This window comes from Haliotis rufescens, unplaced genomic scaffold (assembly GCF_023055435.1).
Source record: "Haliotis rufescens isolate VD_foot unplaced genomic scaffold, xgHalRufe1.0.p SCAF_46, whole genome shotgun sequence".
Classification (NCBI taxonomy): Eukaryota; Metazoa; Mollusca; class Gastropoda; order Lepetellida; family Haliotidae; genus Haliotis; species Haliotis rufescens.
Window position 1 is genome coordinate 964,949 of NW_025964179.1, and position 261,013 is coordinate 1,225,961.

Consider the following 261,013-nt stretch of genomic DNA (forward strand, 5'->3'; position numbering starts at 1 on the left):
CATATACAAGTGCAGACATATTGCCATACATGCAAAATATACAACTTACAGGACTGACAGTTTTATGAATAGTTGTATGTATTTAAGAAGACACACATTGCAAGACCCATCTGTTACTCGGGTTTCATGCGGTAGGTAGCACATATATTTCACGTCTCGCGATTTTTTAGTCGCTATTTTCCCTTTTACGCTCAATAGAATTGCGGATAATCGAGACTTCAATCTGGCATTGACGTTTGATATTCACATCTGTTATGTTTGCACTGTAGGTCTGCTTGTATGATTAGCAATATGTGATAACACTGAAACGGTTGTAATTGAGACAGAATACACTTACATTGCAAGGGTTAAAGTCATGTTTGTGTGTGTAGATAATATGTCATCAATAGCAAGTTTTGTATTCACTGCCGACCCTTTTAGTGTCAAGTAATGACTTTGTCTTTCCATCAACACAGAAATTAACACCTGCATCACTCCCATGTTTTACAACATACAGTGAAATGTGATAACAGAGAACAACACTCCCATACTGTTATTACTTGATCCACTGCACATGAAATTTACATGAATTAGGACCGAAAACTACAGTGATATGTCATATGAATATTATACCAACATAATAATAACAAATAATAATAATAATGATAATATGATTTTGAGTTTTCTCCCTCTTCCGACCCCTCTTTTGTCAATAATCTTACTAATCATCCTTTTTATATTTTGTTTATGTCATTCTATAATCAAATCTGCGATTTACCGATTGAGAAACGGAGGCCAATTAAACATTTTAATAAATCATTTCCACAGATTGAAATTAAATTAAATTATTACTGTCACTCTCAATGCGGACTGTTCTTTGCATGACATTAACTGTTGCGTGTATGCTGCTGCTCGAACATTGGATGAACTCCATACAGTTTCCAAAGACAATGAACCACAAAAGGGTAATAAATCTTCCAAAGAAAAACCTGTTCCAAATTAAACTAAATGAAACAAGGGAAGACTTATCCTTGATAGAACTTTGCCTAAAATTACGTTCCTGAGGGCAATCAATGTCAAAACGGCAAAAATCAATTTGGAAAACCTTAAAAACAAAATACAAGACAGAAGATTCTTAATCAAATTCTTGAATCTCTGAAAGCAAAATTAAAGGTTTGGACAGAAAGAAAAAGAAAGTGGGACAAGAAAAATAATGTTTAAATCTAATGAAAAACAATTTTACAGGCAACTAAAATCATCCAATGGCAGTGATGAGAAAAGACCCACCATGGATTCCAGTGAAAGGTTTTGGAAACAGTTGTGGTTTATACCCGGCATCTGTAACCTCGAGGAACCATGGGTAGAGGAATAAAATGATTGTGTACACGAAAAAATAAAATCACCATTGTTGTGTTTCATTACACCTGATGGCCTGAAAAATGTAATTAAAAGGTCCAAATCTAATATGGCGCCAGGACCTGATGGTGTTCGAAACCGGTTTTGAAACTGTTTCCTTGTGTCCAAACACCATTACTTCACTGTTTTAATTCTCTTGTGGATACGGGGGATGTTCCGCCTTGGTTGTGGAAGGGTCGAACAATACTTCTCCCAAAGAAAGCTGATTTGACTGATCCCCAAAACTTTCGCCCTATTACTTGTCTGAGTACACAATACAAAATATTTATAAGTATTGTGTCATCATACTGCGCATCCAATGACATTATTTACGAGGAGCAGAAAGAAGCAAGAAAGGGATGTTGTGCTTGTAAGGATCAACTACTAGTTCAGAAAATGATCCCTGATGAGGCTAAAACGTACCCCCGTAACCAATCAATGTGTTGGATAGACTACAGAAAAGCTTATGATTTTATACCTCACGAATGGATTTTGAGGTAACTGGAATGTATTGACTTCACCGAACGACTACTTGTTTTACTCGAGTCTTAAATGAATCGCTGGTCAACTCAACTTGAGATGTATTCGCAGGGGCAGAGAGTGATTTCTGAACCCATTTCTGTCAGAAGAGGAATATTTCAGCGCGATTCTTTTAGCCCTTTGCTTTCCTTTTTGTCACTAAATCCTTTAAGCTTTTGGCTCAGCAAAGAGGAAGGACATTTCTTTGTCTGATGATCCTCTTGTGAAGCATGTCAAGACTCATGATGAAAACAAGGCACAGTTTTCTCAATGTCGGTGTTGATTTTGTTGATGGTTCTTTACTGCTGGACGGTACAGAAATGAATGTCAACCAAGCGAAGTGCCATATCAAATCGGCCCAGACTAGGTTTTTCAAGGAGAGGCTTTCTGAACGACCACTGCATCGAGTTTGTATGCAGTGTGTTGAGAAGATCAGCAATCCTGCAGAGTCCTTCGCTTGGATGAAGTCGTCTGATCTGAAAAGTGAGACAGAAGGCTTTCTGTTTGCTGCTTAGGACCAGTCACTTCCCACCCGAAATCGTCAATATGTGATTTTGCATCAAAATGTGAATATGAAATGTAAATTATGTAATGAATTTAATGAGACTGTCCAACAAATTGTGAGTGGATGCCCAGCTTTGGCACAGACAAGCGTCATGATGGGGTAGCTCGATCATTTTATTACCGTCTTCGCCATGCTTGTGGTTTTGACACTGACGTCCATCCATGGAAAAACCCAGAATATGTAGAGGGCGACAGAGCCCTGAGCTGATGATGAACCTAACCAGCCTGACTGTGCCAGGATCACCCAAACCCTCTTTGCTTAATTTCTTATTTTTCTGTAAATAACAATAATAATGCTTCTACGTTAATATTGACACATACAAACCGCTATACCAATAGGATGAAATCCGTTCTACTCGCTTCATTACAATTTTATACTCTTCAGTTTATATAGAGCAGTGAAATATCCAACATATGAACAATTATTTCCCTATATATGTGAGTAGTATGTGCCATGTCACTCATATAATGACTGTTCTAAAGAGGAATATAACATGTGCCGTCACAACTAACTTAACCACACAAAGTACCTTTTTTCTAGCTAAAGCAGGTCCTCTTCAAACCGTTCCAGAATCGGAGTGTTATTTCATTTTAAGTACCTGTAAACAGATAAGTTGCGATGTTTTCATACATCTTAATGGGTGCTATGGCCATGGGTGCTGAATATTGGTCTTGGAAACATGTTTCTCCCTGTCCAGGTAAGCTAAACATTCCATTATACAGCATTTTCCTTCTCACTGCATCTTGAACATACTGTGTATTAAATTACACATTTACATGAAGGAGTTTAGTATATAAGCACGTCGCCTCCAGCCCATCGGCCAACACCTTTCGACACAGCCACGCAGGAAAAGGTAATTACTATTGTTATAGAACATACTCGTATTCTGATATTGAATGTGTATGATAGATAACCCAATCGGCGTCATGGAATTTGTCCTGTTTGGTTAAACAACCTCTGAATTCAATTTAGGTATATAATTTAGGTAACAATTTACTGAAATGGCAGCACAGATACATTTTGGTTTCATCATTTAAAAAAAAAGGTTAGGTATCTATATGGCGTTATTAGAATAGAAAACAATATATAATCGATATCTAAAATTATTTTGTTTGAACTGATGTACCCTTCTGAGTATTATGAGTTTGTGCGTGAGTTTGGTTTTACGCCGCTTTAGCAATATTCCAGCAATATCATGACGGGTGACACCAAAAATGGGCTTCGGACATTGTACCCATATCAGGAATCGAACAGGGTCTTCGGCGTAACCGCTAGGCTACCCGACCGCTCCCTGAGTATTATGATATAATAGCATGGCTTTACACTTTCTCAGTCGGAAATCCTCGATTACATTTGATTTCGAAATACAAATATCAGATGCCACGTCTTGTGGAGATGACCTCAGTTCTTCACGGAGAAAGGAAATGAATTGCTGGGAGAAATTATCGAAACAAATAAATTGTTCCTGAAAGTTCTTTAAAAAAATAATCATGCTTCAGACTTGTCCGCAACAAAAATTACATTGTAGCAAAGTAATTTTCTTCAAAGAAATTCAGGCTCATAGTTTTAAATAAAAATATCTGGTTTTGCAGCTGGAGCTGAATATTATCTTATCTCAGCCCCTCCCAACCCCTAACTCCCTCCAGAATATCAAATGGTCGGCCCCAAAGCAACCGTTCAAATATACCCCATAGTATTTCAATTCACTCATGTAATGTAACAAAAAGGTTAACGCTGTTAAACGCAAGCCTCTAAGTCTTAAGTACTCGACTTTACAACATGAAATTTTTTAAAATAAAAAAATAGAAACTATTTGATCAACATCTGACGAATATGACCTTTACAATCACTGGAATTACGTAAATTAGATCCTATGCTCCATTTACGAGGGTAAATCAATGTTCGAGGGTTCACACAAAACTACGTTCACGTTATTATATAATTTTAATATGATGATTTTCTCTCAACTGCGGTGATGGTAACCATCGCTTCGTCATTACTGGTTATGTCTCTGCCAAGCAGACTATAACAATCTGCAGCTTCTGATACGATTTCTGACGTGTGTACAGGCACATTGTACTGAAACAGTGCTATACCAGAAATGAGCTTTCCTTGACGTCTATCCAGGCGTCGTTCTGTGGCATAGTATTGCCCATTCACTTCGCCACATATAGTCGTCAAGGTAATACCTTTACTGAACCAGAAAACCAAAGTCATGACTATGCAAACTGACGCCACCGTGTGTACCTCTTTGGTGGCGTTGAGCCCACATCCGCCCACTGTCTGCTCTGAAATTTTGTCTGTTTCAAAGTGATGGACCTAGGTCCCATCTTGGGTTACAATTGCCATCAAGAGATCGGATTCCGCCCAAAACTGGGCAAACAGACCCTGCATATGTAGAATCTGGGCAGCTTCTGGTCTCCTGTTGATATTTTTGGTACCCGTCTTGGTACCCATCTTACTACCCTTGATGGGCGTACTGTCCCAAAACTGATCCCAATAGTGTGAGCGATATACTAAATTGAAACACGTCGGTCAGCTATAACAATGCAGTAGTGATGAACCTCGACTTGAAACTAAGACGTGGCATCCTTCAGACGACTCGGCCGAGGGTCAACTTTTGTCATCTGTGTGCATATTTATTTGTTAACTTATATTTGACTGATAAGTATGTATCATGGACTAGATTGTACATGTATTTCATTCCAAACGAGAAAAAACATCGATTTCAAAACTTTTTTTCATTCGTTTAAACATTTAAAAGCCATGTCATTTAAAAAAAATGAGTCTAAAATTAACAATGTTGTAAGTCGTTGCGATTTGTATTAATATAGTTGCACACTGTAAACAATCTGCGAACTCCATGCATTTCCTTTCTCTGATGGCTGAAAACACATAACATTCCACTGGCCAGTGCTTTATTGCAGAAACCGGAATCAGAATCCTCCATTCCTCGCTGGGAAATACCGATTTTACCACGATGCTTCTGCTCGTCTTTGGTCTCATCACCCTGTCGGTTCTCGGCACAAAGGGCGATAAAGACGCTTTGCTGTACAGGGTGGACATCTCCTTGCCCCCTGTGGAGGGGAGGGACGAAACGGCGGACATACTGTCGATTAAGGAGACAGTGAAAGGTCTAACTGACGTCGATGTTCTATTTTTCTTCAAGGTTTGTAGTACAATCGACTGTTGCTTTTGCAGAGATTTCTTATGGATATGAAGATACATTTATACAATTTGAAAAGAATACCTCGACATATAGATTAATATATACGGATGCAGTACAGTGCCAGGACTTCTTGATAAGATGAGCCTGCTGTCTGTGCTGACATTTACATTATCTAACAGAATTGTAACATGAAGAGGCGGAGCCTTGCTGTGTTCTTCTCCTAGCAGAGACTTCTGATGATTTTCTCAGGAAGATGTCGCTTTTATTTACATTAAAGAAAACTAGTATATGAGGATGTTATCCTTTGACCTTCCACATTGTGATAAGCAGCACATTATATTCATGATTTCTTCAATATAAGACTTAATAATTAATTATTATTGGTTTGACAGGAGCTCGGGAACCCAAAGGTAGTTCTTGGTAAGTCGACCGAAAAACACCCAGTCGCCTATTTTATTGCATTTTGTTGAGGCTCGTCAATGGCACAGGCCATTGTTCATTTGGCATTTTAGGATGCTTACTTTTGGGAAGATTATATTGATGCTCAAAGTGACCTCGCAAAATTTGTAATTCACAAATTCATAGCTGTCCTTATAGAGTTTCAAAGAAATGTTAATGTCAAACATCACTGTTATATATTTGACTTCAAAAGATATTTGAGAGGTTTTAAAGTAAAAGATAAAGGATTTGCTATGAAAGTTGAACACCTGTTCTCATACATATGTATAGGTATTTCTGACGTGTCGATTATCGGTAAGGGTTCAATGCTGACACAGGAGTATATATTTTGCTGACATAGTATTTATAATACCACTGGGGGTTGTTTTCTAATGTTAATGATGTACAATGAATGTGTACATACATCTAACACGCTTACGAGTTTCCACATGCAGTTTATGCCGATGTGGCTTTCATAAGTTAACGTGGATTTTACGTTTCAGTTCTTGACGTTGAGAAAGCCTGCAGTTGGCCCCAGTTGACAGGCTATCTATCAAGCCAGGGATATGTGTTCAGTGTGGAGACACTCTACCACTGCAGTGACTACGCTCAGGAGCTTGGCGTCAACATCCCCAAGGACATGTGGGCAACATCCTTCGGGGACGGGGACCTTATCATTGACGTGAAGACATTTCCTGTAAAAGGTGTGTCTGTCTTTATCTCTAAAGGATGTGAGAAACAAGTTGATGTACAGACCACAGATCTCAACGGAGCCCAAAGAGTCAATAAAACCGCAGGAACAGCTGTTACCTGGTGACACTTTGGGTTCTCCACTCCATGTTTGCTCCACCCACGATCCCCTCAAATTCTATATGATTGTGGGGGGCACGGGTGGCCCAGTCGCTGTGCAGAGTTGCGTCCCTTGGGCACGCCAGAAACCTATGATTTTGGGTTCGAATCCCGGTTCGCCCCGATTATGTTTCTAGGTTTGTCAGCACCATGCCCGTGCTCGTGGGTTTCACCGAAGTGGTAAACGTCTGAGACCTGCATCACCTCGGGCTTTCCTCCCACATTAAGCTGACATGCCGTGATATAACTGGAATAATGTTAAAAGTGGCGTTAAACCCAACTCACTCACTCAATCACTCAATCACTCACTCACTCCATATGGTTGTTATTTTGTACCAGATCATTGAACCATCACCTGATCTATTTTGTATTATCATCATCAACTTTTCAGATTTGTCAACACTTGAGTACAACAACAAGATAAAATGGACATTCGAGAGGGATATAGACATTCTCAAATCCGGTCAGAAGGGCGCGTGTTTCAGAACTCTAGCAGATTTCCCTGTTCAGGTAAACCTCGTTCGTTGCGTTATTGTATTACTTTCTATAAAAAAACTATTGTTCCACTACAATGTACACAGCTTATACTTTATAAATACAACTGTAATAATAGCCTTACACATCAAAGGAGAATAAACTGTAAACACGTTTGCACCTTATTTACATATTTGTATTGAGCATTCAGGTCTGAATATTGGACGTCTTGGCGATTTGTCGTCCTGATTTTGTCAAACCAAGGACGGATATCTGACTTAAATACGTGGATATAACAGTCTTAACTTGATGTTAAATGTGTGTGTTTTGTGATAAAATTAATTATTGACCATTTTTCAATTCAGCTCATGTACTTTGCCCCAGTTAAACCGTCTGGCATTGAAGCAATAGAAGAATTTCTGCATGCACCTGGGAACTTTGAATCTGAAATCACCCGAATCCAAAACCTTGAGGATTACACAGGACAGTGCTAATGGGTATGTGAGGTATCCTCAGCAGCCTTTGTATCAGATTGATAGGACAACGACGCGAGTTGTTTTAATATTTGATTGATTCTGAATTGGATTCTGAGGGGAAACACAATTGCCCGATTAGTCGTGTAATGTCTTGACTTGAATAAAGATATGTATCATCTATTTTATTTTGTGATATTTCATAGCATGTACATATTAAGCCACACAATCACCATACATAGGATTACTTCATGCACTGAAAACAGTGTCGTGGCTGTTGGTGTGGTGACTGTAGGCATGCGCGAAATTTGAGACATACTAGGACATCATGTCGAGGCTTCACCTCTTGTCTGTTACATGATAGCAATAGTTGTAGTTCCATCGCGAGGAAGAAAGACGGGTCGTAAAGGAGATTTAGGGAATGTTACAGCTCGTTTCTCTTTTTAAGATCCATGGTAGAATTGGTCTTCATCAACCCATGCTTGTGTTAAGGCGCCTATTATATAAACGGGATCGGGCGGTCAGGCTCGCTGAGTTGATTGATGCATGTCATCGTATCCCAGTTGCGTCGATCGGTGCTCATGATGTCAATCACAAGATTGTCTGGCTCACACTGGTTTATTTACAGACCGCCGTCATACAGCTGGAATATTGCTGAGTGCAGCGTTAAACAACAAAGTAACAAACAAACAAATCATATTACTCACTGTTCATGATAGCTGGTTATTCTATATAACTAGTCAAGACTTTGATTTAAAGATTAAACATGTACTAATGACACCATCCATGTGTCATATAACACACACCATTCATGAAGCAACCAGATTATTTCAATAAGTATACTCTCTTTTTGTCGAAGTAAAAGCGAAATTAACTCTCAGAACTTGAAACAGAATCAATAATGTTGCTCATGTAGCCCTGGACAAGGATCACAGTGCACCTTGGAAACTGGCAGAAACATTCAGTGAGAGTTTAGTGGTGACCTGCAGCAAGTATGTCGAAGTCGTTGCAGACTGGGAGGCACGGGTGGCCCAGTCGTCGAAGGCGCCGCGATTCGCTGTGCAGAGTTGCGTCCCTTGGGCACGCTGGAAACCTATGATTTTGGGTTCGAATCCCGGTTCGCCCCAATTATGTTTCTAGGTTTGTCAGCACCATAGCCGTGCTCGTGGGTTTCACCGAAGTGGTAAACGTCTTAGACCTGCATCACTTCGGGCTTTCCTCCCACATTAAGCTGACACGCCGTGATATAACTGGAATACTGTTAAAAGCGGCGTTAAACCCAACTCACTCACTCACTCGTGCAGACTGGAGTAGAACTTCACTTCTCAACCCTGATGATTTCTGTAGCCAGTGACGGACATTATTTCAAATGTACCAATACTGATATCCAGCATCGGACAACACCGGACGCAGCCGTTTGTTTACCGTTGAGATAACACAGAATGTGGTTCATGTACCAGTCTACGACAAGGTCTTTAGTCTACTAACTGATTGCCAGCGCCTTTAGTCTGGACTCAGTCCATGCTGCAATTAGAGATTGCATTTCCTTTCAGTTTGATTAGGTTAGACGTATGGCTGTTCCAAGTCGTAGTCATGATTAGAATTGGTCTTCAATAACCCATGCTTGTCGTGAGGGGCGACAAAACGGGATCACTCAACACAATTAGAGGCTGTAACATCTTGTTGAAGAGCGACCAGTTTAGTTAGCCGGACACTCTCTTGAGGGTGTGGATAAAATAGTCATAAGTACAAAACATTTAAAAGCAGGTCACTCACGTCAATTCAGTGTGAGATCGGGATCATAGCAAAATCTCACCTCGACAACAACATTAATACATTCATATGTGCAAACACAAAGCGGGCACAAGCAATCGTAGAATTGCTGACGTTCTTCCTGTACTGTTAAAGTTGCTACGTTAAACATGGTACTTATTGTGTCACAAAATGATTCTGCTTTTGTCTGAGGAATCTGTAGGAGAGATTGGTCACAATATACATAGCTTTTCGTGATATACCTTGACACCACAACAAACAAGGAACAATGCAATACTCTCTTGTGCGTGTACTATATACTAGTATTCTATGAATCATGTGTTTACCATACATGCTAAACATATGTTAGACTAAAATCACTTATTAACTTTCAAATTCCTTTCCTGAATCAGGCCTACCAATAAAAACTGACATACTGGAAAAATAAAACCGTCATATGTCTACAATACACAAGGAATCGGCAACAGAAAAAATGATAACGTAACCGCAGACACAGCATCATAAATCTGAGAGAACGCTGTCGAAAACATGGAAACGGCAGCACAAAAACACACAGACTCCATCCTTCCACACTAAGCATGCGAAGGTCAAATAGGAAGTTGACCGTCATGTCACGAGGATCAGCAAACAGCATGTAAATTTACACCTTACAACGCTAAATATAGAATATTTCTTATGTTTATTATTATATTTTGCGGTAAATTTACTTGCTGATAATTCTTGCGCAAATTTGTCCACGTACCGCTGGCCAGTCAAATGTCTAATCACAATAACCAAATCAGTTCGCCGACCATGTGTGACACCGCCCCACATCATGCCACTACGGCCCCCTGCCGATCACGGTCAAGCATTGTTGCCAAGGCCTACCGCTGGCCACTACCTTCATCAACAAAGTTTTCTGTACTTCGTCCATAAGCATGGTGTAACGACATAGATAGGTGTCGTTTTAGGCCTCCTACGCCGAGGTTTCATTGCAACCCAGCCCGTTTGACGGTACTTGTCCCACAGTCGAGGTGAGGTGAAATTGGGTTTAACGTCGCGTCCTAGATTATTGAACTTATATAGCAATGTGCATGCACGCGTGTGTGTGTCTCCTTGTACAAGTCCGGACTGATGCCGATTTGTAGTGCTAGCTCACTGAGATACCATGCCGCAGTTTAACATGAATATCCAACAGACACGGTATACTGACTCCGAACCGACCAGTCCTTGTTTAGCCCCTTAATGCCGAGCGCCAGACAGGGTAACAACAAGTGCCACCTTTTAACGTCTTTTGGTATGACGCGGCTGGGGCTCGAACCCCGGATCTTCCACTCTCCGGGCAGACGCTCTACCTACAGACCACCGAGGCGGTCCCCACAGTCAAGAATATTCTTGATTTGCCAAACATTCAATCAACTTGGGATTTTGACATTTTTTAGCAAAACTGAAATTTGTTAGCAACAACTTACCATTCAAAACTTTTTTGGGAGATCCTGCAGCTGTATACTAAGTTTATATAAAACGTTTATGCGGGTTATTAAATGAAGTTTGTTGTTAGTTACAAATAGCTAAGATGGTATATTTGGTAACTTACTAAAATCGTCGAACGCTATTGATAGCATATAGCATTGAATGCTAAAGAGTTTTTCATTAGAAATAGGTATTCATTCCTTTATCAATTTTAACCATATTTTTTTCTTTTGCTTCCACATGGTGCAAACATTTAGAGATATAATGAATGCAAAGAAATGGTGTGTGAGTGAGTGGGTTGGGTTTAACGCCGCTTTTAACAATATTACAGTTATATCACAGCGTGTCAGCTTAATGTGGGAGGAAAGCCCGAAGTGATCCAGGTCTTCGACGTTTATCACATCGGTGAAACCCACGAGCACGAGTATGGTGCGGACAAACCTAGAAACATAATCGGGGCGAACCGGGATTCGAACCCACAATCATAGGTTTCTGGTGTGCCCAAGGGACGCAACACTGCACAGCGAATCGCGGCGCCTTAGACGACTGGGCCACCCGTGCCCCCAAAGAAATGGTGAGTGCATACTGTAGTTGAATGCAAACACCTGAATATCAAACACTACCATTTGAAGAAAATGTGGTAGATTTCTAAGGCACATTTCTGCAGCAAAATACAACTGACGCGGCCATCAGAACGAACCAACGAATTTCTACTCTCCAGGCAGACACTCTATCTATATACACCACAGGGGCGATGTACAATCTGGTAGTCCCTGCATATCAAAATGTTAAATATATTTGTGATCTACGAGTGTGTTGCACATTTTGTGTACACATTGCTTAATATTGATGAATCTACCGAAAAGAAAATAAAGATGACCTTTTAATCGGTGGCAGTGTTTGATGATTCCTCGGCAGTCATGTGGGGACGGGAGGCTGCTTCTACATATAACCGACACCATAATTATGACACATCGACATGACAACGGTTGTAAAATGACATTTATAACATTGTGGAACTATCGTTAGAATCAAATCCTGCTCCAGGACCAGTAAAGGTGTAAGATAACATCTCAAGCTGTCACTGGAAAAACACAAAACATTTGTTCGTCCCTGTATGTTGGTTTGTTGTTTAACGTCGCACTCAGCAATATTCCAGCTATGTGACGGCTACATGTATGTCCTGCTACAGGGCTGCCAGTTGAAACATGAGGCAGAATTTGTTGATGATGGTGATAGTTATTGACAATTACAGTTTAACTTAAGCCTAAAGGTTGATGCACATTGGATTAGATAATAAATGAAATAATACCATAAGTAAATGCACAGCGAATCGCGGCGCCTTAGACGACTGGGCCACCCATGCCCCCTACTTTCATGAATATACTTATTTCTTTATAGAGCAGGGTGAAAAAAGATAAAAATGTTGAAATGTTTCTCACATGTAAACAGTCCTTCCTCCACAAGACTTGATACAGAATGGGGGGCACGGGTGGCCCAGTCGTCTAAGGCGCCGCAATTCGCTATGCAGAGTTGTGTCCCATGGGCACGCCAGAAACCTATGATCGTGGGTTCGAATCCCGGTTCGCCCCGGTTATGTTTCTAGGTTTGTCAGCACCATACCCGTGCTCGTTGGTTTCACCGAAGTGGTGAACGTCTGAGACCTGCAGCACTTCGGGCTTTCCTTCCACATTAAGCTGACACGCCGTGATATAACTGGAATAATGTTAAAAGCGGCGTTAAAACCCAACTCACTCACTCACTGATACAGAATGCATGTCGAGGGCAGGTTGGGAAGGGAGTTTGAAGAAGAGGGGGAAAAGGGGGTCAATCAGAAGACAGGTAGCATCTTGCATGTGTCAAAGGAAGTCTAGATGCTCAACAGTAATGTGAAGAAGTGGATTTATCTTAAAAGATTCAGGAAATGAAGTTGTTAGTTGCCTTACATCCAACCGCAGACAAGGACAACATATAATGAACACAACATGAAATGATGATGACGGAATGTGCACATGGATATGTATAATGTAGACTAGGGGTTATGAGAGTTAGAACACATACAATCCCGGAGCTAGAAATAAATAATTATGAAGATGTATCAACTCGTAATGGCATTATTTGTCAGGGTGGTCATATTTCAAGCTAGAATCTACAGAACGGCTTTCACCAATGGTGTAGTTCATACATCTGAACAGCCATAGTTTGCAATATGCTTGAGAGTATTCAAAATACTTACGGACATTCATTTTCCAGAAAGGAACAGATAACTCGATACCATCAGAATGTCCCGTTTGAGTTCTTCTGTACTGATCATTATTTTAATTCTGATAAGTAGCAACATTTCATGATAACTAGGTCATGTAAGGTAACAGTTTGTTTGTTGTTTTACGTCGCTCTCAGCAATATTCTAGCTACATGACGACGGTCTGTAAATAATCGAGTCTGGACCAGACAACCCAGTGATTGACATAACGAGCATCGATCTACGCGTTTTGCAGACGATGACTTGCATCAACCAAGGCAGCGAGCCTGACCAACTGATTCCGTAAGTCGCCGCTTATGACAAGCATAGCCGCTTTTTACGGCAAGCATGGGTTGCCGAAGACCTATTCTACCCCGGATAATTCACGGGTCGTAAGTAAACAGCGCTAAATGTCCCGTTAAACAGGAAACACTCCAGCTGAACAGAGACTAATTGGTCCGGAAATAATACCCATAGGTAGGTTCACTTTCACCATCTGCTGTATGTGCTGATACAAGTATATATGAAACATGAACCGCTGTTATTGTCTTTCTGTGGTAGAAATATGTACAAAACACATGAGTCATAAAACCCTTGGGAGTCGGTGAAGCCTACTTGTCAAAACGTTCACTCATCAAACCAAAGACCCGTTTCGATTCCCTAAAAACGCAACATACTCACCCAAGAAAAACTGAGTGCATCCGTTTTACATAAGCACATAAATCAAACCAATTGGCCAGTTTGGAAGCGAAAAGCCACATGGGTCATGGTTATAGTTTCGTCCCTGTTTGGCTACGTTTTGGGCTGCGCCATGCTTCAAATATGGCTAATTTCATCTGATGTTACGTGTGTCATGTACTGTCTGCCCCAGATCAGAATTATTATTATAAATCTCGTTTCTAAATCTGTTTTCAGATTTCTTCATTCAAGTTCCCAACCGTCGCCAAGGCTAAACGTTTGCATAACTTCAACTCAATGAGGGGGCGGTCGGGTACCTAGTGGTTAAAGCGTTCGCTCGTCACGCCGAAGACCCGGGTTCGATTCCCGACATGGGTATAATGTGTGAAGCCCATTTCTGGTGTCCCCCGCCGTGATATTGCTGGAATATTGCTAAAAGCGGCGTAAAACCTAATCACTCACTCAATTCAATGAGAATATTTATTGACTTAAAAGTGCAGACATTTATTTATACGCTGTTAAATGGTGAAGATAGCTGTGTTATTTTGACACTTTTGATACACGTATCATAATCAAGTGTTACAGTACAAACTATAGAATAGAAGTGGTGCGGAAAGTTACCCAAGCTTTTTTAATGACAGTTATGATTGGAAGTCGTTAAACAAGAACTGGCAACTTTTTTCCCCCAAATGTTCTCATGGAAATATGTTTATTGCTAATATATTCGAGTGAATTGTTAATATTTTGAACATTTATCTGAAAGATGGTTATTATTCCCTTCCACCGATAGCTAGTTGTTGCGTAGCATTAGGACTTATCAGGAATGAAATCTTACTTCATGACATCGATTAGCATACTGCGATCATATGACATAATGCGAATGTTTACATTGTTGGAATTACAAATTGGAAAATATCAGGACACTCTAACTACCACTAAACGATTGTGAACCTGAGGAAAACACCACTAGAGATCGTCCGAGATCCCTACATCCGTGTCCTTCACCTTCGGAACAGGAAACTGCAAACACAAACGTCTGGTTTATGTCCCATAGCTGCCGGAAACCGACCATGAAGACCCAACCTTTTGTGGAGCAGATAAGCAGAAGAATCGTACGTTTGATGATTAAAGTTTGTTGTACCAAAGTATACAAATTAAGGTACAGGGCCATCATAAAATTGACTTTGACAGTGGTTCATGACCTACAAAAGTTGATGGTTACAATCAGTAAAACTATTCTAAAATTTAATAATGCTTCTTTCAATACATATTCATGAAGACATTTTCCACAGTTATGAACGGTGCACAATTTGAATGTTTGCGTGTTTGTTGGGAGCATTATACTCACACACGTAGTTTTATAATGTGAACAGAACACAATGACTTCAGCTATCAGGTGCTCCAAAAAACACTTATGTTTACCCTTAAATAAAATTGACAATAACATTTCCATATTCATAAGAAATCATTGACAGCAGAGTCGACTGTACGATTCCGAATACATCACGATAGTGATGATACCAGGTTTGTTTGTTTGTTGTTTTACGCCGCACTCAGCAATAGACCAGCTATATGACGGCGGTCTGTAAATAATCGTGTCTGGACCAGACAAACCAATGATTGATATCATGAGCATCGATCCACGCAATTGGGATACGATGACGTGCATCAACCAAGTCAGCGAGCCTGACCACCCGATCCCGTTAGTCGTCTTTTACGGCAAGCATAGTTGCCTTACTTTAGTTGTAATGTGAACTTTGCGAAGAAAACCAAACACTTTTACGAAAATTGTAAATCTTAATCTATGCGATGTGAGAAGCATGGTTTCATAATATACGTTGAAAAATCATCGTCAGCAACCAAAACAAAAGCCATTCGCCTTGGACAGCAAGAAACAACTAGAGAGGGCAGCCCAGGCCCGAGGGCTCTGGTGGACTGTTGTCGGGGGCCTATCCTTCGGGAGGAGCTGTGGGCATAACTGCAAAGTGCTTTGTGTTACATTTGCAGAATCTAAGACGCCTAAGGTATGTGTCAAAACCAACAAAGTACGGAGACTAATTTACAATCATGTTAGAGAACAACTTTCGTCTGAAGAAAACTGCACAGTTAACTTTAATTGTCAAACAGGGACAATTAAAATAATCATCCATGGTGTTTAGCCCAGTGGTGTTAGGGTTGACTCGTCGTGACGAAGACCAAAATCAAGCGCAATTTTAAATAATTTCAATCAATGCGTTTAAACTTAATGCGGAAATAGAAGTGATGCAGTTCCAGACTTTTATCACTTTGACAAATCCTAAAAGCACAAACATCTAGCTGAAACACAAAACATATCAGCACAGACATCTAGCTGAAACATAAAACATATCAGCACAGACATCTAGCTGAAACACAAAACATATCAGCACAGACATCTAGCTGAAACATAAAACATATCAGCACAGACATCTAGCTGAAACACAAAACATATCAGCACAGACATCTAGCTGAAACACAAAACATATCCGCACAGACATCTAGCTGAAACACAAAACATATCAGCACAGACATGAAGCTGAAACACAAAACATATCAGCACAGACATGAAGCTGAAACACAAAACATATCAGCACAGACATGAAGCTGAAACACAAAACATATCAGCACAGACATCTAGCTGAAACACAAAACATATCAGCACAGACATCTAGCTGAAACACAAAGCATATCAGCACAGCCATGAAGCTGAAACACAAAACATATCAGCACAGACATCTAGCTGAAACACAAAACATATCAGCACAGACATCTAGCTGAAACACAAAACATATCAGCACAGACATCTAGCTGAAACACAAAACATATCAGCACAGACATCTAGCTGAAACACAAAACATATCAGCACAGACATCTAGCTGAAACACAAAACATATCAGCGCGAATTTGCATTCAAAGTCGGGATCATCGGAACCTAGCTTTACTTAGCAAAATGCGGCCGCCAACACCAACTGTCCACCATGTCCCTACTTCAGCATTACATATATTATATAACTGCTTCATTGAATAGCCATGGCCTCATTCATGTGAAATGTCCATCATAATGGATTTTGTATATCTTGTTTCAGCAGTAATACAGACTCAAATTTTCTCTACTACGATCGAGCGATTTGTGTCATTCGCATAAGTAGTCTTAGCTCCCAACAGACCGCGAGTAACACAAGTTACACACATTTACAAACACATCTGTCAGCTCCTTCCACACGTCTAACGCTCGATCATGCACATTGATTACTCTTTACTCAACGATTAGAGTAAGTGAGTGAGGTTTTACGCCGCTTTTAGCAATATTCCAGCAATATCACGGCGGGGGACACCAGAAATGGGCTTCACACATTGTACCCATGTCGGGAATCGAACCCGGGTCTTCGGCGTGACGAGCTCAACGATTAGAACTCAACATATGCACAAATATTCAGGAGAAACATATTGTTATAGCTACGAAACTGTTTAATTCGACAGCGGGAAATAGAAAATTGAACAAAATGCACATTTCTTCATCAAAGAGATGTTAATGTTTATCTCCATTCCACAAAGAAGAATGTAATGTAAATAATGATCAAGGTACAATGAGTTGGAAAATGATACACAAAGGAATGTTTCGTTTCGCCTTCAGTAAAGCCAAACCAGTATCCAAGAACTCAGTCAGTATCGGGAACTTCATCTCAATATATGGAAAGTGAATGTGTGTATGTCTAATGAAGTAAAACCGTTTAAAGATAACCATGAAGACATTTGCACAGCATTCCTAAGCTCCATACATTTCCATTCAAAGAAAGATGTATTGCAGGGTTCCATCAAATGCACCACCAAAAACCTCCCTAAAAGATTAACCACAATCCTAGATACAATCAAGGAAGAGTGTTCATTATATTCACCTCGACAGTTTAAGACAAGTGGAATAAATACCATGTAAATTCCAAAAAATATAAAATGATTTTCTGCAATGTAAAAGGATGAAGTTTCATTCTGTCAAAACATTTGAATTTTCCACACTGTACACCACTATCAACACGACAAACCTGATGAAAAGATGAACTATCTGATCCATGAGGCATTTGTCACTAAACGTGGTGGTCATTGATATATTCTCATGTTCATCAGGACCATTGTGATCTAACTTCATAGATACATGGGAAAAAGACATAGAGGCAAGACAGGTATCCCAATAAACACAAATTGTGATCCCTCCTTGATGATTAAGAGTGAGTGAGTGAGTATGGTTTGACGCCGCTTTAAGCAATATCACGGCGGGGGACACCAGATATTTGGCTTCACTCATTGTACCCATTGATGATTAAGAACACTGGCTACTGGTATATGGATATCGTTCAATAACGGCCAAATAGCCAACTCCCTTCTAATGATTTACACGCCTGAACCAGAAAGAGACCCGAGAAACCGCATCCACTGTTTAATTTTTCGATCTATGCATACAACATAAATGTGAAAAAAATACACATGACTGTATGGCAAGGGATGACTTCAACTTTCCAATAGTCAACTTTCTCTTCATGTCGAGCAATAATTCAGCAGCTCCAGCCTTTGGTGTCTACGTTTCCCGTCATTTTAGGTACAATCGAGCACACGCTTTCTTCGAAGGTTTCATACGATTCTTGCTGAAAAGGTGTTTAATCAAGATTACAACATTCAAGACCTCAGCGAAGCTTTCAAAACAGTTTTTATGTTTTTTATGGTGGAGGGCATTTGACTTGTACCGTATGTCCCCGTATTTGTTTCAGGTGACCAAATGACTTGGTATCGTCACTATCTGGCAGTGATTCATAAACACATGCTGATGATTCAGTCTGAATTGTTCAAAGGACTTTGCTTTCAGAAGAGATGTCTTATGAATGTGGTTAGTTTTGCCGATTTTATTTGTATAAATTTTTCCGTTTTAGAATTCTGTAACTGTAATAATAAACAAACAACAAACTTAAGAAAATGAACATCAACAAATACAGACCTAATGAAATAAAGGAAAAAACAACCCTTGAAGAACTGACACTTTTATGAACAGTTAACAATGCAGAAGACATACATTTCAAGACCCATCTGTTACCCAAGTTTCATGCGGTAGGTAGCACAGATAGTTCACGTATCACGAATTTTTATCGGCTGGTTGACTTTTATGCCTAATTGAATGGCGGACAATCGAGACATTGACACTGACATTGTATATTTACACCTGATATGTCTGCACTCTAGCTCTCCTGGTATGGTTTGCAACATGTGATCGCACCGATCCTCTTATGAGTGTAAAGTGTTTTTCTTACCTCATCCTTTAGAGTGCCAAGTTATGGCTGCGTCTTTCGATCAACACAGATCACAGAAATTAACAACTGCATGACTCGCATGTTTTACAATATACAGTGAAACAGGGAACAATACAACACTCCCCTACTGGCATTATTTGATTCATTTAAGGTGACATTTACTGGAATTAGGACCCAAAACTCCATTGATGTGTCATATGAACAAACAAATAAAGTACCAACATAAAAAAGATTAAATAATAGCAAAACGTTCATATAAATAGGATCAAAACCTGTTCAGTTCGAATCGTTACATAAAAGAGCAACAATTTTTCCTACCTACGTGTAAGAAGTATGTGTCATATCACTCCGGTAATGACAGTTCTACAGAGGCATAGATAGATCGAGTGTTATCACAAATATTTACAAAAGTACTTTGTATATATGAAACGGGTCCTCTTTTAAATTGTTTTAGTTTTTGTTTTTGTTTCCCTAGATACACTTGAAATCACTTCACACGTTGCGATGATGTCATACAGCTTTATTGGTGCAATGACCTACACTATTGACTCGAGGGCTTGGAAACATGTTTCTCCGGATCCCTGTCAAGGTAAGCTAAACATTCCATTATCCACCATTGTCCGCCTCACTGGACCTTGATCTTAACGTATATTAAATTACACATTTACATGAAGGAATTGAGTATATAAGCACGGCGCCTTCAGACCATCGGCCAACCTCTTGCGACACAGCCACGCAGGATAAGGTAATCACTATTGTCATTAAAAGTAATTGTATTTTAATATTGAAATATGTATGATAAATAATAACTAAATCGGCGACACTTTATTTTTCATGTTTGTGAAAACAACCTCTGAACTTTACTGATTATTAATTGATAAGATGCTAAGGTAATAATTAACTGAAATGATAGCATTGATAGCCTGGGTTTTGTTATCATGTTTTTTTGCTTTGTGACGATTTTTCTTCTGACTGGTTTAATATTTTTTATGGCATAATCATAAAAGGATGCAACGTATTATCGATGTTTAAAAGTATGTTGTTTGGACTGATGTAGCGTCTGGGTGTTATGAAAAAAATTCTACAGTCTGAACTCCTCGCTTACATTCATTTTCGGAAAGCAAAAATCAGATATGCTCGTCACCAGATGCGACCCCCTGTGGACATGTTCTAATGTCTCAATGAAGAGAGGAAACTAATGGAGTAAAATATCTGATTTTCATGAGACTGAAACCAGACACAGCTCAGTGTATTTTAGGATGTTAAACAAAGTGAAAACATTCAAATGTATCTTATTTCAAACTAAGTTGTTGTCTGCTATATACTGAAGCAGGAAAATTTTAGCAGCCATTCAAAGGTACCACATGCTTATTCAAGAAAGGACATAGTGTTAAACGCAGCGTCACAGCAGCTGACTTTTGTAGATAAAGGAACACATCCAACTGAATAACAAGATGTATGTTTTAATAAATACTTGATTTATTTTAAATTAAAGCAGTGACTGTTATTAAAGTCTGGACTGTACTGATCCAAAACTGATGGCACTAGTGTAAGAGATATACTGAATTGTCACACGTCGGCCAGTTTTATGACCATGCGGTGGTGAGCCTCCACTTGAGTTTCAGACGTTGCATCCTTCAGACGACCAGCCTTTGTTATCGGTTTGCAAATTAAGTTATTTTTGACTGATAACTTTGTGTTATTGACTCCATGTAGATTTTATGAAATACCAAACAAGAAAATTGTATCGATTTCAAAACCCTTTTTATGCGGTTTAACCATTTCTAAGCCATGCCACTTTGTAACGAGCGTACCTAAAATGATTACAGTTGGCAGTAGTTGCTGTGTTGTATAATGCAATTACGCACTGTAAACAGTCTGGGAAGTCCATGCATTTTTTTCTCTGATAGCTGAAAGCACATATTCCACTTGCCAGTGCCTAATTTCAGAATCAGGAATCAGAATCCTCTGTTACTCGCTGGGAAGAACCGACTTTACCACGATGCTCTTGTTCGTCTTTGGTCTCATCACCTTGTCAGTTCTCGGCACTAAGGGCGATAAAGACGCTCTTCTATACAGGGTGGACATCTCCTTGCCCCCTGTGGAGGGGAGGGACGAGACAGCGGATATACTGTCGATTAAGGAGACAGTGAAAGGTCTAACTGATGTCGATGTTCTATTTTCCTTTAAGGTTTGCAAAATGGTTAACTAGTTGCTCCTTCATGATACATTTATACAATTTGAAAAGAATACTTCGACGTTATGACAATGTATTTATGCATTGCTGAAGTACAGAACCAGGACTTCTTGACAATATGAGTATACTATTTATATGCTGACATTTACATTAAACATAATTCTGATATGAAGAGGAGGGTCCTTGCTGTGTATATTAGTGTAGATTTCGTATGATTTTCTTAGGATGTTGTAGCTTTTATTTACACATTTCGTTCTGATTACAAACACTATTTCATGAGGATGTTATCCTATGGCCTTCCATGTTTTAATACGCAATACATAATCTTCATGATTTGTTCAAGATCAGACCTACTAATTACTTGTTATTGGTTTAACAGGAGCTCGGAAACCCAAAGATAGTTCTTGGTAAGTCAGTTAATAAACACTTTGTTGCCTGTAGCTCGTTAACGGCACATGGGGTCATTTATGACGCTTACTTTGGTAAAATGATATTGATGCTTAATGGGACCTAACAAACTTCATAATTCAGCAATTCATAATTGGTCTTAAAAAGTTTAATAGAAAATGTTAATTTCATATATCACACGTATATATTAGCCTTTTTTCAAAAGGTTTTTGAGAGGCCTAAAAGTCAAGGACATCAGTGCATTTTTATTGTTGGATGATGTGCTATGAAAGGCGATCACGTGTTCTCGTACATTACTTTTAATGATTCAATTATAAATAAGGGCTCGATGCTAATACAGTGTTATAGGTCTTTTTTGCTCAACCAGCAAGTCCTGACCAGTAGAGAGAATTCAGATGCAATAATGAACATGTACTCAACATTGAATAGTTGAGCCAAGGATATCAACTTCAATACCAGCAAGTCTTAGCTTTTGTGCCTGGTTTGAGGAGTGGTGGTGGTTGTTTCTGTCATTCAAAACCTAAAGATGATGTACAATGAACGTGTAGATACACCTGACACGTCAAGGAGTTTCCGCAAGCAGTTTATGCCGATGCGGCCTTAATACATTAACGCGCATACAAATTTCAGTTCTTGACGTTGAGAAAGCCTGCAGTTGGCCCCAGTTGACAGGCTATCTATCAAGCCAGGGATATGTGTTCAGTGTGGAGGCACTCTACCACTGCAGTGACTACGCTCAGGAGCTTGGCGTCAACATCCCCAAGGACATGTGGGCAACATCTTTCGGGGACGAGGAACTTATCATTGACGTGAACACATTTCCTGTAAAAGGTGTGCCTGTCTTTATCTATAAAGGATGTTTTGTTTGTTTGTTGTTTAAAGCCGAATATAGCAATATTTTAGCTATATGACGGCGATCTGTAAATAATCGAGTCTAGAACAAACAATCCAGCGATTGACACCATGAACATCGATCCAACCAATTGGGATACGATGACATGCATCAACCAAGTCTGACCACGCGATCGCGTTAGTCGCCTCTTACGATGGCCCCCTTTTACGACAAGCATTGGTTGCTAAAGACCAATTATAACCCGGATCTTCACGGGAAGAACTTGTCCCTGTACACCCCTCAACGGAGGCCAAAGAGTCAATAAAACTGAAGGAACATTACGTGAAAATGCATATGATCATGACACCTGTTACCTGGTGACGCTTTGGGGTCTCCACTGCATGCTTGCTCCATCCACGATCCCCTCAAATAAAATATGGTTTTTATTTGTACCAGATCATTGAACCATCAACTCGTCTGTTTTGTATTAATCAGCATCAACTTTTCAGATTTGTCAACACTTGAGTACAACAATCAGATGAAGTGGAAATTCGAGAGGGATATGGACATACTCAAATCCGGTCAGAAGGGCGCGTGTTTCAGAACTCTCGCAGACTTCCCTGTTCAGGTAAACCTCGTTTCACCATTCCTTGCGTTACTGTATTATGTTCTATATACGTAGCTATTGTATCACTTCAATGTACACAGCTTTTACTTCATAAATACAACTGTTATAATAGCCTTACACAACAAAAGTTAGCATTCAGTTCTGAATATGGGCAGACTTGACGATATGCCGTTATGATTGTTTCATACCTTGTACGGATGTCAGACTTCAATACCGGAATATAATAATAAATACTTAAAGTTAAATATTTTTGTTGAAAAATAACTATTGACATTTTTTTTCAATTCAGCTCATGTACTTTGCCCCAGTTAACTCTTCTGGCATTGATGCAATGGAAGAATTTGTGCATGCACCTGGGAACCTTGTGTCTGAAATCACCCAAATCCAAAACCTTGAGTATTACACAGGACAGTGCTAATGGATATGTGAGGTATCCTCAGCAGGCATTGTTCCAGTCTGATGTAATAATGATGTACGTTGACTTACATCTTGATAGATCCTGAACTGGATTTCTGAGGGGAAACCCAAATGGATGATTAATCGTGTAATTTCTTGACTCGAATAAAAATAATCATATCGTCTGTCTTTTTATTTCATTTGTGCATACATATTTCATACATAGTCACACTCTGAAAACGTATGCTATTGGTGTGGTGACTGCAAGCATGATAAAAAATGAGACATTAATTATGTCTAGGCTTCATCTGGCGCCTGTTAGATCATAGAAAGGTCCCCAATACGTGTAGTTCAATAGCGTGGAGGACAGACGGGTCGCTAAGTAGGTTTTGGGAATGTAACAGGTCGTTTCTCCTGTGAAGATCCGTGTTAGAATTGGTCTTCAAGAACCCATGCCTGTGGTAACAGGCGACTTTTATTTAAACAGGATCAGGCTCGCTGACTTGGTTGATGCATGTCACCGTATCCCAGTTGCGTAAATGTCAATCACTGGATTGTCCGGTTTACACTCAACTATTTACAGACCACCCTTATATGGCTGGAATATTGCTGAGTTTGACGTAAAACAATAAACTAACACACAAACAAATACTATTATTCACTGTCCATTATGGCTGTATTTCTATTTAACCAGGCGAGAAGTTGAATTAAAGAGTATACTAATACCACCACTCATTGCGGCATGTGTCACCTAACACAAAAAGGCGACTGTGCTTGTCGTAAAAGGCGACTAACGGGATCGGGTGGTCAGGCTCGCTGACTTGGTTGATGCATGACATCATATCCCAATTCCGTGGATCGATGCTCGTTTTTTCAATTAGTGGATTGTCTGGTGCAGACTCGATTATTTACAGACCGCCGTCATATAGCTGGAATATTGCTGAGTGCGGCGTTGAACAACAAACCGAACAAAAATCACGTAACACAAACCAAACATAAAGGAACCAGAATTCACGCCAAAGCGCAAACATTTTAATCATTACATTTTCTTTTAGACATCAAGAAGCTTTGATCGCAGTAAAAACGATTGTTAGTCTCAAAGCTCACATAATTTAATTTAGAGTGAAAGTCAATGTGTTTCCCTCAAATAGAACCATCAGACAACCCATAAACCGGACGCAGTAATTTGTGCATCGTTGAGATAGCTCTTACACAGAGTGTGGTTCATGTACCAATGTACGACGCAGTCTTTTGCCTGATAACTCATTAACGGCGCCTTTGGCCTCGCCTTAATCTATGCTAGAACTATTGATAGCATTTCCTTTCAGTTTGATAAGGCTAGAAGCATCCACATGCGAACGGGGGCTATTGTGACGTCACATGGAACACTATCGCGTCATGGTGTCTGCATGTGCCGCCCAACCGACCGTTTTCACAAGAATGGCGAGTGGCCAATGAGATTACTGGATTTTATATCAAGCAATGATAATTTATCTTCACATAATCTCATTTAATTAACCGTACAGTGTATTTGGAATACAATTAACCGTTTAAAGTAATAGGAGTGAGTGAGTATGGTTTTACGCCGCGTTTAGCAATATTCCAGCAATATCACGGCGGGGGACACCAGAAATTGGCTTCACACATTGTACCCATGTCGGGAATCGAACCCGGGTCTTCGGCGTGACGAGCAAACGCTTTAACCACGAGGCTACCCGACCGCCCCTTAAAGTAATAGGAAGCTTTGGTATTACAGTGAAGTTGAACAAAATTAATTACCCGGAATCACATTTTATTGATACATTTCAGCAGATGTGATTCCCATGGCACGGAACGCTAATTATTCAAGTGTTGATAGCGGTCTATATATCTCACTTGACGTAAAACGTTAACCATAAATTTACATGATGTCGTATTTGGATCACATTGGTCGTTTATCTAAAAGACCATGAGGTTGCAAATAAATAAATGAGGCCATTGTACCGACTAGATGATAAGCATGTATATAATAGGTGAGTGAGCTGGGTTTAACGCCGCTTTTAACAGTATTCCAGTTATATCAAGGCGTGTCAGCTTAATGTTGGAGGAAAGCCGAAAGTGATGGAGGTCGCAGACGTTGGCCAACTTTGGTGAAACATAATCGGGGCGAACCGGGATTCGAACCACAGATTTCTGGCGTGACGGACGCAATTTTGGAATTGTGTCGCCTTAGACGACTTGGCCATCCGTGCCACCGTGCCACTTTACCTGCTAGGATAACTAGCCATGTCACAAACCAACAGCGTCTGATACTAACCTGAAAAAGGAGCTCAGGATAATTTGAATTTGTTTTGGACAGATTTTGTTTTATTATTTTTTAAGGTTCAGCACATTCAAAGACTTTTGGGATTCTATCTCTGGGTTTCGGTTTACGTGTTTCTTATTTCTCTGTGGTTATTATGTGTGTTTATTTGTTTTTCATCTGCTAATTGTATGGACGACACGTGTAACATCAGTTGAATATTTGTTTGCGGTTACGGTATTCTCGCCAGTCAAAAACTATTTAAACATATGTTAATAAACGTTTCACTTCTTTTCACATCATACACCAAAATTGTTTCAGAGCGTTGTTCGTCAGATTCATATTTCGCTACAAAATGTCATTTATACCTTGATTGTAAAACGTACACAGTGTCCCTTTAGCAATACTTTATATCAATATCAATACTCATAATATGTTTTGTTTGGTCCGTGGAACTTTTAATATGTCATATGAATGTAATGAAAATGAAACAGAGTTTTTAACAAAGAGAAACGTGGGATCATATCACTCAAATCTTACATTTAAACGCGACTGCATCGTGGCAAGAGTGAAGGGCTAGCCGGATGTTATGTTGTTGGCATCAAACCGAATTGCTGGGTTCAATATTTGACATAGGTAAGCAGCATTCCCGTCACAGATTATCTGTAGTGCGGGAAGGAATGGCAAAACTAACAAAAATCTCAAGTTTCAATATTCTCAATAAGCTCTCTTAAAACAAGAGCCCATTGCAGGATTCCGACTATATCATGAACAGATGTTCTGAATCACTACCAAATACTGATGATACCAGGTGTTTACGAAAAGGTGGCCGTAAACTGTCCCTCTGGTTGTAAAGTCAGAAACACATGCAAAGGCAAGTCAATTGTTCACCGGGAACATTTGGTACAAGTCATATTTAACTAAAGAAATATGGCAAATATTTGCCCGTTTTCACCATGTGTAAACTTTGATGGACACCTGTAGCGAACTTAAACTTGCTGACCTGCTGTCTGCTGTATAGGTAACCTATACCTAACAAGTATGCTACAAGACGTGCTACTCCATGTATAACTCTGTAATGTCATATACAGTGAGTGAGTGAGTATGGTTTTACGCCGCTTTTAGCAATATTCCAGCAATATCACGGCGGGGGACACCAGAAATGGGCTTCACACATTGTACCCATGTCGGGAATCGAACCCGGGTCTTCGGCGTGACGAGCAAACGCTTTAACCACTAGGCTACCCGACCGCCCCGTCATATACAGAATAGTGAGTGAGTGAGTATGGTTTTACGCCGCTTTTAGCAATATTCCAGCAATATCACGGCGGGGGACACCAGAAATGGGCTTCACACATTGTACCCATGTCGGGAATCGAACCCGGGTCTTCGGCGTGACGAGCGGACGCTTTAACCACTAGGCTACCCGACCGCCCCCATATACAGAATAGAATAAAAAAATATTAAAAAAAACCCAAATACAACAACATATGGTACAAGTCTAAAAAGGGAATTGTATCGGAAATCATTTTTGTCACTGATGCGTTCAATGTGGAAATATCCTCCACATGAGTACACTTGAGGCGGCAGGTAAATCAGTGGAAGGGAATTGGCGATATACCTGAACCTCAAGTAAACAACTTGACCAAATTTCGATTTATCCAATCCGAGCAGTAATCCTGATTCATATGCATACAGAATGCACAATTGCTGCTCATTGGGATGCCTACGTCTTACATAAATGTTTTATTTGCAAATTGTTAATATATATTATCAAAAAGGAAGCCCTGCATTTCACATTTTGTTTTCTCAGTATAAAACCTCAGATAATATTTACTTTCATTTTTGACACATGTCTTGAACCTCTGAAGGTAGATATGAAGTTGATTCTTTTCTGAGATTGGAAAACAATGAAACAATCCTTGCAGCTCTTGAGTATCCACATGGTATTAATATCCCAAACCTTTTCACAAGGGACAGAAATTCGAAATTCATAGTGTCGAGTCACTGTTAAGGAAATTAACTGTAAACCCTACATGGGAACAACTGAAAGCTGTCAACACATTTAGCTAATTTATTTTCCTTTCATTTAATTTTTATATTACGTTTTTATCCCAATGACGTAATGTGGTTTGTGTTGTTACTTTCCTTCTGTCGTTTTAGTTTGCATCGCACGTGATATATGCAAATAAAGCGACAAACATTTTCCATTTCCAATAGAAATCTCTGCATAAAGCAGAGTCGATTGTACGATTCCGACTATATCATGAACATGTGTTTATGAATCACTATCAAATAGTAATGATACCAGGTGTTCGCGAAAAGATGAGCGTATCCTGCCCCACCGGTGGCACCCGTCACAAACACATGCCAAGGCAAGTCAATTAATCACCTTAAAAAAACTATGGTGCAAGTCAAAATAGGGCATTGCATCGGACATCATTTTTGTCACAGATGTGTCAAATTTGGAAATTGTCTACCACATGTCTACCATAAAACCTTTTGAAAGCTTTACTGAGGCCTTGAATCAAACAACTTCCTACCTTCAGTGTTGTTACAGTCGTATCTCTCTCAAGAGTGTAGTTGGGTGAACCGCCACTTTGAACAAAATTTCAGTCTTATCATGGTGTGTCTATGATGATGACAGTTGAAGGGTCATAATCGGAACGAATTTAATATTTGGACCCTTGAACACAGCGGATTGCAACATTTAAGTCATATTTCTGAATGACTTTGGCCACCACAGACCAACCGAGGACCCGTCTGCAACTAACTGAACACGTTTGTGATTAGCGAATGAAACAATTTTTATTGAGTTTCAGTTTCAAAAAGGTACACAACACAAGTGATCATACACATTTCGATCTAACACCTACTCATTAAACTCAAGTACAATGGAACACATATTAAAGATTGCCACTGATAACTCGCAATTGAACAACATCACCAGAACACGCATCTACCGTCATACATATGCTGATATCAGTCTGCAACGTCCTTCTTTTCTATCCAGCTGTTTTAGATTGGTTATTAAAACAAAACTTTGGGTTATATTATATGTTTTAGAACACATGCCGGTTGATATAGTCTGCAGTCAAGGTTTCACACGTTTATTTGTAATCATGCACGGATATATATAACAGCCCCGCCGCGTATGTAGCGTGGCATTTGTACTGTCTGGCATCATGGCTGGACAACAGCTTGTAGAGACATTCGCCCTCGTCAAACGAGAAAGTCCTGATGTAAGTTGCTTTTAATCATTACTGTATTGTGAATTACTGCACACAATTACAGTCTGGGTATTTATTGATATCAATTGATTACTCTCTTTTAATCAAGGGAGTAATTCATGACACAATTAATGACTGTTTCTGGTTATCAGTGACTACTACTACTACTACTACTACTACTACTACTACTACTACTACTACTACTACTAATGATATTGGTTTTGACAAAGAGGTCCATCCAGGGTACGACCCAGAATATGAAGAGGGCGTCATAGAAAATGATAAATACAAAATTCTTTCGAATAGGCCCGTATACATTTTCAGGCGTATACAGGCAAACAAACCTGATCTTGTCCTTCCCAAAGAAATCACTTATACTATTGAATTTTCTGTCCCTTTTGACACCAGTGTGATTAAGATTCAGGGAAAACATGGCAAATGTGCAGACCTCGCTTTCGAAATGTCCCGCTTGCATCCCAAGTACCAAGTTGACCGACCCCCATTTTTCTCGGTGCCTTAGGTTTGGTACCTCCCTATCTGTTGACTGACATCGGGAGAGTACCCGGGTTTGCTACCAGGAATATAGCCCTTCTGACAATCCGGGCAATGCAGAAGGCTGCAGTGTTGGGGAGTCTTCACATTCTCCGAAAAGGTCTGGGTGGGTTTGCCTTGGCAGCGCTTCCTGGGAGAAGTCCCATTCTCTGTCTGGGCTGCGTGTAGAGGGGGCAAGGGCCCTGAGCTGATGATGAGCCTAACCAGCTTGACTGCCAGGATCACCCAAACCCTCTTTGCTGCATCTTTTTATTTCAATCTGTACATAATAATAATCTTAACGATGATGATGGTAACGATGATGTATTTTTCAGAAGACACTGTGTCCAGAAATAGCTTGCCCAAAAGCAATTTTCGACAATGAGGAAGAAGATATAGATATAACCCTATCGGACACTCCTTCCGAAGGATCAGAATATAAAGAATATTATCTACAATGCGGAGCAGCGTTTGGGTGGGCCAGAGCTTCTCTTTGCAAGGAGATAATTCGCAACAAGAATCCCCTTGCAGTTATAAGCTCTCTGATCTTATTGGCTGCCTTCAGCGTATATGTCGGCTTCAGTATCAGGTTTTCTTTCGGGGATGAAGGTTCTCTGAGACTTCTGTTTGGTACCGTTTTTGCTGCCCTGATTTATGCCAAGGTCAAGCTCAAACCTCGTGTCCTTGAACTTTTATCTCCATTGTCCGGCAAGATTGTGATGTCCCCGTCGATCAAGAGAATAATTACATGGTAAGGATTCTATGGCAAAATGACTGTTTTAAAGGAAGGTTTTAAAAACACCCAAATTTATAGAGGATAAAAGCAAAAGAAGTATTGGTAGTGATGTTGTGGTGCTATTGCTATTAACTGATTAAATAGGGGCTCCAGTGGCCCAGGCGTCTAAGACGCTTTGATGAGTTACGTCCCCGTGGCACACCAGGATCCTATGATCACTGGTTTGCATCAATTTACTACTACAATGTAACTACGATCCACGCACACCTGCGAGCATACATACGGTATAGGAGTGAGTGAGTTGGGTTTAACGCCGCTTTTAACAGTATTCCAGTTACATCACGGCGTGTCAGCTTCATGTGCGAGGAAATCTGAAGTGAAACAAGTCTCAGACGTTTACCACTTCGGTGAAAGCCACGAGGATGGGTATGGTGCTGACAAACCTAGAAAGGGGGCACCGGTGGCCCAGTCGTCTAAGGCGCCGCGATTCGCTGTGCAGAGTTGCGTCCCTAGGGCACGCCAGAAACCTATGATTGTCGGTTCGAAAACCGGTTCGCCCCGATTATGTTTCTAGGTTTGTCAGCACCATACCCGTGCTCGTGGGTTTCACCGAAGTGGTAAACGTCTGAGACCTGCATCACTTGGGGCTTTCCTCCCACATTAAGCTGACACGCCGTGATATAACTTGAATACTGTTAAAAGCGGCGTTAAACCCAACTCACCCACCCACAAACCTAGAAACATAATCGGGGCGAACCTGGATTCGCTAAAGTGTAGAACAGGCAACCACTGTCTCTTTCATATGTTACAGACATTTTCAGGTGATGAGAGCTCAGGCGAGTTCATAAGCATCGTTCGATTCTACGTACGTATTCGTGCAATAATGACAAATCACGAAATTGATGAAGCATAACAGACATAATTGATGATATGAGTCGTAGCTGTTTTACGAGGCAGGGTTATTGTCAACGTGATGTTTTAAGACGTCATTATTGATGATGATGCTGTTTCTTATTTGAAACGTTAATTCTGCACTCCCCGATCGACAAATATTTGTTTAATGAATACTGAAAAACACCCTTAAAACTTAAACCACATATACTATCTGACATTTATTTCATCATGCCACCACGTGTTTTTGCGTTAACTCTGCACTCCCCGATCGACAAAGAATTGTTGCATGAATACTGAAAAACACCCTTAAATCTTAAAACACATATACTATCTGACATTTATTTCATCATGCCACCTCGTGTTTTTGCGTTAACTCTGCACTCCCCGATCGACAAAGAATTGTTGCATGAATACTGAAAAACACCCTTAAAACTTAAAACAAAAATACTATCTAACATTTATTTTCTCATGCCACCACGTGTTTTTGCGTTAACTCTGCACTCCCCGATCGACAAAGAATTGTTGCATGAATACTGAAAAACACCCTTAAAACTTAAAACAAAAATACTATCTAACATTTATTTCCTCACGCCACCACGTGTTTTGCAGGCTGTTGTATATAGGGATGCTTCTCTTCATGGCAATCTACTTGGCATTGAATGTGACCCAGGCGGAGAACTTTGTCTCGCTGGCAGGACTTGTCTTCTTCATTCTCCTGGGATTCATCATATCCAAACATCCAGACAGGGTAGGGAGTGAAAATAGGATAAAAATAACCCACGTAAGAGTGAGTGAGTGAGTATAGTTTTACGCCGCTTTTAGCCATATCCCTGCAATATCACGGCGGGGGACACCAGAAATGGGCTTAACACAGTGTACCCATGTCGGGAATCGAACCCGGGTCTTCAGCGTGACGAGCGAACGGGACAAAGGGACATTTCAACATGGCTGCCATTTGAAACCAAGCACCATCAGCAAACTGAAAACCTCTCATCCCAAAAGTTGTTGGCAAAACACAATTCCATATTTCTAACTGATGCACGGACAGAAGGGCTTACATGGGGCATTAGGTCATGCTGGAATTGGTGTTTTACAGGGACCGTACGTCATATGTAATGCCGCGTCATCAGTTGGCCGTGGGAAGTCACAGTATGTCTGGCAACTGCGGCCAGGTTAACTCAGATATACTACTCCATTTTTGACAGGGATATTGTATTCCTTCCATGAGACACAAAACATGATTCTTATATTATGTCAAGTGTATTTATACACCGCTGAGTAGTATAATTCAATTATATATATAGTATGACTCTATATTATGGCGGTATCGGCAAATCTCGTAAGCCACAACCCCTCTCGACTGTTTACTTATTAAAATGAAAACACGATTTGTTATCGCTTGATCGAATACAGGACATGTTGCGGTATGTCACGGCTACTCGCAAGTACATACGTTGACTTTTTTATGATAGTTTCTGGAATGTTTTAAAAGGAATTACCCCTACCTCCATTCGAAATTGATTTGAAAAGAACCAATTTGTTTTGGACGAAGTCCTTTGACCAATCCCAGGTCGTATGCATACTGAATATGCATAATCCAAAACAGGAAGTGTCAAACCACATGTATCATACCTAAAAATAGCCATACCGCGATAATACAGAGTCCCCCCCCCTTGAGACGCTGATGACAGGTACTTTGTGTACCGAACTCGGTGAAGAAAATCAGCATCGATCAATCCTAATCGATATGTCATAAAAGTTGAACAAAGAACAAGGAACATTTTGCGTATGACATATTTAATATGTCTGCAAGCGTTCGCCATTACTATCCATTATAAATTAACTACCGCGATAATATAGCGCACCATCCTACAGTGTACATCCTAGCGCACAGTGACAACAGCAAATCAGATGTTAACCAAAGAGCATGTTCTGCATCCTGACTTACATAACTGTATATAATAAAGCAAGAACAAAGTTAACTTAAAAACATATCCAGATTTCTTTCTTATACTGATGAATAATAAATCACAAAGAAAAAAACGGAAATCTGGCCAATCTTTTTTTTTCGAGATTTATTCTGTTTTAATATTAATCAATTATTTATTTCAGTATTAGGGCCTCAGGCCAAAGTACCATTAAAACCAATAAAACCAAATATTTATCATTGTGATGAGCGGAGACTGATGGAATTTTTAATATAATTTACTAAATGTTTTATAACGCTTACATCATTTATTCAGAGGACTTCAGCATTGTTATTAAAATTTCCCTTTGATTGACATAAGTATGGACTTTCAAAAATGGGAAATTTTGAACGAATATAATCATATGCGGGGCATTTCAATATTCCTTTTTAATATCCAACCTGAGTGAAGTACTGTGCAAAGATTGCAAGTTTAATCTCAACGAGTACTAATGAGGCTTAATGCGTGGAAAATAATTTTAATTTCAGGTGAATTGGCATGCGGTATTTTGGGGGATCGGCACCCAGTTCCTTTTTGCGCTACTAATACTCAGAACCAGTTTCGGGTTTGAAGGTTTCCGTTGGCTCGGAGAAAGAATAGAAGAATTCCTGGAGCACACTGATAAAGGATCTGAGTTTGTTTTCGGGAAGGACTATCGAGATCACATGTTTGCATTTCGGGTAAGTGAGTAATAATACCCCAGTTGCGATTCCATATATTCCATGTATGTCAGAGATATGGAAGGGCAAATTTAAATGGGGAGCACATTTTCAGACTTTGTGACTTCGCGTACCCCCATCGCGTGGATGGCTGTTCATTATTTCAGTCACTGGTTTGTCTGACCCACATTCGATTATTTACTGACTTAATTTTGGTGAAATTTTGTTAAAACTGCAGCATAAAATAACGTTCACCCACATTAGTCACAGTACAAAGTATCGATATATACCGCAGTTAATTAGATATAACATTATACTGTCAGTCGTCGAATGAGCGTGTAATAGCTGACGCGCGTAGACTGTCGGTTCGATTTGAACTGAGTAGGTCAATCAATCTGAATTCATGGTACTGATGACGCCAAAGGCCTATAGTACATTGTCTGGGGCGTGTTACAAATTCATAAATTTTCTTAGTTTCATAGCACGATAAAGGAACATTGATAAACTTCACATGTTTCTGTACAATCACAAGTAATTAATTTACAAAAATGGTTACTGTATGGGTCGTGGTAGAAACAGTTACCAGATATTTTGCTCTTAAATCATTATACACTGGACATACACATAGAAAGTGATAGTCATCTTCAATACAATTAGTTTTACAAATCCTACAATGTCTTTGTTCTCTTGCAATACCCGTGAAGATTCGGGGTAGAATAGGTCTTCAGCAACCCATGCTTGCCGTAAAAGGCGACTAACGGGATCGGGTGGTCAGGCTCGCTGGGATCGATGCTTATGATATTAATCACTGGATTGTCTGGTCCAGACTCGATTAATTACAGACCGCCGTCATATAGCTGGAATATTGCTGAGTGTGACGTTAAACAACAAACCAACCAATCTGCCTGTTTCAATAAATACATCATGTGAGCCACAACGAAATCAAGACAGATCTGTTCTAAACTTATGTAAATTTACACTTAATAGATACGCTTCTAGTATAATAGTAGTCTTAAATGTAGTGTTGTAATTTGCTTTTCTAAAACTGGACAAAGAACCATGTCCAGTAAGTTAGTTGTGTTCTTGACCGGTCGGGATTCCAGGAAAGAATGTAGGTCTCAAGCTGCCTATGAGTGAAGTAACAGGCAACGAAATAGATCGAGTGGTATGGCTCGGCGTATGACATTGCATCCCAATTGCTCTGACGGATTCCCATGATGCCAATAATCGGATTGTCTCGTCCAGAGTACAAACAGTTGTGACAGTTTTTCGACAATGTCAGCTTAATGTGGGATGGGTTCCGAAAACGGATGCAGACAGACAACGAACATTAAAATGAATCTGGGATTTGGACCAAAGGCAAGCAGATGAACGGATGCATCTTTGGATGCTTTAGGTTGAAAGAGGACAACCATGTATGCGGTAGTACATGCATCTTCCCGAGGCAAGAGAGTTATTGACTATGAAAGTCCAGTTTCCACCCTTGCCGAACTAGGCTGGTATTATGGAGTTACATGTTGGCTGGACTAACAAGTTTATGCATAGTCCAATCAAAATCGCGCACCGAAATCGAAATCCGGTTCGTAAAGTATCATGCAGATTTCGGTCGACTGCAGCATTTGCAAAGCATGTGCACCGCTAACTCGTTGTCAACAGATATTTTCTAAATCTTTTCATGTTTTTAATCAAGGTGCTCATGTGATTTGATGCACTTCGCGATGTAAGACTCGCAAATGCATGTGATACGAGAGGTTGAATCTGATTGGTCAATAGGAGAGGCATAGACGGACATGACTCGTAATAGCCACTACGCTACGATCGAGCCCAGGAATTCCAGCCTAGTTCGGCAAGGGTGGAAACTTGACTTTTAAAGTCAGTTAACTCTCTTGCCTCGGGAAGATGTAGTACTTTATTTACTGTAAATAATGAAGCCTGCGTATGGCGAACCAGTGGTTGACAGCCATCACAATCACCATCAACATCATCATCAACATCATCATCTCCATTAACATCAACATTATCATAGCTATTACCATCAACAACATCAACACGGGCATAGGGGACCTATCAACATTAACACCATCATCATCATCAACATCATCATCTCCATAAACATCAACATAATCATCACCATGACCATCAACAACATCAACACGGGCATAGGGGACCTATCAACACTAACATCATCATCAACATCATCATCTCCATCAACATCAACATAATCATAGCTATTACCATCAACAACATCAACACGAGCATAGGGGACCTATCAACATTAACATCATCATCAACATCATCATCTCCATCAACATCAACATAATCATAGCTATTACCATCAACAACATCAACACGGGCATAGGGGACCTATCAACACTAACATCATCATCAACATCATCATCTCCATCAACATCAACATTAACATCATCAGTTCCATCAACATCAACAAAATTATCACCCACACCCATGCATAGGGGACATAGTTAGTTCCAGAATGCCAACAAAACCATCAGCGAATAAATATCTAGCGGCCTGCATAAATTATTGGATTAATTCCTCGTATTAAATGTGATTATCATGTTGCCGTCTTGTGAAAACCCGTTCAAGTCGATCCTGTTCGCATAATTTACGATTCCGGTTTACACTGACACCTTCACTGCAGACCTTTTATTATCACACAAAATATTTCAGCGAAAATAAGTTTTTGTTATGATGGATGAGTATGGATTTACGCCGCTTTTAGCAATATTCCAGCAATATCTGGGCGGGGACACCAGAAATGGGCTTCACACATTGTACCCATGTCGGGAATCGAACCCGGATCTTCGGTGTGACGAGCGAACGCTTTAACCACTGGGCTACCCGACCGCCCCAGTTAGGATAATTGCTTTAAGTGGAACTGTCTCTGATATTCTTGGAACTAGTTCTGATATTCTTGGAAGTGGTGCCGATGTTTTTGTTACTGGTTCTGATATTCATGGAGCTAGTCCTGATATTCTTGGAGCTAGTTCTGATATTGGAGCTAGTTCTGATATTCTTAGAACTGGTTCTGATATTCTTGGAAGTGGTGCTGATGTTCATGGAGCAAGTCCTGATATTCTTGGAGCTAGTTCTGATATTCTTGAAACTTGTACTGATATTCGTGGAACTGGTTCTGATATTCTTGGAACTGGTTCTGATATTCTTGGAACTGGTCCTGATATTTTTGGAACTGGTTCTGATATTCTTGGAACTAGTTCTGATGTTCTTGGAAGTGGCTCTGATATTCTTGGAAGTGGTGCTGATGTTCTTGGAGCTAGTTCTGATATTCTTGGAGCTAGTTCTGATATTCTTGAAACTTGTTCTGATATTCGTGGAACTGGTTCTGATATTCGTGGAACTGGTTCTGATATTCTTGGAGCTGGTTCTGATATTCTTGGAACTGGTTCTGATATTCGTTGAACTAGCTCTGATGTTGTCGTGTTCTATGTTCTCAGGTGATGCCATTTATTCTTCTGTGCGCCTCGGCGATCAACGTGCTGTACTACTACGGGATCCTTCAGGCATTTGTGGCCAGTTTCGGATGGTTGCTTTCTGTCTGTCTGGGCACCAGCCCAGTGGAGTCGGTCAACACAGCACTCAACATTGTGTTTGGGCCAGTAGGGTCGATTTGTGTATCTTTTTCTTACGAATGTTTCATTTTGGATCTCAATACATTCAAACTGTCCGGCAAATGAAAGTATACACTAGAATTGGATTCGACTGAAAAAATTCAAACGGTATCAAAACGCTACTTGGCTGAAAACATTTTTCCGAAACGGTGCAGACGTAAGGTCGATAACACAACTATGATACCCGTATTAAATACCTTACTATCCAATAACCAATTCTTGTGTGTTTCATGTTTAGCCACCAACAAACAGAGGTCTATACTTTCTTTGACAGTCCGTTTAGCTGTAATATTGCTGACTACATGCCGTCAAGATAAAATCTGTCATAATATTGCTGATTATATTTAAGTGCTCGTGATCTCGCTGTCGTAATGTTGATGATGATATTTGACTGGTCGCAATGTAGCTGAAATATGGCTAACAATATATACATCGTGATATAACTTTGCTGGTTATGGCATTAAACATTTTAACAGATTATAAATGCGAGTTGTTTTAAGAGGCGGTAGTTCATGCAAGTATGTCATTGTCAGGCGGAATCGCCTCTTGCCATCAAGCCCTTCCTTCCTTTGCTCACGCCCTCGGAACTGCATGCTGTCATGGCGGCTGGATTCGCAAGCATTGCAGGGACGATATTTGGAATGCTAACATCTTTTGGGGTTGGTACCAACAATGAATTATTATTACGTTCAACTGTAGTCTTATTATTATTGTTGTTTTCGTTGGTACCCATCGAGGAAACAGTATTCCGTAACTTAACAACGCATACCCAAATATGACGTTTTACACTCTTTTAAACTTTTTGCGAAATACTGGAAATAGTGTTGTGTTATTTGTATTACTTATTCGTTTGTACATAATCGTTTTCATGTCTCTACGTATCGTCCAGCATGACATTACAGACTGCGCAGAAGATACTCATCCTGAATAAGTTCCTGTTGAATGACGTCATTCTGTTGTTGGCAGGCCCCAGCCAATCATCTGCTGGCTGCCAGCGTCATGTCCGCGCCTGCCGCCCTGGCCATGTCCAAGTTGATTGTGCCGGAAACACAATGGACCAGGGTCCAACCAAGCGACGCCTACAACATCCCCGTACCGTGAGTCACATACGACCTTTATAAATGTAGGCAATAATAATAATAATAATAATAATAATAATAATAATAATAATAATGATGATGATAGGAAGAGGAGTATTTGACCATATTGTGGAAGGTAAGGCCTATACGTACTTAGGGATGCAGATTAGGGACAAACTCCAGAATGCCCATATCAAGGGCAAACTTCGGGCAGAGTACAAATGTAGACTAAAGAAAATCTGGAGTTCAAAGCTGAACGCTCGCAATAAAGTCAAAGCCACAAATACTTATGCTGTGCCCGTCCTTTCGTATTCTTTTGCTGTTGTTGATTGGACGAAACACGAAACTCAGGGTATTGACACCCTCACACGAGAATCATGTCAGACAATAGATCCCACCACCCTAGCTCTTCCCTCAATCGCGTATATTTACCGATTAGGATGGGAGGGCGTGGATTGATTAATGTGGAGGCTCTTAATGATAGAATTGTTTTGCGCACTTTTGCACACATTTATTTGTCTGATGATCCTCTTGTGAAGCATGTCAAGACTCATGATGAAAACGAGGCATTCCACAGTTTTCTAAAACGAACAGGATGTGGGACATCATCTCAATGTTGATTCGGTGGTTCTGTACTGCTGGACGGTACGAAAATGAGTGTGAACCAAGCGAAGTGCCTAATCAAGTCGGCCCAAACTCAGTTTATCAGGGAGAGGCTTTCTGAGCGACCATTGCATCGAGTTTATGTGCAGTGTGTTGAGATCAGCAACCCTGTAGAGTCCTTTGCTTGGATTAGGTCGGCAGGCCTGAAAAGTTAAACAGAAGTTTCTGTGGCTGCTCAGGACCAGTCACTTCCCACTCGAAACCATCAATGTGTGACTTTGCATCAAAATGTAAATATGAAATGTAGATTATGCAATGAATTTAGTTAGACTGTCCAACACATTGTCCTTGGAAGCCCAGCTTTAGCACAAACACAGAATCCCAAGCGACATGATGGTGTAGCTCGATTTTGTATTACCGTCGTCGCCATGCTTGTGGTTTTGACACAGAGGTCCATCCATGGTACGACACGGAATATGTAGAGGGCGTCATGGAAAATGATGAATACAAAATCCTATTGAATAGGCCCGTATGCAGCCTCAGACGTATCCAGGCCAACAAACCTGATCTTGTACTTTTTGAAAAATCCAATGAAATCACTTATATTATTGAATTTTCTGACACTAATGTGATTGACAAGATTGACAAATATGCGGACCTCGCTTTCAAAATGTCCCGCTTGCATCCCAAGTACCAAGTTGTCCAACTCCCCATTGTTCTCGGTGCCTTAGAATTGGTACCTCCCAATCTGTTGACTGACATTGGGAGAGTACCCGGGTTTGCAACCAGTAATACAGCCCTCCTGACAATCTGGGTAATGCAGAAGGCTGCAGTGTTGGGGAGTCTTCACATTCGCCGAAAATTCTGTGTGGGTTTGCCTTGGCAGCGCTTCCTGGGAGAAGTCCCATTCTCTGTCTGAGCTGCGTGTAGAGGGGGCAAGAGTCCTGAGCTGATGATGAGCCTAATCAGCCTGACTATGCCAGGAACACCCAAACCCTCTTTCCTGCATTTTTCAAATTTTAATCTATAAATTATAATGATGATGATGATGATGATGATGATGTTCCCAACAGTCAGACAGTTGTTCATCGCCCCACGTGGACATCATGTCAAGTAGGTTGTAGTCTGTCATACCCTGTTCCTAGTGTGCTACCGTCAGATTTTATTGTGATCCCTTATGTGATCTCCAAACGTTATTGGGTGCTGGGGAGGCAAGAATGCCACATTCAACAATATTTCAGCTGTATGACGGCGGTGTGTCGCTTCTTACGCCAAGCGTGAGGTGCCAAAAATTTATTCTAATGCGGATCTTCAGGGTTTTTTCACAAGGTAATAACACAGCTTTAATAATGATCTACAGTAAGTTCCACAACCTTCTAGAAGCCGTGTCAGAGGGTGCTAAAGAATCTATACCAATTATTGCAAGTGTGATCGCCAACCAGATCATCTACATGGCGATCATCGACTTCGTTGACTCCACGCTGCTGTGGTTCGGGGACAGAGTGGGCGTATCTGGCCTGTCGTTTGAGGTAATTGTCGAATCTGCTATTGTTAAGACTTTCTGTTGTCGTGTAAGAGGGTTCTATGAACGTAGAACAAACACTTGTTCATCAGACAATCTAGTCCTGCACCATGACCGTGGAATATATTTATTTTATGAAAAAATAATAATATAGAAATGCATACAAAAGCAAATCTAGCCAACTCAAGCTAGCTCTATTCCACACCATGACCGTGGAATATGTTTATTTTATGAAAGAAAAATAATCTAGAAATGCGTACAAAAGCAAGTCTAGCCAACTCAAGCTAGCTCGGCATAGGGATTTTTATTTTATTTTTAAGAGTCAAGAAAGATATTGTGTAATATAAGATTTCAGAGACTAAATGTTACTCTACAGACAATCATTTACATACAGATTTGCATATATTTACATTTGACTATCATAGCAGAAATAGTGGAGCTAGTTCTGCGCATGTAAATATTCATATGGCTAAGGTAACATCGAATAGTCCTCGGTTCAGTCAAACGTTCCAGGTTAGAACAGGTCCACGTTCTGGAGGACCCAGTGGATCCAATGATAAGGTTTGATCGAATGCGTGTCCTTGTATCCCAAGAGCATTGGACGTTGATCATGATATTTATCTTTGTTTGTTTGTTTGTTTGTTTGTTTGTTGTTTAACGCCGCGCTCAGCAATATTCCAGCTATATGACGGCGGTCTGTAAAATAATCGAGACTGGACCAGACAATCCAGTGATAGACATCATGAACTTCGATCCACGCAATTGGGATCGATGACATGTATCAACCAAGTCAGCGAGCCTGACCACCCGATCCCGTTAGTCGCCTTTTACGACAAGCATAGTCACCTTTTACGGCAAGCATGGGTTGCTGAAGACCTATTCTACCCCGGAATCTTCACGGGTCTGATATTAATCACTAGTTTCCGTTAAAGACTCGGTTATTTACTGACGTCAGCTGGAATATTTATGACTGTGGTTTTAAAAACAAACCAAAAGATATCTCTATCCTAAAGGTCATAATGTATAGTAGGTATCTTGTAGCCGGCACTTCAAGTTAAGTGGATCAGATTACACACATAAGGTGCAATACAAATAGTCCTTCGGTAGTAAGACTTCATTGTGAAATGTCGATATCCTGTTATCTGTGATACAAAATATGTTTTAAATTGCTGTATACCCCAAAGACTTTCTTTCCTTATACATTAACTCGGATATATTCAGGGTGCTAATGTCACATGCAACTCATAGAACACTCCGCTGGTGACACTTTGAACTCATAGAACACTCCGCTGGTGACACTTGGATCTCATAGTACACTCCGCTAATGACACTTGGAATTCATAGAACACTCCGCTAGTGACACTTGGATCTCATAGTACACTCCGCTAATGACACTTGGAATTAATAGAACACTCCGCTAGTGACACTTGGATCTCATAGAACACTCCGCTTGTGAAACATGAAAATTCATAGTACACCCCTCTCCGCTAGTGACACGTGCAACGCATCGGTTTGAGAAGGGTGCTGATAACAGCTGTGTGAACACGGTATTGTATTTTGTTTCAGTTCCTGTGCTCATATGGTTTCTATCCCATCGTGTACATCATGGGATTCTCGGGCTCGGACGTCTTGAGGATTGGTGAGCTGTTCGGCATTAAGACATTTGCAAACTCATTTTACGGCTACCAACTGTTTGGGAAGCTAATCAAGAACCGCCAGGCGTTGGAGCAGTACATGGCCTCAACTAACGGGACTTGGCATTGGGAGAACCGAGATATCGTACTGGACTTGACCAACAGAACGCTAGCAGGAGGGATACTGACGGTATGGGGTGAGTGAGTGAGTGAGTGAGTGAGTGAGTGAGTGTATGGAAGTCAATTCTCAAATATAATATAATCTTTTCTTGTCATCTACTCTCATTTATGTGAAGACATACCGTAAATGTACTTGGTGCTCTCAATAGTCTTTTAGCAGTGTCACAAACCATTGATCGTGGGTTCGAATCCCTCGTTTGACCTGACTATGATCCTCTGTTTGTCAGTTCCATCACAGCGCTCGTTGGTTTCACCAAAGCGACATCTAAAACTTGCACTTTTGGATTATCTCTCACCAACTGACTCGCCGTGATGCAACTGAAATACTGTTCCTCCATGCATTAACCAAGCACACTCAAATAGTAGAGGATACAACCGTTGATCTTGATCATTGGCATTTTCTTGCTCCCAGAAACGATCTGAAGTGATAGGGACGTACGCGTTCTGTAGAGGATACAATCGTTGATCTTGATCATTGACATTGTCTTGCTCCCAGAAACGATCTGAAGTGATAGGGACGTACGCGTTCTGTAGAGGATACAATCGTTGATCTTGATCATTGACATTGTCTTGCTCCCAGAAACGATCTGAAGTGATAGGGACGTACGCGTTCTGTAGAGGATACAATCGTTGATCTTGATCATTGACATTGTCTTGCTCCCAGAAACGATCTGAAGTGATAGGGACGTACGCGTTCTGTAGAGGATACAACCGTTGATCTTGATCATTGACATTGTCTTGCTCCCAGAAACGATCTGAAGTGATAGGGACGTACGCGTTCTGTAGAGGATACAACCGTTGATCTTGATCATTGACATTGTCTTGCTCCCAGAAACGATCTGAAGTGATAGGGACGTACGCGTTCTGTAGAGGATACAACCGTTGATCTTGATCATTGACATTTTCTTGCTCTAGAAACGATCTGAAGTGATAGGGACGTACGCGTTCTGTAGAGGATACAACCGTTGATCTTGATCATTGACATTGTCTTGCTCCCAGAAACGATCTGAAGTGATAGGGACGTACGCGTTCTGTAGAGGATACAACCGTTGATCTTGATCATTGACATTTTCTTGCTCCCAGAAACGATCTGAAGTGATAGGGACGTACGCGTTCTGTAGAGGATACAACCGTTGATCTTGATCATTGACATTTTCTTGCTCCCAGAAACGATCTGAAGTGATAGGGACGTACGCGTTCTGTAGAGGATACAACCGTTGATCTTGATCATTGACATTTTCTTGCTCCCAGAAACGATCTGAAGTGATAGGGACGTACGCGTTCTGTAGAGGATACAACCGTTGATCTTGATCATTGACATTGTCTTGCTCTAGAAACGATCTGAAGTGATAGGGACGTACGCGTTCTGTAGAGGATACAACCGTTGATCTTGATCATTGACATTTTCTTGCTCCCAGAAACGATCTGAAGTGATAGGGACGTACGCGTTCTGTAGAGGATACAACCGTTGATCTTGATCATTGACATTGTCTTGCTCCCAGAAACGATCTGAAGTGATAGGGACGTACGCGTTCTGTAGAGGATACAACCGTTGATCTTGATCATTGACATTGTCTTGCTCCCAGAAACGATCTGAAGTGATAGGGACGTACGCGTTCTGTAGAGGATACAACCGTTGATCTTGATCATTGACATTGTCTTGCTCCCAGAAACGATCTGAAGTGATAGGGACGTACGCGTTCTGTGGCCAGAACCACCTGGCGGCTATCGGAGTGACCCTGGGAGTGTTCTGTACCTTGATTCCTGGAAGGAGACGCACCATATCCAGATACATCGCACGTGCAAACGTCACCGGCCAGCTGGCCTGCTACATGACGGCGTGTATCGCAGGTATGTGTGACCATGACAGAATTAAAACACACGATAAACGGAAACTCTAATCTGGCCTTGCCGGTGTGACATTGAAAATGAACCCGCGTTGAAAAGTGACCCGGGGGTCAGTATTCAACGTTGAAAACGTACCCGGTCTCAGTTTTCAACAGACCAGGGTCAGTTTTCAACAGCTGAAAAGTGACCCTGTCAGCTTACCAAGTCGTTAAATAGTGACCCGGGCCTCGCGTGTATCGCAGGTATGTGTGACCATGACAGAATTAAAACACACGATAAACGGAAACTCTAATCTGGCCTTGCCGGTGTGACATTGAAAATGAACCCGCGTTGAAAAGTGACCCGGGGGTCAGTATTCAACGTTGAAAAGTGACCCTGTCAGCTTACCAAGTCGTTAAATAGTGACCCGGGCCTCGCGTGTATCGCAGGTATGTGTGACCATGACAGAATTAAAACACACGATAAACGGAAACTCTAATCTGGCCTTGCCGGTGTGACATTGAAAATGAACCCGCGTTGAAAAGTGACCCGGGGGTCAGTATTCAACGTTGAAAAGTGACCCTGTCAGCTTACCAAGTCGTTAAATAGTGACCCGGGCCTCGCGTTGAAAAGTGACTCCGTTGAAGTATGACAACATGTCTAAATTGGTGCAGAGAGAGAGAGAGAGAGAGAGAGAGAGAGAGAGAGAGAGAGAGAGAGAGAGAGAGAGAGAGAGAGAGAGAGAGAGAGAGGAGGGACATCGTGTGTGTGTGTGGGGGTCGAAGATTATTATCCGAAAATATTATCTACAATTTGGAAGCCGTAAGTAGAAAGTGGTACACCGAAAACGTCCCCGACCTAGAACGTCACCACGCATAAAATGTTCATTGTGGTGTTAGGAATAGCGTTTAATGATTATTCTTTCGAAGTGTTAACATGATGTCAAGTATATTTCAGTGCAATAATATATACATGTTGTAATTTTAAGTCATTTATATATATATATTTATATAAATATATATTGCGTTGGCACGCAAGTTGGTATATTTACATACAAACTTCAACCCCGTAATATTTCAAAATATGAAATCCCACTTCACAAACGAATAAACAATATTGTGAGAAGTTAGTATCAATAAGATTAGTTAAAGAACACTAACATTAAAAGCACTATTTGCATTCGATGCGTGGGGACATGCCTTGGTAAGCTGACAGTGTCACTTTTCAGCTGTTGAAAATTGACCCTGGTCTGTTGAAAATTGAGACCGGGTATGTTTTCAACGTTGAATACTGACTCTCGGATCACTTTTCAACGCGGGTCCATTTTCAATGTCACACCGGCAGCCATTAGAACCCCGTTCCAAAACGTGACACTGGCACTAGGACGTCATAACTTGTGTCATAACATAAACGTACGACAGTCGTTGCGCTCAGATCGCTTTGTTGTACAGTAATGTCCTTTTTTCTATTCACTTTTTGATACAATGGTTTTGTTGTTCTTTGTTCAGTTTTGATGTTTTAACGTGTATTTGAATGTGTTTCTGTGTTCTTCCTTGCCCTTGAGTCTCTCTGGCCTCCATCATCCCAGTCACCACCATCGTAACCCATCTCTTATCAACTCAGCCCGCCGCGTCGAATCCCGACATTGGTACAAAAAATAATGTGTGGAGTCCCTTTCTGGTGTCCTCCGCGTGATATTGTTGGAATATTGCAAAAAGCACCTCACCCCATCGCTAACTCAACTCGCACCGCCTTATCTCACCCCATAACACCATCCCATGCCATCTCACCCTGTAGCATCATCCAAACCGATGTTACCCCATGACACCATTTCAACCCATCTCAACCCATCCTACCTCACAACATCAACCGGGCGGTCGGGTAGCCTAGTGGTTAAAGCGTTCGCTCGTCACGTCGAAGACCCGGGTTCGATTCCCGACATGGTACAATGTGAGAGCCCATTTCTGGTGTCCCCCGCCGTGATATTGCTGGAATATTGCTAAAAGCGGCGTAAAACCATACTCACTTACTCACTCACAACATCAACCAAACCCATCTCACCCTATACCACCATCCAAACCGCCCGCCCCGCCAGCCTCGCCCTATCTCACCTCATCATACCATCCAAACCCATCTCGCCCCGCCCCGCCCGCCCCGCCCTATCTCACCTCTTAATACCATCCAAACCCATCTCGCCCCGCCCCGCCCGCCCCGCCCGCCCCGCCCGCCCTGCCCTATCTCACCTCATCATACCATCCAAACCCATCTCGCCCCGCCCCGCCCTATCTCACCTCTTAATACCATCCAAACCCATCTCGCCCCGCCCCGCCAGCCCCGCCCTATCTCACCTCATAATACCATCCAAACCCATCTCTCCAATCACCCACATCACAAACCACTCCATAATCACCACCCTATAATTTACTGGTATTATTGATTTTTCAGGCATGTTGTATGATGAATCGCTTGTCTAAACCTCCCAAGATGGGAAGAATAGGTGTGACCCGGATGAAGGATATTGGACCCGGATGCACAATATATTTTTCGACACACTGGTTGGGAGATTCGAAGCTACGTTTGTTCGTTGATGTTCCGGTTTGACGACATTAGAGAGGTGTTTAAATAAACATCACACATGTTATCAGTCTCAATCTTCAAGTATTTAAGGGGTGTTTGGAGGAATGCAGAGACCTATGATGAACTTATAGATACATTTGGGGGCACGGGTGGCCCAGTCGTCTAAGGCGCCGCGATTCGCTGTGCAGAGTTGCGTCCTTTGGGCACGCCAGAAACCTATGATTGTGGGTTCGAATCCCGGTTCGCCCCGATTATGTTTCAAGGTTTGTCAGCACCATACCCGTGCTCGTGGGTTTCACCGAAGTGGTAAACGTCTGAGACCTGCATCACTTCGGGCTTTCCTCCCACATCAAGCTGACACGCCGTGATATAACTGGAATACTGTTAAAAGCGGCGTTAAACCCAACTCACTCACTCGTTATAAAAGTGTGGGAATCTGCAGGGGCGGATCTGGGCCCACTTGCACAAAGCGATCTTAGTGCAACGACTGTTGTAAGCCTTTGTTAAAGTATGGGAGTTACGATCATCTTAGCGCTAAGATCGCTTTGTGCAAGTGGGCCCTGGACATTCCTACTGTCATTCATTGTTCTTGACTATTCACCTGCCACCGTCATACTGCTGGAACAGCATTTAATTCGCGGTGTAGGATGTCCAGTGAAACCTTGCTAGTCCGGACACCCGTAAATGCGGAAATCCAAACAACCGGACGATCTAGGATATTATTCTGTACCCGTGATTCGTCAATCCGGACATGTGTTAACCCTGACGATTTGGATGGGTAACGTCCGGATTATTGAGGTTTGATTTTTTTATTTTAAAAAACAACACAAAGTGCAGCAATGTTATATTTGTGGATGGTAATTTCTTTCTATTTCTATTCGATTAACATTGATATCGGCAACAACACGCCTTTGTCGTGAGGTAATTTATTGATTCGTCGTTTCAATGGATGGGGTTTCGTTCTGTCCTCGTGACCACTCGTGTCCGGGAACACCCGAATGGCGGCCTGCGGGTGACGGAAAGAGTCGAGTGGTGAGAATGTTTCGAACTGTTGTTTGGAATCTTTTAACGCCGAGTGATGAGACCAACGAACACCAGGAAAAGAAGGAAAACGAGCGACAGACTGAAATGTCAAAATGTAGGAGTGAATAATGCCTATATTTTATTTGAGGCCTCGAGCTGATCCTTAAATAGTTTCTTTATGGCGACTTTGATTCTACCAAATTCAGGTTTTCTTTGACAATTATGTCGTCAAAATGTATGCTCTTGTGAAAATATAGTTCGGAGACGTTACTTCAACATCCCTTCAATATCTCCTAACTTATTGAGTTTGTATTATGTGATACACTTATGTGCAAAAGTAACTACCCCCCAAAAAGCGTTTTGAACACATCTGAACAGATTTCAGATTATGGAAATGGACAATTTAGATTTCCCCGTTATTCCAAGGACTTGGAACCCGCCAAAGCTTTATGTTTGCCGAGTGATTTTGGGTGTAATACAAATATCATAATGAACGTTCAATGAAGGAATACTGAACACGTTCATAGTGTGGAATGGGACTGTTAGGAAGTTACTTTTGCGCGGTATTGTACATGACTACACGGTGAGGTGAAATGGGGTTTAACGTCGCGTCCAAGATTATTGCACTTATATAGCGACGTGCATGTACGTGTTTTTGTGGCTGTACTAGTCTGGACTGATGCCGATTTATAGTGCTAGCCCACTGAGATACCATGCCGCAGTTTAACATGAATACCCCACTCAGACACAGTATACTGACTCCGAGCCGACCAGTCCTTGTTTTAGCCCCTTAATGCCGAGCGCCAGACAGGGTAACAACAAGTACCATCTTTTGGTATGACGCGGCCGGGGATCGAACCCCGAACTTTCCGCTCTACCACTAGACCACGGAGGCGGCCACATGACTACACGTAAATATACTTTAATGACATTAATATTCCAGTACTTACAATATGCATGCCAGGAGTATTGTTATTGTCTCCAAGTTGAAGATGTTTGGCCCTGGGGTTGACGTGGGGGTCGGGGAGGGGGGTGGCACTGGACTGCTGGGGGTCGTGGATCGGGGTGTCACTGGACTGCTGGGGGTCGTGGATGGGGATGTCACGGGGCTGCTGTGGGTCGTGGTTAAAGGTGACGTTGTGCTGTTGGAAGGCACAGGCTTGGGACATGCGTACTTGCTTGTCAGTACCATGTGCTGAAATACAGTAAACTATGGTTATAACGAACATGCTTATAATGAATTGACGGATATATAACGACCTTACTTTTTTGGTCCCGATTATTTGCTGTAGCTATGCTGTATATATGCTTATAACGAACTACTGTTATAACGAACTAAAATAAGCAGTCCCTTTGAGTTCGTTATAACCGTACTTTACTGTAGTACCAAATGAGTGTTATTCTCCAGGGGGATGGTACTAAGCAGCCTATGCTGGTCGTAACGCTCGATGACGTAACGAGTCAGCGCAACCCGACGGCTAGATCAATGGCCATACTATCTATTTCTGGATTGTCAGGTCTAGATTCTATTATATACAGGCCGACGTCATATAGCTGGAATATTGCTTATTGTGGACTTAAAAAAAATAAAAAAATAATTTGTCCTGAAGGTGATTATGTGTAGGTATATTATAGGTGTCGGATGGAGTTGAGTGGACCCGAGTACACACAACAGGGAGGCGGTCGGGTAGCCTAGTGGTTAAAGCGTTCGCTCGTCACGCCGAAGACCAGGGTTCGATTCCCGACATGGGTACAATGTGTGAAACCCATTTCTCGCCGTGATATTGCTGGAATATTTCTAAAAGCGGCGTAAAACCACACTCACTCACTTACACAACAGGTGCAGTACATGTAAAGAGGTTCAGCTTACGGAAGTAAGAGGTCAAAGTACATTGTCCACATCCGATGTTAGTTTATCTGTGTGACAAAATATGTCATGAATCATTTTATCAATGCTGTGTAATATCGAGGTCATGTGCATTGCTTCATTAAACATTATGACGAATATATTCAGACCGCTTATATATTCAGAGTTCTCTTGTCCACTTTAAGATTTGCTTTGTGAAAACGTTATAGGTGAGGTGTGGTGGGGTGAGTTGAGGTGAAATGGGGTTTAACGTCGCGTTCAATAATACGTCACTTATGTAGTGACGTGCATGCATGTGTGTGTGTGTGTGCGTGTGTGCGTGCGTGTGCGTGCGTGAGTGCGTGTGACTGCTTGTCCTAGTACGGAATAGTTCCGGTTTTATAGTGCTAGCACACTGAGATACCATGCCGCAGTTTAACATGAATACCCCACTCAGACACAGTATACTGACTCCGAGCCGACCAGTCCTTGTTTTAGCCCCTAATGCTGAGCGCCAGACAGGGTAATAACAAGTACCATCTATTAACGTCTTTTGGTATGACGCGGCCGGGCATCGAAACAGCCCTTCCTCTCTCTGGGCAGACACTCTGCCCTTTACACCACCGATGCGGTCGAAAACCTTATCGAAAATAAAGTATCATATATAGCAATCTGTACAAAATTGTTATTTTTTTCAAGTCAAAATCATGAAAGGTATGCTCACATATTTCAATACTGGGTTTTCTCCCTGAAAGACAAGTTGAGCCTCAACTGAAGTGTTACACACGAGTTCAATATACGTCTCTCTGCAACACAAACCAAACACCTGACGTTATCATTAGCCAACCAAAAGAGTTAATAAACAAATTACAAGTTATAGTTTGGAAACAAACAAGGAGTACGAAGAACAAGCATGTTTCCGACAGAAATATTCTATTAATATTTGCACCTGGTGTTGCTTAATTGAACTATTTAAATATTGAATTATGTTATGTTTACTTTTTTGATTTGAAGAATGCTTTTGACAGCGTTTGGTTTGTTTAATTCTGGAACAAATTAGTAGTGCAACGGATTGCTGAGAAATCGGTTATTTAATCGATTTATGATGTATTAACTCATGTGTTTCCGTAAATAGAAGTAACTGAGAGGAATGTCCATTGCTTCTCAGGTTTAAATTTATCGCCCAATTTGTACTTGAATGATATTGACTCCTACTTCGTAGATCATAATAGTGGAGGAATGCAACTTGACTCTGGGTCTCTGGACACCACGAGCCATCTATCCATTACTATAACGAGGGCCGGTCAAAAGGTTCTAAGCCTGACTAACTTTCAACTTTGGACCATAATAAAGTGAACTAGTCAATGAAGTGCATTGTTTGAGTAGTCCATTGCAAGTGTATTTGGTCTATTGGGCCGTTTGTATATGACAGCCAGATGAACGTGACAGGGTTCCAAATGGACACAGAAATGGAAAAGAACGAGAATCGAGCAGTCATCAAGTTTTTGACTTTTGAGAAAAGTACTCCCCAAGAAATTCATGACCGCATGTCACAAGTGTATGGGGACAAGTGCCCTAGATTTCCACTGTTAAACGTTGGGCAGCTGTGTTGAAGGTTTGGTTTGGTTTGTTGTTTAACGCCGCACTCAGCAAAAGTCCAGCTATATGACGGCGGTCTGTAAATAATCGAGTCTGGACCAGACAATCCAGTGATTTACATCATGAACATAGATCCACGCAATTGGGATCGATGACATGTATCAACCAAGTCAGCGGGCCTGACCACCCGATCCCGTTAGTCGCCTCTTACGACAAGCATAGTCGCCTTTTACGGCAAGCATTGGTTGCTGAAGACCTATTCTACCCCGGATCCTGTGTTTAAGGCTGGGAGGACAAGCCTTGATGCTGACCCTCAACTTCCATCAATGGAGATTCAATCAAGGAGATAGAAAAACTTAAACTGTCAGATAGACGTGTGAATAAGATACCTGCTCGTTGGGTGCCAAAGTTTCTAAATTCTGATCTTAAGGGAAATAACTGACACTGGCAGAGAAAAGTTAGAGCTTATCGAGGAGCATTTCGTCAAATTCAAAAAGAGATTAGTAATGGGTGATGAAACCTGGGTCTGACACTATTATCCCGATTAAATGTCAATCCATATAATGGCATCATTCCAATTCTCCGGTAGCAAAGGAATTCAAGTCTTCAAGGTCAGTGAAGAAAGTTATGGCCACTGTATTCTGGGATGCAACCTTGTAGATTACATAAAAAGTTCCGGTGTCTACTATGCTGATTTCGTAAACAGATGATCAAAGAAAGGCGTCGAGGAATACTGGCAGCTGGAGGTCTACTACTTCATGGCAATGCCTCTTCTCTGCTTCTTCCGCTCTCCGGGCGGACGCTCTACCTCTAGACCACGGAGGCGGTCCCGCTACATATAGATCTGAGGACATCCCTTATTGGTCACCTAGAACGACCTGAAGAGATCGCGAAAGTGAAGGTCCTAATGTGTTTTCTATGCATGCAACCTCGATAACGTCAACAACGGACAATCTGAACGACTGATTCTGTCTACGTCATCGGCTATCACTCGCTCCAATGGAATACATATTTATGGGAAGTACTGTCTGGTGTAACGTACACGTCTTGATAATTATCGGCAGATGCGGTGTACTGAAATTCTTCTAATGGCATTACTTACAAATCTGATTATAACTAGTGCACTACCTATTGTGCATGTCCTCTGTCTCAGCAATGCTGTTTAGAACATGTTGTCACAATAACACCCCAACCCATGGAGAAATGTGTAACGTGTGTGCTGTAAATACTGAAGAATATCACCACAATTTCAAATCTTCCATACTTCAGTGATAGACATAAATTGTACACACCAAAGTGAGTGAGTGAGTATGGTTTTACGCCGCTTTTAGCAATATTCCAGCAATATCACGGCGGGGGACACCAGAAATGGGCTTCACACATTGTACCCATGTCGGGATTCGAACCCGGGTCTTCGGCGTGACGAGCGAACGCTTTAACCACTAGGCTACCCGACCGCCCCGTACACACCAAAGCCTAATGTACACAGCTCCAAAATATGTTGTAGTCTTTTTAAGTTTTAAGTCCTTAAAAGTGCATTCCCTCATAAAACGGGTTACTCACAGCGATTACTGAACTGACCATGTTCACTATTATAATACTTCTGAAAAATAAGGGGCGGTCGGGTGGCCTAGTGGTTAAAGCGTTCGCTCGTCACGCCGAAGACCCGGGTTCGATTCCCGACATGGGTACAATGTGTGAAGCCCATTTCTGGTGTCCCCCGCCCTGATATTGCTTGAATATTGCTAAACGCGGCGTAAAACCATACTCACTCACTCACTCTGAAAAATAATGACGCAGAACCACAATATTAATCACTTGGTAACCAAAATCGGAAACCACATTTAGTGACATAGGGTTATTACATAAGCTGCGTACTTATTACCAGCAAAGGGCCTTTGTTTTTTGTTTCACTTTTATTGTGTTTTTAATTTTATTTTGTTTTATGGGAAATGTCTTGTTTCTGCAGGTGCCCAGGTCTGAGTGATAGGAGTGAGTGATTGAGTTGGGTTTAACGCCCCCTTCAACAGTATTCCAGTTATATCACGGCGTGTCAGTTTCATGTGGGAGGAAAGCCCAAAGTGATGAGGTTCTCAGACGTTTACCTCTTTGGTGAAACCCACGAGCACGGGTATAGTGCTGACAAACCTAGAAACACAATTTGGGCGATCGTCATAGGCTACTGACATGCCCAAGGGATGGAACCCTGCAAAGCGAATTGCAGTGCCTTAGACGACTCGGCCACCCGTAATCCCATGTGTGACAGGAAGCACTCTTACCTTGTTTGACCTAGGTCGGAGAGTATGCTGTAGACAAAGAACACCCTTCCTGGGTTTTCAAACACGAATCTGGAGTCGCCTCCCCTACCCAATACATGGGCCTCGTCAGTAGTCGGGGAAATTTGACACAGCTGAATTGTATAAGATTATGTAAAATTCATTCATCATAATACGGATGCATTTCGAAGATGATGAACTTTTTTCAAATAATTGTAACACACTAGGAGGTTAATGTCCTCGGTTTATTGTTGTTTTACGCCGAATCAGCACGATGACAACGTTCGCTTGACACCCCAAAGACCCGGGTTCGATTCCCGACATGGGTACCCTGTGTGAATTTCTGGTGTCCCCCGCCGTGATATTGCTGGCATATTGCTAAAAGCGGCGTAAAACAAGACTTGACATTAAATGACATTAAATGACATGACAAACAAAGAGACTAAAATGGTACAGAACTTAGCAATCACACTGGGATAAAAGATCTAAATGCTCTATTTGTTTTATCGCCGTCCAAAAGGTAGAACTGCATAGTCTTTATTTGAAAAATGATCGGGGTCAGTTTTGATTCCTTTCGTAATAAATAGATAAAGTGTCAAATTGGACACGCGACATCTATTAGCTTGTAAAACACTCACTCACTCACTCACTCACTCACTCACTCACTCACTCACTCACTCACTCACTCACTCACTCACTCACTCACTCACTCACTCACTCACTCACTCACTCACTCACTCACTCACTCACTCACTCACTCACTCACATTGTTAAAGACACCTGCCTCACCTCCACTCCTTGGCAGCCGTTGCCTTCACTGAATGGCGCGCATGGATTCCAGGAGTACATGAAGTCGGATGCAGCATTGTCGGGAATGTCATGAAATCTGGAAAGAATCATCGTCAATACTTGATGGGTTTGTATACAGCACAATTCTCCCCCAGCACACCCGAAATACATCCGACTGCGGTGAAATCGGTACTTTGATCAAAGAATCAGGTCACTTCCTGGTTCCATCGAGTGAAAAACCAGCAGTGCTCAGTGCTAAGATTCAACCGTACAAACCGCAATGATTCTTGTGCAACATCTGCCAGTCTTGCAGCCAGCTGATCTTCATTCTGCTTCTATGTTAGGAAACGGTAGAGTTCTCTCACAATTCAGTCACCGAGACGGACTCTGAAAGCCGTCCTGAGTTATGAACATCCTCATTGAATTGCTGGACTTCAAATTGCAATTGCACATCGGACGTTCAGGGGTGATGGAGACACGGCGTGTAAACAAATCTCTGAAGTATTTGCGATGGGTCAGACCGTTCTTTAACCGTGTGAATGGAGGTAAGGCGTGTTAACCAATCTCTGAAGTATTTGCGATGGGTCAGACCGTTCTTTAACCGTGTGAATGGAGGTAAGGCGTGTTAACAAATCTGTGAAGTATTCGCGATGGGTCAGACCGTTCTTTAACCGTGTGAATGGAGGTAAGGCGTGTTAACAAATGTGTGAAGTATTCGCGATGGTTAAGACCGTTCTAAAAACGTGTGAATGGAGGTAAGGCGTGTTAACAAATCTGTGAAGTATTCGCGATAGGTCAGACCGTTCTTAAAACGTGTGAATGGAGGTTAGGTGTGTTAACAAATCTGTGAAGTATTCGCGATGGGTAAGACCCTTCTAAAAACGTGTGAATGGAGGTAAGGCGTGTTAACAAATCTGTGAAGTATTCGCGATGGGTAAGACCGTTCTAAAAACGTGTGAATGGAGGTTAGGCGTGTTAACAAATGTGTGAAGTATTCGCGATAGGTCAGACCGTTCTTAAAACGTGTGAATGGAGGTAAGACGTGTTAACAAATCTGTGAAGTATTCGCGATGGGTCAGACCGTTCTTTAACCGTGTGAATGGAGGTAAGGCGTGTTAACAAATCTGTGAAGTATTCGCGATGGTTAAGACCGTTCTTAAAACGTGTGAAGGGAGGTAAGGCGTGTTAACAAATCTGTGAAGTATTCGCGATGGGTAAGACCGTTCTAAAAACGTGTGAATGGAGGTAAGGCGTGTTAACAAATCTGTGAAGTATTCGCGATGGGTAAGACCGTTCTAAAAACGTGTGAATGGAGGTTAGGCGTGTTAACAAATGTGTGAAGTATTCGCGATAGGTCAGACCGTTCTTAAAACGTGTGAATGGAGGTTAGGCGTGTTAACAAATCTGTGAAGTATTCGCGATGGGTCAGACCGTTCTTTAACCGTGTGAATGGAGGTAAGGCGTGTTAACAAATCTGTGAAGTATTCGCGATGGGTAAGACCGTTCTAAAAACGTGTGAATGGAGGTAAGCGTGTTAACAAATCTGTGAAGTATTCGCGATGGGTAAGGCCGTTCTTAAAACGTGTGAATGGAGGTTAGGTGTGTTAACAAATCTGTGAAGTATTCGCGATGGGTAAGACCGTTCTAAAAACGTGTGAATGGAGGTTAGGCGTGTTAACAAATATGTGAAGTATCCGCGATGGGTGAGACCGTTCTAAAAACGTGTGAATGGAGGTTAGGCGTGTTAACAAATCTGTGAAGTATTCGCGATGGGTAAGACCCTTCTAAAAACGTATGAATTGAGACACGGCGTGTTAACAAATCTGTGAAGTATTCGCGATGGGTAAGACCCTTCTAAAAACGTATGAATTGAGACACGGCATGTTAACAAATCTGTGAAGTATCCGCGATTGGTAAGACCCTTCTAAAAACGTGTGAATTGAGACACGGCATGTTAACAAATCTGTGAAGTATTCGCGATGGGTAAGACCGTTCTAAAAACGTGTGAATGGAGGAAAGCGTGTTAACAAATCTGTGAAGTATTCGCGATAGGTAAGACCGTTCTAAAAACGTGTGAATGGAGACACGGCGTGTTAACAAATCTGTGAAGTATTCGCGATAGGTAAGACCGTTCTTAAACCGTGTGAATGGAGACACAGCGTGCTAACAAATCTGTGATGTATTCGCGATGGGTAAGACCGTTCTTTAACCGTGTGAATGGAGGTAAGGCGTGTTAACAAATGTGTGAAGTATTCGCGATGGTTAAGACCGTTCTAAAAACGTGTGAATAGAGGTAAGGCGTGTTAACAAATCTGTGAAGTATTCGCGATTGGTAAGACCGTTCTAAAAACGTGTGAATGGAGGTAAGCGTGTTAACAAATCTGTGAAGTATTCGCGATGGGTAAGACCCTTCTAAAAACGTGTGAATGGAAGTAAGGCGTGTTAACAAATGTGTGAAGTATTCGCGATGGGTAAGACCGTTCTAAAAACGTGTTAATTGAGGTAAGCGTGTTAACAAATCTGTGAAGTATTCGCGATGGGTAAAGACCGTTCTAAAAACGTGTGAATGGAGGTAAGCGTGTTAACAAATCTGTGAAGTATTCGCGATTGGTAAAGACCGTTCTAAAAACGTGTGAATGGAGGTAAGCGTGTTAACAAATCTGTGAAGTATTCGCGATGGGTAAGACCGTTCTTAAAACGTGTGAATGGAGACACGGCGTGTTAACAAATCTGTGATGTATTCGCGATGGGTAAGACCGTTCTAAAAACGTGTTAATGGCGGTAAGCGTGTTAACAAATCTGTGATGTATTCGCGATGCAAAAGACCATTATAAAAAAAAAGAATTGTAACTTACCTTGGAGTGTTATCTAGGTTGGACAAGGGGTTCAGGTCAATCAAGCCACCCGAGGCCAGGAGGCGACACTCGTAGACCTTATTAACTGCAGCATCAGTGTTGAGCGGCAGAATTAATATAATTAAAACCACAGCCAAGTTTACGTTACATGTCATCCTGGCTCGGGGAGCACTGCTGTCTGATAACCGTGACAGACTGTTGATGATGAGGGTGTGGATGACCAATGTATGCTATAGGTCCCTGTACTTGCCGTCAGTATCAGTGATAAGAGACGGGTATCAGCGACGCTCGAACACAAGATAGCCGTGGACTGTGCTTGAATCGCTGTGCTTGATAACCGGAAGGCTGGTGAATCAGCGAATAAGTGGTGTCGCAATTTGTTATGTAGATAATTCGTGATCTATCTCACTCACTCATGCTTTTATTCAAATGATATTTATTTCTGTGTTTGTTGTTTAACGCCGTACTTAGCAATATTTCAGTGTTATGACGGTGGTTTGTAAATAATCGATTATCGACCAGACAATCCAGTGATTGACGTCATGAGCTACCCCCTTCTCAGAGTTTGTTGCCCGGATTCCTATGATCGTGGATTTGCTCCCCAGTTTCGACAACGTTTCTTCTCAAACTATGCTGACACACCATGATATACACGAAACAAATTAAAGCTCATACTAACCTCTTTTCTATCAATTTTGAATTTATTATAATTCTTTTACAATCGCATATTAAAACTTGTTGGAAAGATATTTGCTTTGTAGCAGGACCACATTGGGTACATTGGGTTTTAGCATCAATCGTCGGGCTCGAGGTATAAAGCCTAACGCAGGACACACAAAACCCTATGTTCCCCTTGTGATCGTGCTACAAATTATATCGTAACAAGACACGTTGTGACAGAACTTGACAGCACTTGACTGCCTCGCCATTCAAAGTCATACACTGCCTGATATCCTCATGTCCTGGCACGAAATGAAGACTAAAATTGACATAAAACGAGATCATCAACGACTGTCTCCTGCCCATCACAAAAAGGAGCATTTCTGATTCTACTGCCAGTATGTTGGAAACCTTTAAACTGTCAAGACGCGCGGGGGGCACGGGTGGCCCAGTCGTCTAAGGCGCCGCGATTCGCTGTGCAGAATTGCGTCCCTTGTCCTCGCCAGAAACCTATGATTGCGGGTTCGAATCCCGGTTCGCCCCGATTATGTTACTAGTATTGTCAGCACCATACCCGTGCTCGTAGGTTTCACCGAAGTGGTAAACGTCTGAGACCTGCATCACTTCGGGCTTTCCTCCCACATTAAGCTGACACGCCGTGATATAACTGGAATACTGTTAAAACGGCGTTATACATAACTCACTCACTCACTCACTCACGACGCGTGAGAAATAATCACAACACTTTTAAAAACTCATTACAGACAAAAACATACAATACCTTTAACGAGGTTTTATAACCAAATGGGTGACTGTTCATAGTTCACAGTACACTTATTCCACTGGGCAGCCACGCGAAACAAGAAGGTTATACACTCCGTGTTGTCCTTTACGCTTTGCTATCATCGCTGCAGTTTCCCCATCCTTGTCCCTGGCGTTAATGTCTGTCATGTTCTGTGAGAGGACATGCTTCACCATCTCCACACGTCCACGAAGAGTGGCCAGATGAAGGATGTTGTCACCATTGTCATCCGTAAAGGGAGTTTGACCACCTTTACTCACAAGTAGATCAAACACTTGTATATTTCCATTATACGCTGCTCTCATTAATGCTGTCCTTCCGTACTTTCCTCTACTGTCAATGTTCACCATGTCCTGTGATAGGATATGCTTTACCATCTTCACATGTCTCCCAAATGAAGCATAATGAAGTATGTTGTCGCCGTCGTCATCCACTTGTGACACATTAGCTCCCTTACTCACGAGAAACTCAAACACATCTCTGTGCCCATAATATACAGCCTTCATCAGGGGTGTTCTTCCTATCTTTGCTCTACTGTTAACATCAACACTGTATCGTGTAAGTACATACTTCACCATACCCACATGTCCGCCCCTGCAGGCCCAGTGAAGGATGTTTTCTCCGTAATGATCCACCTGTGACACATTAGCTCCCTTACTCACGAGAAACTCAAACACATCTCTGTGCCCATAATATGCTGCATTCATCAGGGGAGTTCTTCCTCTCTTTGCTCTACTGTTAACATCAACACTGTATCGTGTAAGTACATACTTTACCATACCCGCATGTCCGCCCCTGCAGGCCCAGTGCAGGACGTTGGTGCCGCCATCATCTACTTGTGACACATTAGCTCCCTTACTCACAAGGAACCTAAACACTTCTCGGTGTCCATGATATGCAGCTATCATCAGGGGAGCTGATCCGCACTTTCCCCTACTGTTAATATCAACACTGTATTCTGAGAGTAAATACCTCGTCATGCCTAAATGTCCCCATCTGCAGGCCCAGTGCAGGGTGTTGTCTCCGTTATCATCTACTTGTGACACATTAGCTCCCTTACTCACGAGAAACTCAAACACATCTCTGTGTCCATCAGATGCAGCCTTCATCAGGGGAGTTGATCCGTACTTTCCCCTACTGTTAATATCAAGACTGTATTCAGACAGTAAATACCTCACCATGCCAAAATGTCCCCCTCTGCAGGCCCAGTGCAGGATGTTGTCTCCGTAATCATCCACCTGTGACACATTAGCTCCCTTACTCACGAGAAACTCAAACACATCTCTGTGTCCATGACATGCAGCCATCATCAGGGGAGTTCTTCCCTTCTTTGCTCTACTGTTAACATCAACACTGTTTTGTTTAAGTACATACCTCACCATACCCATATGTCCACCTCTGCAGGCCAAGTGCAGGATGTTGTTACCATCACCATCTCCTTGTGACACATTAGCTCCTTTTCTAATAAGAAAGTCAAAGATTCGTCTGTGTCCCTTCTCTGCCGCCGCCATGAGTGGCGTCCTCCCGTGCTCCTCGTCTCTACCGTTGACGTCGACCAAACGCCGGGACAGGATGCGTCTCACCTGGTCCAGGTCCCCCTTCCTACAGGCTTCGTGAAGAGGATTGTTCTCTGAAGTTTTCTGCGTGTCAACTTTTTGACGTGGAGATCTCTCAGGGTAGTTCTGCTTCTCATCTGTAGATGTGTACATTATACAGTAAACTACGGTTATAACGAACTCAAAGGGACTACTAAGTTTAGTTCGTTATGACCGTAGTTCGTTATAAGCATATATACGGCATAACTACAGCAAATAGTCGGGACTAAAAAGTAAGTTCGTTATATCCGTTAGTTCGTTATGAGCGTGTTCGTTATAACCGTAGATTACTGTATTTGTACAATGACAGCAATTTGTTATGATCATTCATTGCAGTAAATAAATTTCTGGTATAAAAACTGTTTGATTATTACAGATGGTACCAGTGGTTCCCTACCCGCATTTCATGTAACTGCCGGTACATACTGAGCCAGCAAAGATACTCGGTGTGCAGTAGTATACATCTTCCTTAAAATCGAGCCAAGAAGTCACAATATTACAAACATACGTCTGTATGCATTTGAGACTTTCATTAACCGACCAGTGGTAGTCATGTTTCTGCAAAGAAGGTCGTGGTGCTTATGTTCCCAACTCTTTGCTTTACTCTGGGTTCTGTTGTCAATTGTGACTACCCTAAAGCCATTCACTCATTGACGTCACCCGACAATTTACAAACAGAGCAAATCATACGGAAATAGTTCCACAACATGTTCGCTACCCGCATTTCATGTAACTGCCGGTACATAATGAGCAAGCAAAGGTAATTTGTTTGCAGTGGAAAACATCTCCCTTAGAATCGAGCGTTGAAACCATTATATGGAACATACGTCTATATGCATTTGAGACCGACCAGTGATAGTCATGTTTCTGACAAGAAGGCCATGTTGCTTATGTCCCCAACTCGTTGCTTTACTCTGGGTTCTTGTGTCAATGGTAACTACCCTAAAGCCATTAACTCATTTACGTCACTTGAAAATGAACAACCGGAGCCAACCATACGGAGTTAGTTCCTCAACAAGTTTAACACAGAGTTCCATGACCAAGACTAATTTAAATGTCCATGTACATCCCCCATACATTGTAAGAGTCACGCTACTTTTCTGAAGGAATGTTACTGGTGATGTTTACTGATTATTGAACATTTTTGTGTTCTTAACTGACTCAGTTTCTGCCGATCTCCATGATAATTATCCTGTAATGTTCACGACAGACGATTTCGCTGTTTTGTAATTCCTATGTGAAGTTTAGAACTTATCGATCAACCCTCGTTTGTTTAGTGAACATCAGATCAAAGCCAATAAGTATATAAGCCAAGAGTATATACCCACTAACTTCCTGTCCATTATCTGACTTCTCTGCCTCCCAATTGCATATAACAGATGAGCTTGAAGTGCATTCTAGTGAGCTTTGGTTTGATAGGTGAACATGTAGCACCATGTATTTAGTGTTGGTCTCCGATGTTAGGCGCACAAGTAGCAGCCTGTCGTTAGCGCAGTTATCATATGTAATGTGTACGTGTGACACTCTGTAAATAGCGTCGGTCTCCGATGTAGGGTGAATATGTAGCACCCTGTATTTAGTGTTGGTCTCCGATGTAGGGTGAATATGTAGCACCCTGTATTTAGTGTTGGTCTCCGATGTAGGGTGAATATGTAGCACCCTGTCGTCAGCGGAGGTCTCCGATGTATGGTGAGTATGTAGCACCCTGTATTTAGTGTTGGTCTCCGATGTAAGGTAAGTTTGTAGCACACTGTATTTAGTGTGTCTCCGATGTAAGGTGAGTATGTAGCACCCTGTATTTAGTGTTGGTCTCCGATGTAAGGTGAGTATGTAGCAGCATGTATTTAGTGTTGGTCTCCGATGTAGGGTGAATATGTAGCACCCTGAATTTAGTGTTGGTCTCTGATGTAGGGTGAATATGTAGCACCCTGTCGTCAGCGGAGGTCTCCGATGTATGGTGAGTATGTAGCACCCTGTATTTAGTGTTGGTCTCCGATGTAAGGTAAGTATGTAGCACACTGTATTTAGTGTGTCTCCGATGTAAGGTGAGTATGTAGCACCCTGTATTTAGTGTTGGCCTCCGATGTAAGGTGAGTATGTAGCAGCCTGTATTTAGTGTTGGTCTCCGATGTAAGGTGAGCATGTAGCAGCCTGTATTTAGTGTTGGTCTCCGATGTAAGGTGAGCATGTAGCGGCCTGTATTTAGTGTTGGCCTCCGATGTAAGGTGAGTATGTAGCAGCCTGTATTTAGTGTTGGTCTCCGATGTAAGGTGAGCATGTAGCAGCCTGTATTTAGTGTTGGTCTCCGATGTAAGGTGAGCATGTAGCAGCCTATTTTAGCGGAGGTATCAGATGTAATGTGAACGTGTAGCACCCTGTAAAAATCGTTGGTCTCAGGTGTAAGATAAACGCAAATCTCTCTATGGCACCCGGAGACCAAGAGTGTTACTTCAATGACATGCATAGATTGTCGAGATTGTCGAGTACATAGTAGAAAGTGTGAAAAAGACCATTTGTTACCTTGTACACAGACAGCTTTTCCAGATCGAGTCTCCAAACATCGTAGCCCGGGACTGCAAGTCTTGGATGCACAGGAACCAGTCGGGGCCTTCAGACAGGAGGAATAAGGGCTATACGACAATACATCTTACCTTTATTCTGTCATTGAATCACATAAGACATATGTGACTTTAAGTACATCTGTTCTTATTTTTACCCCAAGTGTCATTTGGTTTCAAGTATATTTAGTTTCGTCTTCATTGACAATTATTTGGTGTTACAAGTTACGTAACTTATAATATATTAAATGTTCACTAATTTAACTTAAGCTTCAGCAATATCGATGATCTGGCGTCATTCTTGTATGGCGAAATAGCCCTCTCCCTTCCACTGATTTACCTACCGGATTCAGAAATAAATCAGTTTTACATTTTAGAACTGTAAAGATTCAGAGTGGAAAAAAAGCTTTTCCCGAGACTGCACGACAAGAGGGATGCTAAAAAGCTGTCAAAACAGTTTATGGCACACATGCGGTGGACATTTCCAAATTTGATGCCTCGGTGACCAACAGGATGTCAGAGACAGTTCCCTATTCTTGATTGTACCATATGTTCCCGTGTTTTCCAGGGTGAACAATTGACTTGCCTTTGCATGTGTTTGTGATGGGTGCCAACGTCTGGGCAAATCTGCTCACTTTTTTTTGCGAAATCCTGATATCATCACTATAATATTCATAAATACATATTTTACATATGATATAACACTGGGATCTGCTCTTAACAGAGATTTCGTATAATTATGGAAAGGGTTTTGTCGCTTTTACTTACATCTGAACGATTCCTTGAAAGACCGCTGTGGCCTCCCTGCTTCTCAATCTTCTTGGAGTCATTGATTGATAATCGACAGGTTAAAGTTTCAATATTGTATTCAAAACTCAAACAAAGATAATTGTTAATACATTTTAGCTGGCACAACTTGATACCAAGGTTCCTGATATTTTTTGGTGCACACTGTGACATGCTTGATGTGGAAAATACAAACATGGGAATAACTGATAATTTCAGAAAAAGTTCCACAAAGTCCTTTAGATATCTTGGTGTCATCTTTCAGTTCGCTTCCTACGTAGGATGTTATTGGGTTGCTACCACAGGGTTGAAGGCTCACGGTCAGGTAGACGGTGAACACAGGACTTTGGACACCAATGTCTGGAGACTACCACCAGATGGACAGGCAACACAAGACTATGGACACCAATGTCTGGAGGCAACCACCAGATCGACAGTGACCACAAGACTATTAACACCAATGTCTTGAGACTCAACAGTTAGACAAGAAACACAAGACAATGAACACTAACGTATGGAGATTACCACCAGATGGACAGGGAACACAAGACTATGGACACCAATGTCTGGAGGCAACCACCAGATCGACAGTGACCACGAGACTATCAACACCAATGTCTTGAGACTCAACAGTTAGACAAGAAACACATGACAATGGACACTAACGTATGGAGACTATCCACAGTTTGACAGGGAACACAAGACTGTGGACACCAATGCATGGAGACGATACGGTAAAGGTAGACCACAGAAGATTAGAGACAACGATGTCCTGAGATCACTCACACCAAGTCGATAAACCCACTGAAACTAGCGCGCACGGATTATCACAAGGTTTGCAGCGAACACAGCGCCAACTGTCATCAATATGCAGAGAGCGCCAGTCGGTTGTTTATTCCTGAATTTCAACAATCAAGGGAGACCACGTGATATTACTCGTGATTGGTTTGCTCCCAACAGGAGATGGCACCAAGGACATAAATCATTTAACCATTTCTGACACTTATAATAAACAGTGTTTTTTCCGTTGTATTTTCAACTTTTAGCAAATATTCGTATCGATCTTTTGATCTTTGTTTTAAGTTCATCTCTTTACTGCGTCTGTGCAATAATGTACATGAAAACTGTATTGCTTAGGATGTCCCAAGTGTTGCACCATCCCTTAAAATCCACCGATGTCCCCTGCGCTAGCCCCCATCCCTGGGTTAGATTTTTCCTTCAGCAGACTGTTTGTCGTAATATGGGACTAAAAGGATTAAGAATACGTGGTAGGCGCTCAGACTTGGTTCATGCATATCATCGTATCCCAGTTACGTATATCGATGCACATATTGGCTCATGATGATGCGATTGTTTACAGACCACCCCCATATAGCGTGAATATTGCTGAGTAAACAAAAAACAAACAACGTACTCTGTTTAAGAGATCTATTAATCAGCCTGACGTCATCCCGCAGTAGATCATAAAACAGATCTCGACTCCTTCCATGCACAAAGTTGCACTGTACTGATTTTACCCTCTCTTCAACTGAACCTCCCCTCGGAACCTCGACACCAGTTATCCACACCTCAGACAACAGAAGTATCAGCACCTTAGACAACTCACTTATCTCAACCTTAAACCACTGAATTACCTTCACCTTGCATCAATGACCTACTCATACCTTAGACCACAGAGCTATCAGCACCTTAGACCACTTACTTATCTCAACCTTAAACCACTGAACTACCTACACCTTAGACCTACTCACACCTTAGACCACTGAGCTACCCACACCTTAGACCACTGAGCGATCCGCACCTTAGATCACAGAGCTTCTCCAACCTAAGGCCATTGACCTATCTGCACCTTAGATCACTGAGCTACCCACACCTAAGACCACTGAGTTCCTCGTACCTTAGACTGCTAAGCCAGCCGTACTTGAGACCAATGAGCTAATAGCCAATTCTCTTAAAGTAAAGGAGACCAGCGAGACTGCCTCATCTGTTTCATATTTAGATCTATGCATAAAGATTCAGAGTGCCAAAGCACTCTCCACAAGACTTTATGACAAGAGGGATGACTTCAACTTTCCAAAAGTCAACTTTCCCTTCATATTCAATATTCCAGAAGCTCCAGCTTTTGGTGTTAAACATTTCACATTTTTTTAGATACAATCAAGCATTCTCTTTCTACCAAGATTTCAGAGAGCGTCATACGACTCTTGCTCAGAAGTTGTTTGATCAAGGTTGAAACATTCAAGGCCGAAGTAAATCTTTCAAAAGGTTTTATGGTAGACATGTATAGGTCATTTCCAAACTGGACGCATCAGTGACAGGATGTCCGATGCAAATCCCCATTTAGACTTGTACCATATGTTCCCGGTTTTTTTCAGATGACCAATTGATTTGCCTTTGCATGTGTTTGTGACCGATGATATCGGTTGGGCAGGATACGCTCACCTTTTCGCGAACACCTAGTATCATCACTATTTAATAGTGATTCATAGACACATGCTCATGAATCGTGCAATCCACTCTGCTTTTGGCAGAGATTTCTATTGAATATGGAAAGAGTTGTGTCGCTTTTATTTTCCCACACCTTAGACAAGTGAGCTACCTTAATCTTAGATCTCAGATCTCTGAGCTACACCTACCTCAGATCACCTGGCTATCCGTGGTCACATTGAGAAATTAGATGTTAATAAACCATTAATCAAGGAGTTGGTAACCATTGTGCTCAAGATGTATAGATGTTCTTGTATCATATGTTGAGGCGAGGTACATAGTTCACTACAGAGAAATAATTCATCACAATATCTTAAGTTGACGTCAAAAGTAATGAAAACCGAAAATGTTTTATGACCACGATGGACAATGAAAGCCACTGCAACCTAAATTAGAGTTTTCTACTTGCACTGTTTGATATGTGAGAGTGGAGATTATTTCTGTTAAGTGCAGCAATATAAGTATATCAGCCCTTTCCGGGCAGACGCATAAAATATGTATAGAGCTGTGCGGCGCAGACACGTGTGGTGTATTAGTCATTTATCAGAAGATCAGTGGCAGTGTCAAGAACAATAAATCTGCTCTTCTTTGGAAAATACATCGCATAGTGAGAAACAATAAATCCTTGTCTTGTTTTGATGTATGTATGGACGTAGATTTGAGTTCTTGAAACGCTTTAGCTACTTCCTGCTAAATATTCAAGTATGCGCTTTCGTCAAGGAAACTATTAGATCTAATCTACATCTTGACTTGTCGTACAGCAGGCAGACCCTATGCCCAGCAGTGCATGCGTACCTTCTTCACACCTGGTGTCACCACTGAGTTTTGCATTCGTTACCAACTCGTGTTATTCCGGGACAAGCCGAATAGCGACTCGTGTCCCTCTCGTGGCCATTTTTACAACTAGGTTCCGTCTTAGCACAAACGGGCATACCTAAAACAATTGTCAACTCGTTGCGTAATGGTTCACATATATTTCCCCATATTTTATATAATTTCAGATGCAATTTAAAGGACATCGGGACGTGCGGCATTATGCAGTATGATTGAACACATTTCACTGTGTCTTGGGTATATTTTTAGATGCAAGACATAAGTAAAAACAAAAATTATTTCTGAGGGATTATTTGACAAAGAACTTGAAATCATACGCACATTCCGATTGGTTTGTCGTATTTTCGCACATAACATTCATCGAGAGGGGGACGAGTCTTCTTACAGGTTACGGAAAGGGGCGAGTGGTGACGAATGTGGTTTTTGGTGAACCATTCATATAACTGTCATCACTATTTTGACTTTTACGTCCAAATGAGACTGTTTCGCCTAGATAATCGGAACTTGAATCCTTGTTATTATTGGCCATGTAACGGTAATCATATAGAAACTGTAAAATAACGCTCCAGTCAGCAATATTTCAGTTATATCAAGGAGACCTGTAAGTAATTGATCAGAAAATTTCAACGATACTTGTTGTATGCATCGCCCCAATTAAGTCAATCAATTGCTTGTTTGTTATTTAACGCTGCAGTGAGCATTGTTCCAGGTATGTCAAGGAGCCCTGTAAATAATGGACCAGACAAACCAGTGATAGATATCATGAAGAACTGTCCACTCCGTCGGTGTACGGTGACACGAAACCATGATATGGCATCGTCTGAAGTTTTGATCCAGAAACGAAGTACACGCCAATTTTAGCTATCCACTCTGACCACTGCGCGCTGACTTCTGCAGGTTTACAGCATGTCATTAGCCTGTAAACGTTCTTGCATAGGATGTATGTTCTGATATTTGGTATTTGGAATTAACATTTATATTCATGATCCCTACCTATTTTGAAGAGCATGCAACAAACCAAAGTTATATTCAGCTATGCTAGAGGGAAATGAGAATTCATGATCCCCTACCTATTTTGAAGAGCTTGTAACAAACCAAAGTTATATTCAGCTATGCTACAGGGAAATGAGAGTTCATGATCCCCTACCTATTTTGAAGAGCTTGTAACAAACCAAAGTTATATTCAGCTATGCTACAGGGAAATGAGAATTCGTGATCCCCTACCTATTTTGAATCGCATTTAACAAACCAAAGCTATATTCAGCTATGCTAGAGGGAAATGAGAACTCATGATCCCCTACCTATTTTGAAGAGCATGTAACAAACCAAAGCTATATTCAGCTATGCTAGAGGGAAATGAGAATTCATGATCCCCTACCTATTTTGAAGAGCTTGTAACAAACCAAAGTTATATTCAGCTATGCTAGAGGGAAATGAGAATTCATGATCCCCTACCTATTTTGAAGAGCATGTAACAAACCAAAGCTATATTCAGCTATGATAGAGGGAAATGAGAACTCATTATCCCCTACCTATTTTGAAGAGCATGCAACAAACCAAAGCTATATTCAGCTATGATAGAGGGAAATGAGTATTAACCACACAGTGACCAATGAAGACAAAAATACTCTGAAACATAGTTTTTGATTTCCAAGAAAAATAAATTTCTGTTGATGAGGTGAACAGCAATCTGCCATTAGGTCGATTTAAGTGTCAGATTCGTTTTGAATCAAACATACAGCAAAACAATACCCTATTATAAAATATCTGTGACAACAAATGCAATTTTTGTACTTTCACCCTTTGCATAATAGTGAGTGAGTGAGTTGGATTTTACGCCGCTTTTAACAGTATTACAGTTATATCGCGGCGTGTCAGCTTAATGTAGGAAGAAAGCCCGAAGTGATGCAGGTCTCGGACGTTTACCACTTCGGTGAAACCCATTAGCACGGGTATGGTGCTGACAAACCTAGAAACAAAATCGGGGCGAACCGGGATTCGAACCCACAATCATAGGTTTCTGGCGTGCCCAAGGGACGCAATTCTGCACAGCGAATCGCGGCGCCTTAGACGACTGGGCACCCGTGCCCCCCGCGCGTCGTGACAGTTTAAAGGTTTCCAACATACTGGCAGTAGAATCAGAAATGCTCCTTTTTGTGATGGGCAGGAGACAGTCGTTGATGATCTCATGTTATTTCAATTTTAGTCTTCATTTCGTGCCAGGACATGAGGATATCAGGCAGTGTATGACTTTGAATGGCGAGGCAGTCAAGTGCTGTCAAGTTCTGTCACAACGTGTCTTGTTACGATATAATTTGTAGCACGATCACAAGGGGTTGTTTAACGCCGGGTTCGGCAATATTCCAGCTATATAACGGAGATAAATAAATAATCGAGTCGGGATCCGACAATCCAGTGACTGAAATCATGAGCCTCGATCACGCAAATGGGTAACGATGACATACATCAACGCAGTCCATTTCCAACATTGGTAAATTTTCTGGTTTACCTTGCTGAGGAATATTGCAAGAAGCGGCGTAAGTCTATCCTCACTCAATCACTGACTGTGCTCTGTATGCCGATCATGATCACTCGGGTCCTGGAGGGTTGTAGTGACAAGTATGAACGACTGCATAGACATCATCATAAACGTAGGATTGCTCTAAAATCAATTCATTAATGTTCTACGCCACGGCTTCCACTCTTTAATATTGATAGCTTTCAGGCGGTGATTGGTCTAAAAAAAATTGTAAGACACAAATCTCATGAAAAAAAAGGTTTTGTTTAATTTGTTTATTTACATGTTGTTTACCGCAGGAACCAGCAATATCATAACTACATGACGGCGGTCTTAAAACAATCACGTCTGGACTAGACAATACAGTGATTGACATCATGAGAATCGGTCAGCGCACTTTGAATACCCCGATCCCGTTAGTCGCTACTTTCGACATGCACGGATTGCTGAAGACCAATTCTGACCCGGATCTTCTGACCCGGATAGACGCGATTCGCTGTGCAGAGTTGCGTCCCTTGGGCACGCCAGAAACCTATGATTGTGGGTTCGAATCCCGGTTCGCCCCGATTATGTTTCTAGGTTTGTCAGCACCATACCCGTGCTCGTAGGTTTCACCGAAGTGGTAAACGTCTGAGACCTGCATCACTTCGAGCTTTCCTCCCACATTAAGCTGACACGCCGTGATATAACTGGAATACTGTTAAAAGCGGCGTTAAACCCAACTCACTCACTCACTCACTCTTAATGTGACTCTTGTGAGACATGGAATTAGTAATAAAGCTTAGTCTACAAGCGTGATTATATGTTTCATCACTTCAGACATATAACAGTGAGACAAATCTATATTCAGCTATGGATTGTTCCGCCGGGGCGGGAAATGAGTATGAATCACGCAATGGAGAAGTATTATGAGGAACACCTTCTGAAACATGGTATGTGATGTATCCAAAGATCTCCAGCGTGGCTGTGTGACCTTCTGTACTTCCTCAACACTATATTTCGTCTGTCAATATCTCATCCAGCTTATCATGATCAACTACACACATATATCTTTAAGCTGTTTACCCAATCACTGGGTCCCATCAAACAAAACACATTCCGTTGAAACGTCTTTCACTGTAGCAGTAAGTTATACATTGTTAAAAAAACATGTACATGTACAGATTTCTTCAGAATTGTTAAACACAAAGAATATAAATACAAATCATATTTCTGTCGGTTTTAAGGCCGCCCTTATACTGTAGTGTATAGTATCATAACGAATACAAGACTACAGGAAGACTATTAGAAACAGCTAGCCACACGTGTACTGCGTGTATTTCAAGCATTATGATGACGTCACGCTATCGTTCTTACAGTTGATTCTGAGCCAGGGATTCACTGTCTGGCCTGAACGCGCATGTTGAACAAGTAGAATTGACGCAAATGTTTGCCATCATGCAAAATGATAGAGATATTATATACTAACCATAACATGGTTTAAGTCACTTAAAATCAACACCCCCTTATGGCTTGTTCTTTACTTACGGAATCAACAGATCCTCATTTCCACATTATTTCCAAAAAAAATTGGCATCCACCCAAATTCAGACAAAATATGGGTATCAGGTAAAGTGGTGACAAACTGTTCCTTCCAATACTTCACACACGAAATCTATAGACAAAATAGATGCCTTTTATAGAAAGCATAAATGTATAAAGTTGAAAGATTGATCACCGACAAGAGATGAAGTACTTCCATTGTCGCCACTCTGTGTCACCTCACACATTAGCGGCCTCCTCCGTGGTCTAGCGGATGGAGCGTCTGCCTGGGGAGCGGAAGGCTAGTGGTACTATCTCCGGCCGCGTCATACCACAGATGTTAAAAGATGGTACCTCTTGTTACCTTGGCTGGCTCTCGAATGATGAGGTTAACATTCTCTCTGAGTGTGGTATCCATGTTAAAACTGCAGCATGGTATGTCAGTGGGCTAGCACTATAAAACCGGCATAAGTCCGAACAAGCACACATATATATAAACAAAAAGGGAAACCAGCAACTTTCAAAACGGACAACCCATGATGTGACAACTGTTTCTGTGCCTCCTGAAGACACCATGTGATTGCTTAGCATGTATTTCAGAAACTGTATCTTTATTGACCAGTCCTTAGGATGGGCTTGCAATACAGACAATATTCCTGTGAAGCACCGTGTAAGGTACACCTGGACTGCCTCTTGAGAAGTGGTCCCCAGCAACATATGCTGGGGGTACGAGGCGAGTCAACGGATCGGGGAGTCAGACTCGGTGAGCATATCGCGTATTGGTAAAATGGTACTTCTAAGTCCGAGTGGTTTAACCTATTTAAATATGCGCGGAAAAATCTTTTCCGAAGCAATAAGAAATTTGGCTAAAAGCAGGGTCCATTGAACGATTCTGAACTCATAAGCATGTTTTTTTATGAATCACTGTCAATAGTTATTATACCACGTGTTCGCGAAAAGGTATCCTGCCCCACCGGTGGCTCCTGTCACAAACACATGCAAAGGCAAGTCACTTGTTCACCTGTATAAACACGGGAACAAGTCAAAATCGAAAATTGCATCGGACATCATGTTGGTCACTGACGCGTCAAATTAGGAAATGTCTACCATAAATCGTTTTTGAAAGTTTTACAAGGGCCTAGAATGTTATAACCCTGATCGAACAACCTTTGAGCAAGAATTGTAGGACAAACTTTGAAATCTTCGTTAGAAGAGTATCCTCGTGTGTAGCTATAAAGTTGTTAACTGTAGACACCAAACGCCAGATCAGCTGTCGTATATCTGGACTGAAAGGGCAAGTTGACTGTTGGAAAGTTGAAGTCTGTGACAAACTTCAGATTGAGGGACTGTACCCATGTATTTTTATGGCTCATGTGTGGTAAATCTATAATTCCCTTGGGTTTAAGTTACCGTTTATGCAATAACTAAATAATGACTTGGGTCTTTATTGTCTGTAACACATGTTCTTGAAGTGCTAACAACAGATTAAAATATGTTAACACACTTGGCTGACCACATATGATGAAAGATTCCTGATCGGAGGGTGGCCACTTGGATGCCCGACACATAATAGCTTTCTGCTAATTATACCAGGGTAGTATCTCTCTTCATTCGTCATCACTCGCCCCTTTCCGTAACCTGCAAGAAAACTTGTCCCCCTCTCGATGAATGTTATGTTCGAAAATACGACAAACCAATCGGAATGCGCGTATGATTTCAAGTTCTTTGTCACATAATCCCTCAGAAATAATTTTTGATTTTACTTATGTCTTGCATCTAAAAATATACCCAAGACACAGTGAAATGTGTTCAATCATACTGCATAATGCCGCACGTCCCGATGTCCTTTAAATTGCATCTGAAATATATATAATATATGGGGAAACATATGTGAACCATTAAGCAACGAGTTTTAGGTATGCCCGTTTGCGCTAAGACGGAACCTAGTTGTAAAAATGGCCACGAGAGGAGCACGAGTCGCTATTCGGCTTGTCCCGGAATAACACGAGTTGGTCACGAATGTATCAAAATCGCGTCCTCCGGAAGCGCCCGTAAAATCACAAATATCATCATCATCATCATCATCTCTCCCAAGTTGAAGATCAGCTTGGCCTATCGTATGTCTCCAGCACCAGATCAAAGGCCAAAATTGCTGTCCAGCTGTGAAGCTTGTGGTGTCGCAGGTGGTTTCAGCCGACGTCCTTGAAACCGAATTTGGCTCTATGACAATTGTATACCTGTTAGCACCGTGACACGCCGCGATATAACTGGAATACTGTTAAAAGCGGCGATAAACCCAACTCACTCACTCACTCACTCACTCAAGGACTTCCAATTATATGTTGCGGATAATTAACGATAATTGTGAAATAAATTGGGTCTCTCACATTCGTAAGTTATTATTTGTAAATGGTTTCTCATTTTTCTGGATCACTCAGGATTATGGTAATGTTAAAGCATTTTTAGCATGTTATCTTAGAGATGTAAAAAATATAGAGATGTAAAGATATAGAGTTGCAGAATTTGAATTTTAAATTTGTTTTGTGGTTTCAAAACTATAATGGGTGTTGAAAAGTATATAATATAATTATTTCCTTTTCAGGATTTATTAAGAGTATATTGTACATTTCTTTCTGCATCACATAAGCTGAAAGTGCAGTAGTACATGGTGATCCCAAAAAGTTTTTGTGTACAAACTGTAATAAACATTCTATTGATGATATACACACATACATACATACGCAAGCACGCACGCACGCACGCACGCACGCACGCACGCACGCACGCACACACACACACACATACATACATACATTCACACATATGTTTGTTTAAAAATAACGCACTTTATGCATTCTTGTATACGCAGCACTATGGGCCATGTAGCCCCAACTAAAAATAAACTTGTCACTTGTCACAGTTAAAGAACAAGTTAGTATATAATTAAGGGTTGGTTCTGGGGTCTTTAGTTAGTCAACCATCGATTTGTATAAAGGGACATGGGACACAGTGACCAAGTCGTCCAAATTGCCAGGAATCCCATGATCGTGGGTTCGAATCCCAGTTTGGACAACATCAGACACCTTCTCAACCTCAGGCTTTCCTCATATATGAAGCGACTGCTTTCGTGGTAGTGGAGTGGTAAAGCTTCCATCCTGGAGAGCATCATACCAAAAAAGACATTAAAAGATAATACTTGTTGTTACCCTGCCTGGCGCTCGGCATCGAGGGGCTAAAACAAGGACTGGTCGGCTCGGAGTCAGTATACTGTGGCTGAGTGGGGTATTCATGTTAAACAGCGTCATGGTGTCTCAGTGGGCTAGCACTATAAAATCGGCATTAGTCCGGACTGTTACAAGCAGCCATACATACACACACACACACACACACACACACACGTGCATGCACGTCGCTATGTAAGTGCAATATTCTTGGACGCGACGTTAAACCCCACTTCACTTCACCTTACGACGTGATGTATCTGAAATATTCCTACAAGTTCTCCAGCTGAGACAGTCACTCACCATGAAGAAACAAATTTACCTGAAACACATTTATTAATATTTTATTGAACATACAAAGACGTATATAATTAACTTACATTATTAATAAGTATAATCAAGATTGTTCTCCAGACATGTTGTGACAGTACTTGATGTTACTTGACAGCCTCACCATACAATGTCATACGCAGAACGATATCCATAACCTCTTGCACTAAACAACGATAAAGACTATAATAACACGAGATCACAATCTATGTCACGTGATAGTCATACACTGCTTGTCATACACGGTACGTCAAACACAGTACGATATCCTTTACTTCTTACATAAAACAACGACTAAGACTACAATAACACGCGATCACCAATATATGTCACGTGACAGCCATACACTGCTGGTCATACACGGTACGTCAAACACAGTACGATATCCTTTACTCCTTACATAAAACAACGACTAAGACTATAATAACACGCGATCACCAATATGTGTCACGTGATAGTCATACACTGGTTGTCAAACGCTGTACGATATCCATAACCTCTTGCACTAAACAACGACTAAGACTACAATAACACGCGATCACCAATATATGTCACGTGACAGCCATACACTGCTGGTCACACACGGTACGTCAAACACAGTACCATATCCTTTACTCCTTACATAAAACAACGACTAAGACTATAATAACACGCGATCACCAATATGTGTCACGTGATAGTCATACACTGGTTGTCAAACGCTGTACGATATCCATAACCTCTTGCACTAAACAACGACTAAGACTACAATAACACGCGATCACCAATATATGTCACGTGATAGTCATACACTGCTTGTCAAACGCTGTACGATATCCATAACCTCTTGCACTAAACAACGACTAAGACTACAATAACACGCGATCACCAATATATGTCACGTGATAGTCATACACTGCTTGTCAAACGCTGTACGATATCCATAACCTCTTGCACTAAACAACGACTAAGACTACAATAACACGCGATCACCAATATATGTCACGTGATCGTCATACACTGCTTGTCAAACGCTGTACGATATCCATAACCTCTTGCACTAAACAACGACTAAGACTACAATAACACGCGATCACCAATATATGTCACGTGATCGTCATACACTGCTTGTCATACACAGTACGTCAAACACAGTACGATATCCTTTACTCCTTACATGAAACAACGACTAAGACTATAATAACAGATGATTAGTGTCTCCTACCTGCTGGTCATACACCGAACTATTTGCAAAAAACGACAAGGCAGAAACTATGATGATGTCTGTTACCTGCCCGTCACAAAAGAAGCATTTCAAATTTTACTCCAAACTTAGTGGCAACCATTAAATTGGCATCATGCCGCACATACAACACCTTTGAAAACTCTATGTAATGCATTGGCCTTTGATTACAGACAAAGACATACAATATACCTTAAAGACCTACAAGAAGGTTTCATAACCAAATGGGTGACTGTTCATAGTTTACGGCTACACTTATTCCACTGGGCAGCCACGCGAAACAAGAAAGTTAAACACTCCGTGTTGTCCTTCACGCTTTGCTATCATGGCTGCAGTGTCCCCATCCTTGTCCCTGGCGTTAATGTCTGTCATGTTCTGTGAGAGGATATGCTTCACCATCTCCACACGTCCACGAAGAGTGGCCAGATGAAGGATGTTGTCACCATTGTCATCCGTTAAGGGAGTTTGACCACCTTTACTCACAAGTAGATCAAACACTTGTATATTTCCATTATACGCTGCTCTCATTAATGGTGTTCCTCCGTAATTTCCTCTACGGTTTATGTCCACAAAGTCCTGCGATAGAATATACTTTACCATCTCCGGATGTCCTCCAGATGAGGCATAATGAAGTATGTTGTCACCGTCATCATCCACTTGTGACACATTAGCTCCAAAACTCTCGAGGAACCAAAACATTTCCCTGTGTCCATCAGATGCAGCCTTCATCAGGGGAGTTGATCCGTACTTTCCCCTACTGTTAATATCAAGACTGTATTTAGACAGTAAATACCTCGCCATGCCTAAATGTCCCCCTCTGCAGGCCCAGTGCAGGGTGTTGTCTCCGTAATCATCTACTTGTGACACATTAACTCCCTTACTCACGAGGAACTCAAACACATCTCTGTGTCCATGAGATGCAGCTTTCATCAGGGGAGTTGATCCATATATACCCCTACTATTAATATCAACACTGTATTCAGACAGTAAATACTTCGCCATGCCTAAATGTCCCCCTCTGCAGGCCCAGTGCAGGATGTTGTCTCCGTAATCATCCACTTGGGACACATTTGCTCCCTTACTCACGAGAAACTGAAACACATCTCTGTGTCCATCAGATGCAGCCTTCATCAGGGGAGTTGATCCGTACTTTCCCCTACTGTTAATATCAAGAGTGTATTCAGACAGTAAATACCTCGCCATGCCTAAATGTCCCCCTCTGCAGGCCAAGTGCAGGATGTTGTCTCCGTAATCATCCACCTGTGACACATTAGCTCCCTTACTCACGAGAAACTCAAACACATTTCTGTGCCCATAATATGCAGCCATCATCAGGGGAGTTCTTCCTTTCTTTGCTCTACTGTTAATATCAACACTGTATTGTGTAAGTACATACTTTACCATACCCACATGTCCACCTCTGCAGGCCCAGTGCAGGATGTTGTTGCCGCCATCATCTACTTGTGACACATTAGCTCCCTTACTCACGAGAAACTCAAACACATCTCTGTGTCCATCAGATGCAGCCATCATCAGGGGAGTTCTTCCCTTCTTTGCTCTACTGTTAATGTCAACACTATATTGTTTAAGTACATACCTCACCATATCCATATGTCCACCTCTGCAGGCCCAGTGCAGGATGTTGTTACCATCATCATCTACTTGTGACACATCAGCTCCGTTTCTAATAAGAAAGTCAAATACTCTTCTATGTCCCTTATGTGCCGCCACCATGAGTGGCGTCCTCCCGTGCTTCTCGTCTCTACCGTTGACGTCGACCAAACGCCGGGACAGGATGCGTCTCACTCGGCCCAGGTACCCCTTCCTACAGGCTTCGTGAAGAGGGTTGTTCTCTGAAGTTTTCTGCTTGTCAACTTTATGATGTAGAGATCTCTTTGCGTAGTTCTGCTTCTCATCTGTAGATGTGTATGTTATAATAATACAATGACAGCAATTTGTTAGCATTATTCATTGCAGTAAAATAAATAGCTAGAATAAAAACGGTTTGATAGTTACAGATTGTACCAGTGCTACGTTATATACCCGCATTTTCTGTAACTGCCTGTACATAATGTGCCAGCAAAGATACTCGGTGTGCAGTAGTATACATCTTCCTTAAAATCGAGCCAAGAAGTCACAATATTACAAACATACGTCTGTATGCATTTGAGACTTTCATTAACCGACCAGTGATAGTCATGTTTCTGCAAAGAAGGTCGTGGTGCTTATGTTCCCAACTCCCAAGCCATTCACTCATTGACGTCACCCGACAATTTACAAACAGAGCAAATCATACGGAAATAGTTCCACAACATGTTCGCTACCCGCATATCATGTAACTGCCGGTACATAATGAGCCAGCAAAGGTAATTTGTTTGCAGTGGAAAACATCTCCCTTAGAATCGGGCCTTGAAACCATTATATGGAACATACGTCTATATGCATTTGAGACCGACCAGTGATAGTCATGTTTCTGACAAGGAGGCCATGTTGCTTATGTCCCAAACTCATTGCTTTAATCTGGGTTCTGGTGTCAATGGTAACTACCCCAAAGCCATTAACACATTTACGTCACTTGAAAATTAACAAACAATGCAAACCATAAGGAGTTAGTTCCTCAACAAGTTTAACACAGAGTTCCATGACCAAGTCTAATTTAAATGTCCATGTATACCCCCATATATTGTAAGAGTCACGCTACTTTTCTGAAGGAATGTTACTGGTAATGTTGACTGATTATTGAACATTTTGTCTTTTTCTTTGGTGTCCAAAACGTTCTAAACATATACTAAGACGTTAGCGTTCGTGTCGAAATAGAATTGAGCGAGCTTTATTCCTGCGGATATGACCGTCTTTGCCTTCCTTGATGGTGGTGATCTCAAATGCTTCCACAGTTTTGGTTATTGTTTGGAGCCAAACTGCAAGTTGTGAACACAAGTTTTTATCCATAATCTCCAATCGTTGCAAGAATTTGTCCGAATTGGCCTCAAATAAAAGCTAGATCATCACGAGACACGGTGAGATTTTGATCAGATGGCATACGCTTTGGAACCCAACTACTTGATACTTCCGTCATTGCCAAAGTTTGGAATGTACTCTCTCCTGGGAAATAAGTCTACTTCTCATTATGGGGCACAGTCGTCACGATATCGTAGATTCTCTGGATATATGGTATTGATGAGGTCACAGGTATACTAGGACGGGGATCGATTTCACAGCTCTCCTTGTCGCGCTTACAATTTACTGTTTACCTCTTTATGGTGGCATAGTGGCATCTTTCCCTAGTGTTGTACTCATATCTTCTTGGATGGGCTTTTGGTTTCAAACCCTGACACAGACCCCGACTTATTTTACTGACTTATCGTCACAGCATATCACAGAGGTCATGTTTACTGAACATACGATGTTTGATCGATAAGTTCTGAGCTTCACGTAGGAATTGCACAACAGCGAAATCTTTTGTTGTGGATGTTACAGGATATCACAGACATACAGCTACAGACACTTGAGTAACGCAAGTAAGTTACTCAAGTGTCTGTAGCTGTATGTCTGTGATATCCACAACAAAAGATTTTGCTGTTGTGCAATTCCTACGAGAAGCTAAGAACTTATCGATCAAACCTTGTATGTTCAGTAAACATTACCTCAGAGCAAAAAACAAACAACAGAGAATGTTTTTACCATGACACTGTCAATTATGATTTTCTTATGATAAAAGAACTATGATTTACTCTCTTGTTGTTGAGATAATAACACGTTTAAATCAACAATTTCAGATCTATTTCAAGATCAGACAAATCATTTTTTTTAACTGAAGCTTTTAATTTGATGCAACAATTAGCAAAAATACAAGTGCTCTAATGCAATAATGAGGTAATGAATTTTGCGAACACGTGGTATAATCACTATTTGAGAGTGATTCATAAACACAAGCTAATGATACAGCTGGAGTGTACATCGACTGTTCTTTATTCTCATGAATATGGAAGGGGTTTTGTCGGTTTTTATCTACATCATCGTCCACAGCTGATTGACGATAATGCTGATTTGACTAAATATCTACCCACTGACATTTTGTGGCAAACTTTGACCTCGATTCCTCTCGGGGTAACGTATAGCTCACTCGTCTGAGACGCTGCAACAAGCCAGAATCCAAAGATTGTGTGTTGAAACATCGGTTCGCCTCGATTATATTTCTAGGTTTGTCAGAACAATATCTGTGCTGGTGGCTTTTTTGTGGCTTTTTTTTTATCTCGGATGTTCGGTAAACATATAGCATCCTGTAGGTAGCGTTGATCTCGGATGTAAGGTGAACATGTAGCATCATGTAGTTGGCGTTGATCTCGGATGTAGGGTGAACATGTAGCATCATGTAGTTGGCGTTGATCTCGGATGTAGGGTGAACATGTAGGATCCTGTAGTTACCGTTGATCTCGGATGTAAGGTGAACATGTAGCATCATGTATTTGGCGTTGATCTCGGATGTAAGGTGAACATGTAGGATCCTGTAGTTGGCGTTGATCTCGGATGTAAGGTGAACATGTAGGATCCTGTAGTTACCGTTGATCTCGGATGTAAGGTGAACATATAGCATCATGTAGTTGGCGTTGATCTCGGATGTAGGGAAAACATGCAGCATCCTGCAGTTAGCGTTGATCTCGGATGTAGGGTAAACATGTAGCATCCTGCAGTTGGCGTTGATCTCCGATGTAGGGTAAACATGTAGGATCCTGTAGTTAGCGTTGATCTCCGATGTAGGGTGAACATGTAGCATCAAGTAGTTCGGGTTGATCTCGGATGTAAGGTGAACATGTAGGATCCTGTAGTTGGCGTTGATCTCGGATGTAGGGAAAACATGTAGGATCCTGTAGTTGGCGTTGATCTCGGATGTAGGGAAAACATGTAGGATCCTGTAGTTAGCGTTGATCTCCGATGTAGGGTAAACATGTAGGATCCTGTAGTTAGCGTTGATCTCCGATGTAGGGTGAACATGTAGCATCAAGTAGTTCGCGTTGATCTCGGATGTAAGGTGAACATGTAGGATCCTGTAGTTACCGTTGATCTCAGATGTAAGGTGAACATATAGCATCCTGTAGTTAGCGTTGATCTCGGATGTAGGGAAAACATGTAGCATCCTGTAGTTAACGTTGATCTCGGATGTAAGGAAAACATATAGCAACGTGTAGTTAGCGTTGATCTCGTATGTAGGGTGAACATGTAGCATCAAGTAGTTCGCGTTGATCTCGTATGTAGGGTGAACATGTAGGATCCTGTAGTTGGCTTTGATCTCGGATGTAGGGTGAACATATAGGATCCTGTAGTTGGCTTTGATCTCGGATGGAAGGTGAACATGTAGGATCCTGTAGTTGGCGTTGATCTCGGATGTAGAGGGAACATATAGAATCCTGTAGTTAGCGTTGATCTCGGATGTAGAGGGAACATATAGGATCCTGTAGTTAGCGTTGATCTCGTATGTAGGGTGAACATATAGAATCCTGTAGTTAGCGTTGATCTCGGATGTAGGGTGATCATATAGGATCCTGTAGTTGGCGTTGATCTCGGATGGAAGGTGAACATATAGGATCCTGTAGTTACCGTTGATCTCCGATGTAGGGTGAACATATAGAATCCTGTAGTTAGCGTTGATCTCGGATGTAGGGTGAACATGTAGCATCATGTAGTTGGCGTTGATCTCGGATGTAGGGTGAACATGTAGGATCCTGTAGTTACCGTTGATCTCGGATGTAAGGTGAACATGTAGCATCATGTATTTGGCGTTGATCTCGGATGTAAGGTGAACATGTAGGATCCTGTAGTTGGCGTTGATCTCGGATGTAAGGTGAACATGTAGGATCCTGTAGTTACCGTTGATTTCGGATGTAAGGTGAACATATAGCATCATGTAGTTGGCGTTGATCTCGGATGTAGGGAAAACATGCAGCATCCTGCAGTTAGCGTTGATCTCGGATGTAGGGTAAACATGTAGCATCCTGCAGTTGGCGTTGATCTCCGATGTAGGGTAAACATGTAGGATCCTGTAGTTAGCGTTGATCTCCGATGTAGGGTGAACATGTAGCATCAAGTAGTTCGGGTTGATCTCGGATGTAAGGTGAACATGTAGGATCCTGTAGTTGGCGTTGATCTCGGATGTAGGGAAAACATGTAGGATCCTGTAGTTGGCGTTGATCTCGGATGTAGGGAAAACATGTAGGATCCTGTAGTTAGCGTTGATCTCCGATGTAGGGTAAACATGTAGGATCCTGTAGTTAGCGTTGATCTCCGATGTAGGGTGAACATGTAGCATCAAGTAGTTCGCGTTGATCTCGGATGTAAGGTGAACATGTAGGATCCTGTAGTTACCGTTGATCTCAGATGTAAGGTGAACATATAGCATCCTGTAGTTAGCGTTGATCTCGGATGTAGGGAAAACATGTAGCATCCTGTAGTTAACGTTGATCTCGGATGTAAGGAAAACATATAGCAACGTGTAGTTAGCGTTGATCTCGTATGTAGGGTGAACATGTAGCATCAAGTAGTTCGCGTTGATCTCGTATGTAGGGTGAACATGTAGGATCCTGTAGTTGGCTTTGATCTCGGATGTAGGGTGAACATATAGGATCCTGTAGTTGGCTTTGATCTCGGATGGAAGGTGAACATGTAGGATCCTGTAGTTGGCGTTGATCTCGGATGTAGAGGGAACATATAGAATCCTGTAGTTAGCGTTGATCTCGGATGTAGAGGGAACATATAGGATCCTGTAGTTAGCGTTGATCTCGTATGTAGGGTGAACATATAGAATCCTGTAGTTAGCGTTGATCTCGGATGTAGGGTGATCATATAGGATCCTGTAGTTGGCGTTGATCTCGGATGGAAGGTGAACATATAGGATCCTGTAGTTACCGTTGATCTCCGATGTAGGGTGAACATATAGAATCCTGTAGTTAGCGTTGATCTCGGATGTAGGGTGATCATATAGGATCCTGTAGTTGGCGTTGATCTCGGATGGAAGGTGAACATGTAGGATCCTGTAGTTGGCGTTGATCTCGGATGTAAGGTGAACATATAGGATCCTGTAGTTACCGTTGATCTCCGATGTAGGGTGAACATGTAGTATCCTTTAGTTAGCGTTGATCTCGGATGTAAGGTAAACATATAGCAAATAGTGTCGGTCTCAGGTGTTAGGTAAACGCAAATCTCACTATGGCACCCAGAGACCAAGAGTGTCACTTCAATGACGTACACAGATTGACGAGATGGTCGAGATTGTCGAGTACATGGTAGAAAGTGTGAAAAAGATCATTTGTTACCTTGTACACAGATAGCTTTTCCAGATCGAGTCTCCAAACATCGTAGCCCGGGACTGCAAGTCTTGGATGCACAGGAACCAGTCGGGGCCTTCAAACAGGAGGATTAAGGGCTATACGACAAGATATCTTACCTTTATTCTGTCAATCGAGTCACATAAAACATATGTGACTTTAAGTACATCTATTCTTATATATACCCAAAGTGTCATTTGGTTTCAAGTATATTTAGTTTCGTCTTCATTGACAATTATTTGGCGTTACAAGTTACGTAACTTATAATATATTAAATGTTCACTATAATTTAATTTAACTTAAGCTTCAGCAATATCGATGATCTGACGTCATACTTTCATGGCGAAATAGCCATCTCCCTTCCACTGATTTACCTACCTGCTTCAGGTTAAATCAATTTCATACTTTAGAAATATGCAAAGATTCAGTATGACAGGAGGGATGACTTCAAATATCCAATAGTCAACTTTCCCTTTTCGTCGAGCAACTATTCCAGCAGCTCCAGCTATCGATATTTGAGGTACAAACGAGAAAGCTATTTCTACAAAGATTTCAAAGATCGTAATGCGACTCTTGTTTTAAAGTCAGGGTAACAACATTCTAGGACTGTTAGTTAAACTTTCAAAACAGTTTATGATGGACATGTTTGTTTTTGTTTGTTTGTTTGTTTTTTGTTGTTGTTTTTTTTGGGGGAGGGGTGTTGTTGTTTTGTTTTTTGTTTGGTTTTTTTGGGGTTTTTTTTTGGGGGGGGGGGGGTTGGGGGGGTGTTTGTGTGTCAACAATTGATATGCCTTCGCATAAGCTTGTGACCGGTGCCAACGTTTGGACAAATTTGCTCATCTTTTCGCGAACTCCTGATCCCATCACTATAAAGATTCATAAAGACATATTTTACATATGATATAATCCAGAATCAAACATTGGAATCTGCTTTCAAAAGAGATTTCGTATAATAATGGGAAGGGTTTTGTCGCTTTTACTTACATCTGAACGATTCCTTGAAAGACCGCTGTTGCCTCCCTGCTTCTCAATCTTCTTTGAGTCATTGATTGATAAACGACAGGTTAAAGTTTCAAAATTGTATTCATAAGTCAAACAAAGATAATTTTTCATACATTTTAGCTGGCACAACTTGATACCAAGGTTCCTGATATTCTTTGGTCCACACTGTGTCATGGTGGTCGTGGAAAGCACAACCGTGAGAATAACTGATAATTCCAGGATGAGTCTCACACAGTCCCTTAAATATCTTGGTATCATCTTTCAGGTTTCAAAGAAGATCACTTGCTGGGTAGGCTGTTGTTGAGAGACTACCACGGGGTTGAAGGTTCACGTTCAGGTAGACGGTGAAGACAAGACTATGGATGCCAGTGTGTAGAGACTACCACCAGGTAGACGGTAAATACAAGACTATGGAGGCCAATGTGTGGAGACGAAAAGGTAGACGGTGAAGACAAGACTATGGAGGCCAATGTGTGGAGACGAAAAGGTAGACAGTGAACACAAGACTATGGATGCCAATGTGTGGAGACGAAAAGGTAGACGGTGAACACAAGACTATGGATGCCAATGTGTGGAGACGAAAAGGTAGACGGTGAACACAAGACTATGGATGCCAATGTGTGGAGACGAAAAGGTAGACGGTGAACACAAGACTATGGATGCCAATGTGTGGAGACGAAAAGGTAGACGGTGAACACAAGACTATGGATGCCAATGTGTGGAGACGAAAAGGTAGACGGTGAACACAAGACTATGGATGCCAATGTGTGGAGACGAAAAGGTAGACGGTGAACACAAGACTATGGATGCCAATGTGTGGAGACGAAAAGGTAGACGGTGAACACAAGACTATGGATGCCAATGTGTGGAGACGAAAAGGTAGACGGTGAACACAAGACTATGGATGCCAATGTGTGGAGACGAAAAGGTAGACGGTGAACACAAGACTAGACGGTGAACACAAGACTATGAATGCCAATGTGTGGAGACTACCACCAGATAGACGGTGAAGACAAGACTACGGACACCAATGCCTTGAGACGACACGGTCAAGGTCGACCACAGAAGGTTAGAGGCGATGTCCTAAAATCACTTCCACCACGTCGATATACCAACTGAGACTAGCGTCAACAGATTATCACAAGGTGCACAACTAACAAAGCGACTACTGTCTTCAGTCATCGGTGAGTTCCTGACAAAATTAATGTTGTTTCTGACGTCCAAATGCCAAGAAACATCACGTGGCATTACACGCGATTGATTCGCTCACAAGATCATAAATCATTCAACCATTTCTGACAATAGAAATACGAACAATATTGGTATCGATGTTTTGATATTGCCATCATTGTACCTCTTTACTGCGTATTTGCAATAATATACATGAGGTGAGGTGAAATTGGGTTTAACGTCGCGTCCAAGATAATTGCACTTATATAGCGACGTGCATGCTCTCCGGGCGGACGCCCTACCACAAGACCACGGAGGCGGTCTAATATACATGAAACCTGTGTTGGTTAGGATGTCCCAAGTGTTGCCCCCTCCCTTGAAATCCACCGATGCCAGTAGTGGTTGTCTCTCGGGCTTATTAACCGCCTCCGTGGTCTAATGGTAGAGCGTCCGCCCGGAGAGCCGAAAGTCCGGGGTTCGATCCCCAGCCGCGTCATACCAAAAGACGTTAAGAGATGGTACTTGTTGTTACCCCGTCTGGCGCTCGGCTTTAAGGGGCTAAAACAAGGACTGGTCAGCTCGGAGTCAATATACTGTGTCTGAGTGGGGTATACATGTTAAACTGCGTCCTGGTATCTCAGTGTGCTAGCACTATAAATCGGCATCACTCCGGACTAGTACAAGCAGCCACACACACATACACGTGCATGCACGTCGCTATATACTAGTAAGTGCGATAATCTTGGACGCGACGTTAAACCCCATTTCACCTTACCTCACCTTTCGGGCTTACTTAAAGCTTGTGTTTACTTGTAAGACGCGACAACCTGGATTGGCTTTCAGACTCGCTGACTTGGTTCATCCATGTCATCGTATACCAGTTCCGTAGATCGATGATCATGATGTCAATCACTGGGTTGTCTGGTCCGGAGTCGATTATTTACAGACCGCCGTCATATAGCTGGAATATTTCCGAGTGCGACGTTTAACAACAAACAAGCAAAGACTAATGCCAGAGATCTATTTTTCAGCCTGACGTCATCCTGAAACGGACAATTCCATTATTTGGTCAAAGTGGCTCAGAATCTAGTTTTGCCATCTCATAAACTGAATTTCCAATCGGGACCTCGGCACCTTAGACCACTCAGTTACCCAAACGGCTCAGTCACACATTCAGGATTTTCACTGCCGTCCTTGATGGGACCATTCCCGATTAAAATTTGTCAAAAGTCTTATCAAGATCCTGTGATTCGTGGCGGTAAATTCATAAAAAATCAGATATTGTTCAGGAAGCGGCCCGATTCAGCCGTTTCCAGCCGAATTAGTCTCAATTCTCTCGTTCTCAATTCGAATCTGATCCGATTTGTATCTTCCGCATGGTAAAAAACGACCGAATCTGTCCCGACAGCGTACCGATTCACCCGAATGCGACCTGACAGAGATCAGACAGTGACTGGATAGTGAACCGACAAAGACGGTTCGCATTCGGCAAGATCTGGAAGCAATCTGGACTCCATCGACAAGAAACGGCAATGAGCAAATCATGCCCGTTCATCATGACAGCGTCCCGATCCACAGGACACCGTCCAGACAACACAGGACATTGTTACGATTTTGATCCGATACAGAAGAATCTATCACGACAAAATCGGCTGAGTTTCCCGAATGTTACGGGACGCACGATACTGTCATGAGTGCTTGGCCGACCTCTCTGGACCTTTCCCGATCCGTTGGACTCTGTTACGAAAGTATACGACTGCGTTCAGACAATGATAGGACATTCCAGATCATTGAGGATAGTAATCAGACTTTTTCACTTTTTGTGTCGTAGCGCTGTCTGATCTCAAACGGGAGCCATAATCGGCACTGTGAACCTGGCCTTAGATAAAAGAGCTACCGCCCTTTAAACCACTAAGTTACCCGCACCTTCGACCACAAAGCTACGCGAACCTTAGATCACAAACGACCCGGACCTTAGACCACTGAGCTACCACACCTTAGACCACTGAGCTACCACACCTTAGGCCACTGAGCTACCACACCTTAGACCACTGAGCTACCACACCTTAGACCACTGAGCTACCATACCTTAGACCACTGAGCTACCACACCTTAGACCACTGAGCTACCACACCTTAGACCACTGAGCTACCACACCTTAGACCACTGAGCTACCCGCACCTTAGTCAACTGATAGAACTGCTCCTTAAGGCCACTGGGCTACCTGCGCCTTAGACATAGAGTTGCCGGTACCTTACACCACTGAGCTAACTACATATTAGACCACTGAGCTAACTACATATTAGACCACTGAGCTACCAGCACTTGAGACCACTCAGTTCTGCAGCTTTGTCCACTTAGCTACCCGCACCTCAGACCACCTGGCTATCCGTTGCCAATTAATCATGAGACCTGTAACCATTGTTTTCATTACACCATGAGCATGTGTTAACGAACAACTATCAAATAGTGATGATACCAGGTTTTCCCGAAAAGGTGAGCTTATCCTGCCCCACCGGTGGCACCCGTCACAAACACATGCACAGGCAAGTCATTGTTCACCGGGACCAAACAAACGAACAAAAGAAATTTTACCACTTATCGAGTGTGGACCAGACAATCCAGTGATTGATATCATGAGCATTGATCCACGCAATTGGGATACGATGACATGCATCAACCAAGTCAGCGAGCCTGACCACCCGATAACGTTAGTCGCCTCCTACGACAAGCATACTCGCCTTTTACAGCAAGAATGGGTTGCTGAGGACCTATTCTACCCCGGAAATTCACGGGTCCCATGCGTGGTGAGAAACAACACATTCTTTTCTGTTTTTGCGAGAAACAACACATTTTTTTAATTTCCATTCAAGCTGAAAAAAAAAAATACCTCATGCCATCGGATCCCATTCAAACAGAAAAGACATGAGCGAGGTCTCGATCAACATCAAAGTCAAACAAATTGCTTCTTTGTTGTTTGACGCCACAGTCAAAATTGTTCAAGTTGTATGAAGGAGACCTTCATTAAATGACAAGACAAACCAGTTATGGATAAAATGAAGAACTGCCCATTCAGTATGGTAACACGCAAAAAAGAAATGTTTTTATCCTGGTCAAGCCTGTATAAGCTTAGCTCACCACTCTGTTAAATACTATGCTAACGGTAAATACAGTGTTAATATCGATGTAGATCCCACAATTCCATGCTCTTAGACTGGATGGAAAGTGAGTATTAATCACATCATGCAGAGTTATTATGAGGAACAAGTTCTGAAACATAGTAACACAACTAGTATGTGATGTTTACTAAGGTCTCCAGCGTGGCTTTGTGACCTTTCATACTTCTTTTACATATGATATATTTCCGCTGTTGATTTCTTATCAAGCTTATCGTGATCAAATAAATTCATATATCATTATGCTTTTCATCCATAAACCATTTTGTTCAACCACTGAAAGCTTTACTGAGGCCAAGAATGTTGGAACCCAGATCAATCAACGTTTGAGCAGGAATTGTATGCGTACCTCATGGTTTATTCTGGATGCAGTGGTTTGTTGTACAATAAACAACTCCTTTATGTCGTCTGTTTCTAAAATGAGATATCAACATAATGTACAGCCTCTTTAAGGATGTTGATAAACTGTAAAAGCTTTAAAATATTTACCCAAATTATAATAATGATGACTCCCTGAATAGAATCCGACCTCGGAAATGTCGGACAAATCAATTTTACGAACTAGGGGGTCAGTATGGTATTTCTCGCATATTCTCACAACCCTCACGTCGATTTTCTCTACCTTTTCTCGCAACACCGATTGTTATGGATGCGATCGTTCAGCCATTGCGTTTATCTGCGTAGCCCAGCTACATCTATGAGGAGACCCGTGAAGATTCCGGGGTAGAATAGGTCTTCAGCAACCCATGCTTGCCGTAAAAGGTGACTATGCTTGTCGTAAGAGGCGACTAACGGGATCGTGTGGTCAGGCTCGCTGACTTGGTTGATGCATGTCATTGATCCCAATTGCGTGGATCGATGCTCATGATATTAATCACTGGATTGTCTGGTCCAGACTCGATTATTTACAGACCGCCGTCATATAGCTGGAATATTGCTGAGTGCGGCATTAAACAACACACAAACAAACAAACAAACAAACAAACAAACCACATTACGCCACGCCACGCCTCACAACAAAACACCCACACACAAAACAACACAACAACAAATATCGTCTTGGTAAATGTATAAAGGCTGAATTCCATATTCTACATACCACACTTTTGACTGTTTGGATGCTCATGTTCACTGGAAATATTTGGAATAGTTATATTCCGTATTTTGAATTAACCCAGTCCCCCGTGTGTTTTTTGTAATCAGTGCACCGCACATAGCCACATGTGAAACGTTTGGTAGCAAAGTCAAAGCAAAATCGGAGTAGTGTGTCGAATTTGCATCAAGGCTGTAGTATTTTTCAACCGTTTAATGGAATTCAATGTACAGCCGTAGCTCTGGTCACTCATATCTTTTGTGTCCCATGGCTCAAATCTATTTGCGTCTGTCAGTCTGTACCGTGTTCCACTGACCTCGGTAATCTGTTGGATGAAGGCACAGCTCTCTACAGTCACATAGTTAACACCGAAGGCTATGAGGGGTATTTAGGTCATAATCATTTCCCAGCAGCCACTGCCTCAAGCGATATTGTCTACATAACAGATACGTTTTATGGCTCCGTCACAGGTGCTCCAAATATTGAAGCAGGGAAAACAAATTTTATAGAATCATTTCAACAAGCAATATTGATATCCCCGTCACTTTTGGTAACTTTTAATGATGTCTCCATTGCAATTTTTACGGATTTCGATTCGTATGCATTATTTTACTCTCAAAAGCGGAATGGTTTGGGTCAGATTGATCCGAATGGACAAGCGGTTTTACTTCTGTTTAGTAGTATGGATGAATTGTTATGTTACATCTTAACAGTATATCAGGCGACTATGCTTGTCGTAAGAGGCGACAAACGGGATCGGATGGTCAGGCTTTCGTTGATGCATGGCATCGATCCCAATTGCGTGGATCGATGCTCATGATATTAGGCACTGGATTGTCTAGTCCAGACTCGATTATTTACAGAACGCCGTCATATAGCTGGGATATTGCTGAGTGCGGCGTTAAACGACAAACCAATCAATCAATCTCGAAAGTTCCCAGCCATGATTAAGATTATGCAATCTTACAAAAAGATTGCTTTTCTGTAACAACTTAAATGGATCGAATGGTTGATGAGTTTTTTTAACTAAATCATCGCTGACTTCTTTAACAGTTTTTTGTCCGCTGTACGGAACACCTAGACCATGGTTTGCTCCTTTAATGCGCCAATCTTTACTCGTAGAAACATTAAATTCCTGACAAATACGTTCATAGGCGAACCTATTGTACGGATTATTTGATGCATTCCATGCTCGATCCTGCGGTAATGGAGCACTAATTTCTTTAAGTATACGTCTAATCTGATAGTACACGTGAAATGTTATAACAGACTTATTCAGTTCAAATCCTGGAGCATAAAGAGATACGCCACATCCCGTTGTGGCACACTATATGGCAAAGTTTAACTGATTCTGCCAAAATTGCATCGGATTGTGAAACCAGTCGTGCACCATTTTATCGCTAGTTGCCGTGACCCTGTACTTTTCAAAGATATCAGGGAATTTAACGAAAAAAATCAAAACCAGAGGCAGTTACTATAATCGACTGATTAGTAATGTATCTCGATTTCATATTTAAGTTATGATATAGTATCATTGTATATTTAATATGTATGTCACACTCCCGGGAATAACAAATGGTCAGTCTATTCAACTGCTTCATACTATCGATAACTCAGCTGGTCAACTTGAAGTCGCTCTATGTGATGTAACGTATTACCCGCGGTGGACCAAAATAAGTGCTGCAAGATATAATAATGAGACAGTAATAAATATTAAAAAACACATTATACCTGATGAGTATTACAGCGTATGCTCACTCAATGATGAAATTTTTAAGCCTAATGGAATTAGTCTCACACAAAATGAGTCGAATGGGATGCTGATTTTAAACGCTGGAGAAAAGGATGCAAAGTTTTACGAGACCTTAGTAATTACACTTGGATATGCAGATGGAGATATAACAGTACTCAAGACATCAGCACAGGGAGATACATTACCCGATTTAGTTCCCTATAAAGAGTTGTGCATCCGTCTTGATCAGATCAGTACGACAGAAAATATTCAACTAGAAAGTCCTTCAACTCTGCTCAGATTTGTTCCAGCTAAAGATGAAAAATATAATAGCGGTAGAACGGACTCTTTCTCAACATTACAATATAAAAAATTAAAGCGGGGTATTATTTCAGACCTCAAAATGTCTGTATTAGATGTAAAACACCAACCTGTACATATAGGATACTTAAGTGTAACACTCCATATTATAAATAATGGTTGATTCATCAGGCCCTGGAACGCTCAGACAATGTAATACAATTGCCACTATTTAACTAAGATAATAAATAGTGGCATCGTACTCGCGGCTTATATCCCATCAAAACGAAAAAGTGTGTTAGTCTCTCCCCTGCCAGAAGACCCAGGTCATATGTTATTTAGTCGTCCGGCTGTAAAAAATGTTAGTTTAAATTTGGTTACTGAATTCAATGATATTAAAGTTAACTTGAGTGCAATACCTAATATTTCTACGCTTATTATTGAAGTCTTGTTCGGAGATGCACCGGAAGATGCCTTCGAAATATTACCAGGTCTATCGATTCAATGGCTCAAGAAACAACAACGTCAACGTTGCAGTATTATTCATATTGGAGCATCACCCGTTGCAACCCTCGAGGGGGTTCAAATTATTAAAAGTGACAGCATTTCTCTTACTAAGATATTCTTGCCGTATAATATTCATTTGATAAGGTTGATGTATACTCTCAAAACATTTAAGCAAGATCAATTAAAGACTATTATATGACGGTAATATACACTATGGGTTTATATCCGGCGCTCGATGAAGCATTTGAAAAGATGGATACTGTTGATGGATTTCGATTACATCAAATAAGCGACATAAAACATCGAATAGAGAAGGAGAGGGAGTTGAGACTTGGATTGTATAAAAAGTATCGCAGAGCCGTGAATGGTCTGGACGGAGTTGACACCGCGCTTGTAACATCTGGCATGGGACTCGGTGTAGCAGGTGTTGGTTTATTATCAACTATAATCGCCGCGCCTATCGTACTTGGCATGGAAATAGCGGCCGGAGTCTCAGGACTGGCAGGAATAACGATAAAATTCATTTCTCGTAGGTTGCAAAAGAAAGCATTAAAACACGATACTATTCGGATACTCGCCGAAGCAAAGTTGAACAGCATTGAGGATCATATTTCAACAGCAATGGCTGATTGTAAGATATCCGAGGATGAGTTTCGTTTAGTGTTGTCAGAACTCACCAAATACAACGCAATGAAGCAGTAGATTCGATCAAAATCTCGTAAGACCAGTGGTATTAGCGACAATGAGAAAACAAAGTTCATAGAACAGGGGAGGCAACAAGCGCGTCAATTATTCCGTGCCAAAACCAAAGAATTAGTTGGAGATTAAAAATAGATTGCCTACTATCATTAGATCACACCGCATAAAATCATACATTTATTTAGAAGAATGCTTACGTAAGTATATAATAATGGAGAATTACAAACCAACAAAGGAAGAACTCGAAAAAGCTATCCAAACATTTATGCTCAGGGACAAAATTATCAAATGGAGAGAATTACCACAAGGTATATATTTTATTTGTGATGTCAAACCAACCAAATACGGTCATCAATTATTTCTATCCAATTATCAAGAAGAATATATAGTATGGTCTCCTAGTAAAATGAACGAAGAACTTAGTAAAAATGTTGAATATCACTTCGTTAAAAATAATGGTATATGTATGAGTAAAAATAATAGAGAATATTTTCATTACAATTTAGTTTAGTCTCATCTTCGTTTTTGTACTAATGGTATCATTTATTGACTCCAGGTGGTGGTGAGCTAGAGTCAATCTCATGACTATCGTTGAATCGCATAATCATTTCGACATAAAAAATTCCCCCTGTAGTATAGGTATAGGTATATAAATCCGGCTCCAGTGGGGTTGCGGCAGAAGCCCCATTACCTATACTACTATAGAATATGTATGTGGTCTTCTTTGAGTGGCATTTAGAAGTTGGAATGGTAACTAAGACACAATTGTTATGGATGAGCAACTTCTTTGTTACAATTGGGCGACGTTGCATACATGTATATAAAATCTAGTGAGTGAGTGTGGTTTAACGCAGCTTTTAACAGTATTCCAGTTATATCACGGCGTGTCAGCTTAATGTGGAAGGAAAGCCCGAAGCGATGCAGGTCCCAGACGTTTACCACTTTGGTGAAACCCACGAGCACGGGTGTATTGCTGAAAACGCCTGGAAACATTCGGGGCAAACCGAGATTCAAACCAAAGATCATAGATTTCTGGCGTGCCCAAGGGACGCAATTCCGCACAGCAAATTTAACCGCCACCAAATTAAAGGCCACCCATGCCCCAATTATAATAAGGCTTGTTAGTCGTTTCATATCCGTTACACCAAAGAGTAAATGTTGTGTGCTGAAAACCGAAGGTCAGAATCTGCTGACTGTTAAATTTATTACGATCATTACAAAACATTTATCAAAGCGACATTGCGCCTTTAAAATGACAAGCACGATCCAGTTGTGAACTGTGCCAGTCGCATACAGCAGAGATCTATACACAATGGCCGACCAAGTCAATAGCCTCATACCGCGCGAAGAGTTTCATGATTTTGTTGTTCGCTGCATGACAGCCGTGGGCACGCGTCAAGATGATGCACGTGCACTGGCTGACCTGCTCGTGGCAGCAGACTACAGAGGTCACTATAGTCACGGACTCAACAGACTTGGTGAGTGTGCCATTCGATAATACGAAGTTAGTGAAAATGTTGATTTGCGTTGATCGGCGGTATTCGATTTTAACTTGAGAAGACTTGTAAAAGCCATTTTCAATAATACATGATGAAACATCAATAGAATGTATGTATTTTGGTGATTATGTTGCCAATACGATTACTTCTGCAACACATTGTCATCGTAACTGTTTAGCATGAATTAAGTATTGTAAGTAATCAGTCTTAGTTTTGTTCGAAGGACGCTTGCAATGAACTTTTACCCTCGACATCCTTCGCAAGAGTTATTTGATGCAGGGTATCAAATTCTAAACACAAACGTGCATCAGTATGTTCATGAGGTAAAAAAATATTGTGTTATACAGCAAAACTATCGAAACTGTTCCTTCAGTTTGGACTTAATGGACTCTTCCGTAGGTTAATAATACTCGACCTTTATGTAACAGACTTATGAAATGTTATATAATGTGTGTATGTGTATGTGTGTGTGTGTGTGTGTGTCGGGGGGGGGGGGGGGGGGGGGGGCGCAGGGGTCTTGTGTTTGTTTAACTGAACTGACCCTATTTTATGCACTCGCCGCAAATAGCTGCAAACTTGCTGATGCACTCACTATTTTATGCAACATGTGGTCATGAATACCTCAACCTCACTGTCCCATAAAGAATTACCAGTCCCTACATAATGTGCTAAATCTATACCTTTTTTATTTAAAAGTTAAGAACTGTTCTTTTTCACATGGCCCAACCCCATCCCGTGTAGTTGTAATAAATTTTCACTGTCGTTGTTAATGACACCCGTAATCTTGTCATTTCATCACAATTATATCGAGAAAAAAAGTAAATTACAATGTATTCCCGAAAATTCGTGACAAGAATATTTAATCTCAATACAAATCCCAGTAGTTGAATTTGTGAATTATTTATATGCGTATATTCTAGGTGATGCATCACTTCTTTCACGCACTGCAAATCAATATTCCTCATCAGAAACAGTGACAGCTGTCTGTGTCCAACACTCAACACGCATTCTACTGGTTATTTTCTTTCCCAAGACTTAAGGAAGTGCATTTTCATTTTGCTATCAGGCGACCCAAGAAAGTTGCGTCTTATCTGTCGTTTGCCTCCGTGGCCTTGTGGTAGAGCGTCCGCCCGGAGAGCGGAAGGTCCAGGGTTCGATCCCGGGCCGCGTCATACAAAAAGACGTTAAAAGATTGTACTTGTTGTTACCCTGTCTGGCGCTCGGCATTAAGGGGCTAAAACAAGGACTGGTCGGCTCGGAGTCAGTATACTGTGTCTGAGTGGGGTATTCATGTTAAACTGCGGCATGGTATCTCAGTGAGCTAGCACTATAAATCGGCATCAGTCCGGACTAGTACAAGCAGCCACACACACACATACACGTGCATGCACGTCGCTATATAAGTGCAATAATCTTGGACGCGACGTTAAACCCAATTTCACCTCACCTTATCTGTCGTTTAATCTCATATAAAAAGCTGTGTCTGGTTAATTATGATAACACTGGAATTTATCAAATGCAAGATTTGTTTTCGAAACAGCCGTAAGGACGAAGGATACTTCGACTGTCGTCATGATTTGATTGCGCTATCTCGCACGTGCAACACGAACATTAAAGTCATCTTGTAGCTATTTCCATCAACAGTGCCCCAGTTATTTCGAAATGGCTCTGATGCGATTGAGACTTACCGATCTATGCTCATTTGATCTCGCACCTTTCCGTAACCTGCAAGAAGACTCTTCCCCTGTCGATGAATGTTATGTGCGAAAAATACGACAAACCAATCAGAACGCACGTATGACTTCAAGTTCTTCGGTCAAAGAATCCCTCGGGAATAATTTTTGATTTTACATATATCTTGCTTCTAAGAATATACCCAAGATACATTTGAATCGTACAGTATAATACCACATGCCCCGATGTGTTTTAAATTGCATCCGAAACGTATAGAATATGGGGAAATACATGTGCACGTGAATCATTACGCAACGAGTTGACAATTCTTTTAACTATGCCCTCTTGCGCTTAGACGGAACCCGGTCGCACGAGAGGGGCACGAGTCGCTGTTCGGCTTGTACCGGAATAACACGAGTTGGTCACCCAGTAAAGAAATGAAATACTGTTTGAAGTGGCGTTAAACCCAACTCACTTACTCAACGTTTATGTGTTATTTAAACAGCATCAAGGACTTGATTATCAATATGTTTCTTGAACCTGCAGACATGTATGTTCGTGATGTGCAGTCGACAATGACAGTCACAGACAAGAGTCCGGCAATCGTCAAGGAGACGGCGGCAACAGCATTCGTCAACGGCAACAACTTGCTGGGTAACGTACTTGTGGAATAATTACATGATCTTCAACTCAAAGTTAAACAACGCCCGATTTTATTTTATATGACTACAGTTAGTTTGCCATGTGTGGTGGGAATTGCAACATCCAGCCTTCCGGTTATGGTTGTTTGTTAAATTGCTTGGATAGTATCTATCACGGCCCGTCCCCTACCATCCCTAAATATCAGAATTTATCTTTGTTATATGATTCGGGGCGGTCGGGTAGCCTAGTGGTTAAAGCGTTCGCTCGTCACGCCGAAGACCCGGGTTCGATTCCCGACATGGGTACAATGTGTGAAGCCCATTTCTGGTGTCCCCCGCCGTGATATTGCTGGAATATTGCTAAAAGCGGCGTAAAACCATATTCACTCACTCACTTGTTGTATGATTCAATAAATAAAAGCGACTAAATATTTTCCATATTCATAAGAGATCTGTACTAATAGCGGAGTCAATTGTACGATTCCGACTATATCATGAACGTGTTTATGAATCACTATCACATGGTGATGATACCAGGTGTTTGCGAAAAGGTAAGCGTATCCTGCCTCATTGGTGGCACGCGTTACAAACACATGCAAAAGCAAGTCAATTGTTCACCTGAAGAAACACGGGAACATATGCTACAAGACAAAATAAAAAATTGCGTCTGACATGTTTGTCACTGAATTGTCCTCCATATGTCCACCATAACATTTTGAAAGCATTACTGAGGCCATGAATTTTGTAACGTTGATCAAACAACGCTTGAGCAAGAGTCGCATGCCGCTCTTTGTGGAAAGAGCATGCTCGATTGCACCTCAACAGTTGTGAAATGTGAAACACCAAAGGCTTGAGCTGCTGGAAAAAGCTCGACATAAAATGAGGGGGCACGGGTGGCCCAGTCGTCTAAGGCGCCGCGATTCGCTGTGCAGAGTTGCGTCCCTTGGACACGCCAGAAACCTATGAATGTGGGTTCGAATCCCGGTTCGCCCCGATTATGTTTCTAGGTTTGTCAGCACCATACCCGTGCTCGTGGGTTTCACCAAAGTGGTAAACGTCTGAGACCTGCATCACTTCGGGCTTTCCTCCCACATTAAGCTGACACGCCGTGATATAACTGGAATACTGTTAAAAGCGGCGTTAAACCCAACTCACTCACTCACTCGACATAAAAGGCAAGTTGACTGATGAAGCAGATGGAGCGGTCTCACTGGTCTCTTTTATTTCTAATTCGGCTGGTGTAAATCGATGGAAGGGAATTGTAAAAATGAACATATTTTACAGATAAAAAAATGTTAAATTACAGTTTTACAAATTTAATAAAGAGGATCCCAGAGACCCGCTTCAGTCCTGATACTGCAGTAATCTCGTTCTAGACTTGCCAATATCTTAAGACTTGCATAGACTTGAATATATTTGTTTCAGGGTCTGTTATTAAACGATATGAGATAATAGATTATCTGACGCTTTGGTTACACTTCAAGGCCGAATTGACTTTGCCACAACGAGCAGAAATTCCGATTGGTATGGGTAAAGAAATAGATCAGCAATGATTTATGATTGATGAAGACATGATTCAATGAGCTCAGTAGGTCGCAACAGCGTTATTGTTTACTTATCTTTCTCGGGCGAATTCCAGATGAGCCTCACATGGGTATCTTAGCCTCAGTATCAATGTAACATGTGTCAGATATACAATGTAACATTGATATACAGATATGCTATGTATCATTAATATACATATATGCAATGTAATATTGATATACAGATATACAATATAACATTGATATACAGATATGCTATGTATCATTAATATACATATATGCAATGTAATATTGATATACAGATATACAATGTAACATTGATATACAGATATGCTATGTAACATGTGTCAGATATACAATGTAACATTGATAAACAGATATGCAATGTAATATTGATATACAGATATGCAATGTCATATTGATATACAGATATGCAATGTCATATTGATATACAGATATGCAATGTAATATTGATATACAGATATACAATGTAACATTGATATACAGATATGCTATGTAACATCGGTCAGGTATACAATGTAACATTGATATACAGATATGCAATGTAATATTGATATATAGATATGCTATGTAACATTGATATACAGATATACAATGTAATATTGATATACAGATATGCTATGTAACATTGATATAGAGATATACAATGTAACATTGATAAACAATGTAATATTGGTCAGATATACAATGTAACATTGATATACAGATATGCAATGTAATATTGATATACAGATATGCTATGTAACATTGATATACAGATATGCAATGTAATATTGATATACAGATATGCAATGTAACATTGATATACAGATATACAATGAAACATTGATAAACAATGTAATATTGGTCAGATATACAATGTAACATTGATATACAGATATGCTATGTAACATTGATATACAGATATGCAATGTAATATTGATATACAGATATGCAATGTAACATTGGTATACATATATACAATGTAACATTGATATACAGATATGCTATGTAACATTGATATACAGATATACAATGTAACATTGATATACAGATAGTCAATGTAATATTGATATACAGATATGCTATGTAACATTGATATACATATATGCTATGTAATATTGATATACAGATATACAATGGAATATTGATATACAGATATGCAATGTAACATTGATATACAGATATGCTATGTAACATTGATATACAATGTAGTATTGGTCAGATATACAATGTAACATTGATATGCAGATATACAATGTAACACTGATTTACAGATATGCAATGTAACATTGATATACAAATATACAATGTAACATTGGTCAGATATACAATGTAACATTGATATACAGATATACAATGTAACATTGATATACAGATATGCAATGTAACATTTATAAACAGGTAGGCAATGTAACATTGATATACATATATACATTGTAACATTGAAAGACAGATATGCAATGTAACATCGGTCAGGTATACAATGTTACATTCATATACGGATATACAATGTAACATTGATATACAGAAAGTTTCCCTCCAACTTGTAACATATGCAATAACTTCCCTTTGCTTTGCTTTATCTACAGGTCCGGTTGTAGGGCGGTTTTGTATAGACCTAGCTATCCAAAAGGCGAAGGACGCAGGTATAGGATGGGTTGTGGCGAAGGGTAAGAAATGTAACAGATTTTTCTAATATACCATTGTCACATCATTGTCACATCTGACTCGAGTCCACACCTGATGACAATGTGTCAGAGGAATTGTATTGAGCATATATTTTTACACCATTACACTATCTCCTTGTTTTCTTGAGGGTCCGGGGGGCGGTCGGGTAGCCTAGTGGGTAAAGCGTTCGCTCGTCACGCCGAAGACCTGGGTTCGATTCCCGACATGGGTACAATGTGGGAAGCCCGTTTCTGGTGTCCCGATATTGCTTGAATATTGCTAAAAGCGCCGTAAAACCATACTCACTCACTCACTCACTCTGTGGGGTCCGCTAACGACACTAGTTTAACTGTGTAGATAATTTATAAAATTGCTCTAACTCTGTTATCGTTTAGTATATGGTACCGTGATGTATATTTAGACACACTGCAAATGTTCTGAAGAATATATCCAAACGTTTCATTACGACTATTCGAGGGAAGAAATGTTGCCCCTGTCCACAGCAAACTGTTAGTCCTCAATCCATGTGTGGACATATTGTGATACATTACCACGCTTGAACAGTAATATGGAACAGCACGTTCCCACGTGTGTACATGCACGTAAAATACATGATTTGAATAATCAAAGTAACTCATATGTTTATTTATAACACGTTTGTTTCATGTTGGTACAGAATTTTATAAATGTATTGTCATGTGGAGCAATCAGATCTGATCATTCTGACATGGAGGTATGATAAATGTGTTTATCCTGTATGTCATGTGGGTATGATATATATACCATAGAAAAAATGCCATCATCAGTAAATTAACATCAGTCAGGTCGTTTCCAATACATATAAATATTCTCGCCTTCTCTCCCCAGGTTCCAACCATTTTGGCATCGCTGGCTGGTACTCCATGCGGGCCATGGAACAAGGTTTAGTGGTAAGTTACACTGCTGTTTAAACAAAACGATCGGGATGCGGACAGTCGCCCAGCTGCCGTGTCGTGTTAAGACGAGTATTTCTTTCCCCATACCCATGCTGGTGGCTGTTTGATTGGCATTAACTGTTTGATTGGCATTCTGGCATTCTACGATTTCTTACCGTGCTCGTGGGTTTCACCTAAGTGATCAACGTCTGAGACCTGCATCACTTCGGGCTTTCCTCCAACATTAAGCTGACACGCCGTGAAAAAACTGGAATAATGTTAAAAGCGGCGCTAAACCCAACTCACTCACTCACTAACTACTTACTACATCAAGTATACAATTATGGCCCCTTCGGTTACGGGTGGTGCCTGAAGTGCAACTCGATCTGTACATTCGGAGCGAGGTCTGTTGGCTGCTGAAATTAATTTACTTCCTGACAGGTAGATTTAAGATCACTTTCTACACTCAACCAGTTCTAGAAACAGGAAAAGACATACCCGTTTTTTCACTTGACTATTAAATATTTATACTTTGAGCACACTTAGGTGTAGAGATACCGCGTAATAAGAAGCCAATTTATTATATGTATTTTTTAACAATTCACGAGTATTATTCTGTAAAATAGAGTCCCTATCACAGCTATCCTTCCAAGTGTTCATTCACCCCGGGGACCTGGGTAAGGGTAAATCCCAGCGCACTGTTATAAATGGCAACACTGTATGAATCGGGTAGTAAATCTCTTCGCCTGGATAAGGTCGTCACGCCCCCATTGTGTTGGTCGATTTCAATGGCTCTTGTTACTAATCCAGACTGGGTTATTCACGGGTCGCCGTGACATAGCATGTATGTAGCTGACTGCGGCGCTATAATAATACTAATCATTATCATAATAATAATCATAAAAAAACGATACATATTTATCTGTAATGCGCTGTAATCCACCCGTTGGAGCATGCTTAAAGCGCTACCACCCATGTTGGTGGATCAGTGTGCACTTGATTTTCTTTCTAAGCTCCCTTGAGAGAACGCAGCCCCAGCTGTCTGTGAGGCGCTAGAATGTTAACAGTCATCTTCCTTCTACCGGGTACCCATTCATTGCTGGGTCTGCAGTGGCGTATTTCGAACAAAGTCACTTTGGAACAAAGGAGACATCACACGTTCCTTTTTCTTCAGTGTGGGTCAAGGCGTAGAATCAATACAACTACAGTAAAGTACGGTTATAACGAACTCAAAGGGACTACTAATTTTAGTTCGTTATAACCGTAGTTCGTTATAAGCATATAAACAGCATAACTACAGCAAATAGTCGGGACCAAAAAAGTAAGTTCGTTATATCCGTCAGTTCGTTATAAGCGTGTTCGTTATAACCGTAGTTTACTGTATACAACTACTCGAACATGTTACTGCACCTTATTTGTGAGCTGTGCCCTTTGCACATGACCACGTGCCACAACGCATAAAACAACATTCACTCACTGGGGTGTAGTGTGTGCTCGCTTTCTATACGACAGTGTTAAGATTGGCGGATATTGGAACTCGGGGTCCTGTTGTTGGCGAACATTCAAAAGATATGATTTGTTTGCCCATGCAAGATTTTGTTTGTTTCTTGAACGCCGCACTCAGTAATATTCCAGCTGTATGACGACAGTCTGTAAATAATCGAACGTGGATCAGACAATCCAGTGATTGACATCATGGGCATCAATCCACGCAATTGGGATACAATAACATGCATCACCCCAGTCAGCGAGCCTGACCACCCGATCCCCTTAGTCGCCTTTTACGACAAGCATTGGCTACCCCGGATCTTGACGGGTCTTGCCGATGCAAGAATGACCCAATTATTAAAAGACTGACACTGAGGAAATGCAGAATAATCTGATACAGTTTTGTGATTATCGTTGAGAGCGTATCACTGCATCGTGGTTCCACGTCGTTTTATCTATGATGAAAGTTAATACGCATAAGTCGAGCGTGACATGTATAACTTGACTGCACTCATCTGAGACGCTACGAATTGTAAAAAGTCTTCCGTCTTGTCTCACGCATTTTCATTGTGACAATGGGTCTGTGTGACACAGTTATGTTATCCAAACGTGATAGTCCGGATCTCCATGGCAGGATAAGCATTTGATTTAAAGTACAGTAAACTACGCTTATAACGAACACGCTTATAACGAACTGACGGATGTAACGAACTTCCTTTTTTTGGTCCCGACTATTTGCTGTAGTTATGCTGTTTATATGCTTATAACGAACTACTGTTATAACGAACTAAAATTAGTAGTCCCTTTGAGTTCGTTATAACCGTACTTTACTGTACATTTTGAAGGGTAAACGTCATCGTTGCCATGTTGTCCCCGTGAATTCACGAGGAATTGACTTCACTAATACTTCACCGTTGTATTCACAGGGAATGGCCTTCACAAATACTTCACCGTTGTTGGTACCGACCCGAGCCAAAGATGTAAGTAGGACTCTCATTATAAAGTTTTATGTGTAAATTTCGCCTCTTTCGCCCTATTTTATCTTTGGGCAACTATTAGCCCATCTTCCCGAGGCAAATGTGTTGACTGACTGCTAAAGTCCAGTTTCCACCCTTGACGAACTTCGCTGGAACTTCGTGGCTCGATCGTATTACGATCGTATTACGAGTTATGTCCCTTCTGTGTCCCTCCTATTGACCAATCAGAATCCACTTTCATTTCAATAGCATTTCCTTCAAACAAAATGGCGGCGAGCAGTCAAGACGATGTGATCGATAATCAAGATCTATATTGTAATAAAACGGGATGAGATGAGGTATTAAGCCATTTTTAGCTGGTCAATTGTCAGTGACACTTGACACTGAGTGAGTTTCTCAGTTCGTTAAACACGTCAATAATAAGTGGTAAATGGGCTTGTCGGTGATCAGATGTCAGTTCGCTGTCTCCGTTGGTTCGCTTTGGAGAGTGTGTTATATACGTGAATTTTATGTGATATAATATAGGAGATAACAGTTCGTTGTATCCGTTTGTTTGCTATATCCGTGTTCGTTGTATCCGTTGACCCCTTGCGTTGGCTTCACACATGGTGTACTTATACGAAGAATCAAACTCATATGGGGAATCCACAGTACCGCTTTTATCAAACTAAGACTTGTTATGTGTCACAGCGGACGCTCGGAACCAACCCCATCAGTGTGGCAGCCCCTGCCAACAACGGCGACAGCTACGTGCTCGATATGGCCACGACGGCGGTAGCCCTCGGCAAGGTATTGACATTGACAAGGTTTTGGTTGATTACGTTGCTCAGATGATCCGGGGTGCGTGTGTGCGTGTGCGTGTGTGCGTGTGTGCGTGTGGGATGTGTGTGTGTGTGTGTGTGTGTGGATGGGTGGGTGTGGGTGTGTGTGTGTGTGTGTGTGTGGGGGGGGGGGGGGGGGGGGGGGGGGGGGGGGGGTGCTTGTGCTAGTCTGGACCAATGCTGCTTCAAAGTGTTACCCCACGGAACGGAACTACCATGCCGCAGTTTAACATGGATACCCCACCCAGACACAATATACTGACTCCAAGACGACCAGTCCTTGTTTTATCCCGTTAATGCCGAGAGCCAGGCAGGGTAACAACAAGTACCATATGTATGTCTTTTGGTATGACGCGGCCGGGGATTGAGCCACCGGCCTCCTGCTCTCTGGGCAAACGGTCTACCCGCTAGACCACAGATGCGGTCCCGTTAGGTTGCTTTGTGCTGGTCTGAGGCCTAATGACTAAATAGGTCACGACATTGCCATTTTGACATATGCGCAACTGAGACATTGTCGAACGTGTAACTAGGTAGACATTTACTGCTAAGTAAATACACATGATAAAAGTTGGGTTAGCAGACAAGTGGATTTGGAAATACATTTTTCTTTGTGATATAAATTCGCAGATTGAGCTGAACGACAGGAAGGGCATCGAAGCGCCGATCGGCTGGGGAACTGATAGAGACGGAAAGGTAGGGCTGAGATCTGAGGCAGGTCTTAGTAGTGAGTAAGCTAGGATTGGAATTAACAACGCTTTGTACAGTCCTTCAGTTACATCTGATATTTTAATCAGAGCAATCTCGTGTTAATAATAATAATAATAATAATAATAATAGGCTTCTAATAATGGTCAAAGCCACAGACGAACATGATGAAAACGCGTTAGATCATTTATCCGGTCGCAGGATCATTTTTATTTCATATTCTCAACTCCTTGGGAAGTACACAACCAAACCTCATAAAGAAGTTGATCACGTGTTCCATCTGTTAGAGTCGAATACTGATCAGTACACACAAATATATATTGAATACTGATGCCTCGGTGTGTGGGTTGTATATATAGTTACAGCGTGAACACCTCTCTTGTCATATTTGTACAAGTAACCTGTTTTTGACTCACGTCAAGTATGTCATTTTCAGCCGTGCTCTAATCCTGCTGAGATTGTAGATAATGGTGGCCTCATGCCACTGGGAGGGCCGGAGGAGTGTAGTAAGTATGCTTCAGCCAATCAGAACCAGTCACGTGGTCATCTTAGGTATCTCCCGGATGTTGCCCTTCACACGTGGATAATCTCGTGGTATCTCGCGGATATTTCCTGCGACACTTGAGTAATCTCGTGGTGTCTCGCGGATATTGCCTGCGACACTTGGGTAATCTCGTGGTATCTCGCGGATGTTGTAATCGACACGCGGATAATATCGTGGTATCTCGCGAATTTTGCCTGCGACACGTGGTTTTTCTCGTGGTATCTCACGGATATTGCAATCGACAGGCGGATAATATCGTGGTATCTCGCGGATGTTGCCTGCGACACTTGGGTAATCTCGTGGTATCTCGCGGATGTTGGTATCGACACACAGGTAATATCGTGGTATCTCGCGGATGTTGCAATCGACAGGCGGATAATATCGTGGTATCTCGCGGATGTTGCCTGCGACACTTGGGTAATCTCATGGTATCTCGCGGATGTTGCAATCGACACGCGGATAATATCGTGGTATCTCGCGGATATTGCCTGCGACACGTGGTTTATCTCGTGGTTTCTCACGGATATTGCCTGCGACACTTGGGTAATCTCGTGGTATCTCGCGGATGTTGCAATCGACAGGCGGATAATCTCGTGGTATCTCGCGGATGTTGCAATCGACAGGCGGATAATATCGTGGTATCTCGCGGATGTTGCCCGCGACGCGTTGGTAGTCTCGCGGTATCTCGCGATATCTATAATGCTGTCCTCGTCTCCAGGTGGCTACAATGGATATTGGCTGTGGTAGATGGGGAGATATATAATGTTGTCCTCGTCTCCAGGTGGCTACAAGGGTTACGGGCTGTGGTAGATGGGGAGATATATAATGTGGTCCCTGTCTCCAGCTGGCTACAAGGGTTACGGGCTGTGGTAGATGGGGAGATATATAATGTGGTCCCTGTCTCCAGCTGGCTACGGGGCTACGGGCTGTGGTAGATGGGGAGATATATAATGTGGTCCCTGTCTCCAGGTGGCTTCAAGGGTTACGGGCTGTGGTAGATGGGGAGATATATAATGTGGTCCCTGTCTCCATGTGGCTACAAGGGATATTCGCTGTGGTAGATGGGGAGATATAAATGTGGTCCCTGTCTCCAGGTGGCTACAAGGGTTACGGGCTGTGGTAGATGGGGAGATATATAATGTGGTCCTTGTCTCCAGGTGGCTACAAGGGATATGGGCTGTGGTAGATGGGGAGATATAAATGTGGTCCCTGTCTCCATGTGGCTACAAGGGTTACGAGCTGTGGTAGATGGGGAGATATATAATGTGGCCCTTGTCTCCATATGGCTACAAGGGTTACGGGCTGTGGTAGATGGGGAGATATATAATGTGGTCCCTGTCTCCATGTGGCTACAAGGGTTACGGGCTTTGGTAGATGGGGAGATATATAATGTGGTCCTTGTCTCCAGGTGGCTACAGGGGATATGGGCTGTGGTAGATGGGGAGATATAAATGTGGTCCCTGTCTCCAGGTGGCTACAAGGGTTACGGGCTGTGGTAGATGGGGAGATATATAATGTGGTTCCTGTCTCCAGGTGGCTACAAGGGTTACGGGCTGTGGTAGATGGGGAGATATATAATGTGGTCCCTGTCTCCAGGTGGCTACAAGGGATATGGGCTGTGGTAGATGGGGAGATATATAATGTTGTCCTCGTCTCCAGGTGGCTACAAGGGTTACGGGCTGTGGTAGATGGGGAGATATATAATGTTGTCCTCGTCTCCAGGTGGCTACAAGGGTTACGGGCTGTGGTAGATGGGGAGATATATAATGTGGTCCCTGTCTCCAGGTGGCTACAAGGGTTACGGGCTGTGGTAGATGGGGAGATATATAATGTTGTCCTCGTCTCCAGGTGGCTACAAGGGATATTCGCTGTGGTAGATGGGGAGATATAAATGTGGTCCCTGTCTCCAGGTGGCTACAAGGGTTACGGGCTGTGGTAGATGGGGAGATATATAATGTGGTTCCTGTCTCCAGGTGGCTTCAAGGGTTACGGGCTGTGGTAGATGGGGAGATATAATGTGGTCCCTGTCTCCAGGTGGCTACAAGGGTTACGGGCTGTGGTAGATGGGGAGATATATAATGTGGTCCCTGTCTCCAGGTGGCTACAAGGGATATGGGCTGTGGTAGATGGGGAGATATATAATGTGGTCCCTGTCTCCAGGTGGCTACAAGGGTTACGGGCTGTGGTAGATGGGGAGATATATAATGTGGTCCCTGTCTCCATATGGCTACAAGGGTTACGGGCTGTGGTAGATGGGGAGATATATAATGTGGTCCCTGTCTCCATGTGGCTACAAGGGTTACGGGCTTTGGTAGATGGGAAGATATATAATGTGGTCCTTGTCTCCAGGTGGCTACAGGGGATATGGGCTGTGGTAGATGGGGAGATATAAATGTGGTCCCTGTCTCCAGGTGGCTACAAGGGTTACGGGCTGTGGTAGATGGGGAGATATATAATGTGGTTCCTGTCTCCAGGTGGCTTCAAGGGTTACGGGCTGTGGTAGATGGGGAGATATATAATGTGGTCCCTGTCTCCAGGTGGCTACAAGGGATATGGGCTGTGGTAGATGAGGAGATATATAATGTTGTCCTCGTCTCCAGGTGGCTACAAGGGTTACGGGCTGTGGTAGATGGGGAGATATATAATGTTGTCCTCGTCTCCAGGTGGCTACAAGGGTTACGGGCTGTGGTAGATGGGGAGATATAAATGTGGTCCCTGTCTCCAGGTGGCTACAAGGGTTACGGGCTGTGGTAGATGGGGAGATATATAATGTGGTTCCTGTCTCCAGGTGGCTTCAAGGGTTACGGGCTGTGGTAGATGGGGAGATATAATGTGGTCCCTGTCTCCAGGTGGCTACAAGGGTTACGGGCTGTGGTAGATGGGGAGATATATAATGTGGTCCCTGTCTCCAGGTGGCTACAAGGGATATGGGCTGTGGTAGATGGGGAGATATATAATGTGGTCCCTGTCTCCAGGTGGCTACAAGGGTTACGGGCTGTGGTAGATGGGGAGATATATAATGTGGTCCCTGTCTCCAGGTGGCTACAAGGGATACGGTCTGTCCATGATGGTGGAGTTGTTCTGTGGCATTCTGGGAGGATCCGCCTTTGGCCCAAACGTCAGAACGTGGAAAACAACGGACAGAGAAGCGAACCTGGTGAGACTCTGCACTAGTGAGTGAGTGATTGAGTGAGTTGGGTTTAACGCCGCTTTTAACAGTATTCCAGTTATATCACGGCATGTCAGCTTAATGTGGGAGGAAATCCTGAAGTGATGCAGGTCTCAGACGTTTACCACTTCGGTGAAACCCACGAGCACGGGTATGGTGCTGACAAACCTAGAAACATGATCGGGGCGAACCGGGATTCGAACCCCTAATTATAGGTTTCTGGCGTGTCCAAGGGACGCAACTCTGCACAGCGAATCGCGGCGCCTTAGACGACTGAGTCACCCGTGCCCCCAGTTTCGGCACTAGCATAACATACTACCCAAAAGAAGTTAAAAAACACCCAATGGTTTCATGTGGCTACAGTTAATCCGTCTTTTGAGTAGCATACAGTGAAAATTCGTCAATAATACGAAATTGAGGAAATCTACATAAAATTGATGGGACGTTGATAATCCATGCCTTGCGTTTATCCGGAAAGTCGTTGCCCCGCGGATTAAACTCAGGACGGGTTGTTTTTAGCCACGGGTCTTCCACATGTGTATAAATCATACCTCTGAACAGATTCCTGACGGATGTGCCTCAAACACCGGCTGACATTGAAGTCAGTTCGTTATGTCGGAAATACGTTTTTTCGTGTGTAAAAGGATCCATGTCAGAGGTTAAAGTTTTCTGACAGTTCTAACTGATAATAAGAAGCTAAGTGCAATATTAATCTGTACCTTTGCTCATAATTATAGTCACCCCTATACTTACACGCATATATGCAGGGGGTGACAATAATAATAATAATGAACGTAGGCATATAACCTGGCGAAGTGTGCGACACCTACGGCGTTCATTAAAACAGACCATTCACAAATACCATATATAAAAGCACAACAACGCTCTGACAGTCGGGAACCAGTCTATATTAGAAGTATTGTCGAGTAGCAGGCGTTCGCTGGGAGCTTGTACCGGATCATGTGTACAGAAAAGAGTGAAACGATAAAAACATCAATCGCCCTGTGTAACAGAACATGGTCATTTAATATCTGCATAGTGTAATTAAACCTCTTTTAGACCCGTAGTAGCTTGTAACGCTCATACTCGATTGGTCGACTTTATTCAGGGAATGTTTGAGTTTGTTTGTTTGACCAGACAATCCAGTGATTGACATCACGATCATCGTTCTACGCAATTGGGTGAGTGAATGATTATGGTTTTATGCCACTTTTAGCAATATTCCAGCAATATCACGGCGGGGGACACCAGAAAAGGGCTTCACACATTGTACCCATGTCGGGAATCGAACCCGGGTCTTCAGCGTGACGAGCGAACGCTTTAACCACTAGGGTACCCGACCGCCCCTCTACACAATTGGGATACGATGACATGCATCAACCATGTCAGCGAACCTGACCGCCCGATCCCGTTAGTCGCCTTTTACGACAAGCATAGTCGCCTTTTACGGCAAGCTTGGTTGCTGAAGACCTATTCTACCCCGGATCTTCACGGTTGTCAGGGAATGTCACTACCAGGGACATGGGATATGAGCAGGGCGTCATGCTGTTTTCCATATACACGTACGACCGTAGACGACCTTCGCTGATACCAGTTCGCCATCAGCAGATTATGTGAAACATATGTCACATGTTATTCATTGAATAAATCAATACCGTTACCTTAGTCACGTCTAGTAGGTGACTGCTTATGTATATACATGATACCGTCCCAAGTACAATCGTGCGCATTAACAAGCCTCTGGTTCAACGAGTGTATGCTTTAACAAGTATCCGGTTTGAAGAGCGCCCGCACTAACACGTATCCGGTTTAACGAGTGTCCGCACTTACAAGTATACAGTTTAACGAGTGTCCCATGAACAAGGATCCGGTTCAACGCGTGTCCGCATTAACAAGTATCCGGTTTAATAGGTGTCCTCATTAACAAATATCCGGTTTACGTAGTGTCCGTATCAACAAGTATACTGTTAACGAGCGTCGGTTTTAACGAGTGTCAGTCTAACAGGCGTCCATCATTACAGGGTTCAGGTTGGCATTCACTGTTGATCCATGCGAAGGCGTGTTCAGCTTTCTGAAATATACCTTTTCGTTCACAGTATACCATAACATATTTTCACGCAGGCGTTATTGTTAGTATCGGTCAATATGACACCAGATGTAACAGATGTCTTGTCAATCTGCCTTAAAGGGGCTCTCCGCTCCAGATGTGCACATCTCCCGTCAAGGTTTATTCGTTAACTGTTAGATTGGCATACACAGTAACTGCACTGCAAGCAAATTGGGTTATGACATTTACCCGAAAGTAGTCTCCCTTTAAGGCAGTTTTTGTATATATGAATGACCTCATGCACATGTATTTTACAGGGTCAGTGTTTCGTCGCCCTTGACCCCAGCGCCTTCGCCCCGGGCTTTGAGGGACGCATGAGTCAGCTGATAGACCACTGTCGAGGACTTCAACCCGTACGTATATTTATTGTTGGATCCTTAAACGAGGTCCTATCGATGACCATACACGTGATAGGGCATTCGTTAGTACATCTCAACTGTGGTCATAAAAGGCCCCAACAACCCATGCTTGTATCACTGTGGATACAGGGGACAGAACTATGGAATACTGTAAGGGACATTCTCGCCGTCTCGCATTCTCGCGATCTCGACCTTTGGAAACGAGCTAAATATGCCCAAAACACGAGAATGCGAGATTTTGGCCAATTGGCGATCTCGCACTCTCGTGTTTTGGGCATATTTAGCTCGTTTCCAAAGGTCGAGACCGCGAGAATGTCCCTTACAGTATTCCATACAGAACAGACCCCCACTAACCCACGCATGTCTCATTATGGTGATTCCAGGACAGAATAGATTCCCAGCATCACATGTGCGTGCTTGTGGTGAGAGAGACGAGTAAAATCAGCGTGGGGTGGTTTCAACTTATTGTCACAATGTGTGTCATCGTAACCAGGCGCCGTGGAATGCTGCTCATGCTATCAACCACTGGTTTGTCTGGTTCCGACTGCCGTCAGTATTTCTGACTGTGGCATAAAACAACAATCGTTTCAACTTAGATTGACTCTGGCTATATCAGAATGTTATACAGGTATACTATGTTATGCCAGCACGTTATAGCGGTATACAATGTGATGCCAGCGCGTTATAACCGTATACTATGTTATTGCAGCATGTTATAGCGGTATACAATGTAATGCCAGCGCGTTATAACCGTATACTATGTTTTTGCAGCATGTTATAATGGTGTATTATGTTATGTCACCACGTTATAACGGTATACTATGTTATGCCAGCACGTTATAACGCTATACTATGTTATTCCAGCACGTTATAACGGTATACTAAGTTATGCCAGAACGTTATAACGGTATACTATGTTATGCCAGCACGTTAAAATTGTATACTATGTTATGCCAGCACGTTATAGCGGTATACAATGTAATGCCAGCACGTTATAATGGTATACTATGTTATTGCAGCACGTTAAAACGGTATACAATGTAATGCCAGCACGTCATAATGGTATACTATGTTATTGCAGCACGTTATAGCGGTGTATTATGTTATGTCACCATGTTATAACGGTATACTATGTTATGCCAGCACGTTATAACGGTATGCTATGGTATGTCACCATGTTATAACGGTATACTATGTTATGTCAGCACGTTATAACGGTATGCTATGGTATGTCACCATGTTATAACGGTATACTATGTTATTGCAGCACGTTATAACGGTATACTATGTTATGCCAGCACGTTATAACGGTATACTATGTTATTGCAGCACGTTATAGCGGTATACAATGTAATGCCAGCACGTTATAACGGTATACTATGTTATGCCAGCACGTTATAACGGTATACTATGTTATGCCAGCACGTTATAACGGTATACTATGTTATTGCAGCATGTTATAACGGTGTATTATGTTATGTCACCATGTTATAACGGTATACTGTGTTATGCCAGCAGGTTATAGCCGTATACAATGTAATGCCAGCGCATTATAACCGTATACTATGTTATTGCAGCATGTTATAACGGTGTATTATGGTATGTCACCATGTTATGACGGTATACTATGTTATGCCAGCACGTTATAACGGTATGCTATGGTATGTCACCATGTTATAACGGTATACTATGTTATTGCAGCAGGTTATAACGGTATACTATGTTATGCCAGCACGTTATAACGGTAAACTATGTTATGCCAGCATGTTATAACGGTATACTATGTTATGCCAGCACGTTATAACGGTATACTATGTTATGCCAGCACGTTATAACGGTATACTATGTTATGCCAGCACGTTATAACGGTATACTATGTTATGCCAGCACGTTATAACGGTATACTATGTTATGCCAGCACGTTATAACGGTACACTATGTTATGCCAGAACGTTATAACGGTACACTATGTTATGCCAGCACGTTATAACGGTACACTATGTTATGCCAGCACGTTATAACGGTATACTATGTTATGCCAGCACGTTATAACGGTAAACTATGTTATGCCAGCATGTTATAACGGTATACTATGTTATGCCAGCACGTTATAACGGTATACTATGTTATGCCAGCACGTTATAACGGTACACTATGTTATGCCAGCACGTTATAACGGTACACTATGTTATGCCAGCACGTTATAACGGTATACTATGTTATGCCAGCAGGTTATAACGGTATACTATGTTATGCCAGCACGTTATAACGGTATACTATGTTATGCCAGCACGTTATAACGGTACACTATGTTATGCCAGAACGTTATAACGGTACACTATGTTATGCCAGCACGTTATAACGGTACACTATGTTATGCCAGCACGTTATAACGGTATACTATGCTATGCCAGCACGTTATAACGGTAAACTATGTTATGCCAGCATGTTATAACGGTATACTATGTTATGCCAGCACGTTATAACGGTATACTATGTTATGCCAGCACGTTATAACGGTATACTATGTTATGCCAGCACGTTATAACGGTACACTATGTTATGCCAGCACGTTATAACGGTATACTATGTTATGCCAGCACGTTATAACGGTACACTATGTTATGCCAGAACGTTATAACGGTACACTATGTTATGCCAGCACGTTATAACGGTACACTATGTTATGCCAGCACGTTATAACGGTATACTATGTTATACCAGCATGTTATAACGGTACACTATGTAATGCCAGCACGTTATAACGGTATACTATGTTATGCCAGCACGTTATAACGGTATACTATGTTATGCCAGCATGTTATAACGGTACACTATGTTATGTCATCATGGTATAACGGTACACTATGTTATGCCAGCACGTTATAACGGTATACTATGTTATGTCATCATGGTATAACGGTACACTATGTTATGCCAGCACGTTATAACGGTACACTATGTTATGTCATCATGGTATAACGGTACACTATGTTATGCCAGGCCGAAGGGGAGAGCGAGGTGCTGGTGCCAGGAGACCCAGAGAGGAAACACATGGCCAAGTGCGACTCCCTCGGAGGAATACCATATCACCCAAACCAGGTCAAATATGCTGTAAGTTATATATCAATGTTTTTCATTTCCCATGTGTCTGAATTATTAATATAAAATATGAATATATATTTCGTAATGATTACTATTGACCTACATGTATAACGATTGATGTTGCACGAGCTTTTGTTGTAGGCAGTTTATACAGATTGCAATCTCATGCAAAACGTACATATATATGGCAGCCTGCAATGCTTGTCTTCACTGATGTGAAACGCGCTTATTGTCACAGCAGGGGTTCACAAAATGGGCTGTGGCGCGCTAAGCATCCTGGGTAATTTACTATCTAAGCGGTATATACTCACCGCCAAAACAAACGCGAACCAAAGAAACATTAAGAGAAGAATGTACGTTAAGAGAGAGGTTACCGATGTGTACCAACTAGTCTGTCTTACAGACCCTGATACAAATATATATCAAATACAGCCAATGCAAGTCTATAATGTTTGGCAAGTCTAGATCACTGCAGTATCAGGAAATCTGAAAATGAAGAGAGTCACTGGGCTCCTTTTTATTATATTTTTTTTAAAGATTACTGAACAACTGTTTTTTTATGTACGATATGTTCATTTCAGAGACTAGATGTTAGTCTATGTACCAACTAGTGACAAAACTAACAATCAGTCAAGTGATGCCACAGATGTCCTTATTATCCCCCACCCCAACGAAGTTGGCGGGGGATATTGAAATGGGTTCCGTCCGTCCGTCCGTCCGTCCGTCCGTGTTTGCGTGTATGCGTGAGTCCCGAAATCGTTTCCATGGCATTACTCAGAAACCTTTAAATATTTCTCTACGAAACTTTGCATGTCTATCAGACTCATGCTTAACTGGTGCCTTTTGCTACTTAGGAATTTTAGGAATTTTAATTTTTTACGTTTCCATGGCAGCAAGTTTGACTTAGGTTCTATAAGGGTGGTGTTCATTTCCGGAGCGTAACTCAGAAACCGTTAAACACTTTCTTACAAAACTTTGCATGTCTACCAGGCACATACTGAACTGGTGCCTTTTGCTCTTTAGGAATTTTTATAAATTTTTATTTTTTATGTTTCCATGGCAACAAGTTGTATTTAAGTTTTAATATAGGGTGGGTTCACTCATGGAGTATAACAAATAAACTGTTAAATATTTCCTTGCCAAACATTGCATGTCTATGTATCAAGTACATACTGAACTGGTGCCATTTGACATTAAGGAGTTTTAGAAATGTTTATTTCGATAATTCAAATTTCCATTGCAGCTATTTTGACATGGGCTAAGAGAAATGTTGGGTCAGTAACCTGGTTTGAGACCATAACATGTTAAAATTGGCGGGGGATTAGATGACTTCGTCGACTATACGCTTGTTCTTATGACGATATGCTGCACCTGATTTCCAAACTTAACTGGTTAATCATATGTGATGCGTTCATGACCATCGGTTCACACAACATACCAGTATGTTCGTTTTTGCATCAAACCAATCTAATATATCTTGAATATAAGTACGTCTTCATATATCAACCAACATGTATGGTATTAGTGTTTCTTTGTCTCATGTCAATGTCTCTGACAAATAAGTATGTAGAGTTGCTCCCCTTAGCAATGGATCTGCTGATTTATTGGTTTGAATCCCGCAGTCGTTCTGATAACGATCCAAGGCATTGTCCTGTCGATATACACGTACTTGTATATAATATATGTCTGGGATGGGAGTGAGTGAGTGAATATGGTTTTACGCGTAAAACCATACTCACTCACTCACTCGGCGTGACGAGTGAACGCTTTAACCACTAGGCTACCCGACCGCCCCTTCTGGAATGAGAAAGTCACCGTAAAAACAAACAGAACATAACGAGGGTCTTGTAAATGTGTTGTGGGCTTATCCCTTGTGGTTCTAGACCCATGAAGATCCGGGGTAGAATAGGTCTTCAGCAACCCATGCTTGCCGTAAAAGGCGACTATGCTTGTCGTAAAAGGCGACTAACGGGATCGGGTGGTCAGGCTCGCTGACTTGGTTGATCCATATCATCGATCCCAATTGCGTGGATCGATGCTCATGATATTAATCACTGGATTGTCTGGTCCAGACTCGATTATTTACAGACCGCCGTCATATAGCTGGGATATTGCTGAGTGCGGCGTTAAACGACAAACCAATCAATCAATCTCGAAAGTTCCCAGCCATGATTAAGATTATGCAATCTTACAAAAAGATTGCTTTTCTGTAACAACTTAAATGGATCGAATGGTTGATGAGTTTTTTTAACTAAATCATCGCTGACTTCTTTAACAGTTTTTTGTCCGCTGTACGGAACACCTAGACCATGGTTTGCTCCTTTAATGCGCCAATCTTTACTCGTAGAAACATTAAATTCCTGACAAATACGTTCATAAGCGAACCTATTGTACGGATTATTTGATGCATTCCATGCTCGATCCTGCGGTAATGGAGCACTAATTTCTTTAAGTATACGTCTAATCTGATAATACACGTGAAACGTTATAACAGACTTATTCAGTTCAAATCCTGGGGGATAAAGAGATACGCCACATCCTGTTGTGGCACACCATACTGCAAGTGCGGCGTTAAACAACAAACCAACCAACCTTGTGGTTCTTTGTTCCAGAACGACCTTGCGGCCAGCCTCCACGTCGCACCAATGAAGCCACTTTGATTTTGAAGGCGTGTTCTGGATATAAAGACGAACACTTCCTACCACCATACCGCACCTACCTGTCTCTGCCCCTACTCATCATCATCACCACACACGTCTGAAGTCGTCAGGGCTGTATTTGTTTGTGCTATTTAATCAAGATACTTATTTCACAATGACCCAATGAAAACAAAAATATTCCAAGGTGAATTCGTTATCATAGATGGCTTCCATTGAAAATTTATATAACTGAAATATTTTAAATGTAATGTTTCAATGTTTAACATATTTTCTGAATTCGTTATCATAGATGGCTTCCAATTGAAAATTTATATAACTGAAATATTTCAAATGTAATGTTTCAATGTTTAACATATTTTCTGAATTCGTTATCATAGATGGCTTCCAATTGAAAATTTATATAACTGAAATATTTTAAATGTAATGTTTCAATGTTTAACATATTTTCTGATAATTATGAAATTCCATTATATCAAAAAGACGTTTATCGAGCGTATCTACAGCTGGACATGTTGGCATACAAGGATATACTCATCATGTTTGTACCGGACTGGGAACTAGGGTTGCGACCGGGTACGAAAACTGAACTCGAGTACCCGGCAGACAATACCCGAACCGGACTCGAGTACCGGTAGTTCAATGTTGTCCCACTTGTTTGTAATGCTTTTGCGAATAAAAGGTCATCAAACATCTATTGATCTATTCATCTATTTTCAATTAAATGCCTGCATGGCTTACCTAAAACATTTGAACGTCTGTCCGCTTTGTCGTCCATTTTGAACTGACTTACGAGTTACGAAAGGCGATTAGAGTTATCTCCCCTGAACGGGTAATCGAGTCCTGAAAATTTGACTCGAGTCCTAAGCTACCCGACTCGTTATCGGGTACTCGAGTACCCGTCGCAACCCTACTGGGAACTTGTATATACTCATTTATCGAGTGAGTAAGTGAGTTTGGTTTGACACCGCTTTGAAGTGTTCCAGTTCTATAACGACGTGTTAGCTTAAAGTTGGACGCAAACTTTGAAAAACATGCCCTATGTTGTTTCGACTCAGGGCTTATCTGGGACTCAATTCACCAGGCACCGGATTCTGGCACCACTAAGGGACGCAACTGACCCGTGGCCCGTATTACCGAGGATGGCACTGTAGTGGCAGTGCGTGAAGTGATTACTGTCTTTGGAAATTACTATTTAATGCTTAGCTGCAACTTTAATTGCGTATTTGTAAAAAAAGAGGTTATGATGAAATGGTCTCATCTCCATGATGATGGATGTATTTGCACCTGTGTGTTAATATGTGTGACAGAATAAATCATTGACTTGTTCTTTGCTTGTTCCGTATGGTAATGCATCAGAATAACACATGACTCATTGCGCGTTATCTTGCATATATTTAGTGATTATCACCGTGTCGTGAGAGTATGTTAGTCTCTGTACCGGACGTATCCAAAGACTCGCGATGGTATGTCCGATTTTGAAAAACAGTTAGGTTTAACGCTACTTTGAGTGAGTGAGTGAGTGAGTATGATTTTACGCCGCTTTTAGCAATATTCCAGCAATATCACGGCGGGGGACACCAGAAATGGGCTTCACACATTGTACCCATGTCGGGAATCGAACCCGGGTCTTCGGCGTGACGAGCGAACGCTTTAACCACTAGGCTACCCGACCGCCCCAACGCTACTTTGAACAGTATTAGTTATTTTACTACTGGTGAACGTATTTCCGACAGGAATCCTGTTGTTGCGCTGGTCGTTGACGTTTTCAAAACCTACGAGCATAGAAACTCACTTAAAGATCATACTCAGGGCGAATGTGGATTTCGAGCCTACCGTCAGCGGATCCTGGTACAGTGACGGGACGGGACTCAGTACAACTATGCCTCCAACATGATCTATCCAATCGTGTAAAACATGTACTATCCAATTGCGTTTTAAAACATTTACTATCCAAACGTGTACAAAAACATGGACTATCCAACTAAACTTATACTAACCAGTTGTGTTTAAAAAGCGTACGGCATCCAAACATTTGTAACAGACAAAACTCTCCACCTGACAAATTATTTAAATAAATATTATCAGACAAAATTAACCAAATGTATATGTCTATATTGGTTGCGTGTTATATATATTAAACGGCCTCGTATCATGAATGACATTGACTGTTTTTCACAATTTAGAAATATGATTCAAGCAAGGAACATGCGTAACATTCTCTCTTATTTACGGTGAGGTGAAATGGGGTTTAACGTCGCGTCCAAGATTATTGCACTTATATAGCGACGTGCATGTACGTGTGTGTGTTTGTGTGGCTGCTTGTACTAGTCCGGACTGATGCCGATTTATAGTGCTAGCTCACTGAGATACCATGCCGCAGTTTTACATGAATACCCCACTCAGACACAGTATACTGACTCCGAACCGACCAGTCCTTGTTTTAGCCCCTTAATGCCGAGCGCCAGACAGGGTAACAACAAGTACCATCTTTTAACGTCTTTTGGTATGACGCGGTCGGGGATCGAACCCCGGACCTTCGGCTCTCCGGGCGGACGCTCTACCACTAGACCACGGAGGCGGTTCTTATTTACGACAAACGATTAGCGCCATACATCAATACGATAAATGACGGTATGAACACTTTATCTAGATCTGATACAACACGCACTGATAGCTCACTGTTCAAAGTGCAGCGTCACACAAACTGGGCGAGTAACTCACGGTGTCATGTAACAAGAGGAATGTTGTGGTGAAAACCTGGTTTTCTGACCCTGATCTCATGAGTGATTTTCAAGTATTCAGTAAGGTAAGAAACCCCATCTAGATTGTGCCATTTACCCCGCTTACAACAAGTCATTTACATATGGTATTAGTCTGTCTGTTTGTTTGTTTGTTGTTTAACGCCGCACTCAGCAATATTCCAGCTATATGACGGCGGTCTGTTTATAATCGAGTCTGGACCAGACAATCCAGTGATTGACATCATGAGCAGCGATCCACACAATTGGGACCGACGACATGCATTAACTAAGTCAGCGAGCCTGACCACCCGATCCGTCGCCTTTTACGGCAAACATAGGTTGCTGTAGACCTATTCTACCCCGGATCTTCACGGGTCTGTTTATGTATTCTATATGCCCTTTGAGAAATCTGTAATCTATTTTTATCTACGTTACATATCTGTGTATGTTGTCAAGTGATGTATTGTGTAAAGTTACGAGTTGTCGATTGAAAGGACAATAACTTACCGTTGATCATGAGTCACCAACACACTGATTTATGTCCTGCTTGTGCGAGACCAACTCAGTCGGACCCTCGAAGATCCCGGGTAGAAGAGGTCTTCAGCAACCCATTCTTGCCGTGAAAGACGAATGACGGTGTGAGTGAGTGAGTGAGTTTGGTTTTACGCCGCTTTTAGCAATATTCAAGCAATATCACGGCGGGGGACACCAGAAATGGGCTTCACACATTGTACCCATGTCGGGATTCGAACCCGGGTCTTCGGCGTGACGAGCTAACGCTTTAACCACGAGGCTACCCGACCGCCCCTGACGAATGACGGGATTGGGTGATCAATCTCGCTGACCTTGTTGATGCATGTCATGGTACTCCAATTGCGTGGATCAATGCTCATGATGCCAATCACTTGATTGTCTGGTTCAGACTCGATTAGTTGCCGACTGCCGTCATATATATGGAATATTGCTGTGTGCGGTGTTAAACAACAAACAAACAAACAAGCCAACTCTGTCCAAGGACTCAACTGCCATCCCCTGTGCAGCATTACATCTAGACGGTGAAAACAGCCACATAGATGGTGTGCTTGTCCAACCATACGAACAGACATCATAACACGAATAACAGAGTGTCGATATCTGACCTCAAATGGCAGATAAGCAGCAAACGCATTTGTGTTATGTTAAAAAAACTTTCCATTCTGTTGTTTTCCTCATCCCACTGGGGCGGTGGGGATGGATCAGTGGTTAAGACTTTCCCTCGTATGTCGAAGACCCTAAATGGATACAATGCGTGAAGCCCATTTCTAGTGTCCCCCGCCGTGACATTGCTGTAATATTGCTAAAAGCGGCGTAAAACCATACTCACTCCTCATCCGGGTAGCATAAACAGTTCAAGATGGGATGTGTTTCGTCTTCATGATCATAAATTGTCCATCTCGACGTTCGGTTCAGAAAGGGCGGTGGCATAGCCTAGTGGTTGAAGCATTCGCTCATCATGCCGAAGCTCGGGTTCGAATCTTGGGAACAATTCAATTTCTGGTGGGGCGGTCGGGTAGCCTAGTGGTTAAAGCGTTCGCTCGTCACGCCGTGATATTGCCGGAATATTGCTAAAAGCGGCGTAAAACCTCACTCACTCACTCACTCCCAATTTTGCTGATTTCGTCATAATATTTTCTTTGTATTTATGTTATTAGTTTAAGACTGTGTTCATAAATTGATCCGCCAGACAACTTAAAATTCATCATTACAGATACAGGAACTTGAGGAAAGTGATGCGCTGCGTGGGAAACACATCCAGGACTTGACGGAACAAAATCAAAAAGGTTGGAATACTATAATCTGTTGGGAACATTGAAAACTGTCTTTATCATGAGCGGGCGGTCGGGTAGCCTAGTGGTTAAAGCGTTCGCTCGTCACGCCGAAGACCCGGGTTCGATTCCCGATTAGGGTACAATGTGTGAAGCCCATTTCTGATGTCCCCCGCCGTGATATTGCTTGAATATTGCTAAAAAGCGGCGTAAAACCATACTCACTCTCTCACTCAATTTCTGGTGTCATGTCCCGTGATATTGCTGGATAAGCTAAAAGCCTCTTACAATTATACTCACTCATTCAGGTGATGACACTTAAGTGACGACTATGTCCGCCACGATCCAACTGGACGATGACTTCTTCGTGTGCAGCATCTGCAACGACAACTTCAGTGACCCGAGGTCACTACCGTGCCTCCACAGCTTCTGTCACCAGTGTCTACGACAGCACATCAACTACTCGGCCACTCTGTCCCCGCCCTCCTTCCTGTGCCCTGTGTGTAGGGGGGTTACTCTAGTCCCTGCAGAAGGAGCACCACCCTCGTCATGGGCGGACTTCTTTCCGGGAAACTTCCTGATGAAAGAACTGATGGGTAAGAGAGTTGCAGGAACACCAGGCACGTCTCCAGGAGATACTGCAGGTGGTTCTCCAGCAGGTGCTCGGGAGTATTGGTGTGTGGACCACCCCGACTGTCCGCTCAACATGTTCTGCGTATCCTGTAAAGCTTCCTCATGTAGAAAATGTATGTTCTCGAAGCATATACACTGTTCGGTAACGGTCAAGCTCATACCTCAAGGAAAATCCACAACAGAAGACATGGGCATATTCGTGGAAAGACTTAAACGTGAAATTACGTCAGTTCGGGATCAAGAAATATGTATACAAGATGAACTGGCGTATTTGGCAGGTCAGGCGGAGAAAGCGCGGACAGGTATTCATAAGCATATTACAAAGTTTTACTCAATGTTAGAAAACGCAAAGAAGAAACTTCTTTCCAAAATTGATACGGAATATGACCATTTGACGAGAAGCCTGGAGAATCAGCATATTGCAGCCAAGGAGCACCTGGAACAACTCAGGAATTCAATGTCTGCTGCTACGGCGATAAGGAACCAGGATTCTGACACCACTGAACAGTTGAAGAGAAAGATACAGAAGACGCTGACATCTGTCAGTTCAGCAGAAAGTCTCCAGTATGAAAGGATGAGAATATCATTCACTCCTGATTTCTCCTGGCTCGATAAAGACTTCAGTCTTGGTTCAGTCGCCTTCTATAACTCCAGAGTCCCTGCCTCTGATGGAGTTTCAGCAGACATGCCAAGGTCACTGTCATCCGATTGCGTGCCACCGTGCCGCGAGGAGGCCGTCTCCCTTCGACATCACACAAATACAATGCTAAGATCGACTTCTGTTCCCTGGTTTAATGAAAGTTGGAGCAAAAGGGAACTTGGAATAGTGAATGAACATCCAATGAATCCAGTGACTCCGTACCTGGGTAGAGACAGTGATGAATCAAATATACCCGTGCTGGCGACAGGGGGAGGTAGCTCTGCACTACCCCTGGTTGATACCTCGCTGTTCAGGCACTCAGCTCCTGTTATCTACCCCGGTGGGGAGAGGGATCCGGAGCTTGTCCAGCCCACACCTTCACCTCAAGTGCCTGACAACGAGTCAAGCTCAAAACAACCTACGAGAAATAGTTACAGCGGCTATGAACTAGTAGTTGATCTGAATACTGATTCAGATGAATGCGCGAGTACACAGAAGAAGCTCATCTCTTTCAATGTGATGAGAACGTATCAGTTGAGTACGAGTGACGACGAGTCCTTGCCTGTTGTCAAAAGCATTGTTGCGTTGTCGGAGGAATTATTCATGGTGACTGACGCGGCAAATAAATCGGTGAAGATATTTAACCAGGACGGTCTCTGTTCGAGTATATCGTTCCAGTCTCAACCCTATGGACTAGCTGTTGCGTCACAGGACAGAGCACTTGTCAGTTTTCCAGAGAATAAGAAAATTGTAGTTATTTCCGTTGGAAAGGAACTGAAGATTATCAGCACGATTCAATCAACCAAATCTTACACTCGTCTTATGCACTATCGCCCTGGAATGACGGCAGCGCTGTGTGCCGACTCGGCCAGTTTAGACGTACTCAGTCTGCAGGGCAAGGTCATGAAGACATTCCGTGTGTTCGATCGCCTGCGGGAGGATATCCCCTTCAGCGTTGACATCAAACAAGGTTTCGTGATATGGGATTCTACAAATTCAAGTCTAATTTGGAAATCTAAGACCGGAAGCACGACATGTCAAGCGACTTCCGAATATGTTAAAAATAGAATCGTGTCTGGCCTTGCCTGCGATTTACTGGGAAATGTGTACATTGTTCAAGATGGCGGGGTTGTCAAGGTGACTTCAAAGGGAGACTACTCTGGTGATGTTGATCATGTCTTCTCATGTCAGTCCATTTGTTTCTCCCCCAGGGGTCATCTATACGTGGCTGAGATCGGCGGACATTGCAAAGTACATTCTCTGTAACGACAGCATTCAATGTGTGAATAAGATGGAGACATTAGTGACAGTCACGATCTGAATAAGAGAGAGACATTAGTGACAGTCAACATGTGAATAAGAGAGAGACATTAAAGACAGTCATGATGTGAATAAGATAGAGACATTGGTGACAGTCATGATGTGAATAAGATAGAGACATTAGTGACAGTCACGATCTGAATAAGAGAGAGACAATGGTGACAGTCATGATGTGAATAAGATAGAGACATTAGTGACAGTCACGATCTGAATAAGAGAGAGACATTAGTGACAGTCACGATCTGAATAAGATGGAGACATTAGTGACAGTCACGATCTGAATAAGAGAGAGACATTAGTGACAGTCACGATCTGAATAAGAGAGAGACATTAGTGACAGTCACGATCTGAATAAGAGAGAGACATTAGTGACAGTCACGATCTGAATAAGAGAGAGACATTAGTGACAGTCACGATCTGAATAAGAGAGAGACATTAGTGACAGTCACGATGTCAATAAGATAGAGACATTAGTGACGGTCACGATCTGAATAAGATAGAGACATTAGTGACAGTCGAGGCCTGAATAAGAGAGAGACATTAGTGACAGTCGATGCCTGAATAAGATAGAGACATTAGTGACAGTCGATGCCTGAATAAGATAGAGACATTAGTGACAGTCGAGGCCTGAATAAGAGAGAGACATTGGTGACAGACATGATGTGAATAAGAGAGAGACATTAGTGACAGTCACGATCTGAATAAGATAGAGACATAAGTGACAGTCGAGGCCTGAATAAGAGAGACACATAAGTGACAGTCATGATGTGAATAAGATAGAGACATCAGTGACAGTCGATGCCTGAATAAGATAGTGACATTAGTGACAGTCGATGCCTGAATAAGATAGTGACATTAGTGACAGTTGATGCCTGAATAAGATGGGGGCATTAGTGGCAGAAGATGTCCAACAGTTTTGCTTGGATGAGTTCAAGCGAGGAGATGTCGTCGCTACTTTGAAATTGCATCCCAATGATTTGTTGACCATTGTGACGTCATCGGTTACCATGATGTAATAGTCAAATGACATCACTAATCTGTCTGTCACGGAAGCTTGATAGATGTACTTTAACTCTCAATACACTGTTTTTTACTGTTTCCAAACAAAGAAAAGTAGGAGGAATGATTTTGGATGAAAATAGAATCTCACCTTTGTTTCTTTTGATATCAACTACATCAGCACTGAAGGTTTAAATATCCCTGGCCAGCACTTAGGTGAGACTCCCTATTTTTCATCCATGCATGCCGAATAACCCGTGCCTCGCCATATCCAAATTACTGCTGTGATGAAGTCATTCCTTCTGACGTCATAGTGGTGTTATATAATTTTGAGTAATGTTTTAATTTGAAGTTTACACAATATACGGCTTTTCCATTGGACGAGTGGTCGGTCATATGACCGCGAAACCGACGTTTTGACGTTCATAACTTGTTCCCAAGACTGTATTAAACACTGACTGACTACTTCCACATTCCTGGGGAAAACCCGGGGAATTCTCAAGCACGAATGAATACAGAAGTGTTGTTTCTCATCGGATAGACCTTTCAATCTTTTAGCGGCCTTTTAGCGGGTTTACATTGGGTTAAGTCAGAGAGTTTGATTGCATGCCCGTTCAAGTATATCCTCGCTACAACCCACCCTAGAGAACATGCTGAGGTGGATCCATATCCAGAAATGTTCGAAATGGTTCAATGTATAAGTGTGCCAGGCTTGATGTTTTAAATCTAAAGTGCACAATTTTGAAAAAATCCAGCCTTAACCGTCCCACTAGAAGACATCTACAGCCAGTGTCATCCACACGGTATAGACTTATTGTGTAATATATAATTATGTAATATATACTATTATGTGGAAACATAACTCTCTATCTTTAGTATGCGATGTGTTCTAACGTTCATCATAACGTGTGCTTTAGTATGATTGGATTGTATTGTTGTTTAACGCCGCACTCAGCAATATTCCAGCTTTATGTCGGCGGTCTGTAAATAATCGAGTCTGGACCAGACATGCCAGTGATTAATATCATGAGCATCGATCCACGCCATTGGGATCGATGACATGCATCAACCAAGTCAGCGAGCCTGACCACCCGATCCCGTTAGTGGCCTTTTACCACAAGCATAGTCGCCTTTTACGGCAAGCATGGGTTCCTGAAGATCTGTTCTACCCCGGAATCTTCACGGATCTGCTTTAGTATGAAGTATTGCAAAGTGGTAGCATTACCAGGGAGTTATCGTACTTGAACGGTTGCCTGCCAAATGTGTTAATGGCAATGCCATTACTGCTGTACAGTATCATTATTGTGTATGCTTTCTAAGGATACTTATTAGAATTACTCCTTGTGTAAGGGAAATGGTTATAATAATTATAATGTGATATAAATTGGTTGTATTTATGTATATATGTGTCTATCCTGAAACTATAACTTATTCCCGATAAATAAAAACTCACTACGTAGCCAGTGTTTGTTTTGTTTGTTGTTCAACGCCGCGCTCAGCAATATTCCAGCTATATGACGGCGGTCTGTAAATAATCGAGTCTTGACCAGACAATCCTGTCATTAATATCATGAGCATCGATCCACGCAATTGGGATCGATGACATGCATCAACCAAGTCAGCGAACCTGACCACCCGATCCCGTTAGTCGCCTTTTACGACAAGCATATCATTTGCACTCTTTATTTTGATCAACAGTTTATATCACTGAAAAAGTTACCAATTGACCTTGGATCTGATGTTGTTGTCTCCATAATGTAAATAGTTGTAGTCAGTCTCAGTGTCTCTGGGTTAACGTTTACACTCATCATGCCAGATACGGGATTAATTTCCGAAATGAGTATAATGTGTGAAGCCTGGTGTCCTCCGCCATGATATTAATGTAGTATTGTCAAAAGCCACATTAAACCACGTGCTCATACTCACTCACTCACTCACTCACTCCTTATTTCATGAAGCTCATGTTACCTCTTTAGGTTCAAGTGCATGTGACTTTAAATAATGTTCACTTATATCTTCCCGAGGCAAGGGAGTTTAAATTGTTTGATAGGCATTACTTAGAAGTTGATGGATGACAAGATAGACACAATTTTTATGGATAACAACTTCTTTAATACTATGAAAAGCGACGTTTCGGTATAGATAAAAGAAGAAGAAAAAAATGACTTCTATCAATGTTTTCACTGAGAATTATAATAACAGTTAAATGAAACAAAGTTTTTGCCATATTCATGTAACCGAACATATTACCTGTGATTAAAGTTATAATTCGGATAGTTTAATGAAAAATATTACAGCCAATTTTGTCAAATTATGCATTTTCCCGTCAAGTTATGCAATTATGACCCCTTCAAAATTCATGCACAAACTTGCAAGCTTACTACCAAATGAAAATTGTGTACAGATACCTTCTTTGTGCAATAGAAAAGGTTTAACGTATACAGGAAAGCCATCTTCCCGAGGCAAGAGAGTTAACTGACTATAAAAGTCCAGTTTCCACCCTTGCCGAACTAGGCTGGAATTCCTGGGCTCGATCGTAGCGCCCCCACTGGCTATTACGAGTTATGTCCCTTCTATGCCTCTCCCATTGACCAATCAGATTCCACCTCTCGTATCACTTGCGTTTGCTTCAAACAAAACGTTGGCGCCCAGTCAAGACGATCTGATCGATAATCAAGATCTATATTGTGATAAAACGTGTCTTACATCGCGAAGTGAATCAAGTCAGTTCAAAACATGAAAAGATTTAGAAAATATTTGCTGACAACGAGTTGGCGGTGCACATGCTTTGTAAATCCCGCAGTCGACAGAAATCTGCCATTCGTGACCAACTCGTGTTATTCCGGGACAAGCCGAATAGCGACTCGTGCTCGTGCCATTTTTGCAACTAGGTTCCGTCTTAGCGCAAACGGGCATACCTAAAACAATTGTCAACTCGTTGCGTAATGGTTCACATATATTTCCCCATATATTATATATATTTCAGATGCAATTTAAAGGTCATCGGGACGTGCGACATTATGCAGTATGATTGAACACATTTCACTGTGTCTTGGGTATAGACATAAGTAAAATCAAAACTTATTTCTGAGGGCGTATTTGACAAAGAACTTGAAATCATACGCGCATTCCGATTGGTTTGTCGTATTTTCGCACATACATTCATCAATAGGGGGACGAGTCTTCTTGAGTGTTACAGAAAGGGGCGAGTGGTGACGAATGCGAAATCTGCATGACACTTTACAAACCGGATTTCGATTTCGGTGCGCGATTTTGATTGGACTATGCATAAACTCGTTAGTCCAGCCATAAATGTAACTCCATAATACCAGCCTAGTTCGGCAAGGGTGGAAACTGGACTTTTAAAGTCAGTTAACTCACTTGCCTCGGGAAGATGTGTGTTTACATACCAATCATACATCATCTCGATTTACATTCAGTTAACAATTTTCTTACCTGATTATGCGAAGTTCAAAACACAACAAATGACAAAATGTCTGAAAAACTTTTTACAAGTTGTATTTTCTCCAACAAGCAGTTTCACCCTAATCATGACATATTTACACACAACGACGTGAACGGCACACCACGTCACTGTAAGCGTCTCCTTCACCGTCTACACAAACACGACACTGACGTCACTGAGCGCCGCGGGACTCCAGCAGATCCGCCACTCGCTGATGTCCCCAGTCTCTCGCCACGTCCGCCGCTGTCTCCCCCAAGTTGTTCTTGGCGTCGATGTCGACTACGCTCAGAGACAGCACAAACTCCACCGTCTCCATGTCTCCTCCAAAACAGGCGAGGTGAAGGATGTTGTCACCGTACTTGTCCACCAGTGACACATCGGCTCCTTTATTCACCAGGAGCTTCACCACGTCTCCGTGTCCCTCCCATGCTGCCCTCATCACCGGTGTCAAGCTCCTCCATCCTCTACTGTTGATGTCCACCACGTTCAGTGACAGCACAAACTCCACTGTCTCAATGTATCCTCCACTACAGGCATGGTGAAAGATGTTGTCACCATCCTCGTCTTCCAGTGACACATTGGCTCCTTTACTCACCAGGAGCTCTAACACGTCTCTGTTTCCCCTCAGTGCTGCCCACATCACTGATGTCATGCTCCTCCATCCTCTACTGTTGATGCCCACCACGTTCAGTGACAGCACAAACCCCACCGTCTCCATGTCTCCTCCACTACAGGCGAGGTGAAGGATGTTGTCACCGCCCTCATCCACCAGTGATGCATTGGCTTCTTTACTCACCAGGAGCTCCACCACGTCTCTGTGTCCATCGATTGCTGCCCTCATCACCGGTGTCAAGCTCCTCCATCCTCTACTGTTGATGTCGACGTTCAGTGACAGCACAAACTTCACCGTCTCCATGTCTCCTCCCCAACAAGTGAGGTGAAAGATGTTGTCACCGTTCCTGTCCACCAGTGACACATCAGCTCCTCTACTCACCAGGAGCTCCACCACGTCTCTGTGTCCCCCCCATGCTGCCCTCATCACAGGTGTCCTTCTCAACCTTCCCCTACAGTTGACGTTGACGTTCAGTGACAGGAGCCGCTTCACCTCCTCCAGGTTCCCGTTCTCGCTGGCGTCACAATGGTGGCGGCAGTCTGCTGGTGATGGAGTCGCTGGAACACAATGTAAACTCTGTACAAATCCAGACATTTTCGTCATACATATACAAAGTTCACACCTCAACGCGTGGATACGTGACACGATACGTCATCAAACACTGCCAACATGGCTGACAATACAACGATTCGGGGGAAGGGCGACAGCTGGTTCATGTAATCAAGGATTATGTAGTCAATGTTTCAAATCTTTCCGTTACATCCAGACCGCCTCCGTGGTCCAGTGGTAGAGCGTCCACCCGGAGAGCGGAAGGTCCGGGGTTCGATCCCCGGCCGTGTCATACCAAAAGACGTTAAAAGATGGTACTTGTTGTTACCCTGTCTGGCGCTCGGCATTAAGGAGCTAAATCAAGGACTGGTCGGTTCGGAGTCAGTATACTGTGTCTGCGTGGGGTATTCATATTAAACTGCGGCATGGTATCTCAGTGAGCTAGCACTATAAATCGTCGCTATACAAGTGCAATAATCTTGGACGCGACGTTATACCCAATTTCACCTCACCTCACCTTCTGTTACATCCAGCAGTTGTAACATTTATCTATGTACGGCTTCAGAGTGTTAACGTATGATGAATTGAGCTTTATAAGATGATACTGTCAGTATCGTTGCTGTTTGGAAATATGAGGATAATAATATATTACATTGATGTATGTCAGCCTGTTTGTTTGTTGTTTTACGCCATACTCAGCAATAGACCAGCAATAAGATGGCGGAAACAGACAATCCAGTGGTTGACAACATGAGCACCAATCTACACAAGTGAGATACGATGGCGTGCAAGTAGCAAGTTGGAACCTACACGGGTCTATACCCCAGCTTGTCAATTGTTGGAGGGATTAAAGTGTGAGTTTTGTGCCTGCTGGGTTCCCCCACCTACCCTGTGTAGCAGGCTTTTGTGTTGTCACTGGTGTCCCCTTGGTCCGACTCGGATCACTCGAGGCTGTAACACAGAACATGCTGTTCAATAAACAACATAATACAAACCATATAAGCATTAGATTCTTTACATACAAGATATGGCCATCGACATATTTTATGTATTTGAAATTTTCCCTGATAAATACAATTTCAAAACCATCTATCTTAGTAGAGGTACATATATAAGGTAGTCTAGCGACTAACAAATCACCCAAACGACAATCCTAAATATACAACACACGCTTTTTGGCACTGTCAATACAATTGTTGACTTTTTCAAATTAATAGGATAATAAGAGATTACATTTATCAGCTTATTATTGTAGAGACTGTTCATGTGAAGGTTTGTGGAGTGAAATGTCTGGCATGTATTTGTTATATGTTGATGTGACCAACATCTCGTACAAAGAAGCATCCCCCCCCCCCCCCCAAACACACACACCCTCCACCCCCACCCCACACACCCCACCCCCACACCCCATATATGCTGAAAGCTATATATTGACGGTAAACATTATAAGTACTGGCCCCAGAGTGTTTTTTGACTTTCAACAAATGTGTGTCAAATTTATTCACTGATGAACTTGGCTTATAATACATTTGCTGTGGCATAGGAATTATTAATATACCGTAGCATGGTGACTGACAAATCTTGGAAATCACTTAAATTTATTAGATTCAGATTACTTTTAATCTAACCCCTGCGTCTATAGGACAAAACACTTCCTTAATTAGTCCAAGCTGCACACTGCCTCTGTGCTAACCGCTGAGATATATCTCTTCTCTTGGTTGAAATGTTGCAGGAACTGAACTAACAGATTGTTATTTTGTTTGGAACATAATCATACAACATACAACATAAATGAACATTACTACACCACCGATAGAAATTGGCAGTCCTTGCCAAACACTCCAACAGTTCAGATATCATAACGACTAGGCTAGTAAACATATGCCATTTTAAGGGGTTTATATGTTACCCTTACAAGGAAATGAGGACTAAACATGTTAGTTTATATTGCTGTTCACAGAAAAAAAGACAAGATCTAAATTAAACTGAAACACAGAATATGTGCATTTATTATATTGGAACATCCGATGAGGCCATGAACATCGGCTACCTACCCATAATTCTAAATTATGGAATGATTAGTATTTTAGTTTGACTTTGTTAATTTTGGCTGGAATTGCTATGACAATAAATTGGTGTCCGCAAGTTGGTGCGTTATTTCGTTGTGGCATAATATCTGCATATGAGTATTAATACTGTGAATAGCAAACCTACATAGTACATGCAGGTCAAATACTGAACATTGTTTTCTAATTTCCATTGCCTTTTATGTTATTCCTGTGTATTTATATAGGTAGATCTATTTGTTGTCAGTGAGAATCAATGTTCATCGTTATATATATTTTGATCAGGATATGACGGCAAACAGTGTAATTCAAACAGAGGAAAATATATTTCTCGTGCATTTCAACGTCTGTGGACAGTGGACACTTTACACATTTTTTACATCGTCAAATCGACAACCGTCTTGATAGTTTCTCTATGTCCATATTGCCTTTGCCAACTGATGATAACAGGCTACTAAATGTAGTGTGCTGCGACCTATCGTAAATTATTTGTTGTTCCAAGTGACTTTGCTTGATGTTTTAGTCCCCAACTCCCCCATACAAACACTCTCTTAACTAGACTCTGAAACTGGTGCATTTTACATAGTTTTGAGGTCTCGGGCAATACAATATTTCAAACGTCGATATACGACATGCTACAAAATAATATTTCAGTGATGACATTTCCATGATGATGCAATGAATGTAAAAGGGCAATAGAGGTTATAACGCGAGTGTGTTTGGGGATGGTAAATATACTGCATTTATTCCTAATACAGGATATTTACCATCCCCAAATACACAAGCGTGATAACCTCTTTATCATATAATATCATTCTTTAATTCTGTGTTTCAAAATCGCTTTCCCTCTCTCACAAACATCACCGAAACATTGCGAGTTTTCCTGGAATGCTCGCATTAATATTTATTTCGTCACAGGGTTAGTGATTTGTCAGTCGGACAGTGACAGTAGCCAATATAGTTCCAACTGAAATCTGTTTCTTATACAGTGGCGAAGCAACATATACGCAAAACAACAATTGTTCTTAATTGCCTTTCGCGGCAATCCATCGGTCTGTCCGCTAGAGTAACTGCCCTTTGTCAAAGGGAAGGTACTCTTACCCTAGTCTATGAGACGTCACGGCCACGGTCAGACGATGTTGACAGTCGGTCTGTCGTGTCATAACGTTAAGAAGTGTAGTCAGATGTACACACAGCGACAAAACGAAACAAGGTAACAATTCAAACATATTTCGGCCAAATCCAAGTATTTTAATTTGTGGAGAAGGTTTCAAGCCGCAGAGGTCTACAAGCACAGATATGGCTACTGATCCCGCTTAGCTAGGCCTCGTGCCCTCGCAAAATTATTTCGAAATTTATATCTCCAAAGTTGCCAAAACTTATAAAATGCCTTAGCTACGTCACAGTTAGACACTGATTTTCAGTATATTAGACTATTCTTTTGATAATGATAGCAATCATCCCTGTAGTTTATCCGGATTCCCGATGGTTAATTCTGACTCAATCGCCGAATGACGAGGGCGACGCCATGTTTGTTTATAAACAGTGAAAGTAGTCCCTACTTGACCTTTGATATTTGCATCTCTGTCCGCATATGACCCCAGCGGATATCGTTTTTATCCGTTGGAAACCTACCCATTATATGATAAACAGGTCTACTTGACTAAGCGCCTGTGTTACACAGTGTTAATGGAAATGCCGATTGTCCGTGTGGCATGCGCCAAATTGTTTTCGCCTTTAACGTCAGTTCTAGCTTAATCATAAAATAATGAGAATCGTGCACTTTTGACCCTATATATTCTACATTTCCTTGCCATCCTTAAAAAAAAAATGTTGGTGCCCTGCACATAAATTTTCCGGATTAGAAGAACGAAGCTGAGTGTAAAAATATTGAGGCTGGTACATTTGGCCCTGGTCAATAGTTGGGATGTATTTCAGCAGATTTCTGCCATTCTATGATGCAGAACAACGTTTTAAAAAATGTGAGCGAAAACACACAACCGACACTTGACTGAACAGATTTAGAATAATCTTATATAGTCTTGAGTCTCAGTTGTAAATAATTGTTATTAGTTCAGAGGATGAAACGTACAAGCATATATTTTGCAATATACTGATTAGAATAGAACAAGCTTTTCAATTGAAACGAGGCGTGGAATTTTACATCCAGACGTTTGTTTATCCCCAAGGACGGGCTAAACAAACCTCTGGGTTCAAACATTGTGTGAAGCAGGGACCTGATTCCTTCAAAACGTATTCTGTTGTACACCAATCTTACTATATTAACAATGTTTGTTTCATTTAATTTCCTACAAGATTCTGAAGTACAAACTGATAACTTACCAACCGACGTAGGTTTCTTTGACAGACGAAGGGGCGAGCTATGACGTCAATGTAACGTGTCTGGCTAGGAGCATGACATAGTTTGGCGCCCGACTGCTTGTGCCGATCACTCTGAGATATACTAGATATACAAGTCTTACTACAGTCTTACCATATTTCGTTTCAGATTGCATGGAATTAACAGTCACAAAATTGTTCGATGCGGGCGTTGGTGCCCTACGAATTAACTACATCTTTAGCGTGGATCGATGGTCATGACATCAGTCACTGGATTATCTGGTCCAGACTCGATTATTTACAGACCACCGTCGTATAGCTGGAATATTGCTGAGTGCGGCGTTAAACAACAAACCTTCACAAACACACGAAATGAGCAATCCTTTGAAAGTTTCATAACCACATCATGTGCATCTAGCTGTTGCTCAGCGTACGGCATTAAATAATATGCAGCAGTCAAACAAACCGGCCGCTGTTGCTCTTCCTCCACCACGTTCGTCTCACGTCGACGCCATATCACGCCCCAGGCCGTCGATCCTCGTCGGTTACGGTAACATGTAGAGCAACCCCCTCGGTAAACACTATTTCATGGCTTAAGTTGCTGCAATTTGTACAACAGAAAACACCTCAAATCACAATAATCAGCGATACCGAATTTCGGCTTTGTTTACATCTTAGCTCGGCCCCACAATGCATTTGTGGAATGTTCAAAGACACGTGATAAAATTGAAGCAAATTAATAAAAAAAAATTTTTTTACAAATCCTTCTGCCTGTTTTTGTTTTTATATCCACACACTGGACGGATAAGGAAAAAGGACCTTAGTCGTCTCTTAATATTTATGCGTGACCCTGGGGTCAAACTCCAGAATGAGGCTATCCCCGCAAGCTGTCAAAATGGCATCGGAGCATCGCCGTGTTCTCGAATGTGTTTCCGATGCGAGATGAAATAAATTTATGAGTTTCCATCGTTGTTCCGGTCGATTTATCTTTGCGGAAACGATGACTGGCAGCCATCCGACAAGTTATAGGGAAGTTGTTCATCGTAAGTCATAATTTTCATTCATGTTTTTGCAAAACTGATGAGCGAATATGGCTTACCAACAATTGATTTTATCGCAGCTAACATACGAAGTACTCGTGCTTTTTCTGATTACAATATTGATTTCTATTCTCGTCACATTAATACGACATACTATCATATATAATTCATATAAATATCCTGGGTGTCCTTGTAGAAAGCAATATTAGCGTGTTGGTGATCGTAACTTCAATACCTTAACATAGAGACAGACCTACGGCAGTCTTAGGTCTAAGGTTGTTTTGTACAACGGCACCCGGGAACTAATATTTATACTAATGTAGGTCATATGATGATAACATATCGACTTTCAAACAAATACATTTATTCTGGTCAGAATATACAATATTTCTAGATTGGAAATGGACTACACATATAAAGCTCATGTGAATGCCTACACAGACATAAATAAATAATGTATAAAACAGTTACAGTTGTTTTAATTTATGCTTTATTGGATTCTTTTTACGATTTATATTTATACACAAATTAAAAATTAATTGGGGGACTTGAATGAATTGAATGTTTTATATTTTAGTCCTAGATTTGTGTGTTGTAAACAAGTACACCCCCGTGCAAAGAATACTGAAATCAGGGACAATCCCATCCATATTTGCATGGACTGTGGCATCTTCCCGAGGCAAGAGAGTAAACTGACTTTAAAAGTCCAGTTTCCACCCTTGCCGAACTAGGCTGGAATTCCTGGGCTCGATCGTAGCACCACCACTGGCTATTACGAGTTATGTCCTTTCTAAGCCTCTCCTATTGACCAATCACATTCCACCTCTCGTATCACTTGCATTTGCTTCAAACAAAACGTTGGCGCCCAGTCAAGACGATCTGATCGATAATCATGATCTATATTGTGATTAAACGATTCTTACATTGCGAAGTGCATCAAATTTCTAATCTGAGCACCTTGATTATAAACATAAAAAGATTTAGAAAATATCTGTTGACAACGAGTTAGCGGTGCACATTCTTTGCAAATCCTGCAGTCGGCCGAAATCTGCATGACACTTTACAAACCGGATTTCGATTTCAGTGCGCGATTTTGATTGGACTATGCATAGTATCGTTAGTCCAGCCAAAATGTAACTCCATAATACCAGCCTAGTTCGGCAAGGGTGGAAACTAGACTTTTATAGTCAGTTAACTCACTTGCCTCGGGAAGATGGGACTGTGGCCGCAACACCAAGGAAGCCCCCCTCGATCATATAGGCCAGAACGTCATAGCGTAAGAATTTACAACTATCCACTATAATGATATGTGTATTAATAAATGTCATTCATCAATGTTGCATTATAACTTTTTTAATACTTTTTTTATGAAACATTTATATTAAATGAGTATTATTTTGTTTGTAGTGTGATGAGAACCTGGTTCCAGGAGGAGGTGTGATGGACATGAGGTTGAAGGGAATGATCATTCCACACAGAATGTGGGGTGTGAGGCACAATTTGAAATGAAGGAGATGCAGGTCCATGTTGAACAATGGGAGAACCATCTACTCAATAACCATCTGGCTCTTGAGAATTTTGGAGTATCAAGACCTAGAACTGACCCGTTTCATGCAATATTATATTTCTTTACTGACTGTGATACTTTCAAGTGATGTTTTTATTTTGATCAACCCAGTGCCACCAAAATGTGTAGCATGTATTATGTTTGTTCTGACACTGTTTTCTTGGCTGGAAGACCCAGGACTATGCTGTTGACTGCACTGAAATAAAAATTCAAATCCCATAGGCCTTTGTCCTCAACTGAAAAATGTTATGCACTTTACAAAACTAGCCGCCCACTCTAAAGCCTGATCTGTATAGCCCCTCATGATGCTGTGAACTTTGCATCATGTTTGTCTACAGGTGGTATGTCTGATGCTGAGATGACAAAGCTATGAAGTGGTTGGTATTTTTCTTGATCTTGTACAGCCTGGTGATAGTGTGGGGGCAGACCAAGGCTTTACTATTGCCACTACTTTGCACACAAGAAATAGTCTCAATATTCCCCCTTTCCTATTTAACTGTAGTCAGCTTTCAGCTGAATAAATAGGAGGAATACAAACCTTAACATCCTTGAGAGTCCATGTTGTAGAATTTTCAAAACTATCAATCAGCTGTGGACAGTTGCTTGATTATGGTTTCCCTTGCACACTCTTATAGAATTGTGCTAAAATTGCATGTGAGAGATAAACGTGTCAAATCGTTTGAGACGCAAATATTTTATTACACAATGTACATACATTGTATTTTAACTGATGTCCATAGCACTGGCTCGATCTGTCTGATGGCACAGAAACAGTCTGTTGCAGAAACCTTCACTTCAGATAAATCTGAAAAAATACATTGAAGTTGTGAAGAAAAACTTGCAGATGTCAATTGTATGAATGCAATTTAATAAGCGTTCTACTATTAAACACTTCAAACATTGTGTCGAGTCAATTTGACTTTAAAAAAAAAAAAAATTTCATATAATTTGCATTAACAGGATAATCTGCATGGTCTGTTACCCAGAATTATTGTTGGAGTTTAATGTAACTTCCATACCCATTGATTCAAATTAATTTTATTAATTGAACATGAATACGACATATTTATTTCATAGCCCTTACCTCTTAGTTATGTGGAGTTTCACATGAGTCGGGCCACAGGAATCCTTTGCACGACGCTGGAAATATAATAATTACTACATACACACATTCAACTGTGAAACAGAACTGAATTTAATGGAAGATTTGTGGATGATTATGGTTTATACAAAAAAACAACTATTTAGATCTATAGCCAAAAACCATTTGCGTTTATGACGGTTGAATTATACGTGACACAGTATAAACTATAACCTTAATAATAATCATATTTAATTAGATCAATAGACTACCGTAATACCCCAAAACACAAGAATTAAAATAAATAAAATATAGCGCTTACACACATTTAAAGGGCTGGTTATCAGTCATTATGGCTGTCTTAGCCCATTCATGTTACGCCCATCAATATTAGTTCAAAACAACAGCATATGCCATGAAAGGTAACGTGACCTGTCAAAGTGGTCATTGTTATTTAGTGTAAAAGCACACTATACGTACTTTTGATACTGTTGATGAACCCATCGCTGTTGTAATGGAATCCCTTGTTCAACGGGGAACTCCTTGCGCTCTTAGATTGTCTTTGAACAAAATATTTGACGAAGCTGAACGAGACGAGCGATAAATCACTTCCGGGTGTTTGCTCTGCCGCCATGCGGGGAAACCTCGTTTGGGAGTTTGACCTTGGGGTCATACATACATTTTAAGAGAGGTCTGTTGAAATAAACTCATCATTTTAGTGGTGTAAAGGGGTACACAGACATTCAAGTGGACCAGCCCGTCATTTTCAATTTAACTTCAAAGCAACGAGAGCGTCATCGTGCTTCAACTATCACAATCGTTCAGGACAACATCATACTTTATTGCACTACAGATGGGGCTAGAACAAACTATATTTCTTAACTATTACTCAACAGTGTGAGTACATGACGTTGTAAGATAATCTAACAGCAGGCGAGGTAACAACAAGTACCATCTTTAAACGTCTTTGGGCATGCTGAGATGCAAGTTTCATCACCTATTTGTTCCAGATGGACGTGTGAGATATCAAAAGGAAACTTCCTCAACAGCGCCATTGGCTTTTACCATACTAGTAAAAACGCATATTGTATTCCGCCATTCCTGTCGTTCACATACAACTGGTGGCCATATTGCTACGTATACGTCCAGACATTTGGCAATTATACGTAGCTTCAGTGACGTGTGTGAAATGTTGCGTCGTCGTTCATTATCAAACCTCTGAATCCTTGCCAAATTGTCGCGTGATGTGCGTGAAGGTCTCGTGGTCGTCTCGTGGACGTCTCGTGACTCGTTTTGTCGTCAGCTATCGTTCGGAAATCTTTTTTCGGCACAATGGAGAAATCTGATGACTTAGTGAATCGGTTAAAAAATGTAATTCTAAAACAGAATCAGAATGGCCAAAATCCGGCCACTGCATGGAAAACCTGTAATGTACAAAACAACACAAATGCAAAGGCGTGACCTGTACAATCACCACGTCTACTTAAAGAGATCAGTTAAAGAGAGGGAGTGAGTGAGTTGGGTTTAACGCCGCTTTTAACAGTATTCCAGTTATATCGCGGCGTGTCAGCTTAATGTGGGAGGAAAGCCCGAAGTGATGCAGGTCTCAGACGTTTACCACTCCGGTGAAACCCATGAGCACGGGTATGGTGCTGACAAACCTAGAAACATAATCGGGGCGAACCGGGATTCGAACCCACAATCATAGGTTTCTGGCGTGCCCAAGGGACGCAACTTTGCACAACGAATCGCGGCGCCTTAGACGACTGGGCCACCAACTTCCCGCTGCCATTAGAAACACAGGACTGGTGTATCATGTCTACTGCACAGTGTTAGAAGTGTTAATGACACTTCCCGCTGCCATTAGAAACAGGGCTGGTGTATCATGTCTACTGCACAGTGTTAGAAGTGTGAATGACACTACCCGCTGCCATTAGAAACACAGGGCTTGTGTATCATGTCTACTGTAGAGTGTTAGAAGTAGAAATGGTGCTACCCGCTGCCATTAGAAACACATGACTGGTGTATCATGTCTACTGTACAGTGTTAGAAGTGTTAATGACACTTCCCGCTGCCATTAGAAACAAAGGACTGGTGTATCATGTCTACTGTACAGTGCTAAAAGTGGTAATGACACTTCCCACTGCCATTAGAAACACAGGACTGGTGTATCATGTCTACTGTAGAGTGTTAGAAATGTTTATGACACTTCCCGCTGCCATTAGAAACAGGGCTTGTGTATCATGTCTACTGTACAGTGTTAGAAGTGTTTATGACACTTCCCGCTGCCATTAGAAACACAGGGCTGGTGTATCATGTCTACTGCACAGTGTTAGAAGTGTTAATGACACTTCCCGCTGCCATTAGAAACAAAGGACTGGTGTATCATGTCTACTGCACAGTGTTAGAAGTGCTAATGACACTTCCCGCTGCCATTAGAAACACAGGGCTGGTGTATTATGTCTACTGTACAGTGTTAGAAGTGTTAATGACACTTCCCGCTGCCATTTGAAACACAGGACTGGTGTATCATGTCTACTGCACAGTGTTAGAAGTGTTAATGTCACTACCCGCCGCCATTAGAAACACAGGGCTGGTGTATCATGTCTACTGTACAGTGTTAGAAGTGTTAATGACACTTCCCGCTGCCATTAGAAACAAAGGACTGGTGTATCATGTCTACTGTACAGTGTTAGAAGTGTTAATGACACTTCCCGCTGCCATTAGAAACAAAGGACTGGTGTATCATGTCTACTGCACAGTGTTAGAAGTGCTAATGACACTTCCCGCTGCCATTAAAAACACAGGGCTGGTGTATGATGTCTAAAATTCACCAGCTCCAGCCTTTGTTGTTTATATTTCACAACTTTTGAGGTACAATCAAGTACACTTATTCCGCCAAGATTTCAAAAACTGTAATCTGACACTTGCTCAGAAGATGTTTGATCAAGGTTACAACATTCAAGGCCACAGTAAAGCTTTCAAAAAGCTTTATGGTAAACATGTGGAGAACATTTCTGAATTTGACGCGTCAGTGACAAAAATGATGTCCGATACATTTCCCTTATTTAACTCCCCTTTTCGCAAACACCAGGGCCCACTTGCACAAAGCGATCTTAGCGCTAAGATGATCGTACAATGTTACTCCCGTACTTTAATATAGGCTTAAAATAGTTGTAGCGCTAAGATCGCTTTGTGCATGTGGGCCATGGTGTCATTACATGTTCATGATAAAGTGAGTGAGTGAGTTTGGTTTTACGCCGCTTTTAGCAATATTCCGGCAATATCACGGCGGGGGACACCAGAAATGGGTTTCGCTCATTGTACCCATGTCGGGAATCGAACCCGGGTCTTCGGCGTGACAAGCGAACGCTTTAACCACTAGGCTACCCGACCGCCTGCTCATGATAAAGACAGATTCAATGTTCCCAACAGATTATGGCATTCCAACCTTTTTGATTTTGTTCCGTCAAGTCCTGGATGTGTTTTCCACGCAGCGCATCACTTTCCTCAAGTTCCTGTATCTGTAATGATGAATTTTAAGTTGTCTGGCGGATCAATTTATGAACACAGTCATAAACTAATAACATATATACAAAGAAAATATTATGACGAAATCAGCAAAATTGGGAGTGAGTGAGGTTTTACGCCGCTTTTAGCAATATTCCGGCAATATCACGGCGGGGGACACCACAAATGGTCTTCACACATTGTACCCATGTCGGGAATCGAACCTGGGTCTTCCGTGTGACGAGTGAACGCTTTAACCACTAGGCTACCCGACCGCCCACGCAAAACTGGAACAAACGGTCAAGCATGTCATTGGCGTGGTCACCATGGCAGCAGAAACTTAGTCACTTCGTTTGGAAAATTCAAAATTTGTAAAGATTAAAAAACCAAAGCAACCTGAGTATTTACAGGTTGAGTACTAGTATATACAAGAGTATTTACCTGACAGGTTAATTATATACAGTAGTATTTACCTGACAGATTGAAAATAGACAGGAGTATTTACCTGACAGGCTAAGTATATACAGGGGTATTTACCTGACAGGTTAAGTATATACAGGAGTATTTACCTGACAGGCTAAGTATATACAGGGGTATGTACCTGACAGGTTAAGTATATACAGGAGTATTTACCTGACAGGTTAAGTATATACAGGAGTATTTACCTGACAGGTTGAGTATATACAGGAGTATTTACCTCACAGGTTGATTATATACAGAATTATTTACCTGACAGATTGAGTGTATACAGGGGTATTGTCCTGACAGGTTGAGTATATACATGAGTATTTACCTCACAGGTTGAGTACGAGTATATACAAGAGTATTTACCTGACAGGTTGAGTATATACAGCAGTATTTACCTCCCAGGTTGAGTATATACAGGAGTATTTATCTGACAGGTTGAGTAAATACAGGAGTATTTACCTGACAGGTTGAGTACGAGTAAATACAGGAGTATTTACCTGACAGGTTGAGTACGAGTATATACAAGAGTATTTACCTCACAGGTTGAGTATATACAGCAGTATTTACCTCACAGGTTGAGTACTAGTACATACAAGAGTATTTACGTGACAGGTTGATTATATACAGTAGTATTTACCTGACAGGTTGCGTTCAAGTATATACAAGAGTATTTACCTGACAGGTTGCGTTCGAGTATATACAAGAGTATTTGCCTGACAGGTTGAGTATATACAGGAGTATTTACCTGACAGGTTGAGTACTAGTATATACAAGAGTATTTACCTGACATGTTAAGTATATGCGGGAGTATTTACCTGACAGGTTGAGTACTAGTATATACAAGAGTATTTACCTGACATGTTAAGTATATGCAGGAGTATTTACCTGACAGGTTGAGTACTAGTATATACAAGAGTATTTACCTGACATGTTAAGTATATGCAGGAGTATTTACCTGACAGGTTGAGCATACATAGCAGTATTTACCTGACGGGTTGAGTTTATACAAGAGTATTTACCTAACAGTTTGAGTACTAGTATATACAAGAGTATTTACCTGACAGGTTGAGTACTAATATGTACAGGATTATTTACCTGACAGTTTGAATATATACAAGAGTATTTACCTGACAGGTTGAGTACATACAGGAGTATTTACCTGACAGGTTGAGTATTTTCAGGAGTATTTACCTGACAGGTTGAGTATTTTCAGGAGTATTTACCTGACAGGTTGAGTATTTTCAGGAGTATTTACCTGACAGGTTGAGTATTTTCAGGAGTATTTACCTGACAAGTTGAGTATATACCGGAGTATTTACGTGACAGGTTGAGTATTTGCAATAGTATTTACCTGACAGGTTGAGTATATACCGGAGTATTTACGTGACAGGTTGAGTATATACCGGAGTATTTACGTGACAGGTTGAGTATTTGCAATAGTATTTACCTGACAGGTTGAGTATATACCGGAGTATTTACGTGACAGGTTGAGTACATACAGGAGTATTTACGTGACAGGTTGAGTATTTTCAATAGTATTTACCTGACAGGTTGAGTACATACAGGAGTATTTACCTGACAGGTTGAGTATTTTCAGGAGTATTTACCTGACAGGTTGAGTATATACCGGAGTATTTACGTGACAGGTTGAGTACATACAGGAGTATTTACGTGACAGGTTGAGTATTTTCAATAGTATTTACCTGACAGGTTGAGTATATACAGGAGTAATTACCTGACAAAGGTTCAGTATATAGTGTTGTTACATGGAGGCTCTCTGAATGTCGCACATATTTACACCAAGCACCACTTACCGTGTATGATAGTGTACTGTGTTGTTACAGGTACAGGTAAGATACCCGAAACATTGCTTTCAAATCAAATAGTGATAAAATACCTATTGCTGATGGTGATGCAAGGTCACTAAGTGGCTGTGTTATATGGCAATGTTGTAATTGGATTACATAGTTTATGTCAGGATTCAGTAACATAACATAGTTCATAACATGGGGCACCTTATGGTATGTTACCAGGTAAAATACCAGGCTGAATGGTCTGATATAGAGACTTATACACTTTTGAATGTGTAAATTGTGTTAATGTCTGTACTTACTCTTTGCTGTATTCCCAGCAAGTCCCTATGAATGTCTTTGGTCAGCTCGCCTCGTAATTTGCCAAGACTCTTTTTGAACATGTCTCGTTCCCGTTTAACTTTTCTGAACTGTCGTTTAACTGAGCGAAGTTGTGTCTTTGTGTTATGCACCCTTGCTTTCAGACTGTTAACTACATCGAGAACACGTCCACGGATAATATTCCCAATGTAGTCTCCTTTCAGACTGTCTGTAATCGCTTGCTTCACTAGAGGTTTTATCAAGGCAGGGATGAACGTGTTAGTCAGTTCTTCTTTCAGTGATAATTCCAGCAAGTCAAAGTTGTTACTTATTTCATTCCTCAAATCAACAACTGTGCCTTTCCACGCCTGGATCGTTCTGTCAAGCAGGTTTAATTTTTTAGAGAAGGCTGGGAAACTTGTATCAGCATGTACGTCTCTGACACCACACACCGACATTAGAATGATGAATACAACTCTTGTTAGTTCCATCGTGCAGGGATTGTGTCGAGCTCGCCGAAGTTACGAGAAGACTGAGTGCGTTGGTGCTGGATTAACATCGAACTTGGCCCGACTCAAGTGTTTGACAAAAAGCCAACTCGTCAGGAATGCTCTGACAGAAAATTCCTGTGTGTACATGTGGCACCACAGCAGCAAATAAGGCGGGCAACTTCATCAGAGTATCGTGTTTCATACCAAGTATGTTGCCACAATAGTCCCGTGTTGAGAGTATTATTACTTTTGAAGGAACTTGAAAAATATTAGATTTCTTGTTTATATTAATTAATCTAGATCCAAACCCTTAACATTAATATTGTGCGTAAATGACTTATATTTGTCTCACACTGCGGAACTTCCTTTTTACCCATCACGACACCAAGGTTCAATGTCCAATGTACAACAAATACCTTTGATCATGGCTTACAATCATACTGTTTCTAAATGAACACATTTGGATACAAGTTCGTCTGATGAGGCTAATACATATGTTGATTCCTTGTGATCGAAGCTACAGATCATGAACCAATCAAATTGAACCCCTTCGGGATATCCAAATCTGTTCATGGCCATTGTGGGGAGGTTAAAATGTGACACGTTTGCACAATGGAGCTCTTCTGGTGGAATGTGTGAGGACTCTGAACTATTCCCGGGACAGGACAGTTCCCTATCAGAAATGTCGGAGAGGAAATTGTGGGTTAACTTGAAAACCAAGGAGTTCAATCTGTCAAACGTTTTACCAGAAAGGATAATAAATCAAACTCTATTCTACGAACACATATTTATTCATTTTTTCCCGTTCACCTGTTCCCGATTCAAGTAAAGCTAGTTATGTCATCATCTATAAATTTAGTAAAATATTGGACATGGTTCTAAAGCCTGCAACGCCCCATGGTCTGTCATCGTTGTGGGGACAACCATGAAAGTTCAGATTGTCCCTAAGATATGAATGGTCAAACTGTGATGGGCAACACATGGCCTCCTCCAACATCTGCTGTGTTTATCAAATAGAAATAAAAATTCTTAAACTAAAGTGCGAAAGAAACATCAGCTTTGCCGTCGCCAGGCATCTTATTTCTACTCTCAGTTACTGATGCTGCAGCCAAATCTGCTAAAACCTCTTCATCTGTCCTGTGTCAGACTGATTTGACATGGGTTAAGTCTGGTCAACCTGTCGTAAAGTCATAACAGTCAGAAAAAGCTGACAAGCAATCTGAATCAACACCTTCTACCTTTCAGGCTGATACTACGACAAATCATGTCGAACCAGCAATTTCAGGACAAAGCTATCAAAAAAAGAAAGAAAATGGTTAAACAGAAATCAAATGTCCAACAAAAATCAAACGCCCAATACCCTCTCGTCTTTTTGGAGATTATTTCTCCATAACCACTCTGGAGACTCCATCGTCAAACAGTAGCCGTAGAAGTTCTTGTTCCTCACGTTCACGCTATACACGGTTGTTGACATTACACACAGTTAGTGACACTGCTCACAGTCATTGACACTACACAGAGTTAGTGACACTACACCCAGTTATTGACACTACACACAGTTATTGGCACTACACACAGTTAGTGACACTGCACATAGTTATTGACACTACACTCAGTTATTGACACTACACACAGTTAGTGACACTGCACTACACACAGTTATTGGCAGACACAGTTAGTGACAATGCACTATACACAGTTAGTGACAATGCACTACACTCAGTTATTGACACTGCACTCAGTTATTGATCCTACACTCAGTGACACTACACACAGTTATTGACACTACACACAGTTAGTGACACTGCACTACACACAGTTAGTGACACTGCACACAGTTATTGATCCTACACTCAGTGACACTACACACAGTTATTGACACTACACACAGTTATTGACACTACACACAGTTAGTGACAATGCACTTTACACAGTTAGTGACACTGCACACAATTATTGACACTACACACAGTTATTGGCGCAACACTCAGTGACCATACACACAGTTATTGACACTACAAACAGTTAATGACACTACACACAGTTAGTGACAATGCACTAAACACAGTGACACTGTACTCAGTTATTGATCCTACACTCAGTGACACTACACACATTTATTGACACTACACACAGTTAGTGACACTACACACAGTTAGTGACAATGCACTAAACACAGTTAGTCACACTGCACACAGTTATTGACACTACACACAGGTATTGACACTACACACAGTTAGTGACTCTACACACAGTTAATGACACTACACACAGTTAGTGACACTGAACACAGTAACACTACACGTAGTGTGTGAAACTACACACAGTTAGTGACACTGCACACAGTTATTGATGCTACTAACAGTAAGTGACACTGCACACAGTTACTGACACTGCACACAGGTATTGACACTACAAACAGTTAGTGACTCTACACACAGTTAGTGACACCACACACAGTTAGTGACACTGAACACAGTAACACTACACGTAGTGTGTGAAACTACACACAGTTAGTGTTACTGTACACAGTCATTGACACTACACACAGTTATTGACACTGCACACAGGCATTGACACTACACACAGTTATTGACACTACATGCAGTTATTGACACTAAACACAGGTATTGACACTACACACAGTTACTGATTTTACCAATGTTTATGATAATGTCATTTCTCAAGGGGCACGGGTGGCCCAGTCGTCTAAGGCGCCACGATTCACTGTGCAGAGTTGCGTCCCTTGGGCACGCCAGAAACCTTGGATTGTAGGTTCGAATCCTGGTTCGCCCCGATTATGTTTCTAGGTTTGTCAGCACCATGCCCGTGCTCGTGGGTTTCACCGAAGTGGTAAACGTCTAAGACCTGCATCACTTCGGGCTTTCCTCCATAATTAAGCTGACACGTCGCGATATAACTGGAATACTGTTAAAAGCGGCGTTAAACCCAACTCACTCACCCTTTGAGACCGAAGGCCGAAAAGGAATGAAGCAGCAAACGTGAAGGCTCGCTCGCCTGTTTTTGTCCGCTTGCTTGGGTTCCACAAATTTCATGTCTTCGGGGTTCATTTCTAACCCGCACATTTCCAACTGTGTGTTCCCATCTCATGGAACTAATGTTTGAATCTGGCGGTAACTCATTTCATTTGTAAAGCCGCCTTCTCCCGAGCATTTGTTCCGCTTCGTTACAGCCTGTTTGTTGCAGTGCTTCTCGCCTCTTGCCTTGATTGACAGGTCCTATGAACTTTTGATCACTCTCACCGTTGATTGGCTACTGATTTGTTGGCGTGTGAAGTTTTGTGCATAAATTTAAAAAATCACCTGATTCAATGAGTGTACTTGATGCATGCTGTATTGTTTTCTACATCAAAGTGAGGGTTGAAGAAGAGGGGGTGAAAGACGTGCATGTATTTCTTGATATTTACCTTTGTATCGTTCACAGTACATCTTCCCGAGGCAAGAGAGTAAAATGACTATAAAAGTCCAGTTTCCACCCTTGCCGAACTAGGCTGGTATTATGGAGTTACATTTTGGCTGGACAAACGAGTCTATGCATAGTCCAATCAAAATCGGGCACTGAAATCGAAATCCGGTTCGTAAACTGTAGTGCAGACTTAGGTCGATGGCAGAAATTTCAAAGCATGTGCACCGTCAACTCGTTGTCAACAGATATTTTCCAAATCTTTTCATGTTTTTAATCAAGGTGCTTACGTGATTTGGTGCACTTCGCGATGTAAGACCCGTTTTGTCACAATATAGATATTGCTTATCGATCAGATCGTCTTGACTGGGCGCCGCTTTTTTGTTTGAAGCAAATGCAAGTAAGACGACATGTGGAATTTGATTGGTCCATAGAAGTGGCTTAGAAGGGACACAACTGGTAATAGCCACTGGTGGCGCAACGATCGAGCCCAGTAATTCCAGCCTAGTGCGGCGAGGGTGGAAACTGGACTTTTAAAGTCAGTTAACTCTCTTGCCTCGGGAAGATGTCACAGTATTGCTGCTGTAGTTAATTTAAAACATTGCTGTTACGCAGAATTGAAGCGTGTATTTTTTTAATGCGACTGTGTAAAGATACCGCGCTGATCAGAAGTATTTGTTTTTAAATTTCAGCAGCAATATTTTGCAACCCAACTACATGGAAAAATATGTATATTTTGCCTTTGTTAAGCTATGCCGACCGCATGGTGCCTGTGTTGCACTTGCGTATGCATATGTCATGAAGCCAGCAATGCGCCAGCCTGTGAATTACCGAGAACGTATTTGCCAAAGAAAACAGCCGGCGAATTGCCATGACGTCATTGTCATGGTACATGTGGCGCCACAATAGTTGGACGAACCTCGGCTCAGTCTGAGGTCACAGGGTGCAGCGATATGTGAACAAACAGTGTGTTGTCTGTTTCGGGATTACATTCAAACTTACGACATACAATAAACAGAATAAAAATATGATGAATTGCGATCTTTATATACCAACCACCCATCATCTACATGTGTAGTTACACTCAGTTAACAATTTTCTTCCCTATTCTTGCGAGGTTCCAAACACAACAAATTATTAAACAAGATTTATTTATCTTCAAAAATAACAAATTATTTTATCCTAAAACTGAGCGAGGACGCCACAGCCCCCCTCTACCGTCTATGCAAACACGACACTGACGTCATATAGCGCCACTTGACACCAGCTCACTCACATACTGATGTCCCTTGTCTCTCGCCACGTCGGCCGGCGTCTGCCCTTTCTTGTTCCTGGCGTCGATGTCCACCATGCTCTGATACATGAGAATGGTCACCGTCTCCACGTCTCCTCCACGACAGGCTAAGTGAAGGATGGTGTCACCATAATCGTCCACCAGTGTCACGTCAGCTCCTTGACCCAAAAGGTGCTCCACCACGTCTCTGTGTCCGGGGTATGCTGCCGCCATCACCGGTGTCCTATTCTTCATTCCTCTACTGTTGCTGAAGTCCACTACGTTCAGAGACAGGATATACTTCACCGCCTCCATGTCTCCCCCATAACAGGCCAAGTGAAGAATAGTGTCACAGTCACCGGTCACCAGTGACACATCAGCTCCACCATTAACAAGGAGCTCCAAAATGTCTCTGTATCCCTCCTCTGCTGCCTTCATCAACGGTGTCATGCCTCTCATTCTACAGTTGACGTCCAAAAACCCTCTCTTTGACAGGATCCACCTCACCGCATCAGGGTTCCCTTGTTCGCAGGCGTCATGGATGTCCTCACAGTCTAATGATGGTCGAGTCGCTGTAACACAAAGCAAACTCTGTACACATCCAGACATCTTCGTCATACATCTAAATTGTTCACACCTCAAAGTGTTGATACGTGACAGGATACATCAATGAACACTTCCAACGTGTCTGACTGCAATATCACGATTAGATATGTACCGGTGAATTAATTTTAGAAGCAGGAAACAGTAGTTTCAGACACGCCATGGGGCACATTAGAATTTTTTTTGTTCATGTAGTAGTGAATATAAAAAAGAGTCCTATAAAACCTTAAGAACTATAGGCACTATACCAAGCTCCTCACAGCGACAGTCCGTTCGCGGAGCTCTCTATACTATCGCTGCCATTCCATTTGTCACCACTCGCCCCTTTCCGTAACCTGCAAGAAGACTCGTCCCCCTATCGATGAATGTTATGTGCGAAAATACGACAAACCAATCAGAATGCGCGTATGATTTCAAGTTCTTCGTCAAAGAATCCCTCAGAAATAATTTTTGATTTTACATATGTCTTGCATCTTAAAATATACCAAAGACACAGTTAAATGTCTGTATAATTCCGCATGTCCCGATGTGCTTAAAATTGCGTCTGAAATATATGTAAAATATGGGGGAAATGTGTGAACCATTACGCAACGAGTTGACAATTTTGTTAGATATGCCCGTTTGCGCTAAGACGGAACCCGGTCGCAAAAATGGCCACGAGAAGGGCACGAGTCGCTATTCGGCTTGTCCCGGAATAACACGAGTTGGTCACGAATGCTGCCATTCGTCACCACTCGCCCCTTTCCGTAACCTGCAATAAGAAGTCTATTCGGCTTGTCCCGGAATAACACGAGTTGGTCACGAATGTATCGCTGCCACCAGTCAAAACTCCCCACTGTGATAGGTGACCCCACTCATGCTTGGAGTTGAACTCGCAACCGAATGACCGTTTTGTTTACAAACAAGTGACGAATGTCGTGACGCCGAATACACTTACCGCTGCTAAATTACTTTCTTTGTTTGTCAATTTGAATTTCTATTTCATTAAATGTATCATCTTTAATTGATATAGTAAGAATGTAAGGGAGAAGTTGGCTGATTTTCCGTTAGTCTGCAATCTTGAACCAATCTGATCATTAAAAGAACAAAGTAAATTCATCTGGAAAACATAGTCAGTCGTAAACCTTTTCACAATGAACTATGATGGCATTCCCAAAGACATAAACAAAAGTATTAACGTTACTACACATGGGGTTAGAGGGCAAATTTCACGATTATTGTAATGGCCGCGCCCACACTGGTGGCAGCCATGTTACTGAGAGTGTAACGAAGGTGTCACGCGCTGGGAAGGAGCTTGGCTTCATACCACGCAAGGGACATAATCCTGTAAAAAAAACAATATACGGGATCAAGTTTCGAACTCAGTTTTGACAAGTATATCATTGATAAGCATGCAAACTTTCATTCATGTAACTTCAGTGTTTCTGAGAAAACCTATCCCTATATCCCCATGTCACGCATTATACACTAAGGTGAAAATCACGGAGCAAGGGCCATAACTCTGTAAATGAATCTTCGCCACCAATTTTCAATCTTTTTTGAGATCATGACTAGTAACATTAGTGTGTAAATTTCATATCTCTGACTTAAATAGTTCTTGAGAAAATTTGTTCCCTTTAAGAAGCAGACGGTCGATCGAGCGAACTTCGTTCCTAAACGTTGTCTGGGATATCTCGTCAATGGATCAACACAATGACAGGAGTCTGATAAACAGTTTGATTTGAGGAGTTCTATTTGCATAGTTATCAAGCTGTAAGTGTAATCTTCAAAAGACGAATACGTCTGCCACTTGAGGGTTGACTGTGTATTTTTTTCGGTTCATTGAGGTATGAATCGAAAAACCGATGTGCAAACTGTATGAATCCGCGAAGCTTGCACATCGGTTTTTCGATTCATACCTCAATGAACCGAAAAAAATATACAGTCAATGCTTATAATTAAATTTGACAACGTAAAACATGTTTTATCTACAATAGTTTAACCCAAAACAGTTGCATATATAAAAACAGACAAAAATGACGACATTGATAAACATTCCAGGTGTAGGAATATATACAGTGGCGTGACATGAATCAGGTAATCGTTTAATTTATGCACATAACTTGACACGCCTACACAGTCAGTAGCCAATCAACGGAGAGTGGGATTAAAACAATGTTCATTGGACCTGTCAATTAAGGCAAGAGGCGAAAAGAACTACAACAGTCAGACTGTAACGAACCGGAAGAAACATGTCCGAGAGAAGGCGGCTGTTTCAAATAACATGGTCATTTACTGCGTGATTCAAACATTACTTCCCTGATTACGGTAAAACACAGAAGGAGAAATGCTAGTTAGAAATTAAACCCGGAGACATGAAAGTTTAACCGAGGCGAGCGGGAAAAAAACAGGCGAGCGAGCCTGCACGTTTGCTGTTTCATTCCTTCTCGGCCTTCGGTTTCAAAGGGTAGTTTGGACAATGAATATGCATGAAAGTCGCTAAATGTCCTGTGCATGACGATACACGTGAGCAGAAAGGGAATTCCCTCGACTGTAATATTGGGATTCCCCGACATTCCGCAGTAATAAAAGTAGAGCGCCACGGTGGGCGTGGCTTAATTTTTTACATTCATTGGGAAATGAATGCAATAACACGTGACCAATTCAGCTAATCACTTCGTTGTTATCTTGCATAGGCAGATAACCTTAGTGTATTTGTTTGAAAGCTATTTCCTACTTCTGTTGAATCAAGGGGCGGTCGGGTAGCCTACTGGTTAAAGCGTTCGCTCGTCTCGCCGAAGACCCGGGCTCGATTCCCGACATGGGTAAAATATGTGAAGCCCATTTCTGGTGTCCCCTGCCGTGATATTGCTGGAATATTGCTAGTAGCGGCGTAAAACCATACTCACTCACTCACCTCTGTTGAATCAACTAATACATCATTAAGCGACACAGTAGCCAACACATAACGCACAAAAAAATATTGATTCTGGTTGCAATGCTCTGCCTTATAAAATAAATCTGATCATTACAGTTGCAGGCAGCTTTGAAACTGAAAACTTCCTACAAAGCTCTTTCCAGACTCGGGAGCACGGGTGGCCCAGTCGTCTAAGGCGCCGCGATTCGCTGTGCAGAGTTGCGTCCCTTGGGCACGCCAGAAACCTATGATTGTGGGTTCAGATCCCGGTTCGCCCCCATTATGTTTCTAGGTTTGTCAGCACCATACCCGTGCTCCTGGGTTTCACCGAAGTGGTAAACGCCTGAGACCTACATCACCTCGGGCTTTCCTCCCACATTATGCTGACACGCGGTGATATGACTGGAATACTGTTAAAAGCGGCGTTAAACCCAACTCACTCACTCACTCACTCACTCTTTCCAGACTCGAGAGCTGCTATGTACTAGCGAGACTGGCATTCCAAGTTTGTTACGCTGGCCGGCGTTTATATCCTGTGGGTCAGCCACCTGGGTCAACCACATTTGTCTTGTTATTAAGGCATAGCAGGTTAAACGTCATGTCGTCCATCTAACTTAGGTCTATGGAATGAAAATAATTCACGAATTTTCTTTTGCAGAATTGTCTTTTGAATATGATGGAAGGAGTTCAGAAATTCTTTTTATGTTTAGAGTGTGACTGAAAGAAATATTTCTTAAAATGTCTTCTGAATTACAATGAAAGGTGAGTGAGTGACTGAATATGATTCTACGCCGCTTTTAGCAATATTCCAGCAATATCACGGCAGGGGACACCAGAAACGGGCTTCACACATTGTACCCAAGTCGGGAATCGAACCCAGGTCTTCGGCGTGACGAGCGAAAGCTTTAACCACTAGGCTACCCGACCGCCCCTACAATGAAAGGAGTCGATAATCTCTTTATAATTTTTAACTGAAGAAAGACTTTGGATGTTTTGGATACTTTTATTGGAGTGTCTGTATGGCCGACTGACAGAAACATGCTGAACAATAATACACCTGCATGGGTTTGGCTTTGATCGTCTCGGGGTCTGCATGTCAGACAAGTCAGGCCGAGTAACCGGGGAAAAGGTGGTACTTGACGTGTATACGTGATGTCATATTCCACTAAAGCAATGACTGGATCAGAATATACAGGTCTGCTAGTCTCCAGAATTAACGTTAAAAATATGGCAATTGTATCAGCAATATTGTCTTCGTTCTAACAGTGATTAAGAGTCAGCGTTTATTAACTGACTGTGTTTCTGACGATATCACCATACAGTGTTAACGATTCATCATGCTTACTCTCGTGCTTAATGGCAGCTTGCTATTCGATCGTTGCAGTAGTATAAATGTTGCTCTTGATATTGTTGATTTAAATTTGATATTATAGGCAATGTAAAAGTTAACTTTAGAACGGTGGCAAGCATTAATATTTATTAAAGATGACACAAATGGTACATCCGTGGAATCTAATGTAAGGAAAACGTGTAACATTAACATTCAATGGTACTTCTTTTTCTCATTGTATATGTCCTCAATTCGAAATAAACCTGAGAACATTTCGAAACATAGCCAGTTTTGTTTATCAAGAGTTGCGTTGCCAATTGTCCAGCGCCATGACAACCGCAGTGTCAACAATGTGGCATTCCTTTACTCGCATGTAATGAAACAGCATACAAGTGGCAGTTAGTACAAAACACAGTTACTAATAGTGATCTGTGAATTATTTATTTAGGTATGGTATGCAAACTATGTTAAATCCGTGTAGCAATCTACGCCCGACCCAATCTTAGCTGTTATGTTGACGTAACCCATGGTCCTTCTCTATGTTGATGTAACCTATGGTCCATCTCCATGTTGATGTAACCCATGGTCCATCTCTATGTTGATGTAACCTATGGTCCATCTCCATGTTGATGTAACCCATGGTCCTTCTCTATGTTGATGTAACCCATGGGCCCTCTCTATATTGATGTAACCCATGGTCCTTCTCTATGTTGATGTAACCCATGGGCCCTCTCTATATTGATGTAACCCATGGTCCTTCTCCATGTTGATGTAACCCATGGCCCTTCTCTATATTGATGTAACCCATGGCCCTTCTCTATGTTGATGTAACCCATGGCCCTCCTCTATGTTGATGTAACCCATGGCCCTTCTCTATGTTGATGTAACCAATGGTCCTTCTCTGTGTTGATGTAACCAATGGTCCTTCTCTGTGTTGATGTAACCAATGGTCCTTCTCTATGTTGATGTAACCCATGGCCCTTCTCTATGTTGATGTAACCCATGGCCCTTCTCTATGTTGATGTAACCCATGGCCCTTCTCTATGTTGATGTAACCAATGGTCCTTCTCTGTGTTGATGTAACCAATGGTCCTTCTCTGTGTTGATGTAACCAATGGTCCTTCTCTATGTTGATGTAACCCATGGCCCTTCTCTATGTTGATGTAACCCATGGCCCTTCTCTATATTGATGTAACCAATGGTCCTTCTCTATGTTGATGTAACCAATGGTCCTTCTCTATATTGATGTAACCAATGGTCCTTCTCTATGTTGATGTAACCCATGGTCCTTCTCTATGTTGATGTAACCCATGGCCCTTCTCTATGTTGATGTAACCCATGGCCCTTCTCTATGTTGATGTAACCAATGGTCCTTCTCTATATTGATGTAACCAATGGTCCTTCTCCATGTTGATGTAACCCATGGTCCTTCTCTATGTTGATGTAACCCATGGTCCTTCTCCATGTTGATGTAATCCATGGTCCTTCTCTATGTTGATGTAACCAATGGTCCTTCTCCATGTTGATGTAACCCATGGGCCCTCTCTATGTTGATGTAACCCATGGTCCTTCTCTATGTTGATGTAAATCATGGTCCTTCTCCATGTTGATGTAACCCATGGTCCTTCTCTATGTTGATGTAACCCATGGTCCTTCTCTATGTTGATGTAATCCATGGTCCGTCTCTATGTCGATGCAAACCATGGTCCTTCTCTATGTTGATGTAACCCATGGTCCTTCTCCATGTTGATGTAACCAATGGCCCTTCTCCATGTTGATGTAACCCATGGCCCTTCTCCATGTTTATGTAACCCATGGCCCTTCTCTATGTTGATGTAATCCATGGTCCTTCTCCATGTTGATGTAACCCATGGCCCTTCTCCATGTTTATGTAACCCATGGCCCTTCTCTATGTTGATGTAATCCATGGTCCTTCTCTATGTTGATGTAAATCATGCCCCTTCTCTATGTTGCTGCAAACCATGCTCCTTCTCCATGTTGATGTAAATCATGGTCCTTCTCCATGTTGATGTAACCCATGGTCCTTCTCTATGTTGATGTAACCCATGGTCCTTCTCTATGTTGATGTAATCCATGGTCCGTCTCTATGTCGATGCAAACCATGGTCCTTCTCTATGTTGATGTAACCCATGGTCCTTCTCCATGTTTATGTAACCCATGGTCCATCTCTATGTTGATGTAACCCATGGTCCTTCTCTATGTTGATGTAACCCATGGTCCTTCTCCATGTTGATGTAACCCATGGCCCTTCTCCATGTTTATGTAACCCATGGCCCTTCTCTATGTTGATGTAATCCATGGTCCGTCTCTATGTCGATGCAAACCATGGTCCTTCTCTATGTTGATGTAACCCATGGTCCTTCTCCATGTTGATGTAACCCATGGTCCTTCTCTATGTTGATGTAACCCATGGTCCTTCTCTATGTTGATGTAACCCATGGCCCTTCTCCATGTTGATGTAACCCATGGTCCTTCTCTATGTTGATGTAAACCATGGTCCTTCTCTATGTTGATGTAACCCATGGCCCTTCTCCATGTTGATGTAACCCATGGTCCTTCTCCATGTTGATGTAACCCATGGCCCTTCTCCATGTTGATGTAACCCATGGTCCTTCTCCATGTTGATGTAACCCATGGTCCTTCTCCATGTTGATGTAACCCATGGCCCTTCTCCATGTTTATGTAACCCATGGTCCTTCTCTGTGTTGATGTAACCCATGGTCCTTCTCTATGTTGATGTAACCCATGGTCCTTCTCCATGTTTATGTAACCCATGCTCCTTCTCCATGTTGATGTAAATCATGGTCCTTCTCCATGTTGATGTAACCCATGGTCCTTCTCTATGTTGATGTAATCCATGGTCCTTCTCCATGTTGATGCAAACCATGGTCCTTCTCTATGTTGATGCAAACCATGGTCCTTCTCTATGTTGATGTAACCCATGGCCCTTCTCCATGTTTATGTAACCCATGGCCCTTCTCTATGTTGATGTAATCCATGGTCCTTCTCTATGTTGATGTAAATCCTGACCCTTCTCTATGTTGATGTAACCCATGGTCCTTCTCTATGTTGATGTAAATCATGCCCCTTCTCTATGTTGCTGCAAACCATGCTCCTTCTCCATGTTGATGTAACCCATGGTCCTTCTCTATGTTGATGCAAACCATGGTCCTTCTCTATGTTGATGTAAATCATGGCCCTTCTCCATGTTGATGTAACCCATGGTCCTTCTCCATGTTGATGTAACCAATGGCCCTTCCCCATGTTGATGTAACCCATGGGCCCTCTCTATATTGATGTAACCCATGGTCCTTCTCTATGTTGATGTAAATCATGGTCCTTCTCCATGTTGATGTAACCCATGGTCCTTCTCCATGTTGATGTAACCAATGGCCCTTCCCCATGTTGATGTAACCCATGGGCCCTCTCTATATTGATGTAACCCATGGTCCTTCTCTATGTTGATGTAAATCATGGTCCTTCTCTATGTTGATGTAAATCCTGACCCTTCTCTATGTTCATGTAATCCATGGTCCTTCTCTATGTCGATGTAACCCATGGTCCTTCTCTGTGTTGATGTAACCCATGGTCCTTCTCTGTGTTGATGTAACCCATGGTCCTTCTCTATGTTGATGTAACCCATGGTCCTTCTCTGTGTTGATGTAACCCATGGTCCTTCTCTGTGTTGATGTAACCCATGGTCCTTCTCTATGTTGATGTAAATCATGGCCCTTCTCTATGTTGATGTAACCCATGGTCCTTCTCTATGTTGATGTAATCCATGGCCCTTCTCTATGTTGATGTAACCCATGGTCCTTCTCTATGTTGATGTAAACCATGGTCCTTCTCTATGTTGATGTAACCAATGGCCCTTCTCTATGTTGATGTAACCAATGGTCCGTCTCTATGTTGATGTAACCAATGGTCCGTCTCTATGTTGATGTAACCCATGGCCCTTCTCTATGTTGATGTAACCCATGGTCCTTCTCTATGTTGATGTAATCCATGGCCCTTCTCTATGTTGATGTAACCCATGGTCCTTCTCTATGTTGATGTAACCAATGGTCCTTCTCCATGTTGATGTAACCCATGGGCCCTCTCTATGTTGATGTAACCCATGGTCCTTCTCTATGTTGATGTAAATCATGGTCCTTCTCTATGTTGATGTAACCCATGGTCCTTCTCTATGTTGATGTAACCCATGGTCCTTCTCCATGTTGATGTAACCCATGGCCCTTCTCCATGTTTATGTAACCCATGGCCCTTCTCTATGTTGATGTAATCCATGGTCCTTCTCCATGTTGATGTAACCCATGGCCCTTCTCCATGTTTATGTAACCCATGGCCCTTCTCTATGTTGATGTAATCCATGGTCCTTCTCTATGTTGATGTAAATCATGCCCCTTCTCTATGTTGCTGCAAACCATGCTCCTTCTCCATGTTGATGTAAATCATGGTCCTTCTCCATGTTGATGTAACCCATGGTCCTTCTCTATGTTGATGTAACCCATGGTCCTTCTCTATGTTGATGTAATCCATGGTCCGTCTCTATGTCGATGCAAACCATGGTCCTTCTCTATGTTGATGTAACTCATGGTCCTTTCTCTATGTTGATGTAACCCATGGTCCTTCTCTATGTTGATGTAACCCATGGTCCTTCTCCATGTTGATGTAACCCATGGTCCTTCTCTATGTTGATGTAACCCATGGTCCTTCTCTATGTTGATGTAACCCATGGCCCTTCTCCATGTTGATGTAACCCATGGTCCTTCTCCATGTTGATGTAACCCATGGTCCTTCTCTATGTTGATGTAACCCATGGTCCTTCTCCATGTTGATGTAACCCATGGCCCTTCTCCATGTTTATGTAACCCATGGTCCTTCTCTATGTTTATGTAACCCATGCTCCTTCTCCATGTTGATGTAACCCATGGCCCTTCTCCATGTTGATGTAACCCATGGCCCTTCTCCATGTTGATGTAACCCATGGTCCTTCTCCATGTTTATGTAACCCATGCTCCTTCTCCATGTTGATGTAAATCATGGTCCTTCTCCATGTTGATGTAACCCATGGTCCTTCTCTATGTTGATGTAATCCATGGTCCTTCTCCATGTTGATGCAAACCATGGTCCTTCTCTATGTTGATGCAAACCATGGTCCTTCTCTATGTTGATGTAACCCATGGCCCTTCTCCATGTTTATGTAACCCATGGCCCTTCTCTATGTTGATGTAATCCATGGTCCTTCTCTATGTTGATGTAAATCCTGACCCTTCTCTATGTTGATGTAACCCATGGTCCTTCTCTATGTTGATGTAAATCATGCCCCTTCTCTATGTTGCTGCAAACCATGCTCCTTCTCCATGTTGATGTAACCCATGGTCCTTCTCTATGTTGATGCAAACCATGGTCCTTCTCTATGTTGATGTAAATCATGGCCCTTCTCCATGTTGATGTAACCCATGGTCCTTCTCCATGTTGATGTAACCAATGGCCCTTCCCCATGTTGATGTAACCCATGGGCCCTCTCTATATTGATGTAACCCATGGTCCTTCTCTATGTTGATGTAAATCATGGTCCTTCTCCATGTTGATGTAACCCATGGTCCTTCTCCATGTTGATGTAACCAATGGCCCTTCCCCATGTTGATGTAACCCATGGGCCCTCTCTATATTGATGTAACCCATGGTCCTTCTCTATGTTGATGTAAATCATGGTCCTTCTCTATGTTGATGTAAATCCTGACCCTTCTCTATGTTCATGTAATCCATGGTCCTTCTCTATGTCGATGTAACCCATGGTCCTTCTCTGTGTTGATGTAACCCATGGTCCTTCTCTGTGTTGATGTAACCCATGGTCCTTCTCTATGTTGATGTAACCCATGGTCCTTCTCTGTGTTGATGTAACCCATGGTCCTTCTCTGTGTTGATGTAACCCATGGTCCTTCTCTATGTTGATGTAAATCATGGCCCTTCTCTATGTTGATGTAACCCATGGTCCTTCTCTATGTTGATGTAATCCATGGCCCTTCTCTATGTTGATGTAACCCATGGTCCTTCTCTATGTTGATGTAAACCATGGTCCTTCTCTATGTTGATGTAACCAATGGCCCTTCTCTATGTTGATGTAACCAATGGTCCGTCTCTATGTTGATGTAACCAATGGTCCGTCTCTATGTTGATGTAACCCATGGCCCTTCTCTATGTTGATGTAACCCATGGTCCTTCTCTATGTTGATGTAATCCATGGCCCTTCTCTATGTTGATGTAACCCATGGTCCTTCTCTATGTTGATGTAACCAATGGCCCTTCTCTATGTTGATGTAACCAATGGTCCGTCTCTATGTTGATGTAACCAATGGTCCTTCTCTAAGTTGATGTAAATCATGGTCCGTCTCTATGTTGATGTAACCAATGGTCCGTCTCTATGTTGATGTAACCCATGGTCCTTCTTTATGTTGATGTAATCCATGGCCCTTCTCTATGTTGATGTAACCCATGGTCCTTCTCTATGTTGATGTAAACCATGGTCCTTCTCTATGTTGATGTAACCCATGGCCCTTCTCTATGTTGATGTAACCCATGGTCCTTCTCTATGTTGATGTAACCAATGGTCCTTCTCTATGTTGATGTAACCCATGGTCCTTCTCTAAGTTGATGTAACCCATGGTCCTTCTTTATGTTGATGTAACCCATGGTCCTTCTCTATGTTGATGTAACCAATGGTCCTTCTCTATGTTGATGTAACCCATGGTCCTTCTCTAAGTTGATGTAACCCATGGTCCTTCTCTATGTTGATGTAACCCATGGTCCTTCTCTATGTTGATGTAATCCATGGTCCTTCTCTAAGTTGATGTAACCCATGGTCCTTCTTTATGTTGATGTAACCCATGGTCCTTCTCTAAGTTGATGTAAATCATGGTCCTTCTCTATGTTGATGTAACCCATGGTCCTTCTCCATGTTGATGTAACCAATGGCCCTTCCCCATGTTGATGTAACCCATGGGCCCTCTCTATATTGATGTAACCCATGGTCCTTCTCTATGTTGATGTAAATCATGGTCCTTCTCTATGTTGATGTAAATCCTGACCCTTCTCAATGTTGATGTAAATCATGGTCCTTCTCTATGTTGATGTAAATCATGCCCCTTCTCTATGTTGATGCAAACTATGGTCCTTCTCTATGTTGATGTAAATCATGGCCCTTCTCTATGTTGATGTAACCCATGGTCCTTCTCTATGTTGATGTAAATCATGGCCCTTCTCTATGTTGATGTAACCCATGGTCCTTCTCTATGTTGATGTAAATCATGGCCCTTCTCTATGTTGATGTAACCCATGGTCCTTCTCTATGTTGATGTAAATCATGGCCCTTCTCTATGTTGATGTAAATCATGGTCCTTCTCTATGTTGATGTAAATCATGGTCCTTCTCTATGTTGATGTAAATCATGGCCCTTCTCTATGTTGATGTAAATCATGGCCCTTCTCTATGTTGATGTAAATCATGGTCCTTCTCTATGTTGATGTAACCCATGTTCCTTCTCTGTGTTGATGTAACCCATGGTCCTTCTCTATGTTGATGTAAATCATGGCCCTTCTCTATGTTGATGTAACCAATGGTCCTTCTCCATGTTGATGTAACCCATGGTCCTTCTCTATGTTGATGTACCCCATTGCCCTTCTCTATATTGATGTAACCCATGGTCCTTCTCTATGTTGATGTAACCCATGGTCCTTCTCTATGTTGATGTAAACCATGGTCCTTCTCTATGTTGATGTACCCCATTGCCCTTCTCTATGTTGATGTAAATCATGGCCCTTCTCTATGTTGATGTAACCCATGGTCCCTCTCTATGTTGATGTAAATCATGGCCCTTCTCTATGTTGATGTAAATCATGGTCCTTCTCTATGTTGATGTAATCCATGGTCCTTCTCTATGTTGATGTAACCCATGGCCCTTCTCTATGTTGATGTAACCAATGGCCCTTCTCTATGTTGATGTAACCAATGGCCCTTCTCTATGTTGATGTAACCAATGGTCCGTCTCTATGTTGATGTAAATCATGGCCCTTCTCTATGTTGATGTAAATCATGGCCCTTCTCTATGTTGATGTAACCCATGGCCCTTCTCTATGTTGATGTAACCCATGGTCCTTCTCTATGTTGATGTAACCAATGGTCCTTCTCTATGTTGATGTAATCCATGGCCCTTCTCTATGTTGATGTAAATCATGGCCCTTCTCTATGTTGATGTAACCAATGGCCCTTCTCTATGTTGATGTAAATCATGGCCCTTCTCTATGTTGATGTAAATCATGGCCCTTCTCTGTGTTGATGTAACCCATGGCCCTTCTCTATGTTGATGTAAATCATGGCCCTTCTCTATGTTGATGTAAATCATGGCCCTTCTCTATGTTGATGTAAATCATGGCCCTTCTCTGTGTTGATGTAAATCATGGCCCTTCTCTATGTTGATGTAACCCATGGCCCTTCTCTATGTTGATGTAAATCATGGCCCTTCTCTGTGTTGATGTAACCCATGGCCCTTCTCTATGTTGATGTAAATCATGGCCCTTCTCTATGTTGATGTAACCAATGGCCCTTCTCTATATTGATGTAACCCATGGTCCTTCTCTATGTTGATGTAACCCATGGTCCCTCTCTATGTTGATGTAACCCCTGGTCCTTCTCTATGATGATGTAAACCATGGTCCTTCTCTATGTTGATGTAACCCATGGTCCTTCTCTAAGTTGATGTAAATCATGGTCCGTCTCTATGTTGATGTAACCCATGGTCCTTCTCTATGTTGATGTAACCCATGGCCCTTCTCTATGTTGATGTAACCCATGGCCCTTCTCTATGTTGATGTAACCCATGGTCCTTCTCTATGTTGATGTAACCCATGGCCCTTCTCTATGTTGATGTAACCCATGGTCCTTCTCTATGTTGATGTAACCCATGGTCCTTCTCCATGTTGATGTAACCAATGGCCCTTCCCCATGTTGATGTAACCCATGGGCCCTCTCTATATTGATGTAACCCATGGTCCTTCTCTATGTTGATGTAAATCATGGTCCTTCTCTATGTTGATGTAAATCCTGACCCTTCTCTATGTTCATGTAATCCATGGTCCTTCTCTATGTTGATGTAACCCATGGTCCTTCTCTATGTTGATGTAACCCATGGTCCTTCTCTGTGTTGATGTAACCCATGGTCCTTCTCTGTGTTGATGTAACCCATGGTCCTTCTCTATGTTGATGTAACCCATGGTCCTTCTCTGTGTTGATGTAACCCATGGTCCTTCTCTGTGTTGATGTAACCCATGGTCCTTCTCTATGTTGATGTAAATCATGGCCCTTCTCTATGTTGATGTAACCCATGGTCCTTCTCTATGTTGATGTAATCCATGGCCCTTCTCTATGTTGATGTAACCCATGGTCCTTCTCTATGTTGATGTAAACCATGGTCCTTCTCTATGTTGATGTAACCAATGGCCCTTCTCTATGTTGATGTAACCAATGGTCCGTCTCTATGTTGATGTAACCAATGGTCCGTCTCTATGTTGATGTAACCCATGGCCCTTCTCTATGTTGATGTAACCCATGGTCCTTCTCTATGTTGATGTAATCCATGGCCCTTCTCTATGTTGATGTAACCCATGGTCCTTCTCTATGTTGATGTAACCAATGGCCCTTCTCTATGTTGATGTAACCAATGGTCCGTCTCTATGTTGATGTAACCAATGGTCCTTCTCTAAGTTGATGTAAATCATGGTCCGTCTCTATGTTGATGTAACCAATGGTCCGTCTCTATGTTGATGTAACCCATGGTCCTTCTCTATGTTGATGTACCCCATTGCCCTTCTCTATATTGATGTAACCCATGGTCCTTCTCTATGTTGATGTAACCCATGGTCCTTCTCTATGTTGATGTAAACCATGGTCCTTCTCTATGTTGATGTACCCCATTGCCCTTCTCTATGTTGATGTAAATCATGGCCCTTCTCTATGTTGATGTAACCCATGGTCCCTCTCTATGTTGATGTAAATCATGGCCCTTCTCTATGTTGATGTAAATCATGGTCCTTCTCTATGTTGATGTAATCCATGGTCCTTCTCTATGTTGATGTAACCCATGGCCCTTCTCTATGTTGATGTAACCAATGGCCCTTCTCTATGTTGATGTAACCAATGGCCCTTCTCTATGTTGATGTAACCAATGGTCCGTCTCTATGTTGATGTAAATCATGGCCCTTCTCTATGTTGATGTAAATCATGGCCCTTCTCTATGTTGATGTAACCCATGGCCCTTCTCTATGTTGATGTAACCCATGGTCCTTCTCTATGTTGATGTAACCAATGGTCCTTCTCTATGTTGATGTAATCCATGGCCCTTCTCTATGTTGATGTAAATCATGGCCCTTCTCTATGTTGATGTAACCAATGGCCCTTCTCTATGTTGATGTAAATCATGGCCCTTCTCTATGTTGATGTAAATCATGGCCCTTCTCTGTGTTGATGTAACCCATGGCCCTTCTGTATGTTGATGTAAATCATGGCCCTTCTCTATGTTGATGTAAATCATGGCCCTTCTCTATGTTGATGTAAATCATGGCCCTTCTCTGTGTTGATGTAAATCATGGCCCTTCTCTATGTTGATGTAACCCATGGCCCTTCTCTATGTTGATGTAAATCATGGCCCTTCTCTGTGTTGATGTAACCCATGGCCCTTCTCTATGTTGATGTAAATCATGGCCCTTCTCTATGTTGATGTAACCAATGGCCCTTCTCTATATTGATGTAACCCATGGTCCTTCTCTATGTTGATGTAACCCATGGTCCCTCTCTATGTTGATGTAACCCCTGGTCCTTCTCTATGATGATGTAAACCATGGTCCTTCTCTATGTTGATGTAACCCATGGTCCTTCTCTAAGTTGATGTAAATCATGGTCCGTCTCTATGTTGATGTAACCCATGGTCCTTCTCTATGTTGATGTAACCCATGGCCCTTCTCTATGTTGATGTAACCCATGGCCCTTCTCTATGTTGATGTAACCCATGGTCCTTCTCTATGTTGATGTAACCCATGGCCCTTCTCTATGTTGATGTAACCCATGGTCCTTCTCTATGTTGATGTAACCCATGGTCCTTCTCCATGTTGATGTAACCAATGGCCCTTCCCCATGTTGATGTAACCCATGGGCCCTCTCTATATTGATGTAACCCATGGTCCTTCTCTATGTTGATGTAAATCATGGTCCTTCTCTATGTTGATGTAAATCCTGACCCTTCTCTATGTTCATGTAATCCATGGTCCTTCTCTATGTTGATGTAACCCATGGTCCTTCTCTATGTTGATGTAACCCATGGTCCTTCTCTGTGTTGATGTAACCCATGGTCCTTCTCTGTGTTGATGTAACCCATGGTCCTTCTCTATGTTGATGTAACCCATGGTCCTTCTCTGTGTTGATGTAACCCATGGTCCTTCTCTGTGTTGATGTAACCCATGGTCCTTCTCTATGTTGATGTAAATCATGGCCCTTCTCTATGTTGATGTAACCCATGGTCCTTCTCTATGTTGATGTAATCCATGGCCCTTCTCTATGTTGATGTAACCCATGGTCCTTCTCTATGTTGATGTAAACCATGGTCCTTCTCTATGTTGATGTAACCAATGGCCCTTCTCTATGTTGATGTAACCAATGGTCCGTCTCTATGTTGATGTAACCAATGGTCCGTCTCTATGTTGATGTAACCCATGGCCCTTCTCTATGTTGATGTAACCCATGGTCCTTCTCTATGTTGATGTAATCCATGGCCCTTCTCTATGTTGATGTAACCCATGGTCCTTCTCTATGTTGATGTAACCAATGGCCCTTCTCTATGTTGATGTAACCAATGGTCCGTCTCTATGTTGATGTAACCAATGGTCCTTCTCTAAGTTGATGTAAATCATGGTCCGTCTCTATGTTGATGTAACCAATGGTCCGTCTCTATGTTGATGTAACCCATGGTCCTTCTTTATGTTGATGTAATCCATGGTCCTCCTCTATGTTGATGTAAACCATGGTCCTTCTCCATGTTGATGTAACCCATGGTCCTTCTCCATGTTGATGTAACCCATGGTTCTTCTCTATGTTGATGTAACCCATGGTCCTTCTCTATGTTGATGTAACCCATGGTCCTTCTCTATGTTGATGTAACCCATGGTCCTTCTCTATGTTGATGTAACCCATGGTCCTTCTCTATGTTGATGTAAACCATGGTCCTTCTCCATGTTGATGTAAACCATGGTCCTTCTCTATGTTGATGTAACCCATGGTCCTTCTCTATGTTGATGTAAACCATGGTCCTTCTCTATGTTGATGTAACCAATGGCCCTTCTCTATGTTGATGTAACCCATGGTCCTTCTCTATGTTGATGTAACCCATGGTCCTTCTCTATGTTGATGTAATCCATGGTCCTTCTCTAAGTTGATGTAACCCATGGTCCTTCTTTATGTTGATGTAACCCATGGTCCTTCTCTAAGTTGATGTAAATCATGGTCCTTCTCTATGTTGATGTAACCAATGGTCCTTCTCCATGTTGATGTAACCAATGGCCCTTCCCCATGTTGATGTAACCCATGGGCCCTCTCTATATTGATGTAACCCATGGTCCTTCTCTATGTTGATGTAAATCATGGTCCTTCTCTATGTTGATGTAACTCCTGACCCTTCTCAATGTTGATGTAAATCATGGTCCTTCTCTATGTTGATGTAAATCCTGACCCTTCTCTATGTTCATGTAATCCATGGTCCTTCTCTATGTTGATGTAACCCATGGTCCTTCTCTATGTTGATGTAACCCATGGTCCTTCTCTGTGTTGATGTAACCCATGGTCCTTCTCTGTGTTGATGTAACCCATGGTCCTTCTCTATGTTGATGTAACCCATGGTCCTTCTCTGTGTTGATGTAACCCATGGTCCTTCTCTGTGTTGATGTAACCCATGGTCCTTCTCTATGTTGATGTAAATCATGGCCCTTCTCTATGTTGATGTAACCCATGGTCCTTCTCTATGTTGATGTAATCCATGGCCCTTCTCTATGTTGATGTAACCCATGGTCCTTCTCTATGTTGATGTAAACCATGGTCCTTCTCTATGTTGATGTAACCAATGGCCCTTCTCTATGTTGATGTAACCAATGGTCCGTCTCTATGTTGATGTAACCAATGGTCCGTCTCTATGTTGATGTAACCCATGGCCCTTCTCTATGTTGATGTAACCCATGGTCCTTCTCTATGTTGATGTAATCCATGGCCCTTCTCTATGTTGATGTAACCCATGGTCCTTCTCTATGTTGATGTAACCAATGGCCCTTCTCTATGTTGATGTAACCAATGGTCCGTCTCTATGTTGATGTAACCAATGGTCCTTCTCTAAGTTGATGTAAATCATGGTCCGTCTCTATGTTGATGTAACCAATGGTCCGTCTCTATGTTGATGTAACCCATGGTCCTTCTTTATGTTGATGTAATCCATGGTCCTCCTCTATGTTGATGTAAACCATGGTCCTTCTCCATGTTGATGTAACCCATGGTCCTTCTCCATGTTGATGTAACCCATGGTTCTTCTCTATGTTGATGTAACCCATGGTCCTTCTCTATGTTGATGTAACCCATGGTCCTTCTCTATGTTGATGTAACCCATGGTCCTTCTCTATGTTGATGTAACCCATGGTCCTTCTCTATGTTGATGTAAACCATGGTCCTTCTCCATGTTGATGTAAACCATGGTCCTTCTCTATGTTGATGTAACCCATGGTCCTTCTCTATGTTGATGTAAACCATGGTCCTTCTCTATGTTGATGTAACCAATGGCCCTTCTCTATGTTGATGTAACCCATGGTCCTTCTCTATGTTGATGTAACCCATGGTCCTTCTCTATGTTGATGTAATCCATGGTCCTTCTCTAAGTTGATGTAACCCATGGTCCTTCTTTATGTTGATGTAACCCATGGTCCTTCTCTAAGTTGATGTAAATCATGGTCCTTCTCTATGTTGATGTAACCCATGGTCCTTCTCCATGTTGATGTAACCAATGGCCCTTCCCCATGTTGATGTAACCCATGGGCCCTCTCTATATTGATGTAACCCATGGTCCTTCTCTATGTTGATGTAAATCATGGTCCTTCTCTATGTTGATGTAAATCCTGACCCTTCTCAATGTTGATGTAAATCATGGTCCTTCTCTATGTTGATGTAAATCATGCCCCTTCTCTATGTTGATGCAAACTATGGTCCTTCTCTATGTTGATGTAAATCATGGCCCTTCTCTATGTTGATGTAACCCATGGTCCTTCTCTATGTTGATGTAAATCATGGCCCTTCTCTATGTTGATGTAACCCATGGTCCTTCTCTATGTTGATGTAAATCATGGCCCTTCTCTATGTTGATGTAACCCATGGTCCTTCTCTATGTTGATGTAAATCATGGCCCTTCTCTATGTTGATGTAAATCATGGTCCTTCTCTATGTTGATGTAAATCATGGTCCTTCTCTTTGTTGATGTAAATCATGGCCCTTCTCTATGTTGATGTAAATCATGGCCCTTCTCTATGTTGATGTAAATCATGGTCCTTCTCTATGTTGATGTAACCCATGGTCCTTCTCTGTGTTGATGTAACCCATGGTCCTTCTCTATGTTGATGTAAATCATGGCCCTTCTCTATGTTGATGTAACCAATGGTCCTTCTCCATGTTGATGTAACCCATGGTCCTTCTCTATGTTGATGTACCCCATTGCCCTTCTCTATATTGATGTAACCCATGGTCCTTCTCTATGTTGATGTAACCCATGGTCCTTCTCTATGTTGATGTAAACCATGGTCCTTCTCTATGTTGATGTACCCCATTGCCCTTCTCTATGTTGATGTAAATCATGGCCCTTCTCTATGTTGATGTAACCCATGGTCCCTCTCTATGTTGATGTAAATCATGGCCCTTCTCTATGTTGATGTAAATCATGGTCCTTCTCTATGTTGATGTAATCCATGGTCCTTCTCTATGTTGATGTAACCCATGGCCCTTCTCTATGTTGATGTAACCAATGGCCCTTCTCTATGTTGATGTAACCAATGGCCCTTCTCTATGTTGATGTAACCAATGGTCCGTCTCTATGTTGATGTAAATCATGGCCCTTCTCTATGTTGATGTAAATCATGGCCCTTCTCTATGTTGATGTAACCAATGGCCCTTCTCTATGTTGATGTAACCCATGGTCCTTCTCTATGTTGATGTAACCAATGGTCCTTCTCTATGTTGATGTAACCCATGGCCCTTCTCTATGTTGATGTAAATCATGGCCCTTCTCTATGTTGATGTAACCAATGGCCCTTCTCTATGTTGATGTAAATCATGGCCCTTCTCTATGTTGATGTAAATCATGGCCCTTCTCTGTGTTGATGTAACCCATGGCCCTTCTCTATGCTGATGTAAATCATGGCCCTTCTCTATGTTGATGTAAATCATGGCCCTTCTCTATGTTGATGTAAATCATGGCCCTTCTCTGTGTTGATGTAAATCATGGCCCTTCTCTATGTTGATGTAACCCATGGCCCTTCTCTATGTTGATGTAAATCATGGCCCTTCTCTGTGTTGATGTAACCCATGGCCCTTCTCTATGTTGATGTAAATCATGGCCCTTCTCTATGTTGATGTAACCAATGGCCCTTCTCTATATTGATGTAACCCATGGTCCTTCTCTATGTTGATGTAACCCATGGTCCCTCTCTATGTTGATGTAACCCCTGGTCCTTCTCTATGATGATGTAAACCATGGTCCTTCTCTATGTTGATGTAACCCATGGCCCTTCTCTATGTTGATGTAAATCATGGCCCTTCTCTATGTTGATGTAACCCATGGCCCTTCTCTATGTTGATGTAATCCATGGTCCTTCTCTATGTTGATGTAACCAATGGCCCTTCTCTATGTTGATGTAACCAATGGTCCGTCTCTGTGTTGATGTAACCAATGGTCCGTCTCTATGTTGATGTAAATCATGGCCCTTCTCTATGTTGATGTAACCAATGGCCTTTCTTTATGTTGATGTAACCCATGGCCCTTCTCTATGTTGATGTAAATCATGGCCCTTCTCTATGTTGATGTAACCAATGGCCCTTCTCTATATTGATGTAACCCATGGTCCTTCTCTATGTTGATGTAACCCATGGTCCCTCTCTATGTTGATGTAACCCATGGCCCTTCTCTATGATGATGTAAACCATGGTCCTTCTCCATGTTGATGTAACCTATGGCCCTTCTCTATGTTGATGTAAACCATGGTCCTTCTCTATGTTGATGTAACCTATGGCCCTTCTCTATGTTGATGTAACCTATGGCCCTTCTTTATGTTGATGTAAATCATGGCCCTTCTCTATGTTGATGTAACCTATGGCCCTTCTCTATGTTGATGTAAACCATGGTCCTTCTCTATGTTGATGTAATCCATGGTCCTTCTCTATGTTGATGTAACCCATGGCCCTTCTCTATGTTGATGTAATCCATGGTCCTTCTCTACGTTGATGTAACCCATGGCCCTTCTCTATGTTGATGTAATCCATGGTCCTTCTCTATGTTGATGTAACCAATGGCCCTTCTCTATGTTGATGTAACCAATGGTCCGTCTCTATGTTGATGTAACCAATGGTCCGTCTCTATGTTGATGTAAATCATGGCCCTTCTCTATGTTGATGTAATCCATGGCCCTTCTCTATGTTGATGTAACCCATGGCCCTTCTCTATGTTGATGTAACCCATGGCCCTTCTCTATGTTGATGTAACCCATGGCCCTTCTCTATGTTGATGTAACCCATGGTCCTTCTCTATGTTGATGTAACCCATGGCCCTTCTCTATGTTGATGTAACCCATGGTCCCTCTCTATGTTGATGTAACCCCTGGTCCTTCTCTATGATGATGTAAACCATGGTCCTTCTCTATGTTGATGTAACCAATGGTCCGTCTCTATGTTGATGTAAATCATGGCCCTTCTCTATGTTGATGTAACCCATGGTCCTTCTCTATGTTGATGTAACCAATGGTCCCTCTCTATGTTGATGTAATCCATGCCCCTTCTCTATGTTGATGTAAATCATGGCCCTTCTCTATGTTGATGTAACCCATGGTCCTTCTCTGTGTTGATGTAACCCATGGTCCTTCTCTATGTTGATGTAACCCATGGTCCTTCTCCATGTTGATGTAACCCATGGTACTTCTCCATGTTGATGTAACCCATGGGCCCTCTCTATGCTGATGTAACCCATGGGCCCTATCTATGTTGATGTAACCCATGGTACTTCTCCATGTTGATGTAACCCATGGGCCCTCTCTATGCTGATGTAACCCATGGGCCCTATCTATGTTGATGTAACCCATGGTACTTCTCTATGTTGATGTAACCCATTGTCCTTCTCTATGTTGATGTAACCCATGGTCCTTCTCAATGTTGATGTAACCCATGGTCCTTCTCTATGTTGATGTAACCCATGGTCCTTCTCAATGTTGATGTAACCCATGGTCCTTCTCTATGTTGATGTAACCCATGGTCCTTCTCTGTGTTGATGTAACCCATGGTCCTTCTCTATGTTGATGTAAATCATGGCCCTTCTCTATGTTGATGTAAATCATGGCCCTTCTCTATGTTGATGTAAACCATGCTCCTTCTTTATGTTGATATAAAACATGACCCTCATCAGACAGTAACAAACTTTTATCCCCTTAAGCGTGCTGGGAGGCGTGTTCTTGGGTTCAATTGTAAACGTCTAATTCCTGTAACCTATGTTATATTTGGGATACCACTTAGTAAAGTACAGATTCTCGTACTTTTGGGGGGTTGAGTCCCGTCCGGGATTCGAACCCACACTTGCCAGAGTAAGGCACCTAATCGTCAGCACACAAAGTCAGCGATCTAACCCACTTAGACACCGAGGCTTCCACAAAATGAGTGAGTGAGTGAGTATGGTTTTACGCCGCTTTTAGCAATATTCCAGCAATATCACGGCGGGGGACACCAGAAATGGGCTTCACACATTGTACCCATGTTGGGAATCGAACCCGGGTCTTCAGCGTGACAAGCGAACGCTTTAACCATTGGGCTACCCGAAAACCATACTCACTCACTCAACAATGGTCGCCAGAGGTGTGGTTGACAACTGTGTTTTTCAGGTTAAAGGGAGACACTTGAACTGTTAAATCTTTGTGAGGTGAGGTGAGGTGAGGTGAGGTGAGGTGAGGTGAGGTGAGGTGAGGTGAAATTGGGTTTAACGTCGCGTCCAAGATTATTGCACTTATATAGCGACGTGCATGCACGTGTGTGTGTGTGTGTGTGTGGCTGCTTGTACTAGTCCGGGCTGATGCCGATTTATAGTGCTAGCCCACTGAGATACCATGCCGCAGTTTAACATGAATACCCCACTCAGACACAGTATACTGACTCCGAGCCGACCAGTCCTTGTTTTAGCCCCTTAATGCCGAGCGCCAGACAGGGTAACAACAAGTACCATCTTTTAACGTGTTTTAGTATGACGCGGCCGAGGATCGAACCCCGGACCTTCCGCTCTCCGGGCGGACACTCTACCACTAGACCACGGAGGCGGTCTCAATCTTTGTGAGTGTGACACCAGGTCGTCATCGGAGCTTACAGTACGGTCATACGGAGGAACAGTATAAGGGGTATCGTATGTGTTGGTTGGTTTGTTGTTTAACGCCGTATAATATTTCATCTATATGACGGCCGTCTGTAAATAATCGAGTCTGGACCAGTCAATCCAGTTTAATATCATAAGCATCGATCCATGCAATTGGGATCGATGACATGCATCAACCAAGTCAGCGAGCCTGACCACCCGATCCCGTTAGCCGCCTTTTACGACAAGCATAGTCACCTTTTACGGCAAGCATAGGTTGCTGAAGACCTATTCTACCCCGGATCTTCACGGGTCGTATCGTATGTGTACGACACATGGGCGTGGCCCATGAACTGTAACCCCCAGGAACCAACCAGGAACTATAACCATTATACACTTTACCAGAATATGTTTAGTGAAGTATAATTGTATTTAGTTTAGCACAGTTTCTGCATAGTTTAAAGTAGATTGGTGAGTGAGTATGGTTTTACGCCGCTTCTAGCAATATTCCAGCAATATCACGGCGGGGGACACCAGAAACGGGCTTCACACATTGTACCCATGTCGGGAATCGAACCCGGGTCTTCGGCGTGACGAGCGAACGCTTTAACCACTAGGCTACCCGATCGCCCCTTAAAGTAGTTAAGTGGATGAATGTTAAAAATTATTTTGTTGTGTATGCGCGAGATGAGACGGGGGGTATAGTAGTATTCATGTTCTCGTGGAAGCAATAAATTAGTTGAATACAATTTCCATGTGTTATTGTCAGTTGCTTATTAACTATTGTGTGACAAAATGTATTCCTGTCGAGAAATGTGTCGGATATGATCTTATTAATGTACTGTCGCAATTTCTAAAAAACACGTGCAGGAAATAATGTCAAACAGGAAACGCATGAAATGTGTAACAGGGACCTTTCATATGACAATCTTTCAGCTATAAGAAATAGTTAAGTACGATATATGAATTGTAGTATCAGCAGAGCATTACCAAACTCAGAATTGTTCCAGTAGAGTGAATTAAATGCGTCAATAACGTTTTGATAAATCATTTTCGGTGTGTCTGAGGAAACCTGATATCACAATGTGAGTGATTGAGTATGGTTTTACGCCGCTTTTAATGGGCTTCACATAATGTACCCATGTCGGGAATCGAACCCGGGCCTTCAGCGTGACGAGCGAACGCTTTAACCAGTAGGCTACCCGACCGCCCCACATCACAATGTACGCGCCCGTACACCGAGTGACACATCATCCTACAGCTTCGGTCCAGGGCCCACTTGCACAAAGGGATCTTAGCACTAAGATGATCGTAACTCCCATACTTGAACATAGGCTAACAAAAGTCGTAGCGCTAAGATCATCGTAACTCCCATACTTTAACATAGGCTTACAATAGTCGTAGCGCTAAGATGATCGTAACTCCCATACTTTAACATAGGCTTACAATAGTCGTAGCACTAAGATGGCTTTGTGCAAGTGGGCCCAGAAGCGTAACAGCTTGACGACAAGTAGGCGTTATTTGAAAATTGTGATGTCAAACTTCTTTTCGAAGCAATATAGACGCTTGAAAATCGTCAAGAAATCCCCGAGAAAAAGGCAAAAGGCCACATTGGGGAAAAAAGACGTTTTCGTATTTGCAGAGTCACCTCTGGATGATATTGCGTAGAAACAATATATTTTTATTTTTATTTTTATTGCACTACCGCCCCAGGGTACGTAGAAACAGGGGCGGTCGGGTAGCCTAGTGGTCAAAGCGTTCGCTCGTCACGCCGAAGACACGGGTTCGATTCCCGACATGGGTACAATGTGTGAAGCCCATTTCTTGTGTCCCCCGCCGTGATATTGCTGGAATATTGCTAAAAGCGGCGTAAAACCATACTCACTCACTCGCTCACGTAGACACAAACAAATCACAAAATGCAAATTTAGTTCATAAATGATTTGATTTTAAATGTAGTCATAAAGTCAAAAGGGTTAATACATGGGAGGAAACAAGGTATTATCTAAAATTGCGTGTTTGATAAATATTCAGTGGTTTGGATCCTCTGATGTGACTGAATTGATACAAACATGATGGCACTAAACACAAGACACGTCTCTGCATGAGACACATACCTTGCACTATCTTTGGACATCGGGAAGTCAGAGTGCCGACATTGGATGCAGAGGTTGTAGTCAGAGCCTTCAGACAGCAATAAAAAAGAACCTTGTCAGACAAAGTGTTCAGCTATTATTTCTATCACTATAAAGTTCTGTGGTCGCGATATGCATTTCAAACTTGTTTATGTAAGATCTCCAGTAACATTGACCTCTTTTATACGACACCTGCAACGTAATGCCGAAGAAAACATCGGTCAATTCTTGATATTTTACTGGGGGCACGGGTGGCCCAGTCGTCTAAGGCGCCGCGATTCGATGTGCAGAGTTGCGTCCCTTGGGCACGCCAGAAACCTATGATTGTGGGTTCGAATCCCGGTTCGCCCCGATTATGTTTCTAGGTTTGTCAGCACCATACCCGTGCTCGTGGGTTTCACCGAAGTGGTAAACGTCTGAGACCTGCATCACTTCGGGCTTTCCTCCCACATTAAGCTGACACGCCGCGATATAACTGGAATACTGATAAAAAACGGGGTTAAACCAAACTCACTCACTCACTCACTCACTCATGTTTTACTTGTCAACATCATGTATTTAACAACCTGTAAAACGTAGGGAATAAAATACAAGCTAACAAAATCTCTTCCATTATCATATTGGTTTAATAGTACTTTCTTTCAGTCATTGTTGGTAGGCATATTTAAATAATTATGTCTACAATAACAGGTTACAAAATGCAAAGTTGCGGTTACTACAATATTAAAAAGGGTGTTTGACAATACATTTGGTGCAGAAAACACGAAAGAAATCTTTAAAGGACAACAGAGTGCTTGGAATTTGTCGCGTCTCTATATACGACTGTGACCTCATATCGTTTGCGTCACAATGAGCGATATGACGTCATAATGGTGACGCGCGGAGAAGAACGAAAGTCTTGCAATGCTTGCTTAGTTTTCTTTTGGCATGCCCACCTCATGTTAGCTTACCAAGTTGCTGTGCTTATATGCTTTCAATGTCTGTCATATGGTCGCGTGAATTATTTCGGAGTAAACAAACTGCTTGAGCATAAACAGCGCCATATTTTGTTTTCCGGCTGTTGTCGGTGATTCCGTTATTCAGATCGACAACCCGCTCAAAACACTGGACTCAACACATGTCGCTTCACTCAGTATATTTGCTGACACCAGAGAGTTCGCGTACTACTTAATCATGATAAAATGGAGATAAAAATACTGTGTTTTCAATGTAGAGCTGTTTCAGTATGTTTATCTCCTAATTAATGCAAACATTGAAAGCATTACTGCAAAAGCAAGTTGTCAGGCACAGTGCGGGTAAGTGACAGTGAATAATGCTTTCATATTGCCTGACGATGGGCCTTTATCAATCACTTTGTCATGTGATGTCATAGTTCATTTGCATTTATCATCCAAAACTGGCTCCCACAGGAGATATCTACACTGTAGATATCGCTGCAATAAAATTGCATCACAATGCTTTGCAGACAATTGTGGCGTCATTGGTTACCATGACGTCACAATCGGAATTTTTCCACTTTTATCAACTCGTGTTGATATATTTGATATCACAAGACACTCGGGTGAGATTCTCTATTCATCATTCAAACCGCCTTCCACAGGATATATCACATGGCGGAGATCAAATACAGGTAACCAACAATGAAATTGCATCATAGTGCTTTGAAGACCATTATGACGTTATCGGTTACAGTAATGTCACAATCACATCACTAATCTGTCTGTCACTGCAGCCGGTTACCTGTACCTTTTACACTCAACACACTGGCTGTTAATGTTAACAAACTGAAGTTGGAAGGATGATTTTTGTGATAGATATAATCTCGTCCTCGTGTTTTGCATATCACTTATATCAATACACGGTCAGATTTTAAAACATGTATCGATTGGTGTTGATTTATTTCAAATCACGAGACACTCGGCTTAAATTCTCTGTATAACGTCAGCAAACATGGCTTCGCGTGCATTGTCAACCATTGAAACAAATCCAAACATTCGGACAAGTCTCCTTCAAATATTGGCGAAATAAGAGATCATGGCCGAATTGGTGGTTGATTTCTCTGGGTTGCTTGAGGAATATTATTTTGCTAAGTACAAATTGTACACACATCTACACACATCCTCTTGCCATAAACATAACTTACATGGGGATGATTTTGAGAAAGGACGCTGGATCCGCCCGTTTTCTTCATCTTCTTGGATTTATGACAGGATGCAAATATGAAGTCATCTTGGCAGTAAAGTTGGCACAACGTGATGTCAATGCTCCTTAAAACGACAGATCTGACCTTCATTTTCTCTGTCATTTGCAGTCCACATTCCTTGGTGCTGCATGTGGAAAGTTCAAGCAAGATGTAAACAGTTGCTGTTAAAGCTAGCTGCAGACTATCACTTGAACACAGCGTCATCATCTTGAACTGGGGAGTGCAGGGTCAACGAACTGGATGGACGTCTATCAGAGACTGCAACACCAATATATCACCACCCGGTAGACTGCAACAAAACGGTTAAGAGATCACAACCAGGTAGACTGCAACACAATGGTTAAGAGATCACAACCAGGTAGACTGCAACACAACGGTTAAGAGATCACAACTAGGTAGACTGCAACACAACGGTTAAGAGATCACCGCCAGGTAGACTGCAACACAGCGGTTAAGAGATCACCGCCAGGTAGACTGATACCTGTTTAATATGTTTCGTTTTCGAGACATTTCATACAAACGACAATGACGCCGAAGAGATCAATATCACATACATATTTAAACTTTTGCTGACACTATTCATAAGTATGAAGACAGAGTCAAACTGTTGATGTAAAATACACGTTGCTGCGTTGCATAAAGGTACACCATTACGAGTGAGTTAGGAGGATTTTACGCCGTCACATTTACACATATGTGTGTAATTGCATCTATATTTGACATCAGTGCTTTACAAACATCACCTAAACAGCCCCATCCCCTACAACACATAACCCCCAAAAAGTCCAATCAACCAAACAGTCCCATCACCTACACCACCATCTACCAAACAGTCCAAACCTACATCACCATCAACCCAACAGTCCCATCACCAACACCACCATCTACCAAACAGTCCCATCACCTACACCACCATCTACCAAACAGTCCCATCAGCTACACCACCACCAACCAAACAGTCCAATCACCTACACCACCATCAACCAAACAGTCCCATCACCTACACCACCATCAACCAAACAGTCCCTTCACCAACGCCACCATCAACCAAACAGTCCCATCACCTACACCACAATCAACCAAAACAGTCCCATCACCTACACCACCATCTACCAAACAGTCCCATCAGCTACACCACCACCAACCAAACAGTCCAATCACCTACACCACCATCAACCAAACAGTCCCATCACCTACACCACAATCAACTAAACAGTCCCTTCACCAACGCCATCATCAACCAAACAGTCCCATCACCTACACCACAATCAACCAAACAGTCCCATCACCTACTACACCATCAACCTACCAGTCCCATCACCTACTACACCATCTACCAAACAGTCCCATCACCTACACCACCATCAACCAAACAGTCCCATCACCTACACCACCATCAGCCCAACAGTCCCATCACCTACACCACCATCAACCAAACAGTCCCATCACCTACACCACCATCAACCAAACAGTCCCATCACCTACACCACCATCAGCCCAACAGTCCCATCACCTACACCACCATCAGCCCAACAGTCCCATCACCTACATCACCATCAACCAAACAGTCCCATCACCTACACCACCATCAACCAAACAGTCCCATCACCTACACCACCATCAGCCAAACAGTCCCATCACCTACACCACCATCAACCAAACAGTCCCATCACCTACACCACCATCAGCCCAACAGTCCCATCACCTACACCACCATCAACCAAACAGTCCCATCACCTACACCACCATCTACCAAACAGTCCCATCACCTACACCACCATCAGCCCAACAGTCCCATCACCTACACCACCATCAACCCAACAGTCCCATCACCTTCACCACCATCTACCAAACAGTCCCATCACCTACACCACCATCAACCAAACAGTCCCATCACCTACACCACCAGCAACACAACAGTCCCATCACCTACACCACCAGCAACACAACAGTCCCATCACCTACACCACCAGCAACACAACAGTCCCATCACCTACACCACCAGCAACACAACAGTCCCATCACCTACACCACCAGCAACACAACAGTCCCATCACCTACACCACCAGCAACACAACAGTCCCATCACCTACACCACCAGCAACACAACAGTCCCATCACCTACACCACCAGCAACACAACAGTCCCATCACCTACACCACCATCAACCAAACAGTCCCATCACCTACACCACCAGCAACACAACAGTCCCATCACCTACACCACCAGCAACACAACAGTCCCATCACCTACACCACCATCAACCAAACAGTCCCATCACCTACACCACCAGCAACACAACAGTCCCATCACCTACACCACCAGCAACACAACAGTCCCATCACCTACACCACCAGCAACACAACAGTCCCATCACCTACACCACCAGCAACACAACAGTCCCATCACCTACACCACCATCAACACAACAGTCCCATCACCTACACCACCAGCAACACAACAGTCCCATCACCTACACCACCAGCAACACAACAGTCCCATCACCTACACCACCAGCAACACAACAGTCCCATCACCTACACCACCAGCAACACAACAGTCCCATCACCTACACCACCAGCAACACAACAGTCCCATCACCTACACCACCAGCAACACAACAGTCCCATCACCTACACCACCATCAACCAAACAGTCCCATCACCTACACCACCATCAACACAACAGTCCCATCACCTACACCACCAGCAACACAACAGTCCCATCACCTACACCACCAGCAACACAACAGTCCCATCACCTACACCACCATCAACCAAACAGTCCCATCACCTACACCACCATCAACACAACAGTCCCATCACCTACACCACCAGCAATACCAGCTGCAGCCATTCCGCGTGTGTGTGTGCAATATGTAGATGGTTCAATGCCAGCCATTCCGCGTGTGTGTGTGCAATATGTAGATGGTTCAATACCAGCCATTCCGTGTGTGTGTGTGTGTGCAATATGTAGATGGTTCAATACCAGCCATTCCGTGTATGTGTGTGTGTGTGTGTGTGTGTGTGTGTGTGTGTGTGTGTGTGTGTGTGTGTGTGTGTGTGTGTGTGTGTGTGTGTGTGTGTGCAATGTTTAGATGGTTCAATACCAGCCATTCCGTGTGTGTGTGCAGTGTGAAGATGGTTCAATACCAGCCATTCCGTGTGTGTGTGCCATGTGTAGATGGTTCAATACCAGCGATTAGTAATACATGTTCAACAAATTAAGAGAATTGACAGCCGCGTGCTGTAGAGGTTCGTACTAACTAAGTCTCTTAGGCAATAATTATTAGTTTAAATCATTTTTTCGAGATTACATAAATATTAAAAAACAACAGGTTGTACCCACAAGACGCTGGCGACATGACTTCCGTGTTATAAGGACAGAATTAATATACACCATGGACTTTCAGTACAGGGGGGCACGGGTGGCCCAGTCGTCTAAGGCGCCGCGATTCGCTGTGCAGAGTTGCGTCCCTTGGGCACGCCAGAAACCTCTGATTGTGGGTTCGAATCCCGGTTCGCCCCGATTATGTTTCTAGGTTTGTCAGCACCATACCCGTGCTCGTGGGTTTCACCGAAGTGGTAAACGTCTAAGACCTGCATCCCTTCGGGCTTTCCTGTCACATTAAGCTGACACGCCGCGATATAACTGGAATACTGTTAAAAGCGACGTCAAACCCAACTCACTCACTCACTCACTCACTCACTTTCAGTACAGCCTTGGAGCAGGGCTGCACGTGTGACTGACACGTGACTTGTGTTGACAACACCCCGGGGAACACGGGCAGAGATGTAGTGATTATACGTGCGCGTCTAAGGGGTGATCCAGGAAAGCTGTTTATTTTTGATGACCATAAACCATATATCAGTATGTAATCTTTTGAGGTTTACACGACATACGGTTTTTCCATTGGACAAGAGGTCTGTCACAAGAAACTGACGTTCACATGGTTTTCATGAGGCTGTATTAAAGAAATGACGCAAACATTGTCAGACGTCTTCCACGTTCCTTGGAAAACCCCGGGGAATTCCCAAACAAGAATAAATACAGAAGCGTTGTGTCCGATAACTTAAGCCCTTTAAACTAGAACTCAGCTAATAAGAAAACATTGGGATAAGTCTGAGAGTTTGACTGCATGTCCGTTCGCGAATAACCAACCTCGCAAACACTCTTACTTCACACTTGAATGACGCCGGTATAAGGATCTATACCGAAACGTCGCATCATTATAGAATAAAGTAGTTATCATACATAAAAATATCTTTACTGTCACATTATAGTCGCATCTATTACATTTACATCAACTCTGAAATAAAACTTATGTACACTGTCATAAAATATAGTGCGTGAGTTAGACGTTTACCACGTCGGGGACACCCACGAGCAGGTATAGGGTGCTGATAAACTCAGAAACCTAATCGGGATTCGAACCCACTATCAGATATTTCTGACGTACCAAAAGGACGACGACTAGACCCGTTTTGCCCTGAACTGATTAATGAAAGCAAGAGAGTTTGTTTGTTGTTTAAAACCACCCTCATCGACAGACTGTAAATAATCTGGTCTGGACCAGACAATCCATTGATTGACATCATGAGCATCGATCTACGCCATTGGGATGCGATGACATGCATGAACCAAGTCAGCGTGCCTGGCCACTCGTTCCCGTGATATAGTCGCCTCTTACGGCAAGGATGGGATGCTGAAGGCCTATTCTAACCCAGACCTTCACGGGTCTGAAGCACGAGCGGATAGAGAAAACTCCCAAACTCAACAAAGTCACATTTCGTTCTCCGTTCAGTGTGCGGTTATCCCAAACTCCTCGCAGCAATCAGAAGGATTTAATTTTAAGTTTGTACGTAATTTTACTTCCATTTAATCACGCAAAATGGAGACGAGTTTCTGTATCGCTGGTTAAGGTGTTTACTGATACACATAGGCAACAGAATGTTATACAGGAGTTCACCACACCGCATCCACCAGTGTGTGTTATCAACATATCAAAGACACCAAACCCATCACATCCACCAATGTGTGTTATCCACGTATCAAGGACACCAAACCCACCACACCGCATCCACCAGTGTGTGTTATCCACATATCAAGAACACCAAATCCACCACACCGCATCCACCAGTGTGTGTTATCCACATATCAAGAACACCAAATCCACCACACCGCATCCACCAGTGTGTGTTATCCACATATCAAGGACACCAAATCCACCACACCGCATCCACCAGTGTGTGTTATCCACATATCAAAGACACCAAACCCACCACACCGCATCCACCAGTTTGTGTTATCCACATATCAAGAACACCAAATCCACCACACCGCATCCACCAGTGTGTGTTATCCACATATCAAGAACACCAAATCCACCACACCGCATCCACCAGTGTGTGTTATCCACATATCAAGAACACCAAATCCACCACACCGCATCCACCAGTGTGTGTTATCCACATATCAAGGACACCAAATCCACCACACCGCATCCACCAGTGTGTGTTATCCACATATCAAAGACACCAAACCCACCACACCGCATCCACCAGTGTGTGTTATCCACATATCAAAGACACCAAACCCACCACACCGCATCCACCAGTTTGTGTTATCCACCAAAGTGTGTTATCCACATATCAAAACCAATCCCACCACACCGCATCCACCAGTGTGTGTTATCAACATATCAAAGACACCAAACCCACCACATCCACCAAAGTGTGTTATTCACATATCAAAACCAATCCCACCACACCGCATCCACCAGTGTGTGTTATCAACATATCAAAGACACCAAACCCACCACACCGCATCCACCAATGTGTGTTATCAACATATCAAAGACACCAAACCCACCACATCCACCAAAGTGTGTTATCCACATATCAAAACCAATCCCACCACACCGCATCCACCAGTGTGTGTTATCAACATATCAAAGACACCAAACCCACCACATCCACCAAAGTGTGTTATCCACATATCAAAACCAATCCCACCACACCTCATCCACCAGTGTGTGTTATCAACATATTAAAGACACCAAACCCACCACACCGCATCCACCAGTGTGTGTTATCAACATATCAAGGACACCAAACCCACCAAACCTCATCCACTGGTGTGTGTTATCCACATATCAAAGACACCAGACCCACCACACCTCATCCATCGGTGTGTGTTATCCAAATACCAAGGACACCAAACCCACCACATGGCATCCGCAAGTGTGTGTTATCCACATATCAAAGACACCAAACCCACCACACCGCATCCACCAGTGTGTGTTATCCACATATCAAAGACACCAAACCCACCACACCGCATCCACCAGTGTGTGTTATCCACACATCAAGGACACCAAACCCACCACACCGCATCCACCAGTGTGTGTTATCCACATATCAAGGACACCAAACCCACCACACCGCATCCACCAGTGTGTGTTATCCACACATCAAGGACACCAAACCCACCACACCGCATCCACCAGTGTGTGTTATCCACATATCAAGAACACCAAACCCACCACACCGCATCCACCAGTGTGTGTTATCCACATATCGAGGACACCAAACCCACCACACTGCATCCACCAGTGTGTGTTATCCACATATCAAGAACACCAAACCCACCACACCGCATCCACCAGTGTGTGTTATCCACATATCAAGGACACCAAACCCACCACACCGCATCCACCAGTGTGTGTTATCCACATATCAAAGACACCAAACCCACCACACCGCATCAACCAATGTGTGTTATCCACATATCAAGAACACCAAACCCACCACACCGCATCCACCAGTGTGTGTTATCCACATATCAAGGACACCAATCCCACCACACCGCATCAACCAGTGTGTGTTATCCACATATCAAGAACACCAAACCCACCACACCGCATCCACCAGTGTGTGTTATCCACATATCAAGGACACCAATCCCACCACACCGCATCAACCAGTGTGTGTTATCCACATATCAAAGACACCAAACCCACCACACTGCATCCACCAGTGTGTGTTATCCACATATCAAAGACACCAAACCCACCACACTACACCCACCAGTGTGTGTTATCCACGTATCAAGGACACCAAACCCACCACACTACACCCACCAGTGTGTGTTATCCACATATCAAGGACACCAAACCCACCACACCGCATCCACCAGTGTGTGTTATCCACACATCAAGGACACCAAACCCACCACACCGCATCCACCAGTGTCTGTTATCCGCATATCAAGGACACCAAACCCACCACACCGCATCCACCAATGTGTGTTATCCACGTATCAAGGACACCAAACCCACCACACCGCATCCACCAGTGTGTGTTATCCACATATCAAAGACACCAAACCCACCACATCCACCAAAGTGTGTTATCCACATATCAAAGACACCAAACCCACCACACCGCATCCACCAATGTGTGTTGTCCACATATCAAGAACACCAAACCCACCACACCGCATCCACCAATGTGTGTTGTCCACATATCAAGAACACCAAACCCACCACACCGCATCCACCAATGTGTGTTGTCCACATATCAAGAACACCAAACCCACCACACCGCATCCACCAGTGCGTGTTATCCACATATCAAGAACACCAAACCCACCACACCGCATCCACCAGTGTGTGTTATCCACATATCAAGGACATCAAACCCACCACACCGCAACCGCCAGACATGTTGATAGAAGTATGAATGAAAATCTAAAATGTACAGTGATGTCTCAGCCTTGTAATGCACGTTCACAATGTTGCGACGTGGTCAATTTGATTTCCGTCAATTAACCTTGACAACCGTTCTCATATCAGTCACTGATTTGTCTGGGCTAGACTCGATTATGTATACGCCACCGTCATAGAGCTGGATTATTGCTGACTGTGACGTCACACTGCAAACAAACAAAACAAATAACATTGACACTTTGCAGCAAAACTTTGAGTGTGTGAGTGAGTGAGTGAGTGAGTTGGGTTTAACGCCGCTTTTAACAGTATTCCAGTTATATCGCGGCGTGTCAGCTTAATGTGGGAGGAAAACCCGAAGTGATGCAGGTCTCAGACGTTTACCACTTCGGTGAAACCCACGAGCACGGGTATGGTGCTGACAAACCTAGAAACATAATCGAAGCGAACCAGGATTCGAACCCACAATCATAGGTTTCTGGCGTGCCCAAGGGACGCAACTCTGCACAGCGAATCGCGGCGCCTTAGACGACTGGGCCACCCGTGCCCCCAGCAAAACTTTGAATCAGGTTTACGAGATATAGTGCATGCCAACTTATGAACAAAGAGTGAACGAGTATAGTTTTACGCCGGTTTATTACTTGCAATATTCCAGCAATATCACGACGGGGGACACCAGAACTCGATCCACGTGCACGTTAACGTCAGAACACGCCGCAGACACTCCAACAACTGGCCAACGCGTTACAGGCAGAATGGCGCAGAATTCCGCAGTCAGTGCCGAGTAGACGCAGAGCCTTGACTGCTGCCCGGGGCGGTCACACGAGATACTGAGTTCAGCGCAACCTTGTGGCCTTATGTGAAATGACAATGAACAGTTTTCAATGCCTTTGTACAACGACTACATGTGACTATCGAGCTCCAAAATTTCATATTTGTATCTATGATATTGAATTAAATATATCGACTTTATTAGGTACAATAATTTTACGAAAAATCTACCTGTGCGTTTCTTTTTTTGAAGAGCGTATTACTGTTTAATATTATCTAAAATGCCATAGAATTAATGATACTTGCGATAACCTGCTGTGTGTTTTAACACAGATATTGACATAGAATAGCCACTTCAGGGAACATATAGTCTTTGTATAGTATCCGAGATACAAGAATAAATAAATACGGCTCTATACCTTTTAACTTACTGGGTTAGAAGAGGGTCTCTAGATCTACTGCCTATGAGCGTCGACTGTCTATGAGGTCCAGGGTTCGATCCTCGCCTGCGTCAAACCAAAAGACGTTAACAGATTGTACTTGTTGTTACCCTGTCTGATGCTCGACATTAAGGGGCTAAAACAAGGACTGGTCGGCTCGGAGTCAGTATACTGTGTCTGAGTGGGGTAATCATGTTACCAACAGTTAATTGGCGCTGATACGTGATTAGCAATTGACAAATGGAAGCCAACACTTAACAGTTAATAAGCCTAATTTTCAAATGTAGCAACAAGTAAGTCATAATTGATCACATTGAAAATACATATTAGTTCGGGGACAGCATACGTATTGGCTTCTGAAATGAGAACGCGTAAACGCATTGGGCAAGATTCTGTTTCCACCCTATCAGCTGTTTCATGTTTTATACCTTACCGAAAGAAAGATGGCGGATGACTACAGCGTCCTTAGAGATCTCAAATCGCACCTGAGATCGGCGAATATTCCCTTGGAGAACTTGTCAACAATAGCACAGCAAGGGGATGATAAGGTGAGGAGAGCATGGGTCGAGTTATGCATGTCATTAACATTAGAAGCATTACCTATTCACCGACACACACACCTCGTCCGAGTTATCGAGATGGGCGCCTTTGCTTGTCGTTGCCAGCCACCAAATATCCTGCCGCCTACCGTTAGCTGTAAAGTTAGCAGAGTGACAGGTGCGCTGTAGATTTTTTTTGTTTATGTTATCACTACCGAGATATGTAGTCAACAGCCATAGCACCAATCAGGTCCTGCAAATAGGTTTTGCCTCGTCTCGCGTGGTTACGATGTAGTATGCTTTTATATTTCGTTTTTCAAAATACTGATCAAATCTACCTAAGGTACTCTGTACCCATCTTAGCTAGGAATCAACTCTCTGATAAGTGCACAAGCAATTATTATTTTCAATTGTATATTCTAATTTTTTATTCTAATCCCTAGAAACTTGCTGATTATAAGCATAGAATTATCAGATTGCCATTAGACCTAATTGATTTTTCCTTTAGCACCCAGGGCGGTCGGGTAGCCTATTGGTTACTATCCAACATCTGACATCCACTGACCAGTTATCGCCATTTACTCAACAATATTTCTGCAATATTCAGACACTAAAATTTGGAGCACCTTTAGAATACAGTACCACAACTTCTCTTGAGGACGATCTCTGCCGTAGGTCACATATATATATGACTCAAAGTTTTTGCAAGAATCCGTCAGACGCGAACTCGCGACCTTCAGATTGTTAGCCCGACAGCTAACCGACTGAGCAACGTCCACACTGTTAAACTAAGTGCAAATTTACCTAGTCATGCCTATGACTTTATGGGAACTGAACAAAAATAGGGTCGTATAGGTCACGGACATTTACGAAGGTTACGGGTAGGCATGGTGTCTCGTGACTTTAGTCTACGGACACTTACAAGTGATCCCGATGGCATTTGGCCCATTCCATAATATACAAGATTCCGAGTGGTGAGGAATGAGCAGATAAGGCAAGAACTGAAAACAGCTCCAGTTGTCAGACGTCAAACTCGCGAGTACGAATGAATGACATGGTATTAAATAACTCGTCGGATGAATTTGGTGACAGAAAAGTGTGGTAGGGAACACTGTAAGGATGATGTGGATAATAGTAAGGAACAAGGGAGGCATAAGCAGTCACGGCACAAGGGTGAGTTTGCTTTTTTAATCAGTTATGAATAAATGTAGCAGTGAAAGTGGCTTGTGTGGATATTCCAGGACAGTTTCCAGTAGCCAACATATTCGACACTAAACCATTTCATCTATAATAGCCACTAAACAAGTACCTAACCCTAATGATCCTAAAGGGGTGACTGATCGTAACAGGGATCCAAGGGCTAGGGATAGACTTTGGGGTAACCTACCCTAACACCCGCGACATTTGGATGTGTTCAGTACCAACATAATATTACCCAATAAACTGCATTCTTGTGCATAATAATGAAAATTAATGAACCAAAAAAAATATATGTATATTAGTTCCCATTTATAATCATTTTAGCCACTTGAATTATAGAAAAAAATTGAAATAATAAATATATTGAAAATAAGTGCTTTCATAAACTAGCGCTTGCTATAAAAAGTGCCGCTGAAGGCTCTATTTAGAAAACAAATATTCAAAACTCTCAACATCGCTGGGCGTATTCAATGACATTGCGTATAGAGATGATAGATCACTGGGAGGAGCTTACGCACACTCGATGACCCCTGACGTCACAGGGCAGTGTTTCGCCAGTGTGACTGGCAACAAAATACTACAAATTACGTCATGGGATATTGTCACGTGTTTGAAAAGTTTGTGGTACTGTACTCTAAAGGTAGGCCAAATTTTCTGTACCGCTTACTCTGACTTTGTGGGAGAAGGGGAGTGGGGACGAGAGAAGTGTGAGAGGGAATCAAGGGAGGGTCACCTAAAAATATGATGGTCTCAAGGGAAGGGGGCGTAAAAATAATATACATATTTGGGGAGGGTCATTAAAAAATGGACAGTATATAATAAGATTAATAAAATATGAAGTGCTTTTGCATTTTGTCTTTTCAGGGAGGGAGGGTCATGAATAAAATGTACAGGGACATGTGGAGGGTCATCCAAAAATATGACAAGCTGTCAGTTCTCTGCAACACCTGGTTGCAAGCCAGTGCGGATATTTCCCAGACAATTTCTTGAAAAAAATGAAGAGGCAGGGTACTCAACTTGTTTGTTTTGTTCAGATTCTAATTCTTTTTTACAAAAACAGTTGTTACTGTACCCAGGGGCTCCAGAAATTGCTGAAGAGCTGATACATCTCTGAGTCATTTGGGGCACTCAACTAAAAAGTGAACACTAGTCTTTTTCTTTTGGTAGGATGTAAAGGATGTTCCATGTGTCGAGTGAAACATCATGTTTCCCTCATCGAGTGACGAAGAAAGGAGATATGAGTTTCCATGAGTGACGTAGCCACAAGTGAAAATATCTCCTTTCCACTGTCACAAGATAATATACTTTTTGTGTTGTTAATTGAAAATTAAATTAGTTCAAAATTAGATTATTTCATTACAATATAAAACCTTGAAACATAAATTCTCCCTACCTAACACGCAGGGACATTTCACCACCCCTTGTCAGTCTTACTTAAAAAGTAGTTCCGAACTTGCAAAATCTTTAAAATATAAACAAAAGTAACAAAAAAGTATTTGATGTCAATATAATTCTTTTTCATACATTTGGATAAGAATCTCAAGAAAGTTGTTGGAAGCAAAAGAATACACGCTGGTTAAGTAACAAAAATGGCACTTTGCAAAACAAAGAGCCTCAATGGACAAGTAAAATGAGAAATATACAGTTTATAATGAAACATTTTCAAGAGAATAACAAACAGCAAGAAGAGATATTAACCCCATAAATGACCATCTGCTGTTACGTTGCCGTCATTGTGGAACTAGTGAGTGAGTGAGTTGGGTTTAACGCCGCTTTTAACAGTATTCCAGTTATATCACGGCGTGTCAGCTTAATGTGGGAGGAAAGCCCGAAGTGATGCAGGTCTCAGACGTTTACCACTTCGGTGAAACCCACGAGCACGGGTATGGTGCTGACAAACTTAGAAACATAATTGGGGCGAACCGGGATCCATCCCACAATCATAGGTTTCTGGCGTGCCCAAGGGACGCAACTCTGCACAGCGAATCGCGGCGCCTTAGACGACTGGGCCACCCGTGCCCCAATTGTGGAACTAACGTAAATAGGAAGTCAACAGTTTGTGTGCAAGCTTCTTCCCTGTGGGTGAGACCTTTGTTACACTCTCAGTATAGTGAACTCCACGAACAGGCTATCATTGTAAGGATCCTGAGACACTTACAATAAAGGGAGATAACTGACGGGGAGGTAACTCTTCAAATGTTATGTTCACTGCAGTGAAATTTTGAGTGTCATGATCATCTGCATCATCTGCAGTGAAAATATCACTTTCCTCAGCTTCAGAAAACTCAAACTCTCACACTGAAGTATTAAGACCTTTGTTGTTGTGTTTTGAGCACATATTTTTTTCTGCCAAAGTCAGAAATCAGAGTAGAGCATGTGTTTTTACAAAATACATCAGTATCATTTTATATATCTGTAAAGTTCCATGTACATCTATCAAACTTTCATTACATTTTTATATACTTGATTAATTTCAACTAAGGCAAGCACCAAGTTTATCTCTTGTTAAAAGTAAAAAATGTATTTATAGATCAGAATTCTATCTAAATATCATTCTGTAGAATAGATAGATACTTACCATTGGTCATTTCTGTCCTAGTTGTTCACACCAGGAGAAGCAACCATCAAGGTACTGGTAGTTAGGACGAGTGTTTGTAGTGTTGTACACTGGCAATTCTGCTTTTTGTATTAACCAGCACTAGTGTAGACAACAGTAGACAGTAAGGCTTGGACGGGTAACTCGGGTATCCGGGTCGGGTGGATACTAAGTAGGACCCAGGTACCCACACAGGACTACACGGACCCGTGGTTGGGTACGTGATATATTGTTTAATGACAAAAATGATCTAAAACTCTGTGGTTACAATAAAGTCACTAATGCTCAAATTTCTTTCTGGATATGCACTCATTCCTTCTGATTTGTCATATGGTTGATGAATGGCCAGATTGTTTAATGCATGTATCTAAATACGTTTTGCCAGGGCTATGCTAAAAATGTTCCAAATCTCCTGAAACCTACAGTGGGTACCTGGGTAGGGTCGGGTAATACAGTGGTGGGTACCCAGGTAGTAAATTTGGACTCGTCCCAGCCCTAGTACACAGCTATTGTTCATCACCCCCCGGGGGGGTAACAATAGTGCCCCACCCACCTCTGCTGGTCATAGAGGCAACTCGGTGGATTGGATGGTCACACTTAGTAACTTGGTGGATTGTGTGTCTTCGTATCTCTACATAGTGGGTCATTGCTCACAATATTAATAGATGGACCAAACTATTAACAAAACAAACAAAAGTATTTACAGACTGCCGTCAGATAGCTGGAATATTGATGTGTGGTGTTGAACAGCAACAACATCAAAAAAGACCATGATATTGCTTGTCAGTCTCACACAAAAGGTAATCGATCTCAAACAGAACTCAAGATTTTGCTTTTCCGGAGGTGCTTTCTAAAGAAGTTTGCAATGAACCACCCAGGTAACCAGTGACCCCAATGCACCACTAAGATAACCAGTGACATGACCAGTGACCCCAATGTACCACCCAGATGACCAGTGACCCAAAAGTACCACCCAGGTGACCAGTGACCCCAATGTACCACCCAGATGAACAGTGACCCCAATGTACCACCCACATGACCAGTGACCCCAATATACCACCAAGATGACCAGTGACCCCAATATACCACCAAGATGACCAGTGACCCCAATGTACCACCCAGATGACCAGTGACCCCAATGTACCACCCAGATGACCAGTGACCCCAATGTACAACCCAGGTGACCAGTGACCCCAATGTACCACCCAGATGACCCCAATGTACCACCCAGATGACCAGTGACCCCAATGTACCACCCAGATGACCAGTGACCCCAATGTACCACCCAGATGACCCCAATGTACCACCCAGATGACCAGTGACCCCAATGTACCACCCAGATGACCAGTGACCCCAATGTACAACCCAGATGACCCCAATGTACCACCCAGATGAACAGTGACTCCAATGTACCACCCAGATGACAAGTGACCCCAATGTACCACCTACATGACCAGTGACCCCAATTTACCACCGAGTGTACCACCCAGATGACCAGTGACCCCAATGTACCACCCAGATGACCAGTGACCCCAATGTACCACCCAGATGACCAGTGACCCCAATGTACCACACAGATGACCAGTGACCCCAATGTACCACCCACATAACCATGCAGTGACCCCAATGTACCACCCACATGACCAGTGACCCCAATTTACCACCCAGATGACCAGTGACCCTAATGTACCACCCAGATGACCAGTGACCCCAATGTACCACCCAGATGACCAGTGACCCCAATGTACCACCCAGATGACCAGTGACCCCAATGTACCACCCACATGACCAGTGACCCCAATGTACCACCCAGATGACCAGTGACCCCAATGTACCACCCACATGACCAGTGACCCCAATATACCACCCAGATGACCAGTGACCCCAATGTCCCACCCACATGACCAGTGACCCCAATGTACCATCCAGATGACCAGTGACCCCAATGTACCACCTACATGACCAGTGACCCCAATGTCCCACCCAGATGACCAGTGACCCCAATGTCCCACCCAGATGACCAGTGACCCCAATGTACCACCTACATGACCAGTGACCCCAATGTACCACCCACATGACCAGTGACCCCAATGTACCACCTACATGACCAGTGACCCCAATGTACCACCTACATGACCAGTGACCCCAATGTACCACCCACATGACCAGTGACCCCAATATACCACCCACATGACCAGTGACCCCAATGTACCACCCACATGACCAGTGACCCCAATGTACCACCCAGATGACCAGTGACCCCAGTGTACCACCCAGATGACCAGTGACCCCAATGTACCACCCACATGACCAGTGACCCCAGTGTACCACCCACATGACCAGTGACAACAAGGAGATACTGTTGATAGGGACTGCTTGTTCAAAATGGCCATAGACCCTAGATCTATATCTGTAAGACCAGTACTTGTTGTGCACTGGTTGTGTTGTGTCCTGCACTCGACATTGACATTGAGGGGAATCAACTGGAACATTCTTATTTCTTTGCTCAAGAATATCCCACTAACAACAGCAATTTTGTTGGGGACAAATAGTATAAGAACAGTTTCATAATATTATAAACTTTTTATAGGACATTCTTCAATCTCATTACCAAATTTCAATAAACAGAGGACATTTTGGATGGCAACCAGTCAATGTCTTAGAATATGAACTGATCTGAAACCTGAAACACATATAGAAATGGTGATGGTTCCTTTTTATCCATATGTGATTGAAATATGTTCAAAGGCTCAATAAGAGTAATTATACTTTTATTCCAAACTCAGTCTCATTAAAATCAGATCTTAGTTCTCGCTACCGCTAAACAAAGATCTGAGGACATCCCATTACGGGTCATGTCAGACCGACCTTGCACAAACTTTGACCAACCAATGGAATGACCAATTAGAAGGCAGCTTTCTCCTGCTTTACGGCACTAATTTCAAATTGGCGACTACGCTTCGAAACATATTTTGACAAGTTCTCGATTACAAATTTGAAACCTGAACAAAAGAACATTCTGGAATGGCTAATAGATGGTCTAGATTGTATGGATTCAGCCGTTAAACCCGTAACTATCGATCGGAGTTAAAGTTTTCGAGGCTACATGATAAGAAATCACATTCCGACTGTCACTTTCATAATCTGGTAAGCGATGCTCTGATTGGTCGGATGAAAGGTCGTTCTGACGTTACCCGTAATGGGATGTCCTCAGATCTTTGTTTTGTGGTAGCGAGAACTAAGATCTGATTTAAATGAGATTGATTCCAAACTACGTCTTTTTCATGTCTATGGTGAAGTGTGTGTCGCAACAAGTGCACCTCACGCAACAGCACTCTAACTCCCTTGTTTTCAGTTAGGTATTTTTATCTGGATCTATCTGAAAAAAAATGCTATGAAATTAAATACAGACAGGAGCAATCCTTACTCTGTGTTATTTGTGATGGGGTGGATGTGACAATTAACACTACACAGTACCAGCTTTCTTGACAATGATGAATTTGAAGATAGCACACAATCTAATTCACCACCGTCGTTAGTCTGTGGCTGTCCTGTCCTGTGAACTTTAGCATTGTGTTTTTGTGTAGAAATATTGTATTTTCTAGGCTTACTTCGTATCAGTTTTAAATGATCTTGTGTGTTGCCGCTGTGGTATATTTAACCCGTGATCCATACCAGTCATCATTGTTAACAGTGTGAGTGAGTGAGTGAGTTGGGTTTAACGCCGCTTTTACAGTATTCCAGTTATATCGCGGCGTGTCAGCTTAATGTGGGAGGAAAGCCCGAAGTGATGCAGGTCTCAGACGTTTACCACTTCGGTGAAACCCACGAGCACGGTTATGGTGCTGACAAACCTAGAAACATAATCGGGGCGAACCGAGGTTCGAACCCACAATCATAGGTTTCTGGCGTACCCAAGGGACGCAGCTCTGCACAGCGAATCGCGGCGCCTTAGACGACTGGGCCACCCGTGCCCCCTCATTGTTATCAGGGGGTTGTGGGATAGCCTAGTGGTTAAAGTGTTCGCTTGTCACACCGAAGACCAGGGTTCGATTCCCCACATGGGTACAATGTGTGAAGCCCATTTCTTGTGTCCTCCGCCATGATATTGCTGGAATATTGCTAAAACTAAAAGCGGTGTAAAACCATACTCACTCACTCATTGTTAACAGCCAGACACCGTTTTTTTCCAATAAGTTACACATTGTGAAACTGCTAGTGACTCACTGGTCAAATATATTGATTATTTCCAAACCCACTTTGTAGGTGAGTTAACAGTAATTGTTTAGTCGTTATTTTAATTTCAAACATACCTGGTTGTTTGTGAGTGTTGTAATGTAGGTCTGTTACAATAATGTAGAAGTAGATTAGGGCTTTTGTGGACTTGCTTTTTTGTATTAGGAGATTTTTGTTTTTTACCATTTGTTTTAACAATAACGTATTTAAAACAGTAGAATTCTAGCTTCATCAAAATGCATTAAAAATTGTGGCTTTCATTAAACAGTTTTGTTTGAATTATTATGACAGTTAATTTGATCCAAACTAGACTGACTTGTGATAAGGTGGTGAGGAACAGTTAAAAAACAGTGACATTTCTCCGCTCTGTTTCATTACAAACATCTGAGGCTTCAATTTGTTTTTTCCACAGTTGGTGCAGCAGTTTTTGACAGAAAATATCAAGATAGAGGGTTCTGGGCCTGAAGCCACTCAAAGTCAGTTATACATTGGTGAGTTCCATCAGTGTTTGTTTGTTTGTTTGTTTTGTTTTGTTTTGTTTTGTTTTGTTTTGTTTTGTTTTGTTTTGTTTTGTTTTGTTTTGTTTTGTTTTGTTTTGTTTTTTTTGTTTTGTTTTGTTTACTGTAAATCTTGAAATTAACGCGAGCGTGAATTAAATGCGAAAAATGCGAGTGGTCTTGGCCCGCATTATTAAACATCGCATTTATATCAATAATAAGACATTTTGAATAGCAGAAATACCAACGTAGACATACGCTGGAAACAAACAACTATGTATTCCACATCACTGTTTATTGAGCAGCACTTGTAACAAGTATATAAACAATGTCATTCAGACACTAATTACATCCTGTGAATTGTCACTGCTGGGGTCAAGACAAGAGTTCTGCTCACTTACGTCATCACTGATCACACCTGCAAGTCCAGACAGACGCCACCCACGCAACACGGTGTTTTTGTTCTTTGAGACTGAGTCAAAGGCCAACACTAGCCAGCACGCATGCATGTCCTGACAGAGGACATTTTATTTAGATAACATATCCACTGATGCTTGAGAGGGGGGGTGTCGCATTCATATTGAGTCGCATTTTTGGCCAGGGGCCAGTGTTCGCATTCTGTTGGAGACGAATTAATTTCACGATTTACAGTATTTGTTTAACGCCACACTCAGCAATATTCCAGCTGTATGACGGTGTTCTGTAAATAATCCAGACAATCCAGTGATTGACATCATGAGCATCTATCCACATAATTAGGATACGATGACATGCACCAACCAAGTCAGCGAGCCTGACCACCCGATCCCGTTAGTCGCCTCTTACAACAAGCATAGTTGCCTTTAATGGCAAGCATGGGTTGCTGAAGACCTGTTCTACCCCGGATCTCCATCAGAGGGAGGGTAACGGAACTGCTTTAGTCAGCTGGCTCCATGGTTTAGTTCTGTGAGGAGAAAGCAGGGTCATGTGACGTGATGCAGGGTCATGTGATGTGATGCAGGATCATGTGATGTTATGCGGGGTCATGGATGTTCCGTGGTCCCGACACACCAATGGTCAGTCAACATGGTCAACAAATGGTTGAAACAGTGATTCAAAACTTTTAAAGTACCTGTAATCATTTGTTCCGGAATGGCTGATAATACAAATTTTGTCAATAACAATACAGTATAGTTTGGCTCCATATCTGGAGAAGTAAAAGGAATTGGTTGGCTCCATCTCTCAAGAGTGAGTGAGTGAGTGAGTTGGGTTTAATGCCGCTTTTAACAGTATTCCAGTTATATCACGGCGTGTCAGCTAAATGTGGGAGGAAAGCCCAAAGTGATGCAGGTCTCAGACGTTTACCACTTCGGTGAAACCCATGAGCACGGGTATGGTGCTGACAAACCTAGAAACATAATCGGGGCGAACCAGGATTCGAACCAACAATCATAGGTTTCTGGCGTGCCCAAGGGAGGCAACTCTGCACAACGAATCGCAGCGCCTTAGACGACTGGGCCCCCCACATCTCTCAAGAAACAGTTTGGATGTCATGAAACAGTGACAGGACATATATTCCAAACGACCTTAATCTGACTCCTCCCAAAACTTTCTTCTTTTCCCCTCAAGTTGCACTATCTGTTTGTTTGGCATTCTAGAAGTTGGTAAGTTGAGAAAACGTACAACTTTATCGATACCAAAAACTGTTGTAGCTCCACAGCTTGTTGCACCATAGCATTGGTCACCATCCAGGTATTGTCAATATTTCATGCCACCAGCACAAATGTAGGGAGATCACGACAGATACACGAGCCAGTGTCTTCATTTGGAAGCAGGAAATCAAGAATGAAAATCAGGTGTTCTTGTCTCAAAACCAAAGACTCTAGGACCTCCAGAAACAAGTGACTATGTCACTATAACCAGGGTATTTTGGAAAAAGGGGTTTTAATATTAGCTAAAAACCTGGTTAATTAAATTCTGTTAGGCTTCGGGTGAATGGATACAGATGGATATGAGAGAGGTGACTGTACAGGGTGAGGGAACCACCAACAGGTTATCGATTTTGCTTTTCTTGGAAATAAAAATGGCTATTGGCGGAAATTACCAAGATTGCTGGAATTGGAAATGATTGTTTGGGGGGATTCGTTGTCGAATCCAGATCTCACAGGGAAATGGGTTTTCATCTTAGGATTGTTTGAGTTGTGGGTATGTTCAGTTGACCAATGAGTTAGGAAATTAGCTGAAGATTTGGTTAAAAAGAGCTTGAAAGAAAAACTGATTGGAACGGAAATTGGGGTTCATATGGAGGTGAGCGTTAGGTCTCATGTCACATGATGTCAAATATTATTTCGGTGGGAGGAGCTAAAATTATCATCAATAGTATTTAGTGAGTTGTCCGGTCGTGGTGCGTGGATTCGGAAGCTCACGGCTGAACAGGGAAGTCCTCTCTGTAGATTGGAATTCCGGGTCAGAAAAGTAGTAGAGTTAAACTTTCATCAGAAAAGCTATCAGGCTCTTCAATACAACCTTAGGAATGTGTTGTATTTAAGTAATACAGGCAACAAGAAAACAACTGAAGACCTTGTGAGTATATTTACAATAACTACCATCACCAATAAATGGACTTGAGCAAACCAGCTGACTTGTGATTTTGAGAGAGAGAGCTACATCATCCTCAGAACTAAGGAGTGGTTGATCAGGAACAAGTGACCAAGGAAGAAGGGTAAAGTACCCGACACCTAAGGTTACATCACAATGAAACTCCCTTTATGTACATGACACCAGTGCATTAACTACTGGTAGAACATCTTGACTGAATGTGTAACATGAATAAAGGATTTATTGGTAGAAAATCCCTTTGACACTACAATGAAGAAAGGGACCCACCATTTCATATTCTGGACAGGAGGCCTGCGATTATATCGCAAAAAATAAATTGTTCCGGAAAATTCTTGAAAAAAAAAATTATGCTTCAAACTGTTGACATGTCCATCATCTCTGCATCATGTCCCTTCTGTTTCAGCATGTTTCTGGGGAATCAAGGACATTGTCAGGAATCTGCTGGACAAGGGAACAGGTAATATTGTCTTGTTTTATTTCTTCATACTGCATGAATACTCCTTGAATTGTGGCCGAAGTGATTTTTGTACTTGAATTTCTGCAAGTACTGAATATACTGTTTTGTTGTTTTTTTCTTGTGTAACGCTGCACTCAGCAATGTTCTAGCAATATGATGATGGACTGTAAATATACATACAATCCAGTGATTGACATCTTTGCATTGATTTACGCAATTGGGATACGATGACATGCATCAACCAAGTCAGCGAGTCTGACCACCCCATCACGTTAGTCGCCTCTTGGTGAAGGCCAGTTGAAACCCAAAGTCTTCATGGGATGAATGTACTGTGTGCCATTAAGATCACACTTTTCTAGTTTTTTACGGATTATCATCAATAGATTAAAATGAAAGAGAAATATTTGTATAGCTCAAATTATTTTCAATTCATTTTACTTCAAACTGTTTTGGATCTTCATTTAATTGGGAGCAAATAAATATTAATTCTTGTAAAACAAAAAGTTTAACTGCCATTCTCAAAGTCAACAGTTACCATGGTTACTATTTAATTTGTTCATGTTTTTACTCCATCCAAGATAGAGCAGTCAGAAGAATAAACTGCTTGATTTTCATGGCTCCGTCCCTCTCAGCCTCATCCTTCAATAAACGTTTTTGTTACATCACAGCCATTATGAAATATTTGGTTTCAGATCCAAATTATCAGAACAAGGACACGCTATGGACGCCCCTCCACGCTGCAGCCTTCCAGGAACATGGCCCGGTGAGCTTCTCAAGTGGATTCATGTGTACTTTTGTTTTAACTTTCATTGTCTGTTAAACAATTAACATACGTATTAACAACTGTTGGAGACGGTGTGTATAAGTGATTGTGGAATAAACACGCTGAATGTGAAGCAAACATAAGTCTAGTTAGTTACAACATAGTTAATTGGCGATTAAATTACTCACCATTGTCTCTTATGTTATTACTTCATAAAGTAATTTTATTTTACGGGCACCAATTTGGTGTCATACCGTGTAGACACAAAATGGTGACGTGTACTGGAGTACGCAACCAATCATCGTAGAAAAAACAACGCAAGATAAACATATTTTTATTGCAAATATAAGGTTTGTGTGCGCACTTGTGATGTGCTTCTTTCCAGGTCGCTTTATACACGGAGTATAGGATTTTGGGTCGATTTTGAAGGCGTGTACAGGGGGGTCGTCTTATACGTGGGGTCGCCTTATACACAGTGATATATGGTATGTTTATAATTCTACAGGTGAGATTTATGCTGACCTGACCCCTGTCATGCTTGCTTTTTGATAATTCTATAGGTGAGATAGACAATGTATCGTTACACTGACCTGACCTCTAACATGCTTGCTTTCAGGTGGTGATGCTACTGCTAGACAACAATTCCCAGCCAGAGTTACCCGATGCAGAGGGACGGTGTGTACATGACTTACTTAGGCTTATAAAAGACTGATCATGTTCACGAGTGAATGAGTCAGTTGCAGCGTTAGAAACTGGCACTAGTCCTGTAGTCCTTACCAAACTACCCAATAGTAAAGGTATTCTAAGGACTAGTAGAAATTGGCCCATTTTAAGGGTTTTGCTGTATGTTATCATTTTCAGGACTAGTGGACAAAAACTGTTAGTTTCTAACCCTGAGTTGGGTTTTAATGCCGCTTTTAGCAACATCCCAGCAATATCATGGCGGGAGACTCTCATGGGGTGTGTTGGAGCCATGCATGGGGTGTGTTGGAGCCACTCATGGGTTGTGTTGGAGCCACTCATGGGGTGTGTTGGAGCCACTCATTGGGTGTGTTGGAGCCATGCATGGGGTGTGTTGGAGCCACACATGGGGTGTGTTGGAGCCACTCATGGGTTGTGTTGGAGCCATGCATGGGTTGTGTTGGAGCCATGCATGGGTTGTGTTGGAGCCAATCATGGGGTGTGTTGGAGCCACTCATGGGGTGTGTTGGAGCCACACATGGGTTGTGTTGGAGCCACTCATGGGGTGTGTTGGAGCCATGCATGGGGTGTGTTGGAGCCACACATGGGGTGTGTTGGAGCCACTCATGGGGTGTGTTGGAGCCAATCATGGGGTGTGTTGGAGCCACTCATGGGTTGTGTTGGAGCCACACATGGGTTGTGTTGGAGCCACACATGGGGTGTGTTGGAGCCACTCATGGGTTGTGTTGGAGCCACTCATGGGTTGTGTTGGAGCCACTCATGGGGTGTGTTGGAGCCACACATGGAGCCACTCATGGGGTGTGTTGGAGCCACTCATGGGGTGTGTTGGAGCCATGCATGGGGTGTGTTGGAGCCACTCATGGGGTGTGTTGGAGCCACTCATGGGGTGTGTTGGAGCCACACATGGGGTGTGTTGGAGCCACTCATGGGGTGTGTTGGAGCCACTCATGGGGTGTGTTGGAGCCACTCATGGGTTGTGTTGGAGCCACTCATGGGGTGTGTTGGAGCCACTCATGGGTTGTGTTGGAGCCACTCATGGGTTGTGCTGGAGCCACTCATGGGGTGTGTTGGAGCCACTCATGGGTTGTGTTGGAGCCACTCATGGGGTGTGTTGGAGCCAATCATGGGGTGTGTTGGAGCCACACATGGGGTGTGTTGGAGCCACTCATGGGTTGTGTTGGAGCCACTCAGGGGGTGTGTTGTAGACACTCATTTCTTAGAAGCTGACAGATGAGAAAGTAGTCAATTTCTTTTGGATAACAACTTCTTTATTTTACTATAATAGTGATATTTGGGTATAGATCCCTGTAACGTTGCCAAGCAGGCCTGTGACAAAGTAGTGGATAACAAAAATGTCTCATCAAATTTTAAGATGCAAATATTCATATTTTTTAGAATAATGCCATTGCCATGCACTTTCCAAATCTAGAATCAAAGAAAAATCAGTGTAAGATTCTGTGAATGTTAAATTTTCAGAACACCAAAGGATTTTGCCTCAGCTTCAGACAAAGTTTGGCCCCATTTTGCTGCCATGGGTTTGGAAAGAACACCAAAATATGAACTGATTGACAAGGGAATTATCAAGAAGGTAAGCAGGTCATGGAAGCAATATAGCTTGCCGAACTAGGCTCGAACTTCGTGGCTCGATCGTAGCACCACTAATGACTAATACGAGTTACCGTATTCGACGTAATAAGCCCCCCGCTCTAATAAGCGCCCACAGCGATATTTGCTAATATATTGGCTGGTGAACAATCCCATTTAGCACCCCTTCCGATTGATCAATGTACACAAGACTTATTTATTCGCGTATGATACGCACTCGTGTGTTATATGCATTCTTAATTATGGGCAATTTAATTCTGGAAAAATATATCTGTCGCATATAAACATTTCAGTCTGTCAGCATAAACCACAAAATTTATCTTTCAACTCTGTTTTTTCCACCGAAATAATATTCTAATAAGAGCCCCCTATTTCTAATTTTTTGAGAGCGCCCTAGGCGCTTATTACGTCAAATACAGCATGTCCCTTCTATGTCCCTCCTACTGACCAGCCAGATTCCACCTATCACCTGCATTGGCTTCAAACAAATGGCAGTGCCCAATCAAGATGATCTGATTGATAAGCAAGATCTCTATTGTAATGAAATGGGTCTTACTTCGCGAAGTGCATCAAATTATTTGAACATCTTGATTAAAAACATGAAAAGATTTGCCAAATATCTGTCGACGCCCATGCTGTGCAAATCCTTCAGTCAAGTGAAATCTGCACCTTAAAATCTATGTTGTTTACGAACCAGATGTCTAGTTCATTACACAAATTTGATTGGACTATGCATAGACTTGTTAGTCCAGCCAAAATATAACTCCAGCCTACTTCAGCAAGGGTGGAAACTGGATTTTTATAGTCAGTTAACTCCCTTGCCTTGTGAAGAACATGGATGCACAAACTGATATTGTCTTGAATACGTGTTGAGAGATAGAGACTGAATGTAGAAAAGAAAACTGTGTGTTGTCCTTGTTTTTGTGGATATTATAGTCTGACTGTCAAAGTTATCCATAGACAGAGATGTTAGACTTTGAAGTTATGTTCTATGGAGTTAATAGTGGAGTCTGGTTTAACAAGACTTCACGGTATCTTGTGGGTCAGTTATTGCAGTTATTGGAATATCATGACATATCATTAGAGCTGTCCTTGGATTGGGGGTGGGGGTGGTTTCTGACTGATTTCTGGTGCCATGTGTCTACCCTGGAGATGACTAATGGAGCTGGCTGCAGTGTGTCGTTGTGTGTCATCCAACCCTGATGATGAGGATCAGTGCTTGTGCTATCAACCACTAGTTTCCCAGTCCAAGACTGGTTTAGTTTAACGTCGCTTTTAACAGTATTTCAGTTATATCGCGGCGTGTCAGCTTAAAGTGGGAGGAAAGCCTAAAGTGATTCACATCTCAGACGTTTACCACTTCGATGAAACCCATGAGCTGACAAACCTAGAAACATAATCGGGGCTGATTCAGAGATTCGAACCCATAATCATAGGTTTCTGGCGTGCCCAAGGAACGCAACTCTGCACAGCGAATCGCCAAGTCTTAGACGACTGGGCCACCCGTGCCCCCAGATATGGTTGGAATATTGCTATTGGATTTAAAAATAAACATTCACATCACTTATTTCTCTGCATTTGTTATCCCCCCGTTTTGAAGAAACGGGGGATAAAGTGATCAGCATGTTGTCCTTCCGTCCGTCCGTCAGACATCTATTTTCTGTTTCAAGAGCCGAACAATTGATTTTTTTCATAATGAAACTTGCTATACAGGTCAGTCTAGTGGTGAACTCTAGCCTTTTAATAATTTGGGATTTTTTAATTATTTTTTTTGTAATCTTTTCATGATGACAAGGTGGACTTACACTGAAAATGAGGGAAGTGCTCATTGCCGGAGCAGAACTCCAAAACCATTGAATAATAATTATTCATGATCAAACTTGCTCAGATCAGTCAAGTGGTGAATAAGGGCCTTTTGATAATTTGGGATTTTTTTTTTATTTTGATGACAAGTTGGACATGTACTGAAAATGAGGGTAGTGCTCATTTCTGGAGTAGAACTCCAAAACCATTGAAGTTTTTAAGATGAAACTTGCTCAGTCTACTGATGAACTGGCGCCAAAACCGTTGAATATTTCTTGATGAAACTTGCTATACAGATTAGTCTAGTGGTAAACTGGTACCTTTTGATGATTTGGGATGTTGAAAAATACTGAACATCACTGTACTGATCGTATCCGATAGTGGGGTATAAATAGCCAAACTCCATTTCCAATATGCACCAGAATGGGGAGATCTCCTGATGACTTGTTTACTTGATAAATAGATATAAATATACACTATGCCATTTTCAAGTTGTGTATGTTGTCTGTAATTTCAGATTGAAAATGCCAAAGCAATTCAACAGAGAAAGATAACTGGAAGAGGCATCCGTATGGTAGGTAGTGGAGACTTCAGAAGACTAATCTCACCAGGTCAAAAGGTCAAAGTGACCTTAATTGGGCTGTTGGTTTTCTTCTTTACACTGAAGGCCGGTCAGGTAGCCTAGTTGTTATAGTGTTCGCTCGTCACGCTGAAGGCCCTGGTTCCACATGGGTACAATGTGTGAAGCTCATTTCTGGTGTCCCCCGCCGTGATATTTCTGGAATATTGCTAAAAGTGGCGTAAAACCATACTCACTCACTCTTTACGCTGACTGTCTCACTTGTCTCTGAAATGACTAAAGTGATGCACCAGAACCTTCACCAGAAACATAACTTATAAAGTTAAGATATAAACAAAATAGGATGCAATATTTGTGGAATTTAAATGGAAACAGGTGTTTCTTTCCAATAAACATCATTTCAAAATTTTTAAAAAATATATTCATTAGTTCATGTGATTTACTCGTTGAAGTGATTGTCTGGTCCAGACTCAATTATTTACAGACCGTCGTCATATAGCTTGAATATTGCTGACAGCGGCGTTTAACAACAAACGAACGAACGAACGAACGAACGAATTACTGGTTGAACCGAGGAAACTGTTTTGTTGATAATGTTTATTTGCTTCCACTAGGCTGCGTACAGTCGCCCGGAGTCTGCATATGTCTACAACAGTGAGCCCTTCCTCCAAGCTGCTGCCACTGGGGATGTGTTAGCCGATGTTAAAGAAGCTCCATCAAGAGCATCGGCACCCTACGCCACCGGAGGATCATACGGGTCATCAAGGGGCAACAACATCTGGTCATAACACTGTGAGTCGCAGCACCGAGGGTCCTGACACTGATACAGTCTTTTCATGATCAGGAGGGTGTGAGTCTCAAGTGAGGGATTTCAACAGACCAGTTCTTCCCAGCACATGAAGTCCCAGTCCCACCCAAGATTACCCAGTGTATCATCACCCCCAATCTGTCATGGTATTTTCCCTCGATCCATTCACCATCACATCTTAGTTTTGGAAGTGGCGTCTTTTATCACTTAGCTGGCACAGACTTTCTCTCACTCATGAACTTGAAGTCAACTACCAGTCCAACCCCTGAAGATCCGGGGTAGAATAGGTCTTCAGCAACCCATTCTTGCCGTAAAAGGCGACTATGCTTGTCATAAGAGGTGACTAACGAGATCGGGTGGTTAGGCTCGCTGACTTGGTTGATGCATGTCATCGTATCCCAACTGCGTAGATCGATGCTCGTAATGTCAATCTGTGGATTGTCTGGTCCAGACTCCATTATTTACAGTCCCCATCATGTAGCTGGAATATTGCTGAGTGCGGCGTTAAACAACAAAGAAACAAAGAAACTAACTACCAATCCAAAGGTCTCTTCTCACGAGTTCAACACAGATATATACATGAAAATCATGAAGTATCTCATCTGCAAGATGTACAATGTTGTATATGAGACAGCAGTCAACAAGTAGAAGACTGGTGACATTGCTGCTTGTTTCAGCATGTTCAGTCAGGAAAGAACAGTGTAATTTGATTGGACTCCATTTCAGCATCAGGTCAATCATATCAGACTCAACATACAGCTATGTTGGAAGATGGTTCCACAGTGTTCATGAAAACAGAATGGAGATACGAGACCCTGGATTATCAAGGATTGTGTCAGTCACTTTCATGCATCATCTTTTAAGATCCATAGGGACTAGAACGCTACTGTGGGACACCTCTAATCCACACCATAGCTTTGACAACATCACAACTCTAAACTGGGAGGTTTCATTTTTGTAGGTTGTCAAAACATATCAGAATTCTAAGCATCAAGATGTCACTCTTGTTGGATATCCTAAACTTATTAAAATTCTAAATATCAGGATGTCCCAAACTTAGTAGAATTCTAAACATCAAGATATCACTCTTGTTCTATGTCCCAAACTTATTAGAATCTAAACATCAAGATGTCACCCTAGTAGGATGTTCCAAACTTATTAGAATTCTAAACATCAAGATATCACCCTAGTAGGATGTCACAAATTTATTAGAATTCTAAACATCAAGATGTCACCCTAGTAGGATGTCACAAACTTATTAGAATTCTAAACATCAAGATATCACTCTTGTAAGATGTCCAAAACTTATTAGAAATCTAAACATCAAGATATCACTCTTGAAGGATGTTCCAAACTTACCAGAATTCTAAACATCAAGATGTCACTCTTGAAGGATGTCCCAAACTTATTAGAATTCTAATCAAGATATCACTCTGGTGGGATGTCCCAAACTTATTATAATTCTAAATATCAGAATGTCCAAACTTATTAGAATTCTAAATATCAGGATGTCCCAAACTTATTAGAATTCTAAACATCAAGATGTCACCCTAGTAGGATGTCACAAACCTATTAGAATTCTAAACATCAAGATATCACTCTAGTAGGATTTTACAAACTTATTAGAATTCTAAACATCAAGATATCACTCTTGAAAGATGTCCCTAACTTATTAGAATTCTCAACATCAAGATATTACTCTTGTAAGATGTCCCAAACGTATTAGAATCTAAACATCAAGATATCACTCTTGTAAGATGTCCCAAACTTATTAGAATTCTAAACATCAATATATCACACTCGTAGGATGTCACAAACTTCTTAAAATTCTAAACATCAAGATATCACTCTAGTTGGATGTCACAAACTTATTAGAAATTTAAACATCAAGATATCACTCTAGTTGGATTTTACAAACTTATTAGAATTTTAAACATCAAGATATCACTCTTGAAAGATGTCCCAAAGTTATTAGAATTCTAAACATCAAGATATTACTCTTGTGAGATGTCCCAAAGTTATTAGAATCTAAACATCAAGATATCACTCTTGAAAGATGCCTCAAACCTATAAGAATTCTAAACATCAAGATATCACTCTTGTAGTATGTCACAAACTTCTTAGAATTCTAAACATCAAGATATCACTCTAGTAGGATGTCACAAACTTCTTAGAATTCTAAACATCAAGATATCACTCTTGTAGGATGTCACAAACCTATCAGAAATCTAAACATCAAGATATCACTCTTGTAGTATGTCACAAACTTCTTAGAATTCTAAACATCAAGATATCACTCTTGTAGGATGTCACAAACTTATCAGAAATCTAAACATCAAGATATCACTCTGGTAGGATGTCACAAGCTTCTTAGAATTCTAAACATCAAGATATCACTCTGGTAGGATGTCACAAACTTATCAGAATTCTAAACATCAAGATATCACTCTTGTAGTATGTCACAAACTTCTTAGAATTCTAAACATCAAGATATCACTCTTGAAGGATGTCACAAACTTCTTAGAATTCTAAACATCAAGATATCACTCTTGTAGGATGTCACAAACTTCTTAGAATTCTAAACATCAAGATATCACTCTATTAGGATGTCACAAACTCATTAGAATTCTAAACATCAAGATATCACTCTATTAGGATGTCACAAACTCATTAGAATTCTAAACATCAAGATATCACTTGAAGGATGTCCCAAACTTACCAGAATTCTAAATATTAAGATGTCACTCTTGAAGGATGTCCCAAACGTATTAGAATTCTAATCAAGATATCACTCTGGTGGGATGTCCCAAACTTATTATAATTCTAAACATCAAGAAGATGTCAGATGGATGTTTTCCTCACTTCTGTTTGTTTAATTCATCCTCTTTAATCAACCCATGTTTGTTGTGGTTATTTGTTATTAACTGATGTACGCTGGAAGACAAAGTCCATGCTTTGAATTTTTTTTGAATGATTGAAAGAAAGAGTTCCATATTTGGGCATCAGAGGTTCCATGTCTCATTGTTAAGGTTTAGTGAGAATGGGGACTCTTCACAATAACTTCACAAGTGGTAGGAGTAGACATTATTGGCAGTGAAAGTAAAGGGAGAAAGTTACAGTTGTGATGGGCTAGGGAAACTGTGAGTACAGTTTACTGTACTTTGTACCTGCTCAAGTCCCCCTCTGGATGCTGCCATTGTTGATGTTAAAGATGTTTAAGATGTTGTGTATAGACTACATGCCATATTTATGTGTCAACTTTGATCGGCTGCTTAGTACGTCCACAAAGGGCAATCCCTGTGCAGGGTTGTCAGATCATTACCATGTCGGTATTCTAGCCGAGCACAGTATTTAAACATGTGAGTGACAGGGAAAGAGATATCTCCTGTGGCAGCAGTGATGTATACTAGACGACTTATTATTAAACAACTGTTCCACCCAGGGTCCGTTCCTCAAAGCAATCTTTGTGCTGAGACAATCGTAACTCCCATGCTTTAACATGCCAGTGCTAAGATGGCTTTGTGGAAAAGGCACCCGGATCCACTTGCACAAAACAATCTTAGCGCTAAGATGCTCGTAACTCCCATACTTTAACATGCCAGTGCTAAGATGGCTTTGTGGAAAAGGCATCAGGATCCACTTGCACAAAACAATCTTAGCGCTAAGATGCTCGTAACTCCCATACTTTAACATGCCAGTGCTAAGATGGCTTTGTGGAAAAGGCACCAGGATCAACTTGCACAAAACAATCTTAGCGCTAAGATGCTCGTAATTCCCATATTTTAACACAGCCTTACGATAGTTGTAGCGCTAAGATCGCTTTGTGCAAGTGGGCCCTGGACACAGGGTCATTGCTTAACTATTTCTAGATCAATAAATATACCGTTGTCACAAATGACCTATCCTATATGTCTCTATGACTCGTGATATTAATACATCTAGAAGTATTTAAGCCATGGTACTTGAGTCATTTAGTTCTGTCACTATGTTAGTAGTAATCAACACCTGTTTTTAATCATGTTTGTGGTTTGTATTAATTTTATCAAGCTGTGTACAAAAAAAATATTTATTTTCACCATTTTTGGTATGTTTAGATAAATATTTTTCACCAAGCTTGTATTGTCATTATTTTCATGGTGGCCTATGGGAGTGTCTGTTGGATGTAGTTGTAGCGAATCCTGGCTCCAACTCTCGCCTCAGACAATATGACTGATGATCCTAGCCGAAGCCATTGCTTTGGTGATCCCTAACAGAAACATGGATGGGTAACTGTGTCTACTTGCCTGGATGTTTTAACGACTCACTCAGCAATATCCCATCTATATGAGGGTGACCTGAAATAATGGAGTGGCCCTGATATTGTGAGAAGCGATCCACGCCATCTTGGTCCGACCACACACAACCACATTACTGTGTCGGATACCTGGGTCGACTTGCACGGAACAATCTTAGTTACAATCGATCTTAGGCGGCTACAATTAACTTCATAATCACCATACAATTGTCCTATTTCACTTTCACAAACCAATCTTAGAGCGATTGTAGGATGGCTTGGATTCAAGACCGCATTAAAGATTTACCATGTTTGTAGCTAAGAGTGTTATTTGCAAGTGTCCCATGATGTCAGTAATCGGCCCTTACCAGCAGCACAGTACCTACGACTTTATTCTAACCAAGGAATCCCAACTTCACTTTTTTGGGTTTTAATATAAAAAATTCAGTTCAGTGGTAACACTATAGTTGTTATTTGCAAGTGTTCCATGGTCTCAGTAATCGGCCCTTACCAGCAGCACATGCTCCTACGACTTTATTCTAACCAAGGAATCCCAACTTCACTTTTTTTGGTTTTAATATAAAAAAATCAGTTGATTAACATTGATAGCATTGACTGGCTGTTGAAGCACACATTCCGGCGTCTACAGGAGTGACAAATCCAAGAGTTCGTAAAATCACAAAAACATTCAAAAGCTGTCCTCCGGAAACTATGATATGACACTCATCATAGGCGGATCCATTCGTGACCACTCGCCCCTTTCCGTAATCTGCAAGAAGACTCATCCCCCTCTCGTTGAATGTTATGGGCGAAAATACGACAAACCAATCGGAATGCGCGTATGATTTCAAGTTCTTTGTCAAATAATTCCTCAGAAATAATGTTTGATTTTACATATGTCTTGCATCTAAAAATATACCCAAGACACAGTGAAATGTTTTCAATCATACTGCATAATTCCGCACGTCCCGATGTCCTTTAAATTGCATCTGAAATATATATAATATATGGGGAAATATATGTGAACCATTACGCAACGAGTTGACAATTGTTTTAGGTATGCCCGTTTGCGCTAAGACGGAACCTAGTTCACGATGGCCACGAGAGGAGCACGAGTCGCTTTTCGGCTTGTCCCGGAATAACACGGGTTGATCACGAATGAGGCGGATCCAGAGTCCTGGAACCGCCCTTACTTATAACCGGGAATGTATTAACTCTTTTCACAAAAAATCTATAGGCCATGGTAAATGGTCATTCCTATTATCACACACCATTATTCATCTAAATGTAACGTTCGATCAGGCGTCCGTTTCGTTCGGTTCTTTTCGGCTTTGAAGCATTGGCGGATTTCTTGAAGTATTTGAAGTATTCTGTCCCGCCTTCAAAATAATCAGGGGCGGTCGGGCAGCCTACTGCTTAAAGCGTTCGCTCGTCACGCCGAAGACCCGGGTTTGATTCTCGACATGGGTACAATGTATGAAGCCCATTTCAGGTGTCCCCCGTTGTGATATTGCTGGAATATTGCTAAAAGTGGCGTAAAACTATACTCACTCACTCAAAATAATCGAGAATATTTAAAAATTAACACGAGAGAAATAGCTTTAACTGGTCGGTGGCTATTTTTTCGTGTTAATTTGTTAATTTTCCGTGTTTAAAGTTTACTGCACCAATGACTTTGAAAATGTTTAATCCGATTAATGTTTAAGGATTTTTAAATCATATATATTTTCATTGGAAGCGGGTTCGCATTTATGGGTACGAGCCATCCAGTTGATTGGTACAAATGGGTACGGGTTATCAAACACTTGGTAACGAGTCCGCCAATAACGTTTGGGTAACGGATCTCCGTGGGCACGTCTTGTCCAGATCCCATCCAACAGTATTGACGTGAGAAAACTTTCCGGGAAGTGGTATTCCCCAAACCTCTGCCAATCGGATGTCTCTGTGTGTTGGAACGTCCTAACGTTATTGTTACTAACATAGATGGACTTGTTGTATTTGCTTGTGTCTCTTTATTATAAAATCAAACAATCATAATATTATATGGCGTCCACATTGTTTATTTTTCGGGTCCACATAAAGAGGTGGTGTCATCACATAAATGAACACCGGGATATATTAGTTTATCTCCATGAATAATAGGATATATTAGTTTATCTCCATTAACACCAGGATATATTAGTATTTTCTCCATGAACACCGGGATATGTTAGTTTTTTCTCCATGAACACCGGGATATGTTAGTTTTTTCTCCATGAACACCGGGTATATTACTTTATCTTCATGAACACTGGGATACATTAGTTTATCTCCATGAACACTAGGATATATTAGTTCATCTCCACAAACACCAGAATATATTAGTTTATCAACATTATCACCGGATATATTAGTTTATCTCCATGAACACCAGGCTAGTTTATAATCCACCAACACTGGGATATATAAGTTTATGTCCACAAACACCAGGATATATTAGTTTATCTCCATGAACACCGGGATATATTAGTTTATCTCCATGAACACCAGGATATATGAGTTTATCTCAATGAACACTGATAGATATTAGCTTGTCCCCATCAACACCCGGATATATTAGTATATCTCCACAAACAGGGGAGTATATATTAGTTTATCTCCATGAATACTGGGATATATTACCTTGTCTCCATCAACACCGGGATATATTAGTTTATCTCCATGAACACCAGGATCTATTAGTTAATTTAAATGAACACAGCGATATATTAGCTTGTCTCCATCATCACCAGGATGTATTAGTTTATCTCCACAAACACCAGGATATATCTGTTTATCTCCATGAACACTGGGATATATTACCTTGTCTTCATCAACACTGGGATATATTAGTTTATCTCATTGAACACAAGGATATATTAGTTTTTCTCCATGAACACCGGGATATATTTGTTTAGCTCCATTAACACCGGGATATATTATTTATCTCCATTAACACTGGGATATATTAGTTAATTTCCATGAACACAGCGATATATTAACTTGTCTCCAACACACACACACACACACACACACACACACACACACACACACAGGGGGGCTTGTAACTTCGATAGCGCTCAATAATGGACGACATGATACGGTCAACTGACCCGTGGGGCTTCACTTCAATGACGCACTAACAAAGCTCCTCCAAACATTATAACACGAACCCCTTGGTAATCGTGATGAGAAAATCTCGCCCATGTAAGTCCATGATGGCTATCACTAATATTTCCCGTCGACGGAATCAGAGATCGCTTGGAATACTGTTTATATAATACCTCAATCAAGGGTGACGAACAGATACTAATCTGATAGTTCACACCCGGGCGTTTTGCACGTTCAGCCACTACAACCCTGTGCCTCAGCCTAGGGGGTGGGGATGTGGACGGTCACCCCGGGGGGATGGCCAACGTTTCGCCTGATGAGCCGTGAAGTGATAAGCTGGATGAGGATTAGGCAGGGTATAAGAAGCCTTGACCAGTCCGAAATTGACCACTGACCCTTCCTTTCAAGCACCTGTCTGAGATTGCAAGACCTGAATGAGCATGACGCCGACGTTTCTACTCTGCACAGTCGTGTTGATGTGTGTCCAAGTTACACATGCACAGTTCACGCAGTGAGTTTTGGCAGTTGTACACGCTCGGCTATACGCCTTTCATATTTGTATAGAAAGTTCCGACTTACAGCTTAATGTTCTACTCCAGCTGAAACTCAGGTGTATGTATATCTGCACTATATCATGGTATTTATTGTCGGACGATAGGAACACGGGCAGATATTGTCAGCAGATATTGAGTTTTAGTCCTTTTCTAAATCAGCAGTTATTTTCCGAGGTTGGGTTCCAAAGATACCGTTTCCTTGACTGAGTGAGTGAGTGAGTATGGTTTTACGCCGCTTTTTAGCAATATTCCAGCAATATCACGGCGGGGGACACCAGAAATGGGCTTCACACATTGTACCCATGTGGGGAATCGAACCCGGGTCGTCGGCGGGACGAGCGAACGCTTTAACCACTAGGCTACCCAACCGCCCCACCGTTTCCTTGAAGACTGCAAATACTAAAAACACCCACGATAATATCACTTGATACTTCTGTGACCTGCCTGATTGTAACATTATTGTGCTGATGTGTTCGGCGCTTAATTTATCATGACACGTCAATAGCGTGTCATATATCTCATAATTCCTACATAATATCATAATAATTATTTAAACGACAAACATTGAATGAATATTTTATTTCATTTCAGACTTAACTCGACGCGCTGTTGTAAGTATGGCCATATATCCGTGTTACAGATTCAGTATTGCCCACTGCGGAATATAACAACATCCAGTCACTCTGTTTTGAAACTAAATTTCTTAAGTAAAATGTCAAATACACAGATCTTGAAAACAAAATGATTGACTCTCAGATAGCAAATGCACTGATGGAGCGTTGTATTTGGAGCAGGCTTAATCGGGGATTGCCTGGTCACTATGGAGTGAGTGACTGAGTGAGCTGGGTTTAACACCGCTTCTGACAGTATTCCAGTTATATCGCGGCGTGTCAGCTTAATGTGGGAGGAAAGCCCGAAGTGATGCAGGTTTCAGACGTTTACCACTTCGGTGAAACCCACGAGCACGGTAATGGTGCTGACAAACCTAGAAACATAATCGGGGCGGACCGGGATTCGAACCTACAATCACAGGTTCCTGGCGTGCCCAAGGGACGCAACTCTGCACAGCGAATGTGGTCACAATGGAGGCCACAGTATTGAATGGGTGACTACGCAGAATACATCTTTTCGCGAACACCTGGTGTCATCGTTCTTTGATAGTGATTCATAAACACATGCTCATGATTTAGTCGGAATCGTACTATCGACTCTGCTTTATGTAGAGATTATTGTTGAAAATGGAAAGGGTTTGTCGCTTTATTTAAATGCATGAACACGGGTGGATCTGATGATTTTGATAAAATAAAAACGGACAAATTAAAAACAAACCGTTTTATTTCAGATTACTGGAGCAACTGGGGCTCCTTATCAACTTTGACCTCCTGTGACGCCACCTGTGGGGCTGGGGTTCAACAGCGGCAGAGAACTCGTGCCTGTCTGCGGCCTGCGTACCGCCCACCACCCGGCAGTCGCTTTCAGGAAGTCGAGCAGGAGTCGACCACGTGCAACTCGGGAATCGCGTGCACAGGAAGTAAGTGTCACGTTTCAATGACCACAATGACACCAGGTGTTCGCGAATATTATATTTGGGATAACACTTTCTTAGTAAAGTACAGATTCTCTTACGTTTTGGGGTTGAATCCCGTCCGGGGTTCGAACCCACACTGCCATAGCGAGGCGACTAATCGCCAGCACACAAAGTCAGCGATCTAACCCATTCAGCCACCGAGGCTTCCACAAAAAATGAAAGTCCGACAACCGGTAATCTAGATCACGTAAGTTGTGTACCCCTCTGACAAGTGTAAGTTGGCACGGCTCCCATGGCCGAAAGCTATGAACGCACGATGCCATTTAGAAAGTGGTCAAATGTAACACATGTTATATTTGGGATAACACTTTCTTAGTAAACATTTGTTACATTTGACGATTTTCTAAATGGCATTGTGTGTTCACAGCATTTCTGTCGGATCTTGTAACGTATGCCACGCAGGGGGCACGCAATTCGTTGTGCAGAGTTGCGTCCCATGGGCACGCCAGAAACATATGATTGTGGGTTCGAATCCCGATTCGCCCCGATTATGTTTCTAGGTTTGTCAGCACCACACCCGTGCGCGTGGGTTTCACCAAAGTGGTTAACGTCTGAGACCTGCATCACTTCGGGCCTTCCTCCCACATGATGCTGACACGCCGCGATATAACTGTAATACTGTTAAAAAGCGGCGTTAAACCCAACTCACTCACTCACCCACTCTTATGCCAAGCCCTAAATTTTATTAAATTTTTATTTTTCACTCCTCGGAAACTCCGTTCATGCAGGAGATGCCAAGGTTTGGCCATTCATCATGTGTCAGACTCGCAAATGGGTGAGTGAGTGAGTATGGTTTTACGCCGCTTTTAGCAATATTCCAACAATATCACGGCGTGGGACACCAGAAATGGGCTTCACACATTGTACCCATGTCGGGACCACTAGGCTACCCGACCGCCCCGATTCGCAAATGGGATCCGATGACATGCATCAACCAGGTCAGCGAGCCTGACCACCCGATCCAATTCATCGCCTCTGACGACAAGCATAGTCGCTTCTTACGTCAAGCATGGGTTGCTAAAGGTCTATTCTAACCCGGATCTTCACGGGTTTTGGTGTGATTAAAGACAGTGGTCATATTATGTTGAAGATTCTAATGACAAGATCGTCTCACGTTATTCTCTCTGCTACAGCTATAGGAACATGGGCCTCGTGGACAGCGGGCACCTGCTCCCAGTTCTGTGGTCAAGGGACACTCCACTCCACTCGGACACGGCCCTGTACACCCACTGGACTCTGCGATGAACCCCTGACGGAAACGAGGACCGAGATATGTAACGGCCAAGGGGGTCACTGTAAGTATTCTCCATCTCGACATTCTTCCGGCATAACGCTGCCCACAGGGGAGGGTGTATTTTGTTTTACGCCACTTTTAGCAAATTTCCAGCAATATCACGGGGACTCTAGAAATGGGCTTACCACATTGTACCCATGAGCGGAATCGAAACCGGGTTTTCGGCGTGACGAGTGATCGCTTTGACCACTAGGCTGTCCCACGTTCGAAATTGTACTAGTAACTCAAGCTTTGTATTGCATTTGAGATTGAATATCCGTCAGATTCATAAAGATGTCTATTGGAAATATTTGACTGACTGACTGAGTATGGTTTCACGCCGCTTTTAGCAATATTCTAGCAATATCACGGCGGGGGACCCCAGAAATGGGCTTCGCACATTGTACCCATGTCGGGAATAGAACCCGGGTCTTCGGCGTGACGAGCGAAAGCTTTAACCACTAGGCTACCCGACCGCCCTGGAAATATTTGAGTATAAATGACACGATGTATCGTACCCTGAAGTTAATATCGCCCCCCACCACCCCCAATCGTACACTGACACCCATGAAGATCCGGGATAGAATAGGTCTTCAGCAACCCATGCCTGTCGTAAGAGGCTAACGAGATCTAGTGGGCAGGCTCGCAGACTTGGTTGATGCATGTCATCGTATCCTAATTGCGTAGATCGATGCTCATGATGTCAATCACTGGTTTGTCCGGTCCATACTTGACTATTCACAGACTGCCGTCATAAAGCTGGAATAGTGCTGAGTGCGCAATTAAACAACAAACAGACAAACAAACAAACAAACCCTGAGGTTAATATCGTCCTCCGTATCGTTCCCTGATGAGACAGATATTGTCTGATGTATTTTAATATCCTCTTCTTTGTCGCAACTTCGCATAATATCGTCCCGCGTATCGTAACGTAAGATATTTACCGATGTCATGTACCTGAAGACCGATATCGTCCGACGTATCTTACCTCAGGTGAATATCGATATACGCACACATGTATCATAAGCCCGATGAAATCGCTGTCATCACTCACTCACTCATGCACTCACTCACTCACTCATAAAGACAAAGCGACAAGTGTATAAGTTGTGATTGAAAAATGTGATACAATTTTCCAATATTTTCCAACAGGTTTCAAACCTTGCTCCCACTACCAAACCTTCATCTACACATTCGGCAACCCCATCAGCCACGTGTGTTTGCGGGGGATGTACCAGCAGGTCAGCTGCCCCTCCCAGCCCGGAGCTCTCCTCAACACGTGCGGGGCGGACTATGTCAAGTGTCAGGTCTACCGACTGGTAGAGCGATACTGCTTCAGACCCGCGTTCAAGTACAGTCAATGGGGGTAGAGTTATCTGCCCTGCGGCCTGTTCTTTCAAGCGATTGTAGAGAAGGGACATTTTACTGGCCAATCCAACTTAAGTAAAACAGCTTATAAACAACAGTCAGTTATATACAAAACAATGTTCTGTGCTAAGTTAGACTATGTGAGATTGAGGTGATGACGTCACTTCCGCAACGAGGAAACAACAATCGTGTTTCTTTATCATGGTTCAGCCAAACAAAGTGTTAGTTTTTTCTCATTTCAGTTTTATCTTGTTTATGTGTTTGAAGGTACATTATAGGCTAACACACCAACAGTTGAATGAGAACAATTGATTCCCAGCTTCATAATATGGAACCAATGATACTTCTTAATTATAAAGTCTTCTGTTCAGGAGTGATAATTCTCTTTGTATCTAAACACGAGACAGCATTCATGCATTGCTTACTTACAGTAAGATCAGGGTTTCTTAGCTGTTTTACTTTGCCAGACCTCTCAGTCGTCTTAACACATGGATCGTATCTTCAAGTCATTCTTCAAAGAGATTCCTGGTAGGCCTGGTAACGTCCGATGGAAACCAGGATGTGACGACGATACACAAATCTAGTAATAGTTGTTTCTCTGTATATTATTATTATTATGATGATGATGATGATGTTTAATGGTGGTGTGTATAATAAATGTGTACTTTTATCCAGACTGAGTATATATTTTTTTTATCAGCCACAATATCAGGGTTGAATGTATAGAGGGCTTGTTCCAAGTTCCGTGGGACACATGTATAGATATCAGGGTTGAATCTTTAGCAAGGGCTTGTTCCAAGTTCCGTGGGACACATTTATAGATATCAGGGTTAAATGTATAGCACGGGCTTGTTCAAAGGTCCGCGGGACACATGTATAGATATCAGGGTTGAATGTATAGCAAGGGCTTGTTCCAAGGTCCGTGGGACACATGTATAGATATCAGGGTTGAATGTATGGTAAGGGCTTGTTCCAAGTTCCGTGGGACACATTTATAGATATCAGGGTTGAATGTATAGCAAGGGCTTGTTCCAAGGTCCGTGGGACACATATACAGATATCAGGGTTGAATGTATAGCAAGGGCTTGTTCCAAGTTCTGTGGGACACATGTATAGATATCAGGGTTAAATGTATAGCAAGGGCTTGTTCCAAGTTCCGTGGGACACATATACAGATATCAGGGTTGAATGTATAGCAAGGGCTTGTTCCAAGTTCTGTGGGACACATGTATAGATATCAGGGTTGAATGTATAGCAAGGGCTTGTTCCAAGTTCCGTGGGACACATATACAGATATCAGGGTTGAATGTATAGCAAGGGCTTGTTCCAAGTTCCAAGGGACACATGTATAGATATCAAGGTTAAATGTATAGCAAGGGCTTGTTCCAAGGTCCGCGGTACACATGTATAGATATCAGGGTTGAATGTATGGTAAGGGCTTGTTCCAAGTTCCAAGGGACACATGTATAGATATCAAGGTAAAATGTATAGCAAGGGCTTGTTCCAAGTTCCGTGGGACACATGTATAGATATCAGGGTTAAATGTATAGCAAGGGCTTGTTCCAAGGTCCGCGGGACACATGTATAGATATCAGGGTTGAATGTATGGTAAGGGCTTGTTCCAAGTTCCAAGGGACACATGTATAGATATCAAGGTAAAATGTATAGCAAGGGCTTGTTCCAAGTTCCGAGGGACACATGTATAGATATCAAGGCTAAATGTATAGCAAGGGCTTGTTCGAAGTTCCGTGGGACACATGTATAGATATCAGGGTTAAATGTATGGTAAGGGCTTGCTCCAAGGTCCGTGGGACACATGTATAGATATCAAGGTTAAATGTATAGCAAGGGCTTGTTCCAAGTTCCGTGGGACACATGTATAGATATCAGGGTTGAATGTATGGTAAGGGCTTGTTCCAAGTTCCAAGGGACACATGTATAGATATCAAGGTAAAATGTATAGCAAGGGCTTGTTCCAAGTTCCGTGGGACACATGTACAGATATCAGGGTTAAATGTATAGCAAGGGCTTGTTCCAAGTTCCGTGGGACACATGTACAGATATCAGGGTTAAATGTATAGCAAGGGCTTGTTCCAAGGCCCGTCGGATACATATACAGATATCAGGGTTGAATGTATAGCAAGGGCTTGTTCCAAGGTCCGTGGGACACATATACAGATATCAGGGTTGAATGTATAGCAAGGGCTTGTTCCAAGTTCCGTGGGACACATGTACAGATATCAGGGTTGAATGTATAGCAAGGGCTTGTTCCAAGTTCCGTGGGACACATGTATAGATATCAGGGTTGAATCTTTAGCAAGGGCTTGTTCCAAGTTCCGTGGGAAACATTTATAGATATCAGGGTTGAATGTATAGCAAGGGCTTGTTCCAAGTTCCAAGGGACACATGTATAGATATCAGGGTTAAATGTATGGTAAGGGCTTGTTCCAAGTTCCAAGGGACACATGTACAGATATCAAGGTAAAATGTATAGCAAGGGCTTGTTCCAAGTTCCGTGGGACACATGTATAGATATCAGGGTTAAATGTATAGCAAGGGCTTGTTCCAAGGTCCGTGGGACACATGTATAGATATCAAGGTTAAATGTATAGCAAGGGCTTGTTCCAAGTTCCGTGGGACACATGTATAGATATCAGTGTTAAATGTATGGTAAGGGCTTGTTCCAAGTTCCAAGGGACACATGTACAGATATCAAGGTAAAATGTATAGCAAGGGCTTGTTCCAAGTTCCGTGGGACACATGTATAGATATCAGGGTTGAATGTATAGCAAGGGCTTGTTCCAAGTTCCGTGGGACACATGTATAGATATCAGGGTTAAATGTATGGCAAGGGCTTGTTCAAAGGTCCGTGGGACACATATACAGATATCAGGGTTAAATGTATAGCAAGGGCTTGTTCCAAGTTCCGTGGGACACATGTATAGATATCAGGGTTAAATGTATAGCAAGGGCTTGTTCCAAGGTCCGTGGGACAAATGTATAGATATCAGGGTTGAATGTATAGCAAGGGCTTGTTCCAAGTTCCAAGGGACACATGTACAGATATCAGGGTTGAATGTATAGCAAGGGCTTGTTCCAAGTTCCGTGGGACACATATACAGATATCAGGGTTGAATGTATAGCAAGGGCTTGTTCCAAGGTCCGTGGGACACATGTATAGATATCAGGGTTGAATCTTTAGCAAGGGCTTGTTCCAAGTTCCGTGGGACACATTTATAGATATCAGGGTTGAATGTATAGCAAGGGCTTGTTCCAAGTTCCGTGGGACACATGTATAGATATCAGGGTTGAATGTATAGCAAGGGCTTGTTCCAAGTTCCGTGGGACACATGTATAGATATCAGGGTTAAATGTATGGCAAGGGCTTGTTCCAAGGTCCGTGGGACACATATACAGATATCAGGGTTGAATGTATAGCAAGGGCTTGTTCCAAGTTCCAAGGGACACATGTATAGATATCAGGGTTGAATGTATAGCAAGGGCTTGTTCCAAGGCCCGTGGGACACATTTATAGATATCAAGGTTAAATGTATAGCAAGGGCTTGTTCCAAGGTCCGTGGGACACATATACAGATATCAGGGTTGAATGTATAGCAAGGGCTTGTTCCAAGTTCCAAGGGACACATGTATAGATATCAAGGTTAAATGTATAGCAAGGGCTTGTTCCAAGTTCCGTGGGACACATGTATAGATATCAGGGTTAAATGTATGGTAAGGGCTTGCTCCAAGGCCCGTGGGACACATATACAGATATCAGGGTTGAATGTATAGCAAGGGCTTGTTCCAAGTTCCAAGGGACACATGTATAGATATCAGGGTTGAATGTATGGTAAGGGCTTGCTCCAAGTTCCAAGGGACACATGTATAGATATCAAGGTAAAATGTATAGCAAGGGCTTGTTCCAAGTTCCGAGGGACACATGTATAGATATCAAGGTAAAATGTATAGAGGGCTTGTTCCAAGTTCCGTGGGACACATGTACAGATATCAGGGTTAAATGTATAGCAAGGGCTTGTTCCAAGGTCCGAGGGACACATGTATAGATATCAAGGTAAAATGTATAGCAAGGGCTTGTTCCAAGTTCCGAGGGACACATGTATAGATATCAAGGTAAAATGTATAGCAAGGGCTTGTTCCAAGTTCCGTGGGACACATGTACAGATATCAGGGTTAAATGTATAGCAAGGGCTTGCTCCAAGGCCCGTGGGACACATATACAGATATCAGGGTTGAATGTATAGCAAGGGCTTGTTCCAAGTTCCAAGGGACACATGTATAGATATCAGGGTTGAATGTATGGTAAGGGCTTGCTCCAAGTTCCAAGGGACACATGTATAGATATCAAGGTAAAATGTATAGCAAGGGCTTGTTCCAAGTTCCGAGGGACACATGTATAGATATCAAGGTAAAATGTATAGCAAGGGCTTGTTCCAAGTTCCGTGGGACACATGTACAGATATCAGGGTTAAATGTATAGCAAGGGCTTGTTCCAAGGTCCGTGGGACACATGTACAGATATCAGGGTTAAATGTATAGCAAGGGCTTGTTCCAAGGTCCGTGGGACACATGTATAGATATCAGGGTTGAATGTATAGCAAGGGCTTGTTCCAAGGTCCGTGGGACACATGTATAGATATCAGGGTTAAATGTATAGCAAGGGCTTGTTCCAAGTTCCGTGGGACACATGTACAGATATCAGGGTTGAATGTATAGCAAGGGCTTGTTCCAAGTTCCGTGGGACACATGTACAGATATCAGGGTTAAATGTATAGCAAGGGCTTGTTCCAAGTTCCGTGGGACACATGTATAGATATCAGGGTTAAATGTATAGCAAGGGCTTGTTCCAAGTTCCGTGGGACACATATACAGATATCAGGGTTGAATGTATAGCAAGGGCTTGTTCCAAGTTCCAAGGGACACATGTATAGATATCAAGGTTAAATGTATGGCAAGGGCTTGTTCCAAGGTCCGTGGGACACATATACAGATATCAGGGTTGAATTTATAGCAAGGGCTTGTTCCAAGTTCCAAGGGACACATGTATAGATATCAAGGTAAAATGTATAGCAAGGGCTTGTTCCAAGTTCCGTGGGACACATGTACAGATATCAGGGTTGAATGTATAGCAAGGGCTTGTTCCAAGGTCCGTGGGACACATATACAGAGATCAGGGTTGAATGTATAGCAAGGGCTTGTTCCAAGTTCCAAGGGACACATGTATAGATATCAGGGTTGAATGTATAGCAAGGGCTTGTTCCAAGGTCCGTGGGACACATGTATAGATATCAGGGTTGAATGTATAGTAAGGGCTTGTTCCAAGGTCCGTGGGACACATGTATAGATATCAGGGTTGAATGTATAGCAAGGGCTTGTTCCAAGGTCCGTGGGACACATGTATAGATATCAGGGTTGAATGTATAGCAAGGGCTTGTTCCAAGGTCCGTGGGACACATGTATAGATATCAGGGTTGAATGTATAGCAAGGGCTTGTTCCAAGGGACACATGTATCAGCCACAATATCAGGGTTGAATGTATGGTAAGGGCTTGTGCCAAGGTCCGTGGGACACATGTAAAGATATCTGGGTTGAATGTATGGTAAGGGCTTGTTCCAAGGTCCGTGGGACACATGTATAGATATCAGGGTTGAATGTACAGCAAGGGCTTGTTCCAAGGTCCATGGGACACATGTACAGATATCATGGGTTGAATGTATGGTAAGGGCTTGTTCCAAGTTCCGCGGGACACATGTATAGATATCAGGGTTGAATGTATAGCAAGGGCTTGTTCCAAGGTCCGTGGGACAAATGTATAGATATCAGGGTTGAATGTATAGTAAGGGCTTGTTCCAAGTTCCGTGGGACACATATACAGATATCAGGGTTGAATGTATAGCAAGGGCTTGTTCCAAGTTCCGTGGGACACATGTACAGATATCAGGGTTAAATGTATAGCAAGGGCTTGTTCCAAGGTCCGTGGGACACATGTACAGATATCAGGGTTAAATGTATAGCAAGGAATTATCCCAAGGTCTGTGGGACACATGTATAGATATCAGGGTTAAATGTATAGCAAGGGCTTGTTCCAAGTTCCGTGGGACACATGTATAGATATCAGGGTTGAATGTATAGGAAGGGCTTGTTCCAAGTTCCGTGGGACACATATACAGATATCAGGGTTGAATGTATAGCAAGGGCTTGTTCCAAGTTCCGTGGGACACATGTACAGATATCAGGGTTAAATGTATAGCAAGGGCTTGTTCCAAGGTCCGTGGGACACATGTACAGATATCAGGGTTAAATGTATAGCAAGGAATTATCCCAAGTTCCGTGGGACACATGTACAGATATCAGGGTTGAATGTATAGCAAGGGCTTGTTCCAAGTTCCGTGGGACACATGTACAGATATCAGGGTTGAATGTATAGCAAGGGCTTGTTCCAAGTTCCAAGGGACACATGTATAGATATCAGGGTTGAATGTATAGCAAGGGCTTGTTCCAAGGTCCGTGGGACACATGTACAGATATCAGGGTTGAATGTATAGCAAGGGCTTGTTCCAAGGTCCGTGGGACACATGTACAGATATCAGGGTTGAATGTATAGCAAGGGCTTGTTCCAAGGTCCGTGGGACACATGTACAGATATCAGGGTTGAATGTATAGCAAGGGCTTGTTCCAAGGTCCGTGGGACACATGTATAGATATCAGGGTTGAATGTATAGCAAGGGCTTGTTCCAAGTTCCGTGGGACACATATACAGATATCAGGGTTGAATGTATAGCAAGGGCTTGTTCCAAGTTCCGTGGGACACATTTATAGATATCAGGGTTGAATGTATAGCAAGGGCTTGTTCCAAGTTCCGTGGGACACATGTATAGATATCAGGGTTGAATGTATAGCAAGGGCTTGTTCCAAGTTCCGTGGGACACATGTATAGATATCAGGGTTGAATGTATAGCAAGGGCTTGTTCCGTGGGACACATGTATAGATGTCAGGGTTGAATGCATAGCAAGGGCTTGTTCCAAGTTCTGTGGGACACATGTACAGATATCAGGGTTGAATGTATAGCAAGGGCTTGTTCCAAGTTCCGTGGGACACATGTACAGATATCAGGGTTGAATGTATAGGAAGGGCTTGTTCCAAGTTCCGTGGGACACATGTACAGATATCAGGGTTGAATGTATAGCAAGGGCTTGTTCCAAGGGACACATGTATGGCCATCTCATGCTCCATGATTGTAATCCTGGCTCTATGTTGACCTTAAAATTGGATATTTTGTTTGATTGCACCAGTTCATCAATAATCATGGGTCGCACGTTGCTGTGTGTTTCCTGATCACCTGATCTCACGACAAGCCGGGTTATTAACTTACATAACTGACTAGTGTTGAAGGCGGAGTTTGGCTCACTCGCTCGCTCACTCACTCACTCACTCACTCACTCACTCGATCACTCACTCACTCACTCACTCACACACTCACTCACTAACTCACTCGATCACTCACTCATTCACTCACTCACTCACTCGATCACTCACTCACTCACTCGACCACTCGATCACTCACTCACTCACGGATGTGACACTTATGGCTCAGTTAGATTTGGCCACGAGAACGGTTTGTCATGTTTTGTCATCTGTATGGTGTCCTCCTTTGAATTAACTTCCTAGATAATTATAAACATGTATCTCTGACACAGGTTCAAATGTTTAAATCTCTTTCAATAAGATTCATCAGACCGCCTCCGTGGTCTAGTGGAAGAGCGTCCGCCAGGAGAGCACAAGGTCCGGGGTTCAATCCCCGACCGCGTTAGTATACAATATCTGAGTGGGGTATTCATGTTAAACTACGGCATGGTAACTCAGTGGCCTGGCATTAGTCCGGACTAGTACAAGCAGCCACACACACACCTGCATGTACGTCTCTATAGAAGTGCAATAATCATGGTCGCAACGTTAAACCCCATTTCACCTGACCTAAGATTCCTTAAAGGTGGTGGTTAGTGGCCAAGTCACGGTTAAAGCGATGGTTTGTCTCGCCGTAGACCTGGGTTCGATTCCCTCTATAGCTGCAATGTGTGAAGCCACTTCTGATACGAAGGGGAGTAAAACCTCATTCAAAAACATCCTTCATTGATCCAACGCTTAACTGTCCCCAATTCGCAAGCGGCGACTAGAATGTGTATTGGGTGGCACACCTGGCTGTGAGGTAGATGTTAAAAGTGAATAAGTACCCTCCTGGCAAGCTCTCAAATGCGACCGCCGACGGAGACAAACTCTCAACTGGTATCTGCTGGGAAGACAATCTCTCAACTGGATATTAAATATGTAATAATTATTTCTAATTATATAAAATGCACGACGATGAAATAAAAGCAAATTTTACTGTTTCGTGGTACAAGAACACGACTCCACGTACACAGGGGTTTAGTTGTCTCCTCACAGCATGCGGTGCATCCACAAAAGACTGACACAACCCACCCCAACAGCTGCAGCTGGTCTCAGGGCCTCCAGCTGGTTCGATTCGGATTTCATATCTAAAAATAGAGAAAATCGATTCAATCTCATTAAAATCAGATCTTAGTTCTAGCTATCGCTGAACAAAGATCTGAGGACATCCCATTAAGGGTCACGTCAGAACGACCTTTCACCCAACCAATCAGAGCGTCGCTTACCAGATCATGAAAGTGACAGTCGGAATGTGTTTTCTAATCATGCAACCACGAAATATTTAACATGGGGTATTCCGAACGACAGTTACGGGTTTTATGATTATATCCATACAATCTAGGCCATCTATAAGAAATTCCAGAATGTTCTTCTTATCAGTTTTAATTTTTTTTTAAAGTAAAAATATGTTTCGAAGCGTAGTCGCCAGTTTGAAACTAGTGTCGTAAAGCACGAGAATGCTGCCTTCTGATTGGCTAATGACGATTTCTTGTCAGTCATTTCATTGGTCGGTCAAAATTCGCGAAAGGTCGTTCTGACGTGATCCTAAATGGCGTGTCCTCAGATCTTTGTAGCGAAAACAAAGATTTGATTTTAATGAGATTGAAATCGACTCGGCTAAACTGCATTTCTCATCGAATAGCGGGCCTGCTGTGGAGTGAGTAATGTCAGTTTGAACAGTATTTCTCATATATCACGGGGTGTCAGTTTAAATCGAGGGGAAAGTGATGTAGGTTGTAGGACTTTAAGGCGTTTACTTACGGGTACCCTTACAGCTGCAGGTGGTAGGCGTTTACTTACGGATACCCTTACAGCTGCTGATTGAAGACGTTTACTTACGGGTACCCTTACAGCTGCAAATTGTAGGCGTTTATTTACGGGCACCCTTACAGCTGCAGATTGAAGGCGTTTACTAACTGGCACCCTTACAGCTGCAGATTGTAGGTGTTTACTTACGGGTACCCTTACAGCTGCAGTTTGAAGGCGTTTACTAACGGGCACCCTTACAGCTGCAGATTGAAGGCGTTTACTTACGGGTACCCTTACAGCTGCAGTTTGAAGGCGTTTACTAACGGGCACCCTTTCAGCTGCAGGTTGTAGGCGTTTACTTACGGGTACCCTTACAGCTGCAGATTGTAGGCGTTTAGTTACGGATACCCTTACAGCTGCTGATTGAAGACGTTTACTTACGGGTACCCCAACAGCTGTAGATTGAAGGCGTTTACTAACGGGCACCCTTACAGCTGCAGGTTGTAGGCGTTTACTTACGGTTACCCTTACAGCTGCAGATTGTAGGTGTTTACTTACGGGTACCCTGACAGCTGCAAATTGTAGGCGTTTATTTACGGGCACCCTTACAGCTGCAGATTGAAGGCGTTTACTAACTGGCACCCTTACAGCTGCAGATTGAAGGCGTTAACTTACGGGTATCCTTACAGCTGCAGTTTGAAGGCGTTTACTAACGGGCACCCTTTCAGCTGCAGATTGAAGGCGTTTACTTACGGGTACCCTTAAAGCTGCAGATTGTAGGTTTTTACTTACGGGTACCCTTACAGCTGCAAATTGTAGGCGTTTACTTACGGGCACCCTTACAGCTGCAGATTGAAGGCGTTTACTTACGGGTACCCTTACAGCTGCAGTTTGAAGGCGTTTACTAACGGGCACCCTTTCAGCTGCAGGTTGTAGGCGTTTACTTACGGGTACCCTTACAGCTGCAGATTGTAGGTGTTTACTTACGGGTACCCTTACAGCTGCAAATTGTAGGCGTTTATTTACGGGCACCCTTACAGCTGCAGATTGAAGGCGTTTACTAACGGGCACCCTTACAGCTGCTGATTGAAGGCGTTTACTAACGGGCACCCTTACAGCTGCTGATTGAAGGCGTTTACTAACGGGCACCCTTACAGATGCAGATTGGGGGCGTTTACTAACGGGCACCCTTACAGCTGCTGATTGAAGGCGTTTACTAACGGGCACCCTTACAGCTGCTGATTGAAGGCGTTTACTAACGGGCACCCTTACAGATGCAGATTGGGGGCGCTTACTAACGGGCACCCTTACAGATACAGATTGGGGGCGTTTACTAACGGACACCCTTACAGATGCAGATTGGGGGCGCTTACTAACGGGCACTCTTACAGCTGCAGGTTGTAGGCGTTTACTTACGGGTACCCTTACAGCTGCAGGTTGTAGGCGTTAACTTACAGGTACCCTTACAGCTGTATGTTAAAAAGAGGATTCGAATCCCCGCCTTGCTAATCCTTGAGCGTCTTGGGTCTTCCACATAAAACTGACACGACGCTCTGAGCAACACAAGAGACATGCACACTTCTTACTTGTAGTTCCATTCAGTGTCTGACCATTGTGCAAGTCAGACGAGTTGTTCTGTGAAGTTGCTCCACCCTCCCCTGCGTCTGGTACTGATTGTGGTGCTGGAGTAGTGGCGGGTGTTGGCGCGGGAGTGGACACTGGAGGCAGAAAGGAGGCCGATAGGACGTTCATGTCACAAATGAGTTCCACATGTGCACCTACACAGCGCCAGTACTTCACTAGTGTGTAGACATCCGCCGTAGCTTTGTGGTGTTATACCAACACGTGTTTATTTTCAGTCGGATAGACCAACTGCGATCGTGTATAACTCACGTACTTTAACGCACCTTCACAGCGCCAATACTTCGTTAGTGTGAAGACATCCTCCGCGAATACATGCAGCAGTTACTATATTGTCTGCATCAAAACTTACATTCTTGTAACATTAGTTTACAAAAATATATGATTTTGCATCTGCCGCTGAACGAATATATCCATACAACATCCCAGCATCAGATGTGCACTGAACTGACTGAATGAGATGTACACTGAACTGTTTTAATGAGATGAACTCTGAACTGACTGAATGAGATGTACACTGAACTGACTGAATGAGATGTACACTGAACTGACTGAATGAGATGTACACTGAACTGACTGAATGAGATGTACACTGAACTGAATGAGATGAACACTGAACTGTTTGAATGAGATGTACACTGAACTGAATGAGATTTACACTGAACTGATTGAATGAGATGTACACTAAACTGAATGAGATTTACACTGAACTGAATGAGATGTATTCTGAACTGACTGAATGAGATGTACACTGAACTGATTGAATGAGATGTACACTGAACTGACTGAATGAGATGAACACTGAACTGACTGAATGAGATGTACACTGAACTGACTGAATGAGATGTACACTGAACTGACTGAATGAGATGTACACTGAACTGATTGAATGAGATGTACACTGAACTGTTTTAATGAGATGAACTCTGAACTGACTGAATGAGATGTACACTGAACTGACTGAATGAGATGTACACTGAACTGTTTTAATGAGATGAACTTTGAACTGACTGAATGAGATGTACACTGAACTGACTGAATGAGATGTACACTGAACTGAATGAGATGTAAACTGAACTGAATGAGATGTACACTGAACTGAATGAGATGTACACTGAACTGAATGAGATGTACACTGAACTGACTGAATGAGATGTACAATGAACTGACTGAATGATATGTACACTGAACTGAATGAGATGTACACTGAACTGAATGAATGAGATGTACACTGAACTATCTGAATGAGATCTACACTGAACTGACTGAATGAGATGTACACTGAACTGACTGAATGAGATGTACACTGAACTGACTGAATGAGATGTACACTGAACTGAATGAGATGTAAACTGAACTGAATGAGATGTACACTGAACTGACTGAATGAGATGTACACTGAACTGACTGAATGAGATGTACACTGAACTGAATGAGATGTACACTGAACTGATTGAATGAGATGTACACTGAACTGAATGAGATGTACACTGAACCGAATGAGTTATACACTGAACTGACTGAATGAGATGTACACTGAACTGACTGAATGAGATGTACACTGAACTGACTGAATGAGATGCACACTGAACTGTTTTAATGAGATGAACACTGAACTGATTGAATGAGATGTACACTGAACTGATTGAATGAGTTTAGTTTTAATGAGATGAACACTGAACGTTGAGATTTGAAACATTTGCTTGACCGTTCATAATTGAGTCTGAAACGGAAGTGAAAAGATCCAACATACCCGTGTTTTCACAGATGAAGGACACCTGATGCTCGCAGGATCTGTCATTCCATGCGATGCTTCCTCTGTACGCCAGACACTGGTATTCAACACATCCTTCCGGATTACGGTTATTGTCATAATAGCTCGGTTCATCAGGGTGCCAATCCAAAAAGGTTGGGGGGTCGTCACCCGCAGCGAAGATCCACGATGTGTTGGAGTTTTGGTTCATACCAAACCAGTATGACCTCATGTTCTGACCTGTGCCATGGAAACAGCAATAACATTTTATCCGGACCAGTTAAATCGTTTGTATTTAACAAGTTACGAATCGGGTAGTTTAATTTCTCTTGTTTTTTCTATTTCTAATTGCCTATCAGAGAAATTGTTACTTTACTGATACGCAACAGAAACGTTGAAACGTTGAAATGTTCATTAGCCAATGAGCACAGTGAGTGAGTGAGTGAGTGAGTGAGTGAGTGAGTGAGGATAACCATTGGTGTCACGGAATGTACGAGCAAACGCTTCAACCATTAGGCTACCTACATGTAGTAAAAAATAGTAACGACGAGTACGTCACGGCGATAGACAGTTAAGAGTAACGACATGTACGTCACGTTCGTGGACAGTAAAGAGTAACGACATGTGCGATAAGTTCTGGGAAGGAAAAGAGTGACGACAGGTACGTCACGTTAACGGACAGTAAAGAGTAACGACATTTAAGACAATTTCTTGAAAGAAAAAGAGTAACGACATGTACGTCACATTCATGGACAGTAAAGAGTAACGACATACACGTCTCGTTCATGGACAGTAAAGAGTAAACATTTGTAAGTCACCTTTATGGACAGTAAAGAGTGACGACATGTACGTCACGTTCATATACAGTAAAGCGTAACGACACGTACGTCACGTTTATAGATAGTAAAGAGTATCGACATGTACGTCACATTCACGGACAGTAAAGAGTAGCGACATGTACGTCACGTTCATGGAGAGTAAAGAGTAACGACTTGTACGTCAAGTTTATGGACAGTAACGGCATGTACGTCACGTTAACGGACAGTAAAGAGCAACGACGTGTTCGTCACGTTCAGCACGCGAAAGCCCGGGATGAAGAGGCAGTTAGGTTCAATGTGTATTTTACTGTTGGGGAGTTATTACAAACTCACATACCTACAACTTCAAATAGCTAAAAACCTGTTATTTAATTTTGGTGGGTTTTTTTTATAAATAAGTTCAGCATTTTTGTCACTATTTCTCTAAGCCGCCCGTACAGTGGGAAGCATCACGATAATCCCCAAGGCATGACACAGTGGAGTCCGGGGCGGTCGGGTAGCCTAGTGGTTCAAGCGTTCGCTCGTCACGCCGAAGACCCGGGTTCGATTCCCGACATGGGTACAATGTGTGAAGCCCATTTCTGGTGTCCCCCGCCGTGATATTGCTGGAATATTGCTAAAAGCGGCGTAAAACCCCACTCACTCACTCACTCACTCACAGTGGAGTCCACTCAGCGGTGTGCAATACATACAACAGGATGTCATAAAATTAACTAGACATCTTTGAATTATTTCATGAGGTTTAGTTACGAGTTTCAAAAGATCACCGAGTATGAGGCAGCGTCCTTGTCGTCATGGTAACATGGAGACAAGCCTAATGTCATTTAAAACTTAAGGTATCTATAGCGCTCGGTTCCACGTTAAGATAACAGGTATCTAATCTAGAGTTAGACTACCTCAAATTTCCAAACACAGTAGATTTATCTCTATTATCAGTATTTCGTATTTTCGGTATAGTATTGTCTATTATTTGTTTGCAGTTAGTATTGCGTTTCTTAATACAGTAAACTACGGTTATAACGAACTCAAAGGGACTACTAATTTTAGTTCGCTATAGCCGTAGTTCGTGATAAGTACATATACAGCATGACTACAGCAAGTAGTCGGGACCAAAAAGTAAGTTCGTTATATCCGTCAGTTCGTTATAAGCGTGTTCGTTATAACCGTAGTTTACTGTATTTTCATTTTAATGAAAAAAATTCGTTTTCTTTTCAGTCTGTATCGCCTTATATAAAATATTTTCATATATTTTCAGTATATTATTTCTGAGAGAATGTGAAACCGCGTTCTTACATTGATCGGTCACTCCCATCACGTAGTCCTTGATTGCCTTGTTCTCAGCAGTGTCTGGTTGGGCCAACATTCCCCCGTACACCTCCTGACAAGTTACCTTTGCTTCCTCCCATGTTCGGCCATAGTCGTTGAAATGAAAACATTTGTTGGCAACACGCAACTGTGCCTCGCCACATCCTGACAAATCTGTAACTAAGATACATTATGTCAGCAAAGCCCTCAAAGACAGTTTGCACGTCAAACCCCGTTTATCCAGACTGTATCGTTGACGTGTCCGCATAACATAGGAGGATGTGGTGACGTCAGAACAAGGTAGTATCTACGGTGGCCGAGAGGGGCCATTGCTTTATCGGATTTTTCGGCCGCGGTAGTGCCATGAAGTGATAGCACAAAACGAGAAAACGCTTCGTGGAATTCGTGGAATTCGCTTCGTGTTATCGCTTTCTCGTCACGTGTTATCACAATTCCGCGGCCATAATTAAAGTCGATAAAGTTATGTCCCCTCTCAGCCACCATAGTAAAGCATGAGCCATCTGTTTCTGTACGAACAACAGTATATAAGTAAAACAACAGTTACGAATTGTTACACCACGCCTTGTTATCAATAACCTTTTCATTTAATGTCTTAAGTTTAGATCCTCAAGTAATGAATCGGGGTGGTGGGGTAGCCTAATGGTTAAAGCGTTCGCTCTTCACGCAGAAGACCGGGGTTCGATTCCCCCTCATAAGAATACAATATGTGAAGCCCATCCATCTCAATTACATGCGACGGAAGTGTTATTACGAAGTGGTTTAAGGCTAAAAGGTTTCAATGAAATAATAGATTATACGTTCATAAAATACTTACACTATTTAAGTTTAAGTGGCTATATTTAATTACTTATCACAAATTGATTAAGTGAGTATAGTTTTACGCCGCTTTTAGCAATATTCCAGCAACATCACGCCGGGAGTTGGCTTCACACATTGTACCCATGTGGGGAATCGAACCCAGGCCTTCGTCGTGACGGGCGAACGCTAAGCTACCCCACCACCCCTATCTCAGCACAGTAGAGGAAGGGTCTTTACCATTTTCGCCTGGAACCATCCACAAAACATCTCCTACAATGAGCCATACTACGACCCGGAGGGCCAGCACGGTGCGGTAAACCATCCTCACACCCTGGTATGGGGTGCCTCAGGGTCGGGATTATATATAAAGCTCGATATGAATGAGTTAGTGCTATCCTGGAAAGCAAACCCTTTGATTCGGTATTGTTTACAAGCAAAGACGACCTTTAGTCACGGTTACTGTTATCAGTACTATGACAAGAAGCAGTTGGGGAAATGAGAGTGCACAGATTGGCGTGACAGCGATAATGAGAGTCCACCCTTTGAACCAACTTCGGTCTGATCATCAAACAAAATCATCAGAAAAGCTCACACGCTTAATGTGCGTTATAAAGGGGGCAGCGAGTAAATGAGCGAGTATGGTTTTACGCCACTTTTAGCAAAATTCCTTCACATATTGTGCCCATCTGGGGAATCGAACCCGGGTGTTCAGCGTGACGAGCGAGCGCTTTAACAACTAGGCTACCCCACCACCGGACAGCGAGTAGAACCATGTTATGCTATGCACTTGGTATTCGTTGACCATAACAGTCGATCCACAGTATTGTCTTTCAGCTTTATCACATTTGCAATTCGGTTCATTTCAAGTATTTTGAGAGGGATGGGGGACGCTTGTACCCCAGTCGTCTAAGGCGCCGCAAAACGCTGTGCAGAGTTGCTTCCCCTATTGTGCCGGACATCAGTGAGTCGTGAGTTCGAATCCCAGTTCGCCCTTATTATGTTTCTAGGTTTGTCAGCACCATACCCGTGCTCTTTGGTTTCACCAAAATGGTAAACGTCGGAAACCTGCATCACTCCGAGCTTTCCCCCACATCAAGCTGATACCTCCGTGATGTAACCGAACTATTGTTCAAAGAGGCGTTAAACCGAAAACTCAATGGTAGATTTCGCAATAACTTGTGTCGTACAGGACACAGATATTCCTAAACGGTAGACCTAAATGTGTCATTTCTTCTTTACAGCTGTATATATCATATCATATTTAGTTATTTCAAATTGTTATTTTATGATTTTTATCAATTTAGAGAGTCTGAAATAGTACATTTGCGTTGAAAATGTTCAAAGAAAATGTAGGAATTCTGAGATATGTGACTATATAATCACCGCAATCTCCTACTTAGAACATGATCACAGGTACTTGTTGAGATACACAGTGTGTTAAGGATACAAGCGTGATTTGGGTTTCCGTCCTTCACTCCGTTGTCACGCTACTTGAAGATTACTTTGTTCTTATCGAATCACGCAAGTTCTCTTTTATGGCGTAATTCAGCCTCAAACATAACAGGTGTTGTTCAAAGCTCTCATCTAGCATCACGTGACATCTTTGACAGCGGGATCAAAGTGCAGGCGAGAGCCACTGTGGCAATGGTCGAATAAGTCATGGCAGTGGCAAATGTCTTACTTGTGTCATTCGTTTGGGATTCAATGACTCTCTCGCTTGTCGACGATGAAATATCACCTGCAGTGCTGTTGGCTGCAGACGTTGCTGAATACAGATATTAGTGATGTCATATTAAAAAAATATACACGAAATATACAAAACAACACTGCATAGAAGCACTACAACAACGCAGGGGACGGAACTCCTCCTGTCCGTGGCCCAGTGTGTAGTGAGTGAGTGAGTTGGGTTAACGCCGCTTTTAACAGTATTCCGGTTATATCGCGGCGTGTCAGCTTAATGTGGGAGGAAAGCCCGAAGTGATGCAGGTCTCAGAGGTTTACCACTTCGGTGAAACCCACGAGCACGGGTATGGTGCTGACAAACCTAGAAACATAATCGGGGCGGACCGGGATTCGAACCCACAATCATAGGTTTCTGGCGTGCCCAAGGGACGCAACTCTGCACAGCGAATCGCGGCGCCTTAGACGACTTGGCCACCCGTGCCCCCTGTATTCTCACAGTAAGCTGTCATACCACATTCTCAGAGTGTCCAATCCTATTACATTTCCAGTGTACAATCAAAGTACATTTCCAGTGTGAAATCATGTTACATTTTTACAGTGTGCAACCATATTGCATTGTCATATTGTGCAATCATATCACTTTTTCAGTATGCAATCATATTGCATTTTCACAATGTGAATCATATTGCATTTTCACAATGTGAATCATATTACATTTCCAGTGTGTAATCATATCACATTTTCACAGTGTGCAATCACATCACATTTACGTTTTGATTGTTTCATCAGATTGGTTCGAGATTGCAGACGAACGGAAAACACTCAACTTTCCCCGTAGATTCCCTCTGTACCAATTAGTGATGGTTTTAAATAAAACAGAAATTCAAATGGTCAAACAACAGAAGAGATATCTGGGGGAAGAGTATTCGGTGCTACCACAGTCATCATATGTTTGTAAACATAACGGTAAGTCGAGCTGAACTCCATGTATGGTTGTGTCCTTCTGTCACAGTTGGGAGCCGTGACTCAATATCATCTTAGTATCACCAGCACAACATGCCAGAGTTATCTCCCCTAGGTCTGAGGCCATCTCAGTATCACCAACAGAACATGCCAGAGTTATCTCCCCATAGGTCTGAGGCAATCTCAGTATCACCAACACAACAAGTCAGAGTTATCTCCCCATAGGTCTGAGGCCATCTCAGTATCATCAACACAACATGCCAGAGTTATCACCCTTAGGTCTGAGGCCATTTCAGTATCACCAAAACAACATTTCAGAGTTACTTCCCTTGGATCTGAGGCAATCAAGTTCCATCCCAGCGCTATCGAATACTTTTACCCAAACTAAAATCTTTTGTTTGTTTGTTTGTTTGTCAAATTGAATTTCTATTTCAGTTGAAATGTCATGTAATTAGTATAATGATGATGATGATGATGATGATGCACACTGGTGACAGCGATGATACATGGAGGGTAAGACGGCACGCATGGCATGAGGCATCTGAGTATCATGACGCAATAGTTTAGGCTCACATACCCCTGGTCTCACAGACAAAGGCTGAGGGAGAAGAGCACGTTTTGTCATTCCACTTGATTTTGCCAGCAACACAGCGATACTCGACACACGTTTCTAGGCTACCGTCCACCATGCTGGGCGACCAACTCGGGTTGCCTCTCGACCAGTCGGAGAACTGGATAACACTTCCTGTAACAGCGTATACATGTGTTCTTGACTCCTCGACTCCAAACACACCCAGCCAGAACAGCGCCTTGTTGGCACCTGGAACAACAAAACACAGTTCAGTCTATGACACACCCAGCCAGAACATCGCCTTGTTGGCACCTGGAACAACAAAACACAGTTCAGTCTATGACACACCCAGCCAGAACACCGCCTTGTTGGCACCTGGAACAACAAAACACAGTTCAGTCTATGACACACCCAGCCAGAACACCGCCTTGTTGGCACCTGGAACAACAAAACACATGGGAGTCCATGACACACCCAGCCAGAACATCGCCTTGTTGGCACCTGGAACAACAAAACACAGTTCAATCTATGACACACCCAGCCAGAACACCGCCTTGTTGGCACCTGGAACAACAAAACACAGTTCAGTCTATGACACACCCAGCCAGAACATCGCCTTGTTGGCACCTGGAACAACAAACCACAGTTCAGTCTATGACACACCCAGCCAGAACATCGCCTTGTTGGCACCTGGAACAACAAAACACAGTTCAGTCCATGACACACCCAGCCAGAACACCGCCTTGTTGGCACCTGCAACAACAAAACACAGTTCGGTCCATGACACACCCAGCCAGAGCATCGCCTTGTTGGCACCTGGAACAACAAAACACAGTTCAGTCTATGACACACCCAGCCAGAACACCGCCTTGTTGGCACCTGGAACAACAAAACACAGTTCAGTCTATGACACACCCAGCCAGAACACCGCCTTGTTGCCACCTGGAACAACAAAACACAGTTCAGTCTATGACACACCCAGCCAGAGCATCGCCTTGTTGGCACCTGGAACAACAAACCACAGTTCAGTCTATGACACACCCAGCCAGAACACCGCCTTGTTGGCACCTGGAACAACAAAACACAGTTCAGTCTATGACACACCCAGCCAGAACATCGCCTTGTTGGCACCTGCAACAACAAAACACAGTTCAGTCCATGACACACCCAGCCAGAACACCGCCTTGTTGGCACCTGGAACAACAAACAACAGTTCAGTCTATGACACACACAGCCAGAACATCGCCTTGTTGCCACCTGGAACAACAAAACACAGTTCAGTCTATGACACACCCAGCCAGAACACCGCCTTGTTGGCACCTGGAACAACAAAACACAGTTCAGTCTATGACACACACAGCCAGAACATCGCCTTGTTGGCACCTGCAACAACAAAACACAGTTCAGTCTATGACACACCCAGCCAGAACATCGCCCCGTTGCACCTGCACCAACAAAATACAGGGGAGTCCATAACACACCCAGCCAGAACACCGCCTTGTTGGCACCTGGAACAACAAAACACAGTTCAGTCCATGACACAGCCAGCCAGAACATCGCCTTGTTGGCACCTGCAACAACAAAACACAGGTGAGCCTATGACACACCCAGCCAGAACACCGCCTTGTTGGCACCTGGAACAACAAAACACAGTTCAGTCCATGACACACCCAGCCAGAACATCGCCTTGTTGGCACCTGCAACAACAAAACACAGGGGAGTCCATGACACACCCAGCCAGAACACCGCCTTGTTGGCACCTGCAACAACAAAACACAGGGGAGTCCATGACACACCCAGCCAGAACATCGCCGTGTTGCCACCTGGTGAGGCAAAACATGTATGGTACAGTAATGTCCACAAGTCAGCATTAAACCCCAATCATTCACTCACTTCACTTGACCGCCCACTCGCCCACTCGCCCACTCGCCCACTGGGCCCACTCACCCACTCACCCACTCACATTTATTTGTAAGATTCGTCAGGTATGTCTTGATTTCCTCATTCTCTTTGGTTGTTGGTTGGGCCAGGATTCCGCCATATTCCGCCTTACAGTACGCCTTGGCTTCGGGCCAGGTGAGTTTCGTCTCGATGAAGTGAAAACACTTGTCTCCCAGTTGAGACTGCGCTCCCCCACACACATCTGCGGATTAACAGATTAGAAACAAACAGCTTCGTAATGATCTGCCTGGCTCGAGAGACGTGGTCATAACGATACAAAGGTGTGGGCAAAACGATATAGTGATTGTTCATAACGATACAGAGGTGTGGGCAAAACGATATAGGGGGTGTTCATAACGATACAGAGGTGTGGGCAAAACGATATAGGGATTGTTCATAACGATACAGGGGTGTGGGCAAAACGATATAGGGAGTGTTCACAGCGATACAGAGGTGCGGGCAAAACGATATAGGGAGTGTTCATAACGATACAGAGGTGTGGGCAAAACGATATAGGGATTGTTCATAACGATACAGGGGTGTGGGCAAAACGATATAGGGAGTGTTCACAGCGATACAGAGGTGCGGGCAAAACGATATAGGGAGTGTTCATAACGATACAGAGGTGTGGGCAAAACAGTACAGGGATTGTTCACAACGACACAGAGGTGTGGGCAAAAAGATATAGGGATTGTTCATAACGATACAGAGGTGTGGGCAAAACGGTACAGGGATTGTTCATAACGATACAGAGGTGTGGGCAAAACGGTACAGGGATTGTTCATAACGATACAGAGGTGTGGGCAAAACGGTACATGGATTGTTCACGACACAGAGGTGTAGGCAAAACGATAGAGGGATTGTTCACAACGACACAGAGGTGTGGGCAAAACGATATAGGGATTGTTCATAACAATACAGAGGTGTGGGCAAAACGATATAGGGATTGTTCACAACGAAACAGTGGTGTGGGCAAAACGATATAGGGGGTGTTCATAACGATACAGAGGTGTGGGCAAAACGGTTCAGAGGCGTGGTCATCACAGGGGCATGGTCATGACTATATTTAGATGTGCCTACATTAATGTAGGGGCGTGGTCATAACCATATTTAGATATGTTTACAGCAATGTAAGGATGTGGTCGTAAATGTGGAGGACGTGATCAGAGGCCATGACGTGGCAGAAACCATGACGTCGCGGGATATGACACAGCCTCGTGATGACCGTATGGCAGTGTCATGTAACAGTGTTAGGTGTAAAAGATAACACTGTGTGTGTAGGGTCATCAACTACACTTATGTCTGTAGTGCTGTCTAAAGACAAAAGATGGTAACACACTGCCTAACGAAACACATCGGAAAAAATTACAAGCAGAAAAGGATCACTGGCTACGAAAGTGTGCGACGTCGGGTAATAAATACTTACATTTTATGCAAATTGTGTAAATGGCGGGTTCTACCGGTCGGGCAGGACAAGTTTACCTTTGTCGCTAAAACCTGGTGTCCTCACTGATTTACAGTGAGCCGTTCATATAACCATCACAGCTATTTTGACCTTTCCGCCAAATTTTAATCTGTTTCGGTGGATAATCCAGACTGGTTTTCTTTTGCATTGATACTTATATTTAGATGCCTTTTAAAAATAGTTATATCATTATATGCCTAAAGGGAAACATTTTGACTGAAAATACCCTATTTCGGAAATATCTGATGAAAGAGTTGTCCTCCGGCTTTGCACACTCACACTCACTCACACACAGACACACAAACCCACACATGCACACTCACACACAGACACACACACATACACTCACTCACACACAGACACACACTCACACACAGACACACTCACACACGCACACTCACTCACAGACACACTCACTCACACACACATACACTCACACAGACACACGCACACTCACTCACACACACATACACTCACACAGACACACTCACACACACATACACTCACACAGACACACTCACACACGCACACTCACTCACAGACACACTCACTCACACACACATACACTCACACAGACACACTCACACACAGACACACTCACACACAGACACACGCACACTCACACACACACACTCACACACACACACTCACACACACACACTCACATACAGACACACAATCACACATAAACTCACACAGACACTCACACACGAAATATCAATCACTGGCCCTGTTGTTGGAGGTGTAAAACATAATCTGTTGTAGGTCAAACCAAATTGTTTGTTTCCACCTAGTCGGCCCCTCTAGTTGTTTACCTACCCATGTTCAGCTGCATGTCATATCAAATTACAATTTTCACTTATTGCAAAATGTTTCTACCAGGGGGAATTGTCAGTATGTCAATAAACTTACCAGTCTGCTCCATCGCCAAAACCCAGGCATCGGCAGCTAAAAGCAGTACCAGGATCATGAATACTGTCCCGCTCATGTCGACCTGCTTCACTTGGCCGTGACTAGTACAAGCAGCGCCCTCTCTAAGCCAGTGAGAACCATAGGAGCTCGATGATGGCTTGTATATAATAACATATACGTAGAGAAGTAAATCACACCCCTCTATAGAGATTTGTTTTCTATACGTATATGATGCTATTATATTCACGCTATCATCGAGTTCCTGTGACGAGAACGGAGTGTCCAAAAGCTGTGCTGCTACCTTTCATCAGTAGATGTGAAGCCGTTCAGGGCGCCGTGTCAGGCTATCCCGTCATCACAGTCGTCGTCTTTTGTCAGTAAACAGAAGATGAAAAGAAAGTTCACATGGAGTTTGATTAACTGTAAAATGAAAACAAGGCCCAAAAGATGTTGATGCAATTGATTCTATGTATTTACTTCACCTGTCAAACTTGCAAAATAGCAAACGCAAACAGCGGCGGTCAGTGTATATATGACTAGGGGTACCAAACGTCAGTTCTCACGTCAGTCCCCCCCCCCCTGGCAAGGATGCACGACCACCCCTGACAAGGATGCACGGACCCCCCCACCCCCCCTGACAAGGATGCACGACCACCCCTAGCTGGCAAGGATACACGACTACCCCTGGCAAGGATGCATGCTTCAATGCACCGTCTCAAGGATGACGTCAAACGTCTGATGGCGATTGCCGGAATGTGTTGCCAAACATCCTGCAAGACGTGTTCCAGGTCATGTAAGTTGTTTGGATGGTTGGGGCGTCTCCACAGCACTCTAGATACGATATCACAAGTGTTCGATGGGAGATATGCCGGGAGAACGTGGGGGCCAAGGCAGTACGGGCACGTTGACGTTGTTTAGAAAGTTCTGCGTGAAGCGGGCGGTGTATGGTTGGGCGTTGTCCTGTTGGATACCCCTTGGTTGTCGCTGCAGAAATGGCACCGCTACTCGTCTTAGGACTTCGTCAACGTACCGTTAGGCATTGAGATTGCCATGAATAAGAACGAGTGGTATCTTCTCATCGTCATAGATTCCGCCCCACAGCATGAGACCACGCCCTCCATGGAGACGGACATCTTGTATACAGCCAGGAGCTATTCTTCCCCCCTAAGGCGATAAACGCGGACCCTCCCGTCTGCATGGAATAGGTAGAACCTGTTCTCATCGGTAAACAAGACACCTTGTCATTCGAGCCGCTGCCAACGTCGTACAAGTCGAACCCACCGTAGTCTTAGCGACGTTGTGGACCCAACACCACCCCACGGAGCGGTCTGTATGCCCTAATGCCAACAGCTCGCAGTCATCTTCTCACTGTGTTTCCGGATCCGGCTGCGTAGATGCAGGGTTCACAGATATCTGTCTTCTAAGGGGTTGGTAACACGTGGTCGGCCAATCCGAGACCGGTCAGTGGTGCGGCCACCCCTGTTGTATAGTGTGATCAGTTTGATGATGGTCTGACGTCAGTGAGTGAGTGAGTATTGTTTTACGCCGCTTTTAGCAATGTTCCAGCAATATCACGGCGGGGGACACCAGAAATGGGCTTCACACATTGTACCCATGTCGGGAATCGAACCCGGGTCTTCGGCGTCAAAGGCGCCGCGATTCGCTGTGCAGTTGCGTCCCTTGGGCACGCCAGACACCTATGATTGTGGGTTCGAATGCCGGTTCGCCCCGATTATGTTTCTAGGTTTGTAAGCACCATACCCGTGCTCTTGGGTTTCACCGAAGTGGTAAACGTCTGAGACCTGCATCACTTCGGGCTTTCCTCCCACATTAAGCTGACACGCCGTGATATAACTGGAATACTGTTAAAAGCGGCGTTAAACCCAACTCACTCACTCACTTTAACCACTAGGCTACCCGACCGGGGCTGTCTGACGAGAGCAGCGGAGTGTTCTGGCAATCAGAACTTGTGGAGTCCCCTCCATGACCATACCACTCTCTCTCTCTCTCATCTGTATTTTACATTTGACCATTGTTCAGTGTGTTTTGGGTTCCTGTGATTGTGTGTGACACGTTCGGTCGAGTTTTATACAGGTACCTGCACGGGTGATCCATGCAGCACCGAACAACCTGTTGACGATATGTCTTGTCGCAGCACGTGCACCGACGGTCTAGTGCTTTGATCTTTGTCAGTTGCTGTTGTTTTACTTATCAATGTTAATTACCCCCGGCCCCTCGTTTGCCCATTGTCAATAACCAATCAGTGATAATTTAAGTCCTGGCTTCCACTTGTCCATGACCATCAGCGCTAATTACTGTAACGTATTGGCTATGCACTCTACTGCATTAGGTTCCCGACAACCTCGGGTAAACCTTGTAACCAGCTCATCTTCCAAGCCCAGGTTTTGAAATGGGTTACTTCTAATCTAATTTTAATTGTAGGTTTTACTATTAACCTTTTATAAACTTGCCTTTTGATGTGAACACAGTTGTGTTTGATGATTGGTTAAACGTCACAATTGTTTCACATGAAAATTCCACGACGAAAATCAAAACATGCAACCCCACATGTGATGTTAAGTCTTGAAACCAACTGTTTTCCCACAGCTGCCGGCTCGGGTGATGAGAGGTTGTAGAATTTCACATGTCATGACTTGAGCTGGTCCATGCTGCACGTTGTTTTTTTTCTCTCACAAGCTTTGATCGAATTCCTTTTATACCGCGACACACTGCATTGTTTAACCATAAATATGTCGATGTTTTCATTTTGTGTGCTATTTCTTGCATTTAGACGGTTCATAAGTTGGATAAAACACGGTTCCTCGGGTTTGGTTCAAAATGTAAAACCTTGAACTCCGGCTATTCCCTCGCTAGCGATTTTATATTTTCAACCAAAACTTCGGAGGCGTGTTTTTTTTATACATCATAAGTTTCCGACAGTGTATTTGTTGCAATGTAAAGAAGAAAGAAAGAAAACATTTGAATCATTTTCTTTTAATCCAGTGACAGACTAGGCACATAATGATGTATTCGGGCGCGGTACATCAGATATTCCAACTCCAGCTGTTTGTATCCGCCGACGTAATGGAAAGAGATGGGATGATCACTCATGCTCTGGATACCCTGAAATAATAATAATAATATTTAATATGTACGTGTATTGTCCTTTGTAACCGGGGACACCAAGAATGGACGCTAAGTATTATACCAACAATGGGATTCGACCCCTGTTCTTCAGTATGGCGATACCATGCACGAAGAACTAGGTCATCCAACCGTCTCCCGTAAACATTAGCAGCAATGATGACATCAAGGTGATCCCCTGAATACCATCAGCACCAATGACCGACTCTAAGACATACCTTCTTGGCACCGTTGGCGTCGTACTTCCGGTACCACTGTGGGTATTTACCGGACAGGTGGGAGTGTGGAGTCATGCAATGAAACTTGCTCCTTCCTTGCGAATCTGTTGAATTTGCTAACTTTACTTCCAATGACTGCATGCACTGACCAAATGCTGCATCCCCCGCTGTGCCCTTTTGTCGACATATTTTCGGACGATGTCCATGTTGACCAAACCTTCTCAGGGCTTCTTTGCTGACAACCAATCCGGATCCGCCACTAGAGTATCCTTGTTTAATAATTGCCTTAAAATGATGGCCGAAATATAGTGGCTCGTTTGTGTCGAAATCAGCAAGGAAGTGACGAAGGTTTTCCACAACGAGGTAAGTGTCGTCATCTGCTTTAAAGAACCAATCACAGTCGTCGAAATGATGTTCATAAATATAACGAAAGCCTCCAAGAGTTTTTTCGGTCAAATGGTTCCGACCTTCAGAAACGTTAAGTCCAACCGTTGGAAAGGTCGTGTTCGTTTCCGAGCTGATGAACACCACTTTGTCACAGCGTTTAGCCCACGTCATCTGGATAAATCTCGCCCTCTTTTCAAGATTCCGTGGGCTTGTCATAATCCAGCAAGATATTCGCAAGCGAGACGCCATCGTATCAGGGGCTTCTTGGACATCTGAAACATAACAAAATGTGAGAACAATATTTGAACAATATTTTTAAACCTCAGATGACGTCACACAACAGCAACAGAAGGTTCTTCTAAATGTCGGTAAACTTCCAGGGCAGGCAATATCAACAATGTCCGGGACCTGGTGAATACATATAAATGGTAGAACCGTATTTGACGTAATAAGCGCCCCGCTCTAATAAGCGCCCACGGCGATATTTGCTAATATATTGGCTAATGAACAATCCCAATTGGTACCCCTTTCGATTGATCAATGTACACTTATTTATTCGTGTACAATAGTAAGATTACGCACTCGTGTGTTACATGCACCCTTAATTATGGGGGGGCGGTCGGGTAGCCTAGTGGTTAAAGCGTTCGCTCGTCACGCCGAAGACCCGGGTTCGATTCCCGACATGGGTACAATGTGTGAAGCCCATTTCTGGTGTCCCCCGCCGTGATATTGCTGGAATATTGCTAAAAGCGGCGTAAAGCCATACTCACTCACTCACTCACTCACTTAATTATGGGCAATTCACTTCTGGAAAATATATCTGGAAATATAACCTTTCTTTTGTATCATTTCAGGCTGTCAGCATAAAACACGAAATTTACGATCTTTCAGCTCTGTTTTTTTCTCTCCAAAATTATATTCTAATAAGAGACCCCTATTTCTAATTTTGAGAACGCGCTGGGCGCTTATAACGTCGAATACGGTACCTGGGTTTTACAATTAACGTTTTATAAACTTGCTTCTTGATGTAAACACAATTGTGTTTAGTGATCGGTTAAAAATCACAAAAAAATAATATGAAAATTCCATGACGTAAATCGTACCTGTAATCTCACACATCGAGTTGAGCAGGTAACCCACTGCCTTCCCACTGAGGTACTGGGGCAGGTGATGAGAAGTTGTTCAGTTTATCATATCATGACTCCAGCTAGCCCATGCTGCTCGTGGTATTTCTCTAGCACGCTTTGAGCGAATTCCTTTTATACCGCGATACACTGTAGTGTTTCACTATAACGCATGTTGATATTTTCTAACTGTTTTCTGGTATTTCTTGCATTTTGACGGTTCATACGTTGGATAAAACACCCCTCCGAGATTTAGGTTGAAAATGTAATACCTTTACCTCGGGGAAAGCCTTTTCAACCCAAACCTCGGTGGCGTGTTTTATCCAGAACAACCAAAAAATAACAAAATATTTTTATAGTCACATAATCCTATATTCGGCGGATATAACACCAAGGAGTGAGTGAGTATGGTTTAACGTCACTTTTAGCAATATTCCAGCAATATCACGACGGGGGACACCAGAAATGGGCTTCACACATTGTACCCATGTCGGGAATCGAACCCGGGTCTTCGGCGTGACGAGCGAACGCTTTAACCACTAGGCTACCCGACCGCCCCTTAACACCAAGGAAACACGAAGGCCCGACAGTGTCAACCATGTAGATACTTGTATAGTACTCACTACTTCTCGTGGTGTTGCCATCGTCTCTATATTTTAACCCAGACGATTTTAAGACTCAGAGTAGGGGTACACATACGTGTGGCTCTGTCGTCTAAGGAGTCGAATTTTGCTGTGTGTCCCTTAGGCCTGCCAGAATCTCATGGGTGGCCCAGTCGTTTAAGGAGAGGCAATTCGCGGTAGAGAGTTGCCTCCCTTGGGCACACCACAAACCTGTGATTGGGTGTTCGCCCCGATTGTGTTTCCGGGCTTGTCATGCCCGTGTTTGTGAGTTTAATCACAGTGCCGTAACGTCTGAGACCTGTATTACTTCAGGCTTTCCTCCAACATTAAGCTGACACGTTGTGATATAACTGGAATAATAGACTTGCTAATTTCTTCTAGAATTGTGTTGGACCCCTTTTTTTTAAAAATCTCTAGGGTCTGGGAGACAGTCAAGAGAACGGAGAATAACCGAGACCCGGCGTTAAATCGAGGAAATACGGTGCTGTTGAAAGCGGCGTAGTTGAAAGCGGCGTTAAACACAAGTCAGTTATAAGAGGATTCGGACACAGCATAGAGTAATACACAGCTCACATGCTCAGTCGAGTGGGGAAATAAAATTGTTTAAAGCACGAGCCAGTGGAGAGGAAATAAGTATTGTTATTTCAAATAAAGGAGTTTTACGAAACGGAAACGCACTAGCGTAATAATCACTCTATCATATAATTTCATTCTTTAAATAATCAATGTTTTAGCGATATTTTCATTCACTGACGTAAATTTAGAAATCTCGCAGGAAGACATTGCATAAGTGAAACTGTCCATTTATTATACGGCGCCAAATGAATAGCTGCAATGCTTGTTTGCATTGGCAGGGCGGTCGTGTAAGCTTAGTGGTTTAAGCTGGTCATGCCGAAGACCCGGGTTCGATTCCCGACATGGGTACAATGTGTGAAGCGCCGTGATACTGCTGGAATATTGCTAAAAGCGGCGTTAAACCATACTCACTCACTCACGGTCTACATTGGCACTCACTCCCCGGCAAACCACTAAACCTCTAATCTAAACGATTTGGGAACGTTAAGCAATAATATTTCCAACAATGCATCGACATATGTTTATCCAAAATAGTTCCTGTTAATCAACTTCATTTTCTCGGATGGTGATGCCAAGTTTATCGGAATGGTTTATCAACACTAGCCCTATCTTAAACGTCGACGTCCTTACCGTCATACACCGCCCCGTCCTCGGGAGATGCGCGTCCTCTGTAGCGGTCCTGCATCCTGCCAATACGGGTAGTGCCACCCGATAAAACAAACACGCAGTACGTCACCACGAACCCAGAGCACGCCCCTATCAAATACTTCGAGATTCGGGAAACCCAAAACATTATCCAGGTCTGTGTGTTCGGCGAGCGGGTGAGGCAGTAGAAAACTCGTCTTGTCTTTTACACGTTACCCGGATATTTTCTGTGTGACGTCACAACAATTCACTGTTATGTGAGATGCCTTCAATGCTTCCATCGCTGCGTACGGCCACGAGTAGACGTACTGAGACAAGGCCTCTGCTGTTATAGGTGATTATAATCACGACTAGTGCCGGATTAGCATTGTCGTTGATCTAGAGAGAACAAACGCGACTGATAATTGTAGAAATTACGCTATGTGCCGTCATCTTTATTACATCGGGACCTATCAGCATCTTAAGGACTAAGTTTTATCACATTTGAATTGATAGGACAATCAGATCGGATATCAGTATTCCAATGAAGCCTTAGGATATATGGTAATATGGTTGTTAAGGGAGATAACTCATCGCCCCGCGGCAGGAAAACGCTTGGTCAGTTATCGCCTAAACACGTTGGGCCTTGAGATTGTGCTATTTCACACACGCGAGATGTAATATATATTAAACTATGTCAATTCAAACTGTTATTCGGATATTAATCATAAAATGGGTTGATCTGTATTTCTGATTATATTTTCAAATGAACGTGGGTGAGTGAAAAATTGACGTAGCATCGATATTGTTTCAGTCAAAGGACTCGAGAGTCATTGACTTTAGTTGCTGAACAAGTGAAATACTTGCTTTATTGTACTAAGAAGGAACACTGAGATGGAAATAGCTGGTGTCTTACTCTGAAATAATCACAGGACGAGCAGGAGGTGTACACAAGTCGCCTTCTGGTAAAGTGAGTGAGTGAGTGAGTTGGGTTTAACGCCGCTTTTAACAGTATTCCAGTCATATCGCGGCGTGTCAGCTTAATTTTTGGAGGAAAGCCCGAAGTGATGCAGGTCTCAGACGTTTACCACTTCGGTGAAACCCACGAGCACGGGTATGGTGCTGACAAACCTAGAAACATAATCGGGGCGAACCGGGATTCGAACCCACAATCATAGGTTTCTGGCGTGCCCAGGGGACGCAACTCTGCACAGCGAATCGCGGCGCCTTAGACGACTGGGCCACCCGTGCCCTCCTCTGGTAAAGTATTTTGTAAATTTAACTTTGGTTTATTAATAATGCATCTCAAGTTGCGAGATACTTTTCTATAAATCTCAATCGTCAACCCGTTCTCCTTATGCCAGTGACGTGGTCTAGTGGTAGAGCGTCCGCCCGGAGGGCGGAAGGTCCGGTTTTCGATCCCCGGCCGCGTCATACCAAAAGACGTTTAAAGATGGTACTTGTTGTTACCCTGTCTGGCGCTCGGCATTAAGGGGCTAAACCAAGGACTGGTCGGCTCGGAGTCAGTATACTGTGTCTGAGTGGGGTATTCATGTTAAAACTGCGGCATGGTATCTCAGTGAGCTAGCACTATAAATCGGCATCAGTCCGGACTAGTACAAGCAGCCACACACACACGCACACGTACATGCACGTCGCTATATAAGTGCAATAATCTTGGACGCGAGGTTAAACCCAATATCACCTCACCTCACCTCACCCTTCCCACGGAACATGCTAGTTAAATATTCATTACTTTACAATTCCGTGTCTCACATAAGATTGGTTGGTGGGAAAACATCGGATATTATCCAGCTTTGCCAAAGACTCGATCCCCAACGGTGCCGGTGCGTGATTTTTCAAGGGTAGCTACAAAGGGCAGGTAATTTGAGATCGCGAAAGAGGGAGGTGTGTGAGTGGCAGCCAGTGAAGCTCCTGGAGCAGATGGCAGTTGTGGTCATGTTGCCGGGTAAGATTTCAGTCGACTCCCACAGGTTAGAGCACGCGTGATGTATCATGCTATATCAATGTATTATGAGGCCAGTCGGTCTCTAGGTCAGTCGATCCATGTGTCTGTCTGTCTGCCTGTTTGTGTGTCGGTCGTTCGGTCCATATGTATGTGTCTGTCTGTCTTTCTATCTGTCCATATGTCTGTCTGTCTGTCGTACTGTTTGTGTGTCGGTCGTTCGGTCCATATGTGTCTGTCTGTATATTTGTGTGTCGGTCTGTCTGTCTGTCTGTCTATGTGTGTGTCGGTCGGTCTATATGTATGTCTGTCGCTCTGTGTGTCGGTTGGTCCATATGTCTGTCTGTATATGTGTGTGTCGGTCGGTCTATATGTCTGTCTGTCGTTCTGTGTGTCGGTTGGTCCATATGTCTGTCTGTCTGTTTGTATGTCTGTCGTTCTGTGTGGGTCAGTCGGTCCATATGTCTGTCTGTCTGTTTGTATGTCTGTCGTTCTGTGTGTGTCGGTCGGTCCATATGTCTGTCTGTCGTTCTGTGTGTGTCGGTCGGACCATATGTCTGTCTGTCTGTCGTTCTGTGTGTGTGTCGGTCGGTCCATATGTCTGTCTGTCTGTCTGTCTGTCGTTCTGTGTGTGTGTCGGTCGGTCCATATGTCTGTCTGTCTGTCTGTCGTTCTGTGTGTGTGTCGGTCGGTCCATATGTCTGTCTGTCGTTCTGTGTGTGTGTGTGTGTGTCGGTCGTCGGTCGGTAATGGAGAAACGGCAAGATACGGCCTTACCCTGTTTCCCGCAACACAGAAAAAGAGCACGAGTGAGTGAGTGAATGTTGCATTTCATCGAACTTAGCAGTGGTACAGCTATATCAACTTTTGTTGTAGACTACAGTCTGGGCCAGACAAACAAATGGTTAATATCATGAGCAACGGCACAAAGGATGAAACGACGTCCACGACAGTGACTTCTTTATATTTCACAGAATCTGCATCACGCAGATCAACAGTGGGACGAGAAGCAGACCCAGGAAGACGCTGCCACATCCTGAATTGCTACCTGTAACAGAATCATACAATAAGACCTTGTAAGTCTGGTTTCCGCCCTCCTGATAAATACTGCGTACACTTTTCATATAAGCGAAAGGACAAAACAGTCTCCCTACCAATATTTCGTTTATCCGAACAGAATCATCCAGATTAACGAGGTATAACTGAAGTTATAGTGATTATTTAAATACAATCTAATCGTTCCTCGTCATCACACCTTCATCTGTTCAAATGTGAGTGAGTGAGTATAGTTTTACGCCGCTTTTTCAGTAATTAATTGTTTGTTTGTTTGTTGTTTAACGCCGCCTTCATCAATATTTCACCTGTATGACAACGGTCTGTTTGAACCAGATAATCCAGTGGTTGACATCATGAGCATCGATCTACACAATTTGGATACGATGACATGCATCAACAACGTCACCGAGCCTGACCACCCGATCCCGCTAGACGCCTCTTACGGCAATCATGGGGAGCAGAAGACCTATTCTCTACCAGGATCTGCACGAGTCCAGTTCTTATTACATTTAAATTTAAACAAAACTAAATATAATTTTTCAAATAAGGCGTTTACCAAAGCATCACTATGGTCTTTACTCCCACATGAGGACCACCTCCGTGGTCTAGTGGTAGAGCGTCCGCCCGGAGAGCGGAAGGTTCGGGGTTCGATCCCCGGCCGCGTCATACCAAAAGACGTTTAAAGATGGTACTTGTTGTTACCCTGTCTGGCGCTCGGCATTAAAGGGCTAAAACAAGGATTGGTCGGCTCGGAGTCAGTATACTGTGTCTGAGTGGGGTATTCATGTTAAACTGCGGCATGGTATCTCAGTGGGCTAGCACTATAAATCGGCATCAGTCTGGACTAGTACAAGCAGCCACACACACACACACACACACGTGCATGCACGTCGCTATATAAGTGAAATAATCTTGGACGCGACGTTAAACCCAATTTCACCTCACCTCACCCACATGAGGCCGACACGCCGTGATACAACTAGAATACTATCACCCCACTCAGCAATATTCCAGCCATAAGACGGCGGGCTGTAAGTAATCGAGTATGGACCAGACAATCAAATGATTGACATCATGAGCATCGATCCACTCAATCTGAATATGATGACATGCATCAACCAAGTCAGCGACCCTGACCATCCGATCACGTTAATATATCAGAAAGGGGCCTCACCATTGTAGGGGGCACGGGTGGCCCAGTCGTCTAAGGCGCCGCGATTCGCTGTGCAGAGTTGCGTCCCTTGGGCACGCCAGAAACCTATGATTGTGGGTTCTAATCCCGGTTCACCCTGATTATGTTTCTTGGTTTGTCAGCACCATACCCGTGCTCGTGGGTTTCACCGACGTGGTAATCGTCTGAGACCTGCATCACTTCGGGCTTTCCTCCCACATTAAGCTAACACGCTGTGATATAATTGGAACACTGTTAAAAGCGGCGTTAAACCCAACTCACTCACTCACTCACTCACCATTGTACTGTTTCTGCACTTCAGTGGCCTTCACCCTGTTATTGACCTTGACCTCAGCCTCTGTCTGGTCCGCTTGTTGACCTGTGATGACAGTGGTTGCCTCTGGCGTCAGTGTTGACCAGCTGTAGCCTGAAGGTGGGGTAGGTGTTAAGAACCATTGTGTTTCATCTTTTGTTACCCGGGAGACTGTATCTGAGAAGGGCAGCTTAGTCGTCGTTGTCGTGGTTGGTGTCGAATCTGTTTCCGAAAAAGGCAAAAACCAATATTTGACCTTGACACGGAAACATCCATATGCAACAATGAAGGTCAGAGTGAAGCGGGGATCACGGGTGGCCCAGTCGTCTTAGGGCGCCGCGATGCAGAGTTGCGTCCCTTGGGTACGCCAGAAACATATGATTGTGGGTTCGAATCCCGGTTCGTCCCGATTATGTTCGTGGGTTTCACCGAAGTGGTAAACGTCTGAGACCTGCATCACTTCGGGCTTTCCTCCCACATTAAGCTGACACGCCGTGATATAACTGTAATACTGTTAAAAGCGGCGTTAAACCCAACTCACTCACTCAAAGTGAAGCTAAAATACTATGTGACTTTTAACATCACTGGCAATATGCTTCCTCAACTATCCCAGAGGGATGTGAATGAGTATGGTTTTACGCCGCTTTTAGCAATATTCCAGCGCTATCTTGGCATGGGACACCAGAAACGGGTTTCACACAATGCTCTCAAACCCGGGCCTTCCATGTGACCAGAAGGGGCGGTCGGGTAGCCTAGTGGTTAAAGCGTTCGCTCGTCACGCCGAAGACCCGGGTTCGATTCCCGACATGGGTACAATGTGTGAAGCCCATTTCTGGTGTCCCCAGCCGTGATATTGCTGGAATATTGCTAAAAACGGCGTAAAACCATACTCACTCACTCACTCACTCACTCCATGTGACCAGCGAACGTTTTCGGAAAGGCTTATGCATGAGACTATACTTCCTATGGGGGTAAGCAAGTCCTATGAGACAGGATAGGTAAAATTCGTAGGAGGTAGGGTGGTGTGTGTGAGAAACTCATGAGCTGGAGATAAGAAAGTTCCACGAAGGGGACAATAAATACCTACGTAGGGGATAAACGTAAGACTTCCGAGGGCGGTAGAACTATCTCCGGTTACAGTGTCATGATACTCACTTGTGTCAGATTTGTGCAGACATGCCTGCGGACACACTGAAACAAAGAACAAACCCAGCTTCAGATTCAGATCTTGACCTTGCGTGACCTTTCCAGAGCATTTACATAACATTGGCCGCTGGCTTCGTGCATACACAGTCGTATACACCATCGAGCGTGACCTCAATCCAATCTCATTAAAATCAGATCTTAGTTCTCGCTTCCGCTAAACAAAGATCTGAGGACATCCCATTACGGGTCACGTCAGACCGACCTTGCGCGAACTTTGACCGACAAATGGAATGACCAATCAGAAGGTAGCTTTCTCGTGCTTTACGGCACTAATTTCAAATTGGCAACTACGCTTCGTAACATATTTTGACAAATTCTCGATTACAAATTTGAAACCTGAACAAAAGAACATTCTGGAATGGCTAATAGATGGTCTAGATTGTATGGGCACTGTCGTTAAACCCGTAACTATCGTTCGGAGTTAAAGTTTTCGAGGCTGCATGATCAGAAATCACATTCCGACTGTCACTTTCATAATCTGGTAAGCGATGCTCTGATTGGTCGGATGAAAGGTCGTTCTGACGTGACCCCTAATGGGATGTCCTCACATCTTTGTTTAGCGGTAGCGTGAACTGAGGTCTGATTTTAATGAGACTGGACCTTAATCTGGATAACAAAAACTTTATGTTTCACGTGAATATATATTTCATTTTGCAATATGTCATTCCCCACGGTGGCCGATGGAAAGAAACATGGCTCGACGCTGGCATTGCCTCAGATAGGAGCTATATGTCACTGTCAGATCCCCAGATCCCTCGAGTGACAAGCAACTTTTATTATAAACCTTTTGTGACGTCACCCTACTGCGTGCGGTGATTCTTTAAAGGGCAAGTAAAGCAATAAAAAATGATTGTGATTTTGTTGCAAATATCAATTTGCCTAGATACATTTAGTCAGAGAGAAAAAATTATATTTGTAGAAAGAATTTAAATGTCTAGTGAAAGTCCTGAAATCACACTCTCCGTTATCGGCTTCCAAAACAAACCTATTTGGGGGCGTGGCCTAAAGGTTCGGGCGTAGCGGTGACAACTGTTTTCATTGGCTGATATGTTTGCCGCGTTCATCTGTCTTGTGATTCTTAGCCGTTATACATATAATGTTTCTGCTGTTTCTGAAGGCATACTAAGTTGTGGACAGGGTATCAAATGGATAAAGTGGACAGAGAGGCAGATTGAGCGTCGACCCGATCGTCATGAAAGTTGAAATTGCGCAGTTTTAACCGCAGAAGTGAGTGAGTGAGTATGGTTTTACGCCGCTTGAAGCAATATTACAGCAATATCACGGCGGGGGACACCAGAAATGGGCTTCACACATTGTACCCATGTCGGGAATCGAACCCGGGTCTTCGGCGTGACGAGCGAACGCTTTAAACACTAGGCTACCCGACCGCCCTTAAGGGGATCCCCCGCAGTGGCGGAATTTTTCGTTTGGGGACGATTTCACTTGTGTTTTTTTCCCCGTCTGTTTTACCTTATTTCCGTTTTTCAAATATAATTTTTGTCAAGAATTTGTGATTAATTATACCTTTAACTATTAAAATCTGAATAGTTGCTGACTTTACTTGATAAACTGCGAATATATTCATCGACCCCGGGCATTCAGAAGATGTCCCAGATTTAATTGAATATTGTAAGGTTTAACAGTTAAATTGTATAACCTAGCTTTTTGACATGACTATTTTTAATTGCTTAAAAGTCGCAATATTTTCTACATGAAGATTCCATGACGCGAATCGAACCTTCAACCTCGCATATCGTATTTAGCTTTGCAACCCACTGTTTACTCACTGGGCAGGTGATGAAAGGGTGTTCAATCTTACATGTCAAGACTTGAGCTGTGTTCATGCTGCACGTGGTCGATGAATCACACGCTTTCTTCGAATTCCTTGCATACCCTGACGCACATTATTGTTTCACTGTATGGTATTCCGATGGCTTCTTATTTTTTCTATTATATCTTTCATTTAGACGGTTTAGAAGTCTCCTAAAAATCTCCTCTTCGGTCTTGACTAAGAATGAAAGCCCTTGGATATCTGGATATTGGTTCGGGACTTCGGCGATCCCCAATATACTTCTGCCCTGGACTTACATTCTCAGTCAAGACCTCGGAGTCGATCTATATCCTATAACAACACTACCACGGCGGCCATAGATCACTGAGTCAGTGTCATTGAAACCAGTGCTTGATAGCACGTACGACAATTCACGTTGTCGGGGTACTGGCACATACAATCAGATCAGGCAAATGTTTAACCATAGTACCCACACCTTAACCAATGGTTGATAGCACGAACAACGACCCATGCTGTCGATATGCATTCAATCAGGTCACGATAACGTTGCCGAAATAAAGGAGTCTGGCAGAACTATGGAGTTAAATCGTCTTAAATGATGTCTCGAGTAAAAGGAGTTCGAGTAAAAAGTGTTCGAGTAACTCGTAATAGCTGATGGCGCTACGATCAAGCCCAGAAATTCCAGCCTAGTTCGGCAAGGGTGGAAACTGGACTTAAAATTTTAAAGTCAGTTAACTCTCTTGCCTATGTATATTTAGAAATGATGCATGTACATCTCTATGTCTTTCTCCCGTCTATATTTCATGCCCTTTACGCCATAGCCATATGGGTTTGCAACGGCAAAATAACAAAACATGGGCCTTTCTCTGTGTGTGTGTGTGTGTGTGTGTGTGTGTGTGTGTGTGTGTGTGTGTGTGTGTGTGTGTGACATGAATACCCCACTCGGACAGAGTGTACTAACTTCGAGCCGATCAGTCCTTGTTTTAGCCCCTTAATGCCGAGGGCCAGACAGGGTAACAACAAGCACCATCTTATAACCTCTTTTGGTATGACGCGGCCGGGGATCGAACCCCGAACCTTCCGCTCTCCGGTTGGACGCTCTACCACTAAACCAAGGAGGCGGTCGTTTAAAGTGGTGATTGGTTTCACAGAACATGCACTGTTACAATTAACCCGTTAATCCGAAACCTTAATCCAGGATCACTGCTGTGACATGTTTCATTAAGCTGGATGAAATCCACCGTCCGGATTAACGAGGTTGCAAGGTATTAATTCCGCTCACCTCTCAGCTGGCAGACAAACATCTTCTCCATGCTACACATCGCATCGTTCCACTGACAGTGGTGATCTTTGCATACATACTCGCAACATTTCTCTCCCCTGCCACTTGGTTCTCCCTTTTGCCAGTGAGAGTAGCCTGGCTTTCCTTGTGTGAATTCGAACTCGCCTGATGACACTCGCTTTAATCCAAACCAAAACATGTTTGCGAAGAACCAAACTGAAATGATAGGAAGTACAGTTTCATATAGTCTCATACAGTTTCGTACAGTTTCATATAGTCTCATACAGTTTCGTACAGTTTCATACCGTTTCATATCGATATCTTGTCTCGAATAAGTTTCCAAGTCCATGTCTATTCACCTTAATAAATAATTTTCGCTTCGAGACAATGTATGAGTATGGTTTTTAATTGCTTCTAGCAATATTCCAGCAATATCCCGAGGGGGATTGTTCACACAGTTTTTCCCATATGGGGAATTAAACCCGGGCCTTTGGCGTGACGAGCGAGCGCTGTAACCACTAGGTTACCCCACCGCCCTTTAAACTCAAGTTTGACTTCCTTTAAATTGTTTCACAGCAAAGTGAAACGTTTGGAAATCAAGGTAAGGCGTTGGCTCGTAATGCCCAGATCCGGTTCGATTCCCCACATGTGTACAGTACCTGTTACCCCGCTAATATTGCTAAAAGTGGCGTATCAGTCTGCTCATACACTTCATGTGTGGGCGCGCGCGCGTGTGTGTGTGTGTGTGTGTGTGTGTGCGTGCGTGCGTGCGTGCGTGCGTGCGTGCGTGCGTGCGTGCGTGCGTGTGTGCGTGCGTGCATGAACCAACATTATTTTTAACACATTTCCTATGTCACTTCCCATTTGAAATGATGCAATAGATGTACATGTATATATTCAGTTAAATCATGGCGTGTCAGTATTTCAGTTATATCTTGTGTTATGTCACGTCATAGTCACGTGAACGAGTGAACGAGTTCCGCTATGGATTCCTTCCACAGATGACCTGGAATGGGACTGAGTTAAGTCGAGTTATAATCGGAGCTGGAATGCAGCGCAAGTGAGCTAAGACACAGCCAAGGTGAGCTACAATACAAGACATACCACAGGTGAGCTACAAAACAAGACACAAACCGGTGAGCTACAACACAAGACACAGACCAGGTGAGCTACACACGAGACACATCCCTGGTGAACTACAACACAAGACACAGCCTAGGTGAGCAACAACACAAGACACAGCTCAGGTGAGCTACAACACAAGACACGTCCGGATGAGCTACAACGCATGACACATCCCTGGTCAGCTACAACCCAAGACACAGCCCAGGTGAGCTACAACACAAGAAAAAACCCAGATGATCTAGAAACACAAAACCCAACCTAGGTGAGCTACAACAGAAGACACAACCTAGGTGAGCTACAACACAAGACACATCCCCGGTGAGCTACAACACAACACAGCCCAGATGAGCTACAACATAAGACACAACCTAGGTGAGTAGCAAGACAACACAGCCCTGGTGAGCTACAACCCAAGACACAGCCCAGGTGAGCTACAACCCAAGAAAAAAAACAGATGATCTAGAAACACAAAACACAACCTAGGTGAGCAAAAACACAAGACACAACCTAGGTGAGCTGCAACATAAGACACAGCCCAGGAGAGCTACAACACAAGAAAAAACCCAGATGATCTAGAAACACAAAACACAGCTCAGGTGAGCTACAACCAAAGACACAGCCAAGGTGAGCTACAACACAAGACACAGCCCAGGTGAGCTACAACACAAGACAGACCAGATGAGCTACAACATAAGACACATTAGGTGAGTAGCAAGACAACACAGCCCAGGTGAGCTACAACATAAGACACATTAGGTGAGTAGCAAGACAACACAGCCCAGGTGAGCTACAACATAAGACACAGTCCAGGTGAGCTGCAATACAAGACACAGCACATGTGAGCTACAACACAAAACACAGCCTAGGTGAGCTACAACATAATACACAGCACAGGCGAGCTACAACTTAAGACGCAAACTAGGTGAGCTACAACACAAGACACAGCACAGGTGAGTCACAAGACACAGCACAGGTGAGCTATAACACAAGACACAGCCTAGGTGAACTACAACACGAGACATAGCCCAGGTGAGCTACAACACAAGACACAGCCCAGGTGAGCTACAACACAAGACACAGCCTAGGTGAGCTACAACACAAGACAGACCAGATGAGCTACAACATAAGACACATTAGGTGAGTAGCAAGACAACACAGCCCAGGTGAGCTACAACATAAGACACAGCCCAGGGGAGCTACAACATAAGACACATTAGGTGAGTAGCAAGACAACACAGCCCAGGTGAGCTACAACATAAGACACAGTCCAGGTGAGCTACAATACAAGACACAGCACATGTGAGCTACAACACAAAACACAGCCTAGGTGAGCTACAACATAATACACAGCATAGGCGAGCTACAACTTAAGACGCAAACTAGGTGAGCTACAACACAAGACACAGCACAGGTGAGTCACAAGACACAGCACAGGTGAGCTATAACACAAGACACAGCCTAGGTGAACTACAACACAAGACACAGCCTAGGTGAGCTACAACACAAGACACAGCCTAGGTGAACTACAACACAAGACACAGCCTAGGTGAACTACAACACAAGACACAGCCCAGGTGAGCTACTTCCTCCTGTTCACGTACATCCAGAATCGAAGGTGTTCAGATATTTCTCTATCTCCGAGTTTTCTTGTCGAGTTCTTGGGTGGGCAAGCTGCGCTCCTTTTTTCCAGCAAAAGACTTCTGCCGCAGCTCGAGACTTTTTAATTTTCTTGTCGACAAAAAAACAGGTGCGTCCGATCAGAGTGAGACCGCCTCCACATTGGGCTGAATATAAAAAATATTAATTAGGCATCAAAATATTAATTATTTCGTCATAAAAAATATGCAAGTAATTCCATTGGCAAATAAAGGCACGCCCACTCGCGGCCTATTGTTTCCTGATTGGCTAATAATAGAGTGGACGGAGTATTTGTTGGATTACTGCCCTGCGTTGTCATTGATTTCGCATTGTTGTCTACTCCTTGTGTGTTGTTGATTAAATAAGCTTTGTGGTCTTGTTGTTTGTTGTTCCTGGTGTGAGAAGGTCTCCGGTACTACGTGCGTGTACTACTAGAGTCGCGTGTAGTAACGGAAGACTGAAACCGGTCAAGGATTGGAGCCAGTGGTTTGCCCGGTCCAGACTGGGACCAGGTTTGTCAGCACCATACCCACGCGCCTCGGTTTTATCAACAGTCAACGACTAAATCGTGCATCACTTCGGGCTTTCATCCCACCCTGAACTGACATGCCGTTATATAACTGAAATATTGACACACCCTGATATAACTGAAATATTGACACACCCTGATATAACTGAAATATTGACACCCCCCGATATAATTAAAATATTGACATACCCTGATATAACTGAAATATTGACACACCCTGATATAACTGAAATACTGACACACCCTGATATAACTGAAATATTTACAAACCCTGATATAACTGAAATATTGAACACAATTACATACCGTTATCCCGTACAGCATGAACACAATTACATACCGTCATCCCGTGCAGCATGAACACAATTACATACCGTTAGTCTGTGCAGCATGAACACAATTACATACCGTTAGTCTGTGCAGCATGAACACAATTACATGCCGTTAGTCCGTGCAGCATGAACACAATTACATACCGTCATCCCGTGCAGCATGAACACAATTACATACCGTTAGTCTGTGCAGCATGAACACAATTACATACCGTTAGTCCGTGCAGCATGAACACAATTACATACCGTCATCCCGTGCAGCATGAACACAATTACATACCGTTAGTCTGTGCAGCATGCACACAACTACATACCGTTAGTCCGTGCAGCATGACACAATTACATACCGTCATCCCGTGCAGCATGAACACAATTACATACCGTTAGTCTGTGCAGCATGAACACAATTACATACCGTTATCCCGTGCAGCATGAACACAATTACATACCGTTAGTCCGCGCAGCATGAATACCCGCACATAGAAGCATCAGAACAATTGCCATCTGCATCCCGGTGTTTTAATGTTGCCTACAGCTTTATTGCATCTGTCAGATTAATTACACAGTGATCACTTTTATACCCTTGGTTCCCCAACATACCGTGTTCAGTGCACATAACGTCAGCATCAGACTCCATTCCCACGACTTTTTAGCACTGGGTTGTTAAACACAACAACGTCGGACTGTCCGCCTGCATGTTCCGTTGGTATCAGCGAGTCACAGTTCCTCGTCTGGATGGGAATTGGGAACGCGCCTTTAACATTAACTTTAAGCCAAGGCGAACCGATTTGTGCACTGAAAGGCTGCCAGTTATATCCGACGGCGTTCACGAACTGTAACATTGCAACAAATCTGTTTTTGAAGTAAATGGGTTTACCCCAAGGTTATCTGTTGTAGCGCTTGTATTAATTGTGTAGCAACACGCGAGGGATGGGACTGGTCAATATTTCGGTAATACAGTTGACAAACATTTAGATTAAATGTTATGTCATCGACTGAGTTACTTATAAGTAATTAAGAAATGACTCAATATTTTCTGTGACGTTCTTTATACATTATATGTAGATATTATATAATTAATCATGCTTTTAACACTTTCATGATTAAGATTAAATTATTTTTGCCTCATATCGCTGTTGCATTCATTGCGATTCTGGGTAAAAATCATTCGTGACCATCTCGTGTTATTCCGGGACAAGCCGAATAGCTCCTTGCAGGTTACGGAAAGGGGCGAGTGGTGACGAATGGGTAAAAATATAGGTCTGCAGCTATCTATGCTGGTCTCCCTGTGGGGATTCTGGGCGAGACGGAACGTCCGTCGCTTCAGGCCAGACTGTGAATACATGGAAATGTAATGGCTGATCATTGCCTACTAGTTATTTATGTATTTAAAAACCTCAGTATAGATGTTAATAAGAAACAGTTGGTTTTCCATTCGTGACCAACTCGTTTTATTCCGGGACAAGCCGAATAGCTGGCACGATCCAAGCCGACTTTGCGGACCCGTTTCGGCATTCGTCAACACTCGCCCCTTTCCGTAACCTGCAAGAAGCTTGTCCCGGAATAACACGAGTTGGTCACGAATGGTGGACGAGTCTTCTTGCAGGTTACGGAAAGGGGCGAGTGGTGACGAATGCCGAAACGGGTCCGCAAAGTCGGCTTGGATCGTGCCAGCTCGGTCAAAGGCGGGAATGCTCGGCCAAATATGGAGCTGGGCTTGGGTCAGGCAAAGTAATAACTGTTTGTGTTAAATCGTTTACTATATATAATATTTGATACTGGATACTGGAAACGTACCAGAAGCATAGTCAAATGCTGTTTTTTAATAAGCCAATTTTAAAGAAGGCTTATCCTACGGATAAAATGCAGACCAATATCACAAAACTGTTGCTTGGGTAAAGTTTTTAATTCTATTCTAAACAACGGATTTACTACTTTTATTAAAGAAACTGAATATTTACCTGCTACGCGGGTCGGAGTCAGATCGAAGGTTGATTGAGAAATCTGGCAGCTGTGTTTGGATGGTTTTGTGTAATGTTTTTTGTTTTCTTAATGTACATCTATCCAATACCTAAAACCGACCATGTTTTTTTCAATGTTTAGTTTTGTCTTTTTGAACAGGATGACTAACCCTGAATGTGACCACGTACTGGTGCGGGACTGGGGTTGGCGTTTATCTCAGCGAGCCAAGCTTTGTGTTTTTATTGTAGCTCTATGGCCAGACTGCATACAAGGAAATGTAATGGCTGTTCATTACCTACTAGTTATTTTTGTAAATATACATAAAAACCTTAATACATAAGTCTGTGGGAAAACATTTCGTTTTCGTGTAACCCCAACGGTGTCCACCTGCTAGCCTTTCGTTTTGGTCTGAAATC

At 42.4% G+C, this 261,013-nt stretch overlaps 15 protein-coding genes across 17 annotated transcripts; 7 read left to right on the forward strand and 8 right to left on the reverse strand.

Moving 5' to 3' along the window:
* Positions 1-3,270: 3,270 nt before the first annotated feature.
* On the forward strand, positions 3,271-8,042 carry LOC124141624. Its single transcript, XM_046509655.2, has 6 exons — positions 3,271-3,311; positions 5,386-5,627; positions 6,020-6,047; positions 6,569-6,769; positions 7,306-7,424; positions 7,754-8,042. The coding sequence occupies exons 2-6, from the start codon at positions 5,439-5,441 to the stop codon at positions 7,880-7,882; spliced, it is 666 nt and encodes a 221-aa protein (XP_046365611.2). The 5' UTR covers positions 3,271-3,311; positions 5,386-5,438; the 3' UTR covers positions 7,883-8,042.
* Positions 8,043-20,034: 11,992 nt separating this feature from the next.
* LOC124141626 lies at positions 20,035-23,964 on the forward strand. The gene is made up of 6 exons (XM_046509657.2): positions 20,035-20,063; positions 21,268-21,509; positions 21,895-21,922; positions 22,554-22,754; positions 23,265-23,383; positions 23,673-23,964. The coding sequence occupies exons 2-6, from the start codon at positions 21,321-21,323 to the stop codon at positions 23,799-23,801; spliced, it is 666 nt and encodes a 221-aa protein (XP_046365613.2). The 5' UTR covers positions 20,035-20,063; positions 21,268-21,320; the 3' UTR covers positions 23,802-23,964.
* Positions 23,965-29,234: 5,270 nt separating this feature from the next.
* Positions 29,235-47,282, forward strand: LOC124141608 (solute carrier family 28 member 3-like). The gene is made up of 11 exons (XM_048383214.1): positions 29,235-29,302; positions 30,157-30,572; positions 32,061-32,199; positions 33,907-34,098; positions 37,551-37,712; positions 38,258-38,383; positions 38,691-38,821; positions 40,767-40,935; positions 42,495-42,752; positions 44,413-44,593; positions 47,015-47,282. The coding sequence occupies exons 1-11, from the start codon at positions 29,246-29,248 to the stop codon at positions 47,041-47,043; spliced, it is 1,860 nt and encodes a 619-aa protein (XP_048239171.1). The 5' UTR covers positions 29,235-29,245; the 3' UTR covers positions 47,044-47,282.
* Positions 47,283-48,056: 774 nt separating this feature from the next.
* On the reverse strand, positions 48,057-57,772 carry LOC124141630. Its single transcript, XM_046509660.2, has 6 exons — positions 57,535-57,772; positions 54,680-54,776; positions 53,894-54,024; positions 50,740-50,821; positions 49,120-49,364; positions 48,057-48,269 (listed from the first exon to the last, which is right to left on the reverse strand). The coding sequence occupies exons 1-6, from the start codon at positions 57,687-57,689 to the stop codon at positions 48,212-48,214; spliced, it is 768 nt and encodes a 255-aa protein (XP_046365616.2). The 5' UTR covers positions 57,690-57,772; the 3' UTR covers positions 48,057-48,211.
* Positions 57,773-59,028: 1,256 nt separating this feature from the next.
* On the reverse strand, positions 59,029-60,705 carry LOC124141609 (ankyrin repeat domain-containing protein 17-like). The gene has a single exon (XM_046509638.2). The coding sequence runs from the start codon at positions 60,703-60,705 to the stop codon at positions 59,029-59,031; it is 1,677 nt and encodes a 558-aa protein (XP_046365594.2).
* Positions 60,706-76,323: 15,618 nt separating this feature from the next.
* Positions 76,324-78,033, reverse strand: LOC124141610 (ankyrin repeat and KH domain-containing protein 1-like). Its single transcript, XM_046509639.2, has one exon. It carries the CDS (start codon positions 78,031-78,033, stop codon positions 76,324-76,326), a length of 1,710 nt encoding a protein of 569 aa, XP_046365595.2.
* A 16,298-nt stretch (positions 78,034-94,331) lies between these two features.
* Positions 94,332-117,636, forward strand: LOC124141578 (uncharacterized oxidoreductase YjmC-like). The gene is made up of 12 exons (XM_048383236.1): positions 94,332-94,544; positions 96,786-96,893; positions 100,017-100,097; positions 100,963-101,024; positions 103,424-103,477; positions 104,165-104,263; positions 104,923-104,988; positions 105,437-105,506; positions 108,583-108,701; positions 111,078-111,173; positions 114,183-114,293; positions 116,897-117,636. The coding sequence occupies exons 1-12, from the start codon at positions 94,379-94,381 to the stop codon at positions 116,942-116,944; spliced, it is 1,080 nt and encodes a 359-aa protein (XP_048239193.1). The 5' UTR covers positions 94,332-94,378; the 3' UTR covers positions 116,945-117,636.
* Positions 117,637-119,467: 1,831 nt separating this feature from the next.
* Positions 119,468-125,815, forward strand: LOC124141579 (E3 ubiquitin-protein ligase TRIM56-like). Its single transcript, XM_048383242.1, has 3 exons — positions 119,468-119,750; positions 121,433-121,505; positions 121,799-125,815. Exon 3 carries the CDS (start codon positions 121,822-121,824, stop codon positions 124,027-124,029), a length of 2,208 nt encoding a protein of 735 aa, XP_048239199.1. The 5' UTR covers positions 119,468-119,750; positions 121,433-121,505; positions 121,799-121,821; the 3' UTR covers positions 124,030-125,815.
* A 2,770-nt stretch (positions 125,816-128,585) lies between these two features.
* Positions 128,586-144,396, reverse strand: LOC124141580 (ankyrin repeat and KH domain-containing protein mask-like). Its single transcript, XM_046509590.2, has 4 exons — positions 143,896-144,396; positions 141,256-141,328; positions 130,599-130,661; positions 128,586-129,718 (listed from the first exon to the last, which is right to left on the reverse strand). Exons 1-4 carry the CDS (start codon positions 144,382-144,384, stop codon positions 128,721-128,723), a joined length of 1,623 nt encoding a protein of 540 aa, XP_046365546.2. The 5' UTR covers positions 144,385-144,396; the 3' UTR covers positions 128,586-128,720.
* A 4,628-nt stretch (positions 144,397-149,024) lies between these two features.
* Positions 149,025-177,204, reverse strand: LOC124141611 (ankyrin repeat domain-containing protein 17-like). Its single transcript, XM_046509640.2, has 3 exons — positions 176,879-177,204; positions 174,718-174,784; positions 149,025-149,652 (listed from the first exon to the last, which is right to left on the reverse strand). The coding sequence occupies exons 1-3, from the start codon at positions 177,143-177,145 to the stop codon at positions 149,051-149,053; spliced, it is 936 nt and encodes a 311-aa protein (XP_046365596.2). The 5' UTR covers positions 177,146-177,204; the 3' UTR covers positions 149,025-149,050.
* Positions 177,205-186,248: 9,044 nt separating this feature from the next.
* Positions 186,249-204,642, forward strand: LOC124141582 (ankyrin repeat domain-containing protein 42-like). 2 transcript variants are annotated; one of them, XM_046509593.2, is made up of 9 exons: positions 186,249-186,423; positions 190,214-190,243; positions 194,859-194,937; positions 197,945-197,998; positions 198,691-198,761; positions 199,378-199,436; positions 200,940-201,051; positions 203,389-203,445; positions 204,066-204,642. In XM_046509593.2, the coding sequence occupies exons 1-9, from the start codon at positions 186,319-186,321 to the stop codon at positions 204,237-204,239; spliced, it is 741 nt and encodes a 246-aa protein (XP_046365549.2). In that variant the 5' UTR covers positions 186,249-186,318; the 3' UTR covers positions 204,240-204,642. The 2 variants fall into 2 exon arrangements, with proteins under 2 accessions (XP_046365549.2, XP_046365550.2); XM_046509594.2 differs by lacking the exon at positions 190,214-190,243 and having other exon boundaries at positions 186,260-186,423.
* A 7,415-nt stretch (positions 204,643-212,057) lies between these two features.
* Positions 212,058-217,111, forward strand: LOC124141638 (A disintegrin and metalloproteinase with thrombospondin motifs adt-1-like). The gene is made up of 5 exons (XM_046509669.2): positions 212,058-212,172; positions 212,807-212,826; positions 213,558-213,746; positions 214,937-215,098; positions 216,229-217,111. Exons 1-5 carry the CDS (start codon positions 212,096-212,098, stop codon positions 216,444-216,446), a joined length of 666 nt encoding a protein of 221 aa, XP_046365625.2. The 5' UTR covers positions 212,058-212,095; the 3' UTR covers positions 216,447-217,111.
* A 7,714-nt stretch (positions 217,112-224,825) lies between these two features.
* On the reverse strand, positions 224,826-239,739 carry LOC124141635 (macrophage mannose receptor 1-like). 2 transcript variants are annotated; one of them, XM_048383238.1, is made up of 8 exons: positions 239,530-239,739; positions 237,175-237,354; positions 235,218-235,460; positions 233,676-233,759; positions 231,164-231,349; positions 229,053-229,292; positions 227,245-227,376; positions 224,826-224,997 (listed from the first exon to the last, which is right to left on the reverse strand). In XM_048383238.1, exons 1-8 carry the CDS (start codon positions 239,603-239,605, stop codon positions 224,900-224,902), a joined length of 1,239 nt encoding a protein of 412 aa, XP_048239195.1. In that variant the 5' UTR covers positions 239,606-239,739; the 3' UTR covers positions 224,826-224,899. The 2 variants fall into 2 exon arrangements, with proteins under 2 accessions (XP_048239195.1, XP_046365622.2); XM_046509666.2 differs by having other exon boundaries at positions 231,164-231,355.
* Positions 239,740-242,516: 2,777 nt separating this feature from the next.
* Positions 242,517-245,046, reverse strand: LOC124141613 (glycoprotein-N-acetylgalactosamine 3-beta-galactosyltransferase 1-B-like). The gene is made up of 4 exons (XM_046509641.2): positions 245,026-245,046; positions 244,382-244,436; positions 242,892-243,550; positions 242,517-242,652 (listed from the first exon to the last, which is right to left on the reverse strand). The coding sequence occupies exons 1-4, from the start codon at positions 245,044-245,046 to the stop codon at positions 242,524-242,526; spliced, it is 864 nt and encodes a 287-aa protein (XP_046365597.2). The 3' UTR covers positions 242,517-242,523.
* Positions 245,047-249,017: 3,971 nt separating this feature from the next.
* LOC124141639 lies at positions 249,018-259,171 on the reverse strand. Its single transcript, XM_048383306.1, has 6 exons — positions 259,085-259,171; positions 257,738-257,920; positions 255,012-255,227; positions 251,887-251,922; positions 250,717-250,953; positions 249,018-249,239 (listed from the first exon to the last, which is right to left on the reverse strand). The coding sequence occupies exons 1-6, from the start codon at positions 259,143-259,145 to the stop codon at positions 249,160-249,162; spliced, it is 813 nt and encodes a 270-aa protein (XP_048239263.1). The 5' UTR covers positions 259,146-259,171; the 3' UTR covers positions 249,018-249,159.
* Between the last annotated feature and the right edge of the window lie 1,842 nt (positions 259,172-261,013).

Bases quoted from the DNA above. Each gene is read 5' to 3' on its own strand.
- LOC124141624 (XM_046509655.2), top strand. From the start codon at position 5,439: ATGCTTCTGCTCGTCTTTGGTCTCATCACCCTGTCGGTTCTCGGCACA. The intron at 5,628-6,019 runs GTTTGTAGTACA...TTGGTTTGACAG, and splicing joins ATGTTCTATTTTTCTTCAAG to GAGCTCGGGAACCCAAAGGT. The intron at 6,770-7,305 runs GTGTGTCTGTCT...TCAACTTTTCAG, and splicing joins GAAGACATTTCCTGTAAAAG to ATTTGTCAACACTTGAGTAC.
- LOC124141626 (XM_046509657.2), top strand. From the start codon at position 21,321: ATGCTCTTGTTCGTCTTTGGTCTCATCACCTTGTCAGTTCTCGGCACT. The intron at 21,510-21,894 runs GTTTGCAAAATG...TTGGTTTAACAG, and splicing joins ATGTTCTATTTTCCTTTAAG to GAGCTCGGAAACCCAAAGAT. The intron at 21,923-22,553 runs GTAAGTCAGTTA...TACAAATTTCAG, and splicing joins AAACCCAAAGATAGTTCTTG to TTCTTGACGTTGAGAAAGCC.
- LOC124141608 (XM_048383214.1), top strand. From the start codon at position 29,246: ATGGCTGGACAACAGCTTGTAGAGACATTCGCCCTCGTCAAACGAGAA. The intron at 32,200-33,906 runs GTAGGGAGTGAA...TTTTAATTTCAG, and splicing joins TATCCAAACATCCAGACAGG to GTGAATTGGCATGCGGTATT. The intron at 44,594-47,014 runs GTATGTGTGACC...TTGATTTTTCAG, and splicing joins CATGACGGCGTGTATCGCAG to GCATGTTGTATGATGAATCG.
- LOC124141630 (XM_046509660.2), bottom strand. From the start codon at position 57,689: ATGACATGTAACGTAAACTTGGCTGTGGTTTTAATTATATTAATTCTG. The intron at 49,365-50,739 runs GTGAGCATACCT...ACTGTATTTCAG, and splicing joins AAAACCCAGTATTGAAATAT to CACATGGTACTGACAAGCAA. The intron at 48,270-49,119 runs GTAAGTACTGGA...TTGACATTTCAG, and splicing joins ATACTCCTGGCATGCATATT to TCTGTCGCTCGTTTTCCTTC.
- LOC124141609 (XM_046509638.2), bottom strand. From the start codon at position 60,705: ATGTACACATCTACAGATGAGAAGCAGAACTACCCTGAGAGATCTCCA.
- LOC124141610 (XM_046509639.2), bottom strand. From the start codon at position 78,033: ATGCTAACAAATTGCTGTCATTGTATTATTATAACATACACATCTACA.
- LOC124141578 (XM_048383236.1), top strand. From the start codon at position 94,379: ATGGCCGACCAAGTCAATAGCCTCATACCGCGCGAAGAGTTTCATGAT. The intron at 96,894-100,016 runs GTAACGTACTTG...CTTTATCTACAG, and splicing joins CAACGGCAACAACTTGCTGG to GTCCGGTTGTAGGGCGGTTT. The intron at 105,507-108,582 runs GTAAGTATGCTT...CCCTGTCTCCAG, and splicing joins GGGAGGGCCGGAGGAGTGTA to GTGGCTACAAGGGATACGGT.
- LOC124141579 (XM_048383242.1), top strand. From the start codon at position 121,822: ATGTCCGCCACGATCCAACTGGACGATGACTTCTTCGTGTGCAGCATC.
- LOC124141580 (XM_046509590.2), bottom strand. From the start codon at position 144,384: ATGGAACTAACAAGAGTTGTATTCATCATTCTAATGTCGGTGTGTGGT. The intron at 141,329-143,895 runs GTAAGTACAGAC...TCATCATTACAG, and splicing joins TGCTGGGAATACAGCAAAGA to ATACAGGAACTTGAGGAAAG. The intron at 129,719-130,598 runs GTAGGTGGGGGA...ATTGTGTTCCAG, and splicing joins ACAAAAGCCTGCTACACAGG to CGACTCCATCACCAGCAGAC.
- LOC124141611 (XM_046509640.2), bottom strand. From the start codon at position 177,145: ATGATGACGCTGTGTTCAAGTGATAGTCTGCAGCTAGCTTTAACAGCA. The intron at 174,785-176,878 runs GTAAGTTATGTT...TGCTGTCTGAAG, and splicing joins TTTCTCAAAATCATCCCCAT to GCTCTGACTACAACCTCTGC. The intron at 149,653-174,717 runs GTATGTGTCTCA...TTTGTGTTACAG, and splicing joins ATGTCCAAAGATAGTGCAAG to CGACTCGACCATCATTAGAC.
- LOC124141582 (XM_046509593.2), top strand. From the start codon at position 186,319: ATGGCGGATGACTACAGCGTCCTTAGAGATCTCAAATCGCACCTGAGA. The intron at 186,424-190,213 runs GTGAGGAGAGCA...TTTCTGTCCTAG, and splicing joins CACAGCAAGGGGATGATAAG to TTGTTCACACCAGGAGAAGC. The intron at 190,244-194,858 runs GTACTGGTAGTT...TTTTTTCCACAG, and splicing joins CAGGAGAAGCAACCATCAAG to TTGGTGCAGCAGTTTTTGAC.
- LOC124141638 (XM_046509669.2), top strand. From the start codon at position 212,096: ATGAGCATGACGCCGACGTTTCTACTCTGCACAGTCGTGTTGATGTGT. The intron at 212,173-212,806 runs GTGAGTTTTGGC...ATTTCATTTCAG, and splicing joins ACACATGCACAGTTCACGCA to ACTTAACTCGACGCGCTGTT. The intron at 213,747-214,936 runs GTAAGTGTCACG...TCTCTGCTACAG, and splicing joins GGGAATCGCGTGCACAGGAA to CTATAGGAACATGGGCCTCG.
- LOC124141635 (XM_046509666.2), bottom strand. From the start codon at position 239,605: ATGAGCGGGACAGTATTCATGATCCTGGTACTGCTTTTAGCTGCCGAT. The intron at 227,377-229,052 runs GTATGTTGGATC...TTCTGCCTCCAG, and splicing joins CTTCATCTGTGAAAACACGG to TGTCCACTCCCGCGCCAACA. The intron at 224,998-227,244 runs GTAAGAAGTGTG...CTCTATTTTTAG, and splicing joins GACACTGAATGGAACTACAA to ATATGAAATCCGAATCGAAC.
- LOC124141613 (XM_046509641.2), bottom strand. From the start codon at position 245,046: ATGGCAACACCACGAGAAGTA. The intron at 243,551-244,381 runs GTACGATTTACG...GTTATGTTTCAG, and splicing joins CTCGATGTGTGAGATTACAG to ATGTCCAAGAAGCCCCTGAT. The intron at 242,653-242,891 runs GTATGTCTTAGA...TTATTATTTCAG, and splicing joins ACGCCAACGGTGCCAAGAAG to GGTATCCAGAGCATGAGTGA.
- LOC124141639 (XM_048383306.1), bottom strand. From the start codon at position 259,145: ATGCAGATGGCAATTGTTCTGATGCTTCTATGTGCGGGTATTCATGCT. The intron at 257,921-259,084 runs GTATGTAATTGT...TTTTATATTCAG, and splicing joins TCATGCTGCGCGGACTAACG to CCCAATGTGGAGGCGGTCTC. The intron at 250,954-251,886 runs GTGAGTATCATG...TTTCGGAAACAG, and splicing joins TCTGCACAAATCTGACACAA to ATTCGACACCAACCACGACA.